Source organism: Phoenix dactylifera, chromosome 12 (genome assembly GCF_009389715.1).
Source record: "Phoenix dactylifera cultivar Barhee BC4 chromosome 12, palm_55x_up_171113_PBpolish2nd_filt_p, whole genome shotgun sequence".
NCBI classification, from domain to species: Eukaryota; Viridiplantae; Streptophyta; class Magnoliopsida; order Arecales; family Arecaceae; genus Phoenix; species Phoenix dactylifera.
In genome coordinates, this window is record NC_052403.1 from 5,994,334 (window position 1) to 6,240,102 (window position 245,769).

The following is a 245,769-nucleotide window of genomic DNA, read 5'->3' on the forward strand; positions in this document are numbered from 1 at the left end:
TTGACAAAGTTCCAGCACCGTAATGTTGGAACTTTCAACGAAACAAAAGACTTCCAAGTTTAAGCACGGCCGTCTCCCCAGGTGAGCCATGGGTGTTTAAAAAACAAAAAAAAAAGGTAAAATAATTTAAGCCGCTGAAGTCAGCTTTCCCACTTGATAAACTTATCAACCCCCTCTCCGTTTTCCCTCCCTCTCCCTATTTATATTATCCTAGACTCAAAGATCCATCACAAATCATTCCTTTTCATCACCCTCCCACCTTGAGCCAGCTCTCCTCCCTACCAACTCTTACCCTCTCTCTCTCTCTCTATTCTCTCATGGAGGCAAGTGACACAACCACTACCACCACCTTCCATTATCCATCCTCTTCCTCTCCTTCCTCCTCTCCTACCTCTTCTCCTCCTTCCCGTCCAACACCTCCCCCTGTTGTTCTCAGCCCTTGCGCTGCCTGCAAGGTCCTCCGCAGGAGATGCGTCGACAAGTGCGTGCTTGCGCCTTATTTCCCTCCCAACGAACCCCTCAAATTCACCACCGCTCATCGAGTCTTCGGTGCCAGCAACATCATCAAATTATTGCAGGTAATCCATCACTTGGAATGCTTGGTTACTCTATATATTATTACACCATTCTTAACTGGAGAAGGCTCTCCAAATTGACGTTAGAAACATGCTCCTCTTAACCTATTTATCAAGTGATAAATAAAGTGATGGCATTCTTTCATGATATTATGAGTAATAGAATTCTATCAAAGAGAAATATTCTGCCAAGCATGACTCGATGGATTACGGTGGTTGCAGGAACTCCCGGAGAGCCAGAGGGCCGATGCAGTGAGCAGCATGGTGTACGAGGCGAATGCTCGAATGAGGGACCCGGTGTACGGGTGCGCCGGGGCCATTTGCCAGCTCCAGAAGCAAGTGAGCGAGCTGCAGGCCCAGTTGGCCAGGGCACAGGCTGAGCTCGTCACCATGCAGTCCCAGTACGCAAGCCTGGTCGCCAACATCTGCATGGAGGTGGCTCAGTCTCAGCAGTTCATGCTGCAATCTCTCGACAGCACCGGCACAAATAATCCTGACTTGTTACAGAGCGATGCTTCCATGCTGGATGATTACTGCCAAGGTTCAGTTTGGGAGGGGCTTCTATGGACATGAGTAAACTACTCTTGTTAGGCCACCGCAAGGATGAATGGTCGACCTACGTTTTAAAAAAGTGAAACAAAAAGAAAAAAATGACATCTTGGATTTGAATTTGTAATCTAGATGGATAGGTAGGAGAAGTGATGCGAGAGGAATGTTCTGTACCAATAACAGTATTTTATCCTTGATTGACTATAAGAAATTAATGTTGATGAACTCTTTAAACATAGTTTCGAAGTTTGATGTGGTTATCTCCTCTGGAATTGTTACAAACTGTTCGCGGTCCAATATGGCCAGGGCACGGGGTCTCATACAATATTATTCCTTAAATTCAACTGTTTGTAGTCAAATGATGGGTTCCTTGTCAAACAATCTCTATGACTTAATTGCACAAAAGTCTTTTCCTCTAAGATGCAGACTAGTGAGTCAATTAGAAGGCTTTGCATGTCAAAATATCACAAGGAGAAGCATGTGGCCTACGAGAAAATAAATGAGTGCGTGTGCTCCTGGCATTGAATAGGAGAAGTAGTTAGCCTCGAGCACTCGGTCACTGTTACTAGTCTTTGAATTAACATGACTGGTAGTGATAAATCATGAAGGAATGATGGAGCCCATGATTATAATCATCATTAGGGTGCTTTGTAAGATGATGTAACCAAACTGGTTCTCAGAGTGGCCCTGTAATTTTAATTTTTTTATTGCACAGCTATTGCAACGAGGGCTCATTAGCTTTATTTCTTTCTAAGTAAAACGTATTTAGGCTAGTTGTTACTTAGATTGATAATATATTAAAGCAGAGATAGGCCTATGGAGTTAAATAGGGTTTTTCATGATTATGTTTTGGTAAGCATAAATTTGACGTAAGTTTATCGCCCTAGTTTTATCTAGTGCTCGTGCCATATGACAATGTTCTCTTGTGTTTTTAATTACTTTGTGTGTGTGAGCAATTTCAGGTGAAAGATAGTTCTCCTTAATACAGTGGAGTGTGTGCATAATGTCCTACAGCATCATGATTCATGAAACGAATTTAGTGGGCTAGAAAAGAACCTGAGACCGAACTCCACTACATTCTCCCAAACACCTTTAACGCATTGAGTCCACATGGATGTCAGATAATTTCTAGTAGATGTCTACAGTAATGGCACCTTATTCTCAAGCAACATGCATGTTAACGTCGTCGAGCCAGCTGAGGGCTCCATCCAAAGTATGGCAACAGTATCTATATAGTGCTAAATGGATGATAGTGTAGGCAAATTGTCATGGTGCTTCACATGAGCCCATCCTTTGCCTTTCCAGATGGAAGCTACTGGCTTTTGTCCTTCATAGGTGCATCTGATATCTTACGTTTCATGTCCCAGTTGGCACAATAATTGAACTGAAGGAGTACACAAGTGTAAAGCAAAGGATTGATTTAGGTGCATGAGTCATGAACTTCTGCAACTCACAGCAGAATTCAGATCTTTTAACTTGCGGCATCATTTTGTTTATGGTGCTTTCATGGTTACATTCAAGCTAGTTTGGCATCTACTAATTAGGTGTCTATCTGCCCATAGTTTATGGACAATGCAGCTAAATCTGAGAAAATGGCCTACCAGTATTAGTGATCAGTGGACCAAATGAAAAAATAGAAAATTCCAACAACTAATAAGAAAAACTGTGGACCAGTTGATTGCTGTTGTCTAAAAATATGGAAGAAAAGGAATTTTCGGATTTTCTTAAAAAAATCAAGTTCTATCTATTGTATCTTGCAGAAAATTTTATGAATCTTCTTCAACTGAAAGCATTTATATTCAGAGAAGCCGCTTGACCCTCTCAAACTTGGAAATAATCTTGGAGCATTGGCATCGCACGTTAAGAGACGATGATCTATCTTTGTAGAAAAAGGCTGACTTACACCGAGATGCAGAGCTTATATAGTTGTATATTGAAGTTACAGATATCCTTCAAAGCACTTATGAGATTATTCAGCTTGTTGAATAGTTTAACAGATCTACTTACAGACTACTACCTTTTGTAAAAAAAATTTATTGCTTTTTTATTTTTTTTCCTTGCAAATACTTTATAAATAGTTTTTGTAAACTTCATTTTTTTTAATAAAGGCCGGGTGGCTTTGCCTCCCTTTTCATATAAAAAAAAGAGATACATTCAAATACGATGTATGCAATTATTTTGGCATTCTTTTTTTCTTTTGGAATCTTATGAGATATCCAAAGCTTTTTTCTGATATTTTAGAATTTTAAATTTGATAACCAAGCCGCGGTCTGCAATTATATTTATGGTGTACATTTGATTCGTTAAGAAGCTGCTTCAACAAATAAAATGTACCAAAACAAAACATTTTTGCATAAATAATACCCAAGATGTCAAATTTGGATGCCATAAACTGATTTTTCTTGGCAGTGACTGCCACTGGCCTGCATTAGATTTTCAACGTAGGTTCACCAAATCTCACTTCTTTATGAATGGCAATAGTCAGCAACTGTGTATAAAAGTTAACATCTAATCGAGTTGGCGCGGGGCCACTGTTCAAAACGTAATCGATCGTTTGCTGCGCATTTGACGCGATCTATATTCCAAGTGGGTGGGTCCCTCCGCCCAACTAACTATTTTAACGTATGAATACAAATGCCACAAAGAAAACCAGTTAATGGCAGAGAAAAAGTCATCTTCGTTTCAGCCTTTCTTCTTCTTTTTTTTTTTGCCAGGCTTCAGTCTTTCTTTCGGTTGCGGCACAACTTGGTGTTTTTCGGTACGCTGAACGAACTCCCATGGCCACGGTGCAAAATCCGTACAGAAAAGCTGTGCGAAAAGGTTATTCTGCACGGATTTCAAAACGGCTACTGCAGACTCTATTGTTGATGTCACTAAACATGGTGACATGCTCAGCTAAAAAATTAAAAATATTTTCTACATAAATAAGATTCTTTTGTTCATGAAAAAAAATATGGAATAAGGTAAAATTTACTCTCTCTTTTTTGTTCGGAGTAAATTTTTGTAAAAATGATCTTAAACTTTTAGATAAAATATGATAAATTTCTTCTCTTTATTAAAGATATAATATATATTTTAGGCAACTTTCCAATATGTACAACCAAATATGAGAACTAGATATAAAAAAACAACTTTATGAGGCATCGTGCATCAGTTTTTTTTAAAAAAAAAAAGTAAATTTTTTTTTTTTGCGAACCAAATGAGCGCTTAAAAAAATTTAAAAAAATTTCAAAGTTGGGCTAGCTATTAAGAACCCAAGAACAAGCAGCTTGGGAAGGAATTTGCTTTGCAAACTTCATCCTTAAGGGTGATTCTATTTATTTGAAGAGCAATTCTATGACAAAATTAGTTGTATAATGAGATAGAAGCATATGTTGATGGACGTCTTTTACTGCAAGATATTTGGAGGAAGGCTGTAGCGCTTTCTATCGTAGTTATGTTTATCATAAATGAATAGAGCAGCAAATTGGGTTACATACTATATAATAGATCATTCTGGTGGAGCCATGTGGAAGATTTTTTAGGTCCGAAACCCAGGAACCTGTTTACCTAGGGGTTCAACTTGAGTAATTTCATCATCTGGAATTATTAGGTTATTCTCTGCTACTTGTAGACGTAGCGTAGAATATGGCTTGGAGCATTCTTTGTTTTTCCTAAGACCAATATTTGACTTGTTGACTTTTCAGTGTTTTTTTGAATAAATAAAAGTTCAGCCTACTTCTCTGATGATCAGCTGTCTTAAAAACTGGAGAAGGAACAATTAATTTACCCCATTGCCTTCATCGTTCCTATAAAAAATGTGGTATCCAAGGAGAGCTGTCAAACTATAAGAAATGTGGTATATTTTCGCAGTAAGACATGGAAAACAGAGAGCTGTCTACCCACAGGAAACAATTTGACTACTTTGATAAATTGTAGACAAGGCAGACCAACTTCCAATCAAATATAAGAAAGGAATCACAATGTCAAAACAAGGGTAAAGAGAAGATAAGGTTAGTGGCATCTATCTATAAATTAAATGCATATGCTATGTTGAATGCTGCATTTTAAATGGGAACAGATAACACTCTGCTTTGAAAGTTGGTCAATGATCTACAGCTACTTCATAAGATGCATTAGCTTTTTGTATCTTTCTTCATGGTATCTAGCAATTCTTCTCTATACTCAAAAGGCTTCAAAGTACCATTCTTTTTCAGAGGAAAGATTGTCAACAACGAAGTTTTGATCAACCAATGTTTAATATAAAGAAGGAATTATTTGTTAGATATCGAATTTTTGCTAGGGTCTTAGTGGTCAAGATGATCCTGCTTTTGATTAATAGGGTAGTTGTTAGCTTCTAGAAGCCCCTGTATTTTCTTTACTTTAGCATGCGTGGAGAAAGATCATGTACTGCTAAGTTACAAGTCAATACTTTCAATTATAATATGGATAGTCCTTGTCTTTCATTTCATTTTTCAATGAAATGGGAGATGGCTTGCCGCTGTTTTGCTCAAAAGAGAGAGGATCATACCCCACAAGATATGATAGCCAGGGCTGTCCATGGACCGGGATGGGCCCTAAGGCCTGATGACCCGGCTCGAGGAAAACCGGGCTCGGACTCAGAATTTTAACCCAAAAGCCCGAAAGTGAAGATGGCCCGATATTATGGACCGGGCCCGGACTAGGTTTTCATGGGCTTCACTTGGCCCCCACCCAATCTCATATATTCCAATGGCAGGCCGGGGCCTAGGATCCTTGGGCTTGAGCTTAAGAGTACGGGTTTACTTCGGGCCTAGGGCCGAGACGACTCATTGAGAAAAGAGAAAAAGGAGATGCATAGTTTTTTTCATCATCTGCTCCTCAACAAATTTAATTATGTTGCTTGAGTCCAATGCAATCAAGACTTGCATCCCTGTCTTGTCAGAAAAATAGGCACGAAGGGTAGGTCATAAATTTTCATAAAATGACCACTCAAAGGTGGAATGAAGGTTTTTGCACTGTAGTGATTGAGAAATTTAAGTTTTCTTTTATATATATATATATATATATATAAAACTTTTCAGTTATTTAACCTCTCTGAATTTTCGGCCTGCAAATTTTTCATCAAAATCCAAAACTTCTCATTTTTACCTGAATTATTCCCCAATGCCAAATTTGTGAGCAATGGCTGCCTTCTGGTCCAACAGTTCTAAAACCGGGGCAGTGTAAGAGCATTCTTATTCTTCCACAAGTCTAGTCAATGCAATTGCTGGTAAGCCAAGCAAATAGCAAATCTAATGGCACGCAAAAAAAACAAAATTCTGACTCAGGTCCGATCCTCATAGTGCAATCAAGATCTGTGAATTTTTTGAACACATCAAGGACCTACAAGTTCAGTTGGCAAAAACTATATATTCCAAGGAAAAATGGGAATCATTTATACATAGTGTCTGGAATACTAGCAAGTAAAAGAGCAAGGTCTGCGTTTGCACAGAGAAAGAGCAACCTGAAGCTGTAGCCATCGCCCTTCTGCAGATGTGTTGCCCCTTTCCTCTTCAAGGATTCCCCAACTGAATAACTCTTGGCTCTGGACATGGGCAATACAAGCAAAAGATCAACGTCTCAGCGATGAGGAAAGAACCTGAATCAACAGCAAATCAACCAGGGAAGAAATAACTAACAAAGATGAGATACAAACCTGGAGATGCTCACTAAGATAACTTCTGGCCCTTCTTCCACAACCCGCTGATTCTCCTTAGCACATTATTGTTCTTCTTCCTTTGAGATTCATCATCCAGATCATCAGAAAATGGTGAGCTCATCAGCTTCTTATCGACGGAATGGTACTCATAATCCAGCGAGCCTGTCCTCTCCACCAGCCTCTCATTGTTGCCGGCTGTAAGCACAGCCATGGCAGCTTCAGCTGCCTTCCGCCACTGGTCGGCTTGCACCCGCAGCCTCCTCAGCTCAGCTTCCATTTCTGATCTCATTGCTTTTGCTGCATCCAACTGCTCGGTCACCCTTGCAGCCCTCCTGCTGCTTTTATCCGCCTCCTCGGTAACAAATCCGAGCCTCGTCATTGCCTCCTTCTCTGCAGCTCTTGCCATCTCAACCTCAGCTACTGCTGCTTGATAAGCTTTATGGCTCTCCATTTCTCTCCTCCTCATCTCAGATTTCAGTTGCTCGTTCTCCTCTGAAATGCTCTGCAGGGTTGTCTCCTTATCCATTAGTTCCGCCTTCAATTCCCTGATGCTGGCAATTGATTGTTTTAGCTCTAGACCCAATTCAGATTCCATTTGGTTTGTTCCTCCCTTTTCTAACTCCTCATGCAGCTTCTTGTTCATAGCTGATAAGCTTCGAAGTTCTGCTTCCTTGTCATATAGACTAGCCTTTAGTACAATAATCTCAGTTTTCGAATTGTTCAATGCTGATTTTAATTCGGTTTCTCTCACTCTAGAGTCAATCTTCATTTGCTCCATCAATTCATAAGCATGTTGTGTTTGCAATATCCTTTGTATCTGTTCTTCTTGGTACTTCATCTCAGCTGCCTCAAGTGCCGATCTCAATTGTTCCATTTCCGACTCCAGGGAGTTGCACCTGATTTTCTGTGAATCATAGCAATCACCATTATGATGCGCCAAAGATTGGTTACCAGCAAGAGACTGACCTTCGTGTAATTTTCTCACAACTTCTTCAAGTGAATTCACTCGAGCCCTGGATTCCTCCAGTTCAGAAGCCACTAAGCTGAAAGAATCCATGAATTTTGATCCATCACTAAGGAGATTCTCTATAGTCGTTCTAGCTATTTCCAATTGCTGTTTTGTCTCAATAACTGTTGCTTTTGCATCAGCTTCTGCCTTTTCACTCTCTCTAAGCTGAACTTTTAGGCTTCCGATGATGGATATGGCCTCTTCCATATCTTTTTTCAAGGCCTGGAGCTCGGAAATTTCCACTTCAGATTGCCTGGCTTGGGCAGCCTCGGATTTGAGAACCATTTCCAGCTGCAGCTTCAACCTCTGTATCTCATTCATGGATGAGGCCAGAGCTGCTGAGTCAACAGAGTGCTGTTTCTGGAGGGATTCAAGCTCGGACTGCCATACACGATCCCTTTCCTGAGAGATTTTGCAGAGTTCTTGGAGCCTAGCCTCTTCTGCTGCAGAGAGCTCTACAAGCTGGTGTTGGGAATCTTCAAGTTTCGCAGATACGACAAAGAGCTGGTTCTTGGCCTCTTCTGATTCCTGCTTTGCTCGCTTCTTTGATGACTCAGATGAGCTCAGCTGTTCCTTTGCCTTCTTTAAATCCTCTTGGAGCTGGACGAGTTGACATTCCAACTCAGACACCCTGCTTGGAAGCTTCTTCTGGGAATTGAGCACAAAAGAGGTCGATGTTGATCGATAATCTCCAATATCCTTTGCAACATAAAGATAACAAGCAAATACCAGACCATGGTATGGTTTATCTAAGCAGGAAGGAACTATAAGTTTCTTTTTTATGACGGCAATTGTTGATAAATGGTAAATATTTGCTTCCCAAAGGTGATTCCAGAATGACCCAGGATTGCTGAAGCAAATCAGTTGTGGAGAACAGTGATATTTAAGCCAGATCCAGTGACCAGGATGACCAAAATCCATGTCTTTAAATATCATATCCTCCATTCCATGATGAAACATATTAACAGCATACAGATATCTGCCACTATTGATGATCTGATGCATTATGACTTATAACAGCGATATATGAAGGCAATAACGGCCCTTACCGATAGCGACTGCTATTTCGTATTATAATTTTGTTCATGTTATCTACTTAACAAACATTTATTTAATACAAAAAAAAAAACATTTACAATCGCAGTATATTTCTATTTCCTTTAAGCTGCTATAAATATCAAATGGCCGGTCTAATGGTCCTTCATGGCTTTTGGTTGCAATCATGGTCCCCGTCCAGCCACTCCATGGCTTCTGGTTGCAACGATGGTCCCCGATCAGCTATCATGTACGTGGTGTGTCTCTGTGTGTGTGTGTGGGTGGGTGCGCGTGCACGTGCGTGTGTCCATTTTACTCCTAATTGTTTTCAGAAGAGTTGAAGCTTAATGTTCATTTGATAACAGGGAAATGAAATTAGATGTTCGCAAAACTCTAAAGATGGTAGATCTATCAGATATCAAGCCCCTAAACTGCTCATACAAGATATAGTATGTACCTCACGTACTGGAGTTCTAGGTGATCGACGTTCGATGACCTTAGGACTTCTATCAGTTAAAGTCTTTGCTAGTCGACATGTTGGAGAAGCAGAGTCGGGCTCGGAACCAGCTGCCTTGGGCAGACGATTCGATCTAGGGGTGGCTGGAGATGTCCTCTGAGGACCTTCTGAAGATGCACTCCTGCTTCAAGATGAGAAAGGAAAATATCAGCAACCAACATTGATCATCTACATGAAGCACAAATGAACTAGAGAGAAGATTCATGCGAAATGCTGAAGAAAATATGCTCAAGTGTAAGAATTCTGACTTCTACAAGACTAACATCTCTTTTCATCAATGTTTAATTGTCAGCAAGAATTAAGCAGAAAGGCATCATAATGATACAATTCAACGTGATCTATGAAAAATTGAGAACCATTAAAGCATACTATAGGTTAGAGGGTCGCCAAAATTAATCAGGTCATAAAGAAATAGCGTGTTTACGGATACCCCATACTCAAAGGCCACTTGTAGACCCATTAGCACAGCAATTGGTGATCACTATGCACATTTTCATGCTCGAAGTAACTAAAAACAATAAAAAGAGGCTAACCTCAATTATAGACCCAAGGTAATAAACTCGATGGATGAGATTTCAAAGATCATTGAATTTACACTGAATTGGGAGGGAACAAAACAAAACATTTTGATGAAAAAGGACCCACAGCTTCAAGGCAAGCAGAAGAACAAAAAGGGATGAGGGAATTCAAAAAAAAAGAAGATTAGAAACGGCAAAATGGCCATGGTTTGAAGCAGACTTTCTCTAGAAAAGGCAAGCATAAAGCAAAGAAGATGTGGTTCCCAATGCATGGGCCATCCCCCCAAGCTCAAAGCCAGACAAACTAAAGAGCCTAACATTGGTCACAATCACATGCTGAGGATTTTAAACTACAGTGTCTAGAGTGTGAAAGAAAATAAATTAGAGAGAACAAAGGGTAACCCTTTGTTCTCATCCATAATAACAAGGCAAAAGGTATTATTTAGATTCCCATTGCCTACCACCTGACATAAATTATTCGAAACAACAAAAATTTAATTTTGAAAAACTGAAAAATTCAAGATAAGATCAGACCTTGTTTTGGTTGTCTGCATTTTTTAACTTTTTTCTATTGTTCCTACGAGCCACCCCTGCAGAGCAAAAGAACAAAGTAGGCCTCAGACCGAGAGGAGAGGAGAGAGAGAAGTATGTCAGAGTGGGTGCGTTGTATCTTAACATAAGCAAATAAATGAACCATAGAAATCCAGCGAAATCCAAATCCATTGTTTTTAGAGTAATATATTTACTCAGTCCTGGCTTTCTTTCACCCTTTCAATTGGTTGAAATACAAGTGAAAAAAATAATAATTACCAATAGAATCAAAAAATCAGTACCTTTTTTCTTTACTTTTAACCCTGGTCATGTACTCATACCCTGATCCTCCAACATATTATATCACTACAGCATAAACTTGGACAAAGGAATCCATGAAGCATTCCTTGTTTTCCCTTTACCTCTTGTCAACTACCTTTAAAAAATTATTATCTATTAGTTCATTAATAAATAAAAAGAAATATATAGTCGAAGAGTAGAAAAGATAACTAACTTAATTTATGAACCGTTTTCTTGGATACCCGGTAAACGGACTAAGATCTTTAATATAAGAAAATCTATATGTATTTGATCAGCAGAAAAAAAAAAACTTATGGAACTAAAAGGACTCAATAAGTGAAAATCACATAAGAATATCTCATATTATTTCTGTTTGGATGGAAGATCCCCAGAGAGCGCCTGCTGAAAACTTTTTATTTTTCTTCAAAAGCAAATCACTTCACACCCAGAAAAAAAAGAAAAACAGGGGAGAAGATAAGCTCTCTACGTTCCGTCCCTCTTTCTTTCTTTTTGCAAAGACTTATCTTCCCTCATTTCCTTCCTTGTTTCTGACACCATTCCACGAGGAAAATGAAGAGAATGGTAAACCCAGGGAACAGAGAAGACATGGTTTTAAAACGGAGCAATGGCGAGGAGAAGTGGAGAAAAAAAGTAACAAAACTCACGCAAATGGATCCTTGGGAGAGTTTCTCCAAAGCTTCTTATCTCTCCCTTTCCCTTTCTTTGGCCCTCTCCTCTCCTTCTTTCTCCTTGGCTCGCAGGTCCCGAGACCTCCTCTCGCCCCTGTCTTCGGAGCAGAGACAGAAAGAGCGGGGTGTGAAAGCCGAGGGATCCTGCATTTCTGCCAGGCATAGGATTTTTCCCAGTATTGAGAAACGAATCTGGGAATCGATGGAGAAACGAATGGAATAGGACAATATCTTTCGGAAACGATACCGGTTTTTTTTTTTTTTTTTTTTTCTGGATGAAAGGAAAAAGGGGGCGACGAAGACCTCACCCGCGTAGCAATCCCCACTGGACCTCCTTCTTGCTGAAGAATGTTCGATATGGATAGATAAGTTTTACTCATATCCTCCCCACTCGCAGAAGAGCAGACCAGATGAGGATTCTACTAGGCAAATCAGGCGAAGGGCACCAGTTCTCCGCATTTAATCGACGCTTGCGTGTTTCAAACTTGAGCCACTCCGATAAAATTTTAGCCTCGTTCCAACCGTGCTACCACCTCGATGGTAAACGATATTGCTTTGCCGTGCGGGGGCGAAATGAGATTTACTTTGGAGAAACAGGCTGTTGGCGGTGGCTACACAAGATTTAGTTGAAAAAATTGCAGCGTTGCTTTCTTCCCTTCCAACGGCTATGCTGCATCAGTATTTGCAGCAAGAGTGCTAGTCCTACATGTAGATGACGTGGCTCCACATCTCCGTTAAACTTCACCAATCACATCCTGCCACGTCGGACAGTAACAGGGAGATGAATGCGGTGGTGCAGCATAGCATTATTTTTTTATTTTTATTTTTTTTCTAAAGCTAGTAATTTATACATTACGTATACAAATGTATCCAATAAAATCAGAAAACTTAATATCACGGAGTTGCCGAGACAACTCTCCATCGCTAGCCCATAGAGGGCATTTGATATGGGATGATCGTTCCAAGATCAAGAATGATGTGGGTGGAGGTGATGAAATCACCGCGTTTGGTTGCACCACGGTGATCTTATGTTGCGGTGATCATAAATCACATTCACTCCTCAAATCACTGCCCAACCCGATGATGGAATACCCGTTCTTGAGGTTGGAAATCCAAGATCACCCGAGAGCAGTGATCCTGCGTTGAAAGTTAAAGATAAAAATACCCCTCAATTTAGCAGAAAAATTGATATATTAATATACCATCAATATATTACATCAATGTTATATATATATAATATTATGTTGATATTATATATTATATTATAATATATTACTAATCATATTATTATTATATTATTATTGAAGGATAATTTTAAATTATAGTAGAAATATATTATTATATTTTATATTTATATAATAAAAATATTTAATATATTACTCCTATTTACCTTATTTTTTCTAATCAAAATAATTATTAGTATTAAAAATTCTATTATAAGTATAAATAAAAATATTAATTCTATAATAAATAAAAAAAATATTTTTATAAGATTAATAATTTCTAGGAGTAATAAATATATTTTTATAGAATATATTAATAATTAATATATTGATAAATATATTAATATTTTTATTATAATATATTTTATATGATTAATAAATATATGATAAGGGCTACTAGAAGTAGAATATGTGACGAAATTATGGAGCTATTATAGGAATTAGCATATTGGCTTATATTTTTTATTCATGAGAATTAAAAATACATAAAAAAATCCATCTAAGATATATTAGGAATATTTGTGGTATTATATAGCCGGTGATCTTGAATCTCCATACCATCCCAAACAAGTTACTTATGGATACTCGGAGATTTTTAATTACTGGACTATGGCCTACCAAATACATTGATTTTAGATCACTGGAATCAAATCACTCCAGTATTCGGATCACCGGAAATCTTATATCACCGTGGTGATCCTGTTGTGGTTACTAAATGCTCCCATAAGGTATTACCAGGATGATTGGCCATATAAGCAGCCACCCAATCTACAGTCTCGTTTGTTTTTTTAAATACATGCATGGTCTAGAAAAAATTTTCTATTTCTCAGCATCATTCAGATATCTTAATGGCTGCAAGAAATATTCTTGTATCGAAATCCCAAAATCGGGGGCATTTTGGGTCAAGAAGGCGCATTTATCCGTGCCCACAGGGCCAGGAGGCGGGCCAGCTGACACGGTCTGAGAGTACGAGCCCAATGTATGCCCGCCCGATGCCCGGGAAAATTGAGACCTGGAGCCCCTTAACACCGTCCCCCAAACAAACAAAAGCCAGCCTATGGGCTTCTCTCTCCAGTCAGGGACAGAATCTGAGAGTCACTGGCTTTTGGCAGGACTCCAGCACTCGATGACCATCATGAGCAGATGAATGCCATCAAATCAGACTGTTTTGTGTATCATACATGATGCATTTTGCTTAAAGATCGTCCATCCCCAGGAGCAAATGGACGGTCATCGAATGCTGCACAGTATTTTAGTACAAACAATGTACCATATATGATCCAGAGTCTTTGACCCTTAGCAATTGTCTCTGCTCATAGTTTTGCAACTCCGAAGCTTGGCAACCACCTTATTTTCTATTATATTCTACGGTGGAAGGTGAAAAAGAAAAGTGCGGCAAGTAATGCTTTCAACCTGAAAAGGCTTGGCAGATATACACTAAAATACATGCCTCCTGTAGATGAAGAGCAATTGAAGGGTGTTCTGCTGTTACTATGACTTTTTGATGTTATTCTGCTCCTCGTTGTCTTGTGTTAGCCAACCTAAAGACTCAAAGAATTAGTTTAGAATTTAAAATATTGTTTTATTGTTTTGATTGTATCCTCTATCTGTTGTGTTCCAGCTGCCTTTCGGTTCTATTGTAATGCTATTTAATGACATCAATACAATAGCGTTTAGTCATTGAAGTCCAGACCTTTAATCCTCATCTTAATTCTTTCATCTTGAAAAAAAAATATTTTTTTTTTATATAACGGTGCTTTATACTGGACGGGCATGAGTATAGCTAACAAAATTAGATGATAGAAGATGGCGAAGAGAGACTTCCCTGTATCATTAGAGAAGGCAGAAAAAAAGAGGAGAGACATGCTTATAGAAAAGCATGCGTCGTCACGGTCCCATAACTTGATTAAATTAATAAATCTAAAGGAGCTACAGCAATGTGTAATGCATCAAGAAGTGGTCAAGAGATGGCATTATTCTTCTTGGGTGGAGGAGGGACCACTATAAGGTGGGGTAACTCACACTATGAAAAGAGGTTCCTTAATTTGCAAGAAGACAGCACTTCATAACTCGGGAAGAATTTGCCTAACAGAAAGGAGCCGCAAGGGAGAAAAAAAAAGGGTCATTGTACTTGACCATAAAAATTTGGTACTAAGAGATGATATGCATGCATGCATGCTTACCAGTCCAAGGACCAAAAGGTATGGAATTTTAGGTGGTGCTTCCAGATGAAGCAAGCAATACTATGCCTTCAAGTATAATCTTCATCATTTTCAATAACTAAACTCAGTGTTGTTAAGTATCTAATTTACAAACATGCAAACAGGTCAAATACACCATGAAATCAAATGAATTTTTTTAAGTTAGATTCTCCATCTATCTAAGATTAGATGATTTGAGCAGTTTCATCCTTCAAATCACATTATAAATGAATCACTGAACAATCATATACGACCTAATCAAAATGAAAAGGCCCAGCAATCTTACAGCTTTCATGCAGGCAATCAACAGGGAGACCATGGCCACCTTTTATGCAGCTTTCCTCCTCCCACCTATTCACCAAAAATTGTACCTCTGGGCTGATCTCAGGAAGTAAACATTGTTCTGTTGTGCTTGTCGAACTGGAAAACTTGGAGAGCATGTCTGCTTTTCAGCCTTTTTTTTTTTTGATGACCAAAGGCAGAATTAGTGCTTTTTTTTTAAGCATATCTACTGATTATTTATTAATTTGCTCCGCAATATTTAGTTGATGGTGAGGAAGAGTACTATATTTCAGGCTATGCATATATATCGTGAGGCTAATGGGACGGCGGATTGGATGGCAGCATATATAGCGAACCACTCAGAAGGCATCTTGTAGGTTGGGAAGGACAAGATACCTGGTGTACTTCGGAACTTTTTATTTGCTGACTTTGGATGTATTGGTATCCGTGATACATGAAATGTCTGTTTTAGCGTTAAAAAAAAAAAAACTACAAAAGCCTTAAATTTTTGAGAACTAGGATGGCAAGTTGCTGCCAATTCCTCCCACCAAAAAACAAACAATAGTGAATACAAAACATATCTAAATCATTAGTTCAGCAAGGTGCCTCCATAAGTTGGGACAGGTCAAGCTAATAGGACTGGTGAACACAAAACGAGCCTGTGTAACGTACAAAACTTGTTGGAAGAGGAAAAAAAATTATATTCAGTTCCTACTATCCCGAGGACCTATAAAATGCCTCCACTAGGCGCATTGCTTGTGATGATGGATGCCGCTTATCCTTGTCTCCGTCAAAATATACATAACTCTTTTATTAAATAAAAAGAAGCAAAAAGAAAGTGTTACAAGAAACCTACCAAAAAATCTTCTCCTCGAAAACTAAAGAAAAAAGCCAAAATAATTTTTTTTAAAAGGAAAGTGTAAAAAATATACTAGATGCCTGAAGGTCAATAGCACTATGAACTCATTTGGTTCACAGAAAAAAAAAATCTCATCAAAATATTTATTTTTTTAAAAAATAATATCTGCGAATATGATGTCTGAAAAAATAATTTTGGCATGTTTGGTTGATTATAGAAAAGTGGCATATTTCATAGTAGCTTATGTTTGGTTGAGCACCTATTTTTCTAAAATTTTTTGTATAAAATACCTATTATACCCATAATAAAGGAAAATACGTTATTCATGGATTTTAATGGCTTAGGAGTACTTTTGGAAAAAAAAAAGACCTTGATTTCTAACTAGTAAGAAGTTTTCTTTTTCATGAAATATGAAAATCTTATTCCCATAAAAATATTACTTTTTATCTCTTTTCTTTAAAAACTCAAACCAAACGAAAAATATTTATTTGTTTTCTTGTTAACGACACGTTTCTCTTTTTTTTTTCTGCGAACCAAACAAGTCCTACGACTTTAGCTATTTAATCAAAGTATAAAAGTTGGAATTGCGCCTAGTGTATATCTAGTTTTGGCCATATGGATTCACAGGATTAAAGATGAACTTGAGATAAGATGGATTTAATTTTCTATTCTCAAATCAGCTCTATTATAAAGTATAGGTTATGCAGCGCAAAAGTGGCCGTAGGTTAAACACTTGTAATTGAGTTCGATTTAAGGCCATCAAAACTAACTCAAAGAGCTGATTCGCCATAGGATGGACCATTAACGCATTATCTTGATTTCTAAAAATCCTTACTCTGACTTTGCATTTGGCACCTAGCTTGAAGTTTCAAATACTCGAGCCAATATCAATTGCAACTTTAGAAAAGTGTAAATTGGTTAGGTTGGGCTTGGAGTTTAGCCAAGATACTGGATGATTGCATGACAACTGTCTTGATAACAAATTGATAGCAATGTATTAGATTGCGGATAAATGAATCATGGGTTAGCATAAAAAATTTAAAAATACTATCTCGTCACTTGTGGTTGTAGTGAAGTTTAAAAACCAGCCTAACTTTGCTACATGCACATCTCGCTAAAGTAGCACCACATAGACTACGATAAAACCAAGGCTTAAAAATGCATGATTTGCAATGCTTGGATCAATAGTTCTTATGTATAGATGATAAATATCGTGCCACATATATCGGTTAATCTTTATAGTTGTGTCATGCCAAGTTTCGACAACACATCCTATGTTTATTGCATGGATTCTTAAATACTCATACCTTGATAAAGAAAGCAAAACTTCACATGCAAGTACATAAAGGGGGTAAGCAATCCAGTTTAAATAAGTTTTGCTTGGATGATTATTTGCTTAATGCAGCCTAGATTGTGTAGAAAAATTCTCTGTTTACCGGGATAGCTTGTATAGAATCCTCCATTTATCATGTGGATGCTAATATTGAATTCAGTATTAATAACAAGAGTTTCTGATTTACATTTTATAACTTAATATGTTATAAAAATTTTGCTAGGTGCCTTCAAGAAAGACCACTAACACATGAAAGATCCAAAAAAAAAAAAAAACCCTCCAATCAAAATAAAACTCTCTCACTATGGGGGAAATCTAGTGACATACTCATGATCTAACTACAAAATCGTTCCTTATTAAAATGGTGGATAAGAGATAAATAAGTTAAAAAAATGTAAACAAAAATAAACAGATATGTGTGCCAAGTGTAGTACGAGCAATTTTACTTCATAGGATCATATAAATCTATCAGATACTCCTTCTTAAATAAAAGCAAGCTAAGTTGCCAGTCGTGGTGATAATTTGAATTCCGGTTAAGTCGAATCCGAGTTGAGTAAAAGAAATTGCTTGCAATCGGATTGAGAAGTATAAATCCATATCCAATTTCTTTATTTTATATAGATCTATACCCAATCCTGTAATATTGTAAATAAAAATATGGTAAGAAATAGGGAATTTTGGGTTATCATCCATATAAAAGGAAACAAACACATGAAAAAAGTTGAAGTAGGAAATAAAACATGATATTCTTTAATTTATTGTTCCCTCTATTTCTTTTAATTCTCTCAAGCATTAATTCTATAACTTGTTTAATAATTTGACCCAATTTATTAGTCTATTATTACTTAACAACAATCCTTTTACAGATTGGAGGTTATCGGGTTATCGGGTTATCGGGTATGAGTTATCGGGTAAGAGAGGCTGTCCTGGTCACCCCGCGCAAGCCCAAGGGCATCCACACGCCCCTCTCGCTGCCTCCTCACACCGGGGCCTCTCGAGGGGTAACTCGGCACTTTCTTGAATTCAATGGCAGTTGCGAATCGAATAACCGGAGGGAGAGTCCGAGTCCCCTCTCCCCAGATCTGAAGCCCCGCCTCGAAAGTTCTCTCCATTTCCGAAAACACGGTCTATCTCCTCTCCTGTTGTCGATCGCTCGATCGCTCGCTCGCCCATCGGTTCTTGGAGAGATGATGAAGTTCTTCGATAACTTGCCGCCCATGGATCACCTGCGATCCGAGAAGATGAGCTTCGTCCAGCTCATAATCCCCGTCGAGTCCGCCCACCGGGCGATCACCTACCTCGGCGAGCTCGGCATGCTTCAATTCAGAGATGTAAGGAACCGTGCCTCGTAGATCTATTCTTGTTTGTTTGGGTTTTCCGCGCTCACCTTCACGTATCCGTATACGTTCCTTCTAAGCTCGTTTGATTCAATTCTTGATCTCTAAAACATAGTATTTGATCCACGCTGTCTTGATTCTTGGTTAGTGATTTTAAGTCTCTTTCAGAAGTGCTATTGTGATATGATGATTGATGGCCTTTGGTTTCCATAAGTAACGAAGAAAGGGACTACTAATTTGTTTTAGGTTTTGTTGATATGGAAGGAAGGGTTGAACTGGTATCTCCAAGCAAAATATAAGGTTGCTGAGAATTTTTCTATGCACCTGGAATCCATTAAAATTCAAACAACAAATATTTTTTTCCCTTTCAGAAATTCAAATATATGGGTTGGGTATAAGTTGTGTAGAGCTACTGTTGAATTGTATTTATGAAGATAAAGGGTTAGGGGCATTGCCTTATATTGTGGATGATCATACTATTGTTTGCTGTAACTGCTTAGGATGCCTATTTGTCTCACTCAGCGTCATTTGACTTTGTGATGACCTACTAATATGCAATATTAATGCAAACCCTCTTATCAATGATTACTTTAGTACAGAATGTATGATGCTCTTCAACATGCATAGCCACAATTTGGTCCATAGGTATTAGCAAGATTCTTCTCATCTTGGCATTTATATCATCCGCACTGTTATTCATGTTAATTTGCCCTTGTATTTTTTGGAAGAGCTAATCATCCCATTGGGTTTCTCTGAGAATGTTTTAGAACTTCCTACTGATTCATATGACCATGGAAAACCCAACTTGAGTTGCAATAATAAGACTGATGATGGAGAGAACTTCATAGAATCTCAATGTGTTTGCAGATCTGGGTAATTGTTTTGCGGTTTAGATGATAACTTATTAGGTGAAATCTTAGTAGCCAGAATCTTCCTGGAATGTTGAACCAACACCCACTTTCCAGTGCTTCCTTACTAGTGTTTCTATAGCATCTGTTTCTAGCACCAACACTTGCTTTTTCACTCGCTCTTGATTCTGGTAACTAAGGCTGAAACTAGGGCTCAGGAAAAAAATTATGAGTTGTTGCCATTTCCTGGCAGCCCCAATTTTGTATTAAAAGTCAAAGTTAAAAGTAGGGTTCTTCCATTTTAGATATGAGGGTAATAAATGTAACTAAAAAATGTAACTAAATTTTTTTAGATATTGTTGGATTGGAGTTTTGAAAGCTTCAAAGAATTTGTTTTTAGATACGAGGAAAGAAAAAATGTAACTAAAATGGAGCCATCACTAGCACTGAAACTTAATTCATCACCCAAGTTTCTCTAGGATGCATCGTCTAGAGGGAAAGCATGAAGATTTCTTCAAGAAAGAGAAGAAACTTTTAAAGTTTTTACTCAAATCTTACTGCCCCTGCACATCCATATAACAGCCTTATTGACCATACTAAATTTGTTTTTTAGCACTAAAACCTACCTAGCCTAACATATTATCAAAGTTTGATCTTGTTAAACACTTTCTACTTGTTAAATGCACAAGATAAAGGACTCACATGACATCTCTTAAGTGCACATGCCTTGTTGAAAGACACTGGAGAACTGTAAAAATCAGATATCTCATAGTTATGCGTCAAGTCACTGAGAAACTTCAATTAGAAAGGCAATAGAAAATTGAAATACAATACTAAAAATAAGAACCTAAAGTATTCATAAGAGATAAGGTTCCTACAAGCAGCTGGGCATCCTTTTCCTCTATAGTCTTGCTATTTTGATATGCATTACAAAGTCTTAGGAAGTGGGATTGGGATACTGTAGTAAAGATATTTGATGAGTTAGTAAGTTTACTAGAAGGGTGAAATCGGAGCTATAATTTTTGGGGTATAGTTGTGCTTCATTTTTTTATTGCAAAATGTCCATTAACTTTTGTGCTTTGCCAACAAAATGGGGAAGTTGCAGTTTATTTTACTCCAGAAAGGGTTTAATGTTGCAGGCAGGGTGGGTAATATTTGGTGAGCCGGGGATAGTGTGTAAAACAAGAAGGTAGGATAATGCAACGTTTGAATTGTCTTACAAATATGAGCTTGACATTGTCAGGCAGGTACATTTGCACTTGAGTTGTAGTGAGGATAAGTCTCTTGAGGAGGATGTTATTTGATCTAGGTTTATGGAAGGGTCTAATTGACTTATTTCATCAATCTTTTACATGGAAAAAAGTGCTTGACAGATGCTACAAAGCGAGACTCTTCTCTCCTGAATGTTTTGGCTCTGATAGATATCTGCTCTGTACTTGAGTGACAAAATGATACAACAACTTGTTGAAACGTGGAAATAAATAAAGTGATTTGATGTCTTCTCTTAGGAGAAAACTTTGGAAGCATTGACTCAAGAATTTCTTCATGGTATTAGCAAGGATGACTGTCCTTCTTGCCAAAAATGGTCTTCTTTTTTTCACTTATTCTGTCTCTTACTTACAACTACTTGACAATATTGGTGGATAGTTACTATTTTTGTAGTGCCTCTTAATCCTGTTCTCATTTATTCAAAATTTTGTACTCAACTGCTTCTGCATTTTATTCAATTCCTATTGATGATTCTACCATCATTCATAAAGTAACAAAAAATCCTGTTTTTGCTCTCCCCTCCTTTTCGGCTTAAATATCAAATCCTCATTTCTTGGCTTAAATTTTGTTGATAATAGTTAAGAGACAATTCTAGAAAGGCTCTGCCACACAATCCTCATCAAAAAGCTAACTGGAACGTGCCATAATAATATGATTTTGCTTTTGTATATTTCGTGTACATATTGAAGCTAAAAAAATATCTCTACCTTTCTCTAGTGTGACTTTGTTTTTTGACAAATTTAAAATGTACTTTTCCTAATGCAAATCAAAGTAATTTATTTGGTCAACTAGAAAAGAAAAGGAGTTCAATAACACAAATGGTAAAGTAGTATAGGAGATATCAGAACAAAATTTATGAATTTCTTGTGTCTGAATTGATATTTGTTGTTCTTGGACAGTTTGAATCTTTGCCATTCTCTTGGAAGTATTGCTTTATATGACTTTGATGTCACTGAAGACTGCCACTTGGATGTATTTTAAATACCCAAACTCACCTATAGGATCAGGGGAAAATGCTGTCTTATGGACAGGTGCAGGTAGAAAACTGCTACTCACTCATCTACCTTTCTCCGTGTCCATAAATGCCGCCTGTTCGTTCAGGGTATTTTTGGTTGCAAGTAAATCTGTGGAAAAGGAAAAGTAGAACCTTTCCATGGAAAGAAAAGTTCTTTGGAAATATAGTAACAAGCTTTCCAAGTTTGTCAGTTTTCTATTAAAACAAACAAATGGAAAACTAGATTTTCCACAAAAAAAGGTTTTCCATGCAATTGTCCTTGCAATCAAACATGTCCTTAGGGTTGTGCAGCAGCAAGACACAAGGAAAAGTGGGTGGGCAGATCGTGACCCCCTGCCTTGTGCACCATATGTAAATAGTTTTTTTTCCCTTTTTTGATCAGCATACCTTGTCTTTGTGATGCATTTATGCAGTTCATCTTTAATCAGATATCTCAGATGCCATTGCCTCTTTTATACCATTTTTTGGCAGTTAAATGATGATAAGAGCCCCTTTCAGCGAACTTTTGTCAATCAGGTACGTACTTTCTTAGATTGCTTTGACTTCTGTTCAATTTAATATGGAGTCTACTTGTGAAAAAGCAATGTGACATGCTTATGGTAACTATTACAACAATGCTATAATCACTGATGTGGTTCCTTTGGTATTAAAGTCACCAGTGCACTTTATTCTGTAAATTTTTGATTTTGCTCCCCCAAGTGTTGAACTCACCTGATTTATAATATTTCTCCCTAGATTTTTTGCTCATGATCTTTTTGACATATATAAAGATGTCTAAGATTATAGAATACCCCTGTAGCTGCAGTTTCCCCACTTCCCCCCCATTTCAATACCAGTGAAAGGATAGGTTATATCAGAGTGAACCAGAGTTATAACAAGTCCTGCTGAAGTGATAGCATGGCAAACAAAAAAATTAAAACCCAGGAGTTGTCCACAATTTAATGAAAGGATGACTTCTTAATCCAACTGCAAGTGTTTTGCTTGAGAACCGAAATAGAGACTCAATTACTAACAATACACCAGTTTCATTTCAAAATGTACTCACGGCTAAATATATTCTTAAATACTTTCCTGACAATTCATCTTCCATACAGGGAGAGTTACCAGTGATTAAGGTTTGTACTTTTCTTATTCTTTTTTTTTAAAATAATCATTTGGTTCAACCAACATGGGATGCTTGAACTAATATGTTCCTTCTCTGGTTCATTTCATTATATGTTGGCAAGGTAAGATTTGTTTCACTTAAATTTTGCATGATATCAATTATATTCTGTTTAAAATGTCTGTTTGGGCATACTCATTCCAAACCTGACCTCAAAATTCACAACTTTGTTTATTAAGTTTAATCATGCTAGTTAGTAGATATTGCTGCAAGATGTATTAGATCAGAGGTAACCAAGGGGTGCTGTAGGAGCTTGGTCCATATTGGGATACATTTTCATAGTTTCTATGTAAAAATAGGTCCTCGCTTCGCTTGCTTAAATGCCAACCCTGCGATTTGGTTGGTTTGGGAAATTTAATTGTTGCTTCATGTGCATGGCAACTGTACCAGCAAATTTATCTGTTCTGTAAGGAATACCCAAAAAGGGCTTTCGGCTTTCCTTTCATTTCCTTCTTCATGTTAAATGTGGATTCAATCTGTTGATCTTTGAGCATCCACTCCTTAGGTTGGATCAAAGCTTGTACTCAACTAGATCAAATTTTAACTTATTCTCTTTAGACATTTTTCCATAATGGAATCGATATTTTAATAGATTTATGAATTTGAGTCTCTTTTTTTTGAAAAAATGGAATAATCTTTAGATTGATACCTTTCTTTTGCTATGGATTTATCATTTTTTCTTTTGACTAATTTTTATATTACCTCCTTTATTCCATGCAATATGCTTGAATGAATTTATATTATTGTGATCTTAACTCATTTTCTTCCTAATGCTTATCTAACAGGTGAAGCGATGTGGGGAGATGTCACGTAAATTGAGATTTTTCAGCGATCAGATTAGCAAGGCCGGCATCACATCTTCTGCTTGTCCTGCTTTGCAACCTATTAGCTTGGAGGAGCTAGAGGTAGATTGTCCATGTTCTCTACCCTAACTCTTTGAATAGGTTCTTTCATTCTTTTCAAGTTAAACTATTAGATGTCAATGTAGATACCATTTTCCTTTTCAGGTGCAATTGGCCGAACATGAGGCTGAACTTCTTGAAATGAATATGAATAATGAGCAATTGCGACAGGCATATAATGAGCTTCTTGAATTTAAGTTAGTTTTGTTAAAGGTACTTTATGGTCATTACTAGTTACTTGCTCTATGCTCCTTAATGTGTTACTCATGCAACTTCATCCATCTCCAGTCATCATTACTTTGTATAGTTAATTTTGCTATTGACATTGGGAAGATAATCGTTATCCTCACACTCTGTTCCCTCTATAACTGGAGCATTATCAAATTCTTAGAAATTTTATGTCTAAACCAATTTCTCCTCATTGCTGCCCTTAAGGTTTCCTTTTGTGATATATGTTGCTTTGCTGTAATTGCTTGCTTACGCAATTCTTTTGATCCTTGGTCAAGTTAGGCTATCCTTCAGCTTTCTGTACAGAGGGGTTTCTGAAATTCTGGAAAAAGACTAAGGCATTTGTTTTATTTTGGGAATTTTCTGCATTGAATATGTAGTAAATGTAGAATAACTGTGCTCTTCCTATTTATTTTCTGGCTTATTGTAGGAGGAGATGTGGAGTGCATCAACCTGAAGGTGACTGTTTCTGTAATCTGTTCTGGAGAGGCTTGTATACTGTATAGGGGGTTTGCGATTTCTACTTTGAGACTGTCACATATGACAGCGTTGGATCTCCTGAAGAGATTAAATTGTAAATAAAGTTTCTGTGAAAATCAAACAGTAAGACAATACAATAATTTCATCCATAGTGCTTGGTATCCTCACTGGACCTTCGCTGTCGTGAATGCATGATCTTGCAGTACTTTTTTTTTTATAGAGCCCTTAGCTCAGAGGAGTAGGGATCAAAAATGTTAAGACAAGTAAGCTCTTATCCAAATTCTGAATACATGGCTGTGACAGCAAACCTGTATCTTGTCTGAAATGTTTGACCTTGGAATGATTTGAAATATCATAACTTGGGGTTTGGATGATAGACAGTGGCTAGTTTAAGAAGGAATAAGCATCTTTCAATAGCTAAGAACAATGTAAGCTGTTTTTATGCTGATGCGCCCTTTTAACTTTGCAGCTCTTTTACAGCTGTTATACTAGTCTCTGCAAATCTACAATATCATCAGGGGTGCTATTTGTATGACCTACCTATCTGTTAACAATACGAGATGTTTTTTTGACCATGACACCAATTTCAATCCAGCTTCAGTTTAGTGGTACTCATAATAAATTGCATGTATTTATATTTTTTCACATATACCTTATATTTCTTTAGATAGAAGTTAATCGGGACTTGTACCTTCTCACATATTTGAATCCAGGCAGGTAGCTTCCTTGGGTCCAGTCAAAATCATGAAATTCCAGCTGAGAGAGAATTAGATGAAAATGTATATTCTAAGGAGAAAGATCAGGAGAGCCTATCCTTATTTGATCAGGTTTTCTACTTTTAGTCTAATATTACTTTGTTGGTAATATTATTCTGGTTCTTTAATCTAAACATATGTCTTTGAAGGAAACACTGTCTGAGATGTCAAACAAGGCTGGTTTGAGATTCATCAGTGGGATTATATGTAAATGGAAAGCGCTAAGATTTGAAAGGTTGCTCTTCCGAACTACAAGGGGAAATATGTTTTTTAATCAAGCACCTGCGGAGGAACATGTCATGGATCCAGTATCAGGAGAAATGGTTTGATAACTCCTGCCTTTTCTTTATCTATGTATTCTGATTTTACTTTCATAAGCTGGAGGCTTTGAACTGTATCCATTGCCACCCCTTTACCACTGCATCCTCATTTTTCTTCACTGCAACGATACTACGCTTTTTATGCACTTGTATAACTTGAATGGTATTTTTGATGCACGAAGGAAATATTTGTTTTAATTTTTCCCTTATTTCTTCATAATTGCTGCTACATTATATGAGTTCCTAGTCCTGACTTCTCCAATTTGGTCTTATGCAGGTAGAAAAAATAGTCTTTGTAGTTTTCTTTTCTGGGGAGCAGGCTAAAACAAAAATAATTAAAATTTGTGAAGCTTTTGGAGCAAATTGCTATCCTGTTCCTGAGGACACTAATAAGCAGAGTCAAATGACTCGTGAGGTATTCTACTTTATGAGGCCGAACCATTTAGACATCATGGACCTTTTGTCAGGGATGTGAAATTTCTACTAATTTCAGCAATTGAAAGATATATGACATGGCTTGCTGTTGGAATCATAAATTGTCATAGACAAAATGTAATGGTTAATTTAGTAAATACTTGTCATCTAATATCATTAAACTGAAACTGCTCTAAGGTAATGGTTTCTACTGACAAGATTCATTGAGATTCTGGGACATAAGGTGTTCTGCTAAATGTTAAGGATAACATAGTTGTCTGCCTCTTTTTTGTTATGTAACTGTGAATTTCTTTATTCGTTTATGAACAATTTTTTAAAAATCAGCCATGTTGACTGCCTAGGCCAGGCTGCCTAGGTGCTGTCTTCAATGTTTGGCTTTGTGTTTGGGTATGGAGAATGTGATTGAGTTATAACTTAGTATGGAAAGTTTTCAAGTTGTTGCTCTTCATATTGACTTAGTACATCTTATTTGGCATGCTATTTTTCATTTTCAGATTACAACTATATTTCTAGATTATTTTCCGTTTGTTAATGAATACCTTATTTTGGGCCGCCTCGAACCCTTTAGAGCCTATCTATGCATCTGCCTATCACCTAAGCTCTTGGCAGTCCTGTGGCCCCAGATGTGCCGCCTTTGATCCTTTAAGACGTTGCTACTAAAAAGAAATCACGAGTAATTGGTTGTTTTCTTGTAATGATTAAGTGAAGATCATTATGTCTCAGACAATATGCTGTCCAAACTCCAAAGTCAGATATTTAGTTGAGTATTGTCCAGGTGCTTATTTGATGATATTGCTCAATTTTTCAGGAGCCTTTTTAGTTGCCTTTTCTTTTCTTGAAAAGCCATATCAAATTTATTTTGTTAAGCTTTTTACGAGGGATGTAATGAGCACTTTTTCTAAGCTTTACATATGTTGTTTGTAGAAGCTCTACCTTTTCCTTTAATCTGACTATTAGAATATGTATCTGAGAAAACAATGTTTAAACAAATTATATCATATTAGTTGTACCCAGTGTGCTTTATTTACCAAGCAGAAGGCTATTATTGCTGCTCAGTGAAGTGTTATAACATTTAGTGCATGATTTTTAATTATTCATGGGGCCTGACTACTGCATAAAATGTAGGGGATAACAATTTTTCATCATTAGTGAAAGTGTGAAACCATGTTGAATACATTTACACTCTGGTGACCCACTGTTCAATTCTATTTAACTTGTATATGATTTGCCCTTATATTGTAGAAGCACGGGGATCCAATCATTACTGGGAACAGTAACAGAATGAACTAGTTAACATTTGTCCCTCATGATGAGTACCTATATATTTTATAGATAATATTTTTTGGTATAGAGAATAATTTGTCTAGCATAACTTTCTATGACTGTCTAGGTGTCATCACGTCTCTCTGAATTAGAAGCCACTCTGGATGCTGGAATCCATCATAGAAATAGTGCTCTAGCTTCGATTGGGTCTCAACTGTGGAGGTGGACTATCATGGTAATGAAATTCCTTTATCCATTTATGTTTACTGCCCTGCATCCTCTTCTTCTGTTAGTTAGCTACATTGTGGTTGCATTTTGTTTGTTTCAGAGTTGTGAGAACTGCCCCACTCCCTCCCCCCACCCCCACAAAACACACACACACACACACACACACACAAATTGTAATTTTCAATTTATCCTTTTCAGGTAAGGAAGGAGAAAGCTGTATATGATACGTTAAATATGCTCAATTTCGATGTGACAAAAAAATGCCTTGTTGGTGAAGGCTGGTGCCCTATATTTGCAAAACCTCAGGTCATACTTCTGTTGCTTTAGTATTTTCACATTTGTTTAGAGATCATATGACAATTATCCCCAATTTGTTTCTGTTGCTACAGATCAAAGATGCCTTGCAGCGTGCAACAATTGACAGCAATTCACAAGCGGGGATAATATTTCATGTGATGCATGCTATTGAATCACCGCCTACATATTTCAGAACTAACCGATTTACTCATGCATTTCAGGAAATTATTGATGCATATGGGTTTGTCTCTGAAACTGTACAAAAAGATGATTTTGTATATGTATTTCTGTTCTGGACATAGTGAATTACAAAAGAATTAATGCTTATTTCAGTGAAGGCTGTGTCAATGCACTGAACATATAAAAATTGCTGGTTCTTGCCTATGTAAACTGCCTCTATAAAGCAGTACTACATTTTGACATAGTGAATTACTTTGTTCTCGTCATTTGATATATAAAGTAAATTTTGCTTCCTGCATTTTATGCTTTCATTCTTTGAAGAAAACTTGTTAGCATACATTTCATGCTATGACAGAATATCTGCTCCAGAATTTTTTTACTCCTGTGAAATTTCTTTCCTTATGCTACCTTGGTTTTGCTGCATTCAACTTCACCTGTCTTGAGACAATAATATACGTTACCTGTCATTGTTATTATTTTTTTGATGTATCCCTTTTACACATGCTTGTATAAATGAAATACAATTTTTTTATCATTTAAGCATCTTCATGTAATTCACTTCCACTCAAATAAATGTAAAGATTCCTGAAGAAGTTCTGGAAAGAGCTTTACAGTGAAAGTTTAAAATCAAAAGGTCCATTGATTTTGATCTACATATCATCAGAATAATAACAATCATTTGCTTTGTGGAGATTTATGTTTTTTCATTTTTTTACTGCGTGGAATTTGCTATTATTTGCAATTGCATGCCGTTAAGGGTTCCAACATCTTTCTTTCCATAAGATAGTGTAATAAATAGAATGTCACATCAACAATTTAATAACTCAAGTAAACTAACAAACAAAAATGCTTCTTGGAATTTCTGCACATATAAACATCAATAAAGGAGAGATGGAAAAACATGGATGGGCAATGTCCAAGCCATGTAACTTGGAGTTGGAAAGCGTACCATCAGACATAACAATAAGTTTTTCAGAATTGTGTGTTCTGAAAGAAGAATATACTACCTGATTCACTAGGTCTATGATCAAGACTGCAGTGTTGATTACGTAAGAAACCAAGTGCAAGTTAAAAGAATCATAACACTGGAAGGGACAAGAGCATATCTTGACATAGATGCAGGAATAATAGTTGCTGATGACTGGCTTTAACGAAGCTTGTTTATCTTGACATACTTCAGTAGTATTGCGTGCTTATTGAAAAGGATTTGGTCTATCAACATCAGTATATGTTCTATCATTGTAATAATACTTGATTAGCTCATGAAAATTTTCAGGAATATGCTAACAAGTAGTAACAGTTTGTGAAACCACAATGAGTAAATATGTGGTTTACATCCTTTAGCTCAGGCTTCCTCAAACATAGCTTGATGACCACCATTGCTATCACCTCTTTTGCTTGATTCTATCATCACAGCCTGGTGAAGTGTCTTGAGTATACTTGTGAGTGAAGTTGTTAATGTCTGGTAGTGGTTCCACAATTTATACCTACTGACTACTGGAAATTAAATAAATTTTGTATATTGCTGGCACATCCTTCCAAGCCAAAACCTGAGCCCAAACTTGACCAAATTCTTTTTTTGCTTTTGCATTTCCAAGTCATTTGTCAAGGTTTGGTTCAATTTGAACTCTCCATAAAGTCTCATAAGGGGCATAAAACACTAGGTGATTCTTATTTTGCGCTAATGTCAATATCTCAAGTAAATAACATTTCCGAGAAATACTATTGTCTGCTTTATACCTATTCTAAAGGACATCAGGAATTCCCTTTGTTACTAGAAACACCAGGCACATGGAATGCCTATACTAAAAAACATTAATTAAATATAAAAGAAAAGGATGAGGGATGGGGATGGAAGGTATTAAAACATAAGCTCCGATCATGATTTATCTTGAAAGGAGCAATATATTAAATCTTGTCCAGTTAATTATTTTGACAGGATAGTAGAAAAGTTCACTCAAAAAGAGGGACTGTAGATAAGAAAAGGGGATAGCAACTTGTTCTTTCTTTACCACGTGGATAGGAAGGATTCATTCATTGGGAAAAAGACACTAGTTGATGCCCACTGAGATACATGAGTGTGAGAAATATTTAATTAAATTTCTTTCTCAATTAAGCTTGTGAAATTATGAATTAATAAGATTTAGTGGGCAGTGTTTTAAAATATGGTGCACGCAGCTTCATATGCATCCACATAAGCGGATGCAGTTCTTTGGCCATACTATATTGCCTATATGTGGTTATTATATACAGTCATACCATATAGGGACCAAAAAAGCAATCTACTGAGCATCATGTGGCTGCATGTGCAGCTTGCTTAGCATTGTCTAGTTGCATATGCAGTTCGCTTAGCAGTGTGGGCCCACACATCCACCCATGCTTATGTGTGCCGGAGTAGATGACATGTGTTCAAGCTGATAACTTGGTTGGATATAGGTTTCGAACGAACCTAATACGAATATCAATAATGTTATTATGTTAATTATGTTATAACTATTCTATTAGGTAAGTGGTAAGCACAAATTGTTTGTTGTATTGTTATTAACATTGCTATATTTATCCAAAAAATATTACTATCTTTATATTTTTTATTTTATTTAATACACTCTACTTAATTTTAAATAGTCAAAAAATACTAACTGTTTATGCATCTGCATATGCTGCCTCCATACCATATATGCGCTATGCGGTCCCTTGACTGCCTACATACCCTAACCAACTTTTAAAAAGCTATTAGTAGGTAATTTATGAGTGAAGTGAATCTTCATCCAAAAAGTTGACAACAGAAAATATAGGATAATATAAAATATTTATTACCAACTCTTTTTAATATAGTATAAAAATTTTGAATCAGCACTGAATGAGCATTATTCCAGGACAATCTCATAATTTTAGGTAAATTCCCACTGCTTCTGCTCTGAAAAGGCTATTTGTCACTTCCCATGCAGGTATCTTTAGGCCACACTTTTTATTAGGTAATGGGTTCCCAAGAACAAGGGGACATGTTGCTATCTTGGATGATTCCCAATATTTTCGAGTCTCAAAATTGTATAATTCCACCTGTTTATATGACTTTATAGTAACATGCACATGTTCCATGAGGACAATATGAATGCAATCCTATAATGAGTAAAACAGCAACTTGTTAGCCTGCTTGCACTTTGACAACACATTACCTTAGTAATCTATGTGATTCGTTTTGTGTCTTATAATGGTACAATTTATAAAATGTAGACACAAGTAAAATATGATAAATATTAAGTTAATACTAAAACTAAACCTACTTATAGATCACTTATTTCTTATGTAGATATATTTTTAGTACTTTTTTGTCCACAAACAGACAAATATGTATACCATATAACTATTTCTTAGAGATATAAGCACGCGATATTTTGTAAATGGACAATTCCCCATGTCCACACTGGCTTTTACTTCCCTCCCCTCCCCCCACACGGTTGCTTCCTTTTTTTTCTTTTTTTTCCATTTCCTGCTTTATGCTTCTCAGGTTGAGGGATCACATAAATTGGGACCGTTACCTGAAAAGAGGGGAATAATGGATTTAATGCTTTGCTTATATAGCTGGCATGGTTATATTTTTGGTAGAGTGCTTCATTGGATGAGGGAAGCTGATAATATGATGTGAACTCAAACTTTGTTATAAAGGGTGATTAACTTTATAGGACAGTGCTTGTTACTTACTCGTGGTTTCTGAACCTAATACTATGATCTTCTAATACCATAAGTTCAACTTATCAACTAGCTAAGATGCATTATTCTAATATTATCTTTTATATATTAAAATGTTATCCTGTTCTATTATAATTCACTTTATTAAACCTAATTTATCCCATGGCTTTCATATTTAGCGTGGCTAAATCGAAGTAATGTTTTATTTGAAATTTCTATTTAATTACTAACATGATCTTTTGCTAGTGCAATCTGGATGCTCTTGAGTGTTGATGTGTTCCGGGATTTTATATATAGCAGCATCTTGAGGAAAGAATACTGCTATTTGGCTATTTATGATGCAGAGTTTGCTTGAAAAAGTTTCTTGGTTTGAATGCCTGATTTAGCTAATGTTAAATTATAGATCGGTCCTGCTTCAAGGCTGAAATCGGTAATCTAGGAAATGATTGAAGTTTTCCTTTATTACTCTGTAAAATTTCAAGTATATTTAACACTTGCCAGCTTCTCTGATAAATTAAAGTGGAAAATTTCTCACACAGTACAGGAAAACTTTTATATGACCAAGTGAAACTATTTTGATCCTGTAAGAATGCTTAGTTATATATAGTATTTCTGAGAACTCTAAACAAAATTTACAATGACATACTCTTGATGAAGCAGTACAATGATGTTAGTAAAATGAATTCTGCTTGCTATGTCTTTTGTCATGGAATCATATTTCTGTTATTAATTCAACTATATTGTTGTGCAGTGTTGCTAGATATCAAGAAGCAAATCCTGCTGTGTACTCTGTCATTACATTTCCTTTTCTTTTTGCTGTGATGTTTGGAGACTGGGGCCATGGTATATGTTTATTGTTGGGATCGTTATTGCTTATTATTCGTGAGAAAAGGCTTGGTTCTCAGGTATGTATACCTTTTACTTCATTGAATTACTCGAAAGAGACATTACATTCTAAATGAGTTCATGCCTGTACTCTTTTTGGAAATATTCTAGAGGTGCAGTGGTTTTACAGAATCTTATATTATGAATTGGAGAAATATATGGCCTTGCATATGATTAAAAAATCTGATTTTCATTTCTATGAAACCTTAATATGGCTTTTAAGGTTTTGCATTTTTATATAAAACTCATTGGCAATTTTAAAACTTTTAATGGTAAAATAAATAAATGGCAACCAACATGAATGCTTTCATTTTGGTTTTCCAATTTTTCATGTCTCAAACTAGTAGATGTTTACAATGTGCATTTGATACTTAAAAGGTGTTTTTCATAATTCATGGTAGAAGTTATTTCTCTGTTCTGTTTCTCTTTTAACTTCATGTTAAAACTATGTGCAATATTTGGCAAGTACTTTTGTCTACTCCTTTAACTGGGTAACTTCTGTATGTGACTTATTTCTCAGAAACTTGGCAGCTTCATGGGGATGGCGTTTGGAGGGCGCTATGTACTCCTTTTGATGGCATTGTTCTCTATCTATTGTGGATTAATATATAATGAATTTTTTTCAGTCCCATTTCACATCTTTGGTGAATCTGCTTATAAATGTCGGGAGATCAGTTGCAGGTACTATAAAATCTGTTGTATGCTTGACCATCTTTATATGGTATTGTTCAGTATTTAAAACTAAACTTTGTTTGAAAGCTGAGTATTTATTGGAGACATCTTCTTTGCCTTATGAGTTTAATACCAAGCCTATAGCTTCTATTTCTTTCAGAAAATTTCTTGGTGTTTTCACATGGTCATTTTGTATAATATGCACTTGAAGTTCCATAAATGCATCCTGTGCCATTATGTTGCTCTGACCTACTGTTTAATTGGCAACATAGAGCAGAGATATTCTAGTATTGGTCATTGCCATAACGCAACAATGGGCTGCATAATCCTGGCTCCCAGTAGAATTAAGTCAATGCTTTTTCACCGCTACATGGCATTTGCATACTTTCAACTAAAAACGTTTGGTAATACAGACAATTTACCTTTTTCTAAAACTAACATAATTAATATTGGAATATGTGTCAATCTGCTGCATTGATGTCACACAAGAATTGGTAGTTTGTTCTTGCCTGCATATTTAAAACATTTTCACCACCAGATACTAGGATTTCTATGTGCACAAATTTGTTCAGCATAATGAAGGCTTAGGATTGAGGTGTTTGCAATCTGCCACAATATACCCCAAAATGGCACTTGAAGGACAGACAATTGGCTACGAGGTTCCAATTATATTATTTGGTATCTAGGACTTGTAGTACCTGCAAGTAGGGAAACAATTGATATATTCACAATAAGATTAAGGCAGCATGGTTTAAGTGGAGAAGCATCTTTGTAATAATAAGATTGTTGCCCGTTAATCTGACTTGAGGTAATTAGACTTGATGAATGTTTTATAGGACAATTTAATTCCAGCTATTGTATTACTAACCAAGGTTCGCCGTACCGGTACCTGACTCCGTATCGGTATCGGACCCTGTATCAGTGCCACACTATCATAGTGTCGGTATGGTACGGTACGTGGCACATCTAGTGTACCGAGTGTCGGTATGCCACCGGTACGGTACGGTACGTTCGGTACCATCTGGTATGGTACGGCATACCATGTCACTAACTAAAAGGAGAGCTTCCTTTTTTGTTGGACATTGTGGTTAGAAAGTTGGGAAATTGATGTGCATAAAATAGCATGACTATGTTGAGAATAATAATGGAGTTAGGCTTCATCAGGGTATGAAAGTTTTGAAAATTACACAACTTGTAGGATTGTACCAACGTTGGTGGAACCAGTACTGGGCACCGTACCGGTTCTTCGGCAGGACGAGTCGGTACGGGCCTGCATCGTGCCGGGCGCGTACCGACACAGTTGAACAAATGGGAGAGAGGGAGAATGAGAGAGAGGGATAGAGGTCGGCGGAGGCCAGCGCGGGGCCCTTTCGCGATTTACGTAGTCATTCCCCTGTTTCGTTCGAAACAGGGGTCGGCCGTGTAAATCACGAAAGGGCCGGGCGCCAGCCTCCGTCGGTCTCCGCCGGGCCTCCGCCACCCAACAATTTCTATTTTCAAAAAAATTGTTACAATAGTGGCTTAGTAGGTTTAAACCACCAATGTTAATAGTGGCTTAGTAAGTTCAACCACCAATATTAATGGGCAACATGACACCTTTGATCATGTCAATTTTGCGCTGTATCAAGTTTTGGTAGAGCTCATGCTTTGTCTTGTACATGTTTGGCAAGAAGATATGGGTCCTCAAAAGCATCTGAATTTTTCAAAAGTTCAAAAATAAGTTCCGAGGCTAATGTGGGCAAAATAGAAGTTTGGCTCCATAAAACAACCACCCCACCCTCGCAAACCAAATCTTAGATTTAGCTTCGAGCTTTTCAAGGCAACGTTGTGGGTGTTGTATAGCATTATTCATATGAGTTATGTCTTTTAGTTGTTCATCATGTAAGCAAGGTTCGTTGTCTTGGTACCAGATCCATACCAATACTATTCTATTACAATATGGGTACGGTCGATATGGTACCAGTTTGGTATACCGAGACTTAGTATACCCTCCATACCATTTACCGGTTCGGTACCAATACAGTATGGTTGGTTCCATCGTACCAAACCGGACAATACCAAGCATACCATACCGGTTCGATACTAGTACCGGTGGCGTATTGAGTATTGGTACGCCAGATGTACCGCATACCGTACCGTACTGACACTATACTAGTGTGGCACTGGTACGGAGTCCGGTACCAGTATAATGAACCTTGGTTGGTTCACATAAATACCGGTACGGTACGGTCGGTACACTGGTACCTACTGGCATGATAAACCTTGATGTAAAGCATCCATATAGGCCAAAAGAGAAAACTTTTTTTATTTTAATTATGACATTAACTCTGTGACATACAAATTATAGTGGTCTAGATTCTAACCTCTTGAAGTTTACATGAAATGGTTTTCCACTCTTCTTTTAGTTCTTTTAATCATTTCCATCTATCGTCAGGACATGTATACATTTTAGATTCAGCCTGGAGTCTTTAATTTGTTAGTGAGCTCAGCACTTGAGCCAAACACCCAGGGCATCCATTGACCTCATTATCTTAAATGGCATGCCAACATTTGATTGGAGGTCAACAGGTCAGTGAGGAATTAAACATTGTAAGTTTTTTTAAAATGCTAAAAGGTCACCCTTCCTATCATTGCTCAGTTCATCAATCCTATATTGCAGTAACTGATTTGCAGAATGGTAACCCAGGCCCCAACTGATGCTATCTCACCCTGTGTAGTCCGCCAATTCATAACTTCCACATTTGATGGTCATCTAAGTTGTGATTGGATATGTGATCTGTAGCAGTAGTGCAAGTTTTTTCACGGCAACATATAAATCCTAACATAAGTAATTTACAATCCTAACTTAAGTATTTCTAACATTAACAATGAGACTCAACTGAAAGAAAATCTTGACCACTGATTTGGTGAGGGAAAAAAATGGAATAGACACGTTGATGATTGAGGTGGAGGTATTTTAGAAATTATGATGGAGCAAATTAGTATAAAATGCACCATCATTGATTAATGGGAGCAATCACCTTAACAAATGCCCCTAGAGCATCCATTAACGTATTCCTTTATTTAAATACAACATATTATAAACATTATTTGCAGCCTTTTTGCAATAATTCCTGAACATTTATTAGCAACTCTTTTTACCAATGGCATAACTTGAACTGAGACAACAGAATAAGAATATTTCCCTGACATTTGCATTAGGCCACTGCGGGGGGACAATGGGATATGAGGTGTCTGAATTTTTGAAATAGAGCAGGTGCTGTTCTAGAAGGTCTCAATAAACTATTGTGGAAGAAAAATTCATCTGCTCTTCATTGATATGTGAATCAAGATCAGTAGATGTCACAGCATTTTTTAAGTGCAGATTAGTATAACATGAATTGTCTAGGATTTTTCTTGCTCTCTGCTACTCTCATCTCTTCTACTTTATTGTTGGGTTGCTACTGTTTTCTTTTAGGCAATTTTTTATCCTTCTATTTTTCTTAACCAAGTTCTAATATCATATGTTTAATTTTTCTCTCATCTACATGTCACCTGACTTCTTTTTTTTCCTGGACACCATTTTACATCTTGTTAATGATTTCGTCTTATATTTTTGCCATGTTGTTACATTTCGTTCTCGATTTCTTTCAAAGATTTAAGTCTACTTGCCTTCAAGAAGAACTGATTTTTGGCAAGTAATTAAATAGTCTAAACTTCGCTCCTGTATGCTCTTAGATGTTTGAAATTTAGGTTTCTTGCTAAGAATCTATATTTGAATATGTAAAACTGATTCAGTTTGCCTCAGTGATGCACGCACTACTGGTCTTGTAAAGTACCATGATCCATACCCATTTGGGGTGGATCCAAGATGGCGTGGGAGTCTTTCTGAGCTACCGTTTCTGAACTCCCTCAAAATGAAGATGTCTATATTGTTTGGTGTGTCTCAGATGAATTTAGGTATCATACTAGGTTACTTTAATGCAAAGTTCCGTGGAAGCTCCCTTGATATTAGGTATGTTGTGATTATGCTCGTATATTCTCTCTATGATGTTGCCTACTTATGAAAGACTGAGGACAACATATTCCATATTCCTTTTTTTAGGTATCAGTTTATGCCGCAGATGATCTTTCTCAACAGTCTTTTTGGTTATCTTTCACTCCTCATTCTCATCAAGTGGTGCACAGGCTCTCAAGCTGATTTATATCATGTGATGATTTATATGTTCCTGGACCCAACCAGTGACCTTGGTGAAAATCAGTTGTTTTGGGGTCAGAAACCACTGCAGGTTCACATGTTACACCTATCTCTTTTACATGAAGATATTGCTCTGCCTTTTTCCATTAAAGTTTGCCAGATTCTTCTTGCAGATTTTGTTATTGCTTCTGGCTATTGTGGCAGTTCCTTGGATGCTCTTTCCAAAGCCTTTCATCCTAAGAAAGCTCAATATGGAGGTACCTTGTTCACATTGAAATCTTGGTTGCTGCTTGATAGTTATTACATTTGAATTCTCTAAAAAAAACTTGCAACTAAGTGTTACATTGAGAAACAAGTTAGAAATCTGGAATTTTCACTGAAGTTTGCACTTCAAATGGAATGATTGATATGTAGATACAAATAGCTGGGATAAGGCTTGATGGTTGTGGCTTTTGAGCAACTACCATGCGAAACTAACTGCAGCTAAATACTCTTTGATTAATGTGTATGGTGGGATGTCCTTGTTTTGTTTACATATCCTTATACAAGGCCTTGATTCTGTCTAACATGTTACAATTGCATTTACTCTTGTGTTCTTGCCTGCAATCAGGCACATCACTTATAGTAGGTTTTGAGTGCGATGTATTTCTTTTTTTCCATGTTTAGTGTTAAATTTTATTAGTCCTTGATCTAGTGGGCATGCTCGTGTGGTAACAGAAGACTTGGGAACAACTATAGTCAATGAAAATTGTGGGAAAAAAGGAAAACCAAGGACATGTATGTTTGGAGACTGTACGAGCACATATTTATTGCTTTTTATAAAATGTTATGCAGAGATTTCAAGGTCGTACCTATGGCATCCTTGGGACATCTGAAATGGATTTTGATCTTGAACCTGATTCTGGAAGACAACACCTTGATGATTTTAATTTCGGTGAGGTATTTGTGCATCAGATGATACATTCCATTGAGTTCGTTCTTGGTGCAGTCTCAAACACTGCATCATATCTTCGTCTTTGGGCTTTGAGGTATGTTATATTAGTCTTTCAGACACTGCATCATATAATGCTTACATATAACATAGTATACCTTAGTTACCAGTTTTGGTGGTGTTTTTATGTATTCAGCTTGGCGCATTCAGAGCTGTCAACCGTTTTCTATGAGAAAATACTACTCCTAGCCTGGGGGTGAGTTTTAACTTCAAAATTTCCTCATCTTAATTATTTGGTACTGTTTCTAGTTTTATAAGATGTACAATTTCTTTATGTTATTATTTTTTCTTCCCTTGTGAAAGACATTTTTTTAGCAGGATCTTTAGTTGTCATTTGAGTTTTCCGCACAACATATAGGTCGTTCTACAAGACTTTCTGTCCTGTCCATCTCTTAAACTTCTGATCAGCATTTATGTCTAATGCACTTTGAAAAGGCCACACTAACATACATTTTAGACAGCCAGATTAAACCCTCTAATGTTCTAATGTTTAACATGTAATTCAATTTAATAAGAGTATCATGTCTACAGGTATGACAACCCTATCATTCGGATAGCTGGGCTTGCAGTTTTTGCCTTTGCAACAGCATTCATATTGCTGATGATGGAGACGTTAAGTGCCTTTCTTCATGCTCTGCGTCTCCATTGGGTTGAATTTATGAACAAGTTCTACCATGGTGATGGTTATAAGTTCAGACCCTTTTCATTTGCCTCCCTAGCAGATGAGGAAGACTGATCGGTGGCATTCCTTCAGAAACTTTGATTCTTATTGATGGGAAGTATGCGAAAGATAAAAGAATAAACAGGTGAAAGATAGAAATCATTACTTTGCTGCACCATGATCAGATGAGAGCTATATATGTAGTCGTGGATCCAAGTGCAGCATTTGCACTTTAATTAACAGTGCAAAAACTCTTCTTCATTCGCCTCCTAGCTGTCAGTGCGGAGAAAACAAGCAACTGAGAGATATTTTGTAAAGTTACAGTAAGATAATTACTTCTTAGAACAGACTGGTGCTTGGCAATACAGTTGAACTTCTGAAAGTCATATGTCATCTAGGGGAAGCAGATTCTAATTTTTTAACTCCAATATAAATGTAGATTTTTTCCATAAAACAGATCCTTCCCCTTCATGCTTTTTGTATGTCAACTTACTTTTTAATTCTCCATTTGAAGGAAAAGCTTTCTTTTGATAAGGCACTGTTGACCGTTTAGAGTTGGCTTTCATCCAGCCTTGTATCACTATGTTGCTTTTGAAATCCGTGTAATCTGTATGGATGCGAACTTTTGAAATTGCTGTAGAGAATGCTTTTCCCCCTCTTCTAGAAGATGTATTCAGGGTATCATGGTGGACTTTGATGAAATGAAACTTGCTTGCTGCTATTTGGGTATGTAGCCTGTATTGGCAGAATGGTGATGAATGAAACCTCAATAGGAAGCCCAAAATGTGGGTGTGTGTTTTTTTCCTCTTCATTTTTCCTTTTTTCACTTTAATATATTCACTATGCAGAATGAGCTAGATCTGCATTTTGTTGTCTGGATCTTTACCAGACCAAACATACAGTGGAACAGGAAAGAACTTGATAAATTGGCTCTAAACAACAGATGATTATCATGATTATCCTTTTTCTTTCTTTATTAACAGACAAAAATTCCTCAAAGTGTTGAAAAGGAAAATGTAATAGTTTTCTTCATTGACAATTACTTGTTCCTGGATGATTGGATTAACGCTAGTTACTCAATATTTGCAATTATTTTTTGTCATCTTATTCAGAACTAATATGGTAATATCAAGTTTATCATACAAAGCATGGAGGCAGTGTAGGAGCAGAACTGATTCATGCAACATACCAAGTTTCATGAAATAAGTGCAGCTACCTAATGCACAATTGGTGTTTTATGTCATCCTGTGCTTGCTTTTGAAATGGAGCATTCTAAGGTATGTTTGTTGCTGGTTGTATATTGGTTAAGGGCAGAGTATCAATTTAACTAGTCAAACAGTTCAAAAAAAAGTTATTGGTTCAATGTCTCCAAAAATCACTTAATCTAGTTAATTTTAATTCATGGGAAGGGTGAATAAAGTTAACCACTAGAGCTTTCTCCTCTTTCTTTTTTTTTAATTGTTTTCAACAACTTTCTTGCTAACTATGGAAATGCTCACCAAACAGAGAACAGCTTTGACTGATTAAATCTATCTGTCCTCTGGATGTGGAAATGGCCCCCCGGAAATCACTCCGAGAGCGGAAGCCACAAATTGTGTATTATATCTGTATTGGTGGTGGTATGTGTTAACAAATTGTGTATTATCTTGTTTGTATATCAGGTGGTAGGTTGCACTACATTGATAAAAAAATTGATTGCTGGTAGTTGGTTGCATATCAGCATGTTTGTATGTTGATTAATGCCGAGAAGTTGACTGATGGTTCTTTGTCAAATTTTTTTCTGCTGATCGCAACTCAGGTTATTTGAATGTTGGTTGATGTTGAGAATTTAATTGATGGTTCTATGGCCCTGTTTGGGGGAGCTGTTGGCAGTAGAGCTGTTGGAAGTGGAGCTGTTGGAAGTAGAGCTGTCTGAAGTAGAGCTGTTATAAAAAGCTGTTTGCTGTTTGGTAACTACATTCATAAAGTGTTGTGGTACTTTGTTTTGTGTTTGGTAAACAAACGGGGAAAGTACTTTTGTATGACAAAATTACCATAAAAGACATTGCATAGTATTATACAACAGAATATAATAAAACATAACATATATTAATACATAAATATACGATATAGTATAATATTTTTGTAATATAAAATAATATTATTATAATATAGCATAATAGTAATATAATTATTAGAGTAAATTAATATTTGGTAATATAACATAATATTAAATTATTTAACATAACATATTAATGTATTATGATATAATATAATATATATTATATTTATAGTATAATACAATAATAAAGACATAAAATATTATAATTATTAGTATAAATTAATTTCTCATAATATAATATAATATTAAATTATTTAAAATAACATATTAATGTATTATAATGTAATGTAATATAATATAATATTTATAGTATAATACAATAATAAAGGTATAAAATATTATAATTATTAGTGTAAATAATTAATAATGTTGAAATATATTTATTTATTATCTTATTTATTCATTCATTCATTTATATAAATATTTATTTATTTATTTATTTTATTTTTTAAATTTTCTTTTCTTTTCTTTTCTTTTTCCTTTTCTTTTTCTTTTCTTTATTTTTCTTCTCTTCTTCTCCTTCCTTCCTCTCCCCCGTTCTCCTTTCTTCTCCTCCCGCGCGGCCGGCGGCGCCGGAAGGGGGCCAGGCCGCCGCGGCCGCGGGAGGGGCCGGCGGCCGGCGGCGGCCGCGGGAGGGGGCCGGGTCGTGGCCGGTGGCGGCCACGGCGGGCCCCCTGGGAAGTGCTCTCCCGCGAGGCCGACAGCGCCGGGCCGGGCCGTGGCGGACGCGAGAGGGGGGCGGGTCGTGACCGCCGGCGGCCGCAGGAAGGGGGAGAGGGAGGGGGTGCGACGGCGGGGCCTCGCAGACGCGGGAGGGGGGCCGTGGGACCTCCTTCTTCTTCGGCACCGTCCCTTTCCGTGACGGGGACATCATCGCCGGCGGCGGCCGCAGGAAGGGGAAGACCACCTGTCTTCCTCTTCTTCGGCACCTCCCCACCATGGGGGCGGGGGAGAGGGAGGGGGTGCGACGGCGGGGCCTCGCAGACGCGGGAGGGGGGCCGTGGGACCTCCTTCTTCTTCGGCACCGTCCCTTTCCGTGATGGGGATATCATCGCCGGCGGCAGCCGCGGGAAGGGGAAGATCACCTGTCTTCCTCTTCTTCGGCACCTCCCCACCATGGGGGCGGGGGAGAGGGAGGGGGTGCGACGGCGGGGCAGAGGGAGAGGGTGCGGCGGCGGGGGAGAGGGAACGGGGTTGGGTGGGAGAGGAAGAGACCGTGAGAATATGAGAGAGAGGTTTTTGGGAGGAAATTTTTTTTTTTAAATGGAGGTATTTTGGTCAAAAATACAGCTTTCCGAAAAAGCTGAAAACAGCATTTTCGGAAAGCTCCAAATTGGAGCTTCCCCCCAAAAGCTGTTTTCAGCTTCCAGCAAAAGCTGAAACAGCTTTTCAGAAAATTTACCAAACACCATTTTTTAGCTAAAAGTACTTTTGGAGAGCCAGAAAGTGCTTTTTGGCCCTCCAAAAGCTCCCCCAAACAGGGCCTATATCATTTGTCATCTGCTAGCAGGTTGCAAGTTGTTGATTATTGCTGGTTGTCGTTGGTTAATTTTTCCTTTTGCTTGCTGCTTGTTCCGTACTTGTTCACAAGTTTATACACAAACTATTACGCAAATAAAATAACTATATTGATAACAAATTAATATTATTTTATTTAGGAATACATGATTATTTTTGTAATTTTATAATAAATATCAATTGATATAATTAGACATTAAGGAAGTAATTAATCCTTTGGTACCATTTTATTCAACTAGAGCATGGTCAATTCCCATTATATATGATAATTAATATTGTATAAATATTGTTAGAATAAAAATAATATAATAATAATTAATTTGTTCAATATATAATGGCATACAATATTATTTAAATATTAAGAATATAGTTGGTAATATAATAATATTTTAATCTATGGATAATATATATATATATATTATTTATATTTTTAATAAAAAAGAGATTATGCACTAATTGGGGGCAACCTCATCACCTATTTTAGTGGTGACTATATCTCTGTACCTCCGGATCAATCAAATATCCAAAATTATTAGAAATGATGTGTTGTGCCGTGCAATTTTTACTTTCTCAATTAAACAAACAGAAGCAACATATTTAGAAGTTACAGAGATAACAATTAATATCTAAGATTCTGGAGGTGCAGATTTACAATTTTTATTTTTTTTAATTAGTCAAATAGAAGCAACATATTTAGAGGTCATTCCCTTACACAATCAAGAAAGCCCTAAATAGTAGTAAAAAGTAAAAATCCATCTTGCTGAATGGTAACGGGTAGAATACCAATAAAATTTATCTTACTTATCTCTAAAGCTGTTTAAAATTCTACTATCCATGTGTTCGGTCGAGTATCTGAATCTGTCTAATTATTTTTTATTCGAATCAAGTTGTCCGACTGGATTGGAGATCTCACTCAAAATTATATATAAAAAAATAATATCAACTAAAAATAGATATAAATAATCTAATCATAAATGATTTTTTAATTTTAGTAGTAAAAGTAGAGATTAAATGTCTTTAAAAGTTAGAATTTAAGTCTCCTCATAATATATATATATATATATATATATATATATATATATATATATATATATATATATTATAATCGAATTTGGATACAGGTACCTAAGGGATAAATTCTAAATCCATCCTAATTTGTTGTGGATTTTAATTGTAAATTTTAAATCTGTTGCAAATCTAAACGGATTTTATTGGGATTTGGGGCGGATCGGATATATATATAAATATATAAATAATATGTCGGACTGCCGTCTCTCTTCGCTGGTTGTAGTTCGCGGAGGACATAAACATACCTCTAGGTGGTCGGATCCCGAAGTCTATGGACTGCAGCTGTGTAAGTAAGGGAGATGCGAGGTGGCACCTGGAAACGTCTCCCTCCCTCCCTCCATCCCTCCCCTTAAAAGAAACCTCTCCCTCTCTCTCCGGTGCCCACTCACCAAAACCCGGCTTCTCTTCTCCCCCGATTTGATTCCAGTTCGAGTCGGCCGGCGAAGCGACGGGCACAATTCAGGTACGCCTGCGAGAGAACCCTCTTCTTCTGTTCTTCTGGTCGCCAAAATTCCCCACTTCTTGAGCTCCATTCTAGTGTAGGGTTTGGTTTCTTCTTTTCTTGTTGTATAGTTGGTTTCGAGGACTTAGGGTTTCTCGTCTTTCGTACCACAGACGCCATACAATTGTAGGAAAAAAAGAAGTCTTTTCAGGGTTTCATTCTCGCTCCATGTCTGCGAGCCCTTCTGTAGATGACATCGCGGCCCTAGACTTGAACACTGGAGGCGGCCAAGAACGAGGCAGTACGGCTGTGGAAGCCGAGCCCGCGTCAGATCCTGGAGGATGTGGGAAAGGGGGAGGAGAATTCATGGTAAAAACCCTAGAGGAAAGCCGAGAAGGATTTCTTGATACCGGTGACGGTGATTCAGCTCGGAAGCCGGATATGGATGTCGGAGAGGAAGGAGATGTGGCGGGGTCTGAGGAAGTTTCGGACGCAGTTGTTCCTGAAGGGGCTGAGGTTGGGGAGAGTAGCAGCGGGACCGGGATTGAGCTTTTGGAGGAAGAAGTTGCAGCTTTTGTCAAAAAAGAGCAGGGTGATATGGCTAACGAAGTGACGGAGCGTGATCTGGTTGACGGGTGCTTTCAAGCTACGGAGGTTGGCAATCTTGGCTCCAGAAGGCAGGAGACGGGAGATGGACGCAGTGGTGATCAAGAGTTGAGAGCAGATGCGCTGGAGACTGGGAACATGACGGGAATTGCTGTTGAAGAGGCCAAAGAAGAACGCTTGGGGAGTATGGCAGATCTGGGAGGAAACCAGGAGGTGGTTGTGGAGATTAGAAATGGAACCGAACCCATGAAGGAAGATGAAGCCTTTCCAGAGAAGAAAGCTAGTGCAATGAGTGATCAGAGGAGCAGTTATTTGGTTGATGGGCAGGCTCAAGTTATTGAATGCAATGTTGGTCCAAGTGAGTTGGTGGCAAGAGATGAATTGGGTGGTGATCAGAAGCTGGAATTAAATGTCAAAGAGGCAGGAAGTATGATGGGGGCCACAGAAGCAGCAACTAGAGGTACAGTTGGAGCAGTCGAAGTTGATGGCTTGGAGGGTGAAGAAGCTAATGATGGAGGGACAGTTGATGTCATGGAGACGGGGAATAAAACTGAACCCCTGGTAGAAGATGAACCGTACCTAGAGAAAGAGCAGAGCACAGCAAACAATGTAATGGGTCATGATATGGTGGATGAGCAACTTCAAGCTAAAGAGGGTGTCCTAGATCCTAAGGGTTTGGAAATGAAAGATGGATTGGGTAGTGGACAGAAATCTGAAATTAATGTGGTGGATGGAGCATGTGTGGAGGAGTGTGGGAAAGGAAATGAACTCGTAAAGGAACAAATCACTAACCAGAACTTGGATTGTGAAGTGAGGGACCAAGATTTGGTTGAAGAACACCTGCAAGCTCCTGAGGAAGATGTGGGTTCCATAGCATTGGAAGCAGATAATGAATTGGGTGGTCATGAGATGCTGGAAGCAAATGTTGGCGGTGCAGGATTTGGAGTGGGGACTGTTAAAACCCAGGTCCCTGTTGCTCTTGTAAGGGTGGAAGCTGATAGCTCGGAGGGTATAGCTGATCTGGGACTAATGCATGTTGGGGTTGCAGAGGTTAGCAATGGAACTGAACTCACTGAGGAAGGTGTATGCTGTCCACAGAAGGATATGAGTGTGGTTGATGAGGTAGTGGAACGTGAGGCTGCACAAGGCGCTCTCGGTCCCACCGTGTTGGAGATGGAAAATTTTTTGGATGGCGATCAGAACCTGGAAGCTGATGTACTGGAGTTAGGATGTCTGTTGGGGGCAGCAAAAACTCAGGCGGCTGTTGATCTTGGAGGGGAGGAAGCTGATAGATTGAAGAGTATATCAGATTTGGGACAAGTGCAGCACAAGGTTCCGGAGACTAGTGGAACTGAGCTCACCAGGCAAGATGTGTCTTGTCTGCAGAAGAACCAGAGCTTGGTGACTGAGAAGGGAGGTCATGGTTTGGCTGATGCGAATCTTCAAGTTTCAGAGGGAGACAGCAGTCAGAACCAGTTTGTAGTTGTGGAGAGTACTGCTGGAACAAAAGACATGGATGAGGGGGTTGATGGGTCTTTGATGAGCAGTGATCAAGACAGAATTCATGAAGCTTCTGTTTCGCAAGCATCTTATGTGGATACAAATCAGAATGACCAGGAAATAGGCAACGCTATCCATGTGGAAGAAACAAAGGAGGTGGATTCCATGCCTGTTGATGATCCTATAATCGAGCAAGCAGATTATGCTATAAAAGATCCAGACATGGCCGATCCAGGTGTAAAGGTAAACAATCCAGATTCTAATCATGCTCGTGATGACACAGTGGACAGCGGACATATTTTGACAGCAGAATCAAAAGCAGGCTTGGTTAACAGTGTTGTCCATGCAGAAGCACTGAATGCAGATAAGCATCCTACTGATGAGGATGCAAAGGACAAAAATATTATTACAGCCGATGGTGGTTCAGTTTTGGATGTCACATTTATGGAATCAGAAAACAGAGGAACCCAGCTTGTTGATGAGAATACCGGTGATAAAGAAGATATTACTACGGCTAATTCATGCTCAGATTTAGAATCACAGTTTGCAGAGACCTCAGAGTCCTGTCCACTTGGTTCACAGACTTCAGAGACCTGTCCACTTGGTGAAATGTTAATGTACAGAAAAGATTCTGCTCTGAAAGATTCAAAATCGGCTGTCACTACTGGTTTACCAATGGCTTCCAAGCTATCTGAAATTCAGACTATTGTATCTCAACAAAAGAAAATTGTTGAATGTATTCCTGGCAGGAATCAAGAGATAGAACCTCAGTCCATTGGTTTGTTGGTTGGCAGGAGTGATGATGCAATTGTTCATGAAGCAGAATCTTCACCAGGTATATGTCAAAATATGGACATGGAATCCAGTATTCTCAAAGATGAAACTTCTCTGCCTGAGGCGTGCCATGAAAAAGGAGACTTGACTCAAGACTCTGAAGCTGATAAGAAGACCTCTGTGCTGGTGGATAGTGTGGCAAATATTGGTACTGGTCCAGATGGTATTGCTGAGCAAAATGTGCAAGTTGATGGACAAGAACATCCGAAAATAGCTCACAAGCAAATTGTGAAATGTGTTGGAATAAGGCCCGGGATTTGCAGTATTGAAAATGATCAGCATGCTAGCTACTTCCTTCCTCTTCAAGACAAGGATACTTTTTCCATGTCTGATTTGGTCTGGGGTAAAGTAAAGAGCCATCCTTGGTGGCCTGGCCAAATTTTTGATCCTTCAGATGCATCAGACTTGGCAATGAAATATCAGAAGAAGGACAACTTCCTCGTAGCATATTTTGGAGACAAAACTTTTGCCTGGTGCGAAGAACCTCAGCTGAAGCCTTTCGAGACGTATTTCTCACAGATGGAAAAACAAAGCAGTTCAGATACATTTGTAAATGCTGTCAATGATGCACTGGGTGAAGTCTCTAGGCGGACAGAATTGGGAATGACCTGTTTTTGTCTGCCTGAAGGAGCTTATGCTGACATTAAGTATCAGATGGTTGAGAATGCTGGTATACGAGACGGGGTTAGTAGCTCTGCTTTTGACAGGTCTCTGGTTGTCGATTATTTTCAGCCTGACAGACTTCTTGAGTATATTGAAGCCTTGGCTCAATTACCAAGCGGAGGTGCGAACAGACTTGAGCTTGTGATAGCTCAGGCTCAGCTGAAAGCCTTTTATCGATCAAAGGGGTATCCTGAACTTCCTGTATTCCAAATTGGTGGAGGATTGATGGAGAATGATGCTGAGGTCTCACCCTCTGATAGTAAATTAGTTGGGGAAGATACCATTGAGCACTCAACTCCTACTCCCATGGAACTAAATCTTGGGAAGCGCAAGAGAGGCAGAGGGAGGCCCTCCAATAGAGAAAAACATATGATGGAGGATGCTAAAAAACAGAAAAATTTATCTGAGCTGATGGAAGAAAGTGTTGTCTCTCCTTTTGCAAATGATGGCAAAATTGAATTTGCGGTAAAAGTTGACGGTGATTCGATTTTACCATCTTCTGGAAAGAAACACAAGGTCATTGATTTTGATTCTGATTACTCAGAGAAAAGTAAGAAAAAACGGCTTGATTCCTTAGGAGATTTGTCTACCAAGTCACCATCTCCAACTCCTAGTAGTTCTTTCAAGATTGGAGAATGTATCCGTCGAGTTGCAAGCCAGCTGACTGGGTCTCGACCTATCCTTAAGTGCCATGGTGAAACATTTCAGAATAATGTTTCCAAGGCTGAGCATAGAAGATTTGATGTTGATACTGAGGCGTCTGCTCACACTGCTGTGGAGAACCCAAGAATAAAGGTAGGCATATCAGAGGACTGTTCCTCCCCAGATGAAATGCTGCCACAGCTGTGCTTAGCTGCAAGGGATCCTATGAAGGGATACAGTTTTCTGTCAATGATAGTCAGTTTCTTCACTGATTTCAGAAATTTTTGTGTTTCAAGTTCTATGGAAAAGAAGCATGTTCAGAAAAGTGGAGGTAAAAGGGGTAGGAAAAGAAAAGTCAGCTCTCACTCACCTTCTTCTGATATGTCGACACCTGATCATATGCAGGACTCTTATTGGTCTGACATGATATACCATAACAGCTCCACAAATGATCTTAAAAGGAAAGGAGATGCTCACATGCGGAGCCAAAGGAAAAGGAGGAAATCTGGAGGGGAAACATCAATCTCTTTGTCATTAGACTGTGTGTTGGGTACTGCACAACATTTGCAGGTTGGAACGATCAGTCCTAAAATGAAACAAGCATCGACAACAGAAAGATCGGTAATCAGTTTGGAAGAAAAAATTGTGGACGAGCGTACACCAACTGCATTGATTTTGAGCTTTAATGGATCAAGTTCTTTACCTTCTGAAATGGATCTCATTAGGATTTTCAGTTGCTATGGGCCCCTGAAGGAAGCAGAAACAGAAGTTCAAAGGAAGACAAATCATGTCAAAGTAGTCTTCAAGAAACGTGCTGATGCTGAAATAGCTTTCCGTAGTGCAGGAAAATATAGCATTTTTGGGCCAGCCCTTGTTAGCTATCGTCTTAGATACTTGCCATCAACACCTAGTGCTTCTCCAAACACCACATCACAAGGCAAAAATGATGCAGGAGCAATTGAATGTGGCAAATTAGTGGTTCCAGGTGATGCTTCTCCAAATACTATATCTGGCAAACATGATGCAGTACCCCTTGAAGGCGGCAACTCAGAGGTTCCAGGTGATGCTTCTCCAAATACCACACCACAAGGCGAAAATGATGCAGTATCCATTGAAGGTGGCAACTCAGAGATTCCAGGTGATGCTTCACCAAATACCACACCACAAATCAAAAACGATGCAGTACTCATTGAAGGTGGCAACTTAGAGGTTCCAGGTGATGTTTCCCCAAATACCACACCACAAGACAAAAATGATGCAGTGCCCACTGAAGGTGGCAATTTAGAGTTTCCAGATAGTTCTCCAAATATCATACTGCATAATGAAAATGATGCAGTACGCATTGAAGGTGGCAACATAGACGTTCCAGGTAGAACTTCTGCAGATCCTACACAACAAGATAAAAATGATGCAGTACCCGCTGAAGGTGGCAACTTAGAGGTCCCAGATGATATTTATCCAAATACCACACAAGAAAAAAATAATTCAGCACCAATCGAAGATGGCAGCTTAGAGGTTCCAGGCATTACTTCTCCAAATAATTCCACACAAGATAAAAATGATGCAGCACCAATTGAATATGGCAGCTTAGAGGTCCCATCTAATACTTCTCCAAGTACTGCCACACGAGGCAAAAATGATGCAGCACCTACTGAAGATGGCAGCTTAGAGATTCCAGGCAACAGTTATCCTAATACTGCCACACAAGACAAAAATGATGCAGTACCCACTGAAGGTGTCAACTTAGAGGTCCCAGGTATTCTTTTATCATCTAATTCCTTGTTTTTAGTTGGTAAAGTTATTCAGCTTTTGAATTATTCTTTCTCATCAAACCATTGTTTTTTCCCTAGATAAAGCAGAAAATGGAGTTGCGCCAGATACTATGCAAGATGAAGTTGGGGACAAAGGATCAGTTGTTAGGGCTGTTCAGGTGGATAATCAATCTGGTTAGATTATCTTCAATGTATTATCTTTGTTTTTCATGCATAGCAATTCCACTTTGCCCATTTTCTGTGCTGAAAACATATTTTAGGGCAATGCAAATGCATGTTGTATATTTGTAAGCTGACCTAATCAAGAAGAGAAATGTCCTTGTTGAAATGGTAATCTATTTTAGAGCTTTTAGACCAACTTCAGTTTTGTGATTCTACTGATGCTGCAGAAGTTTACTTGAGAACATCTGACATTATGATGGTCTAAGATGTCAGAATTATAGCCAGTTGGTCTGTTTTTCCTCATTGGAAATTAGGTGCGAATTGACATTTAATTCTAAATTTTATAGGCTGACATTGGTTTTATGCTTTGTATATTATAGAGAGCTGGTCTGTTCAGAAGCTGAATTTTCTTAACTGAGATTTAGGTTCAAATTGGCGTTTACTTCTAAATTTTACAGGCTGACATTGGTTTTATGCTTTGTATATTATATCATCGCATTAATGACTACTTGTAAAAATACCAAGTAATTTCTTGCTCTTTTACATTTTAGACTAGTACATGCCATATAGTTTGTCCGGGATACAAATTCAACTGGTTGTGAGTTGAGGATGTAGTATGAATTGAGGGGTGAGAGATCCCCAATGGTTGTAATATTCACGGCCATTCTTCTGCACAGATTTTAAGTGCGGTGTTACCAATAATATAAAAAAGTTGTGTATCAAGGGCCTGCTTCTGCCGGTTGGAATGTACCATATGCGAGTATGAGCACCTACCATGAGTCAGCATGACAGCTATTATTTTTGTAACATTTTTGATTAAAAAAGTGACTTCTAAATGTGCCGGCATGGCCTGTGCCACCAGCACCTGGACCCTTGTTATTCTGCACACAGTCCATATTTGGATAACATTGGTCAGTATCTGGTTGTGCTGGATGAACTTATTTAATGGTAATGGGTTGGCATGATCTGCGCAGTCATTTTCTTCTTTATAGAAAAGTGTAGGTATATAACTGCCTGTTCATGTATTATATCTTTATTTCCTTCTTCAGAGACTCCTTTGTGAATTCAATTCTTTTTGATAGGATTAAGAAATTGCTATATGACCATCATCATTGAATTTGAAAGACTTGTGTTTTGTGATTTAGGCTTTGATTCGATAGTGGAATTGCAGGCGGGAGTATGTGATAATTCATCACACTGATATTTTTGTACTATGTTGAATCATATGGTTCAATTCTCATTGATTTGAAGATTTATAGGTTGGAAAGGTAGAGTTGCCGAGTATTGCTCGATCCTTGTGTAACCTTCTTTTTGTTGCTTTGATTCTTTTGGAGCTCCACTTGTTGACTGCGAAGGTCTGGTTGCCGTAATTGCTAATGTGAATGTATATGCTCAGTCTTCTCTTAATTTGTGGCTTGTAAACTTGGTCGTTGTTATAACCATCTTCTTTTCCTGCGTTCCTTGATCTGTTTCCCTCTTTCAAATGTGCAAAAGTCGACTGTTGAGGTCAACTTGCAGTAAACTAGGAAAGAACAGAGTGAGATATATTCATTTGGTAATTGTTGAATATAGCAGTGATAGCGAATTTAAGTGATGTTTTAAGCTATCTGCAAGTAGATTCTGGATTACTGTGAAGGGATGCCAGAATGTTGATGGAAATGTTGAGAAAGATGACAGATAAATCAAGATTTGGGTGAAAACTGTAGGAAATGTGAAATAGAACTTTCGTATTATTTTAGCACTCTAATAGTGCGTACAACATGTGCAAGCATTCTTGATGAAGGATGCCTGGTTAAGGTTGCTTTATTGAGCCCTTGCCTCGCTTTTGCTTAACTAACTCGGTAGAAGAGTTTGATAGACTGGTCACCATTTGCTTGCCCTTTGATATATTGTTAAGGAAAGAGGGAGAACCAGTGAAGGAGCCTCCTTGACCACTCCATACTAACGGCATCCTTGAACTGAGTTTCGTGGTCCTCTTACCATATTGCCTGCATCACGCCTTCAGTCGTGGGAGGGAGGGAAGGAAGGTCGGCCGGCGGCACACTTTCTGATCGCCAAGGGAGTTGAAGAGCGGCCGGTGGTGCCGGTGGTGGCTTCGGTCTCCGGGGTGGGGGGGGGGGGGGGGTGTAAGGGCGAAGCTAGTATGGTGGCGACGGCTGGAGAGAAGATTAGGGATGGTGGCGGCATCTGTGTTCGAGCCTTGTAGAGGGAAGGAGGAGGTGATGGTAACGGCATCGGTAGCGGCGGCTAAAGAGGGAGGGAGAAGCTAGTATGGCCATCGGCGGCGGTGGCCGAGAGAAAGTTGAGGACGAGTGCTCTCGGTTTTTAGGGGAGGGACATGGAGGAGGAGGGAAGTGTTGGAGTTTTAATTTTTTAAAAAATAATAAATCTATTTTTAATTAAAACTTCAACAATCTCATAAAAATTTAAGTTTTTAAAAATTATAAAAAAATCTAAACTTTAGATGTTTTAAATGCTTTAAATATTTTTTATTTTTTTGAGATGAGAAGAGTCATTGCTCTTCAAAAGAGAACGTTGGTTTCGAAAAGATACGGTATTTTTTGAAATATTATGTATCTTCAAAATTATCACGTCTCTTCTGTTTTATGGATAGAGTCTATAATTCAAAAATAATTCGATTTCTCTTATAAGAGTTTTTTGGAGAGATCTTTCACCATTCAACCTTCTGCTTTCTATCTTTTTTTATATTTTGGGCATCTGAATAAGCTGGTTGGATTAAACCTCCATATCGATCGTGCTCATTAGAAAATGATCGAGTTAAGCCGTATTATTGTACTTTGAGACTAGATCACCGCAAACCTGTATGTAGAAGGCGTTTTTAGGACAATATATATTACACACGTCAAACCTAATAAGTTGTTTTCAATCTTCCAATTTTATTCTAATAAATTATTTATTTATAATATTTTTATAAAAATAAAAATATAATAATTTATAAGCAGTATATTTCTAACAGGAAGCACAGAATCCAGCTCATCTACCATGTTTAAAGTGGGTTTGGCTAACCGTGCTGCTCCTATTAGAGGGCACCAAGGTCGGCGAAGGAGGGCCCTTGGCAAACCGGGACGGACCGAACCCGAACGGACGGTTCAGATAACCAAACCTCTCTCTCCTCTTTTCATCCCAGTCGTCTCCTCCTTCCACTCTTCTCCAGCGTCCGATCCCTCTTTCTCCTCTTCCCATCCCTCCCCCAGATCCCATCCCATCTCTCTCTTTCTCTCTCTTTTCCCCCGCTGCGCGCGCACCAAATACAAATCGCCCCCGACCAATCCGAACGCTCGAATCTCAGGTAACGAAAGGACGCTTCCCGCCTATTTCGCTAGGGTTTCTCCTGCCGCTAGGGTTGACGCTGATCTCCGGCGATGTTGACCGTGGATCCAGGGTTTTCCGGTCGATGGCGGAGGCGCCGGCGAGCCCCGGTGGCGGCGGAGGCAGCCACGAGAGCGGCGGCGAGCAGAGCCCCCGATCCAACGTCCGCGAGCAGGATCGCTTCCTCCCCATCGCCAACATCAGCCGCATCATGAAGAAGGCCCTCCCCGCCAACGGCAAGATCGCCAAGGACGCCAAGGAGACCGTCCAGGAGTGCGTCTCCGAGTTCATCAGCTTCATCACCAGCGAGTTCAGATCTTTCGCTTCTCTTTCTCTCCCTATAGATGTATAGGTATATACAATAAATTAATTTTGTTTTGTCGTTGAAATGATTCGGTGGTGCAGGGCGAGCGATAAATGCCAGAGGGAGAAGAGGAAGACGATCAATGGTGATGATTTGCTCTGGGCGATGGCGACGTTGGGTTTCGAGGATTACATCGAGCCGCTGAAATTGTACCTGCAGAAATATAGAGAGGTATTTCTTTGAGTATGATATTTTTCTCATATTTTGGCTGATAAAATTTGGTTTCAGAATTTTATAGTTTAGTTACGAGCTGAGATTTGTGAGATCTCATCGGGTTTCTAGTGATTTCTTTTGTCTTCATTGGGCTGATAAGACTTTTGTTTGTTATTCGTTTCTTTTGCATGGGTTTCGGGGCGGATGTCATGTTCCAGATGGAGGTAATAACTTTTCCTTTTTCTGATTTCTTTGCTATGTGTATGTTTACTTTTATGCATGCTTTTGACGTCTTTAATGCTCTACTCTGTGATGCATCATTACATATCAGGAATGATACCATTAATAGCTATAACCTGCTGAGTGGTTGGTAAACAAATGTTGGTAAACAAAACAATATTTGCATTTTGTTTTAACGTCCATATTTATGTTTAGTTGATTACATGTACAAGTAACATCTCCAAATTGAATTTCAATGAGAAATTGATCATATAAATGTTATTTCATTAGAATGTGGTTAAGGGTGTAAAATGAAATCTAAATTCACATATATACTGGTAATCTACATTTCTATTTATCTGTTCTGATGCCAAGGGCTAAAAATTCCTTATTCCTATTAAATACAGCCTCAAGCAGATATTTTTAATCATCCAGATTGGCATCAACAAACTGATGAGCCACGAGTTTCTTTTTTTCATCTTTTTTTTCCTCTTCTACAAGCTCGTATTTGATTCTTGTGCATATATGTTCACATCAAATGGGAGGCCCTCACCCAGGGGCGGCTCAATACAATTGGGGGCCTAAGGCGAACTCATTAAAAAAGGCCTTTTTTTAAAAAAAAATATTTTTTTAATAAATGCAAAATATTTTAAAAATTCATTTAAAAATAATAGCTATTAGATGTTCCGAAATCAGTGCTTACAAGTAGTGAAAAGCTATGAGAATAGGGTCCATTTATGCTTAGCTATTAGTGTTTAGAAATCTAAATCTTTCAGCACCCTTTAACAACCTAGCTATGTGCATTCATCTACACCACAAATGCTTTCCAATGTATGTGAAGAGGCCCTGCCCCAAAGAATTTACAATATACCAGATCATATTAGAAGATAGCCCAAGCCAAGGCCTTGTTGAAGAGAACACTTCCTTTTATCATGGTCACCACAGACCTCACCTCCTGGCCCCTGGATTAGACTATAACCTGCAGCCATCCCATTAGCCATCACCAGAAACCTGCAACCCAAGATGTCTCCTAGAAATTATAAACCCATTACAGACTAACACCATTTTATTTTAAAAAAAAGTAATAAAGCTCCACTTTGGAGAAGAGAAGAGTATCCCACCGAAAACTCTGGCATTAACCAAATTGAAAACTCTAACAGAAACAAATTGATGGGTAACAATAGAAGGATTCCACGGGCTTACACCAAAGCCTTCATGTCTGTAAACTTAGCTTTTTTTTTCCAAGGAGCAAAACCTTCCTGACTTGGGTGTCAGAGCCCACCAGAGCAGCAGGAAAAGAAAAAAAATGGAAGAACAAACATGAAAAGAAAAAAAAAGAAGAACAAACATAAATCTGGGCATTATAACAAACATATGGCAGACAACTCAATCATGGTACCGGACCCAATTCGTTTAGAAAAGTGTTATTTCTCACATAGATTACATCATCCTGGAAGCCTAAAGAAGGTGAAACATGATCCAAATCCCCTTCCTCCTCCAAAAATTATACAACAAAAAAAAAAAAATCCTTCTCGGCAGCAAAAAAAAAAAAGAAAACCGGAAGGCTCCTGTCTTCCTGACCCAAAAATCCTTCTCGCTGGATCCCGGAGTCCCCAGCCCCTTGCCCCTTGGTTGGCTCCAAAAGTCAATCGGAACTCGGAAGACGGAAGACAGAACACCAAAGTCTCAAAATAAAAAAAAAAATCGGATCCGGAAGTTGGAAGCTCACCTGGAGAGGGCGGAGGGCCGGGAAGGAGAAGAGACGCCATCACGCCGGCGACGCCACCTCCCTGATCCCTCTTCGGCCGAGTGCGGACTGCGGAGTGTCGGCTCGACGGGGAGATCCGAGGACGGCGAACGGAGGAGGACCGAGGACAGTGGACTTTAGAGCAGAGCCGACTAGCCGAGGAGGCCGGAGGCCGGAGCCCGGAGGTAGGAGGCTTGGAGCCTCGGAGAAGTCGAGGACAGTGAGGAGAGATAGAGCGGTGCTGCGGTGGAGCCTGGAGAGGACTACCGAGAACCGGAGAAGGTTCAGCAATAAAAAAGAAAGCCCCAGCAAAGAACTGAGAAGGGAGGAGAGAAGGGGGGAGGAAATGCCATTGCTTGTCATTTGTCAATTGCCGTAGCCGTTGCCCAGGGCCTAGCCAGTCTGTCGTCGGGGAGAAGCCGAAGGGGATGGACTGTAGCGGCGTAGCCCGGTAGCCGTCGCCCACTGCCCAACTATGACTCTATAAGGTAGCTTTCGGATGGGAAAGGCTGAAAACTATGCATTAATTAAACAAAAAAAAAAACTGTGCGATGGGGAGGGGGCCTTTCCTAGGCCGGGGGCCTTAGGCGACCGCCTCAGTCGCCTAAGGCCCGAGCCGGCCCTGCCCTCACCCTATCAATGAGATGTTTTCCATGCGTGCGGGAGGGCAAGAGTTGCTAAGTAGAGAGGGGTTGAAGAAGACCAGTACTTCCCCAACCTGACTTTTTTGGGATTGAGGGTTTCATATGTAAAGGTGCTGATCAAGGTTTGTCATCTTCGTATTGGACCCATACCAGTACCATCTTATTACAATGTCGGTACATTGGTATGGTACAAGACGGCGAGATGTACCGAGTGTTGATACAGTATGAGACTGCGTACCAGTATGATACGGTACCAACCGATATGGCAACCCTTGAGACTGATGATATCATGAAAATTGAAAATGCAGAATCCCTGCATCTACTTGGCCTTCCACTTCATCTCGCCACACATTCTCACTTGTGTGGATGACACCACATGGGTGACCTAGTTGGTCATTCAAACATGTCATTGATATTGCTAAAGATCAACTAACATTCGTACCTCTTTATACCAGAAATGGATATCAATTTCAATGATCAATCAGTATTGGAATTTGCCTTCATGTATGGAATGGGTTCAAGACTATCATATGTATCCTAGGGAGTCTGTGTTTGAATTATGGAATTTTGAGTAATTTGGCAGGGTGATAGTAAGGTATCTGCAAAAGGTGGAGACAACTCTGCTAGGAGAGATGCAGTAGGTCCTCAAGGTGGAGCTCAACCTGGTCCAAGTACCCAAGGGGTATCACTTGTTCTCTGAATTATTTTCTTTCTGGAAGATTTCATTATCCTCATGGATATTCCCAAATTTGATTTGTATATGAAATCAGCAGATTGGTCAGCAAGGATCTTCTCAGGTCATGAACTATATGCAACCTCAGGTATCCTGTTTTAATTCCTTATCTTTATTAAATCTATGAATGAAGCCCGAGATAATTTTGCATTTTACAAATCATAAATACATGTAGGCAACTTTCATTTGCCGATGCTTATGTTTACCAAAAAAATATGTTAATGTTGCGTAGCTATACTAAGGATAAGGTGTTAACCTTGTGCTTCCATTATTAGATAGATAATGTATTGATAATTAAGTCTCCTGGATAATGCCCCGTTTCTTGAGTACTTTCACATGTTCAAAAATCATCTCTTGATAGAGTATCTCACACAAGTAGGAAAGTGGATATAGATATAGTCATGAAGTTAATCAGCACGGGAAATATTGATGTAAATGTGACAGGTGTATCAAATGCTTAAATCCTATGATCAAGGAATTTAGAGTAGTCTAATAAATTTTGTATAGTCTAATAACTTTTGTCGGTTCTGGCATTTCTTTTAAGAAATGGCATGCCAAAAGGTAATTGAAGATAAAGTGTTAGGGGAGCATTGTAGCTATCAAACCCATGCATACAAGTATGAACATTGTAGTCCCTATATAACTAGTGGTAGCATCATGAGGTATTATTTCTATTGTAATTGCAACTTTACTCCTGATGAAGTAAATATAATAGCTCATAAGCTTATGTCTAAAGCTTGATTAGTCATACTCGTATTAATCTGATTTAAGTAGGAGGCATGTCTCTGAATTGGTATACTTGGTGGTAATAGAAGTAGCTAGTTCTGTTTCTGTACCTTGATCATCCCAGTTAGTTTTTCCTCCCCAAACTTTGTCACTGTGTTCAACACATCACACATCACTCCCTCGTGTTTGCTGTTTTTGTAAACTGCATGTTCATTAGAGAAATAGCCATCATACCTGAGCTTCTCCAAGCTAGTGTTCCTCATGGTATTTTGTGTGGTAGCATTGGGGTTCTGTTCTTCTTTAGGTTGATTGATTTAGCATGAGCTGTTTATTTTCCCTTGTCAAACAAATTTTGTCATCTATAAGATTTTTTATATCTTAGTCTTGAATTGCTATTAGGTCGTGCAGATGTATTTCTTGCATAAACTGCAGTATCCGCTAAATCTATCTTGGACTTCATATGCCTTGGGAAATTGTAATATAAAGTTGACCTCTAAAGTTTAAAAAAGCGATCTTTTCTGGTGTCGCATTGAGTTTTAGCATGTTTTCTCTTAATCATTCTCCAATGAGGTTGGTCTTGTATATTATAATGAACCTCTGTATCAATATAAATCAGCATTCCATATTGAAAATTTTAGAACTGCCTAGCTGCTTTTGTTTAACCACCAGATATATGTGAGCTCCTTGTTTATTCTTAGTAAACTATATATGAATGGTCACCAAAATCATATTCTCCCAATAAATAATTATGTTATTTTAGAGATCATTATTCTGCTGGTGATATCAATTTTCTCTTCATCATTCCAATACCCTTGATTCATCTGGTTTCATATAAATTTCTGGCTCTATTTATATTAGCATGAATCTTCTTTGCCAGTTCCATAATGGGGATATCTCGAGTTGAATGATTATGGGCCTATTCCTGCTAGTTTTTCTTCATTTCAGGTAAAAGCTCTTCCTGACTGGTCTTCTGCTATGTAGAATTACTTTGAATATCTTTTCTCATTCAGGTATTAATGTGTTAATTATTCCTGGTCAGACCTTGCGTTATGCAATTATATAAAAGCAATTCTTATCCAATCCTTAGAATGATGCTGCAACAAGTCCATTCTAGATCCTCTAAGAAAGTGTACCACAGAAATAGAACAAATATGTAATCATGTCTACAGCCTCTTCTATATTCAATGACTTATGCAAACAAATTAAAAGAATTGCTTTGCTTTGGGTTTGGATAGCTCAATAAAACCAAATAACTATGGTAGTAAGTTGTAACCAAAGAAGCTTCCTTACTTATTTGTAGAAAAATGGAAGAAAATAAACTTTCCAGTAGTTTACTCAAAACTAACTCCAGACAGGCAAGATGAGATCTTTTATTCTGGATATAATTCTTTTATAGTCTTAATATATCATTTACTTGTGGAAAAATGGCTGGATGGGTCAAATGAACTCTAGTTTTGCAGGGACCATTACTCTGGCAAAAGCTTCCAAACCCTGATAAGAGGAACGCCCAATTTTAAAAGAATAGAAAGAAACCAACAGGTATCAGTATTGCTCAGAATGATCAGGCAGTGGAATTACAGTAAGAAATAAAATTCAATTGCTTAGATTTATGCCTGATAAAGAAACTACAGCAGTGGTGTAAGTTCTGAATATTGGTAAAGTACACAACCTAACTCAGTCTCGAACCAATCTGAACTTGGTTTGGAATAACCAATTTAGTTAGCATCCAGCATTCTAATTGAATTTAGTTACAGCATTGGCTTGTTTTTGGTTGTTTGGTTGTAAATATTCATAATGGACAGAGGCAATTTTTGTAGGGTTTTGTTGGGTTCATGTCTTGCCAAAGTGAAAGATCCTATTTGTCCTCCACACCATGTCACTTCACCCGTTCCCCTGCACAAAAAAGAGCTTCTTATAAAAATAAACTGTGGGTTCACCAACTCATAATTTCATTATTGACCAATTTTACTGTTTATTCTCTCAAAGCCACCTTTACTCGGCCGATTATTACTGACCACCATAATTGCTTTTGCCCTTGGACAAGCAATGCAAACTTTCACCATCCACAAATCTGTTTGCTTAGGAGGGCTTAACATGAAAGCCAACCTGACCTTACCAATTACCTTTGGAAATTTGATGCGAAAATACTAGACAATTTGGATAATTCAGCTAAAAGCTTGCATGGTTGCTGCCTTTGCAAGACGAAGAATCATTCTCAAATGTTTGAATAGAGTTCATACAGCATTCAGACTGGAGAGTTTTTTAACGGGCCCACCCAAAATATACTCAGCACAAAATCTAAGTTATGAAGATGCACAAAAGGGAGGTAAATTTGCCACCAATGCTGAGTTTGGTATGCAAAAGCTTAGAGAACTGATAACAAAGCTCGTCTCCATCACCTTCAAAAGATTTGTTGTTCAAGAATAGAGTAGTATCTTGTTATTTCAAAACCATGTACGTTTGCAGGGCAACTTCTAATGACCTCTTCTGAAATTATGTGATCTCATGAGTATTTTCCTTACGATGCTCTGTTGTTTTGCTAAATTTGCATGTCAGTAAATATATTTGTCATTTTCTGCCTTCGTTGTCATTTTCCTAGATTTATTCATTGTCATATATATATAATTTAGTAAGTTGATATATTCATAGATGGTGCAGATAAGTTTCCTTCGTAGGAAAAGATGAAATATTCTGATAATGGCTCTTGATATGGTGCAGTAACTGGTATGGAACCATGGTCTTTGTGGAAGGAATTGACCTGCTGGGTCTCAGGCTATTTTGCAACTAAAACTGATGACGGATCGTCTTAGCATGCTAGTATCATCATCTTTTGGTTTGTAAATTAATTTGGATGAAATAGTCTGGACTTGGGGTAGTGTTCAGAAACATGATCCATGTTTGTCTTCTTTGTTTGTGCATATATGGATGTCATATTTATTGCTCATTACTTTCCTTTAGCTAAGTTAAATATTTGATGACCATGTAGTTTCAGTTAATATCAATGTGTCTGTTCAGAAGTTGAGAGGTGTTGCTTCTATTATTCTTCCTAAAGTGATTTAGGGGTTATTTGGTTGCTTGCATCTGGCCTTAGATGCTGCATCTTAGTTGCCGAGGTAAAATGCTGGTATTTGATTACTTGTAATTGGACGAGATGCTGGCAAATGGGTTGCACCCTAAGACCTTTTTGCTGCGTATAGAAATGCAGCCAAAAGTGACTATATTCCAACATGCAAGCTATGGTTGCAGCCTTGAATGGCTGCCATCACCTTCTTTTCTCTCTTCCATAATTATACAATAATAATATTTATATAATTTTAATAATACAAATTATCATGATATTATTGAAATTCTTATTGTAACAACCCAGAACCTCATCCAAAATGGCTAGCCGAAAGGTATTATTTGAGTTCCTTGATCCTGTATAAGTACTCAAGATCTATCCAGCGAATAACCGATGTGGGACTAAACACACGCCCGCACGGGCCCTCACATACTCCCTTCGTTCAAGTTTTGATGTCCTCGTCAGGCTAAGGGTTCATATCTATTCAAATCAAATCACAAACACTACGATTGGCCCGTGGTCAGTCCTAATGGATCCGTGCTGCAGTGTTCCCTAGTCCACATAGGTTATGGGCCGGGTCCGCTCTGATACCATTTACAACAACCCAAGATCTCATCCAAAATGGCTAGTCGGAAAGTATTATTTGGGTTCCTTGATCCTGTATAAGTACCCAAGATCTACCCAGCGAATAACCGATATGGGACTAAACACATGCCCGCACGGATCCTCACATACTCCCCCTATTCAAGCCCTGACGTTCTCGTCAGACTAAGGGTTCAAATCTATTCGAATCTAATCATAAACACCACGATCAACCTGTGGTCAGCCCCAATGGATCGGTGCTGTAGTGTCCCCTAGTCCACATAGGTTATGTGCCGGGTCCGCTCTAATACCATTTGCAACAATCCAAGACCTCACCCAAAATGGCTAGTCGGAAAGTATTATTTGGATTTCTTGATCCTGTATAAGTACCCAAGATCTACCTAGCGAATAACAGATTTGGGACTAAACACACGCCCGCACGGGTCCTCATATACTCCCCCCGTTCAAGCCCTGACATCCTCGTCAGGCTAAGGGTTCAAATCTATTCGAATCTAATCACAAACACCACGATCAGCCCGTGGTTAGCCCCAATGGATCTGTGCTGCAGTGTTCCCTAGTCTACATAAGTTATGGGTCAGGTCCGCTCTGATACCATTTGTAACAACCCAGGACCTCACCCAAAATGACTAGTCGGAAGATATTATTTGGGTTCCTTGATCTTGTATAAGTACCCAAGATATATCCAGTGAATAACCGATGTGGGACTAAACACCCGCCCGCACGGATTCTCACACTTATTATAATAAATAATTAATATTATGATATCATATAGTAGTTTAATAATATTATCAATAATCAGTTAAGGGTGGCAATTTATTTTGCTCCATGGGATACTCAACCTAACCTAGCCTTAAGAGGGTGGATTTTACTTAATTCACAGCAGATTTGGGGCGGGTGTAGGTAACGATGAACCCTACTCTAAATCTAATCCGAACATATATAACTCTTCATAGATTTTTTTTTTTCCATTTTTTGCTCTAGTTGCTCTGCTCATAAGATAAATGAAAAATTTGAAAGGTTACATATGATGATGCATAGTTTATTTTTTCATTTAATTGCTTTTCTTAGTTTAAGAACAATAATTTTATTTATTATGTTTCTATTATTGCTAAAAAATTAGTTTGTTATGTTCTTTGTCCTCCACTCTTATTTGGTGTAATGTTATATGAAGTGCTAAAGTTAAATTTTTTATTTTTTATTTGTTTGTAAAAATAATAATTTTTGCAGCTTTATTCGTTTCGAGCCGTCCTACCTGTCCTGTCTCACTCTATCTGCTCCATCTCACTCTAACTTTTGTCATAGCTGTTCCACTTGTGAAAAAAATTAAACATGTGAAAGGTTTCATGTCATAATGCTCAGTTCATTTTTTTAGTTGATTGCTTTTCTTAGTTTTAAAAATATTTGATTTTTTAAAAAATAATTGTTTTGTTAGTTATGTTTCTATTATTGTTGAAAATTTGATTTGTTATGTTCTATGATTTCAATTTTTATTTAGTTTAACGTTGAATGATGAGCTAAGAATTATTTTTATATTCTTTTTTATTTATTTGATATATGTGCAAAAAAATAATTTTTGCAACTCTACTCAATACGATCCGTCCAACCCATCTCGTCTAACTCTATCCATCTTATCCTGTCCTAAGGTGAGTACAGGGAGAATACGAATAATTATCTCCCCAATCCATATTGGACTCGTTACCATCCCTATAATTAGTATAAAGTGATATAATTATAATACAAAGATAAACAAATATAATGAACATTATTGGAATGATATGAGAATGACTATTATAATTTATTATATTATTAATATTAATTAACTAGTCAAACAAAGTGATAGGATAACTAATTAAAAAATCTATCACATTATATATAGATATATTGTATAATGCAATATATTATGTTACATTTTATTATATTTTACTATTAAATTATACTATATATTAAATTATAATGTTGTATTATAGTAGTTTGTATTATGTTACAAGATTATAATATAGCATATTTTATTGCATTATTTTATAAACTTATATTGTATATTCTTATATTATATAATATTATAATATATCATGTTATATTATCTTGTATTGTGTTGTACTGTGTTATGTTATATATTGTGGTATATTGTTAAATTGTAATATAAAATTTTATTATATTATATTTTATTATGTAATATAATGTACTATATTATATTACATTATATCATATATCTTAGAGTAGAATATTGTATATTATATTTTTATTCTAGATAACAAAACATGATATAATGATTATATAATATGTTAATATGATGTAATGATATTGGGGGAGAGAATTTTATCAATTACAGGGTCATCATACCCTCTCCACATTTAATAATAAATTACAGGAACTATATTTGCAGTTTTCAGATGCATGCCAAGTAAATACTTACAACTAAAAATTGAGTCTTTCAAGTTGCAACTGTATCTAGAAATGCAGGCAACAAACAGTCCCTCAAGTAGTCACAAGCCTGCAAAAGAAATTCTGCCCAATCACAACAATGGTAAAATGGCTCGAGATGATACCCTTGAGCGAGACGGGGGCTTCTGGTCTCATACTTCCATATCAGTACGGTTAGGTTAATCATCTTCTTTTTCTTTTTCTTTTTCTTTTTCTTTTTCTTTTTCTTTTTCTTTTTCTTTTTTGATAAAAGAATAGGGGGAGAGGGACGAACCCATCCGCGTAGCAGCCCCCACTGGGCCCTTCCACTAAAAAATGTTCGATGTAGGTCGCAAGTTTCCTCGTGTCCTCCCTGACCCGTAGATTACCCCATGTGTAAGTACGTCACCCCAGCACTATCTTGATACCGATGGACCAGATGGTGACTCCATTGGACAAACCAGACAAGGGGCATCCGGTCCGACGCCCGCGCGTTTCGAACCTAAGTTACTTTCGTGAAATTTTATTTCCGTTCCAACCGTGCTACCATCTTGGTGGCTGGCTAATCATCTTTTAGTAATGGTGTTCTGCTTCATGATGTTACCTTTCTTTTGCATTTAAGAACGTCAAGGGCGAGGCTGGCTGATCGACAGTTGGGTGCCTTGGTGATCTGCCCTGATGAGACGGTGTTTTCGAGCCCAAATAATGTAGCGAAAGAGGTCCTTGCTGGCATAAGTTTAGGGTTTAGGTCACCATGTATGGCGAATAAAACACAAAAATCAAATGGCAGTTGAAGAGTGTGGCTAATAAGATTGACTCCCATGTATTGTGCTTGTTTCCAGATTCACATGGGGAATTGTGCGATAGGGCTACTCTTTTCGAGCAATTTCTCCTTCACGGTTGAGAATAAGTTGGATGGAGTTACAGAGAAGGGCTATCTGTTTTCTTTCTTTTTTTTTTTAAGAAGGAAAAACAAAAGAAAACAAGGAATTGCATAGGATATGGATTCGATTTAAGGCCTGACCGGAGTCCTTTCACCTTCCTCTTCATTCGTCTTCTCCCGCTTTTCTCTTCATCTGCCTCATAAGGTTTTGTCTGGATCATGGCTGAATCACAAAATCTTAGAGCTGCTAATTTTTAAATATATCACTTCAAATATAAACTGGGCAAAACAGTACTGCCATATTCTGGCTTTGTGCCGCTCTCATGTCTCTGCGAATGAGAAACCAATTAGAGGATATATGCAAGGTTAGAGCAACGTTGGCATTCTGTTCTATGTGGTTAGAGCAAGGTTGTAAATTAGGAGAAACCCTGGCAGCAAACAAAATGAGTGACCAAATCGCATGAAGATAAACTGTTCAATGCTCCAAATAAGTGCCATTAGCCAGCTTCTCAGGGGTTTGCGGTACAAGTTATACAAGCCTTTATCCCATAATAAAAGTTCAGTCATCAGCCAAGCCAGCAAGTGAGACTCGACAAATTAGACCCATCCAATATTATGCCATACAACCAGCCATATGAAGCTTAATTTTAAACAGAATATTTGAACAGCAGAGTTTCATTTTCATATGTTTGTAATCAGCAGCAGGACTAATCTACCCACATCAGTGCAAGCTGCTATGATATTTCCTGTTGGTGGGGTGATAGTTTAACTTTAGTCTTCACGCTAAGCAGCTCAAGATTTTAACCACCACACGGCGATGATGGGTGTACACTTTTCCCAGCTGCTGCAGGCTTAAATTAGCAATGCAGTATGAGTGCCTACACAATAATAAGGATTTTTCATAATTTATGAAACACGCTCGCACACAAGCATAGTCAAGAAAGAAGATTAAAGAGCAAATGAAAGCACAACGAAAGTAGATAAGAGTTTCTGCCAACTGCATCGAATATCTTTCTATACATGATAAATCAATCAGCTCCCTACCGACTACCACTCTGTGCACTGGTAAAGATGGGCTTCCTTTTGTTTCTCCACAATCAGCTCCACCATGTACCATTATTGAACTCAATCCCCGCTATTTACACCACCATCCTCTTGAACTTGATAACTAAACATGTTTGTATGAATGATAGCAAGGAGTCAATCCTACAGTCTTTTAAGAGAGATGGAAGGACCCCTGTCCTTCTGTTATTGCATATAACAGCCTCTGCCTCATTCTCTCCTGCAACCCAAATTATAAAATGATCAGTACAAGCAAATACATTTATAGAAATGCTATTACATAAACTAGTATACTCTTCAACTTAAAATGGATAGAATCCAAGTTTTTATAATAATGAAAACGAAGTGTTTAGTTCTATTGGACGATGTGGCTCACATCAAAGGTTGATGGTTTGTAGAAAAGGAAAAGGCAACAGGTAATAGAAAGAGATTGATAACCTTGGAAGAGTATGGAGGGAGCTTTAGATAATTAGCGCAGGTCATCACACTTGGCAAGTCCATATCCGCATCATTGCTACAATGCTGCCCAACAAAAACATAAGGCAGAAGGTTGTGAACCGAAATGTAAATTCAAATGATGGCTGCCTTATAAGTTGTAAACAAAGACAAACCTTACGAACAACTGTCAATTTTGGGTTGAGTGCAGCTAAGCCTCCTGGAGGCAGTCGAGGAGCTCCTGTCACAAATTGCAAGAAAGCTCTGCGCCGATAGCACTCAAATTCTTGTATGATTTCTAATAACTATAAAAAAAACATGAAATGCACGGCAATTGAACATTAGTACAGTGAAAAGAAGAAGAAGAAGAAGAAGAAGAAGAAGAAGAGGCATTCGAATTGAAGGTGCTTCCTAGGAGATCTTCGTAATGAATACTGACATTAACAACAGGAGGACTGCTAGCTGTGTAGCCATGATCAAACTTGATGTGATCCACAAGCTCAATAAACTGTTTGGAAACAAAACTCATTAAATTGATAATCATTCAGAATCCAGCATCATTCGAGTCCAAGTAAAAGAGAAAACATACATCCCAAGTATCCCGTTCTCCACAAATTAATAGCTCAAGCTCATCTTCAGTAAAGATTTGAAGAGTTTTCAGCCGAAACACCTAAAACATAGACAATGACAATGTGGGATAAAATAACATGGACAGCAGAAACATACTTTCAAATTGCCAATACTTGCAACAAGAATCACTACCAATGTGAACTGATTGAAATGCACAATAAATATTGGAATCTTGCAAATGAAATATAGTAATAGAGAAAAATAGGCCCAAAATAGATGGAACATCGTGGTAATTAAAATGAAGATGGGAAAATAATATTCTTCGTAATTCTAAAAATTACTCCAAGGCCCACGGCCCTATTGTATTGCACAATCAGGATCAAGGATCTAATACAGCATAAATATTAAGAAAAGCTTATCATATTAATCATTGGAACTATGATAATGCAAACATACTGGCAGCAAGCAAAGTTGTTGAGCACAAATAACCAATCAGTAGCTAGAATATGAATTCTTGGTTATCTCTGGGTTGCTGCAGTGACTTTTCTTTTTTGGGACAAGCAATTCTGTGATGACAATGAGAAGGCACTAATGAGTATTATGGAGTATTTTCAGAAGAAACTTATAGCATATGCTTTGAAAGTTCTTGATTCGAACTGGATATAGAAGTGAGAAGATTCCAGCACGAATGTTTAAAGCTTTGTGAAAACAAATCATGGATTCTACACCAAGCAAATGACACAGACACGAGAAATCCGCAAATTCTAGGTGCTGCATGATTATACCAAGTACCATAGAATTTACAGACTGGATTCCATTCTCCATGATTGCCACCACAATGAAATTTATAGGTTCATTCATAAAGAAGTAGAAAAGAGAACCAGTAGAACCACCCTTCACTTTAAAGCAACAATAAATCAGCTCCGGGGATCATGGTGCCTATACCAGAGAATTTTGTGTGTGTGTATAACCTTCTTCTTTTTTACTGATATATTATTTTAAAATGGTTGTCAGTCATGATGCAATTATAACTTTGTGTAATATTCAGCACAAGTTGAAGGACATTGCTTGCTCAAAATTCTGCTTTGAAATTTCCTTGTAACTCGTAAGTTCTGGGAGGGTGACAGGCAGCTGACTGGCAGCCTGTTATAGTGGGGTTACAGGTCTAGATCATTTCTGAGTATTGTTCCTCCAAAACTTTCAGCAACGTCGGCAGAAAAACACACCACCCTTTGTACAGAAACAATGTTGACAGTGGTATCCATGGTCCTTTCTTGCCTATCAAAAAATTAATAAAAAGCATGCTTGACAGTCTTTATTTGGTTCTCATGTATCACAAGTTTTTAATTGTGTGTTTGTCAAATATGACAAGTCAGCTGAGCCATTATTGTCTGAATCATACAGCTCCTACTTCATACACATGCACAAAGATGGAATATTTTCTTTAGATATGCACAGAGATGGAAGATGAGCCCAAATTTTGTTAGAATACTTGTTGCCAATATAAAGGTCACTTTCATACCATTTGCGATTTTTGAGTCATTTTAGTCTGAAAAATTCAACCAAAGGACCGACGTATTTGATGCAATAACTCCAGATGTTCATATTTAAAAATCACATCATGTCCTTTTCCAAGATATACACAACTGCCTGATGGTTGTAACACTTGATTACTACCAATAGTGACTTTCACATTTCACAAAGTTTTGAACAAGCATGAACTATGTTTTCTCTATGGGGTCCCTATAGTTTATGTTTATATTCTTCAGTTCAGTAATATACATGTAAAATTAAATCAAAACTGTCTACAGTATATCAGATGATTTCTTCCTGAACAATACAGGGAAAAAAACTAACTTCTCAAAAAGTAGACTACAGTGTCACGATATAACAAACCTCATTAAATCCAGATTTAAAAGCTTCCACTTGTCGAGAAATTCCACATTTAGTAGTTGCATCGACAACTAGTGCAATATACTCTTCCAAGTTAGCAATATTTACCTACAAAAGAAATCAAAAGAATAACTTATTAAGCTACTTCAAGAGTTCAAGGCAGAAGAATTTCACAAAGAAGGATATTGTGTTACCATTTTCGAGTTACTTTCCAGAGTAAGCTCATAATTGGAGTAGCCTGGAAGAGTGAAATCAAGACAAAGATCCTCTATTCTGGTATTGCGGTAATACATATCAGATGCACACCCATAATTTTCCCTGGAAATGGACTCTAAAACCTTTTTCCTATTGACGAGAGCTTGAAACTCCAGGAGAGTCCTCCCAAGTTTGGGATCAAATGATTGAATATCATATATGCCAAGCTCCTAAGAAAATATGGATGCAATATGTTACTATCAGGCTCTATGTTTAAAAAATAAATAAAAAAATTACTCAAACTTGAATAGTAAAATATTTAGATATAGTTTTAGTGGAAAACCTGCTCAAGGATAACTTTATAAAATGCTTGAGAAAATGGTAAATCCAGGATCCTCCCATCTTTAATTGCCCTTGCTACAAGCTGCCCAAGAAGGAAGAACTTTTTAATTACTTCTGGAAATTGGATCCCATTTGAGACACCATTTTCTGCTGACCAAGGTCGAGGAAACAATCCAAAAGGAGCTACCAGTAATTCAAATTCACCAACTACTTTACTTGATCCACCATGAAGACCCAGATCCTCTCTCCACATCCCCATCCCAACTTTTTGAAACTCTTGACTTACCAATGTGTAGAACTCCATTGTTGGGCCTAAGCCAGTACCAACTTCCTCATTGTATTCGACTTCAAGAACACCCTTACTATGAGCATATAACTCCATCATTTTCGCAGCAGAACCCAGAATATTGTTGCGATCAACTTTGAATTTCTTACGGGAAAATGAACCTGATTGTAACCATCTTTCAATAAAAGAGTTGGTGTCACTACTATTCAGACGTTGATTTGGATTAAGCTGAGATCTTGAAGAACCAAATGCAGTCAAACGGAAATACTTCCGCCTTGCATCAAAAGAAAATAAGAAAGGGCAAGCAGCCATTAACTGATTACACCACAGAGGCATGCTGCCAGAGCTTAATGCCAGTGAATCTCGCATCTGCTGCTCCAATTTATCAGTCAGCTTACTGCTTATGAACTCAACCTGTGGAACGGGAGACACCATCACTTTCAGATCATCAAAATTTTCTATTCTACCTTCAGCAAATGCGTGGTTCCTTTCATCAGACAACAGATGAAATGATATCCTGTTCAAGCCTTCCAAAATTTTCAGCATGAACAATATATCATATATCGGATTGGACTTATCAAGTGTACAAGGAAGCTCGGCAAGTAACATACTAGAGAAAAATGATAGTTTCTGCCATGAGAAAACAATTTTATTGCAAAGAGATGCATCATAAGGCATTTGAGCATCACTGGATTTTGGTTCCGCTCTTTTATATGTTACTTTGTAAACTTTATTCCAGAATTTCGGGCCAACAATTGCATCAGGTTCCGCACTTAAAAGCTCCTCTAGAATTGCTTGATAAAGAGTAATAGACTGATCAAGTTGCTTCCCTTCTAAACAAAAGTTCAACTTTCGCTCTGTACACCCATTGCTTGGAGATGCAGAACTTTTTTGGCCTTCAACTCGTCTCTCGCCAAGAGATGAAAGATTGGAGGTAATCACTGTAAGTGAAGAAATTTAACAAGTCAATAGCCTTAATATAAAAAGCAGATAATCCATAAGCCTTCACACTTGCTAGATACAAAACAATGATCTCTATCTTTATTGTCAGAGTGAACCTACCAGCTATTAGATCTCTCTGTCTAGGGCTAAGATCCACTGATAAAGATTGTCCTTCTTGGCATGCAAGGCCCTGAAAAACAGGATAATCAGGAATTACAGCAGAAAAAGAAACTCATCTACCTTCCATATTAACAGATGTCAATACTTTAGTTTCTTAGCAGAGAGAATATACATATGTGAATGGACTTGTTATAAGGAAACAGCAATCTCTAAAATGTCAAAGTAAATTCATTTCATCTTTATCCAAAAAGATATAATTTTTCTCCCTTCATTATCCTTCCCCCTTAAACTCCTTAAACATATTAGTGATTTATAAATGATCCCAGCCTTGAAGATCCTTAATCTTTCAATCCAAAGATAAAATAAAAAATAAAAAAATAAAAAGGGTTCAGTTAACTTCCAAATGCATGCTTAATTTTACAAGAAGCTATTCTAAAGGATAAGAACATAAAGCGCCTAAAACCACAACAAGAAGCAGCAAGCCTTACCACATCGTCTTAAGGCTGGCTTTTCTAGTTCTTACTATAACACACCCCTTTTCTTTTTTTTGTGTGTGTGTGTGTGTTGGGTTTCTTTTTTTCTTTTTTTTTGGGGGGGGGTGTGGGGGGGTGGGGGGGTGGGGAGGGTGGTCCAAATAATAAACCTACTTTGTAAATTTGAAATGGTAAACAGAAATTGCACCTCTGGTGAGCTAGAAAAAGATGGTTCCTGCCAGATCTTTGCAACTAGATCTTGAGGATTCTTCTCTTCAGCATGCATACTTCCTGCTGCAATATCACTTGTGCTGATCATTCCCTTTCTTGCAGATTCTGCCTCATCTTCCTTATTCTTTGTGCTAACTTTGGGCCATAGATATCCTTCAATATCTTCCAATGATGAAGAGAGCTCAACATTTAACACATTGTCATGGTCATGCAAGGTTGTTTCACCTTCTTCCCTCACAAAGCGTACTTTTAAGCAAGGGAGCATAGTGCAGCGCCTGAATGGGATATCAGCATAAGTATTTCTAGGCTTGGGAACATGGCTCAATATAACAGGAAAACTATCAAGCGAAGACAATGCGTTCTGCAATTTCCGTACTAATAAAGTGATAAGCATATTCTCCCATCCCTGATTCATTTTTGACAGAGAAATACAGGCAAATGTCCGGAATCTTCTCAGTACAGCAAGAAAGTGATTTGATAAGTCACAACCACATGAAGTTCCTTGGAGGTACTTGCCATTGGATAAATAATGTGCCAAGGATCTTACAATTCCACTCTCAATGAACTCAAATGTGGAGATAGTTTCTTTTCCATAAAGCTCCCTTATAACTTGATCTAATATATGAGATAAATACTCTTCATTTAGTTCACAATCATCATTCGCTGCAGCCCTGTCCACATTATCATTTAGAACAGCACAAAAAGTTTTAAGCTTGTGCAGAACTTCAGTCAAACCCATCTCAGAATTCACTGCTTCACTAGTAAAGTAGGTAGTCTTTAAATGTTTTGCCAAAGTGAGAACAGTATCTTTTCCAACTCTACATGTTTTCATCTCACAGGATGATGCCCTGGATGAATCAAATTCATAGCATAAGCATCTGGGCATGTCTCTTGTAGCCATCTGATTATCTGAGTGTTGCATGTGACCAAACCGTTGAGTAGATTGTGAACAGTTTTTTTGCATTAAAAGTGAGTCAATTGCATAAATAACACCCTCCTTAACAAAAGAGCTTAAAAAAACACCAGGAAGCTTTTGCATGAGAATCTCGACAGTCTTCAGAGTTGAAATCAATACATGGCGATCTTTCCGGGCCAGCAAACCAGCTAAAAAGCTGTAACAAAAACCATTAAAAAAATAATATAAATAGGTTCCATGATTCAAGCATTCAATTGTCAGTCTTCTTTACCTTGAAATGTTTGTAACCTTGAGCAAGTCCATAAGCATTTCTGGAGTACTGAAATAAACAATTTTGTTTATGATTGAAACACAGCCATAAGAAATATATACATTTGCACCAGGGTTGACGACCTGTACCAAGTATTGGAGAGGGTTTAGACTTTAGATTATCATGTGCAGGTTACAGTGTAAACTTTCTGCATCAACACACCTGAATAGACAAAGGAAGAATATCCATTGAGAACTGATGCAGAAAACTAGGTTCATCCACTAAAATCTTTTCCTTGGCTAGTGCTAGTTGAACATCTTCAACATCTCTTGCCACAGGAGGGATCAACTGGTTCAGTAACTTCAAAACTTCATGCATCTGTGATAAAAATATATGGAATAACTTGAATATGCCTTTTTTCCACTTGTAAGAAAATAATCTGTATTCAAATAGCTTTTAAATATTTTTCTTGAGAGTTAATGAGGGATTAAAGATAGCAGGATGAGAGAAACAATTGCAAAGTTAATTCCAGCTTAAGAAGATGTCACAATAAAGCATCTGATTATTACTTTCTTGATTATATGAAAAGCATGCACAACAGCTGTTCTGGTCCTTAGCTTACCTGCTAAAATGCTCTTGAAATTTCAATATATATTTTTCATATGATACTACCATTGAAATCTTAAAAATTTCAAAGTTGGACTCTCTTTACCCATAGAAGACAAATTTCACATATTAAAGAATCCTCTTATCTTTTGACTAAGTAGTAGGTCCATAGAACAAGTTCATTATTAAATAAAAAAGGTCAAAAATTGTTTGTGTTCCTAAAGTAAATACCAAAAGAGTATGAAAGCAACTTATTGACATGGAAAGACTGACATGCACAAACAAAAGAGGAGGTGAAAATCATGAACATTTTTTTTTTTACATAGTTTGACACCACAGTAATAATAATACAGTGGATTTATGGTGTGCCATACCATATCATAGTCAAGAAGGCTTTATCCCAACTATTTTTGGTATATGATATATAAATGTTTTATCTTTTTTATTATTAGGATTAAATCCTCTATTAGATCAAGCCATCAAATCCCAAGACAAATATTTCATTAAAATTTTCGTACATGTCACCCTTCTCTTTTTAGACCCACTCATATGACCCTCTCAATCTGGGCTTCCTTCAGTCTTTATTGTACATCACTATGGCATATCAATCAATTATCATTCATCACTCTATTCTCTCTCAAAAGAAACTATGATTTTCCTCATTTGTAGGCATCTCTATACCTCAAGACTATCTTAAAATCTATCCTTAGAACACTGCCATTTGCAGTGTTAACCAGAAACCAGGCGGGAATACTAAGTGATCAAAAATTTCTAGGGTGTTCCACATGACAACCTCCAAATGCCAACCATCAGGATGAATCTACACATACATACATATATGCTTAATGCTTTCTTCGTCTACTTTATCAAAAGAAGAGCACTCCCATTAATGTCTTTGGCCACACTTATCACATCCATGTCCATGTAAGTTGTGTGTGCAACATTCTAACCTCCCTTACTGGTCCCTGTCTTCACAATGATGCTTATAAAGTAAACTTGATTGCAGAAATTGAATTCTTCACAGCATGGTCTCCCTTGAACATCATGATTATCACCCCAATTTTTTTATATCATATACCCTCATCACCACCATATCTATCTGTGAATAACACATGTGCATGTGCATGTGCACACACAGTTCACCTGCAACATTTGAGGACCATCCCCCTTAGGAATGTGCATAGAACTACAAGAAAGCTTTCATTACCTTTTGCACAACAACCATCAATACCTCAACATCCAACCAAAAAGGAGAGAGAGCAGTGAGAGAATTTATTACCCTAAATTGCAAATAACTTATATGCAATAGGTTATCAACCAGGTACCCAAGCTTCATGTCTAGCCAACAAAACTTAAACTTGACAGCTTCACTAGGCAGAAAAAAACAATAACTCAAACTCATTCATCAAGGTTCTTAGCCAGATAGCCTGCTTATAGTGACTGCTTAGTCTTTGATTGGATTAAGTGACCCTAGAATGTTCAAGCAAGCTTATTTGGTGACCCACTGCATGAGCAAGTCAAGACTAAGCAGTGGCTTGAGTTAGCAAGATTAAAAAGAAATGGGATGGCCAAGAGTATGAGGCTATAATAAATACCTGAATATTTATCAAGTATAAAGCATCTAATACAGAGTATACTCATTGGTAACTGCATGTGCATACATGTATGCAAGCAAGCATGCACCTGTGAACATAAATCATGTTTATATAAGGAAGTATATGTTGAACAAATTTTACTATAGTTTTTAGTAGGTCATGTATTGCTAGTTGGGATATTTCAGTTTCCATATTTATGTGACAAAAGAAGGTACTACATTCTTGTATCGAGCATACTCTAATTTTACTCTCTATGTGCATATTTTAACTTCCAGGTGTTTTGTGTCGAATTGAATCAGATATATAAAATTGCTGAGACATTAAGCAGGAAATTTGAATTGGTCTTAGGTCTTGTCAATGTGCGGTCATTTGGATTTTAGAAATTGCATTAGGTGATCACAGTTTCTGGATAACAGTTTTGAGCAATTTTGTTTCTAATAATCAAATTATGATTCTTGATGAAGTAGTAAAGCATAAAAACCTGATTGGATTGCACATCTTCAAAAGGTGAGCAAGGAGTGCCATGTGAAAGGTCAGAAGCCATTAGAATATTCCTCAATATGCTGCTTATATTCAGTTCAAAGAGGGTCCTCACTGCTACAAGGGAACTAGTGGCTAGCTTGGTGAGAAGACTGATCAAGCCCTGCAGGTTCAGAACAATAAATCAGCACATCTTCTGGAAGGAAGCACCAAGACAGCAGAACAGTAACAACCATAACAGGTGACGGCACCATAAGAATTTTTGTCAACACATACAGTATAAGTTGCTTGGCTCAGTGATATCCGACCATCGATAGCTATCAAATGTAAAGTCTTATGAACCACCTCATGCTTGCACAGTACATCCAGCAACTCTGGAGAATGGGTGAAACATTCAGTTATCCTTATCAAGCAGGTAGCAACAGTTTCCACGAGCTGCAAATATATTTGATTCAGACAGATGTCAGATAGAGAGTAAATAATTGAGCGGTCAACAAATGCAAATGATCAATGCCAAAGTTTTTAATATATCTGAATAAAAAAGAAAAAGATGTGGACATAAGCAAGAGATACCTTTCTGTCCTCATATTGAAGGAGTTTGCACAAAATAGGAACGGACTCCATGACAAGAGAAGAACAATCTAAAGGAAGTTTCTTGCAGACGTTTGCTACAGTGGAGAGTGCAACTCTCTGTTATGCAAAACAAAGGCAATTATCCATTACAAAGACACGTATCAGTCCCATAAATTGCTCAGACTGCAGAGCAAAGAACCAATTTTTGATTCATTTGACCCACTTTAATCCACGCCTCCTTGATTGGGAGGATTCTTACCTGCATGCTTGTTGAGAAGAAATCAATGAAACCCAGTGCCGCCATAATTGTCCCTGCTTGCAAACAATGAACAGGTTCTGATCGAGATATCTTCTCCAATGCTTCCAAAGACTATATAGATTAGGAGGCAAATAAATAAGAATTGGGATTGCAAAAGCCATATATTATAATCTAAAGAAACAACAATGCGAAAATCTATGATTGACGCAAACCTGCTCGGCCACATCCAAGTACTCGATCGCCAATAACTTTCCGCAGAGGACAGGAAGCGCTCCATGCCTAACGAGGGCATCAGCCATCCTCGGCATCCCATCGCAGATGTACGTGAGCGCCCGGACAGCAAGGAGCATGACATCGGGGCTGGTCTCGGGGCCCGCCAGCCTCACGAGCACCGGGACCGACGTCTCCATTGGGAAATAACCAAGGGAATCCTCCATGCAGAAGGACAGGACCTCGCAGAGCTCGGCGAGCGCGGCAAGCTGCACACCCGGCCCAGCATCGTCCTCGAGGCTCGCAAAGATCTTTTGGAACTTCCCCTTGCTTGCCCCGCACAGTGAAGGGTCGTCGAACACCCAGCGGCCGTAGCCGCGCTCGTCGTCGGAGTCGCAGGAGCCGTACTCCGAGTCCCCAGCCCTGTCGGACCTCCCGGAGGAGGAGGACTCCATGTCGCAGTCCACCGGCTCGGAGGAGGACGAGGCCACGGCCGCCGCCGCCGCCGGCTCCGGCGTCGGCGGGAGAGAGGAGGAACCCGACCAGAACTCCGATAAACTGCACGCCCGCTTGTCGGCCGGCAGCTTGTCGCTGGCCTCCGCCCGCTTCCGTCCCCGATCCATAGACCCTTCCAATGATAGAAGAAAAGGAAAAAATCTCCCAGACAAAGCGATCAAAATCTCTATAAAACAGAAGTTTCGATCGAATACCAAAACTGGAAGAAATAATCGAGGGGAGATTGCTGATTTTAGGACGATCGTATCATCGGAGATCGGGTTTCCTTGGGGATCAAGGAAGAATTGTTCGTCGATTTATAACCCTAACGAGATCAACTATGTTTCCTTCTTTATCGCTTCGACTTCAATTTTATTTTTCGGCAAGAGTTCAATTTTTCTGTTTCGCCGTAATTGGAGTGGAGGGATTTTGCCGTAGGAAGGCGAGGAGAAGAGTTTTGAGTACGGGAGGGTCGGTTGGACGCCGCACCGCCTCAATCTAGAGGACCACTTCATGTCAGACCGGTTGCATATTTATAAAGTGGGTTCACATCAAGAGCCAGGCCACTGCTTCCTACGTCATATATCATATTTCGCCTTTGAGTTTGAAAACATGGATCAAAATCCTCTCACCACAACTTTGAGAGCAAAGCCCACTGATCGAGACAACCGGAGAAAACTGGAGCTCTAGTGTTGCATCGTTTGCATCCTCTTGGATGATGTACTTCGACTTATGGAGCTCCCACCTCCTGATTTCCTCAATTAATTTCATCAATGATAACTTGGATGGTGGAGCATGGTTTGTAAATCGTAATTAGAAATCACGATCGTTGATAGCTGGAGGGTGTCGTATTTATGATGTTGTATTACTCATGGTGGAGCTGAGAGGAGCCTGGGAGGGCCTAGTCTTTATTGTCATTGTGCTTAGAACCCTCGATATAGCGTTGGAATTAAAGACGATGATCAGCTAGTTGCTATTTAGGATGATTGGCATCTGATTTTGACATATTTGAGAAGACTGGTATCCATATTTCGATCCTTCAAGAAAGTTCATGTTCGTAAGGAGCAAGGCTGCAAATGAGTTGGGATGACTCATGATCGAACCCAGCCCGTCTTGTTTAGATTCGATCCGGCACGATTTAAAGGACCCGTGGGGCCAAGGCAAATTCTAAAATTGGACCCATTCCATTTTCTGGGTTGAGTCTGAGTTTACTAAATTCTGACCCGACCCAACCCATTGGATATTTGGGACAATTTTGAGTTTCCTATATTATGACCCGACCTAACCCAACTTGAACCCAATATTCTATTAGGGTCTGCAGGGGTGCTTAAGGGTCTCCAACTCTATATTTCTTTAATCTTTTCTTGCATTTGATGATGAGACAAATGGAAGAGAATATTTTTGTGTACTGTCGAATAGCATGAATTTATATTAAAATTTAGATTGGTTACATTAATCGGGAATAATGTTCACTTAAGAAGAAGATTCAAACTAATGAAGGCAAAGTAGAGTATAACTTTGCTATGCAGAAGAAAATGGATTTATGATGAGTCTTTTGTAGCTATTGAAGTTACCATATATTATTATCAAAACTATATTCCTTATTTTGGCTCATGTATGCTTTTCTAGTAGTATGTTTAGAAAAAATAGTAGTAGATGTATTTTAACAAATTCGGAGGATATTACTGCTAAGCAAAAGGGATTAGCATAGATGCAATCCTTTTCTACTAAAAAAAAGTATTATATATATGGACAGAAAATTTTTCTTATAGCTAACAAGGTTGAATCTGTTATTATTAGGTTAGTTTGTAATGTCATCGATCTTTGATGCTCATGCACTTTCATTTATATAGTTCTGCATAACCTACTTTCCATAGTTTTCATTAATTGCCAAAGAAATCAAGCATAGAGAATGACAAGTATAGAGATCCGGCCTAGATTCGATCCAGAACCGATCTGAATTTTTTGGCTTGGGACCGAGTTATATATGGACCCAACCTGATCCAAATGACCCATTAGGTTAAAAATTACCTAACTCGATCTTTCATTGGGTTAGGTTTGAGTCCAACATTGGAACTCAAATAAGGAACCGTAATGGGTTGGAGTTATTTATGATCATACATTTGCATCTCTTATGATCCGATTCAATCCGACGCATTTGCATCTCTAATAGAGAGGCTGTTAGTGACGTAGGCTAGGTTGCTACATCTACAGCTAATCGCATGGGTCAGTTTTTTGGGACTCTATCATGTTGGTCTCGTCACGGCTGCCGGGATTTACTATATTCTGATGCATCAGGCTGTATTTATAGAAGGGCAATATAATTTAGCTATCTCAGCAAAAACGGAAGTCGGCTCAGATTAGGCATGGAATCATCCGAGATCTTGTGTAGGGATTTAATAGATACGATTTTGATTTATTTGTTAGTTGTTCTTGAAGGAGCCGCACCTGATCCTGCTGAATCCACGGGCTGCGCAATGAATAAATTATTAGTCCATATCCCTTTTGATATATTGATCTTATAGCAGATTTTGTAAAAGACTAGAAAATTCACATGCTAGTATATATTATTTAATTCACTAAACATCTAATATATATATATATATATAGAGAGAGAGAGAGAGAGACTAAAATAGAGGTTTTGCTTATGAGAGCTTTCTATTCATCGTATGAATACCTATATTAACAGCATTATTAATAAACTATTTTATTTTGCATAATGAGCAAGATTTTTATTTAATCAGTTTTTATCAAAATATAAAAAATTAAAATAAATTTATTAAATAATCTAATAAAAAATTTAGTGCTAATAAATTAATACATACATTAATAACATTATTAACAACTAGATTTGCTTAATATATATTTATATTAACAAATAATACTTTTCTTAGTATTGCATCTTGCTCGTATTCTATGCAGGCTATTAGATCAAAGTACAACCATTAATGACCCCACCATATTGCATCTAAATCTTCTAAATGTAATATTGTTCTAGTTACTAACAATAGATTGTATCACGATCTCTTTGTTTTACGATAATATATTATTTCACTATATTAATAGATATACATATATCATTAGAGTTTTATATAATAATAATATATCATAGTATTAATATCAAAAATTTATTTTGTAAAATAATTAGACTCCTATAGTTATTATATTCTATTCTATTTCTGTTATATATTCTATTAAATCTATTCTACATAGCATTTCAAAAACAGTTGAAAAAAATGAGAGAAAAATTGCAATTTGCATATCTTGCAGGTTATATATGTTAGTATTATAATATTTTAAAATTATGAATAATCAAACAATCTAAATCATTCATCAAGGATAGGGATAGATGGTCTGGATAAAAGTCTATCATGAATCTAATCTTGTTCAAATGTCCTTATTTTTACACCGAGATTGAGCTTCCTCTTCCTGTCTTTATTTGACGCGACCACCAAATTACCCCCCTCCTTCAACATATGCCATCAATAGACCTGTAGCAGGGCTGACTTATATATCAATCTCCAACAAAACTATGCCTTATTCACCATACAATTCTCTCCCCAAACATCAGATGAAATAGAGAAAAATGACCTTTCTTGAAGCTTATAATCCGAAAGAGGAATAAATTACAGGGAAGAGGAAAAATCCATCTTTATTTTAGTGAAGTAGATGCTAAAATGTTGGATTACGGGAAGACCTGAGAAGTGAATATGTTTCTAAAGAAGATAGGTGCCCAGAACATTATTCTAATATGAGAGCCACTATGTTATTCTTTGTTTATTACTCTCCTTCATTAGTAATTTTCTTCTCTCTTTTTTTTTCCACTCAGTAAATTTCTTCTTTCTGCTCAACTCATAATTTCCTTATTAGGGTTTAAATTTAATTCTCACGGACCTTGCTTCTGATATAAAATATAAGTTATATTTATTTCTTATAAAATTATAAATTATATTTTCAGTTTGTGATATCCCTGAATGATCTCAAAGGTATGAAGAGAGTCTTAGCTTTCCAAATAATGGTGGATGCTTGAGAATTGAACTTATTCCAATTTATACATGATCCAATCCAGAGTCGGCATGGTCTTTGCCTAATCCTAATTTAATCGTAAATTATTGCCTATACTGCATACGCTATATGGCTCTGTGTGTACCCAATAACAATTGCTGGTTTCTGCAAACTCATTAATCCAATATATATCTCGATGCATCACTATGGGAATCAGCGGCTATGTGGCCATGCATGTAGCCAACTATGATAGCCTGTTATCTCATTCATTAAGTATATATCTTGGTGCACTATCCGGTGATCGGCTGCACGCACTGTAGGTAATTATTTCTCCACTTTAGCACTATCTAACCGTGGGCAGTGCATGGATTCAAATATAGGGGATCTGAACTTAACAATGGGTGGGTCCAGGTTAGACAATAGCCAAACCCGATGACACAGGCTCCGTTGGCCCCTGGGTAGGACACTAGGACGGGCGTGGAAAATGAGTTCAAATGGGCTGAGCGTCGGCCCAGAGTGTTTGAGGGTAGGAGGGCCCTCCTGAGGACCGTTGTTGAAGGACTCTTCATCATCAGGCTGTGGAGGTTATTGAGTCGACTGTGCTGGATTCACCGGTGATGGTTAGAAACATCTGGGATCCCCCTTGCTTCTATAGCACCCAGATTTGTTCTCATCTCTTGGGAGCTCCCACTCTCTGGCTATCTCAAGGTAAATTTTGATGGAAGCTTGCTCGTCAGTGGAGATTGGATAGGTGTGCCATTTGTCATCAGAGACTATAGTGTCAGGCTGATTGTTGTGAGAGGACGTCGTTCTACCGAGACCTCAGCATTTGGGGCGGAGCTTAGGGCTGCCTGGAAGGGGCTATCTCATGCGCGACATGTGATGGAGGTTGACAGGATCATTCTGGAGGACGATTTCTGTTGTTTTGATTGATCGCCTTTAATCGGAGAGACGGAAGGAGGTGGAGCATCTGTTGCTGTATGATATGCGCCGGATGATACGGGAGTGTTGGGCCATCTAGGTCAGGCATGTTCTTCGGGAGGCAAACCAAGCTGCTGATTGGGTTGCCTCCTTCGTTGCTCAGCATTCCGAAAAGTTCCTATGGACCCAGCAGTTCTTAATTCCTTTTGCCTTTTATAGCCACCTAATTAGTGATGTAGCTGGCTGTGCTCATGTGAGAGCTGTTTGAGTAGCTGTTCCACAAAAAAAAAAAAAAAAAAAAAAAAAAAAAAAAAAAGAAAAAGAAAAAGTTCGGTCGGTCGGTCAAACAAACCGGCCAACGGGCAACCCTCTTCCAGTATTTTTTACGGCGCACTGTGGTTCGGGCGTTCCCGGGCGACGGCTCTCTCTTCAAAAGTCCCTCGAATTCTTTCCCCCGTTCCCGCTCTCGAGATCTGGGCGAGCGTCGACGCCGACGGCTCTCGCCGAAGCGTCCGATCGCAATGTATGTCGAGGTTGGTTATAGTGTCGGCGTTCGGGGGCTATCCATGGATCCGGGCGGTATCGCTAGGATCTGGTCCAAATATTTCCCTGAGGTGGAGTTCTCCATGGACGATCGGAAGTTTAAGCTCATAGCCGAGCTCGGGGAGTTCTTCTCAAGCCCGCAAACCGATCGTTTCCTCTCCCAGGCACGGTGATCCCATCTTTATTTCTCCCTTCCTGCATTTCTCCATGCCGGGAATATATATATTTTTTCTTTTTGTTTCTTTGTTTCCGTCCTAGGGTTTCTGTTCTTCTTTCTTCTTCTTTTTGCAAAGAATTCTTAGAGTTAAATTTAATTGATGATCAAATGCGATGAGTAGATGGGCTTAAGTGACTTCAATAAGCATTTCTTGAAAAAAAATTCCCGTATTCCCTCTCAAGAAAAGAAGGAAAAGAAGGATTTCTTGAAAGTTGAAGATCTTGATGACGGTTCTTGAAATTGAAGATCTTGCTTTTTGATGCAAGAACACATTCAAACTTCAGGCGGAAAATTTGTACGCAATCTTTTATTTTAGTTTTTTGCCTCTCCTCTTTATCCATTTTGAACTTCAGTCTCGATCCTATGATTGGTGTATTAATCATGGAAAGAATCGGATGCAAAGAGAAAAATTGAGGAAATAAAGGCGAAATCACAGGACAAAGGGGCCACTCCTAAATCCCAGACCAGCTGCTGTTTTATTGTTCGACATTAAAAAGGATGTCTTTTTTTCTTTATCTATCTTGTCAGGATTAATTAAATAGGAGTAATGCTGCATAAGCTAATTCTATGATTTTGTTGCAAGAAAGGAGAAAATATCTTAAAAGTAGAGATATGGCCTTGGCGGGGGAGGTGGAGTGAATGAATGTGGTCTTGTGAATATTTCCACCAGACTTGGAGGAGACCAAGCTCCAGGTTATGGATGATTAAAGGGACGATCTGCCAAAGGAAGTCAGGCTAGGGCTGGAAGTCGCCATTGGATATGGAAACACAGTAACTATCCTTGATGTGGCTATTTTTCATGTCCTCTTTGAGTGCCACAGCCTTGTACCAGTTCATGCTGTCCCCGATCTCATGGCTAATGTAAGTAAAAACAAAAAAAGTAGTGGTGAGAAAAGTTGAGCCAGTTACTGAATTATCTCCGAGACAAATAGTGGAGCAAGATGGGATTAGAGGTTCAGAAAACATGAGGAAAGCTGAGAAAACTGAAAAGGAAACAAAAAGGATGCTGTCTTAGTAAACTGTTTTTATGCACATTGATGATTTGGCTTGATTTTATCTAGGTGATTCTGCATTAGCCATTATTTTTGCAGAACTTGATTTGTGCATTAAATACGTTTGAATTCAGATGAAGACTTCCACACGACTTTCTTTCTTAATATCTTTTTCCCCTTTACATGTCATTATTGTGTTCCATCATTAACTCAGGGGGATCAAACTAAACCCATTCCTATGCATTGACTACAATATTTCTTTCCTGTCTCTGTTTTTACACTTATTGGCTGCATTCCAGTGGTTTTTGATGCTTCATCTGCACCTCTTGCCTGTAACTTTTTGCTTATCATTGTTGACTCTGAAAGAAAGTGGTCAGATGGACTTCAAAATCTTGGTTTATGAAGATTTAGAATTGTCTGTAACTTTTTGCTTCATCTGCACCTCTTGCCTGTAACTTTTTGCTTATCATTGTTGACTCTGAAAGAAAGTGGTCAGATGGACTTCAAAATCTCGGTTTATGAAGATGGACTTCAAAATAAAGGGGAGCTGATGGATTTTGTATTGCTTTTCTAGATCTACATAGTTCTTATAAATTGAACTGATGTGTATATGTAATATGTTACATCAATCTCCTAGTTTTAGATCTTATTGATTGCATCCTATGATACTGAACCCTTTAGTAGTTCTTAATTGCTATTTTTCTAGTCATTGTTATTGAGTCACCGACTGCTATCTTTTGTAAATTAGGTGCAAAATGACAATGGCATCTTCTTTCTCCCTATTGACTTCCAGCAATTTCGGAAAGTATGTGGAGTCGAAGAGCTTTATGCCACTCTGGAGGAAGCACCTAAGGAAGCTCTCTTATGCATGGGTTCTGCAGTGCACATGGTCCTTCTCATCTTATATTTCGTGAATACTTTCTCCTGTACCTTTTTTTGATAATTGATCCTTAAATTTGTAAGCAGGCTCTTTCTCTAAAGGAAAAGAACTGCCAGTTGATGGACATAGAGAAGATAAACATTCGGCTTCATAACCACTCTGATTCATCAATCACTTTGAAGAATTTGAAAGCTGCATACATCAGTTGCTCTTTGGCTTATTTACTTTTTTAAAAATAAATCAATCTAATAGAGAAAGAAAATCATGACTTCCAAATTATGACATCGCAGAGAAGCTTGTTTCAGTGCATGGCTCGGTTGTCAAAGTCAGCACCGTTAGGCCTCTGGTGATGCAGATGAACTTTGCCTGCCAGAAGTGTGAAACTGTTATCACACGCATATTTCCTAATGGGAAGTTTTCACCCCCGGTAGCTTGCAGTCTTCATGGATGCAGAAGCAGAACTTTTATACCAATCAGATCTACTGCCAAAGCAATAGATTTTCAAAAAATTAGGCATGTGATTCTGAAGTTGATTTTGAGTCCATTGAATTCCTTAGGCAGCTGCCACTTGGGATTGTAATATTGTTTTTTTTTTCCAGGGTCCAGGAGCTACTTAAATCTGGAAATCATGAAGAAGGTCGGGTGCCTCGAACTGTAGAGTGTGAACTAACTGAAGATCTTGTTGATTCTTGCATCCCTGGTGATGTTGTGACAGTTACTGGAATTATAAATGTTATTAACAATTACATGGATGTTGGTGGAGGTATGGCAATAATTTTTTCCTACAATATTATTATAAAACTTGGCTAGCCATCATCCTTCCCTTTTAAATTTCTCCTGGCCATTATATCCCGTTACATGCTACTGGATTGAGATCAGCTAGCACCAAACAGTTTCAAATGAAGATGATCCGTTTGCATTCAATTGCACAGAGAACTAGTTAGCCTTAGCACCTCCTGAAACCATAAGGTTATCTGCCAAAGAGCTTTTACCATGTTACATAAGTGACTTCTATGAATTGATCCATTCAAATGATTCATATTTTAAGTTTGGGGAATTCAGTGGGAGATTTCAAGAACCAAAAATAAAAATTTTCAAATAATCAACTGTGGATGATGCAAATGGTAAAGCATGGCATATGCAATTGCGTGGTTCGGTCTTCATTCCATAAACACTTCTCTTTAATAAGCATCCGTCTCTTAAAACTTATAAAATAAAAATAATTTTAAAAGAAAGAACAAAACTTAGAATAAATATATCAGCTGACATAAACAATTCTCATGTCCGTCGATCTCATTCTTCTGTCTTTTGAAAGTGCATCACAGGTTCCAATTACTTGTACTTTATAATGATTTAATGAGATTCCTGATAAAATGGGAAGAAATCATGTCTTCCACCATTTTCATTTTACTAACTTGTAATATGACTATCGTGCTTTGGTGTGGCCGTTGGGCCTGATCTTTATCTCGTAAATAAATGCAAATTTTGCATATTAGATATTGCCTGTCTTTCCTCATTTTCTAGCTAGACTTATTTCAAGCCTATGAAACCTTAGATAGTTGCTCCTTGGTTGCATGACCGTGCATAACCAAGAAGATATGTCTTTCTTCTTGTGAGTCTTCTTGGTTTAATCGCCTGGCTGCAGGTTCGTCTTCTCCTGTATAAATTTAGTAGGGAATCAAACGTAACTAAGAGAGTTGCTATTAAGTTAAGATCCAGCTTTTAAATGTCCTTTTAAATCAATTTCATATAGATTAGATAAGGCTTGATAGTTAGTTCACTTGCAAATTTCTTCTAAGTACAAAAGAATAGTTCATATTGATGATCTATGTGAGAGAGTATAAAGGAAAAACATTTGAAAATAACAACAGAATAAATTTATATTGCTATGACTTTCCTAAGCTCCAAGCCTCCATAGTGATGGATGACTCTTTGGTGTACAAAGATAATGTTTCAGTATTTAATTTTACACAATGCACAATTGCATACCAAACAAAAGTGTCCTCTCTCTCCATTGAATGGGCATCTGCAAATTATTTATTTTTATATCTGCAATGATTTATAAACTAATGCCGCTTCAGTAAGTTGGAAAAATGAAAGTGTATGAAGTTTTTTTTTTTTTGTGATATTGTAAACTGTGGCTGACCTTTCCACATTATGAGTAATTTATTTGCTTTTGCATGTAGACAGATCTATCACATGCTGTTATTTGTCAAGAATACACTATGATATTCTTTTCACCCTATGCCTTAAGAAGTGTCAGTGTGTCATATATAGTTATCATTATCATCAGCTGTTCAAATGACATAACCATCATAATCTTGTTGTCAGTGACAACTGTGACTTTTGGGATTTTAAACTGAGATCTAATTAAGGAATTTAGGCCCTGTTTGGGAGAGCTGTTGGCAGTAGAGCTGGTGGAAGTAGAGCTGTTGGAAGTAGAGCTGTCTGAAGTAGAGCTGTTATAAAAAGCTGTTTGCTGTTTGGTAACTACATTCGTAAAGTGCTGTGGTACTTTGTTTTGTGTTTGGTAAACAAACTGAGAAAGTACTTTTATATGACAAAATTACCATAAAGGACATTGCATAGTATTATACAACAGAACATAATAAAACATAACATAAATTAATACATAAATATACGATATAGTATAATATTATTGTAATATAAAATAATATTATGTTAATATAGCATAATAGTAATATAATTATTAGAGTAAATTAATATTTGGTAATATAACATAATATTAAATTATTTAACATAACATATTAATGTATTATGATATAATGTAATATATATTATATTTATAGTATAATACAATAATAAAAGTATAAAATATTATAATTATTAGTATAAATTAATTTCTCATAATATAACATAATATTAAATTATTTAAAATAACATATTAATGTATTATAATGTAATGTAATATAATATAATATTTATAGTATAATACAATAATAAAGGTATAAAATATTATAATTATTAGTATAAATTAATTTTTCATAATATAACATAATATTAAATTATTTAACATAACATATTAATGTATTATGATATAATATAATATGATATTATATTTATAGTATAATACAAAAATAAAGGTATAAAATATTATAATTATTAGTATAAATTAATTTTCCATAATATAAAATAATATTAAATTATTTAACATAACATATTAATGTATTATGATATAATATAATATGATATTATATTTATAGTATAATACAAAAATAAAGGTATAAAATATTATAATTATTAGTATAAAATAATTTTCCATAATAATTTTTCATAATTTTTCATAAAATAATTTTCCGCGGTCCAGGGGCTCTTCTTCGTGGTCCACGCTCGAGGAGGACCTCAGCGTGGGCCGCGAGGTTGATGATAAAAAAAAAAACAATAGATTGATTTTGGAAGGTATGAAAAAGGATTAAATTTTTTTTTCTAAAATGTGGTTCAAAAGATGCATACAAAAATTGAAAAGAAAAATATCTTTTCTTACGGAAGGGAGTCTGATGGCTTGGGTTCTTGGCTCCAGCAGATTTTTAGGTTTATACAGGGATAAACTATGTAATTATGTTATTTTAATATGGGCATTTTTGTCAAAAATACAGCTTTCCGAAAAAGCTGAAACAGCTTCCTTCCAAAAGCTCCAAATTGGAGCTTTCTTCCAAAAGCTGTTTTCAGCTTCCCGCAAAAGCTGAAACAGCTTTTTGAAAAATTTACCAAACACAGTTTTTCATCTAAAAGTACTTTTGGAGGGCCAGAAAGTGCTTTCTGGCCCTCCAAAAGCTCCCCCAAACAGGGCCTTAGTTTAGAGTCCTCAGCCTCCATCCTTCAGCTTCATCTTAACTAGCGCTTGACGTGCTTTCTAACCAAGATGTCTAGGTTACATGACATGCCTATCATGTGTCCATGATATTTGATATTAAACAGTTGTGACTGTTATTTGCCTTGTATTTTTAGTATTTCTAGGGCACATCATATTTTGAAGTACCCAATCGCCACGACTATCACACCATCAATATCAGCAGCATAACATCATTTCCTCCTTTTCATCTAAATACTTTTGCAATTGGAATTTATTCTTGATTCCCGAGAAGCAATACTCTATTCCTTTTCTCGATAATGGTAGACCAAGCGAACATCTGAATTTTCCAGGAAAATCCAAAAGCAAGAACCAAGGGTTGTACTATCTATATCTCGAGGCAGTTTCAGTCAGTAACTCCAAGTCCCAATCTGAAGATTTTCAAGTGACTAATTCTGAAACTAGAGCTAATGTGCTGTCAGATTTTCATGCATTTTCACCAAGAGATTTGGAATTTATCGTTAAGTTCTCAGAGGAGCATGGATCTGATGTATTCCGTCAAATACTTCAGTCCTTCTGTCCCTCCATCTATGGGCATGAACTTGTGAAAGGTAATATTTTATGTTACTTTTTTAAAAGAACAATAATGTGCTGTCAAGATGCAATTTTGTAAATGCAAACTTTTTGTTAATGATGGTGCTTAAACAGTCTCCGCTGTCTTGTGTTTCATTTTGAACTTCATGGTCGTTTGAACCTACCAAGAACTAGTGTATTTACTTCTGATTTTCTTATACTTCTGTCCACAGCTGGCATTACACTTGCACTATTTGGAGGTGTGCAGAAGTATTTGATGGATCAAAACAAGGTTCCAGTTCGTGGGGACATCCATGTAGTTATTGTTGGTAATTAAGATTTGTACTCCTTTCCTTTGCTGAAGCCACTGATTTTAAGTTTAAAGGTTCTATGATCTATTTATTATTTGCACCTGCAATTTCTTTGTAATAATTGTCATTTGATAGAGCTATAGTGCAGGATTATGCATAATTTTAGCATGTTTTTTATAGGTGATCCTGGATTAGGAAAGAGCCAGCTTCTGCAAGCAGCAGCAGCAGTTTCTCCACGAGGCATCTATGTGTGTGGCAATGCAACAACAAATGCTGGCCTAACTGTTGCTGTAGTTAAAGATCCTATGACCAGTGATTATGCATTTGAGGCTGGTAATTCTTTGTATTAGACTTTTTAGAGGCATTTCCCCCCTTAAATAGCAGACCCCAAATAGTTGGGATAAGCCTTGATAGTCAGGATTATGGTATGGTCATTTTCACATTACCTACCTTTTCCCATAACACCCAAAATTGAACAATTTAAAAGTAATTGTAAATAAAATGGGCACCATGAAAGTACTATTACTTTTCTCTTCGTGCACAGAGGTGTATTATGTATACACGCATTTTGTCACTTGTAACTATGTTTGCACATGTATGCATTTGTTTGAATATTTTATTTTCCCAGTCACATGTGTGACCCCTCCAAATTCGGTGGGTTGCCCTTTCTTTCCCTAAAAGAGGGGGGGGGGGGGGGGGTTGGGAAGGAAAAAAAAAGAAGGTACGACCCCTCTAGTCTAGAACCTGTTTGAGCTTTTCTCATGTTGGGACTAACTCATTATCTATCGAACCATTATTACACATGAACAACACTACATTCAATGGTCACGAAGATCAATTTAATTGTTGTTGCACTATTTGCAGTTGAGCTCGTTGGCCTCAATAGAAATTCATTAGTTGCTTTTTTTTACAAGTAATCATTCCTCTGTTTACCATAGGTGCAATGGTCCTTGCTGATCGTGGGTTATGCTGCATCGATGAGTTCGATAAAATGTCAGCAGAACATCAGGTATAGTGGTAGTTTATTGGTTATTTGTAAGAGTTCCATCCTAAGTTGTATGAACATGAGCATACGAACTGAATTTCAGTTTCTTAGGCTCTGCTGGAAGCCATGGAACAACAATGTGTTTCTGTTGCAAAGGCTGGATTAGTGGCAAGTTTATCAGCTCGAACTTCTGTGTTAGCAGCAGCAAATCCTGTTGGCGGTCACTATAAGTAAGTTTGTCCCTGTTATGTCTTCCTACTTGGTATTTTTCTTTATAGTCAAAATCTTCTATATGTGGAAGAGTTGCTACCAAATTTAAGCATAAGTGGAAAATCATATTCGAAAATCTATTTCATTTGCAACAGCAATAGGGCTCAGCTTTCTAATATTGTTTATGACAGGGTTATATTCCTCAAATGTGAAACAGGCTCTTTTTCTCGATGTTTCTCTTCATGTTATAGTTAAACAATTTTTAGACATGGCAAAGTAACATATATATATATATATATATATATATATATATATATATATATATATATATATATATTCTGGAGTACTTCACTTCATTTTCTCTGCAGTCTTAGGCTTTGGCAGTATTTATTACTTGGGCATACTGGAAAGTTGGTACACCTCTCTTGGAAATCAATGATGGGCCATCCATATTCATGATCCAAACCATTGAACATAATCTACACCACAAAATAGGATTAGAAACTGAAATCCATGTGTTTTGATGGTCTCTAATATAGTCACAAGTAGGTGTTATTTAATAGTATGATACCATGTTTTACCATGATTTAATTATCAAAACCTGGTAAATTTAAATCTATTGATGTTTTAAGATCTATAGATCATGATTCATAAAATAATTTTAATTTATGTACCCTACATGTATTTTACTACACTAGTACAATTGATACCATCTACTTTGACACCTACTTGATGATTATCAAAGCACATGAATTTTGGTTTCTAGGCCTTATGTTGAGCAGTTTGGATCTTAAATTTGGATGGCCAACCAGTGATTTTCAGTGGGGTTACAGATTTTGGGTACAAGAAGCACACAACAGCACACACACCACATACACACAGAGATCTATATGCACACACACACGTGCATGCACACACACACATTACATATATATGTGTGTATGTGTGTGTGTGTGTGTGTATATATATATTATTGTGACATGCTTAGCTAAGTACATGCTAGATTAAAAGAAAAAGGCTTCCGTTTTTCAGTGACCATGATCTACATTTGCTGATACTTGAACTTTATGATAGATTTCACATAGATGTCTAGATTTAATTTCCTATTTTTTCAGTAATGCCTTTTCATACTAAAGGGTTGAATTCAGGTCCTTAAAAATGGCATATATTCAGTAATCACTTGTTTATTGTATGTACATATTCTCTGTCTTTTTATCTTTTAAGGCTTCTTTTCCTTTCTTTCAAATTAGATTCCTGTTTTGGAGCTGTTTGTCTTGTAGCATAAAGAATTAGAGTAATTTTGTTTTTTGCAATTTTAATTTCCATTTGCGCTTATAAATTTGCTGCAGCCGGGCAAAAACTGTGAATGAAAACCTGAAAATGAGTGCTGCTCTTCTCTCGCGATTTGATTTGGTTTTTATATTACTAGATAAACCAGATGAAGTACTGGATAAGCGAGTATCTGACCATATCATGGCAGTAAGTTACCTTGCCTGCTTACCATTTATGCGGGCCACTATACATGTTATATGCTGTGTTTATTTCTAAATGTTGCATTAAACTAGCATTGGAATATATAGCTGTTTTTATTGTTTGATCTTATATCAGTTATTTATTGTTTGAACTAGCATTAAACCATCACTTAAATATGATGATGGATACAAACTAATTTTAATTTTGCAGCTTCATGCAGGAAATGGAGAACAGTTGTTGCCCTCAAAGAAGTTACGAAGTGGTGTGATTTGATACCCTTTGGTATATATCGATAAATTTTAAAAAAATTTCTTTTGTGATACATGAATCTATTTTCACAAATATGCAGCATCGCAGTACAGTAGAGGCATGGAGCTTGGCGTTAGAAATGGTTCATTGGCTTCCAGGTTGAGACTTGACCCTGAGAAAGACAAGGACTTTGTACCATTACCAGGTTCTCTTCTTCGCAAGTACATTGCATATGCAAGAAATTTCATCTTCCCCAGGTGATTACATTTTTATTTTGCAGAGTTTTTGCTTTTGTTAGTGATGTAAGATGCTATCTAAATTTTTTTTGCTGTATTAGGATGACTAGACCAGCAGCTGAGATTTTGCAGACATTTTATTTGCGGTTAAGGGACCATAATACTTCAGCTGATGGTACTCCTATCACCGCAAGACAGTTGGAAAGTCTCGTGAGGTTGGCAGAAGCGCGTGCTCGTTTGGAGTTAAGAGAAGAAATAACTGCCCAAGATGCTATGGTGAGTAAAGTTTCTTAATTCTCAGTTAACATGTAATATATTGCTGTACGATGGTCATTGAGCTTTTTGAGATCATTGTAGTGTTCATAAATCCTTACAAGCATGTCTTGCTTATATTAACTGATTTGCATTTTACTCTTTAATCCTGACTTTGCATAACACTAAGAAATGCTTCTTGAAGCTGAAAATCAATTTGATTTGACAACGATCTTGAAAACTTGTAACAAATTAACCTGTAGGAAATATTGAAATACTCGGTTTCTTCAGTGTGGAGTCATTTTATATGCATCATTGGATTGGATATGCCCTCGAAAATGCAGCAGCTTCACTGCATTACCTCTTTGTATATGTTGATTGTCTTATCTGAGATTTCCAGGCCATGATATTGGCTCTCTTCCATTGACAGTCTTTTGAGTTGGAAAATCAGGGTAAGACCAAAAAAGCCATTACAGATGAAGATAATTTAGAAAATCACTGGATTTTAGGAAGGGCACATACTGATGTTGTGGAGGATGTCCTTATTCAACCTCTCTAGGTAATCTAAACATTTTTGACGATCAGATTTGAACTGTGGATAACATCATCACAAGATCTCTTGATCATGGCCATTTTCAGTTGACATGCTTCAAACTGGTTACTCCTATGGCTTCAATATTGGTTAGAAGACTGTATTTGAAGTTTTAGAGTCTATCTACTACTTGGAATGTCCTGCTTCATTGAGGCAAAAAAGGAACCAGCAACATCTCTCTGGATCACTCAACTTATGTCAGTCTCTTACTCCTGAGCTTTTTGTTTTTTTCTCCTCTCGACTGTGAGGAAGTCAAGTTCTGGCTTCTTTTTGTATCTCCTTTTCCTTTTGTTTTCTGAATGAAAGTGATTAGGCTGTTGCCTAATCTTTGCTCCAACAAAAAAAGATCTTCAATCTAGGCATAGGAGATGCAGTAGATCTGCCTTGAGATTGACTGTTGAAGTGATATATTTATATCTCTGCACTGTGATGTTTGGTTCTAGAGGTTGAATTTGTAGCTTTCTGCCAACTTTGTGCTGCAATTGAGATTTGAGACTAAATCTCAAGCCACTGAAATTGTAATCTTATGGTTGAAGATAGTTTAAGAGAGAGGTTTCTCAGTAAGGTACAAACTTGATGAGGAATGCTCCCATACAATCCTAGCCAACAGTTGACTAACAAGTTTGAAGAAGTAATGGCTGCTCACTTTACCAAGTCTCTTTACATGTTCCAACCAGGCTCTTTGGTTTGAGGGTGGTAAAGTGGTTTAAAGCCCTAGGGTGCATCAGTTTGGTGCATTGCTAGGATTATGGGATTTTATATTCTGTAAGGTGGACATCTTTTCTATACGAAGTAATAAGTCAAATAGTAACTTTCGTTCTCAGATGCAGTGTGCGTGACGAAGACACTGTAGTTTCAGGTATTTATTTGGCTGCATTTGCCTTTTTGCTGATGCAACTCTGTGCTTCTCAGGATGTGGTCGAGATAATGAAAGAATCCTTGTATGACAAATATGTAGACGAGCATGGGGTTGTAGACTTTGCTCGGAGTGGCGGGATGAGTCAACAGAAGGAGGTGAAGAGATTTTTAAGTGCCCTCCACAAACAGTCTGAGTTGCAGCAAAAGGATTGCTTTTCAATTTCTGTAAGAAGCATCTCTGTTTTCTTATTTCGAAAACAGTTCACTTACTTTGAGGCACCAAGTTGCATGAGTGATCTTGTCATCAAAACATTAGTATTTCTCTACTCTGATTTCACAAGATGGGAGAGATATTTTCTTTTCTCAATTCAGGTCACGAACATTATCATATCATTTCTTTTTTCTCAGGAGATATACAGCTTGGCAGATAGAATCAGCTTGAGAGTTCCAGACATTGATGCTTTTGTGGATAACTTGAACAGTGTTGGTTATCTGCTCAAGAAAGGACCAAAGATGTATCAGGTATAATCATATAAAGTGTATTATTGTTTCTGCACTAATAGTAGACAAACACTGATATCTTGTTGAATGTATATGAAGTCGAACTGTTATTCTCCTAATGGCAATTACAGAAAGAATTATTCTGGAAAATAGCAGGAATCAGGGTTCTTGGAGAGAATGTTTATAATGCATTTCATATGAAACGAAATGATACTCTTTTCTCATACACGAGATGCAGAATCTTTTGAAGTTCAGAAGTTCACTGAAAGAAGGAAACTTATTAGAATGATGAGGCAATCGAATCTCTTCGCCTTAGGCTTCGTCGTAGTTCTATTTCGCTTGGGCTGCGGCTGCTCCTTAGTCGTTGGCCTCCTTTGGTTCTTGGCCGTAGCACTTCTCTTGCGTGCGCAGGTTCCCCTAGCTCTGTTCATGGATCCATTCTAAGACTAACAATTTCACTTTAAAGTGATAGCTCTTACTCCTTAAGATTAAGACAAATTATGGCTCTGACTCCTTCTTTTCGTTATAGCTCTGAAAGTTTTTTATTGTCTCCAGAAAGCGATTGACTTTTATGCCAAGATTTATAAATAGCACGGGGCTAGCCCTTTTGGCTATGCCTTGTCTTTGAAGAAAGATTCCATACATTCTTTTCTTCTTTCCGTTACTCTCCATTACAAAAGGCGAACAGCTATTACTTTAGAGGCTCATCCGTTTAATTACCCCTCTGGGGGCACGGGGAAGGGAATAGGACATTCATATGGGTATAGTGTAATCAAGGGAGGAAAGCAAAAAGAGTGATTGATCAGGTATTAATCATATCCATGCTCTAAAATATTAATTTCTTTCATATCCATGCTTTCCTATTCATTACATGCGACTCGTCAAAGATTTGCCATTCATGCATTAACTGCCTTGGTGACAAGTCTAATATTTTAAACCAATCACATTATCAGCCATGGATCACTGACCACTTTTCTATGCTATCACAAATAGACTTCATATTTATTGCAGTTTACCCTGTCTTTGGCAATTGAAATAAGTTGAGTATGGGTTCTGGGAAAAAAATACTTAAATGCTCAAGTTAACCTATTTAATTTTGTCTATGTATAATTTTAACTCATTGAACTTCTTTATTTACAATTAAAATCCATCTCCTGTAGGTCTTGTCTTCATCTTACTGACATAGTCAAGCAACAAGGTCAAGACGCTAATGATTGCACGAGCTTTTGGTAAGTCTTACAAAACTAAATGTTATCCATCCTCAAAGTTCGGTTCTTAATGTAGTGGTAGTCTACTAATTTGCTCTCCTTTTTTTTTGTGTGCGATCCATCAATAAGACTACTGGCCACAGTCGAGGAATTTCAGTTAAGGATAAAAGGAATATGCCAACTACCTTTTTTCTGCTGGTTTGGTAAGGCAACTGCTTCATTTTTGTCAACCTTAGATACAGACATAGATGTATGTTATCAAAGGAGAAAGATCTGCAAATACTGCTGCATGTTGAGGTATGTATGGCCACATTTCCTAATAGTGTTTCTTGTGATTGGTTCATATTGCCCTATCTTTTGAAACAGAAAATGACATTTTTGAACCCTGAAATGTTGCTTGATTGCAGCGACTTAAACCGTATAATGATTATGACAGATCTTACTGCCATTTGAGCTTCATTATAGTATCCTTTGTTTTCCATACTATGTTCAGGAGAATGAAACCAATTTGTATAGGGTTAATGACAATTAGAGTGTTGTCATTTTAAATTTTGATGGATTATGCTTTGATCTATGTACAACCAGGTTGGGAACTTGTCAAACAAATATTACAGAACTTTGATGGGTTATGTCTTGATGCATATACCCATGTTACATTAGAAAGGATGATGTTTGTCTGTCAAGGTATTGGCATATTGGTGTGCTTTTTGATTGATTGGGTTGCTAGATTGTGGAAAAAAGGTCAATAGTCAAAATGATATAGACATTTTGATGATGGGATTATATATATATATATATATATATATATATATATATATATATATATATATATATATATATATATATATATATAGCATTCACAAAAGAGCATTAACATTCAACTTTTTATCATCTTAGCACTCACCCTTTTATTATACCTGTTCCCATGGGTGACTGGTACACTCCTTGGTTTCTTTTGAGGCCACACATTTTATGAGACTAATTATATGAGAACTACATTATGAGACTTAGCCACACATATTTTTGTTGATTTTTTGCGCATTTTATATTTTGATTCACATGGATGTATCTATTCTCTTATGGTATAATATTTCCGATTCACCAAATAAAAAGGGCCTTGGCATGCTTTTTGGCTCAGATTCCTATGACCAATGGATAGCAACTTGTAAAGAGCTTGATTGGAGCTTATATAAATGTTTTAAACCTTTAATATTATTAGTTTTCTACGAGAGGACAAATGAGATGTTCCTTTTGAATAAAATCCATTATAGAGTTACTAAAACCGTCTTGATGTTTTTTTTAATATATATATATATATATATATATATATATATATATATATATATATATATATATATATATATATATATATATATATTCTGACTCTAGATTAGTTTGTGACTGCTAAATTAACAAATCACATCCGACTATTGAAAGATGATAGAAGTCACACCCTTCTTTTCTTTCTTGAAGGAGGTTCTAGGTTTGTATTTCGGATGATGCATTCTTAAGATGTGTTGTGCATACCACCTAGGGCGTAGGATTTGCAAGTGTTGTGCTTCTTGTTGCATGCGCACAGTGCGTAAAATTATGCCCAATTGAGTGTTCAAAGCTCCAATCAGGAAGTGCCACGAATGTGTTCAATTACGTGGGATGGACTTCTCCAAGTAAAATGGCGATCCAGCTTCTTCAATCCTTTCTAGTTAGACTTCGTAACGTAACTCTGCATGTGATCACCGAAGCACGTCTAGATCGAACAACTGAAGCCCTTAAAAAAGAGAAATTATTTTCATTTGAACCAGCCCTACTCCAAAATCCGAAAATCAACCAAGAAGGCTCTGCCCCAGCCAACACTCGTGGCAAGAAAGGAATTGTGGAGACAGCCCATCCACCCTACAACTCAGCGGTCGACAGCTTTCTACCATTTATTCATCGTTTCTTCTAAAAAAGAAACGCCGGAACCCAAGACTTGGCATAGACGAGCTTGGACCCGCAGAATGAAGAATAAGAAGAATGCTAACCAGGATCAACGCCACTCAGAATTGAACCCCCAACCTCTCATCTAAGAGGTGAAAGGTAAGACCATCCGAGCTAACTCGGTAGTAATAACCTATTTAAAATGGATTCTATGCCAGGACCAACAAGGATAACAAGGAAGATGATGCTTTTTGAACAAAGGAATAGCATAAAAAGAGACTTCAGCAAAATATCATGATAGGGATTCAAAATCTCTGATTTTGATTAAAAAAAACACGAAAGGCTCAAAATTCTCCTTAATGATGCAACCATCAAAAATGAAATGGCATTGTTGTCTTAACTACGAAGAATACAGACTTAACAACCCTCCAAAATCATCCAGCATCCCTCGATGCCTGGCCGGTAATCAAGATCATGTGGCCTAAGATCTCGGTTTCTCCTCCTCCTTGAAGAGAGCCAATAGAGTCACACCTGAGACCTTGACCTTAAACCTGACTCCAGGAATATCACCAACTGCATGCCCTTTACGTCCAAATCCTGCAATCGGCACTTCATCCTGCAGATAAAATCATTACATTTCTCAATAGTCGATGAACAAATAATACAGCACTTTTTCCTGCAGATAAAATCAACACATTTCTCAATGGTCAATGAACACATAAGACAGCTCATTGTTCATACCACTTCTGGGGGAAGATAGAAGCAAACTTCCAATTTCCTCGATGAAATTTAAGCAACCATCATTGGGAACAGATGCAGCAATCTTCTTCCCATTTTTGATCGGCCGAACTCAGGCGCACTTTTGGATGACAGAATTTGGCTGCTTTGCCTCGATGCCACTGCAGATAAAGCCGTTTTGTTATGTTTTAAACCATGATTCCTTTAGGAAGGAGGAATGTGAAGGGCATGTGACTTTTGGTCACATTTGCTCAAAAACAATCCCTTTTGCATGAGAAGAGCCAGCCAAAGGGTTCTTCCATTCATTGCCAAGGTGACCTTTCTTATATGCTTTGTCAGCCCACTTCTGGGTCCTTCTGTGGGTCCTCAGCTTACGCCCAGCTCCCAAACCACGAGTCTTCCTGCCCTAAAGTTCTAAAGATTGTTAAAATACTATGCACAGGGCACTTTACTGGCATAATACAAGGCCTAATTTGTCGCAAGGCTAAGTACACAAGGTAATCTTCACTTTGTTCTTTTTTTCATATTCAAGCGTGGGGGAAAAGGAGTACCCCTTCGTAAAAAAATCAGCAACATCCATGTGCTAATTTTCATCTATACAGAATGGTGCCATATAGAGGCACAGTCCCTACACCAAGCCATCTTGGAAACAAATCTGTCTGCATGAAGGGTACATTTCTGAGCAATGCGTACTCTTTTTGATAATATCCATATCTAAGCTTGAAATTCTTGGCATTTGTGGAACACCACTCTTGCTGCAATAAGCAAAATCCTTCCTCCTCTTCTAATAAGAAGCCTGAGCTTGGATCAGATACATGAATGCGCACATATCAATGGTTCTTAGACTTATGTTCAGGGCAATATATCTATAAGCCCATTTTATTCAGAAGCAGTAACAGTACAAAACTCGTGATAGATCAAGGAGAATGAAACATGATGACAATAGTATGTCGCGAATCCCCTAACAAGACGATGAGGGGAAAAAACTGAAAGGATCATAAACAACATAATCTTCTAACTAGGACCTAAAAGTTGGACAAAGAATAATTCCCAATATGAAAGACATGAATATGTGTCTTTGAATTGAAAACTTCGAGAGGCTTCCAACTGCATGGGCCCAACATGTCTCGCATGATAATGTCAAGTGTCAATGTGTCTCATACAAATCGGCACCAGACCTTCAATAAGCATGTATATGAATTGGGTGAAGTATGGTGCCAGATGGGGGGACTAGATTTTGTTCAAATGATCTTAAACTTCTTCACTTCCTTTAGATATAGCAAAGGCACTCATTGTATATATCTAAATTTCCCTGATTGCAATTTCCAGTAACGGCAATCCTGTTCTACTTGAACTAACAAATTAAAATTCATTTAAAATCCGGGGAAACTAAAATAAAGTGAAAAGAACATCTTCTAAATCCCTCTAGAGCAAGATAGGGCGAAAATGGCAAAAATCAAAGAAATCACGAACGAACAAAACTTCGAAATTGAACCTAAAAAATAGAGTTATAATTTTGAAAATGTGTGCTATCATACATGCCTTTTATATAATTGAATTTTCTGAAAAAAGGACTTCAATACATGATGACATATGGTTACTTTAGCTTAAGATAATGTTGAGTGCTAAAGATAATGTCGATAAGCATGCTTACAAGATGGGGAGATGTGAGAGTTTGTTTTATAATATCTCCATAATTTAACTTCTTTTAGAACAAATGTGCGTTCATTTCTCTTTTTTTTTTTAAAAAAAAAAAAGAAGCATGCTTGAATGTATATTTGTAACAACCTTCAGAATTTTCTTTGACCAGCATGCTGGGTTTGCCCCCCTCCCAAAGGACTGCAATTTCTATTATAATGGGTCTTTCTATCTGAGATGCGGAAAATTTTAATTAAATCAATTTAGCAAGATGGTATAAAGAATAAATTATATGAAATCAAAATGACAAACTATCACACTACTAAAATGGGAGAAAGGTAGAAACAACATACCAACATATATATTTGCCCTAATATTGAAAATTTTGGAGAAAAGGGCTTCAACATACATGATGGCATATGGTTTTCTTTACCTTATGATAATGTTAGGCGCCGATGTCTCAAATTCAAATCAGCACCAGAGCGTCAATAAGCATATTCACTCAGACAGGAGACATAAGAATTTGTCCATGGGATCATTACCTCTACTTTTAGAGGTAAAAAAACAAAGACACATTTACGGTAAACAATTTCCCAGCAACCCTTCTACTTGGATCAATTTAAAACTGGATCCAATTCCACCACCTAAGTCTTGCAATTAATATGAGAGTTTAACCAGCAGCCCCAGGTATTTTAGAACTTAAAAGTTACTTATAAAATCAAGAAGAGTCCTTCTACCAGCACTAGGATGACTCAAAAATCACCAAACCATGGAAGTGTGACTAAGAAAATAAAACTAAAAAAAAAAGTAAAACACACTTAAGTATGTATGTATACCACCACGTACACTCCCAAAAATCAGTTTTTGAAGGACTTCTGTGGTAGCACATGCTTGCTTTAGCTTACGATAATGTTAAGTGCTGCTGGGTTAAATATCGAATCAGCACTAGACCGTCAATAAGCATATTTAAAACACATTTCCATGCATAACTAGTATTAAATCATCAAGCAAACACAAACTGACTGATGGCAGATAATGCGAACTCTTTTACAGCTAAACCCACATACTTCGACCCTAATATTAAGTTTTCAATGCTTTGCACAGAAGTAAAATCAGTAAAACACTTCAAAGTCCTGTCAGGATCTACTAGCAATCCATCGAACTGATTGATAATATGCTATTGGAACCAAAAAAAAAGAAGGTAACTTTGATGCTACACGAGTTCTAAAATCATGGAGAAAAAAGTAGGGATAAAGTAGGACTAGAGAAAGGTGATGGAATACATGGAAGAGAATCGAGAATGCTCACCCCATCTTGAGTGGAGAAGGTGATCTCTGTGGTTGTCCCTGGAATAGAGTTGGATCGCTCGCCGGGCGAGCGAGATCTGGGGTGGAGGCGAGAGGAAAGAGGATATAATGACGCGGCCGCGGACGGAGGCGGACTCGGGTTACGGGTCTAGGGCAACGGACGGGGTATGACGAGATTCATCACGATTAGGTGTACGGAGGATTAGGATGCAAGGATCTGACGGTTACAGTAGCTTGTTCTGGTTTGATCAACTCGGCAAAGTGGTGCGGCTCTGGTCTCCTGCTTGGGCGGGCTTCGGGATCCGTGCGTTTCTGATGATCGCTTCGCTCCCTGCCTCGCTCGGCGCTACAAGAAAGAATTTTAAGCACTGCAGGGGAAACTAGGGAATGGCACCCAAATATGGGAGATTTTTTAGATTGTGTGATTCTTTTCTAATCATTGTGGCCTGTGATGATTAAAAAGTAATATTTGCGATTATATTATGATCGCTTATATTTTTCTCAGTTATTCGAGGTTAATTTTATGGATGACATTTGAAGATACAAAGGGATGAAAAATCTATATGATGCATAGTTTTTTCCTAGAATCTTTTTTCATGATCTTATTTCTTCCTACTCTCTCAATATAATCATATAATGTGATATCTAGAATGCCATGGATCTCTTTTTTTTCTTTTCTTTTGGTGCAGGTGATGGGTGACCATATACAAGTTCTGTTCATTAGTGGCGCAATTGAAAGTTCTATTTATGAAGAAAAAAAATAATTTTCTTAACTCGTTCAATTTCATTTTCTTAAAAAAAATTAAAACTAAAAATATACTGAATATTGGTTCTAGATCCATTTTCTATCGTTAATGAGCTACAAAACTAGCTTCACAGCCTCTACTTTTACTAGTAAAATCTATCATAAATTTTTACATAAGATATATTTCAATTTTTATGTTGACTTATCTTTAACCGCTCTGCCTACTTATTCTTGATTAAGCAATCAACTGGTATTTGAGGCTTCAATGGTTTGAACGAGTGTATGTTGTGCTGGTACCAAGCCCTAGATTGGTTGTCTGGTGGCACGGGTCGGTACAAGACCATGTTGTACCGTGCCAAGCTTCTATCGACACACTAGAAGAGGTGAGGGAGAGGAAGAGCGGGAGAGAAAAAAAGAGAAGGAAGAAAAGAGAGAGAAAGGAGAGGCCGGTGGAAAATCAGTGGAGGGCCGGGGAGCTACCGCATGGAGGAGGCGGATTGCCGACATTCACTTAAAAATTGCAAAAATAAAAAGGCCCCCTCCGGGCTTCTGTTTCGAATGAAACAGAGAACCGAAAGTGGAGCCCTTTTTCCGCAGCTCCCCGGCCTCCGCCAGTTATCCTCCATCTTCCTTTTTTCTCTTTCTCCCCCTCCTGCTCTCTCTCTCTCTTTCTTTTTTTTTTATTCTCCCCTCCGTCATCGGTCTCGTTTTCATTGCCAGAACGTCCCAATTTGCCGCCGGTACGACTTGAGACGCCCCGAACTAAGCGATTCGGAGCGGTTTCGCCGACCATAGTTTGCACCTTTTTTGGGGGTCCATATGACATCACTATTAATAAACTCTAAAATTTAGAAATAACCTACACAATATGCATGGTATAATTTTGTCCCCTTTTCTTAATAGTTTTTGAAGTACAACTTAGCAATATACAAACTCCGACAAATAGAAAACTTCAATAGCCAAATTTTATTAGGTAATGAACTTTAATGACAATTAGGCAAAAATGTCTATCATTAATATTGATCATGCATCTACAGTTTTTTTTTCTTTTTTAAAAAAATATTTTTGAAATACAATATTAATATATAATTAACTATAATAAAATATGAAACTTTTAGTAATTAATTTTTTATTAAATATTAAGTAATGAACTTTAATAATAGCCAAGTATAAACTCCTAACATTAATACATAATATTTGTAAGGTGAGCTAAGAACTCTTTGGATGTACGGAGTGCCCCGGTGTGGAAGAGACGATCAGTCATATACTTTTTGGATGTCGTCGAGCAGGGCAGGTGTGGAGTTGTAATGCAGAACTGCCACAGGGGGTGATGTCCACTGAGGACTTCCTGAGTCAGTTGAAGAAATCTCGGCGACATTCGGGCTACCTGGTATGAGGGGTCCGATGCACCTACATGGCCTATCACATCTGGCTAGACAGGAATGGATGAATTTTTAAGGGTAGTTCAGTGCATCCTAGGAGAGTGGCGGACAATGCCTTGCGCCATGCAGTGGAGATCCTTGATGGTACTGCTATGACCTCATATGAGTTGGCCAGTGACACCTGAGATTTCCATCCAGCCATGCAGCACCCTGGGAACCTCATTCCCTCACTTTTTTAAGGTCAACTTTGATGCGAGTATTTTTGCGAAGGATGATTTAGATAATGTGGGCTTTGTGATCAGGGATCATAGATCCAGGCTGGTGGCCATCGGGGGACGACGCATATTCAAGGGGACTGTTTGTGGTGCAGAGTTGAGAGCAGCTTGAGAGGACATTACGTATGCCATGACTGTGTTGGGAGCAAATTGCATCCACCTCGAAGAAGACGCTACTACAGTGATTGGCTGGATCCAACAGAGCATTGATGGGCACAGATGGGGCGACTAGTACCTACTTCTGCGTGATGTATGTGAGGTGGCGCGGGAGCTTATAGCTTTCCGGGTTACTTATGTATTTCGGGAGGCGAACAGTGCGGCTAACTGGGTTGGCTCTTTTGCAGCACGCTACTCAGGAGAGTTTCTTTGAAAGAGTTTGGAGTCCACCCCTTTTTCCTTCCGCCGCCTTCTTTTTTATAACCTATATGGGTGTACCCATGCACATGTAGTGTGAGGCATCGTTGTATATATTAAAAAAAAGAAAATCGGGGAACTCTATACAAGAATTTTTATGCAAAAACTTTGTTTTAATATTGGCATTATAATAATGCCTGCATGATCTACTGGATATAATTTTTTCCTCTTATTATAATTAATCTTAAAATATAATATAATAATATAATAAATTATAATAAATAAATATTTTATTAGCCATTCTTATTAAATAATGAGCTTTAATAATGACGGAGCATATTAATACTATAATTTTTTCTTCAAGCATATATTTATTGTATATTAAGAAATAAATTTTAATAATGACGGAGCACATTAATACTATAATTATTAATACCAAGTTATATAGGTAACATCATTCATGTGGGTCTCTCCTCCAAACATAATCTCCTATGTCTCAAATACTTCCATGCTAAAAAATTACATAAATTTGGTGACCTTAATCTAATGCATTAAATGATTATATTATTTCATATTATTTAATTATTTAATTTTTAACTATTTGACGTACATGTTAGTGGCCCTCAAATCATGTACCCTTGGTTTGAACTGGGGAAACAATCAACCATGCAAGAGATATTGATGCCTCCACGGCTCCACTGTTCTCTTCTGGGCGGGAAAAAAAAATCAACCAAACCAGAATAAAACGTCGGTGAGAGGAAAAAAAATCAACCAAACAAAACGTCGGTGGGCAAAAAAAAAGTCAAATAAATCGAATAATACAGTAATAACGAGGAAGGAAACGGTGGATGATGACAAATAAAAATTTTAAAAACATTCAAAACGCGAACAAGAACGAAAAAGGAAAAAAAATAGAAACCCCAATAACGCCTCAGATCCTTGCTCCTCAGATCAACGGAGCCTCATCGCGAAGGAGCTTCGTCTTTCCCACCCCGAATTTCCAGACAAGTCTCTCGATTTTTTATCAGATCGAGCGCTCAATGACCACCGATCCGCTCCCAAAACCCTAACCTAACCCCATTCCCACGCTCCGATTCCTCCCCTCAAACCCTTTCCCCACAAATCCACCCAATATATCAAGAATTAGCCAGGAGTGGGGCATCTATAGAGAGATGAAGAGAGGCGCCGGAGGCGGGGGCGGCGAGGGGAGGGAGGAGATGAGTGGAAGGGAGAACTCGCCATTGGCGTCTCTGGTGACGGGGCGACTGTTCACCGTGGGGCTGGTGACGGCCTGGTACTCGTCCAACATTGGGGTGCTCTTGCTCAACAAGTACCTCCTCAGCAACTACGGATTCAAGTACCCGATCTTCCTCACTATGTGCCACATGACGGCGTGCTCGTTCCTCAGCTACGTCGCCATTGCCTGGCTCAAGCTGGTCCCGATGCAGACCGTGCGGTCCCGGCTCCAGTTCTCAAAGATCGCGGCTCTGAGTTTCGTCTTCTGTGGATCGGTCGTCAGCGGCAACGTCTCGCTGCGCTACCTGCCCGTGTCGTTCAACCAGGCCGTCGGCGCGACGACGCCGTTCTTCACGGCGGTGTTCGCCTACGTTATGACTCTCCGCCGCGAGGCCTGGGTCACCTACGTCACCCTCATCCCCGTCGTCACCGGTGTCATCATTGCCAGCGGGGTCGGTTGGTTTGATCTTTACCCACTCATGGCTCTTTCTCTGGGGTTTGATCGGTGTTTTCTGTTTAATTTGTGTTCGAAGCAATCGTATCTGTTACTTTTAGGTTTGATTTGGATTTTGAGGGATGGATGCTTGCTGATCGATTTCGATTTACTGAATTCAGGGCTGATGAACTCTGGAATTTATCTAGAATTGTAATTAGACATGCAGATTTAGTTTATTGCAGATGCAGTTATTCATTATTGAAGAATTTACCATTTTGCATTGATTTTTTCATTTTTGCAAGTGTTTTGGATGTTCTGTTAGCATTTCTGGGATTAGATCCAAGTGGAGATGTTCTTGATAGGAAATCATAACTGATGTTTGTGTATTATGGGTCTTAGCGAGAAGTTACTGGTCTTTAATGATCGTGTGGGAACCAGTCTTGGAAAACTGTCTGATCCAGGTGTATTAGTATATCTGACTTTTTTTTTCTTTTCTTTCCTTTTTTTTTTTTGGTTGGTGGTAGTTCATGGGAGAGCAGACTGTGTTTCATTAATAATTTGTAGCAGCCCAGCTGTTTGAACCTTCTTTATTTATGGTTGCTGGCTTAGTTTTATTTTCTTGTTATTGCTTATGCTTGTTTTTTATGCTTTTACTGTGGATCGATTGACTTTCTTCTTTTACAATAATACAAAATCTACTGTCCTGCTAAATTTAGTCCCAACTTGCATCACTTTCTGACTGTTAACACACAAAAAAAAAATCTCGTCATAAATTTACGCATTTCACTTATCAAACATTCCCTTGGCGTTTAGAGATTTTTTGCTTGCACATGATCAAATGTTTCTTGTAATGTCAATGTTCATGAATTACCTGTTGAATTTGGAATTTTAGTATTTCGTTGGCCTTGACCAATGCAAGATGTATTTGTGTTCCTGTTTTTTTATCAAATCTCAATTTTAATAAACTTAAATGGGAGTATCAGGGTCCAAGCATTAGAAGCAATAGGGGCACACAACCATGTATGTAAAGTCTTCTAAGTGACATCAAAACCAACCCTATGAATTGCAAGGGCGAAGCTGGGCATATCCACCTTTGGTTGTCATCTTCCGACCATCCTCAACCTGGTAAAAGAATTACAACACATTTCTTGCCACCTCTTCAGTGCAGCAGATTTTAGAAAAATACTGTCATTTCTTTCTCAGAATGATTTAGTAAATAGCACGTGCAGTTGCAGTATATATTTTCTTTTGCTGCGTCTTGGATCTACTGGTTATCTTTAACCATGCCTTGGTAGGGGAACAGAACCTGGTCATGGTTTCTTGAAATTTCCCCTTCCAAAATTTCATTTTCCAGTTACTTTTGGGGGATGTATCACTTATCGTATGACGAGGATATCTTAAGAGGAACAATCGATATTGGATGCAGACAAGGATTCCTCTGAAAGTTTGAATAACATATGCGGGTAAATTGTATTTTGCTGGACTATGAGTATTTTGTACCCTTTTGCAACCAGTGTTTTTCAGCCATTCTCTAGAATCTAGACCATGCTAAGAACTTTGTAAATCCTTCATATCTTTGCTGCACTAATTAAGTCTTGATGATTCTTGAGGAGATGAAGACATTTGATTATTAATTATTTTTTCTCTTATCTTTATTATGCAGGGTGAGCCGAGTTTCCATTTATTTGGTTTTATCATGTGCATTGGTGCAACTGCTGCAAGGGCACTAAAGTCAGTGTTACAAGGGATTTTGTTGTCCTCTGAGGGGTAAAGAGCACATTTTTCTTCTAGTATGTGTATGCTGATATTCTTTGCCCAATAGAAGCACTTCTGCAGAAATTTTAGGTCTTGACATATGAACATGTGCGTGTTGAGACATTTTATGATTTCCTAGTCATCATATAGTGGAGACTATCCTTGGACGAGGATTTCTTTTCTTTTCTTTTTTTTTTCTTCTAGAAAACTTGAGAAATTGTGCTAAATTACTCTTGTCAGATTTATCTGTAAGGAATATTCATGCTTTTTTTGGATTGATAAGAATATTCACACATTTCTGACTAATAAGTTCCTATGATCAGGGAAAAACTGAACTCAATGAATCTCCTTCTGTACATGGCTCCAATAGCAGTTATTTTCTTACTTCCAGCAACACTTTTTATGGAGGAAAATGTGGTTGGGATTACAATAGCGCTTGCTAGAGAAGATATAAGAATTATATGGTACCTGTTATTCAATTCTGCTCTGGCATATTTTGTGAACTTGACCAACTTTTTGGTGACCAAACATACCAGCGCCTTGACACTCCAGGTATTCTCCATATATGATATTATTTTCTTCTTGTATCTCATGGTTTATGTCGATTGCCATATAATTTTGTTGCATGAAAGAAGGAAAAGTCAAGCATATCTTGTTCTATATTCTTCTACTTTGCTTGTTGATGGCAATTTGCTTAAATGGGTAAACTATTGTAAGTATTTACCAATATTAAGTGTTATTAATGCAGACTTACTTATATTTATGTCTTATGATGTTATTATCCAAGGCCTACTCTTTCCTTTTGTTTTGCCTCTGTTTTCTGATTAATATTCTGTAACAAAATCTTTGCTTGTTAAATCAACATTGGCAGCATGAATGAGCATTTTAAAAACAACATTTTGAAATATGATAGCTTGAATGAGTCATATCTTACATGGCATATAACTTGGTTGCACCAATGACAATATTTAAGGTAGCTCTCGACATAGTTGTTTCAGCTGTCATCTTCCTGAAGCAAATATCTTCTAGCAGAAAGAGTTCTCAAACGATGACAACAGCATTATTTGAGGATTTTCAAACAAGTATTTAGAAGGGACGAAGTTGAATGAGTTTGCATCAATGCAAATTTAAGGGAAAGGTTATTTAAAGGGAAATATTAATAACAAAATTGCTGCAAAAGTGAATCATTTATTCTGGGTTTTCTTTTTGCAGGTGGGAACTTTCAATGTTGCTGTTAGAGGAGTGAATTAGTTATGCATGTTGCATATTCTCCACTTTAGGAAGTTGTGATGTTGCTAACCTTGCCTCTAAACATGCACAATCAATAAGAGAGGCAGTTACAAGCTTACAATTGATTTTGAAGGTAATATAGCTAGAAATCAACCACCATAAAGCTTATAGGTAGACCATCCAGAATCAGTAGTTTTACCAACTCTGGTGAAAGCCATTATCAGAAGTCCAGTCAGTTGCTTGATTGCCAAGGTTGTTAGAAGAAGACATTTGATATGCATATCATAGAATAGGGCTATCAAACACCATACTAGGCTTGATTGAATATGAACCGGAATTTCGGCAATGTATTGTTCATTGTTGTTCTTTCTAGCAGCTGTAATATCCTCATAGACAGCTGTGGTTTCTGTTGGGGAAAGTCAGAGTTAGATATAGGTAAGCCCATAGCCTTAGAAGTAACATATAAGTCATCGTATCTGCAAATCTACCTGGCACTTCCTAAATTGTCATTTAGTGAGGGATATGTTTGTTGATCATGCACTGCCCAGAAGTCCACTTGCAATGATTTAGCATTCACGAGAATGTTTTCATTTTACACAGGATGTCATTCTAATGACAGGTACATAATTAAGAGCTGAAGCTTTGCCACATAAATGTTTCTTGTGGATTGTGTTGACCTTGGAAAACTTTGATGAAGCACAAAATTTTTCTTAAATCTTCTGAAAACCGGATCTGTAGATTGATGTCAACTACTTGATTGAGGATGCATTTGGCTGATAGGTTGATTTCCATCTTTCCAGCTTGACTGGAAGAGGTCCAAATCTTCTAGCAGCTGAGCAGCCAAACTTCAATGCAATTATTCAGAAAGATCATGGGACCTAGAATTGTTTTGCAAAGTAGTAGTTGTTCCTATTCTTTCTGGTAGTTTTCTTAGGGAAAAATGTTTTACTCATATTCATGAATGATGTAATTGGCATGTAGTGCCCTTCAGTTTACGAAATTCTAGGTTAATTGGGAACTGGAAGATTTTACCACAGAGAAGAGACCCAAGTTTACCATATAGCATGGTCCATGATCTGGTTAGCCATGTTTACAGCAATGCTGAGGTTCTAAAGATTGTACATGCAAAACTTTGGCAAAGAAGGATATGCAATTATACCATATGTTACTGGATTTCCTTTCCACAAATGGTTGATATACCGTCTTTAATCATATTTAGCAACTGATTATCTTAACCATGTGAAACTGTTTTCATGATGGACATGCAGGCAAGGAGGCCGGTATCTTCTAGTGAGAAGATATGCTGCAGTCAATCCTGCTTATATCAATTGTTGCAGTTTGTATATACCAGCACAGATGTTGGTCTGGCAAGATCAATTCGTTTTTTTTAAAAGTAAATTAATATAATCTTTTTTTTTCCGATTGTAGAAAAATTGTTTTCCATCTTCTCAAGTGTTTGCCCAATAAAGTGATTTTGCCATGTTTCTGATAAAATATGTGAAATGGATTGCGAGTATAGGATGTCTTACTGTTGTCCGGATCTTCATATAATATGAAAATGCTTTATTTGGTGCATTCTATTCTCCCATGTTTTGAAACCCATTTAAAGACCTTTATCTTTTCGCATGCGTCAATTATTGAGTGGTTTTTTGTTGATGTCAGGTTCTTGGAAATGCCAAAGGTGCTGTGGCTGTGGTAGTCTCAATTTTAATATTCAGGAATCCTGTATCAGTGACTGGGATGCTTGGTTACTCTCTCACAGTTATTGGGGTCATTCTATACAATGAAGCAAAGAAACGTTATAAGTGAGCATCTCTGGAACAGAGGAGCAGGTGTTCATTGTAAGGCAATAGCTTTACCAGAAACCTGAGGTTGCGTGGCATGCACATGTGACTGAGGCATTTCTTGCACCCTATTCTTTTCTGGGAACCAGGAGAGGGTCTCCCTTTGTATCCACAATGAAGACCAGTTAGCTGGCAGGGCAAAGAAATTTTTCAGTAAAGAACAGATTGGTTCCTCTGTGGGGTGCATGCTGTCCCCAGATCATCCTGATGGAGGATACGATGCTTGTAATTCTTTGCACAAAGACAGGGTTTTACTTTAGTAATATTTTTTTTGAATCCTCTTTCCAATTGTTGGCGAGATGTCTTTTACTTTCAAAAAATTCTTGATGCGGTGAGGATCTGAATTTGCAATTCTTCAAGATGTTATAGGATACCTTGTAATATATGTAAGCATCATTCATTCCATCCTTGTCTCCTCATTTTGGTGTGAATCCTAAAATACAATGTTCAGAATGCTCGGCGGCAAAACTGCTGCGGTTTTCTCTTTTCTCATTGCTTCAGTATTCTCCAGTAACTCAATAGCTGCTGCAACAAGGGTTATCTGAAATCATTCACAACAAAACTGGAGCGCAAGGAGTTTTATTCAAGTGTATTTGCCATGTGTTCGCTTCTGCCCATGCCAGCGTTATGCAATAAGCCTGCTTGTGCTTGGTGCAGGATGGTGTTTAACCAGCAGGCAGAGCATTAAATTATGAAAACATTCAGCTCAACCTGGCAGCAGAGGCCAGTGGCCAGGGAAATTCTTTTTTGAATTTCCGGCAACAAGAGGATCAGGTCAGTCGGTTTAATGGAGGAAAGAAAGAAAAAAAAAGACCAGACAGGAAACTTATTTTAAGGTGGCTCAAAATGTGGCAGATACATAGGAAAGAGAAAGCAGATACGTTACCCTCTCCCTAAATAATGAGGTCCTTAAATTCAGAAACAGGTCTACTACTACTGCAAGCAGGGGCTGAGGAAAGATTATTTGCACGTCTCATCGGCTGGATAGAATGGAGAGAATGAACATTCAGGCCAAATCATTTCAAGTATTAAATCCCACACAGCAATGGTCAAAGAAGATGAAACATATATGTCGACTCATCATTTCCCTGGATCAAACATTACCCTCAAACACTTTAAATTAAGCAAGCACCAAAAATAAGTCAAAACTGAAGCTGTCATTTTTCAGACATGATTCTGTAACAAAAATGAAGGAAAAGAGAACATGCCTGCAAGGAACTTCAGACATTCCTTCACCAGATCAGATCAGCTCCCCTAGTTTGGATGCTGCATTTTATTCTGAGACTTCCCATTCTATTCAACAAGCTTATTCAACTCGGCAAAGTGGGCCTCATCCTTGATATTATTGTTGCTTCAATTTCACATCTGCTGCTAGATTTCTTCCCTTGAAGATCCACTCAAGGTGAAAATCATCTTACCACTGTGTCTAATAAAATGAGCCTCGATTTTAGCATTGCACGAAGAACTAATGAATTGAAAAAAAATAATTCTAATAAGGCAGAAATCTCATTCCGCTACTACCAAACTTCTTGGAGGACTCAGATCAATTGACGCCTTTCATATCTAGCTCAATGTACCTCATTGTTAACACTATTTGTAATGATGATGATCCTATCACTATGAAATCCAGTGTTCAGTGGATTCATTAGAATGACAAGATCAGACTTTAACTCAAAAGTAAAACTCACTCAACTGTAGGAGTCGAGCCATAAATAACAATTGAAACATTGAAAGCTGGCTTAGAAGGTACTATCAGAAGAAATGAAACCTTCAACTTTTCATATGTGCAGTTGCATTTTACCTAGTAGGTGAACGGATAACATTTTCATTGACAATTCACACATTACTGCAAAATCTCTCACCATTGACATTATTGACACAACAGATATAAAGGAGGAACTTTCATTCCTTGTTGGACTATTTTTGAGTTTTGAGTTTTGATCAAGATTTTAACTAATGGAACAAGCAGTACACTAGTCCATTCGTTTCAGGTATCATTGAACTATCAAGATCCAACCATGCACATGATATGCTTATAATCTCAACAAATTTCCTTACAAAAAAAAAAAGAAATTGAGGCTATCATATTTCTCTGTCAAGCAATTAAGCATTTAATGGCAAGAGTCACCTCACATTCTCCAAAAACCATTCAGCAGCTAAAGATGTGCCCAAGGACTGCAATGACTCTCCTGGCCATTGAAAAATTCCTGCTAGGAATTATTTCACGTCACGTTCACATGTCCAAGAACAATAATAGGAAACGAAGGCCAAAGAAAGACGGGTGGGGGGAGTCGAAAGAAGAGCCTTGGCGGGTTTTTGGGTTCTGGGTTCGCAGAAACGAAGGCGAGGACTTGGATCTGGGGAATGATAGATGGCTTGTGATCGCGACGAAGTAGAAAGACAAGGGTAAGGGGAGGAGGAAGAGGAGGAGGAGGAGCCGGAAACCTTGGCATCCGACGATTCGAGAGCAGCATGAGAACTACTTTCCAGAATTCCGATCGCCACCATGTAAATACAAGATGATTAGAGTGCTGCTGCTGCTTAACTATAAAACTATAAATTTTTGCCCATTTATATGCACATTTTGCAAACGACTTCATACAGTATATTTCCATCGGAGTAATCTAACCCATAACCCTTGCAAACAAGAAAGGATTCATACAATAAGGGATATCTACTGATGTGTAGAATTGAGTATGAAAAGAGGCAAGCGTCATGGTGGATCTCTGTAAAGAAACAAACAATACATGTGTAGATAGAAGCTATTCAGACAATGATAATGAGCACTACAATGATGGATTAGCAGTGATGATCATGATGTGAGAGCAAGGATGATATGATTGCAATATGACAAGTCACGGATTCTATGTAACTGGGTTGATGATGGATAAATGTATGGATAAATGGCAAATATTTGATGATTATGGATATTTTAAATTGCACCTTCATTTTTACGAATTTGCATGATTTGTGCATACATGATTGGTTTGCTAAGACAGTTTGTTATTATATTTATAAAATATTTTATTTTACAGTATAATTCTACTTTTCAAATGATGCATTGAATCATATAAAAAATTATGTTTGATCTAGTAAGGTGGTGCATGGTTTCTTAGTAAGCCGTAAAGCTCATTTGTCTCCTATGTTTTTTTCCAGATATTAAGATTGTTAAGAGTGAGGAAGAATAAATAAATGAAGGATGTAAGAATAAAGCTTGAAGCATGATTGCAACTATCAATAAGAGCTGTTATGTCTATGAAGTTTAGGTTATGTGGTTAAGATTACTCGAATACTGGATTTAAATGCTCTATACCCGCTTCTCTTTATTTATCCAACAAAATTGGACTAATTTTTATCATACTATATGAATTGTTATTGAGGGCCTCGTGTTATTGTGGACAATATCCTACGGTGGCACAACCATCTCATGTTCTAGATCTCAGGCAAGGATGATATGATTGCAATATGGCAAGACATGGATGTAATTGGGCTAATGATGCAATCCATTGCAGTGGATGCTATGGATTACAATGGCGAGAAAATACTGATTACTCGGTAGAGATATCTCCATGTGGTAAATATATATTTTATTGAAGAGAAACAGGAGTAACAGAAAGTATTTCAATAGTGTGGCTCTCGTAATGGTCAGACTCTAGAGGATGGTATAGAGACGAATATCAGAGAAACAGAGGAAATGGTGGCGTAAGACAGTGACGATACTTGTGAAGAGATGGAAACATTAGCATGACAATTCGGTGGAGGTGGTGATGGGTTGCCAACCATTGTGTGCAGCAAAAGCTGAGACTTATGATGAAAGCGATGATTGAGATAATGATGAATACCATGGTGACAGTGATGATGGCAGAGTGGTGGTAAAATCACCATAGAGGAAATGACAAGAGATAGTAACAGTAATGATGATGATTGGAGGTGTGACCATGATGGTAGGAATATGGTGGTTAAAAAGTGCGCATGCGATCGACCTTGGATTCCATTTGTAGAAGGATACGAGATTGTTGATGCGAGAATCCCATACGGACGTATATTTACTCCTACATCGATTATTTTTTGGATAAATCTTGAATACTTATATAGAATTAAAGAATCCAAATAATATCTTTAAGATAGCTTTTTTGAGTGAGATCTTAGGTTGTGTCAATGGTAATAGAGCGGACCCGGCTTATAGTTTATGTGGATTAGGAGACACTACAGCACTGATCTATTGAGGATGATAACGGTGGTATAGAGGATTTGTGGTTGTGTTGATAGAGATCAGAGAGAGAATTATGATATCAATGTACTATTGGATGGCCATATATATCTATATATACAAAACTTACTGCTCAGTCTATTTGATAAATGATGCCTCTCGTGCCATCTCCAGAAATTGCTTAGATTTACCATCGTTCATGCAGCGCGCGGGGAGAGAGAGAGAGAGAGAGAGAGAGAGAGAGAGAGAGCAAGTTCTATCAATCAGATTTCAAGTTGGATCTGGTTAGGTGAAATCGGAAGATGGTCATCCAACACCCATGATCTAATCCATTGAGTATAATCTACTAATTCTAAACCTCCTATAGCCCAAAAATCATAGAAACCTAGCATACGAATCAAATGGTCAAAAAATGAGTATGTTATCATGTTATTTGGACCATGATATGTTTTCACTACTTAATGCATAGGTTAAAAGTCTCCAGATCAAATAAATTTTAATTTGGAAGCAGTTTAAAGTATTGTAGATTATATTTAATGGCTTGAATCATCAGTGTCAGACTTCATTCTTTTAGATTCACTCGATCAGATCCAACTTGAAATCCGATCGACCATATTCTAGAACATACCAAAAGACTCTATATAAAACTCAACTCCATATGACACAATATGGAGCTTAAAAAATTGAAGTATTAGATTGTACAACTTTTTCCCTTAAGTTTAATCACACAAAACAAGTACGTTGATTTCCTCGAAGCATGATTCTTGTACATGTATTATATGATGATCATCCATAGTAAAATAGCTTGACATTTTAAAACAACATCCGTCTTCAAACAGTCTGCGCAGAAATTATTGCAGACTTCCATGACCTATTGCCCATTTCCTCTCAAGTCAATCAACAGTAGGTAGCTCATTGTACGTGCAAATTGTCAAAATATGGGCATCGAGAGCATATCTATTCTGACAAAATGCAAGGCAAATCAAGTGTGTGCATATGTATTTCAATACAAAGCATCAGGTGCCACTATTTTGTGCATGGATAAACGTGCACGACATGCAAGTGGGTTGGTGTATCTTCGCGTTCTTGCCTCCATGGCCGCAAAACCAAGCACGAGGGTCATGCTTCACTTTGGGAGCACGAAAATGTCAACAAAATATACCCACCAAATCTCCACTAGGATTTTGTTGTCGGGCGTGCAGGCAACATCCCAAGATTCCAAGTCATACAATCCTAACATAGATTAGGCTTATTATTATATTTGGATCCTCTCGATCTCCCCCTTTTTTTTTTTTTCCGCGGATTAGACCAAACAAGATTCTGGCGAAGGGATTAACCATGAAAGAATTTATTGGGAACACCACAAAACATCTCTTCCAAATCCCTTCAGAATTCCAATAAAATATTCCTTCCTCTCAAACACCACCCATTTCCTTTCCATTTCATAAGCAGAATTGAAATGCCATTATAATAACTTAGATCTAGTAAGAGTTTATGATAGAGTTTCCCCGGCATCCATACTCATCTTGGTTGGAGAACAAACTTCGATGTTTCATTGTACTATATCTATAGAATTTTCAAATCACCACTCCAACAAAAAATAGAGCAAAAAGAAAAAAGAAAAATACAGTGAAGAAATGTTTAATTTAGAAGTTTCGGAAACATGGAAATCCCAGGGACCTCGAAGGATAGAGAACGACCTACCAACCAGTGCACCTCTACATCAAGGAGCTGTTAATGAGTCCATGCCAAGACGAACCCACTCCATTCCAGATATCTCTTCCCGACTCCATAACCATTTTGCCATCCCCTTCTACCGGCCATTGAAGCTCCATCAGCAATTTGTTCTCCCCTCCATCCATAACTTTGCAGGATCCTTGGCTTGTTGTAGTTGTTGCACCACCAAATCCTCCCTCAAATGGCAGCATCACCTCTTCCCCACTGACACCACCTTCTCCATTGCCATTCCCACCAAAACCATAGTAGAGATTGCGGATGCCATTTGGACCGGTGGTGTCAACGAACCCACTCCTCAGTATGTCAAGAAAGCCATTACTGGGGGCAGTGGGAATAGAGCTTGTGTTAGGGTTATGGTTAGGGTTTCCTAGAAGAAAGGTGTCATAGTCATCAAGCCCTAACTGCTTGGTGGTTGGTTGCTTGTGAAGGCTGGCAAAGGCCAAGGAGAGGCCACTTGGGTCAAATGAAAGGGGTGGAGGGATGAGGCTTGGGAGTACTGGGTTGGAGTTGGCTATAGGATCTTGGTCTGCTATCCTCTTTGAGAAGGAGGAGGATCTCTTGTTCTTCCTGCTTCCACCTCCAACTGGGACATTCCTCAGGGAGCCACCTTGGGTCCAGTACCTCCTGCAGCCCTTGCAGAAGTACCTGGGCTGCGAGAGGCTGTAGTTGTTATAGTAGCAGAACTTGGTGTTGGTGGAGTCACACCTGGGGCATTTAAGGGCCTGCTCTTGGTGAGGTCTCAGCTTCCTTTCAGGTGGCTGCTGTGTCTTGGAGCAAACTAGCACCTCCTCCAATGGATTGCTAGCCGTGACCTATGAGAAAAATCATCACCCATAAAACAGAAATGAATACACGATGTTTAAAAATTTTGGGGCTATAACGACATCAAAGGGTGAAACTGGTGTTCGTCATGACTCATGGATGGCAGGCTTGCTAGCTGGAAATTTTGATAAACTTTTAATGCTCCAATGTATAAAAACAAAAAGATCACAGAAATGAAATTATGGACTGCTAAAACATGATTTAAGAATCAATAATCTTTATTCTAGCATTTATACAAGAGGCCTGGCCATTGCCCGTGGAAAGTGTCATCACTGATAAGGAGAGGAACTGGCAGGAAGTCTTCGTGAAATTTGGGGTTGTCAATGTCAGAGAATTAAGATGATGCGCAATTCCATAACTCGGGAGTTATGAACGGGATAGTCCAATGAATGAAAATTTTGACTTAATTCTTATTATTCAGATGTACAAAAACAAAAGGATGTTGAAAACAGCTACAAAAATGAAGTAATTCAAACATCAGTATTGTCAGTTTTAATATATGTTGCAGGATGGGCTCAACGTTTTGTTGTCTAAAAGCCAAAGTCTTAATTTGTTTACTCTCAGCCACAGGAAAGATCATTTCTTGCACTTCTCACAAAATTTTAGAATTCAAAATCATGAATGGCCTTGGTCGTCCACTCCAAACTCATATGATTTTAAGTTTCACCTAGAAGGGAGAGTATCCAATTAGCTGGCACAGCCGAAAAGGATTATATTGGAATGACAGCCTTATACACAAGAGAAACAAGAAAATCTTCTAAAAAGAATTGGAAGAAATTTTTGTTCAAGATGAATTCAAAAGACACCAAAGAGGCTAGATCCAGACCAACAAACTAATAAAAAAATCCAAGACACCAAAAAAATTCCAAAAGATTTTGTCCCTATTAATTATTTCCATGGATATGATTGGTAAAAATCTCAGCAGAAATAAGCATGGCAGAGAATAACCCATGCAACCAAACTCATTTACAGGTCGCTCATCCTATTAGTAGTATGGCTCAAGCATGCTTAAGTCCTGCGGAGTTCTGATGAGATCTTGATTTCAATTCTCGAAATGTCCCTTCAAACTCATTACAAGGTTGAATTCAGCTAATTATGACACACAAATTGAACCCTAAAGGGAGACTATCAGTAGCTAGACATAAAATTGATTGAGCGGGTGTCTATCTTATATTCTTACCTTAGAAGAAAAGAATGCAGTGCCATGATCCAAAAATTGGCACCCCATACTGTCCACCATGAAACCAAGCGGAAAATTCCATGCCTAATATCATTTATCCAACCAAAATCAACATAACAAAAGAACCTCAGGAGAAAGATCTCTGCACTTCTTTAACCCACGTTAATTTATAGATCACATGACGTGAAATCTATCTAACTTATGACAAACATGACTTAGAAAAGAAAGAAACTAGATCTCAAAACTTACTGAGAAATCAATCGAGAAGACAAAAGGAAAGATTATAAATAAATAATCACCCTAACCAAGGGTATGTCCATGTCGCTATAATTTACCTGGTCGTGAACATTAGAGACCTCCATCCATGCAAAATCTCAGAGAAATCAAACAAGATTCACACAGAGAGAGAGAGAGAGAGAGAGAGAGAGAGAGAGAGAGAGAGAGTCAGAGGGGAAGTCCACCGGCAACAAGGCACAATGAGAGTGGATGGAGGGCTCTTCCACCCTTTTTTTTAAGATAAATAAGAGAGAGAGAGAGAGAGCGCAAAAGATTAAGTTCCGTGCAGAAGATCGACGCGCCGATCCGCAACTGACTCACGAGGAGGAGCGCATCGCCACGGGCCCCACCACCCCTTGGCACGGAGCGCAGCAACGCCACGTTTGAGCCCCACCCACCGGCCACCAAATCCCACCCGATTAATCGCTACCCTCTCCTCGGCGATCTCTCCTACCTGGGGATCATGATCTCATGATGCCCATCTTGACAAAAGGAACGCCCATTTCATTTCCCATCTTTCCCCCACTTTTTTTTTTCCTTTTTGATAATTTTTATATTTACGAATATTTAAATGAATTGTGGGAGACCAGTTTGACCGGTCAAAGTTTGACTGGTCGTCCGCGGAGAATCTCCCATGGTTGGCCAAATTGCGAGGGCCCTTTTCCTGTCCCACCATGCAATCGATGGGCTGCATGGATCGACCGCATCGAGTGGACGGCTGATTCCGGTCTGCAGGTTAAATCGACGGGACAGTGTCAGAGAGACAGGAGATGGTCCAAATTTTGAAGAACACGCCCACGCGACTCGAGCTGGTTTCTTTCCTGACAGCTCACCGGTCCAATCACCACCTGGTACGCCCACCGAGGAGGCTGCTCTGTCGGGAACGCAGCGGTTAATTGGCGACGAAGGAAGGAACAGGAGTGGGTGGAGTCGGTGGAGCGGGGGCGGTGGGGCCCGTCGGGAGATGACGGACAACGTGACTGAAGAGCGCAGCCGACGGAATATTTCGCTTTTCGAGCAGACCGCTGGCTGGGCCCCGCGCTTCCCTTCCTACCAAGCAAAGCATGATTCCCATGCCGAAGTCTCCAGTTTTATACGTGGGATTGGAGCCGGAGACGTTACGAGATGGCCGGCTCGGCAGGGCTGGTGCTTTCGAGAATGTAAGAGGGAGAAGCGGTCGCGATGGGATTTGGGTGGGATTGTGGTTCGATGAGCGTAACGTACGAGGTAGCGGAGGAGAAGATCGCCGTAGAAAACGACGGCCATTGGTGTCGCATCCGCGTTGGGATGGTTGTCGGGTGGTGGGGCTGGCACGCCGGCCTCGGGGTCTGGGAGAGAGAGAGAGAGGGGGGGGGGGCGTGACGACGGCATTTGGATTCGGGACCCACCTTGTCGCTGGTTTTGTTTGGTTTGGGAAGAGGACGAAGACTGTGCGCGCGGCTGCATGCATTCTCCCCCCCATTTTGCTTCTGTGGCTGGCCTCGATTCTCCAGCGTTCAAATATCGAAAATGGTGTGCAGAGACACAGGCGCAGCAGGCAGATTTCGCACGTAACCGTGAACCAGGTTTTGCATGCATGGCAACGTGGAATGCAGGGAGGCAACGGGGATGGGATGGGATGGGCTGGTAGAGATAACTAGACAGTGAAGTTGTTCACCACTACTTTCTGTACCTACTCAGAAGGATTTCGAGAATGAGCAGGCTGCAACATGCGCGGCCGGTGGGCCTCATCATCTGTTCCATCACCAGCTACTGCACGGCTGCTTATTGATTGCCACTTTTATCTTTACATACGGATCCCGTGACAGCCACGGATTGGTCAAAATAAGCGACAAGAGAGAGAATTGAGTAATGAAGGAGTGGTAGGCTATAGTATTCACTAAAGAATGCACCAAAATATATAACTTATTGTGGAGTCTAAAAAACCTATAAAATCTGAAAATAATATATTAAGATAAGGAAAGTATCCATCTACAATTGGCCTGCTTTAAGCAAATTTAAATTTGATCTAAACTCATTTATTAAATAAATTAAGTTCAGGTTTAGATCTCTGATTTATTTCATTCGTTATAACTCATTTAATAATTGAATTGGGCGTGAACTGATGTATCTAATATATTTAAGACATATTAATTTTATTTAAAATCTACTTAGCCTATTTCAGATATGTTTAGTCCCATCTACTAAATTAGTTTTAAATCTATATATTTAACTTGTTAAAAACATTTCTAACAAGTTTAATATGCTTTAACTCATTAAGTGAACATGCCATATAGATCGTACCGAGTTGCTTGTTAACATAACAAATGTGTTGGATTTGGATTGATAAATTTTTGGTCCGACTCATATCCGGCTCGACCTAATTGCCACCACTATTAAAATTATTAAATATAGTTAACTAGATGCTAAGTTGATTTGTTAAGGCTGTGTTTTGTGCTGAATCATTTGGCTCCTGGAAAAATTCATCCCAGCCCACCACCGTGGTACGTATGCTGCCTCCATTATTTCATCGTGTAAATTGTTCAGTTTTTAATGCAGTTTCGTCCTTCATATCATTGTATCATTGCTGGCAGAAATATTTAAATTTCATCGTGAGGGCGATGTCGCTGTAAGAGGTCCCCCTTACATTTGGCAGTCCATTTCTTCGACTCCCTCGTTTCTATACCTCCATGCAATTTTATTTTATACGTATCTGCCATGCAGTGGCGGTCTGTGAACAAAATGCTAAATACTTTTGAAGCAAACGCAACACATTCAACCATTAGGAACGTAGGTCAGGGAGGGCATTCAGCACCAAAAAGCAATGAGAAATTGGGAAATATCTTAGAAAGTGTTAACGAGAGACGGTTCAGCAGCATGGATAAGTCCCCAACGGAAAACAATAAAATATTTAGGTGTAAGCTCGTGTGCGTGGATGAGGCTTGGGGATACATGCTATGGGTCATCAGAACACATTCCAACAGAGCTGTGCATCATATAAATAATATATAAAAAAATGATAAAAAACAATTTAAGTTTATCTATTTCTTGATGAAATTATTAGAATTGACACTGTTAAGTCCATCGGAATGTAGCCCACACTAATCCACATTGGCATTTGTTTTAGTTGTTTTAATTTGATCTGGACTTTGATTTGAGATAAGCCTATGATACGGTGATGGGATGTATTATGGTGGTTGCGATAAAGTTAAACTCTATTTAATCGTAGTGGAGATAAAGTCCATCTCAGTCTCTGTAACTAGCTTGGATATTGCTTCTGATGGGTGAGGCATGGTATAAAAAAGACACTCAATGGATTTAGTCCCTAACTCATCGGAGAGTATTTGTGAGATCTTTCCCATCGGAAATACTCGAAGTTGAATTTGAAAAATTAATGTGCTGTTACTTTTAGTGATTGCAGTCATTTGATTTTAATAGAAGAGTTTTTTTTGAGAAATGGGACTGTTCCAATCGCCTAAGTCTGCTCCTAATGAAATCCAACACCGCTAAGCACATTAGGTTGTGATAAGGTACATAATTTCTTGGATGCTGTGGTGCAACAATTTGTAAGCCCTAACAAAACTAAGCTAGCACCCTATTGACGAGATTAGTCTCCATGAGATACACGGACAAAATTGATATACGCAAGCACATCATGGAGATGAGGGATATTGCGACACGATTAAATGATATTACGATGTCCATATCTGATATATTCTTGGTCCACTTTATTCTCACTTTTCTTCCATTTGAGTACGATCTTCTTAAGGTCTCCTATAATATATATAATGAAGATTGGATAATTAATGAATTACTAACCAATTGTGAGCAAGAGGAGAAAAGATTGAGAGGAGAGAAGACAGAGAACTGACCAAATGTGTGCAAAAGGAGATATTGAGAGGAGAGAAAACAAAGAATGTGAGTTTTGCTTCACATTAGGCTAGTGGAGGAGCAGATAAAGAAAAAAGATACATCCATAGCAAAAGGAAAGAAAGCATTAGGTGCGACATCAGGTGAAGCCAGCAATATGGCGGTTAGCAAATGTTTCTTTTGGAAGTTCTAGATTTGATTTAATGATGGTCTTTACAAACTTTCTTGGGATCACTCGTTTGAGCAGTCTTTCTTTGCAAACTCTTCTATTGGCAATAAAAGAGATAGAATTAATTAAAACTTTTCTATATTGTGACATCAGAGATTGGAGCATATCTCCAAAGAAAGAGTCAAAAGGTTAGTGAAGGATAGGGTCTTAGAATCATTAACTTCACTCAGAAGTTACCAGCAAGTCTGAAATAGAAGTTCTCATTGTCTGCGTCCGGTTGAGGATCTTCATCGATTCCAAATAAATGGTGGTAGATGTCTCGTACCTTAGTGGATGTTGCAGCAGTTTTTTGAACCACACCTGAACATCCTAAAAGGACATAGCTAGGAGAGCAATGGTTGCAATGTTCACTGCTAATTCCTCTCCAAACATGTTTTGCAATGAGGGTAAATCCCACTGACCATTACTAATCAGAGAAGAAATCTTTGTGTCATCAAACTCTATAAAGGTGTACACGGGCATAGGAGTTCTGTTAATAGGAATATTTGAGAGCCAGGCATCCTGAAGCAAATCAATGTTTGAACCATGACCCACCATCCATTGGAAATCATGATTAAAATAGGAAGAGTGCTTAACGATAGATCTCCAAATAGCTGAACATCTTTTCCTACAGCGATAATTTGTCCAAGATCCTTTAAGTCCATATTTAGCTGAGATAACAGAGGCCCACAAAGTAAAGGACTTAACACCCAACTTGCAGCCAACCTTACCATGAACGCCAGACGCCTTTGCTTCAAATTCAGTATAACCAGGCTACCGTACCTCTTCGGTTTGCAAAACCACCTTCCAAGACACCAAGTGCAGCCCACGCCGGCCTATCTCATGTGCCCACAGGTAACGTTAAGAGGCACAATGCAATATGTAGGAGATGAAGAGGCATAGAGCATAAGACGGTCTGCAATAAAACAACCCTCTCGGCTTGAGAAAGGAACTTCCGCTTCCAGCCATGCAGTTTGCTGTTGATACCAGAGATTAAGGAGCTGCAGTCCCGAGTTCAATTTTCTACCAGATATTGGAACGCCCAGGTAAGTAATTGAACCAGTCTTCTTCTTCTTCTTCTTCTTCTTGTTTTTTTTTTTTTTTTTTGCTTTGGCGGGTTCTTCATACAATTCGTATACGAATACATCTAATAAAATAAAAAAACACAAGCTCGCAGAGTGTCTATGACAACTCCCCTTCTCCTCACCAGAGGGTGTACTCTTAGTGATGGGCCGCGTAGGCAACAACCTAGTCGGCCGTCCCGTTGGTTTCTCTGAATACATGCTTGGCCTGAAAGGCCACCCCATCCCTCATCATCATCCCTATGTCCCGGATCAGGGGGTGATTCGTGCTCTCATCTCTCGCCCCTCCCTCCAGAATAATCGAACTGGCCTGCAGCACCTGCCGCGCATGTAGAAGACCTGCCCAGGCAGTAACAGAACTAGTCTTCACCGTCATACGCACAATGGAAAGGATCCTCCAAGCAACCCAGACTGCTGACAACAGAGTTGCATAATATTCCCAACTGCAATGGCATTAGTAACTGAAGCCTTCACTGTGATGAGGAGATCATCAGCAAACATCAGATGAGAGATCTCTGGGCCCGTTCTTCCTGGTTTGAAGGCCTTGATATCTCCATTGTATGCTGCTTGCTGTAAGGACAAGGATAGCATATTGGAACGTAGCACAAGGAGGACGGTGGACATCCCCGCCAAAGACCAAGATTGGAAGTGAACCAATATGTTGGTGATCCATTCACAATGACGGAGAACTCCGGTAAGCAAACACAAGAACAAATCCGATCAATAAAATCATTGTGAAACTCATGACGTCTCAAAACTGAGAAGATAGGACTATTTTAATCGGTCGTAAGCCCTCTCCGTGTCCACTTTCAAAATCATCAAAGCTTTATGCTTAGAAGGCACCTCCATGGAATAAAGATCTCCTGAGCAAGCAGTATATTATCAGAAATTTGTCGACCAGCGATGAAGGCCCCTTGTTCTCTTGCAACTAAAGCTAGTAAAAGACCCTTCTAATCACCAACAGCTTGGCCACAACCTTATATGAGGCATTACAAAGACTTATTCGGCAAAAGTCCTTGAGGTCCATAGCACCACCTTTATTGGGAATTAGAACAATGTAAGTTTTCTTCCAGTCAGGAGGCATAAGCTTCAACTTAAACACCTCTTTAATAGCATCAATCACCTCACATCTAATAAAAATTTAAATTTTGAAGAACTGGGGCTGAAAGCCATCAGGCCCTGATGACTTCTCAGAAGCAGGGGTCCCAAGAAGATGTTCAATCTCCTTTGTGGTCTCAGAGACGGTAAGCCCTTGAATTTCTAACTCAGAAATTCTGCATGAGATGGTAGGTAGGACAATAGGGACATCAGAAAGATCCATACACCATTTAGCTTGGAAGTACTGACAGAAAGGATCTGAAATTTCCTCATCAGAAGAGGCTTCTTGTCCATCACCACCGACAACTCCGTCAGTTGTGTTCCCACGCATCCAAAGAATAGTAGAGCGGTGGAAGAAGCTTGTATTCATGTCTCCTTCCTTCAACCAGCGGACTCCCGATTTATGATGCCAAAAGATTTCCTGCTGCCGAGGAATCCTCTCATGTTCTCTCAACTTATTAAGAAGAATAGCATACTTCAATGGATTGAAACCTCCCAGCTGAATGCCCTTATCGTGCAAAGCAGCGATTTCCTTTTCAAGTTTATCGGCTTTTGGTGAACAGGTTGCCAACCGTGTTTCTGCTCTATTTTAGGAGAGCTCGTTTGGTGGATTCCAGCAGCCTAGATACCCTGTTGGACGGCGGCAGAGATTGATAACCCCTCCAAGCACCCCGAACCACCTCAGTAACACCATGACAATTGAGCCAGAACTTTGTCGATGGCACAAATTCTTTAATCACGATTTATCAGAGGTGGTAGATTTTGGCAGGCAGTTGCAACATTTTCACTGTCACAGCCTGCAGAACTTCCTGGGGGAGTACAAACTACCACATTGAACATCAATTTCATTTTGTGCTTTACGCAGCAGGTGCACATCAGCATCAGTGGTCCGCCATCACAAGCCTCAATTGCGAACCAAAGCTCAATTGCTATCTAATGCAAGGTCTCAGCTACTAAAATAGGAGGTTGCACTAGATGGCACATAAAGCAGCAAGACATAGATCATTTTCTCATTAAAAATATCAAAATAGTCTATAATTACTCATTATAAAAGTAAAGATGCACAATATTTACACTTTGATGTTACATGTCTCATTTGTTCGGGTTGAATGTCAATTCAGCCTTCACAAGAAACAAGATGGCATCTATGGTGCAAGCATTTCTTCAGAGCCAGTCCCCGATAAGAATGAAAAATTTGAGCACACAATTAAACCAACACCCCTCCACATTGCCTCTCGCAAACACCATCAGCATAAGAATGGCAAATATCACTCTGAATAGCATCCCTACATATATACAACGGCATAGACATAATATTCCTTTAGTACTAAGATAATCGAGGCATGTCTGCAACAAAATAAGAAGATTCCATAAAGGGCCAAATATATCTCTGATGAAACAAAACAACAAAATTGTTCTGAACTTGAAAGCTCATATTATTAAATAAAAGGTACTGTGCATAAAGAAGCATATTAGCTGGAACAAAATGATGTTCATGTAAGTTTTAAACCTTTTAAAAGGAAAGGCAGACACAAATCCCTAGCAAAGATACAAAATAATGACAATAGAATATAGTAAAAACAAGGAATTTTTCTGAAAAAAAATATTTTACTAGTTTGATTGTCAGAAAAAAAGTCTTAAGCACCCTTTGTGATTCTCACAAGTATCGATACCCTTGGACCTATATCACCATGACAATAGAACTCATCGGCCACTATATTTTTTGAAACATGGGGTCCAACAATTAAAGTCATGTATTAACAAAAAAGCAATTATCAATATCACAATTATGACTTAATCAAGAGCATCCAACAAAAGCCTCTTAACTAACAAAAACAATGTGTCAACAAACTTTTCCAACCACCCATAGAATCAGAGTGCATGGACCTCCTTAAAAAAAATACATAGAATATATAGGGGCAGGAATCATGCAGTAAAAACCTTCGTACTCGAGTCTTTTTAAGTTTTAGTTTCAGTATGTAACTAGTGCATGCAAAGTCTTGAGCATAGCACTATCCTGCATGGTTTGGATATATGGAAGTCAGACAGGTGACCAGCCAATATCGAGCATCCAAGAATTGTCTATAATTTTCAGCAGTGAAACTAAGGGCTCGTTTGGTTCGCGGGAAAAGAAGGGAGGAAAGTGTGGTCAACGGAAAAGTAATGAGATGCCTCTTGTTTGGTTGGAGTTTTCAAAGGAGAGAGAAGGGAAAGTTATATTCCCATGGGAATGTGATTCCCACATTTCATGGGAAAGTCTTTCCCATGAGAAACATGGGAAAGTAACTTTCCCATGAGGCGGGAATCACTCCATTTTTACTTTTTCCCAAAAAGTCCTTTCAGCATTAAAGAATCATTAAAGAGGCATTAAAAACCTAATTTTTATTAAGGGCATAATAGGAATTATATATAACTTTCCTAAGAAAGTGGATGGCCAACCAAACATAAGCACCTTGGAAATTTGTCACTTTCCCATGGTCAACCAAACATGCCAAAAGTACTTTCCTAGGCATCCTCTTCCTAGGAATTTGTTTCCCAGGAATCATATTCCTAGAAAGGAAAATGCTTCCCGCGAACCAAACGAGCCCTAAGATTTTCATTAGCCCAGCTCAATTCTGAAAGATGTACAACAAAAATAATGTGTTTTGAAGTGAAGACTTCCAATAAGCTAGCTACCCTACCCCAAAACACAAACACACACATGCGCACAGCTAACTCAAGCTGAATTCAGAACAGGCTGCCAATTCTTTGCTTGCTTACGGTTTCAAAACTTTACCCATGAGTCTTACAGCTGAACTAGAGTGTCACTCCTGTATTATTCCTATTATAGTGAATGACATTCAAACCATAGAACTGTATATACATCAAGCATAAAAGAATATGCTCTGACCTGAGGTCCAAACCTTTTGTTTTTCCCTTTTTTTTCATGACTCAGTTATTAGACACTAGTAGAAACATAGGAGTGCATAGGAGAATTATTCAAATATGTCCTGAAATGCCCATGATAAAAAGGCTGAGACTCATCTGACCTGACACTGCTTGATGCACAAGACTCACCACTAACCCTAAACCCGATGCCAACTTCACCATAGGATTCAATAGTGACAGTCATGGTTTTTGGGCCTGTGCAGCATTTGTCCAACAGCAATAACTGATCAGATATCCTCTAACAGAGTCATTTTAAAGACTAAAACAGCCATTCAAGCTGCTAGTGGTAAATTTTATCAAAAAGTGATGAAGTATATCTTAATGCAGATACAAAGTTCCACCAATAGTACTGTATTTATCATCTGAAAAGAAGTAGGGTAATACTTTATATTTTGAACTTCACGAAATTACAATCTACTACAGCACCCTGCTGACATGAATTATATGTAAGATATAAAAGGAAACAACAACGGCCTCCCAACACTCAACAGTATGCTAGTGGGATTCTTGAGAACCATTATGGTGGCAATCACATCCCCAAACATTTTATCCACCCATGAATTTCTGGAGCATACCACTTGCCCCTACATCTTATCAATCATGCAGGTGTGGCTGCATTTTTTGCAAGCCGGCGCCGCTTACTGGGACACCTCATATTTGGACATAATGAATGAAATGAAACTCATACCTGTTGATGCAAAGAGGCCTATAATTTCAAGCACTCTTTGATGGAGATCATTCAAGGTTTCAGTGACAGAAATGCCAATCAACAAGCAGACAAAGTAATCTGCTCCGATGAACCAACTATTCCCCATGGCTAGAGATGCACTTGGATACACAAAAGAAGGGTGAAAGTTGTGCAGCATCAGACCAGCATTACAATCCAAATGCTCTGTTATACAGATCAGCTGAACTCGGTATTTGAAACTTATGTTCCTCGTTGCCAGAATAGAAATTATTAAGCCCAAACCTCTCATTCCTCAAGATATCAGGCATGCCCATTTCACTGCCACTTCTTACATCATTCCAACCACCCCATTGGCCATTTGAAATGTGTGCGCTTCTGGGCTGCCGGTGTGATATCTGCGTAAATGGCGACAGACTTCCATGGTTTTGCATTAAAAGTCGAGATGTAATATAAGTATCGCTTAAAGGTAAGAATCTATCCCCAATATGATCTGGTATTCTTAGATTTTGATAAGAAGAGATGGATTGCTGCATCAATAGCTGAAGCCTTGGATCACTACTGGAAGTGCTAAGCTGTGAAGTAAAAGCAGGTTTTGAACTCAACCCTGAATTGTGAACTCCAAGTGGCATTCGCCCTTTGCCCACTGCAAGTATTGCTGGATCAATGAATTCCACATCATCTGAATTTCCAGTTAGATGTGCTTCATACTGATTTCCAAGTGAAGGACCACCCAGAAGATGACTATCTGGAGAGGGAGGAAAAGAACAAAAGCATTAGCTTTACTAGCACTGCAAAACAAAGGCAAAGTATGCTATGAGGCACCCATTTCGTGCACACAAGAAATTCCCTTTGCCATGTGGCATGAGGGGATGAGTGCAACTTGTGGGAATTGGCGTGATACAATGGGGTGCTTGCATGCTGAGTTGCAAGGCCAGCATGTTCGGTGCAGAGAACCCTTCGTGTGCCCCAATGATTGCCCCAAAGCATATCCTGTTAGAAAGTAGACAAACTAGAGTATGTTGCATCATAAGCCTGGCTGAATCTACCTTGAGAAGAAAAGCCTGGAGGGGGAGCTCTACTTGGTGCCGAAAATCCAGGTGGAGCTGATATTTTAGCCCTTGAAACACCTTTGGAGGACAAGATGATAACGTACATTAAGAGTGCATGAATAACTATCAAAAAGTGTTTCACAAATCCAAATACGAGGACAAGATACAACCATCAAGCAGGATAATGTCCGCATACCAAATGGATCAAGTCATCATAAACCCAGATACAAGGATAAGATACAAATATCAGGAAAGATAATGTCCACATACCAAAAGGGTTAGCTACACTACAATATAACATATTCAAATACAAGCACAAGATAGACTCAAAGACCAAGAAATGGACATTCATGAGAATTGAAGAAACAAGCTATAGCTCAAACTAATCACATGTTTCAGTTGTTGCGAACTGACAGTACGAGTCCAGGTTTTGGCTCACAAGCAATATCCAACTTTTAATCAAGATGGTTATTGAGTTAAAACCAAGCCGGAGCAGAGTTTGCATGGCCTTGGCAATGTTTGAAACTGAAACAGCCACACTTATGTTGCAAGCACTTTCACTTGGTATTACCATTTTCAATTATAATTTAATGCAAAAAACAATTACTCATTTTTTTTCTTGAAAATTAGGTTACAACATCATTAGCAAAAATTTTGTGAAATGTTTCCTCTAGTCACATTAGGCTTGTATACGTCCAATTCTGTTCAGAGTCTGCCCAGCCAAGCTAGTTGAAGGACCAGTAAGGATCTACCAGACAACTGAACTGTATAAATTACAGATTGGGCTTGTTTAGATCCATCAGGAAATAAACAAAAGATATACCCATCAATACATGGCCAACCATCCACACCTGTATTACAAAGACACTAAACATGTAACCGGACCAGAGTCAATGCTGTGTATAAAACTTGAGAGCATAGGTGTATAAATGGCTCATTGTCACTTAGCAGACTTCTCTGATCTCTAAATCAGTAGCCCTAAACCATATTAGAACAAGGCATGAATCCATGATTGCAAGGTTAAATGCATCAGAAGTCACTAATTTGGCTGGCAAGCTACTATGCCAGTACGCAAATGTATCTGAAAATAGGCATAAAAAACAACTGAAAGAAAAAGAAAAAGATTGGAAGGGGAAAAGAACCAAACTTATTACATGGTTTCACAAAAAACCTGTTTCTACAACTTAGATATCATAATTTTTCTGCATATGTCATCTAACTTCCAGCAAATCAATTCAGTTTTGCTTCTTGCTCCAATCTAAACAGCCGAGTTCTACTCCTAGAAATCCTAAAATTCTAGTCATGAGGCTAGTCCCCCCTCTGAATGAAGAAGTAGTGGGGCCCCCTTCCCGCCCACGTATGCGCCTTTATTTAGATTCGAAAAATTATACTATACACTAAATTTACTAGGCTTACTTTTTTGTAACAAGATGTGCCAAAAATTGGCAGAGAAGTTTCTATTCCCACCTAAAACCTCCAAAACCCAAATCACTACAAATGAAATCTAAAAAGCAAAAATTTTAAAAACCATGTGGGTAAATCCCAAAACATAATATTTCCACACGCGTACATACACTACATATAATATATACAATTTTCAAGCTTTAAAGCAACCATAACACTAGGGCATAGATGAAATGCATCTGATCAACTCGAAACAAAAACAAAATTGGCAAAAAGAACCAAATTGCAAATCATTAGGAATACTTAAAAGAGAAACATGAAACTAAGCCAGAAACAGCTGAACTCTCTCATTCCACAAAATACATGGAACTTCAAGACTATCCCACCAAACCATGCAAAGCATTCCATTGTGCTAGTTAGCTTCTTGTTGCAAGTTACAAGATGATCACAACAACGAATTAGGTCCAAACCAAAATGAAAGAAGCAGATGACAGAAGATTGAGAAGCCCAGGAATTAAAATAGATATCATTGTCAACCTGAGGTCCCATGCATTAAAAAATGCCAATTATTTTGCTATTTAACTAAGAAGGAAAAGGGGTCATTGCTTGTTGCAATGGTGAAAGGCTTTGGGCTAGCAAGCGCAATGACGGGGGTTGAAGTACTAGTACAGCCACTTTGTGAAAAAAAAAATGCCACAGGTTAGGCCTGTCCCTAGCCCGTCCCTCCCAAGACCCCGGAATACTGGGACCATAACTAAGCAATGGCCTTTTGGCGTTTAACCAAGAAGGAAACCATGTTAAGTATAAAGCAAGACATCATGACAAGCTGACAAAAACTCAAAAGAGGAGGGTAGAATGATGACATACGATGCATGGCCAAGGTCGGGATGAAGTGGGAGGGTGTGTGGGAGGGGAATGAGATTTCATGGAGTAAATGATAGATATTATGCTGCTTATAGTTTAGCAATACATATGATCTGGCTAAGAAAAAAATGGAGCCCAATAAGTGAATGTTACTATATATCCACAATAACTTTTTCTCCTTCAGCTTGATTTTGCAATGCACTTGATGATACAATTGGTCCTATGACCTATGTTGCTGGAAATCTTAAGTCAAAGTGATGAAAAGATTATAACTACAATAAACAGATATATTTCATGCTCCATGTCCAGTCGCGGTTTAAAGCTGCTTAACGATACAACTACCAATTGCCTACATATATTAGTTCCAAAAAGTGAGAACAACAATATAGTATCAAAAGTCACTAAAACCAACAATTATCAATGTGCAGATTAAAAAACCCACACTGGTTTGGAGCTTCGGTGCAATATATCATGTCTTCATCCATTAGTGCACAATCCAGTAACCATAACAAGTTAAAAATATCAAAACAGAAATATAGAGTCCCATGAAAAAATAAAATTAAGCATGCAATATCATAAATATTAAAACAACATGAAACAAGAGAAACAGCAGGTGTTAAAACATAAATATTAGCATGTGGCAAGATATTGAAACTACAAAACAGTTGACAAGAAAACATTAATAATAACTCTCATTTTTTTGAGATCAATAACAAAAACTCACCAACAAGTCTGTCAGAGGCAATAACTAGATTGCTATTGGAGACAGCATTGGGACACTCAAAATTACTGAATTGAAACCCACTCTGGAAACCATCTCCAAAAGAATCCTGCAAAGATGAGCATAATTTCTGTGCATTACCACTGTCTCTAAGAGAAGTCTCTAGACCGCTTGCTTCACTTTCTTGCCTTGCAAATGAGAACCTGGATTGATTGCTATTCTGTGATCTCCATGAACTCGATAATTTAGACGACCCATCTTGCTTTTCAGTTTCACCAAGCAGCTTAGCAAAATTGTTTGCTGAGGATGAGTCATCCCATGGATCAAAATCCAGCGACAATATATCTGAAATGATGCTGCTTTCTCCCATATCTACACTTGCTGTTTTGTCAGAATTAGCTACATCATCAGTTTTTCCTAGGCATTTTACCATTTCTTCAGAGCAGTTCATCTTGGGGCTTTCAAAAACCTTCCCGCTGTTAGAAAAACTGCTTAGGTCATCCTCTTTGTGTCCATTGCATAATGCAGATTCATTTTCTCTTGATAGAAACGAGGCCATGTCTACCTTTGTCTCCACAGTTTTACTATCACCAGCAGAAGATGGGTGCCTGATTCCAACACCATTATTCCAAGAGCTATAACTAGCTTGATTTGCACTTTTGTGAGGATGATTTAGATAAGGTGAACATGATGGCTGATTATTGGCATCATCTTCCCTCTCAATTCCTGTATACACAAAGCCTTGCTTTTGCGGCTCCAGATCCCAATCAAGTAATTCATTTGAAATATGTGCATCATGCTCCAAGGAGGCTCTGCTTAGTGGCTCTGAAGATAAATGTTCAACCCCATGTTCAGGTTGACATTGTTGAGGTCTTGAACACAGATTAGATTTTGAAGTCTGATGTTGGTCCATGCTTGACTGACCAAGCCCAAGATGGTTATCGATACTCACTGAAGACAAACCCAAACATAAACTCTCTACATTTCCATTCACAGTCATACTACCTTTAGCAGCTTTATCAGTAGTAGAAGATAGCCTATCTGCACCTTTGGACAGGTTGTTCATTGATTTTGTGCTGCTCCCAGCAAGAGTTATGCCTCTCCCTTTGTCTTCAGCTGCAGGAGCTAGAAGTCTAGATAAGCAACTAACAGAATTTTGTGAAGTACGAGCTACATCCGATGCATCATCAGGTGACAAGTCTGATCTAGATGTCTGGCTCTCCTTGTCATTAACCGATTTTAATGGCTCTGATATTTTAGATGCAATCACATCATCGTTCCACGCAGAAGGTACAGAAGCACAATCTACATCTTGAAGAGGTTCTGATGACATCACTGTTAGGCAGTCCTTCCCTGAACCAGGTTTTGATGGTTCTAAGGGTCTAGATATGCCATTCGTGGGCATTACATGCCTTCTTTCTGGCATCTTTGATGTTCGAACTACATCATCATGCCATGCTGAAGAGTGTTTTGTGCTTTCAGTCATTGAAGGAAGCAAGGATGTGCTATGTAGAGTTTCTACTTTCTGTTTAACAGGGGTTTGTGAGCATGCTACACTTACGGCCGAAGTACGGCAATTTGAACTACGAAGTCCCCTGCAACATGTCAAAGTTTTAGCAGTAATGTCTTTCGGCAAGCTGAAAATAGAAGAATAAGAATAGAAAGCAACATACCATGAAGCAGCAGCTGGTAAAACAGTAGGCTTTCCACTATTAGGAGGAGAACCTTTGGCATGGCTTGGAGCACTCTGTACAAAAAAATAGTTCAATTAACACAAGAAATAACAGCAGAATTATAGAATGCATAACCAGCACCAATGTGGATAATTTCAAATAAAAAAAACAGCTATTCAATGCAAGCTCAAACACAAAACTTTACATAAGGATTTACATTTGAGACACTCTTGACTGCTTGTTTGCCTGTAACAGTCCCATTGCTAGAGAAATCATCTGCTGGAGAAGGCAACACATTCCCCGAGCGTCGCTGTGAATTATTTGAAGCAATTTGTGGGACCCTACTCCTGTTGAACCATATCAAATGTAAATCAAACCATAAGATGAAGCACAAATAAGCCAAAAACAGCAGCTTGAGCAGATAATTATTTATGCCAAGAAAAATAATATTTACAAAAATATTACAACCTAGTCCAAAACATAAAAATGTCAGAAACTATAAGAGAAACTGAGAGCTTGCCTAACAAACTAACGACAAATAGACAATGAAACCAAATAGATCATGCTCCAAATTAATGACCCTTGTAATGCCTTTGATTAGTAGGACTAGATCTATCCTTGTTTATTTTAGAAGAGTTCATGCGCATGCTATATGAAACTGTCAGAAGCAAAGTTAGCCGCACCAGTCAGTACCATATCGTAATAGGAGTTGCCGTATTATACCAATACCGAACCGATATGTGGTACCATAGTGGTATATGGTATCATACCATACCAGCACTCGATACACCGAACCTTACCACCGTATCGCGTACCGACACCGTAATAAGATAGTACCGATATGGGATCCAGTACAAAGATGGCGAACCTTGCGTAAATTTGTGTGAATTAGGCCAACTTAACTACAAATCATGATAAGCTGACAAGAAAAATTGTAATTCAATGAGTTACATGACACAGAAATTACGCTGACCATTACTTCCTCAATCTTGTGAATAATGATGATGTCTTGGTATTTGCAGTCTCAAATTGAATCAGATAGTTACGCTTAATCATAAGAGTGTATTCAGCATCATTTTGTATCAATTGATAAAATATACAGTGGAATCGTTCAAAGACATTAAGATGCCACAACAGCAACCCACATTTCCACCTGTAGGACAGAAGTCGAAACTGTCGATTCAACCTACTTTATTGCTTTCAGCACCACCACCACCACCATCACCAACCCCCAGACCCACAACCCAAATAAATAAAATAAAATAACCTACAGCATCATTAGTGAAGGACGTATGCACCAATATACCATCAAATTCAGCCTGCCACAAGGCAAATATGTCAAGCTTAGTGTTCCTTACAGGATTTGTTTGGCTCAAATCACACCATCAAACATAGCATGATCAAGTTGTCACAAGCAAACATGCACACGCGCACTAGCAACCATCTGATTTCATCCAACCACCCTAAATCATAGTTGATATTATCCTTGCATGGTTCACTGTACCGGCCCAAACCAGACGATATGGGGCATACCATATCGTACCGGTTCGATACTGATACCAGGTACGGGTGGCTTACCGATACGATGTGCCAAAAAGATCCCATTCCGTACCGTACCAACATGGTGCTAGTGTGGTACCGGTACGGGATTCGATACCGAGACGGCGAACCTTGCTTACATGTGATTTTTTTCCAACTCGACTGCTAGAATCAACTGATTAATTTAATGAAAATATATTACATAATTCAATAGTAGGAATCTTCAGTTTAGGATGGTACACCCACTTCTGAGTCTTATCAGAAACTCGCCTCCGCATCTACTTCCAAAGTGTTTTCTTATTAAATTTCGTTTAAGAAACCAGCTAAGCATACCTGCACCCAACCCACTTCCAATAACTAAATTATGTAAACTAACTCCTATATACAACAACCACTAGATCTGAACCACATCTAGGGGTGGCAAAATATGATCCGACCCGCCAATCCGACCCGCTATAAACAGATTTGGGTTTGGCCTAAACAGGTTCGAGTCGTAAACAGGTTAACCCGTTTAACCTATTTATTAATTGGGTCGGATACGAGTTTTAGATGTCTAACTCGTTTAACCGTTTAACCCGTTTATAATTTGATGTCCACAGTTTTTTTTTGTTTTGTTTTATTTGCTGGGAGTCTGGGACCATAGTTCCTTTTTATTTTTGTTTCCCCATTTTCCCTTCCTCTCTACGACTCCACTCGAAACTCCATCTCTATGGCAGAAGATCTCCACCCCCTCCGAGCCCCACCTCCGCCGCAAGCAGTGGAAGATCTCCTCCTCCTTAGTCGGTGATCACCCCCGCCACCCCCTGCCATCCAATGACCCCTGGAAGCTCCCCTCCAAGACTCGTCCCCTCACCATCCTCAGCCCCGACGACCTCCGCGACGCCCCCGGACGCCGCTAACCTGAATTCGAGCAGCGGGGAGGACGCTGGAGACGAAGGGTACCGGAAGTTTGACGACCTTTGGGGGAAAATCCGAGAGCACGAGGGCGGCGGCGGGGGCTAGGATTAGGGTTTCAAGCCCTCCCCTCTCTCCGTTCTCTTTCTTCGGCCCTCAAGACCCCGAGCCCACCCTAGCGGCTTAAGGTTAGGGTTCCGACGTCGACGGCGGCGGCAATGAGAAGGTACGAATTCTGCAGCTCCTCAAGGTACGCTTTCTCCACCTCCATTAGGTTTCCATTCTCCTCCTTTGGTTTAGGTCGTCGAATCCATCGAACCCCACAGAGCCCAGCCCTTAGGAGGAGGGGAAGGAGGAGAGATGCTGGGAGTCGGGCCCTTTGCCGGAGTCATCGTCGTCGAGCTCGAGGTACTGCTGTCGTCGTCTTCTTCCATGGAGAGTAGAGGTTTGCAGAAGGATGGGATCATGGAAGAGAGTAGGGCTTGCTGCCCAGCTATAGAGAGGGATTTGAAATTTTGAATAGGCGGAGAACGAGATGAGAGCCCCAAAAAAAATTTTTATTAAACAGGTTAAACGGATCGGGTCGGGTTACCCATTTAATAAACAGGTCGGTTCATGTTGTAATTTTCTGACCTATTTAATAAACAGGTTAGGTTCATGTTTATGATTTTCTGACCCGACCTGCATCTGATCCGACCCGTTTATGTCTGACCTGACTCGATTGCCACCCCTAACCACATCCATGTCAAGCTTTCAGTTCTTTTAATTAAGATGGCTCAGATCATTACATCATGAATTACCACTGGATTGCTTAACAAGCAATATTAACAATTCAACACCATATTTGCTATCCCATGCAAAATACTACCTTATTCGTTATCCCATGCCCAATACCACAATCTTTAGTAAGCTATCCCAGCATGTTTTCAAATCATAGACACCCAAAAATGCAGGATTTGGTAAAATGCACAGTGTCTGCAAGCTATTAATGATCCTATCTAGATTAAGAGGAATATGAACTAGATTACTTATGGCATTTATTTCCACAGAACAAATGGAGAAGTATCGCATTTTGAGTATTCAATCTAGCATCCAAGTGATAACAGAGGATTTCATCTGCATGATGGTTTCCTGCACATTGTATGATAAAACAATTCCAATGACAACATAATTCTGTTATTTGTAAGCGCTTCGTGATACTAACCAGCTGACAACAAAGAAAAATGACATTGGAGCAAGAGTCTACATAAGCATATGCTCAGGATACGTGTAATGTAACTTACTGGAAAACAATCGACATAAGATAGTGTATGGAATTATTGTGCTTGCTCTACATCAATCTCCCTGAACATGGAACTTTGAGGCCTCAATAATTGTTAGTGTTGCTTAAATTATCATACTAGCAAATAGTCAGTCAAGCATAAGGAATTACTTGCCGCGCAGATGCTCTCAATCATCTTTTCTAAAAAATCCCTATGTGCTGATAGATGATAACATCAAGCAAAATATGAAAAAGATGTTAGGCATGTATGAAATATGAATCAAGGAACAAAAGTATTTTCAATCATTTTCAAGGTCAATGCATATTCAACATCAGGATCATGCATGACAAAATATATCTACTCAAAAACATTGTTTGAGTTGGGGATAGTGCAGAACAAACCACAATGACCCCCCTTGTTTCACTTTACTCCGCTCTATCACATCACATGGCTACTTCTGCTCCGGAATAAAGTTATAGGGGACAAAGGATCCATAAAACATTTCCACTTAAACCAGAAAAAAGGTATAGCAAACGAGAATGCTACTTTATAAGTCTAGTTTATCCCTTTTTTTTGCCCCAGGTTATTCCATGATTCCTCTGGAATAGGATATAACAAATTCCAAACCAAACAGGAGTAACTTGAGGTTCAATCGCTATGCAGCATATGTGTCCATACAGAGAAGTAGATGCAGCAGCGATGAGCCATGATTAATGGCATACAAAAGGTCATCACAAAAGCATAGGATAGCTATTGAAGTAGTGGCAAAGAATGCACCAATAAATGCTTGCCATAAAGAGGATGCACTTGCTCATTTTTTTAACTAATAAACGTCCTAAATTATGTATTGCTTAACACAAACATCAGACAACTAAATATGGCAAAGATTCAGTTTACATGTCATAGCAATTTACAGGGTTTCTGAGTACAAAGTCAAACCTTCAAGCATCTTCAGTATGACTATGTTATTGATGTTAAGATTATCCGCAACAGAATATCTCGACTTTAAGGTTTAAATTATATGCAATAACATGGGTTTAAACTATATGCAATAACATGCATCCAAATAATAATAAGTGGAAGTAGATGAACATATCTGTGTCTATAACAGAAACTGTGAGGTGTTACACACAGACAATATAATAAAAATACCTTGTATAAGCAGAAATTATCTCATCTTTAGTGAAACTATCCTCTTGGCTACCGATGTCATGCAAATATAGACAATCTGGATTGCTGCAAGCCTGGATAAATAAACAAACTACAGAAAGTGAATTGAAGGAAGATAAATCCAGGATCACTAGATGGTTGATATTAAAATTGTAATGAAATCCAAACAAACTACTCTTCACACCATATTTCTCAACCAAGCATGGCAATACTTTGTAGTACCAAAGCAAGCTCTGCAATTGTAAATTCCAGTGTCACAGAAACGAAATCATGGAAAAACAGGATCATCTAGCAAATAAAAACGTAAGTCACACGCTTACCTCAAAGATTTACCTTCCAAAACAAAATTGTGCACAGCTTGAATACACCGAACTGCTTCCTCTTCCCTAGCATATGTTATGTACCTGATCCAATCGCAACATATATAAACAGTCCAAGCTAGTGAAAGGCAATAAATACTTCATTCTAACAAACCAAACAAAGGAACATTGGGCCTTCTTTTGTTCCAAACTCTACATAACTGAAGTGCAAACATTGCTTCTGAACAACATCAGTTAAATGGTGTTTGGATAAAAAAGAAATTACCCACTAGTATGCTACAATGTATTCAGATCAAGGTCATATTCAAATTTTACAATAGGACATATACTTACTAAATATTCTTCATTGTACTTTCTGTATGTAAAAAAAAAAAAGATTGTCTGGTACATGAGCCTCCCAGCATTGCAGGTTTTGGGGAGGGTTAGATGTACGTAGCCTTACCCCCAACATGCAGAGAAGTTGTTTCCATTTTTCAAACCTATGACCTCTAGGTTGCCATGCAGCAACCTTACCATTGCACCAAAGCTCATCCTCCTAATTCTGTATGTACATCTTCCTGATTCTCTTAACATCTTTGGTCACCCTTTACAGTTTAAAAATATTAGTTTATCTTCTCATACTGCTATTCTTAGACGTTTGCACAATATTAACACTTCTCAATACTTACAAAAATACTTACATCCTCCTTAGCAACTTTCTGCAACATCAGATGCCTACTTCATTAACCTGAATCAACTTCCACTACTAGATCATTAAGGTATGATTCAAATTATCCACAATCATGCAACTTCCCACCAAAAAGATACCCACCCACCACCCCTTCAGCAATCAACTTGGCTGCCACGAAGAAAGGAACCCTGAGAAAGTCTTCTTTCTCAGTTGAAGAAAATCTCAATAGGAAACCACTAGTTTTTTATTTCTCCAGCAGAAAACAGGATTCCCAATATACCTGAATACTTCATTAGAATTTCATTTCCTTTTGACCTGCCCTAAAGGCAACAACTGCCACCATTTCCTCCCCTGCTAGCACCAATTGAATATCGGGTCTGGACTCTACTGGATGTCAAACCATCAGTTTTTATTCTCTCAAAACTGTCAGATTAAAAAAATCCATAATTGCTAGCTAAATTGCCAAAGACTTCAATGCAAATAGAAAGTAAGAGACCTCTCCCAACACTAGAGCATCCACATTTGAATAAGAATCATGAGCACTGATCAAGTGATGGTGTGAGATCAGTTAATATCCAGCTCATTCAAACTTAATCTAACTTAACCTGAATTAATCTTTTGCATAAATATAATTCATTTGTCCCTGTTGATTTTATAAAGTGATCGAGTAAATGGAGGTGCCAGCTGACCAAGCTGGTAGATTCTTTTGGCAGTTGTACCCAGAGAATGGGTTCAAATCTTACCTTCACCAAGGTTTGGGGTTAAGGGGTATTTGGAGGAGCGCTATCCCCTGTATGGTAACTCATTGTTTATAGGCCTCTTGTACACTCGTCCCTACCCCCACCCCCACCCCCACCCCCACCCCCAAAACTCACTCCCTAGGAGGAGGAGGAGGAGAAGAAGAAGAAAGTAAATGGAGGCACTCAACAATACATTATTCATTTACAGTCCAATAAACAGAACACCAACACAGACAAACAAGCTGCATGTCATTAGCCAAATTATGAATAGGACTCCCAATCCAAAGAAATCTTGATACTTTGTCAGTACATAGAGGACATCAAATGTGATCAAGGGGAAGTATCTGAATCATCTTTAAAGATGCAGCTTCTTAAACTCTTTCCTAATTGAGCTCATTCTTGCCATTTGAATGCATTGGTATTTATGGGCTCATTGAAATGCAATGCATGTTTTCTGCAACTGTGAACTTGTAGATTAGACTGTTCCTGCCAATCTAAGTTCTGCAATCTGAAATTTCAGCAACATAGACAGAATATATGGAGGGGATTATAGGTATCATGCCCACGTTATCCTAATTATCATTAGCAAAGCCACTTCACTCTTATCCATAATGAGTAACAACTACTAAATATCAAGCCAAGCATTGTATTTGCCACAGCTTTACAAGCCTCCCTAAACAAATGTTAAAGGGTTAAACATTTGGCAAACATAGCATTACTAAACAAGTTACAATGTTGGTAAGCCTTTCAAGAGTTTCATGATAGTCTGCCAAGAGCAAGCCCTATTTCTCGGCATACGATTTATTATCACACACCTATATGACCTTGTTAATTACAAACATCTTCTGGCTGGTCATGGTTATTATGTTCCGTCTTTATTATTCATGCTTAGAGCCAACATGCTCCTGGGTCTATCCATATAATTATCCCACCTAAATATCAAGTCTATTTAACATGGACAGGTTAGGATGCATTATTGACCTTAGAAGAATTCTGAGCAATTCTACAGAAATACATTCTAAATCTTTAAAATCATTTAGCTATACTATCGATAGTTATTAAAATAAGTAAATAACTAGATTGGAAAAAGTGATACATAATGAAAAGAGATCAGCAATCGATGACAAAGTGGAGTTTATAGCCTCCCTACCAAGAAAAAAAAAATTGTGCATGCACAGTTACTAATGCACCATAAAAACTGAGAGTTGGGTGATGCAGTGACATCAGACATCAGACAATATGGACATGATATCACACTAACAGGAACATGTATCAATCCAGCTTCAGAACTTCCCAAGCTTTCTCGTTTGTTTGGGCTCATCAAAGCAAAGGAACATCATGCATCTAAAAAGCATACATTTATATGCTCTACTTTTTATATGCATCTAAAATGTTGCAAACAATTACCACATATACAATCAAGATGTCTCAGTGTAAGAAAAGAAATATGAGTAACAAACTGCTGCTAAACAAATCCAAGAAACCTTTTAAATTAGATTAGTCCAGGAGTTTAAAATTTGAACAAGCCATACCTGAACATAATTTTTCAAGCAACCTATAATATTTAAGACGAATGGTAAAATGGCATTGTGATATTGCTTTCCAAGAGCCAGAAACTTCCGATTACATAATTGGTTAAATGAGCAATGATTAAAAAAACCAGATAATCAAGAAAACTATGATCACAAAGTATATAAGCTTACGAATCAATCCGACAACCTATTGCATAGAACTTCTTCCTTTTCTTTTGGGTGGGTGCAGCAGTCAATACAGTGAGACAAATGTGTCAAAGCAAATGCTGTGCCTTAAGAAACTAGAAGATGACAACAGAATCGATTGCAACAATAAAACTTACACGCTAAATGTGCTGCAATTGGATGCTTGCAGGGCCACGGCACTGGCTGGGCGAGAAATTGATACTTTCAAAACTTTCCCATACTGGCCAAAGTATTCCCTGCGCTCGAGTATCTGGCAGTACCACAAGTGAGCCTTGCAAAGATAAGAGACCAAAGTTGACATTTATAAAAAAAATAAAAAGCTTGTTATGCACATATCACGTACACTTTCATCACATAAATTATAAGGTAGTCCAATTATATACACAAGGTTCCGTTGTATCACTCTAACACTGCTAAGATGCTTCCTAGCTTCTGTTGATGCTTTAGTCTTTGCCTTTTGAGACTTTTGTTTCTTCTCAGCATTAATCTCAGCCACCACTCTGTCGAGAAGGAAAATATCATAGTAACTCTCATTACAATCATGACAACATTCACATTGATAAAAAGAACAGAATAATAATCTAAGAAGACAGAAACCTTTCACAATTGGCAGCCATTCCAACAATTTTTTCCTTGTCATATGGTGTCCTGCATGCTGGACATCGCCCTTCTGTTTCTTCCTTCTCAGCCATATCCATGATATGATGCCAACACCAAACACAAATCTATAAAACATTACAACAATCAGATTAGAGGTTTCTAACCCCAGAATCTCTGCAAATAGTAAGGAACTATGGACCAAGAATTCATGCGTTTTATCCTAGCACCAAAGTGAGGTTTTGACAAAGAAAGCATAAAACAATACAAAACTAGGGTACACAGTGCCCGGATCCTGTTTCTAATAGCTGAAGGCATTCATACCTCGTATCCGCATTTGCATGGCTTCAGCTGCTGGTCAGTCAGGTCCATCTCCTCGGCACACAGTGGGCAAGTCCTTTCTCCATCGTCACTCATGGTTGCCCTTCAAACATAGTTAAGTATTAAGATTCGATCAAGAAATGGACGGATTAAAAAAAAAAAAACAACTCACAGCTCACCAAGCTGGTCTCTAGATACAGTAAAGAATAAAATCCCCATCAAGATCGTAACCCTCAGAGCCCCAAATTATCAGGATTAGCTCAAGATACTCCCACGTAGCAGTCCCAAATGCAAACCCTAAAAACCCTATTTTTCTCCCCACAATTCCTCCACTCTTCTTCCTCCACCAAATCACATCGCACACAAACCTAAATTCTAAAAGAATGACGACCCCCCTCCCCTTTCCGTTCCACCAAAATCCAGAGATCCCCATGAAATTCCCCATCGCATGAAATCAAAAAACCCAAAAATTTCAATAGGCGCATGCGAAAATCACCATCTCAAATCCAGATCAAATAAACGAAGATAATCCAAGAAAAAACGCATCCATTCACCCTAAAATCGACAATTTTTCATAGATCATTAACATCGAGAAGGAAACAGATAAAATTTACCCTACCAGAATCCGAATTGAATAAAAGATCGCCAGATCGGGGGGGAGATGGAGACTTACATTGGGAAGCAGGGATCGCGAAGGCGAGCTTGAATCAGACGGGAGGAACCGAGGAAGTGGGGAAGGAGTAGGCGAGAGAGCGCTCGGCGAGAAACCGGAAGAAACCAGGGGTCGAGAACGAACCAAACCCTCTTCGCCTCCGGATCGTTTTTGTCGCTGCTGCCTCTTTTATCATTGCGAGACGCTATCGGTTTTAATAAGCGCCCCAACCGACAACCCCCCTTGTGGCGGTAGAGAAACTACGGGACGTGCCATTAGAACAGCCGGTTTCCCGATTCTGCCCCCAGTTGGCCGCCGCGTTCCCCCCGGGCCGTTCCGGTTCTCCGCGTGAAACCGGGTGCCGTGCGACCCCCAAAAAAGGGGGCCCCATGTGCCGTGCTTATGGATGTGGGGAGTTGGGTAGCCATCTCACGGGAATGCCACGTGGTCACAGTTGAAAATGGGTGAATCGTTCAGAACGGGTTCGAACGATTATATATACATATATGTATATATATATATATATATATATATATATATATATATGTAAATGTATATGTATATATATATATACATATACATTTACATATATATATATATATATATATATATATGTATATATATATACATATACATTTACATATATATATATATATGTATATATATATATATACACGTACATATATGTACATATAATATATGTATATACACGTACATATATGTATATATAATATATGTACATATATGTACGTGTGTGTGTGTATATATATATATATATGTATATATGTATATGCATGTGTATATGTATATATATGTATATGTATATGTATATGTATATATATGTATGTGTATGTATATGTATATGTATATGTATGTATGTGTATGTATATGTAGATGTATATGTATGTATACATATACAATATACATACATATGTGTGTGTGTGTGACGCTGTGTTTTTTTTTTTTTTACATCGGCAGAATTAAGAGATAGAATACTCCACAGAGGTGGAAAAAAAAAACTTTTTAGAATAATAAATAGAAAAGAAGGTGACCTAATCAGCATCTCTATTCATTTTCCGAAATATATACCCAATCTAAAAGGCATTACACTTTCTCAGCCGCCTTCGGATGTCATGTAGAAGTGGATGATCAGGCATCCCGGCCTTTTCTATTGAATCTACTCAATCATCTCTACTGAGTCTTTCTCCAAAATGATACTTCTAGCCTCTAATACTCCCATCGTATACGAAACCCTTCAGGATGTCGCGCTTTTACTTCAGCCCTGGAAAGATGGATGGTTAGTTTTGTGTTGATCTGACGATGAGGGCCTTATCCTGAGTGGGCTGGTGCGCGTGATTGACAAATTGGAGCATCCATTTAGCTCACGTGAATAGATTTCATCATTAAAAAAAAAAAAATCTTTTCGTACATAGAGGGGGCGATCCTCGAAAATCGAAATAGCTGAAATAGGCATCAGCTGTCAAAATCCAGATGATGGAACAGAAGGCTAAGAATCCAGCATAAAATCCCCATCCGATACTTGCCACCCAACCCAATCCACCGCAATTGGATAATGTCCCGCACAAGAGGATGTCTAGTGTTGTTGCATATGGAGATGGGATTAATCCAAAAAAATTATAATAGAAGGGACCCTTCCAAGCAAACTTGTTTGTAGGTTTTGGAAAAAAAGAAGAAAGAAATTGATTGTAACACTTGTTTGTTAGATTGAGAGTATGATATGATATTTGTATTGAATGTGTTTGATGATGATTTAATAAAATTTCAATCTTCTAAGTTTCTTGATATCTGCTAAAAGAAAACCGTGCCCATTGCCACCTAACCCAAATTTCTTTTTTATTTCTTCTTTATTTCTTTCTTTTTTTTTCTCTTTTCCCTCTCGTATCATTGGACCCATGCTATATATGCCTTGTTTCATTTTTTTTGCTTCTTTATTCAGTCTTGCAAGGGAAGGGGACATAGACTCTGGGCATGGGCTTCATGCTATGGAGTAGGATGATGACTTGTTCACATGAATCACTTGACTTTTATAACATGCAAAATATTGCTAGTATAGTCAATAGGCATGTTGTATATTCATTTTTTATTCTCAGTTTCATGGTTGAGCAAATATTTAGCAATGTCATCTCAATGAAAATATGGTGAACTAGTGATTGACTTTAACGTAGCCAAACAAATTTTTTCCACGGACTTGTGTTGCATATGTTATCTTGTGAGAGAAAAGGTGTACAAATGAATAGGGAAGGTAATTACTTTTTTTTTTATGAGTTTTGGATTTCATGAGGACTCGATTGGTTGGGTATTAGGGCGTGTTAGGTCTCCTTCTTTCGCCATATTGGTCAACGGTACGCTTATAGACTTTTTGAGTCTTCGGTTGGGTTGCGGCAAGGGTATCCACTTTTTCCACTACTATTCATCTTGTGTTCGGATGCACTGTCTACAGCTCTCCGGCATGCTACAATAACCCAGAATTTGGAGGCATATTGTCCGAAGACGACGATTGCTCAGATATCACACCTTCTATTTGTTGATGACTATTTGCTCTTGGCGCGGGCTACGAGGCAGACTGTATGGGCTATTCGGAGAATTCTGGGGGAGTATTGTGCCGGCTCCGGTCAGTAGGTCAACTTGACCAAGTCGACAATCAGTTTCAACCCGAAAACCTAGCCACAAGTGAAGGCAGTTATGAAGGAGATATTGAGAGTGGAAGAGCAAGGTGGACGTTATGAGGTACTTGAGAGTTCCCATAACATGTTGTCGCCTTCGAGTTGGTGATTGCATCGATGTTGAGCTTAGCATCAGACGTAGGCTTGAGGGGTGGTAGATGGGAGCGCTTTCGATGATGAGTAGAGTGACTTTGGTGCGATCTGTGTTCAGCTCGATCTCTATCTATCTGCTATAGGATACTATTTTGTTAGTGTCGCTTTCGAGGTCTCTGGAGCAATGATTTAGAAACTTCATTTGGGGCAGACAGGAGGACAGAAAGGGATTCATTTGGTGGCATGGGAGGTGGTATGCCAGTCGGTCAGACAGGGGGGCCTGGGGATCTAGTCCGTGGTAGTGAGGCACGTGGCTAGAGGGAGCTCACACGTTAGCGATGGACATCCAGGCCAGACGTCGGTGCTCCTACATCTACAGGGAGATCTATTCTCATGCTCCAATGGTGCTTCATGCGGTTAGGTGGTTGGTTGGTTGGTGATGACAGATTCACTGGTGTCTTGGACGATAGCTCGGTATTTGAGCAACCGCTATGTCGAGCACCGACTCTTGTAGATTCAGCGAGAAAGGTTGTAGAGTCAACAATCTGATCGTTCTGGGCCGGAGTAGATGGAACGAGACACTGATTATGGAGGCTTTTGGAGAGCAGCTGGCAGAGAGAATTCTGGCCATTCCGTTACCCATGGAGGACATGTCGGACATATTGGTTTAGGCTGCCACAAGTAGATCCAGGGTTCGTGCCTCAAACTTACAGGAAGTGATGGGTGGGGACGTTGTCAGGCAAATGGACGGTAGATGGATTTGGAGGATACATGTTCATCCCCGTATAGCCATGTTCCTATGGAAAGTATCATGGGGATGTCTACCTACCGGGAGTGTGTTGGTGGGGAGGGGCGTCAGGATTACTCCATGTTGTGGGTGGTGCTCAGATGTGGAGGAGTTCATTAGTCATATTCTGCTTGAACGCCCATGGGCAGCACAAATGCCTTTACTTGGCCCCAGGCCACCCGATCAGCTAATAACCTCCTACACCAAATGAGGGAGGGTAATGCAAAGCTCGAGAATGATAGAGTGGGGGATCAATTGTGCCTACTTGGCATATCACATTCAGTTGGACGAAAACGCTCGAGTTTTTAAAAACAGGCAGATGCCATTGAGTAGTGTAGTGGAGAGAGCCACTCTTCAGGCTGCTAAGCTCACCTGGGCCACTATGATAACTTCATCTAGGATGGCTAAGACATTTAGCACACTCGATCTACTGATATAGCATGTAGGCTTGTCCTTGTCTCTTTGGTGCCCCACCTTTGGATATCTCAAGGTGAACTTCGATGGTAGTGTTACTAGTGAGGGAGACAGAGCAGGTGTGGATTTTGTGATTAGGAGTCACAACTCATGGTTGATTGCTGTGGGAGGTTGAAGCACTGATGGGCTGATAGCTGTAGAGGCGGAGCTCAGGGCAGCATGGAAGGATATTTTCTATATGAGACGGAGGGTGATCGATTGGATACGAGAGAAGGGGTGAAGGGGGATGCGAGCCCTTTACTTCACGACATTCGTTAGATGATAGGAGACTGCAACGCCTTTCTGACAGTGCATGTGTATCGAAAGGCGAACCGGGCCGCAGATTGGGTCGTTTTCTATACTACCAAGCACTTCGGAGAAGTCCTTTGGACTCACCAAGAGGTTTCTCCTGCACCATTGTGCTAGGTTCTCACTCTTGATATGGTTGGATACACCTACACTATAGTAGGGCGAACAGCCGTTGTACCAAAAAAAATAATTAACTTTGGATTCTGTCGCATAATCTAGGCTAATGAGTACCGAACTCTAGGATAGAGTAACACTTGTTAGAGAAAGTAATGCAATACAAGCATGAATTCATTGTGACTTACAAGACTATGAATTGCAAAGTTATGAATGGAGGATCCTCTTAGCCGGATCATCTTTATGAATCCAAGTGTTTAAAAGTTGATATGATGCACATTCTAGTATGACGGTCTCTTGATCTGATGTGGTACCAAACTATGTGCCACATATATGATATGTAAATGTCTCTTCTAATTACTAGTCCATCAATAGCTCGATTTGACTCATTTTGATTGGACAAAATAACCATACATGAACAAAATTGGCAAGCAAAAGCTCGACCCATCTATCTAGTGAAAAATGGTGGTTTAGCAATCATAAAAGACAAACAGATGGATGATATGGCATAACATGATTTATAAAGAAAAGAGATTGGATTGAGACTTATGTGTTAAGAAATCTAGACAAAAGCTCGTATGTTTATTCCTTGTATCGCCTTCCTTTGAAGTCATGATTAATTGTAAAGTTTAAAATTATGCATCTCTTGTCTTGATTAACCAAAATCACCATTCATAGCCCTTACTTTAGTTTTCATACATTTTAAAAAGAAAAATATGTCAAGTTGATATAATTTAAGTGATCTCTATCGATGGGCATGGGCTTGCTCTTCTACTTAGCAATGATAATCCCACTTGATGTTCGTCATAAACTTGCGTCTCTTGAAGTGGTATTCATTTCAAAAGGACGACATTTTTGGATCATGTCGTGGCAACTATAGTACCTTGTATATAAGCATCTAATGGCTATAACCAGATTACAGTGCACATTAAACTTATTGGAGGATTTAGAAAACTGTTGAAGATATTAAAATTTCAATAGCAAAGTACTTTGTTGAATGCAGAATGGTTTGGAAAACTATAAGCAACCGAGGAAGTCTCTAACCTCGTCAACTTTTTCTAATGTCCTTATACTATCAACATTTAATTCATTAATGATGACTGTAATATTACTAGGTTGATAAGCTCCATCTTTTATAATTTAGAACAAGGAGGTCATGCAGTCATGCACAACGAGTTGCACGACAGGAGGAGCTCTCCCCTAAATACCCTAACCCATTAGACATGATAAAGATGGGATGCTAAGTCAAATCTCCAATAAAATCACTTAGGAGACTTTATCAACATAGTATCAATAAGTCGACCTCCTTTCACTAGCTATAATGCGATACAAGGCTTCGAATTTGTAATAATATTAGTCATAGCAACTATTGTTCTAATTCCTGAACTATCTTTTGCTTAAAAGGGACAAAAACATTAGTATGTTCAAACCTTTCTATCTCTTTGTTTATTAATAAATTATTATTATATTATAATCTTATGGTCGCAACTTTAAAGTTTTCTTATATCTATATAATGTACTCCTGTGATAGAAAATATGCATTGGTATGGAAATTTTGCTCCATAAAACTTGTTCTAAGCAAAGGTGCTTTTGTTTGGGCATATAGTCATTTTATTTAAATTAGATGAAAGGTTTGAATGTCGAGTTTCAAAAATCTTCCACACCTGTCTTTTTTAGGTTTTTCTTATGAAGCTAAATGTAGATTTCTTCAATCTGTTGGGGTACTTGAAATGACTACATCTTATTTGGATCTAATCTGCATAATCTAACCATACCTAATTCAGCCCATTCAGGTCTAATCTAATCCGACCGGCCAAGGCCAATCCAATTAGATCCGACCTAACCTCATATAACTTTTTAAATTTGAATCCAGACAATAGTATCCTGAATCGATTGCTCAGTTGAGCCTTTCATATCCTCATTTTCATTTAAACGAACACCAAAGTTTTTGGAACTGCAATGTAATTGTAAGACCCAGTAAAGTGGGCCCGGTCCACTTGTTCAGCCCAGTCTTTTGGCCCAAATGAAACAAAAAAAAAACATATGAATGCACATGCGAAAAAGGAAGAGAGGAAGAGACTCTTAATAGAAGTCTTCTTCCTCTTTGAGAAGGTTGGACAAAATCTAACTCTAAGTCGAATTTCAATCATGAGAAGGACTATTAAGAGGCCCTACTTGATTCCTCTTCCACCCGCCCGGAGTTTGAAGCCTTAATCGGAACTCATCGCTAGAGATTCTCTTTGGTTTTCTCTCCGAATCTATGTCGCCCATCGCATCGCCGTCACATCTAAATGCCGCTGGAAATCAAGTAAGGACGACCATCTTTGATTTAATCGTCTCCTCTTTCTTTCGGGTTATTTGGAACTTCGATGTCGGCCAACAATCGACAGATTTTGGCCAAGAAGGGGCAAAGCTCTATTTTCCTTATTCCGATTGGTCAAATCTTGATTTCTCTTATTGTTGACTGGTTCCGCCGCCGGGGGCTCTCTCTGGTTCCCCACAGTAGCTTATGGTCAGTGCTGGGGTTTCGGTCGTCGGGATGCCTATGTTTCATGGTTTAAGAGGTCAGAACCCTTATTTTTTTGATGGATTTGGTCGCCGACCATGAGTTAGTTATTGAAATATAGTTTGTATATTATCATTTAATATTGTTCTGCTGCATATTTATGATATCATGATTAGATGTCTTGCATATTTGTGAAGAGAGTTCTCTACGAGTATGAGGCGGTTGCTGCGACCTTCGACTCGCGATCTGGGATCGGGAGCTTGACATTAATTCCAAAGATTTTCTTTTAAGATGGATGCTACTTTTGAATCTGTATTTCACCAAAGGATATACACCTATTGCTTCCTAAATTTATGTTTCTAGATGCATTGCAATATTTTATATCTCACTATGCAGAATGCGGTATATTGAGAAAGGAATAGGTCAAAAGTTCCAAGCAAGTAGAGATCAAGTAAAGCTTTAGATTCCAATTATTTAACTTTAATTATTTTGAGCTTGCAATCAGTTGTTTCTTAAAAGGTTTCATTTATTTGCATGTGTTTATATAGTGTTCTACTTTGTTTGGTTTAGGAACTTGCCTATGCCCAAATTGAAGATGGCAAATTAGAGGGGAGCAGTAACCCAGAATGAACAAGAGGTTGAGGAGGAGGAGATTCCACAAAAGATTAAAAGGATGCTCCTCTCATGTTATGATCCTAAGGATGATGCCATCACATTCATGATGCCATTGGAGATTAGTCCTGCATGGGTCCAGGATTTTATGCAGAGTGGAGAGTGGTGATAGGTATAGAAAATCCTTTATATAATGAAGCATTAACCATCACATTATAAACATGCTCATATGACCTTTTTCTTTTTATTCACTATGTATCATCATTCCTCTCTTGACAATATAACTTATCTCTGCCTTTCATGTATGTTGTAAATATGATTAATCTTCAATAAAAGCTGGGTGGCTTCTTTCTGCCTCCCCTTTTACATCACTATGTATCATCATTATATGATTTGTGATTCAAAGTCAAAGATTTCGAAGACATCAACAAGGTAATATCTATGTGATGGCTTTGGTGCTAATATGATTCGTTTGTCTTGCATTTCTCCTTTTGTTATCATTTCAAAAAAGTTTTGAGAGAATCGAGAGGCATCATCTATTTTCGGCATCAATGGGACCCTTTAATTGTTCTTCAATACGTATATCAAAAATCAAATTTAGCAATCCTTGCCTTATTTAATCTCTTTGGATGGTTAATAACTGCATCTTTTTATCTGGGGGTATACGCTAAAGTCTTAGGTACGTATCAATGCTTGGAGTGATTGTTTCCACATCCGGATTTATTTTGGGCTGAGCATGATGATTGGCAGATCAAGATTGTAATTGTGAGGCCCTGTTGAATTGGGCTGACCTTGGCCCAGATTTTTAACCTGATCCAACGAACGAACATTTAGGTCTTTTAACGTTCGTACGAACCTTTCTATGCGGAGAAATGCACGCCGTCCTGGTACGACTCTACTACGTTGTCGCGACTTCTGAAAAATGTTTCAGCATAATAATTTCTATGAGGAGATCCCGTACGGATAGATTCGTCCCCAGAAGCCAGTGGGAGAGGAGATCGGAAGACCGACACGTAACGGTCAAACCATACGACACAGCCAAGAGTATCGTATTTCCTCTCTATATTAGCGGTCGCTAGAAATAAAAATTATTGTATACTTCGGCTCTTTCACACGTCCCATCCCACTCTTTGGCTGCTCCCTCTTTCTTCTCGGCATCTTCTCCACCGAAGCCTCCCTCTCTTATTCTCCGGCCGATGGACGGCAGCGGAAGGTGGGGATTCCGCCGGCGATTCCCCACCAGTCACCGCCGCTAGCCGGCGTTCGTTGAGAACCGTTTTCGGTTCCTTTCCGACGACTTCTCTCTCCGCTTATTTCCTCTCACCCCTCTTTCTCGTAGATCTAGCTTCGCATAGATTTCAGTTTCTTTTCCTTTTTTCTTGTTCAAGAATTCCCGATCTTTGATCTGTTTTGGGATTTGTCTCCATTCTTCCTCTCTCTCTCCGTCTCTATCCAATAGTGGAACAGGGAAGGAGGGAGCGCAGGGCTGAGAGAACAAAGAGGAGGAGAAGGATTGCGAGCAAAATGCTTTTTAAATGCATTGGATCTACGATCGTCTCCGTTTTAGTATAAATGTTTGATGTTTTTATTATATTTCTGTTTTGCTGTGGTTCTTGTTTCTTGAATGGGTGAGGGGTAAACCCGGATCGGAAATCGAGCGTCTTGGAGAGACGGGGAGTAGAGTTGAGTCGTGGAAGAAGGGTTGGTAGCGATCTGAGAGAGAAAAGATGGTGTTGGATCTCAATGTGGCGTCGCCCGGCGAGTCCTCTTCTTGCGGGGAGGAGAAGGTCCTCATGGAAGACGGCTCTGGCGGCGGGCCGTTGGAGGAGTCGGGGACCTCGAATTCCTCCGTCCTCAATGTTGCTGGTGACAATGACTCCTGCTCCACCCCCGCCGCCGCTCCCGCCGTCGGCGGCGGCTTCAACTTTGGCATCCTCAAGAGCTCCCTGGCAGCAGATGGGGAGGAAGAAGTGGAAGAAGACTTGGAGGAAGAAGATGAGGCATCAGGGGAGGCAGGCTTTGTCACTAGGCAGCTCTTCCCTCCGGCGGCGGAGGTTCAAGAAGGCGTCCAGCCTCCGGTGATGGCTTCTTCATCGACCCCGGCAATGCCTCGAGGGATGGAGCTCAGCTTCCTCCAGGGTAATACGGCTAGCTCGGCAGAGGCCAAGGCTTTGCAGCAAAAGCAGCAGGCGAAGAAGACCAGGAGGGGGCCAAGGTCTCGGAGCTCTCAGTACCGGGGAGTCACCTTCTACCGGAGGACGGGGAGATGGGAGTCTCACATATGGTTAGCAATTTCTTTCATCAATATCTGGTTCTATTTCTTGCATATAATCTGATGGGATTTTGCTTTCATTGAGCAGGGACTGTGGCAAACAGGTCTATTTGGGTAAGGTTATTTTTGCTAGTCTTTCGATTTGATGTCAGGAAAATATGTTGATCCTATGTTCTTTGTTTTTTCTCTCTCTCTCTGGATGGGAAATTTAGGAGGTTTCGACACTGCTCATGCCGCTGCACGGTATGATTGGTTTTTCATCGTAATTTGCTGATTTTGTGGATCAAGTTTTGTTCATTAGTATTTGTGTAGAGAATCATATTGGATCTGGCTTTTGGAGCGCAGGGCGTACGATCGGGCTGCAATAAAGTTTCGTGGGGTTGATGCTGACATCAATTTCAATCTCAGTGACTATGAAGAGGATTTGAAGCAGGTAATTGCTGATACAGAATATCCATGATTAAACTAGTTTGTTGGATATCGGGTATGGTTGGATAACTACAATTCATATATGGTGGATGCTTTCCATTTTAGATGAGGAACATGACCAAAGAAGAATTTGTGCACATACTTCGTCGCCAAAGCACTGGATTTGCTAGGGGGAGCTCAAAGTACCGGGGAGTGACGCTTCACAAGTGTGGTCGCTGGGAAGCTCGCATGGGGCAGTTCCTCGGCAAGAAGTAAGATATCGTCTCACTATGTAATGTTCTTTTCAGGTTTGTCTTAAACTAGGGTACGCTCTGCTCCTTCAGTATATCTCTAAGGTGTCTTGGTCATTCTAAGTTATGCTCACATTGTCAAATTTGGGTTTGTTTTGACAAGGGAAGAAATTCGTGACCTTGAAAAAAAAAGGGAAAAAAAAATCAGGAACTCGTTGGACACTAAAAAGTGGAGGAATTGACAAACAATCAAATGATAATGAAGATATCTTAAATGAAAAGAGGGAATTCGGAGAATTTCAAAATAATCAATGAAATATTTGGAAAAAAAATCATAAATTATTTATAAAAGTTGCTGGAAATTTTAGAATAATTTTGTGGGAAGTGCAGTATCAGGTGTTTGACTGGGTAGCAGAAACCTTATCATCTCTTAATCCTTCTTATATTTTCCCCCCAAAATATCACTTGGAAACCAGTCTTTACCAGTGTGAACTGAGAAAACCATGACTGCATGCAGGTACATATATCTCGGGCTATTTGACAGTGAAGTAGAGGCTGCAAGGTTTTACCAAGCTCAAATTATCGCCTGGTTCACAATGATTTTATAAATTGAAGCTTAACCTCAGCATGGTTCGCAACTAACACATTTTTCTTTTTCTTTTTCTTGTTTAACCTGGGATATCAGGGCCTATGACAAGGCTGCTATTAAATGTAATGGAAGGGAAGCTGTCACAAATTTTGAGCCAAGTACCTATAAAGGGGGGATACTTCCTGAGCCTGATAGTGAAGGTATTATTCACCAAACTGTAATTTTCCCCTATTATCTACATTAGAATAAGTGTAATCTATGACATTTGCATGAACTTTAAGTAATGGTTTGTGTCAAACTTACCTTTTGTCGGTTGAAGTTGCTGGCAACAATGTTGATTTAGATTTGAGGATTTCTCAACCTAATGTCCATAGTCACAAGAAGGATAATAACTCCATGGATATCCAACTCAGTTGCGGCTCCGTTGAAGCTTTGGATGCCAGGAATTCTAGGGTAACAAATCTTTACCATCAGAACTTTATATGCGTGCTTCATGATTTTAACCTTCAGAAATTTTTATGAGTACACATAAGGTGAGTCCATTATGATTAATGTTTTCCTGAGGGTAGTATTTATCTTATTGGTCCTGTTTTTTTCAGTGTTGTAACATCGCATAACTTGCAAATGCTATTTTCTTTACCATTAACATATTAACCAGCTTTTATTTTCTCAGAGATCTCGCAGAAAAAAGTGTTTAGTCCTGATTTCTGTTGAATAAACAAAATTTATATCTGCATTTGGATGCCGAAGACATTGAAATTAAATGGCGATTTAAGGTGAAATGAAGAAAGAATAATGTAAACTTTGGAAACTCCACTGGGTTTAATTTTACAATCACTTACTTTTACCAGATTTCTGCATTCTTATAAGACATCCAAGAACCAAAGTGTCTGAAATCACTTGATTTTTTTCTTAAGGGGAACTCACAAATGTAAAATGATCTCCTGCGCGTTGAAGCACCACCAGAGTCTTAATATTTACGACTAGTCCAATTATTCATGATCAATATTAAATTCCTGTTATCACCATTTTGTGTATCCTGTCCTGCAATGATTTTTTTTTCTTTTTCTTCTCTTTGTGCTGCGACACTGATGATTGATTATCTTATTTACAATTAGTTTTGTGCGTGGAAAGCTTATCATGTAAAATCATTGATTCTCATAGCTTATGTTTTTTTTTGCTGTGTTAGGCTGACAATCTGACATCCCATTTGGCTCATCGTCATTTACCAATGGCACCTGAACATCCTCATGCCTGGACTGCTCTATACCCTGGTTTCTTTCCGCATGTTGAGGTAAATTCCAAGTGCTTTTTTCTCACTGCAAATTCGTCATGCTAGTGGTTGAGATCCACTGTTATCCTACCATTTGGCCTAAATTCATTGAATGCTAACACTCCCTTCTTATATTGCTTTAGCTTCCATAATGTGAAAATCCGTAAGTACCTATTTTTTCTACGTGGTAGGAGACAAGATTTGCCAAACACCATATTTCGTTACTAAGGTGTCTGTGTTTGCATTGTTTGTCTAAATCTTTTTGAATTTGTGTCATCCAAACATCCCTGGTGTTTTATACACTATGCTCCTGCAAAGCAAGAGATACTTTTGGTTCATTATTTTCTCTATCATTACTTGTCTTGATGGAATCATTTTTTGAGTCTCCGAGTTTCTGACTGGAAGATATTATTTAGACTAATTACAGTCTGAGCAAAGCATTAGAATTTGATTTTGGCTCTTCAAGTCTACTTACAGGATTAGCAGAATTGATAAGAAAATGTGGGGACTTGAAACATAGTGCATTGCTGTCCCACCAATGTATCATGAACCCCGTTTGTTCCCAGCAGTCCTGCTGTGGTAGCAATCCTGGATGATGTGCCTTAGCATCTTTGTTTCTTGCAGTTGAAGCTTTGGGTTTCATTTGAATCAGTCTTCTCTCATATATTTACATTATTCAGACCCATTTCAATTCTACAGGATCATTAATATTCGACTGCTACGGTTTAAGTTTTTTTTTTTTTTGGTACATAAGAAAAATAATGGACTACATTCTGTGACCAATTGATACATCCGCCTCTTGCAGAATTTCCATTGCTTGCTGGTTCCTTGATTTGTTATTTTAGTTACCAGGCAGTTGTGTCAAATTTCAATGCGTTCTGATTGCTGGCATTGGAATTTAGGAAAGAGCCATAAAGGGGTCTGAGCTGGGTTTGTCTGCTGTCACCAACCGAGCATGGCAAATGCATGGCCCTACGTTGCCGTTCTCTTCTGCAGCATCATCAGGATTCTCTACTACCGCCGCTGTAGCAGTTGCCCATCATCCATCGTCATCCGCCGCTCATCGTACTTTCCCTCGATCAGCCACCGTCGATTATTATTATAGGAGCTGAGTGCTTATGCCTGCAGCCAACAAGAGGGAGAAACAGAGGCTTAGGGTAGCCATCTGCGATGAAATAAGACTGGTTGGCTCTTGTTACAAGGTTACTTATTGCACCTAAAAGTGCACATACTATCTTATATCTTTATGCATGACACTGCCATCTTGCATGAGCATGGTTTGTTTGTCTTAGACTTTTGTTGCTCCAGGGTTTTATCTGTTGGACCATTAGCCTTTGCCAAGAGCATAAAGCTTTCTGGCTTTAGAAGTAGGGTCAGGGCAGTGAGTGGATGCTCCTGGGCGTTGAATGTAGCCCGTAGTTTCTCTTTTTTGGCCTTTCAATGTAATATGATATGAATCTATCATGGCTTGCGCATGAGAAAAGTCTATTACTATTTACTGCCGTAGATGGCTCTAAGCTTTAAAGGGGAACCTCCTGTCTTTCTCCGCTGCATTTTTTTTTTATTCTTTTCTATTTTTCGCTTGTTTCTTATTGGTTTCCAGCTGGGATTTGTCCTATTAGGAAGTACAGACAATGTGACTTTAGTTGCTTTTTTTTTTTTTTGTTTTCGGTTTTTGGAGCAAATGAATGGCTCGCTTGACAATTGACCCAGTCACCTGTTACTCAGGGGAATAGGTTATTCCACAGGAATCCGGAAAGGACTTCCTTGCCGTGGTCTTTTTTTGGTGTTCGTCGCACTCGCATGCCGAAGTTGGAACAATGATCAGATAGAAAATGCTAGATTGAAGGATGAGTTTTTTTGTCTGGTGTGTTGTGAACAGGGAGATAAGCGCACTGGCTGGGGTTTTGCTGAAGATGGAGGACCCCAGGCTGCATCTCGGTTAACTGTGACCCATTGGTTGGCCCGTTCCTGTATATTTTCTGCCCTGATAGATGTGAAATTATATCCTCCACCATCTGCTTTATGTGAGTGTGCACCCTGCCAAGCACAACCATCTGTTTCCGTAGGTTAATCTTCTAAATAAGTACAAAATAAATGGAGCCCACAGGTCTGTGATTGAAATGGTGTACCTTTTAGCGGATGCAAGGTAGGGGGTTGCTCTGGTTTAGTGAAGGGGCGAAAGGCACTTCCCTCAATTTTATTATTAGTTAAGATTATTTACAAATGGAAAACGAGGAGCACAAGATTGGCGGACATTAGGTTTCTCCGAGAACATGAATTCTCCTGCATCTTTCTCAGGAGAAACCTGTCTTCTTCGAGAGCTCGAGTGGCGATCTTGTATGTCTTGGAATTTCTAGAGCTCTTAATTGATGCGGCGTGCAGGTTCCAGCATGCGCATCAATATCAATCTAGTGCGGAGCAATGCACGTATCCGGGCACCAAAAATCTAGCCTCCAAGGGCTTCATGTTTGAGAAAAGAAAAAGAAGAACAAAGAAGAAGAAGAATTTTATATTTCTAATTGATTCTTTGCAAAAATACATACAACACAATATATAGCTTAAATATATATCTAATAAACTAAAAATTAACCAGATGTGAACTAACACAGCTAGTATACATCACCTTTACAATTGTTGAAAGAGGTCCACGTTTCAAACCTTGAGTATTGTTTAAAAATAAATTATAAACTAGCAGGAATATCTTATAATATTGCTATTACACCGTTAACATGTGGTAGATTTCCCATCTTTATTTCTATGATCACAACGGGACTTGTTTTTGAGCTTTAATTTTGATACCTAAGCCTCTACCGGCAAGGAGTGACGGAAAAATGGGAATTGCAGCCATGAGTGCTTTTTCTTGCGTGGTTGCAACAAATTCATGGTAAATTTTAATTTTAAAATCTGCCCAAGTTTGAACCGGACAAATAAAAAGCCTGTCAGGTGCTTGCGGCCCTCCAAATCGCTAGGTCCTTGACTAGGTTCATCAAGGAACCCTCTGGGGTCCAGCCCATTGAGTCCCTAAGGGCACATGACTGGTGGAATATCCTTGTCTCAGTGCGTCCCACCTTAGGAACCCAGCCTCGTTCAAGCACATTAGAATGCGACGTATCAAGTGACGATTGGGACGTGTCCGTCGTTAGCTTGCTAGGTGCTGTCACTTATAGCCTCTCTTGAGTTCCCACCAGCATGCTGTCAGGTTATTTAATCTCTGTTGGCTTGCACTTTTACAGGGCTAGCTACAACCTGCCTGCGGAGCTATGACAGGAGCTTGCTATTTGTACTACCCTTTGAGGTGTTTAATGGTGCCCAGATTCTCGGCTATTCTCTAGTACAGGCAGCAGATTTGACTTGCCTCCCTGTGCGCAAATTGAAGCTCCTGTGAGGACTGAGTTCACGAGCTTGAAGAAGTACGTGACATTATTCGATATACGCATGCATCTTATATGCATCATGCTGGAACTTCGCTTGGTAAGGATGTCTCGCACAAGAAAAGAAAAAAAAAACAAACAAAGATTAGTTTGACGAGAGCTAAACAACAGCGTGAAGGTTCATTAATCGTGTGCACTGTCTCGTCCCCTGGGACCGCACTTTAGTAGGAAGTGGGGTTCAAGTTTGGTTGGCAAGTGCATGGCTTTTCTTTCCTTTTCTCCGAGGATGATTATTACCCGTGGGTGTTAGATCTTTGATGAGGAGCGACTCAACAAATTTAAAGGCCTAAAGCGATATCACTAATAATAATAATAAATATATTTAAAAATTATTTAGACTTTTCAATGGGTTGAGAGTCTTTAAGTTTAGAAGCCTCAATGCTGCATTTATAGCTAAGTGCCTTTGTGAGCCTCAATGCATTTATAGCTAAAAATTTTTAAGCTCAGAAATCTCAATGCTACATTTATAGCTAAGTGTCTTGAGGCTTGGCAGCCTCAATACATTTATAGCTAAGAGGCCTTAGCGACTGCCTCAGTTGCCTGAGTTGAGCCGGCCTTGTCTTTGACATATATGTTTCGAAAGCAAAGCTGAGAGTGGCGTGGGCTGGCCTGGGGCATGCCCGACATGTGTTGAGGGCCAGAGCAGTCTTGCTGGAAGGTGATTCAGCCACGGTGATTGACTGGATTTAGATATTATTTGGTGGTGCGAATGGGTGTCACCCTCTACTCCAAACTATCCAAGTCATGGCGAGGGGTGATGTTGAGTTCCAAGCTATGCGCGTTTATAGAAAAGCCAATGGAACTATAGAGTGGATGGCCTCATATGTGGTTGTGGGTCAGAAAAAGGGGAGTTACTTAGTGCACTCCGTGATGTAATGTTTTTTTTGCTTTTTTGGATGTATCCACACTAGAGATGGATGAGCCTCTCTTGTGAAGCCCAAAGAAAAAAAAGAAAAGAAAAGAAAAGAAAAGAAAGCCTCTCTTGTTTCAATCCCGCTTCACAATTGATAATGAGAGATATAAATGACGGAGAGATGTTTCCGTAGGTTAAGCAATAAATTATTTTTGTCAGAGGCATGCATTTTAAGCCAAGACTTTACCGCCATCTTACATCAACAGTCGGACAAGAAAATAGTTTTCAATCAGTAAATTAACAAATTAAGGCTCGATCAACTCCAACTGGATTTCTTTACATGCTTGAGGATCCGGTATCGACCTAACGAAAAAGGTCGAGTTTGGCCTAGGCTCAAATCCTGGAGTCCTCTAACTTGGCAATTTCTATGCTCGTTTGAGAAAACAAGTTTGAGGGTTGATCTGTGAACAAGATCCGAAGCCAGCCTTAGGTGAGAAGACATCTCATTTCTTCTCGCCTTCATTCCTCGATATCAAACTGTGGTCAGTTTCCCTTTCCCCCTCCCTATAGCAATCAAAATTACTTGATAGTGGCAATAAAAGAACAACATTATCCATATCTAAATTACCGATCATATTTTTCTCATCATTTATCTCTATTAAGGAACACCACAATCAAAATAAGTACTATTGTTCAAAGCAATAGAAGTTAACAAAAGCTGCCTACCCAAAAATTACCTGCACAAAGATCCACAAGAGAGAACATGATACATCAACAAGTAGTATATATTATGGCATTGGTAGGTACGCTGCTCTATTTAAGGACTGACGTGTATGTGTTCCATAGTTCATACTATAGAAATGATTTGGAGCCAGAAAGGACACATTTATTGAACCAAGTAAAGGTGAAATGTTCCATTCAAGATAGGCCAGCAATCCTTATTCAACAGTTGCATGTATAGAAATGTTAAGGATACATGGAGTCTACCCTCAGACTATTCACAGCCATTCATTTATTGTGAGTGCATGAAATTTCACCTCACAGCCTTAAAAGGTGAGGACACCTGGATCTTTCTCAATGAAGCAAATGCCAAGCATAAATCCTTATCAATAGGGGATTATAGATAATGAGATAAATAAAAACAAATTAATTTGCTCTTGTTCATCAAAGGTGCCCAGAGATAGAGTAACTTGTCAGTACAGAGAAGACCTTAATTCATGTCCACAGGCATATCGCCAAGGTTGTTCAGAGAAAGAAAGAAGTATAACTCGCATATAACCGCATATCAGCGGCCATGCAAGGGATTGGTGGATCAGATCAAATGGCTCCTATCAGTTGCATCCAAATGTTGTTGCTTGGACAACCAAGAACTGTTTAAATTGGTTATACTTGTGTTTTGGCTCCTATTAGAGTAGTTTGAGTTGAAAAATATGGAAGAAGCGAAATGCCCGGATTTTCTTAAAGAAATCACGTTCTATCTATTGTACTTGCAGAAAATCTTATCAACCTTTTTCAACTGGAAACATTTCTCATTTGCTCTTCGCTTGGGGGAACCCCTGAGTCCCGTATGGAATCCTCTCCGTCTCTGCCTGCCCAATCCTTCCCTTAAGCCTATCGGTCAGGGCCTAATGTCTTTCATCGTGGAAGGGGCAATGCTTTTCAATCTGGTATCCTTGTAAGCCTTCTAAGCTGTCCATTCTGCAATTAGGCGCTGACTCCAAGACTGATACGATAGGCTTTGAGTCATCAGTTTTAGCCCCTAGACGAGAGGGCTATGGGTATAGACCCGAAAGCACCTTCACTGGCCATGGACTACTCAATCAAGAAGCTGTTTAACCCTCATCTCAAATTTGGAAATAACTTCGCAGCATTGGCGCCACACGTCAAGAGACACTGATCTATTTTATAGAAAAAAAGTTAACTTATATCAGGATGTAGAACTTATATAGTTGCACATTAAAGATACAGAGATCCTTCAAAGTACTTATGAGATTATTAAATTTGTTGAATAGTTTAACAAGTCTACTTATAGACCACTACCTATTATAAAAGTTTTTTATTGCTTTTTAATTTTTTTTTGCAAATTTTTTATAAATAGTTTCTCTAAACTTCATTTTTCTAATAAATGCCAAATGGCTTTGCCTCCCTCTTCGTCAAAAAAAGATCTCCTATTAGAGTAACTTTGCGTGCTACAACTGCTATTGCAATTATATGAAGCCTACTATTCTACTAATCAACCACAAAGAGAGAGAGACATCTTGCTTCATAGACTTCCATTTAAATTCTACTTAAAACATTGGAACTTCATGAAAGTGGATTCCACATTCAATAAAACACATCTTGCTTCCAGCTGGATCTCTTTTGTTTCATCTTGAGCCACTTGTCTTTTGTGGCTAAGAATCTCTTTTAGGTCCCAACATCCACACACCACAGGGGCTCTATTGCTGCTTCCTTTATAATATTCTAATAAGACTGTAGCCGATCAAATGTGAGTTCATGCTTTCATTTTTTTTCCTTCTTTCATGAACCTGTCCATATTCTTCCTAATCCTTCATCAAAGAATCATGCTGTTAAGTGTTAACACAAAGCATTCTTTCCACCCCCTCTCAAAGTTCACGAGTCATTTCCCAAGGCAAGAGGAAATGGACATTAAAGTTTGTTGAGCAAGATTGCGTCTATATCCTAGTCATTATCCTTTGTGCCTTCTCTTGTTGTCAAAATGCACTAATTTACCTTTTTTAAAAAATAGTAAAATATCACATTGGGACATCTATATAAACTAGCAGTTATTTGACTTAATATAATTTTATTTTATTCTATGAAAAAATTGTTGATGAATTGATTTGGGTTAATAGAGATATGCAAGATAATGACAAAAAATATTCGATCTTTGAGAGGTTATAACATATAAGAATTGATAAGATTAATCCTTCACATGGAAACCTTAATTCGCTAGTATTTTTGTATCCTACATTCTATAATGAGGGTCAATTTAATCTGTAGCAATTTATAATATTGTTTGAATTGAGTGAGAATATATGCCAACTCTTACCATCTCTTAGAAAGCCATTTGCAAAAGAGAAGAATAGAAAACAGAAAAAAGTTGAATAATGGTAGGACAAAATTTCCTTTCTCAAAACAATTCTCTTGCATCAAATTAGTGTGCAAATGCCAATAAATGTAAGAAATAGACAGCAATTGAAGCAGTCGTATTATAATTTATTTGATGCGAAGCACTGGAGTGCATGAATGACAATTGGTTAGAATTTTTCAAGGAGATGTGTCCTTGAATTATATTATTTCGAAATGCCATATTCTATTTTAAGGACATGCTTTGGTATTGCCATGTTAACTTAGACATCATAATAGAATTAAAATGACCTCCATATGAGTTATGGTTCTCTTTTTAATGTGTAATTGATAATTGCAATTAGAGGGATGAAACATAAAATGCTAGCTTGGTCGGATACCGGGCTACTCCTTTAATAGTACATATTTCATCAAAACAATATTTGTTTTTAGCCTTTTAGGAGTGCATGAGTAATTTAACTGGCCAAGTTGCTGATGTCGATTTTGTTGATACAGGATATCAGGTTTGATTCTGCCCTCACTCCAATGTTTAGCTAGACTAGGCCTCTACATATCCTTGTTCTGTATATAAGTAACTAAATAAATAGATATTTTTTTTTTGCTTGAATATTCTTCTAAAAATTTAAATTTGCGTGAATACCCTCTTAAAAATTTATATTTATTTCTGTATCCTTATAAAACACTGTTTTTGCACAAATGCCCCTAATATAACGGTTCTTCTAATACGATTAATAAAAACCATATTTATTTTAATTAAAAATAAATAAAAAAATTGAAATTACTTTTTTGTTCTCCATCACGATCGTCTTATAAATATTTTTTTTTGCACATCTACCCATTAAGAGTATTCTAGTCATTTGAATTTGGAACCTTTAATTTTTTTAACGGTATTAGATGGTGTGGGTACATATACAAAAATAAAGATAAAAAAGGGTAGAATAGCAAAACAAGTGTTTTACGAGTGTATATATACAAAAATCAGTTTGGGAGGGTATTCATGCAAAATTCGATATTTAGGAGGGTATTTATGCAAAAAACCCTAATGAGTTTTTTTTCCGCAGGGATACGCTTCTAAAAATTCAAATTTGCTTGAATACCCTCTTAAATTTATATTTATTTTTCTACCCTCATAAAACACTATTTTTGCACAAATGCTCTTAATATAATAGTTTTTCTAACACTGTTAATAAAATCTATATTTATTTTAATTAAATATTTTTTTATTACTTTCGGAGGATATTCATGCAAAATTTGATATTTAGGAGGGTATTTATGCAAAAAACCCAAATGAGTTTTTTTCTGCAGGGATACGCTTCTAAAAATTCAAATTTGCTTGAATACCCTCTTAAATTTATATTTATTTCTGTACCCTCATAAAACACTATTTTTGCACAAATGCCCTTAATATAACTGTTTTTCTGACACTGTTAATAAAATCCATATTTATTTTAATTAAAGATAAAATAAAATTTTAAAATTACTTTTTTTCTTCATCATAATTGGCTTATAAATGTTTCTTTTTCACATCTATCCATTAAGAGTATTTTAGTCATTTTAATTTAAAACTGTTAATTTTTTAATGGCAATAGACCACGCGAGTACATATGCAAAAAAAAAAAAAAAAAAATAGAATAACAAAATAAGTGTTTTACTTGGATATACGTGTAAATATCAATTTTCGGAGGGTATTCATGCAAAATTTGATATTTAGGAGGATATTCATGCAAAAAAATCCAAAACAAATATCGAATCCAAACTTAACTCAACCTAAGAACGAGCAAGATCACCCATACCAAGCTCATTTACTAATTTTCATCAAAAGTCATCAATTAGTAAGGACAGGATAGGTCAATGTGGATCTGGTTGTCTTATAATAGGATCCTGGTCTTATGCAATAAGAATTACACTGTAATCCGGGATAGACTTGAATAAGGCTGGGTTTGAGCTTAGTTAGTCCACTGTACATGGGATATGTTGGGGTCCAAATTGAAAACCTTGGGATATGAAATTGGGTCGGTCCCAAACCGAAAGCCCGGTCGAAGTTAGCCCCAGGTAACTTGAAGCGAAACGAGTTCTATAAAGTTCTATAAACCGGTAATGGAGTAGGGATTGGGAAAACCCCATTTTTGGACTTCAATTGGAAAGGCAGCTTCTCCCCGCCCCATTTCGTCTGAGTCCCCGGCTCCTTCTTCCTCCGCTCTACATCCATCAGAGCTCTGAAGAAGGAGGAGGGAGCCTACCCTCGGTCTCTCGCGCTCTTTCTCTCACGATCTGCGCCTAGGGTTTTCTTGGTCTCTTTAATGCTGATCGCCGCCGCCGATGCCTCCAAAGCGCCAGACCTCTAAGGCGGAGATCGCCAAGAAGCAGAAGGTCGTCGAGGACAAGACCTTCGGCCTCAAGAACAAGAACAAGAGCAAGAATGTCCAAAAGTACGTCCAGAGCCTTCAGCAGACCGTCCAGCCCAAGCCCGACCCCTCCAAGCTCGCTGCCAAGGTTAGGGTTTCCATCCTTTCCCCCTATTTCCCTTTCAATTCCTCCTTGAAAGCCTTGAAAAAATCCCATATTTAACAAAAATAATGCGTTTTCTATTAAATCCCGAGTAGAAGAAGAAGGAAGAAGATAAGGCGAGAGAGAAGGAGCTGAACGATCTGTTCAAGATCGCGGTCAGCCAGCCAAAAGTCCCCGTTGGTATGATATATTTTGTTTATGAAACATGGATGTTGCAGGCAGTGGCTGAGGTTGTTTTATGATTTTTTTTTATTATAAAAAAATGCAGTATTACTGTCTCATTGCTTGATTTTTCATGTCTTGATTAGGTGTTGATCCCAAGTCTATACTATGTGAGTTCTTCAAGGCCGGGCAGTGTCAGAAAGGGTTTAAGTGCAAGTTCTCTCATGATTTAAATGTCCAGAGGAAGGGTGAGAAGATTGATCTCTATAGTGATAAGCGCGATCAACCTAATGGTAGGAACTGGAACCGTGTTGCTATAATTCCCATTTGTAATTGTTCTGTGTGTTAGTTGGTTGTTCATTCGGTTTTGCCTTTAATGTTATTTAGAGACGATGGATGATTGGGATCAAGAGATGCTAGAGAAGGTGGTGGAATCGAAAAAGAAGGAATATAATCAAAACAAACCCACTGAGATTGTATGTTACCCTATCCTCGTCAATTTGCACTTGCACTATATTTTGCTAGTTAGTGTGAATGCTTGTAGAGGCAGTTATTAAGAAAACAAGGAACATGTTGAGTGTGTTCTAATGGTCATCATAGCTCTCATTTGTTACCAGCTGGTAATTTTTCATGAGCCACTAATCTAATTAGCAATTTTTGATTCTTTGTGCTTTCAATTACAACAACTTCTTGAAGAAGAGTCTTTTGACAATTTTTTATTCCAAGACTTAACCCATTGCTCTTTTTGAAAGTGAGGATACTTCAAATCTTTGACTTGAATAAAGAAATCAAGGAGTTTGAAAGTTGGAAAGGATGAAAGGAGCTTAATGCTAACTCATTCATGTCTTCAAGTCATGCTGATTAAATTGGTTTGGTGTTAGTTTATATGTAGATGCCATTGACAATGTAATCTTTTTTTTTTTGATAAATTGGATGTCTCATACTCGCCTCATATGAATACATCCTACAAAATCAGAAAACAAAACATCTCTAAACAGAACAGAAACACTAGTATACGATGTCCAAAGAATGCCACCAAAATGATCCGGAACAAAAGAGACTAACAAATTCGTTGCACTGTTCGCTTCCCTGTAGACATGATTTGTAGCAAAAGATGTTCAGGACTCTGCTAGCTTCCAAATATCATACAACAGAGGATGTGCAATGGCAGATCTAGCATGCTTCGTAATCCAACCCATTGTTGTAGCTTAATCGCCTTCAAGTAGAACATGAGTGGCCTTTAGGAAGAGGGTAGCATATCGAATCCCCTCCCAAGCAGCCCACAACTTTGCTCCTGGAATGGACGGTTCGAAAAGTTGAGCCCCACCCGCCGTAGTAAATTGACATTTCGAGCCTTTGATTACAAAACATGCACCTCCTTTGTTGGCTCTGTTGTTGTCACTACCATCGACGTTGACCTTAATAAAGCTCGGGGGTGGGGGCTCCCTAGTAATAAATACCATTCTAGTAAGTGAGGTTGTAGATAGAGTCCTAGATGTCCTTGGCTCTTGACGGTTCTTCAATGGTTGTACTCTGAATAATTTCAGTAGCTTGCATAAGTGCCATCTCCAAAATGTAGCTAGATGAAAGGGAAGTATGATAAAAAAAATTGGCTTATTGCTTGCGTGCCAGATATGATAAACTATGTAGGCAGCTTGGATACACTCTTTCTTTTTGTTTGGCCTATGTCCATAAGTTTTTAAATAATGCAGAAGTGCCTCAGCTAGGGATGGAGCCGAAAAATTGTTAAGGGAAAATTTGATGGCCACCAAACCTGCATTGTTTTTGGACATTGAAAGAGAGCGTGGGCTACTGATTCTTCCTTGTTAGCACAAAGATCACAATTAGAGTAATGTTCAATCCCCTTTCAACCAATATTCTGCGGCAAGGAATGCGGTTCCAGACCAACTTGCATATAAATAAAGATATGCGAGGGTGCACTCCAATTTTCCAAACCTAGGCACTAGTCTTTTCTGGTGCCTTTTTGTACAGTTTATATAACTCCTTGGCCCTGACTTTAGAGTGGCAGGACGTCCCCCAAACCAATCTATTTGGCATGCCAGCATTGGCATAGCGATAGTTAAAATTGTATTTGATAGCCCTTCCTCCTTTCTGGTTCCTTTTTGTATAGTTTTATATAACTCCTTGGCCCTGACTTTAAGAGGTGCACGACCTCCCCCAAACCAATCTATCTGGCATTTCAGCATTGGTATAGCAATAATTAAAATTCCTCCATCTAATAGCCCTTTCTCAAACATCTGTCTAACATAAACCTCATTCCAAACCTTCCCATTAGAACTGAGAAGATCTGTCACCTGTAAGTCCATAACGGGCTCTTGATGAAACACGGTGGGCCAAATAGCAAGAGGGGTTGAAGATATCCAAGCATCATGAAGAACATCAATTGAGCCTCCACAACCAAGTACCGAACGAATATTAGACAAAATAACTAGGGCATGAAAGCATACTTCTTTCCAGATGAACGAGCTACTACGGGAGGGAATAGGCTTGGAGGAAGTCATCCATGACCCGTATTTTGCTCTCATTAATCTGCTCCATATATTATATGGTTCAAATGCAAATTTAGCCACGTGTCACGCCATCAATACTGAATGAGAAGCAACTGGATCCCCAATCCACCATCTTGGATCGACGTGCACACCTTTTCCCAGGCCATAAGATGTACTCTTTGAGTTTTGCCTGTAGTGCCCGAAAGAAAATTCTTGAGCATTTGCTCGAGCTGCAGGAGGGAAGACTTGGGCAGAATAGTATTAGACATAAGGTACATCTAGGATAGAACTGATTTGACCAAAGTAATCCAGCCCATCATAGACAGGGACTTCGATTTCCAACCCTCAAGTCTCTTTTTTACATTTTTCTCCAAATCAGAACAATCGACCCTTCTCAGCTTTCTACCAATGATGGGAATGCCGAGATACTTCCAGACTTTGTCTTTCTCTATAACTCCCAAAACATCTTTTATTATATCTTTCTATTGAGGCTTGATCTTAGGACTAAACCGGATAGCGGATTTGGTTAAATTCACCTTCTGGCCCGATGCTGCACAAAAGCTTTCCACAATCCTCTTAAGAACCATGGCATTTGATTTAGATACTCAAGCCAGGAGGAGGCAATTGTCAGCAGAGAATAAATGTGAAATAGAAGGTGCCGCCGGCATGGGTTGATAAGCCAACAATGTTTGGTTCTAGATAGCCGACTTGAGAGCTCTAAAACACACATCCATACAAATAATAAAAAGATAAGGGGAGAGAGGACAACCTTGATGGGGACCAACCGAAGATTGAAAAAATTCCATTAGCGTGCTGTTAATGAGAATAGCAAAGGTCCATCTCTGCACACTGCCCAATGTCCATCTGATCCATATATCATGGAAGCCCAGTTGCACCATGGCATAAATAAGAAAGTCCCAGCTTATGCGATCATAAGCTCGCTTCATATCTAGGGGGTCTTGCACCATGGTTCGGGACAAGCATGTATGTCTTGTTTCCCATGATGATAATTTTAAGGTATGGGTTGGTTTATTTGAAATTGTATATTTGTTGATCTGACACACTTGCACTGTGGTCCTTTTCATCTTCTCTAATCCTGGTTGGTTCTAGTTCAGTTATTGCGGAAACATGATCATATCCTATCATTCAACTTGTACTCTGTGTACTCCATTCTGTTTTTCTGCCTAATACCTGTCAAATTATCTACTTATGAAGAATACCTTTTCTACATAGTCATTCGTCGCTTTTTTTTTGTGACCTTTATATAGTTGATGAGGTCAGTCTTCCAACTTGATCTCCATGTGAGTGAGACTATAAATGTTCCATGGTCATTCGAATAGAGGGCTTTATGGGATGGATTTTTGATCATGAAAAAATTCTCTCTTTTGTGGCTATTTCTCAAGAATTACTACTCTATCTTGAGCTATTACTTTATCGTTGGAATTTGCTCTGATGGAAGAGGAGAGCAAACCAACACTCTGCATAAAATATCTAGGCTGACTATAGAGGTGAGCACTTGTTTGCTTCACTTGTTTGCTTGAAGAAGATGCAGATGTGGGAGCATATTCCTGTGCCACCATGGGAAATTACAACCTAAAGAAGTAAAAAAAGGAGAGAATATTAAGTGCTTAGGAAGTGGATACAGGAGCTTTTTTTTGAAAAAAATCCATAGTTGATGTGGCACCCAAGATGGACTTTTCTGCTACCAGGGATGAGCAAAGCATGTGGGCAATGTTCTGAAGCACATGCAGCCCTCTGCTTAAGATATTTCAGTTACTAATTGCCTGGTGTCCCCTTTAAATACCCTCAACCTGAATGTTGCTTTCTATCGCGATTTTGGATGGTCTAATTTTATGTGATTCAAAGGTACCATGTGGATACTTCTGATACAATCTACAAGATTCTAGTGAAGTGGACATGAAGGTGGATTGGTGGAACTTTTTGTGCTTAAGTCATCTTTTGCTGCCATTGTTGCCCTTGTATTGTTGCATTCTTGATAAATCTTAAAGATTACTGATATGTTTCACAACAAGCTGATTAATGCGGAGATATATTGTTGGCCAGTTAACATGCTAAGCAGGGTGTTGATAGAACATCCCTGCCACAGGTTTTGGAAGCAGCATTATTGGTGTAGAATTGTGCACTTTCTTTATTTGGTTCACTCCCTGCAACCACTATGTTTTCTTTGCTCTAGTTTTTTTCCCTCATAACTGTACAAGAATGTATTGATATGGAGCACCGAATTTACAGATTTGGTATCTGCATGTTGTCCTTTTCTAAACTATATAGATAATATTATATATTATATATTATATATTATATATTATATATTATATATTATATATTATATATTATATATATATATAGAGAGAGAGTGAGGATGTTAATTTTAGCTGTTTGATATTTGCAATATATGTGCAACTTCAGCATTTGGGTAAAGATTCTTGGGTGACAGTTTCATGTTTGTGCAGGTTTGCAAATACTTCCTAGAAGCAGTGGAAAAGAAACAATATGGTTGGTTTTGGGTTTGTCCAAATGGTGGGACAGACTGCCACTATAGACATGCCCTTCCACCTGGGTATGTTTTAAAATCTCAAATGAAGGCTTTATTGGAGGAAGAGACAGAAAAATTATCAATTGAAGAGGAGATTGAAAATCAGGTAGATGCCGCTCTGCAGTTTACTGTTGCTGATGTAATTCTTAAGTTTTTTCACTTCACATCAACTTTTTGTAATTTTTCAGAGCAATGCAATGCTTTGTTATCAAGTCCAGGAATTTTTTGATGTTGAAACCCGAAATATAGCACTAATTGGCCATCGTTTCCTTTGTACAGCGGGCAAAGATTTCTTCCTCCACTTTTCTTACTCCTGAGTTATTCATGCAATGGAAAATAAAAAAGATGGAAGAAAGAGAAGCTGGTCTTGCTGCACAGCGAGCAGAGAGGGCTAAGAATGATCGCATGAGGTAATTTTCTTTATATTGTTCATTCTCGGTTATCAAAGGTTGCTATAATGTTCGTGCAATAATTAAACAATATGGAACCCTTTCAGTGGCCGTGAATTGTTTCTGTTGGATTCAAGTGTGTTTGTTGATGATGCTGAGGCATACGAGAAATACCAAAGCGAAGAATCTGATGCTTCTGAACAGAAGGTAATCTCTCCATCTTGTTTTTTTTATAATTTTAGCATGTCTCAAACTGTATTTGAATATTATATACCGTAACATATTTGAATGCTTGCTGGATTTTTACGTTGCCATAGATGCATGAATAATCAAGTAAACTCAAAGCTACACATATGCTTGTCAATTACTTATGACACAAATGTTGTATATGCATCTGTTAGCATTACCAGAGTCAGGAAAAAATATCTTAATTTATTTGCCGTAGATTTGGCATTTTGCATGATCAATACTGCTTGGTAGTAGATGTGTGTATTCCCTTTGATGTTGTTTTTGTTGTAATAAATGTTGCAAAAACGCTTTTTTGACGCTAATTTTTGCCATCATATAGCAGCTCAAAAAGCTTTATAATATTTTTTGAGGGAAAAAAGCTATAATATTTTGAGCTCGTTTGGTTCACAGGAAGCATTTTTCCTCCTAGGAATATGATTCCTAGGAAGCAGATTCCTAGGAAGAGGATGCCTAGGAAAGTACTTTTGGCATGTTTGATTGACTATGGGAAAGTGACAAATTTTCAGAGTGCTTATGTTTGGTTGACCATCCACTTTTCTGGAAAAGTTATGTGTAATTCCTATTACACCCTTAATAAAAATTAGGTCTTTAATGCTGAAGGGCTTTTTTGAATAAAAACTAAAAATGAAGTGATTTTTGGCTCATGGGAAAGTAACTTTCCCATATTTCTCATGGGAAAGACTTTTCCATGAAATGTAGGAATCATATTTCTATGGAAATACAATTTTTCCATCTCTTTCCTTTGAAAACTCCAACCAAACAAAAGGCATCTCATTACTTTTCCGTTGACCACACTTTTTTCCCTTATTTTTCCGCGAACCAAACGAGCCCTTTAGTGTACATGAAACCTCCTTGTCTAGTGTCTCACCCTCATCCATGTCTCACCTTATGCGTGTTTGCTGCCATCACTCTGCCTCTCAGTCTATGTGATGCCTCCATCTCTTTCCCAATACACCCAGTTGTTGCTTGCATTATCATGACTTGGTCCGAGAAACTGTCCATACAAGCAACATCTGCCCACTGTAATTAATTCTGTCTGAGCACCCTTCCCCCAGTTCACTTACCCCTTTAACTGTCGCTCCTGTATGAAACAGATGACAGGCGGACGTGGAGAACCAGTTGAACAATTTTAGGTAGTGGAGGGGGTTTAGCGAACCAATGGTGGTGAAAAGAGGTGGCGGGAAGGGAAGGGGGTAGGAATGGTTCTATGGGGGAGTGGGTCAATGTGTGTCATAGCTCAGAGGTAGGGGTGAGAGAAGGAAAATACTGAACAAAGAATTACCAAAAGTGCAAAAACTTATAGCATGGTTCAACACATACTTCTCATTGAAGAGCTAATAAATAAACATTCATTGCCAAAACTTTTATTATCAAAATTCTCCTTATATATTACTCTTTCTCTCTCTATCTCCCCCACCCCTCTTTCGTGCTGAAGTGATTTCTACCTAAACCTATAGTACTCAGATAAAAGGATATGATTAAGCTTGTCGCAGTTATAAGGGCTTTGGATGTTAAAAATTTTCTGTCATGTTTTTGTGCCCTAAATATGACTTCTTGGCGATTGACAATCTACAGAGCCAATATTTCTTGGTTGGGATAAGGCTGGATGATTGAGGTTATGGTATCTTGTTTTCATCTTAGATCAGAGAATTAGCTGGTGAATTTTGGCGAGCCATTACCTGTGGTCTATGGTTGAATTGGGGCTATCATGAAGCTGTAAATGGTTAATCGTATAAGAATATTTAATCTAATTGCAATATTTTCAAATAAATAAGCTAAAAGGTTGTTGATTGGGATCTGAATTGAAAATCTGTGATGAATTATATTTTTTTTAGCGAAGTTTAACATGTTACATGCTCAATGAGCATGCGATGAAAGCCATTTGTAAGCATACAATAGAGAGCTCCATCAGCACCTGGGATTTGAGCGACCATCTCACTCAAACAAAGTGGAGAAACACTTTATTAGATTTCAATTTATTGATGATCATGTTACATGTAACCAAAATCAAGAACTGACACTGAACTGAATCCTAAATAAACCAATGCTTTCTGAACCTAGCTTCTTTTTTTTTGTCTTCTGTACTGATGCTACGTACGATACTTCCTCATAATAAGATTGATACTCTCAAAAACTGAATGGTCAGACAACCAACCTAATATGCATATGATTTTTTAAAATCAAACTAAATGATTACCAGATGACTCACGTAAAATTCATTACTGATTAATTAGTCAGATGCACTCATACACTGATCGGCATTGTTTTCACAACAGAAATTAACATAACGGTATCCTACTTAGATTAGTTGCGACCTCCCTTATTAGTTTTAATTGCTTCTAGCTCTCTTACCTTGAAGGACTAAGTAATTGGTCTAATTGAAGGGACTATACCTGCTCATCTTCCGTCACTTTGTAGTTGGTCTTTGCAATTGAAGGGACTATTACTCCGAGTGTTCCACTTACCTATGACAATTGTTTTGATTCTTTATTCAGCTTATATCAGAAGAGTCTAGACAACTATCATTTGTTAACCTTTTAGATCTTTCGGTCTTGTTACTTGCAACTTCTAAGATCAAAGCTCACATGTCCAAGGGAGAAGAGAAACGTGGAATATGATGTTCTGGGCTGTATAGAAGACTGAGAAAGTTAATCCATTTTACTTGTCCCTGTAGTCTTTGCCAAGAATTCTAACTTTGACTCTTTTTTATAGATCATTATTAGATTGATGGTATACCACTTGCTAACTTTGGTTGCTTTAAAGCTTTTCTTGGCCTTCCTAGCAAAAAGACTTTGTGAGCCTTCAAATCCTGTTCTAGTTAGAATAATGTTTCATATGGAGAACTGCTTGAATTGGTGATTGTAATTTGTGTATCAAATTTGTAAGTTTTGCTGCCATGAATGTTTCCTGAATGTATACTCCTTTTGAGACGGTAGATGATTATTTAGCAAATAATTTATTGTACTGATGGCTTGAGAGTGCAGTCTGTCACTGATTTTATTTAGCATATTTTTTGCCATTCATTATCGTTAATATCTTGTTCTTGGATCTTGGGGTGCATGGTATTTCAAGGGTGTTAGATGTTCTTAATGATGGAGATGTGATTCAACACAGGACCGGCCTCAAAGTATTTGCAGAATTCATGTGTGGGCTTTCAGAGTGGCTTTAAGAGTTCTTCATGACTAGATTTCATATTTGATAAGATTGGCTTCAAGATATCTTGCACTAAAAGATAGCTTATTGACATTCTCTTCACACAAGTGCTATCTGCATTGATGCTGTTAGCATGTGCTTATGTATTTTGTTGCCTGCAGGTCGAGAATGAAAATGGGCTTGAGAGGCCAGGTTTATCAACTTCTGTTGATAAGGTTGCTGAAGAAGTGCTGGATGATGATGATGATGATGATGATGATGATGATGATGATGATGAATTGGACATTGATGAGCTGAATGAGCTGGAAGCAAGTCTATCTAAAACATCCATCAAGATCTGTGAGCCAGATATAGAGGCATCATCTTGAGAAGCTTGCATGCATCTGCCAATGCCCAAAGTCTTGCATCCGCCCATGCTCGGATGGAACCATCGGCAGCAGCATCTCTGCATTTTGAAATCAAAGGCATGAGTGTACGATGTATTTGTAGCAAGCTGTGTAAAGTGCGTACAAGTTAACTCGGCTGTGCTCTGAGCAAAGATGCTCTAATGACCAGTCGTATTTTATTGAATTTGGCTCTAATAATAGAATCAGACTCAGCTTTGCTTGCTGAGGTGCTGGAGGAGCAAGTTTTGATGCAGCTTTTCCCAGCTAAGCAAGGCTATAAATTATGGTATCAAAAAGAATATTAAAAGGTCTAGTTGCTGACCGAATGAGTACTTCTGTAAGGCTAATATTAATGCAAGATATCTGTTCTGCTGCCTTTTACTTTCAACATCGTTTACTAGTTGATCAAGTGGCAAATTCATGATTGGATGCTATCACGTCTTTTGACACCCTTTGTGATTGATGCAGGCCAATGGAGTGATAGCCTAATAAAGTTATGCATCATTTTTTTCATTGATTAAGAATTTCAAGTCTCGGCGATCCCAAGCTAGCAAATCTCTACACAGGAGCACCATAATCAGTAGAGTTCGCTCAAATTTAGTGCTAATTAATGTTGTTGTCACCACCATATTCGAAGCTTTTAATTTGATTTTTGAAAGTATAAAGTAACTCTTAGTGACAGGCATTAGCATTATATCAAGGCAAAATTGTTAGTTTGTTACTTTTTGGTGCGAACCTTATCAGCCAAACCAAGTCTGGAATTAGAGAACTGCCGACAGGTATCAAGCAGTTGTGTAGGAGGCCACAGGCTATTTGGTTTTATCTCATGGACTTTAATCCCAGGCACAAATCTATTTGTTTGAGATGGATTAGGAGAATAGAGGCATAGCATATCTTTTTTTCAGGTATGATCCACCCGTATTAGCAAAAAAAAAAAAAAAAAAAAAAAAAAAAAAAAAAAAAAAAAAAAAAAAAAAAAAGGAACAGGTAAAAAAGGATCTAGCGAAGACGCTGAAATTTATGTCAGAGAGAGAAATGAAGAAGCATCAAAGAAATCTGAAGTTTACAAGCACACCTTCATGGTTACACTCCTAAAACCAAAGAGAGACACCAAATGAAGGAAAAAAGGCCAAAAAAAAAAAAGACCTCCGTAGGTTATTGAAAAACACAGCCACGGAGATCTCCACGGCAGACTATAAAATCCGACGACGTCCAATCCCTCAGCTGCAAATTAAAAACAGCAGAGCAACATCTGAGGAAAAACAGATCCATCAGGATTGAGGAATAGGGATTTTTTCCGATTGGTAGCGGTCGGCCGCCGAGCCCTCGGCCCGGCCCTGCCGCTCTCCTCGTCCTTCCCTCCAACGCCTGCCTCCGGCCATGGAGGCGATCGCAGAGACGACGTCTTCGGCGATCTTCACCTTAATCTGGCCCCTCTTCGGATAGGGATTACCGGTGGGCCTCCTCTCGGGATACCCCGGTGGAGTGTTGCTCGCCATTATTCTCTAATGACTAGAGAAAGGAAGAAGCCCGGGAGGGTGGGAAGAGGAGCGGTCCAGGGAGCTCTTTTATAGATACGGAGAAGATCTTGAAGCGCTTCCTTGCCTGCGAAGTAGTGCACTTTTAATCCGGATGCCAGGTGTATCCCAGACCGGTGTATCCCACGTCACCTGTTGGGCGGCGTCGGATGGATGAGACTGCGTCGCTGCCTTCTGGAAGAACAGTTGACAGGTTTAAGTCAATGACAGTTTTCTTATATTGTTGTCTCCATCGTTTTAGCTTTTTTTTATTATTATTATTATTATTAATGAATATCTCATAAATATCAAATTTTGCATGAATACCCTTTCAAAATTGATATTTACATGTATACTCTTATAAAACACTTATTTTTATTATTCTATTCTTTTTTTATTTTTATTTTTGCATATGTATCCATGTCATCTAACGGCTTTAAAAAAAATAACAGTTTCAAGTTAAAATGACTAAAATACTCTTAATGGGTAGACATACAAATAGATTGCGATCCCAATAGCAGCAGGAGAAGAAGACGGGGATAATAGCATAATTTTAAAATTTTATTTTATTTTTAATTAATATAAATATGTTTTTTTTAATACAGTTAGAATAACCGTTATATTAGGGACATTTGTGCAATAATAAAGTTTTACGGGGGTATATATACAAATATTAATTTTAAAAGGATATTCATGCAAAATTCGATATTTAGAAGGGTATCTATACAAAAAAAATCTAAAAACAAAATAGAAAAATTAGGAAATTATGAGCCAATCTTTCTGAGAGATTGTCTTATGTAAAAATTAACCTCTCTAAATTTTTTTCTGGTTCATACTGTTATGGAGAATGAGAAGTGGATGAACTGCAATCGTGTCAAATTTTCAATCGCATCTTACCACTTAGTGACATGACTGCTTACCTTTAATTGAGAGAATAGATAAAAAGGTTGTTGCTTCTCGAATAGGTGGTTGGATAACTCTTCTAAATGTAGCAATAGCAGCTCTGCTATCTTATTATATGGAGATTTTTAAGCTCCCAAAATGGTTAATCTCGAGAACTAATAAGCTCCACAAAGTGTAATAGATGTCTCATGTCGTTTTGATTAGTTAGAAATAGAATTAATGCTCTCATGTCACTAATCATTTTAATTTCCATATAGCTGCGCAGTATACAAGACTCGGGGTTTGAAAAGAGTTAGATGAATCCAGGCTTACTTCTGTTTACCTAGAAGAAGTTTTTATATTTCAAACTTATGACGTTCGGGTGACAATAGAGCAACTTTAGACTCACTTTTAGCACTTGTTATAAGCTATCTAATTTTTTTTTTGTCGATGCTTCTTTTCCTAGGCTAATGACAGAAATGACCTTCAATGCTATCTTTTCGTGATTTAGATTTAAAAAAATTATGGCTACTCTTGGTCCTTTAAGAAGCATATATTCTCCACCATAAGGCAGGAGGCAATATGAGCACGCATTCTAACAAAGCACCATCTTTTGCTGAATTCCCTGAAAGCCTTGTTCTAACTAATCAGTGAAAATTGACTAATATCACTAATTTTAATAATAAGGAGCAAGGCCATCGCATTCCATCAAAAAAAGAGGAGGTAGAAGAATTTGGATGAACTAAACATTGGAGCAGTTGAGAGCTGATAGATCTTAAAATGAAGATCAGGGATAGCAGTTTCAACTCTGATGTAATTATGTGCTGCAAAACTGTCACGGTAAATAATTTGTAAAAATCAATCAATATCCTGCGGCAACAGATTAATGGTATTAATACATTTTTTCAATACTGGGATGACGAAGCTAGAATGAATTTTTTTTTTCTTTATTTATGATTAAACATGCTGAAAAGCATTTTGAATGTGATACATCATCTAATTTGCAAAACCTTCATTTCTTTTCTCCTAACTCCCCAGAACTGCACCCATATCATTAGAACACAGAACCAAAGAAAGACAAGAAAATCTAAGCATAAAGAAAACATAAACCAGACCAGTAGAAATCATCTACTCCCACAAATCGTATCGTTAAGTAATTCATGCTCGGTTCTGAAGATATCAGACATCGAATCTGGACTCCTTAGCACAGCCGTCACCTTATCGTCTCGAGTTTTCACCTTTCTTTGCACCCTTTGAACTGACCGCATGAATCAAAGTTCTTACAATACGAATTTTAACCTGACCTCGTTTTGGTGGCAGAGACTTTTCTTTCTGCAAGTTGCGGGAGATATGATATTCCATTGCCGCAAGCTGTTAAACAAATGGAAAGGCTGCAGGTAGGACTCGGATAGACCGTGATGTTAAGAAGCTGATTAGTTGAACTGATGAGGAGAAGACGAAACAAGTTTATATTTATAGGCAGATGGCCACAGGCTATTATTCTTTGGTGCAAGGTTCCAACCCAAGGAGAGCTCGAGAATAATCTTGAAATGTCAAAAGAAAGCTGGTAATTCTCACATCACAACGTGTTTAGAGATGCTTTTCCTAACAACATGGTGCAAATCACCATCAAAAAGCTTAGGAAGAAAAAAAAAAATATGAAAAGCAAGCGAGCTCATGGATCACATGCTAAAAAAGCATATTGAAATCACAAGGTAGGCCAAGGAGTTCCTTCTGGTCTGGAACCCGTTACTCTCTGTGCTACCGTTTAGTGTTCTCCTAATTCTGTGTTCTCAAGTCCAAAACCATGGTTTAGTTATTAGTCTGGACTCTAGAGAATCACAGCTTTCGGGTATCATCAGGTTGTGTTGCACGCTTGCAGCAGTTTCTTTATGAAGATGGTGCCCATAAAGGCAACTGACGTAACAGCTTTAGCTCTTGCGAATTCTTTAGCTTGAATTCGGCAACTGACGTAACAGCTTTAGCTCTTGCGATTTGCGAATTCTTTAGCTTGAATTCGGCAACTGATGTAACGGCTTTAGCTCCAAGGTGCACGCACGCCCTGGGGACGGTCGCGGTTCCGTCGCGCAGTGACTGCGAACGCTTGCCACGATTCTTCTTTCTGGCTAATTCCGAAGTGGAATTCGGCACCTGATATGATGGCTCTAGATCTACATAACTCAGATGGACCGTAGTAAATCAATTTTGAATCACAGCCGTCAAGACCTCACGGTCCCAGATGTTACGGAGATGGTTTTGATTGATTGAATAGTAAATGGCTCAGCAGGATTTCCTCGCACGAGTCTCGCTCCCTGGAATGATAGCTTCACGTGGACGCCATCGCGCCGGCAACCTTCCGGACGAGAGAAAGGAAAGAGAGAAGCCAACGGACGGACGCCTCTGAAAAAAAAAAAAAAAAAAAACAGCCGACGGACAGAGTGAAGAGAGCTCGAGGTTATTTCTATTAATTCTATCTCCTCGTCTGAGACTTCGTCGGGCATAGGAGGAGGAGGAGGAGGAGGACGAGAGGAGAAATAAAGATAGTAAAAGGAGAGAGGAGGGCGAGATCGAGGGCGAGATGGATGATTACGCGAGGGAGATGATGGACCTGAAGACCCTTGTCACTCGAACTCTCGAGAAGAAAGGCGTCCTCGCCAAGATTAGGGTAATCCCCTCTTCCTCTCATTTCCCCTTCTTTCTATTGCTTGCATCGAACGAACGCTTTCTTGGGGAATTTAGGGTTTCACGTCTTCTTCCTTCATTTTTTTTTTCTGTTAGTTTTACCGGATGAATTCGACGTTAGCAAATGTTTCTGAAGAGATTCGTCCTGATGGATGGGTTTCTTTGTCTGTCTCTCGAACTGATTCTGCTGTAGGGTTTAATGGATGGGCTGTTTCATATTCTCTTTTCTTATAATTCCGAGCAAGTGCTGTGATTTAGCAGCACAATGTTGGTAATTAGAAGAAGTAAGGCCTTTCGGTATTGTTTTATAGGAGTTTTTACTGGTGGCATGATCGATTGCACTTCTTTTGTTGTAGAATTATACATAAGTCCATTGTTTCTGATCTGGTCCTTCAGGGTTTCTAGTTTTATAGAGTTTTTGTTCTTGATCTAGTGTTTCATTTTGCGGCCGCATGGAATCCCTAAAGCTGGGTGTTTCTTTGAAATTGTGTTCTGATCTTAGAGATCAGTCAGCGAAGAAAAGTTTGGCTTTTAAAATATGGGATTTATGATTTAATGCATTTCTGTGCTGCAATTTGCTTTAGATTAGGGTTTTTCTATAGGGTTAAATCATATCCGCTAGAGGCTCGTTTCTGTTTGGTCTACATTGTTCTGATGACATTATTTGAGTTCCAGTCTTTAACCTTGTGCATTGCATGGTAGTACTCTTTGCACTCTACAATGAGGCAATTTAAATATCCAGCGATTACTTGTTGAAACAGCTAATTTGGGATTTTTATTGTTTTGTGTCAAATATTGTGGTAGGCTGAGCTGAGGGCAAGTGTCTTTGAGGCAATAGAAGAAGAGGATCGGGTTGTTGAAAATGAAGACAGCGTACCTCCTGCATTGCTTGGTAGCTGCAATGATCGTGCTAAGCAGCTGCATGCCTCTCCTTCAGGTTTCTGCTAATTGCTTTCACAAATATGGTGGATCCATGGTTAGATTTATAATTTTTGGGCAGTCTGGTGAATTACTGCCGACGTGTCTTTTTAGTTAGACCACCAGAATTGTTTAGACCCAGCATAAGTGCATTCTTGTTGTTACCTAAGGTCTCAACAAGAAAAAAAAAAAGAGACCTGCGATGTGTTTCTCACTGCTTGTTCATGATCATGGTTCTCTTAGTTTGGTTGACTTGGTTGAATCGTATGAAATTGTGGCTACCTAAACTCACAAGTCACAAGCACTTGACCTTTATATGTTAACCTAGCAAACTATCAACACAATAAAATCGTAAACATTTCTAGAGATTAATTAAAGGATTTAAGCTGTAAACCAAGCTGATTCTTCCATCTGCTATTATAAGTGGCGCGATATGTTTATAGATAGTTTTGTAACTTATATCACACAATATTGTATAACATGAGCTGAGCTGTGATTTAATCAAGCCCAGTGTAGCCTTGTTTGAATCAGATGTGTTTCGTTAAATTCTCCTGGTTCAGACTTCAGTTTTTTGATTTTAAATCCATCCTATGTGCTCTAGGTAATCTGAGAACCAGATGAACTAATATCAGCTCAATAGAAGTAATAAATATGATTTGGATAAAGCATTGGAATCTTCCCTCTCTTTGTTGTAAGATCTGTGGTACCTGCTTTTAGTTTTTAATATTATTTCTAGTTATGTTGATAAGCACCTTCTACTTGTTACAGGAAGGCTACTCACAGCATTAATATGTGAATACTTGGAGTGGGCCCAGCTAGGACACACACTCAAAGTTTACTTGCCTGAGTGTAATTTGGTAATCACGCAATTTAGTCTATGTTTTGCAGAGCTGCTACTGTACAAGGCTTGATAATAAATAATTAGGGTAACAATTTTTACCTTATGTTATTTCTGCTTTTCAGCCAAAGGATTTTTGGAAAGCTGAACTGCGAGATTTTAGCAGCAAAAATGGGTATGACATGAACAGGAGTGTGGAAAATGGTCCTCTACTTTTAGATGTTCTTGAAGGATATTTTAAATATGAGGTCCGGTACTTCTTGTCTTACTTTATCAGCTCATTGCTATGTTTTTACAGTTTTACTTTTAGGTTTGAGTACACTAGGACTTTTATCAAGATGAGCAAATATGATATAGGCATAAAAGTTGGTAATTTTTATTTTAATCAATGATGCATGTTTAAAAGGTTATAAGCTGAAAGCCTGAAACTATTTAGCAAACGAAAAATAGGAAGGTCCTTTAAAATTTGTATTTGGTTTACAAGGCAAATCAAGGGCTTTAGTATTTTAGTATCCGTGTGCATTCAACTAAGACTAGTATAATAGGGTCCTTTAATTTGAGTACTTTGGTTTAAATAACTTATCCATGGCAATAAGCATAATCATTCAATACTTTATATAATATATTTGGTATTAAGATCTTTTTCTTCCATACCTGTCCTTGATAGCTTTTATAATCAATTAATAAGCCATCATATAGTTGGATATGGCTTCTGAGGGTCTTAATATCTAACTTATATGATCAAGTTATTAACATGTGCCATAATTTCTGTTGTTCAGTGGTGAATTAATTTGTTATCAACATTAATCTGTACTTCATTTTAGTGGGCCATTTGAATATTTTGAAGTGGAGATCATCATCAAGCCGAACTCTTTTTTCTTTGCATGTCCTTCAAACTATTCAAGTTGCCCTAGTCTCCAATCACCAATCTGCACTTGCTCACTCAACATGGACATTGTACCAAATCTTTGGATTAATAAAAATTTCAATTGGTTTTATAATTACCCACAACTTAGATTATATGTATGCTATATATATCCCCCTAAAAAAAAAACAACCTAAAGGAGTTTGAGATAGTTAAGATAACTTTTTTTGAGCTAAAAAATATCTTACCCTGGGAAGTGGGCCTTCTTCCAACCACACAACATTTTTTATCTATTACAGGTCATAATTACATGCAATAAGGATTTTAATCCGAACAATAGTAAGAAAGAGTTCTGGTTGTACAGTTCTAGATTGTCTAACAAATTCTTTCTTGTAGATTTTCATATACTTCACCAAATGGTGTCCATGGCTCAGCCCTTTTCCACTTAATGATCCTCCTTTCTGCAAAATGAAAAAGCCTTGTCTTCTAATAGGGTGGCAATTTCTGACTTGGAACTGCTCGCCTTCCTAAAATGAATGGGTTTCGATGAGTGTTTTCTACAATTTGGTTGAGTTTGGGTTACTTGAGATCAACTCATTTGTAAATGGATTGGGTTTGGATATGAACCTCGGATCTGATGGGTCATGATGTGTTGGACAAACCCTTAGAATCTGGCCCTAAGCATCTGCGATAATGGTAACAGTCAGAGGGTTATGGTTTGGTTAAGGCTTGGTTCAGGTGATTGGGAAGGTCTTGTAGTTAATAGTGAAGGAGAACAGAAAGCTGGAGTAGATAGCATATTTAGCATTTGTCATGCTTTTGCCACTATACTTTCTTTTATCTATCTCATCTTTTATGTTAAACCTTAGATACCTTCTACTTAGCTCCATTTTGTTTTTATTTTGTAAGGTATACAACTAAAAAGTGAAGTCATAAGTGTGTTGACAATTTGTATATATGTGCATATAAAATAATTGGGTTCAGTACCTGATTATAAATAGGTTAAGTATGGTTTAAGGATTTGTTGCATTCTTTTCATGCATGTGTATATTTTTAGAATTTGTTGCACTTGTAAGATAATTATACAGAAGATTAACCTAATATAGAATGATAAATGACTATTCCCATCGAGCAAATATCTTTGATAGACCAACTGTCAGAGAATTCAATATCCTCACTCCTGTAACTCCTAGACTGCTACCTTTGGTGCAGGTTGGACACTTTCCAATCTTCCATTGGTGTCCTCATATACTCCTGATATTACTGACTTCATTTTCTTAAGGAGTTGTTGCTGCATCTCCCACCTTTGCATTGAAAAAGAGAAAGAAGAAGAAAAATGTAGAAATACATATACTTTAGCAGCTACAGAGGCAACAAAGACAACTGGTTTGCAGGGGTTGCCCTGTCTTGATACATTCTTTTTAAGTCTAAGAAATCCTTAATTTTCTTGTAGGTTTGATGCCTCCTCAATCCAATCCCATTCCTAAATTGAATATAACTTTTATATTGTTGGTCTCATTATTATGATTTCAAAAAATAAGGGATCACATCCACTATATTCAATTAGCTGCTCCGAGCTAATGTATGGCTTTTCAATTATCCTTTGCCCCTTTCCCTCCTTGTAGCTTGCTAGGAGTCTCAACCTCATAGTAAGATTCCAGCTGCCATTCAGGCTATTTTCATACAATGTTGTTGCACCATATTTCCTCCTGATAAATGATTTTAAATATTTTGAGCTCTCTTTGGAGCAGAATAAATACATTTCGCCTTCTCTTGGCCGACAGCTCGATACACAAGGACTGACATGGAAATTTGGATTCTAATATAAGAATCAAGCCCCTTCTCTTCTCTCTACTGTATTTATATGGATTTCTGTTATGATTGCCACCCAGCCAGCGTGCCTTTTAGGTATCATCAATTTGTGATCAATGAAAGATCAACCAGGCCACTTGTTGCTCGTGATGGTGCTGCACTTGTTAATATTTGAAAACTGATGACAAAGTTACTTTTGATTCTGGTAGCTTTCATATCTTAGCTATTTATACACTGGCCATTCTGAATGTAGCATCAGCCCCTTTTCTGGTATTTCAGTATCTATTTCCTTAATTTTTTTCCTTCATGTGGTTGTTATGATTTATGATTGACAAGTGGAATTACAAAGTATATTGCTTACGTCCGTTGATTTTCTCCCCCTGTATTCTGAATCATGTTAAATAGAACCTGTCTCAAGCAAGAGCAGCTGGAAGGAGAATAATTAATACAGAGACTGACTCCATGTTGGGTACAGAGTCCAGAAACACTCGAAGGCCATCATCATCATCATCATCTTCTGTTGGTGGAGGCTTACCTCCAATGGGAAGGTAAGTCTGAAAAGTCTTGCATGTGTTGCAACATTGTTTTAGAACCTTTTCTCACTTTGTTTCAATATTTTGTTGATGGATATGATAGGCCAATCTCGGTTTCCCAGTCATCAGGTAACTAACAATCATATATCTATGGAACTAGTCTTCTGCTTTTATGTTACCTTTTGTCTCTGACATTAGTGCCTTCAGACCGGAGATTAGGTTCCTCAGCCTCTAATATCCGGAAGGATGATTACAATTGGAGATATGACGCTGATGAGCTTTCAGAAGATGTGATTCGAGCTTCAAATGCTTTAGAAAACATTCAGTTGGACAGAAAAGCACGGAATTTGACCACATCATGGAGGTATATTTGGGTTTAACATATTTTTGTTTCTAATAAAAATAAATCAAGTGCATTATTTTCAGTATGTTGTCTTGTAAATATGTTTCAAGGTGCTACTTGTTTGTTAGTCGGCTACTTGTTTATTAGTCGGCTACCCTTTCTTAGATTCGGCTGTTTTAGTTAGTGTTGTATGGACATGGACGTGATGATCAGATTCAGACACATCTAAGTGTCATCTAAGTGTCTGACTTGGCAAGAGCATAAAATGGAGAGATGGGGATATCTAGGATAGAATATAATTCTAACTAAATGACATATGTTTATACCTTTAGATATTATATAATAGAAAATATTAAATGATATTATTTGCAAGGCCTTTTAATACAAATGTTTCTTATCTAAACTCCCTAATTAATTTAAGGCTATGAGAAAAATAACATTTTGCAAGTTATTTTAATACGTACATCCTTGACAATCCTTTTTTTTAAAAAAAAATAAATGCTCATTTTTAACATCAATATAGAGGTTGGAACTCATTGTTGGTAGGGCTGAGCTCTCCACCAATCGACAAAAGTTGCAGATAAAGAATTTCATAAGTATCTTAGTGTCTTAAATGCATCCAGCAAAGGTTTTGGGGGCTGGATGTGAGTCTCTAGTTAACACTACTTTTAGTGCACATGATTCTGCATGTCACATGTTCACTGGATTCATCTGGATAGTATCCATCATCTAGTCATTATCAAATATTTAAAGTGCATGTTGTTTCCATTAAGTTTGTGGTGGTCGGAAGTGTGGCCACTGTCAACTTTTTCTCAATTTTCCACCACCTATAATTTGAGAAGTATTTTGAGTTCTAAATTTTCTCCTCCCTGGCTTTTATTATGGTTTCAGGCATTTTAGATCCTCTCAATCACAAAAGGAAAATTAATTATAATTATATTTTTTTCATCTGGATTCTGACTGCAGGCATGCTGGTGATGGTAAGGATGATGGCAAGGTGGATCATCGTTAGTGTCTTTTGTGGCTTGCGTTTGTAATTTTCTATCTTGTTTTATTTCTGTTTGTGTGAACGATATCAAAATGTGGAAGCCAGTTTATGTAAGATGGTAGTACGTGCTCTTGGTATTCCTTTCATACTTTTTCTCTCTTTGCTGCATTTAAGTTCAGATGGCAGTCTAAGATATCAATCTAAGCACCTTGTAGCTGACTCCTCCTATGCTAGCCTTGGATGCTATGGAGCATGATTCAGTTAAGAGGCTTGTACTTGGTATTATGTACGCTGAATTGTTTGCATTGGGTGGGTTTGTACGGTATTTTGTTTGGAAGTGCTGACAGTAAAATTTCTTCAGTCAGTTAACGGGGATTTTGGTTGTGTAGGAGTCTTGTGTGTGTAGAATAATTCATGCTTCGAGTGTTTCTTTTTGGATGATCTGAAAAACGGTTGACAAGGTATGCTGCCCCAGATTTTACTTGGGTTTCAGATATGTGGTGCGGTGGGTTTTGTAACATCTAAGTTTTGTTTCGTCGAATTATTTTTCAGCGTTTTATATTACTTGTCTTCTGGCAGGTCCAAGGAATCTCTGAAAGGTGATTTTCTGTAATGGTCTTCATCTTGGATGCCTAACTTTGACGGCAGAATGATATGCCTTCTCGTAGTAGTAGCATCGGATGGGTTCTTATTTCCCCAATGTTAGGTAAACTGTGAGAAATAATATTAGGGCCTCGGTGTGCTGGATGAACTGCCAAGAAGGCCAGTAATTATTAATCAGGGTGGAGAAAAGTATTCCCCACATGTTGCATAAGGAAAATATTATATAATTATTTGGTTTTCTTCTTTTTTTTTTTCATCCCTCTGTGTAAATCAGCCGAAGAACACCGTGCATCGATGGGGGTGAAGACTCGTATTGACTATGATGTGATGTTTTTTTGTAGCTGGAAAGGTCGGCTTTTCTCATGCCCAATGAATGAAACTGCTCAAGCAGTTTAATTAGAGCTGTTTCATTCTCTCATGGGTTTGAAAACTTGAGGAAGGAAGAGACCCAATTGATAGGAGGGATGGGGCGCGCAGCAATAAAGGCGAACCACCTAGGCTTGTGTTGGGCTTTACCGTGAAATCAAATAATAACGGTCTAATTTCTCAGTGTTCTATAATCTAAATGTGACGGTTGTGGATAACACACGATTTGTTTGGTGGGTGTCCATTTACTACTCAAGATGTCATGTTATATTATTTTTTTCTTAACAAATTAATATATAAGGGCAGGTTTAATTCATTATTCTACGAGTTTTGATTTTATAAAATTGTCGAATTTATTTATTTATTTATTATTATTACTACTAGTACTATTATTATTATTATTATTTGGGTACATTTGGGGGTCAGTAGACTTCAGTATTAAAAAGTTTAATAACAGCATTTTCCAACGTCAAAGAAACAGGTTTCAGCTTTCCTAACGCTGCGGGGAGGGGAGTATTCCTTTTTCCGGTTAAGCTTTCTAACACCGTGGGGAGGGGAGTTTTCCATATTTTTTTTTTCCCTTTTCCCCCACTCCCCACACCCGTCCTTCCATATTTTTCTAGAGCACGTGCATGGCTGTCTAACAACCAGTCCACCCATGGACCGTCCGTTTCGTGGTGTCCGTACGAAGAAGAATATTGTAGCGTGACCGAAAACCGTGACCCCCGCGTGACCCGTGCGCCCTCAGCCTCATAGAGCCACTCGTCCAGCCCTCTAAGCGTCCATATTCGTAGAGTTCAGTATGCCGGTCACAAAACCGTACTGTTAGGCCAGAGTTTGTTGCGGCTCCTCCACGTGCTCTCTCCTCACTCACTCCAATTTCGGGTAGTGCCACCCCTTCCAACCTTCTCACCTAATTTCAATTTGTACGACTTAAATAAAAATATTTTAATCATTATGTCACAAATGTAGCTCATAATTCTTTTTCCTTCTCAACCACCCAAATTTAACTTTCCCGGGAGGACTTGGGGCTCCAAATGGAAACCATATCGCACACGTAGCGACTATTTTGGCCTTCGTTTCATCCCTCGAATTCTAATCGAGCTCAGGAAGCTCGGGTTGAGTTCGTCTTTCCGTCCAGGATAAACGCATTACAACTCCCTCTCTCATCAGTGGAAGCCAAATGCCTACTACTTCCCATACAAACTATTTACTTAAACCAGCTCCTTCAGCCCGTCCATCGTTTGCTTATCCACATGGTACATCTACTCTCCTTTTTTCTACTTTTTTTGTCCAACTCATATATGTTATATATGGATCCAACTATGCGTACAGGCTTTTACATTATTATTTTTCTTCTCCCCTTCTATTCCTCCTCCTCATTTTTCAAACCTAACGGTCTCCTTACCTCTCCGGATTTTCTTCTGCTCTGCTTGTCTCGTCGTTCCAGGAAGACTATTCTCTCTGCTATCATCTCTTGGTCCCAGTCCAAGCCTCAGCTCCCTCCACCAATCCGCTCTACCTTTCTCCCTGCTTATATCCCCGCCGCCATTTTCCCGCTGTTCTCTCTCTCTCTCTCTCTCTCTCTCTCTCTCTCTCTCTCTCTTCATTTTTAGTTTTTATGTTTGCTCATGCTTTTCTTCTCGAAAAGATTTCGAGGAGTTGCCGCCTGGTCTGCAAGCTTCTGGGTGCGTTTTCTATTTCACCGAGTTCAATTTACTTTTGGCGCAGGAAACCTTTTATGCTTGTTTGTTTGGAGCTCTTTTTTCTTTTGTCAGATCCGGTTCCTTTCTGCATCTAAAAGTTCCTAAATGTGGAAGAATTCGAACTTATAATTGCTACGGTGTTATAAGGTCGTACTTGTGCTCGATTTGCTGTCGGAATTAAACCAGATAGACATCTACACTATGACCGATTTGTGGCATCTGAAGTTTTATAGGACTTCGGAAGAAAAGTTTATCTATATGTCTGCTTAAATCACTTTGGATAGCTCTTCATTCTCGAGAAGGTGGCCATGGAGGGCTTGCTGGTTGGGTTGCATGAGGTTCATACGTTCTCTGCAAGATGCTTAAAATATTCGCTACATGTTGCACTAATACAAAAACCGGATGATTGATGGATGGATTTCTTTCTTCTTTTTTTTTTTGTATTTCTATTTTAAACTGCAAGACATGTTCCTGATTGTTCTTGGTGATCTCATCTCATAATGTTCGAGATAATAAGGGAGGCTAATTAGAAAGCCACCACCTGGCTTTTATTAATGATAAAAAGCTATTTACATTCAGGAGTAGGTTACACGAAAAATTACGTAGTTATCTTTTCCTTTTTCTTTCTTATTTTTTTGAGAATAACAGTGATGGTGTATTCAATTATTTCATAGAAATGACAGAAGAATCACCAATGTCGAAACCCTGGGAAACACCTCCCATGATCCAATCAGAACTCTTGTCTCTTGTTCGCTTGTTTTACTCTCCGCCGATCAATAATAGCAGTATCTTTTGCAGGTCCGAATGACATGTAAATATTCGAATCTTGAATGTGAGGCAGCACAACCATAATTTGCTTCAAGCAACAGTACTTAACTTGTCGGTTTGCTTGGGGAGTTACGTTGCATTTCACTGGAGAAAACTATGCTATATAGCAATTTCAAATCTGTTGATATCTGTGGCTTGAGTTTGATCGCGGTGCTGTCAACCATACATATCGTTTGAGTACTAATAAGTTGTAGTTTGGGGAGATGCAAGACGCAGAGAAGATTGCTGCGGCTAGACCTGTGGCTTCTAGACCTTATAATTCCAATCTCAGGTCCTTCTCAGAGCTCCTTGCTGATGCCATGAATGCTTCTCCTGCGACTTCATTTGCTGAGGCAACGGTCGCCATCAGGCCAAAGACTCTGAGATTTAAACCCCCACCAAACGCTGCCCCAGCTGAAGTTTCATCCCTGGTGAGACATAAGGATGTCAATTAAATAAAATTGGTTGTTAGCTTGCTCCTTTATGTATGGTCCATCTGTTATCATTGTTTTATTTGGCCTCTTTCATCAATTAATAATACAATCGCAGGATAATATATCTGAATCAGATGCGTTCAACTTATCTGATAAGTCATCCACTAAGATTTCAAAAGCAGATTATAAGACAAGGGTCTTATGCAAACCTGCAGCAAGAGTTGTTTCGAGGACCACCGCTTCTCGCTTGGCAAATCTGGTCAGTATGTCCTCTTTTATGTGCTCTCTTTGCAGAAGTATTGCGCCGATCAGTTGGTTCGAATGAATACAATTATAGGTCGTGATTTCAGACTCTTTTACAAACAGTTCACTTTGAAATATCTAGTTCACAGGCATCCTGTATGTCTCTTATAATGAAATTTCCGATAATTTACTTCCTACTAAGAAAGTGGTGCCTTATTATTCTTCCAGATTTGATGATCATTTGAACTTTACTTGAGGAGACATGAAATGGATGATCTTTCATACATAAGAACTACAATGTGTGATGCTGTTATCGGAACATAAAACATTCGGTATCTTTGTTTTTTCCAGGGAAACTTTGATGCCAGTCATAAAAAAACAGCCATGGGTGTGGAAGCCCCAGTTCATGTTCTGGAGCAAGAAAAACACCAATTCCAGTACAAGCCTACTCTCAACTGTCAACAGAATTCATCTCCACCCATGGCTAAGAACCAATTTTACGAGCCTTCAAATTCTGTGCCTCCGAACACACAACAGGATCCAAGAACTCAACAACCAGCAGCCGGTGGAGATCGACCTTCTTTCGATGGTTATAACTGGAGAAAGTATGGGCAAAAGCAAGTGAAAGGAAGCGAATGCCCACGAAGTTACTACAAATGTACGCATCCAAATTGTCCTGTAAAGAAGAAGGTTGAGAGATCGCTCGACGGCCAAATAGTTGAAATTGTCTACAAGGGCGAACACAATCATCCTAAGCCTCAGCCCCCCAAGCGACTCTCATCGGGGTCGCAAGGCCAAACCGTTGTTTCCGAAGGCCATGGGAGAGAGAGCGGCAATCCATTGTGGAAACGCCATCTTGTTGGGGGGAATGTATCTGATGGACAAGTTGAGAACGGCAACGAAATAAGTCTTCCAGACACAACCTCTCGTCTTGGGCTGGCTCATTTTTCTCACGACCTACCTTTAGCTACATCATACAATAGCGTTGCCAAGAATCCTGACACCATTGGTGGACTTAGTGGGGCCTCCGAGGTTGGAAACGCCACAGCAAGCTTAGATAATGACAAGCCAAATTATAAGAGAAGGTATGTCGTGTATTGCTCTACAAGTTTCATATGTATAATTTTTGAGTTACCAACTTCTATACGCTTGTTCTCAACAATTACCACCACAGAAAAAAAAAGAAAAAAGGTAAAAAAAAAGAAAAAAAGAAAAAGAAAAGAAGTTTATTGGCTTGATAAGAATGCCTTGAAGCATGCAACAATATTGATGTCTAAGAGGATATATAGTCATATCTCTCCATGTGTATGGTTCTAGTGACACTGTCCCTTCAGATGAAGAGAGCCAGTGCAATTTCCATCATGTTTTTTAAATAGGAAATAAAATCCACCATGTTTCAATCGATGCTTACAAAATCAATCGGTGCATAATGACTGATCGTCGAAGTAACAAATAAGTTGGCTCTTCGTAACATGCAAAACTATTATCCAGAAAACACATCTCATAAATTTTACAACATAGTACATATGAACAAGCACATTCAGAATTTCATGTGAGTATAGAAATTATCCCATGCCTAACAAGCTCTCTCATCACAGGAAGAATGAGGATCAAGTTGGTGGAGCAGGTACCATAACGGAAGGTGTTGCAGAGCCTCATTCTGCGACGCAGACTTCAGTAGAATCAGATGTCTCAGGAGATGGATTTCATTGGCGAAAATATGGACAGAAAGTAGTGAAGGGAAATTTATATCCGAGGTAAATACTTGATGTTTCTTTCATTAAACCAGCAGTCAAGAGAGCAGAGACTGGAGAATTTACTACCAGCACGGTGAAGGCTATAACACGAGCATATGTATATGTTTAATTATGTCTACATACAAGCATGCATACATGTGTGTACATATAAATATTTATGTATATATGTGTATGTGCATGTAATGTGTGTATATATTGTGCATGGTTTATTGCGTATATATATCTATATATATATGTATACCTATATGTATAGAGTTGCTCTTGATCATCTAATGGTTTATTGTAACACCAACCACAAGATCTGCTGATGAATCGAATTTCTTTCTTGCAGAAGTTACTACAGATGCACCACTCCCAACTGTAACGTGCGCAAGTATGTTGAGAAGGCATCAGATGATTCAGGATCTTTCGTCACAACATATGAGGGAAAACACAATCACACGATGCCAGCTAAAAAGACGAACCTAGCTGCTTCTGACCCTGATGCAGTAGGCCTAAACAACTCCAGGCATAATTTGAACACCTGAAACAAGGGTGGGAAAGCATGGTTTGAAATTTATCTGATGATCTACCTGACAAGCTGTGATGTTTCTTTTCAGAATCAAGCAATCTCCAACCTGGAAACGAATTTGATGGTCAAAGAGTTTTAGTTATGTTCCGAGAGGCTCCGCATGGTCGCAGCATTGGTGCTCATGGTTATCTTGATCTTTATTTTTCTATAGTATTCGGTACAGCTGATGGAGACCACTTGGTAGATTCATGTTACTGAAGCTTATAATACTCTGAAGTTCTTTCATTCAGAAATGCTATGAATCTCATCAAGGGTTTGCCTTTTATTTCTCATGAAAATTGTATTTTAATGGCTATTCAAAAGGCTCTGCCTTTTCAACTAATGGCTTGTAGTACTCCCAAAGTTTGAATGTCCATTAAGAATTGATCCACAAATGTATCCAAAGTTTTGCCTTCTCTTTCTCATGGCAACTGCATTTTGTTGCTTTTTATTGATTTAGGATGTCAAGGAAGTTGTTAACGCTGCAGGTTGAATTTTCTATCCTCTGTTTTCAGTATTATGGGGCAGAGTCATCATCTGAGAGCGCATTCTACTTGAACTAAAACAGTCCTTTTACATGTACCGATTTATAAATGTTATGATAGGTGAGTAAAAGTCATCCTGGTCATTGATTGTTTATTCTTTTTTTTTTTTTTGACATTAAGCATTGATTTCCCATAAATGATGCTTATAAAATGGCAATTTCTGCATGCTTGTAGATGGCCATTTGTTTTCACATGTTGCCCATAGGACTTTCAATACTGATGCAAAGTATGTATTTTTTTTTTCAATTATAGTCAACGCAAGAACTCAAGATTCTTGTACAAGGGAAGAAGCAAGTTTAACAACAAATTTATGAACCCTTCACTCTTTTTGGAGGACCAGAAGGCTGAAGTTAAAAGGCTTAGAAGACATTTACATTGGTAGAATTAACGTTTGCTACTTCAGTTTTGCTTTGTCTCCCCTTGGTTGCAGCCTTTTCTGTAGAAGCCTGGGAGGTTGATCTGATTCAATGCAGCACCAGGTACACCTCCTAGAGAACACTAAATAGGTAGGTATACCTAATGTTTCGGCTCACAAGATTCTGTCCTGCCCAGGGGTTAAAAGACCCCCTAAATCTAAAAGCATCATAAAAGCTTTAGGAATCTTTTTCTAAGCATTTAAGGGCTTCATGAATGACTGTCTTACACGTTGATGTATAAGACCATGAGTGAGGTCTGTATCAAGGAGAACGAAGAAAACAAGCCACAACTCAAATTCAGCTACCGCAATAAATACTGGCAGATTTTTCGTGCCTCCCATGATTCTAGAATCATTCAAGCAAGTGACAACTTAAGTCCAGCTACCGCAATAAATACTGTCAGATTTTTGCGATTTCCATGATTCTAGGATCAGTTTTTTATTTTTGTAAATATTACCATTTATTGTGTTGTAAATTTTCTTTCAGTTACATATTTTGTACGCCTAAAATTATGCTTTTCTGATTGTATAAATATACAGAGTATGAATAGAAATCATTGGTGAGTTCAAAATTCAAAACCAGTGTGCGTTCTCTTTAGTCTGATTTTTTTAAAATCTTTTCGGCCTCAATCTTGTTGAAGCTTTTTGAAAGGTACTGAGGAATATAAATTGGTGGAAAGAAGTATCTGACTAACTTGTAACTAATCAGCGTGACAAAGCTGGAATGGCTTCTCCTTGGACAAACAGTTTCTTTGGATGAGAAATTAAGTAGATATTCAAATCGGGAGGTAAATAACTAAATATAAAAGAATTTGATATTTACTAATTTACAAAAAACTAATATTGAAATATTTTTATCAAAAAATTATTAAGTAGAAGCAGAAGATGATATATTGTTTTATTGAGTCTCTTTTCCATGTTTTCTTTTCAGGTGGGAGAAGCAGCAGCAGCGGCAGCAGAGCCAGCACAGTATGACTTTGAATTGTACAATCTAGTTGCTAAACTAATTATTTAATTTGCGAGGTGGTGGTCGGCAAAATAACAGACACTTTTACATTTACGTGGCATGATGTGCATGGCCTGTGGTGCAACTTATTTTTGAGGACTGCTACGTTGTTTGCTCAGCACTAATGACCGAGAAGCCATTGGTATTCAGGTGGGGGCCATCTCAAACTAGCTTATCAGGGTATAAATACAGAATTAAAAAGAAGAGATATGAGTTTGATGTATTATTAACAAGTATAGATATGTTGTTATTCTGCTAGGGAGAACTGGTCCAGCTAATATTGTTAAAGAGCTTTTCTACCATAGCAAAAACATTGTGAGGATTCGTGCGGTCTTGTATTTAATCTCATATCGGTTATTCGTCGAAAAGATTTTAAGGATTTATACAAAACTAAGAAACCAAAAAAATAACTTCCGACTATCCATTTTGGACGAAGTTCTAAATTGTACAAACGGTATTAGAGCGAATTTGGCTTATATTTTATATAGAATAGGGGACATTGAACCACATATTTATTGAGATTGACCACGTACTAATCATAGTGCTTGTGCGTAGATTTGAATTTTTAGATTGACAAAAACGTCAGAACTTGATAAAAAAAAGTATGCGAAGATATGTACCGTCGTGTATTTAGTCTTACATCGATTATTTATAAAAAAATATTAAATATTTATATAAAATTAAAAAATTAGAAAAAAATAATTTTGACTTGCTATTTGGGTCAATTTGACCGCCGCCCCAGCCTGTGCTGGTTTTGGGTGGAGTTTGGCTACGGGACGCGAGAAAAGTGCATCAATGATCGGGCAATCAATGGCTCACCGAGGTCAATGTACACTGCCTTAAATCACAATAATTGTGTGTCCAGTTGATCCGCCTGTTTATATACATATAGAATATTTTTAAATTATATATATAGTAAAAATTATATAATTAGGAGGCTCTTAACCTATGTATTAAATAATTTAAAAATATAAAATTAAATATTATTTAAACTGTTTATTTTTGAACTTCTTGATATTTTCAAACCAGCACAAATACATGTAGACATGCATATATATATATATATATATATATATATATATATATATATATATATATATATATATATAGACACACATACATACATATTATAATAATTCAGAAAAAAAATTGCATGCTATCCAACTATACGAATTGACCCGGATTGTACCGATCACTATGTGCCTCTGCTGTCGTCTTCCAAGCTGTTTGTTTCGTTTCGTCAGGTCCATATTGCGACCACCGCCGAGCAACTTTCTAGGACCCGAAATCTCAAATGAGAGTTTGAAACCATATGGTGCGAGTCTGCGAGACAGCTCTGTGCCGAGTAATCGCATCAAATCCAAACCGTCCAAAAAGAAACAAACAAAAGGAGAGATGCTTCGCACATATGCCAAGTCCCCATCCTATCTATCTTAATTATTTGTCAAGATGCTCCTGACAGAAGCAGAGGATTATTTAATTATTTTTCTGCCCTTCGAATTCAACGAAGGTGTCAACTTAGTTATACTTATATGGTTTTATTTGGTTGCAAAATAAAGCTATCCCACAACAGTGGAAGCTGAGAAATAAATTCGGATAAAAAATGAACAAATAACTTCATCGCCTTAAAAAAAGAAAGGGGGAGGGTCTGCGAGGCACGAGCAAGATTGTATATAATATCCTTTCAAGAATAAAAAGCCTGTTTTTAGCCTTCAGTCGTATGAAAAAGCAAGTCAGAGGATTCAAGTCCCAAAATATGCTTTCTACTATCCCAATAGCATCACCAAACTCCATCAATGAGGTGATGCAACAAAAGAGCATATAATCTTATCTGGATGCTACCATCCAGTAGCTAGACAACAATTATAACCATAGAAGCTATGATCTTCTCTTTCTTTATATTTCTAGCATCTTTGCCCGGAAAAAGAATCTATAAAAGCTCTTCGGTCTCTGTTGTCAGCTGGCCTGGCTCGCGCTCTTTTTGTTCTTTCAGCTGACGATTACATCATGGCAAAGGTCACGGCAGATAGGCTGAAAACGACACATCTGGCGATGAATTGAAACGACTGGAAGAAAGTTAAAACACTTTCAATCTGATTCAAAGTGTTTATAAAGCTTTATTTGGAATGGAGCAGGGTGCGACCTCCGTTATCACACATCCGAGAAAATAACTATGGGTGGGTGGCAACAGAGATCTGGTTAGGAAAATGAAGACTGCGGGGATTGAAAAAAATTAAAGAAAAAGACTTATTAAATCATGCAAGTGTTCACTTACAAGAGGATTTAAAGAATGCGGTTGTCCATTCATTTTTTTTCCTCCAAATTCCATTTTTTTCCTCATACCTACTCTTCTATCATGCTGATCATTGAAACAACAGATGCCCAATTTACTCAAGAAAGGCCTGCCACTCTCTCTCTCTCTCTCTCTCTCTCTCTCTCTCTCTCTCAATGGGATTGATACAAAAGAGAAGGGTAACATGCATGCAGCCAAGCCATGCTGTATTATAGATACCAGAAAGGCTGATTTTGTTGTTGTCTCCATCGATACTTTCTATTTATCCAGCTTTTGGTGTCCGTTCATATCTCTGTTGGGTTTCTGCAAGTTCTGCTCTGAGGGTTTGCTATCACTAGACTCCTCAGCGTTGCTTGGTTTGCCCTGGAGTATAGTAAATTGCCAAAAAAAGCTTCAGTAAATCTGGAATCAAAAGAAGCATAAGCTGGAGAAAAAATAGAAGCACCAGAGGAGCTACTATGAGATTAGCTTCTAATCTGAAAACACTAAAGGACTTTTAGAAGAAAATCACTTCTTTTTTTTTTTAATCTCTTGAGGGAAAGAAGATAATCACTTCTTAAGAAACAAAAGTTTGCAACTCAAAGCTATTTAGTCAGAACAACCGAGTTAAGGAACCTTGACGCACAAATTCACCTTGAACATCATGTTTCACGCTTTCCTTCAACAAACCTTTGGTTTTATGGAAATTCCTCTTTAGATTATGAAGCCGTTAAGCTGGCCAATGAAGAAACAAAATGAGTTCCAACGAACATCTAGTCCACAAATCAGAGAAGGGGTCCGTCTTGGAATCTAAAAGATTGGAAATTATGAGGTCCATGGTAAGAAATATGTTCAAACAAAATTCCAGTATCCTTATTTCAAGAACTGATAAAAGGACAACGGAGTGCTAGATCAGGTTTAATGGCCACAGGACATAAAAGATGATGGAGCGCTGGACCAGCTTATATGGCAATTAAATGAAACATGGAGACAGTAATTACATTGTATTGACCAATTCAAATTGACCATAAAGGATAATGAAATTAGGGCTGAAAGTGGGCCGAGCCGAGTCGGGCCACACCCTTACCCAAACTCGGCTCGATTTTTTTTTGGACTACAGGCCGGGTTTAGGCTAAAAAATTTTTAGGTAATCCGGGCTCGGGGCTGGCCCAAACCTGATTGGACCGGCCCGAATTATCCATTTAGGTCAAAAATAGATCTAACTCGAATTCGATTAAAGTGTAATATTTTATAATACTACTTTACAAGTAAATAAGCTAGTTAAAAATTGGACTCTCTCCTATAATATAAGTAAATGATGCATGATATATTATTCTCAGCTCTACCCATTTTAATTTGTTTTTTATTTTCTCATTATTCTTTCTCAATAACAACATATAAAAATAAATCGATTCGGGTCTGAATATGGGCTCTGTTTTGGGTCTTGTTCGGGCTTGGGCTCAGGCTTGGGCCTAGCCAATGATATATCCGCCTGCCCGCACCAATCTTCGAGGCCGTAGGCCTTTTGTTGAGATCTTCGAGCGAGCTCGCGCGCGCTCTCTCTCTCTCTCTCTCTCTCCCCCCTCCGAGTCTTCTCACTGTCGCTTTATAGGAGAAGATACGAAGAATCGCTGGTCTTAGCAATGGCTTCGCGGGCACGTGTAGAGAGCGGACGACTGCGTGCGAGATTGTTTTTATGGTGTGTTTGAGGGGAGAAACTCAGAGCACAGAGTTATCAATGTCTTTCTACAACACTAGATTTGATCGATGTATTTCGACACGGACATATTATCTATTGATGTCAAAGACATCGATCAATGTCTTTCTACATCGATAATACGCAATAGATAACAAAGATCATGTCTCTCCACATGGATAACATTCAAACGCTAAATTCAGTATTATCTACATGGACATAGAATACGCGATTCCCCAGGTTCATCAATGTCTCCCTCCAAATCCAATGCCGACGAGAAGAACCCCAGCTATGGCGACGTCGTCCTTCGGAGGTCCGACCCTCGACATCCTCCGCGGCCCCCACTACATCAACGACCGCCTCATCGAGTTCTTCTTCGCCCACCTCTCCCCACCGGACCCCGTCCTCCTTGTTTCGCCCTCCTTCTCCTTTTGGCTCTCCAACTGCCCCGACCCCGTCTCCCTCTCCGAAGCCGTGGGCCCACTCAAACTGCACCTCAGAGATCTCGTCCTCTTCACGGCCGGCGACGGCGGCACTCACTGGAGTCTGCTGGTCTACTACTATAGAGGGACCAACGAGTTCGTACACCACGACAGCAGCTCAGGGATGAACCGGCGGCACGCGGAGTCGCTCTTCGAGGCCGTAAAGGGGTTCATAGGAGATGGCGGCGAAGCCAGTTATGTCGACGGGTTCACGCCGCTGCAGAGCAATGGGTATGACCGCGTTTTGAATCTGATGGCGATTGCGAGGGTGGCATGCGATTGGTTTTCGGCTCTGAAAGAGGAGGTCGATGCTGCCGTGGTGACGGAACTGAGAGGGGAGTTGTTGAGGCTTATTCTGGGATCGAGGGGGACAAAGTGAAACCTTTAAATGGTAAAATATTTGGCCATCTTCTTTCCGGATACCACTTCAGTTTGCTTCTTGTTGTCCTTGTCTTTATTATTAAATTCTATAGTTTAGTAACATTTTAGTAGTTGATGAACATCATTCTTCCTGCAAGATTTTTAAATTAGATGCGTCGATGGATTTCTTTGGTGCTGTAATACTGGATAATTTATCTATTAGAAACAACTTTATCTCTTGCCATTTTCCAGTTCGGACAGGGCTTAGCATTCGATATGATAAAATTGACAAATTGGTTTCTCTGGTTTCTAGTTATTCTACCCTCAATCTTGACTGTGGAGAAGCAAGAATGTCAAACAGATGATTTGCTTTCTGTATACTAGTGGATTGCGTATGCCTTTCGACACTTTAATATTACCAAAATTGTGAAAGAGACAATGCATCTCACTTGCTGGTAGACAACCATCAATTTGATGGGCCAAAGGCTGCACCATGTGGAAGGACTCATGGATGACCAGGATGGATATGCACACATATCATGTTCTGTTGATATCAGGCCTTGGAGAGGATAAAGGGAATTGTGAAAGGCTATTGAAAGACGAACATAGCTACTGACTAGGTTACCTTCTTTGTTGCTCAGCATTTGGAAAAGATCTTTTAAATGTGTTATGTAGCTGCCCCTCTATCACTACGTCATCTCTTTTTTCTTGACATTATCGGCTGTATTTATGCAAGAGCTATATAAGCAGCAATTGTAATTAAAAAAAAAAAAAAAGCTACTAAAGCAAAAGTCCACATAAATTATTCTAAAAATTGTTCTCGAGGTACAAACATCCATGGACATTGGTCTTGTATCTTAAATTGAATCTGCTGGAGTGTGGGCTATCGCTACATTATCGAGCTTCCTTTCATTACTATGCTTCTTGTGATTTAGAAGATGATAATGGAAAGATTGTTGATTTTCACATCTCTTTGTATGTGCCATAAAATTTTTGTTGGCAGAAATTTTAATAAAATACTATTTTGTTGTTTGGTAACTATTTATACTATCAAAAAATATTATTATAAACTATTTTTAATTATTAAATTAGTAAATATTATTATAAATATCATATTGTTATTATTATTATTATTATTATATAATATAAAATTTTTTATTTTAATAATATTATGATAATATTATATCATTCTATTATCATAAATATATTACTAAAATATAATAAATGATAATAATATAATATTATTATAATATACTATATTTTTGTGTTATTCTAGTGACAAGGGTTTGATAGAAAGAAAAGACAAGCTAGTTTGAGAGACAGGTTAGAATTCGAGAGATTGGTTCTTTTGGTTTCAAGCAACAGCCACAAAAGAACAAGAAGAATTGAACCGAGAACGAAGAAGAACAAGAAGAAAAGAACAAATGAATGAGAGCGGAGAAAGCCATGAGACAACAGGTACTTAGCTGTCCCATGCCTTTAGATATCAACTTAACCCGGTCCAACTGCGATCCAAGCAATAAATTTTTATCCATCCAGTAACATGAGACAGCCGTTCCCCAGACCGACGTGGCAATATTCCGCGACATCCCCGACTACATCGCTCTCGTGTCGACCGCTGATTGGTTACTATATCTGTCTTCTGTTTCCCTACAAAACCCTACACCTCTACATCCCCGACACCCCATTTCCCGCTAACGGATTCAATCATTCATACGACGAACCAACATCCTCTTACCTCCCGGTACATGTATTACCCACATCACCGCAACTAAAATCCGGTGCTACTATCACCTCCCAAAATTCCCCCCCCCCCCCCCACCCCCCCAAGCCAATCTCTCCCTCTCTCATGGCCGCGACGGAGAGCCTCCTCAAATCCGGCGAGGTCTCCGCCATGATCCGCCAAGGCTTCATCACTTCCCCCAACTCCTCCTCCGCCACCGCCGCTCGGCTGTCCCCTAGATTTTCCTCCCTCTCCTCTCCTCCCTCTCCTCTCCTCTCCCCCAAACCGTCCACCCTCTTCGAGATGATCTCCCAGGAGGACTTCTCCCGCCGTGGGCCGCCGCCTCCGCCCTCTGACGACCAGAAACGCCGCCGGCTGGAGGAGATGATCTCCAAGATTCTCTCCACGGAGGACCCGAGCTGGGTCCCCGGGGACGTGGAGCTCTCCGTGAGCTCCGACGATGGCTTCCGGTTCTCCATGGATGTGCACCGCCAGGTGCTCGCCCGCCGGAGCCGGTTCTTCGCGGAGAAGTTGGAGGGGATCAGCCGGGTCCCCGGGTCCCCCGTGGTGGTGGAGATCTGCGAATGCGATGACGTCGAGGTTTATGTGCAGGCGGTGGGGATGATGTACTGCCGGGATCTCAGACGAAGGCTCGCCGGAGAGGCGGTCGGGAAGGTTCTTGGATTGCTCAAGGTAAAACCCCATCTCACCCCGTTTCTTCTTCAAAATTCCAATTTGAACCAAAAAGAAGCAATTTTTAGGATTTTTTTTGCCAATTATCATGATGATAAAATGATCTATCAACTATAAGAGAGCAAGTAATCTTCTCTGTAAACTAATACAAAAGTGACAACGATTCTCTTTTCAACTTTAGTGCTTACTTTTGCTGGTGTTCTGGGATAGAGTTAACTATTCCGAATTTCAAAAAGCAAAAAAAAAAAAGGAAAAAGAGAAAAAAAACGAAGACCGAGATGTAACTTCGCGATTCTTCATTCACATTGTGTCCTTGTTTTGGTCGGAAAACCAAAAAAAGAACACAGCGCGATTGAAGAATGGCAAACTGTAATGTGCCAACTTCTTCCATCTTTTCTGTTGTCAAATTACCCTTGTTTACTGAATCCAAAGACTTGAATCAATGCACAAGTTTTAAGGGGAAAAAGAAAAGGTGTAAAGAATGCGAATTCATGCAGGTTTCGATGGATATTATGTTTGATTCTGGAGTCAGAGCATGCATGGATTATTTGGAAGTTATTCCTTGGTCTGAAGATGATGAGGAGAAGGTGATTTCTGTTCTCAGCCAGCTTCAGCTCCATGAGCCACTGAACAGGGTTCTGCAGAGAGTTTCAGTGGAACCATCTACTTCTTCAGGTGCTGATGCTATCTTCTTCCGGGTTCTGGCTGGTGTCCTGCAAGCCAAGGATGAGAAAGCTCGGCGAGAAATAAAAGCATTAGTATCTGGATTGCTTAGGGAGGACAGGGATCAGAGCAAGAACCATGGCAACAAGATTGATATCCCGAAGGAAACCCTTTACCACTTCTGCCGGAAATGTCTCAACTCTCTTCATCTGTGTTTGTCTGAGGCGGCAAATGTTGATGAAGGGCGACGAGACCGGAAGGCTATTATGGGCGAGGTAGCTCGAGAAGCTGATAACATTCAATGGCTTGTTGAGATTCTGATAAACAAGAGGATGTGCGATGAGTTTGTTACTCTGTGGGCTGACCAGTCGGAGCTCGCTAGATGTCACTCCAAGATCCCATGTATGTATAGATATGAGATTAGTAGGATTACTGCTCAGCTGTGCGTTGCAATTGGCAGAGGCCAAATCTTGGTATCCAAGGATGCAAGGATTTCTCTGCTGCGGACTTGGTTGGAAGCTCTCTATGAAGACTTTGGTTGGATGAAGAGCGCATGCAGGATTTTTGATAAAAATGTGGTGGAGGATGGGCTATGTCGAATGATTCTAACGTTGCCAATGGCGCAGCAACAAACAATCTTGTTGAAGTGGTTTGATTATTTTCTGAATAAAGGTGATGATTGTCCCAACATACAGAGAGCGTTTGAGGTCTGGTGGAGGAGAGCATTTGTTAGGCAGTATGCAGGAACTCAGGATCACTCAGGTTTGCAGATTGTTGTGTATGATAAACACACATGAAGTTGCACTCTGCACTATCACATGTATTGATGCAGCGATGTACATAGATGCGATCTAGAGGTGTAGATAATGGCTTCTTTTTTCTTTTTTTTTAAAAAAAAACTGTGCCATGCAATTTCTTTTTGTTCATGTATTCAGTTGCAGGCTAATTCTTTATTGTTCCTTTTGAAGGGAAATCTTTTAACAGGCAAGAAAATTAAGGATCAAGTTTCATAAAGAACAGATGTTACGATGACACCCAGCTGGTTTGGTTATTGCTTTTGTTGTTGAGTTCTTGTGTATTTGATGATCACCCATTGATATCATTATTGTGGTGGAGGAAAGTATAGGGAGTCAACTTACCATATTATTCATGCTGCTCTAATTAAATGAAGACAAAGCATTTTCTGATAAAAGTATCGATTCTTCTGAAACTCATTGCCAAGGAAATCAGTGGGTAATTACATCACTCAAACAAAGATGACTCAAAAGAGCAGCAAGGGTTACAGGATCAAACAAGAAATTATCCGCTTGTGTAATGAAAAACAGCATTATTCTGAATTGTAAGCTGGGACTAGAGCTCAAGTTTATCTGAACTCTAGTTACTTGCATTATGTTTCTTCTTCTGGTGGTAATCACTTGCAGACTGTGGTGTACACCCAGGGTATAAGCTATCTTTCCAGTATCAGTCACAATCCTTATATTTGCTGTTCTGTGACAGCGATGTTAGTGCCTGCTATGAGCCACAAGGGGGGTTTACTTGGCAAAATTGCTTGCGATCTCTTCTTCTTTGGTTCAACTTTAGTTTCACTAATGTCTTCTCAGAATTTCAACCATTGTTGTATACTCCAGGAAGTACTGGATGTGGTCTGAGTCCCTGGTTGGAGGGTTTTTTCCAGGATATTTTCTGTTATGGTTCGTAGGGGATATGGTCTATAGACTTAAAATCATTTGATAGGTTGGCATGTACATGAACTCTCACATTTGCTTCTGGTTGTTTTGGTTGCAAGTTGTAGCTCTTGTTCCAATGCACCACCCCAATACTGCACATCTGATCTGCAAGTTGTAGTTCTTGTTCCAATACCTTCTCAAAGGGCTTGCAGGTTTTCTTATGCCTAAGCCTGTGTTGTACACAGCCGGTGGCAACTTATGGGGTTCTCCGTTTATTTCATATGGATTTCTGTACCTGCTCTGGAGTTAATATATCTTATACAAGTTCTTTGGCTGCTTTTCTGTCACGTTATGATCATACTGTCTTATTTTTAAGCAGGATCATGACTTATTGTAAATTACTTCTGAGCACTTTATCGGTGTATCAAATTTACTCATCTTTCTTTGTTGGGACCTAGTATCTTGTCTTAGGTTGCATTTTGGCATTGATGGATGTTGTAACTGCTGCTATTATCTTGTTAATGAAGCAGTGTGCCTTTTTACCAAAAAAAAAAAAGAAAAGAAAAAGAAAACCAAGACCAAGCAACTCAGTCATTAATCTTAAGCACAATGGTTATAACTATTCAAAAATAATTTGTTTTACTTGAGTTTTTCTTCACAAAAATTGCACTAGAAAATTGATATTTATAATTAGATACTTTTCCCTTGCTGCCCACCTCCTTGAAGTCAGATATTGGCCTTGAATTGAGATGGATGAACACCACCAAAAGTTCCGAAAAGAGAGAAACTATTATACAAAGGTACGGGGGTATAGATTTTATCATCTATTATTCCCCCAATCTTCTTCACCAAAAAACAAAAAAATCACCGATCTAACCAGCATATATGTGTTTCTTGACCGGCCACAAAAAATTTGATTTTGTTGCCGGAACTCAGATCAGGGTCTCTCGGGTGAGAGCCGAGTATCTTAACCAATTCTAGACTACAAGGGATGGCTACCTACTTGTGACTTTGGATTCCATATGGCAACAACAGAAAGCACTGCCAGAGTTTCAGATTTTTGCGAACATGCATGATCTTGCATCATGTTCCTTCTAAAAACAATTAGGTTACAACTCAGGGTTGCAGATAAATGCTCTCCATTAAATATTGCCCATGTTCCTCAGCCTCCTAACTCTTTCCAACTCCAATATGAAAGAGTTGCTCTGGACCACTTGGTCTTAAATCACAAGTTGAATTTCTTGCTGATAAACACCTGGGGTAGCCTTAGCAGAGCAAATGAGGCATGGAGGCTGGTGTCAGCCTCCTTCCATTGTCCATTGGTACTGACCTTCATCACCAATTAGCTAGGAAATTGGCCTAACTTAAGGCATCAAAACATTGAGACATCTTGTAATTTTTCCATTTACCTAAATTAGCACCGTGATGTCTACGATTCCAAAGAAAATCTCCCCTGTAAGCTTGCAACTTTGCTCCTAATGAAATAACCTGTTGAGTGAGCAGCAGACCGGTCCTAGAGCTCTTTGTTTGAAGCTCTAAGGCAGCATGCATTCTTCCTTTCTTAGGTTCTGTCATCACTAAACTGATATTATCACAATGGATTCCAAACCAAATGCAGAATGGCCACAAAAGAGGAATAAAAGGAAATCATATTTCATATGACGTGCGCACCAAAAGGCTGAAAAATGAAAGGAAAAAAAAAAACTATGGTTTCAGGTAACAGGGAAGCGAAGTGGTCATCATTAGGGAAATAAGAGTAGGGGGGAATGCTTGACAATAAATAACTGAAGAAAAGAATAATGATACAGCATACTACAGTTAAGAACCATATTGACACAGGCATCAATGGAACTCTAGTAACATGGAAAGTACGGGCAAATAAGAAAACAAGGTACAACAGAATTTGTGGCATTAAGTTTTTGACAAGGAAATACTTAAACACCATCACAGCCAGTTTCTCCAAATATACAAAAATGTTTAAATGTATTCAGCCTCTCTGAGTAATAGACTGCTAAAGAACATTGCTAACAACCATGATTAAACTTTTAATTCATAAGAACATCCAAATAATATACACTACCTGATCCTAACATTGCCTTGCGTATCCTTGGACTCTTAATTCGTTAACCTTCATAAAGGTTATAATTTCGTTCAAATGTCCATCCATGAAATCTATTTGTTCAGTATTCTATTAATTAATAAAAGAAAACAGTAACAAGAACAGTTTTCGAGCATATCTTGCATAAAAAGCAAGAAATTCTGTTCAACTCGACTGGCATCTATCCTGGAGAGATGAAACAGTTTGTTGGCATTGAAGAGATTGTGCAATGTGAATATCCAGGTAGCAAACATTATTACAAGAATACAAGCCACTTACTAGCAGAACCATGACTGCATGAAGTAAATATAATTAGTAATTCAGAGTACCTGCCAACTTTGCATCAGCTATCATCTCCTTGGTTGTCTCACAAGTTCCAGGATAGGTAGCACCAATATGCATGCGGGTGTTGATTATAGTATCACCCTCAAGGTTAGTCCTGAAAAGACACTTTAGCAGCTTAGCTTGTCAGAAAGCTATTTCCCCATAAGCAATCACTTTTTTGGACAGCAGAAATAACAAGGCAACTGAATTAGCAAGGCTTATCCTTTCTATGCAGGGTCTTCTTGTCGATATTCAAGGTCATTTCATGACTGGCTCGCAATTTATCAATCCTTTAATGTTTGGTCCCAAGTTCATGATCAGAGAACTTTAGGCGAGAGCCAGTAAACAAGCCTCAAAGGTCAGTTAGTACAGCACTCAAGGAAGAAACATTCATAATTCCCCTAGAAGTCAATACAAAGAAGGCAATGTTTTAATTCAGGAAGTTGCTTGTCCCTGAGGCATTATTAAAAAGTTAATGGTTTGATACAGAGGCATTTTCACTAGAATTTGCATGCATATCTTCCTTGTGCAAAGTGTCTGCCAAAACTCCTTCAGCGTGTCCATATCATCTCTCATCACCATTCCCATTAGCACAGCATCAGTATCTCTATCAACCATATCAACTGTGAATTGAATTTCCATGTCGTTTTTACATTTTTTACATGCTATTCTTGTAGAATCCTACCATGCGTGCTTAAAAGACTTATCATGCTCTGAGATGCTGATAGCTTCATTTCCTTTCAGCTCATTTAATTCAACACAAACATGGAAGCTGTCAATGATTCACGAAGCTTTCCTATATAGAAAACTGGGTGAATAGCATGCTTTTCCTTGTCACATAACTGTTGAGCAATAATAGTTGGATGCTGTCGACATGTGAGTCAAAAGAAGTCACCAATCGTAACATTACTTCCGCAGTATCTGGTAACTTTGTCTGGGAAAAATCTTGCATCAACTTATCTTCTTCTACGGCTCTTTCCGATATCAAAATCCAACGTCAGGCTTATGAGAGAAAAGTGATTATATAAAGACTTTTCACCACAAATGGATTATAATGGACTTTTACATAAGATAGTTTAACATTTCACATAGGTAATAACAGATGGCATCTTGAATGGCATAGTTTGATAGAGCAGAAGCAGAATACGCACATTGGTATTTGCCTTCCACAATGCAACGCATGTGAATGAAAACAATTTGCAGCATATTCATGGAGAAATTCCTTTATTAACTAAGATCAAAGTCAACTGTAGGCATATAGCCCAAATATTCCATGTGACATGCCAAAGAATTCAAGATGGTCAGGATATCACTTATTTGATTGTTTGATCTGTCTTCTGCTTTAAACCTGTAAATCTTACTACCAATTTCTATCCAACTGTATCCAGGGCTTGTCTTCAGCCCTCTCTCCTTCATCAACTTCCGAACTTTTGCTACATGATTCCAATAACCTACACTAGCATACAGATTCGCTAGCTGAACATAGGTTGCGGCACAGCCTGGTTCCAACAAAATCCGACTCTCAGCAGCATGAATCCCAATCCAAACATTTCCATGAACCCTGCAAGATGAAAGAAGTGAGCCCCATATAACAGCATTTGGGGATATGGGCATTCTCTTAATGAAATCTAGTGCCTCTTCAAGCATTCCAGCACGGCCAAGAAGATCTGTGATGCAAGAGTAATGGTCTAATTCTGGTTTTATCCCATGCTCAAGCATTAAATCGAAGCAATGGTGGCCTAGTTCTACAAGGCCAGCATGCCGGCATGAGGAAAGAACACCAAGGAAAGAGATGGAATCAGGTACTATGCTCTCTTTATCCATTTTTTTCAGCAAATCCACTGCCTGCTCAGCAAGCCCATACTGAGCATATCCGGAAATCATGGAGTTCCATGATATTAGATCTCTGCATGGAATTTTCTGAAAGACATATTGAGCTTCATCAATACTTCCACACTTAGAATACATAGATATCAGTGCATTGGAAACATGGACATACAAATCAAAACCCATTCTTATTTCTAGACAATGAACACTTCTTCCAAGCCCAAGATATCCACTGCTGGTGCATGCACTCAGGAGGCTTGCAAATGTGACATCATTTGGTTTTGATGTGGAATGTCTCATCAAAACAAATAGATATAGACAGGTCTCAATTTGCCAATGCTGAGCATAACCTGCAATTATTGCAGTCCATGAGACAGTGTTCCTCAAAGGCATCATCTGAAAAACTTGATATGCATTGGCTAGTTGCCTACACTTGGAATATAAACTGATCAATGAACTCCCAATAGGTGTAGACATATCATAACCCCTTTTCACTAAGAGAGCATGAAGCTGCACCCCTGTGTCAAGAGCCCCTGTAGATGCACAGATGCTCATAATAGAAGAAAATATAGACACATCCATGTTAATTCCTCTCTTGTGTAATTCAAGAAACAACAAGAAAGGCCCCTCCTTTGATGAAATAGTCCTCCAACATGCAGAATCATTACTCAGAGGACTCTTGTCAGGGACAATTTGAATCAGATCAGTTGACTTACTATGCTTAGTGATTTTACCAGGTATCAAGCGGCTTCTTTGACCAACTTCCAGAATATCCTGCATGCAACCTTGTATGAGGCGATGATGGCATGCATCTCCTTCATCCTTACTGGTTTTGGGGAATACAAGATCCAAAATTTTCAAGGCCTTAGCAAGACCTTTGTGCTCTATTTTCTGAGATCTTTTAAAAGATGTATATGTGCTGAACTGTGATGTAACTTGACGTGCTGCAGAATAGGGTTTGAAAATAGTAACAGAATGCCTGTTAAAAACATGAAGCAAGAGACTGTAAATCCCTGAGGCTACCCATAAGCAGGTTCATTGCTCCAAAGTTCACTAGTTACCAGTATACATGAAATCCACCTACCTCATAAAATCTGCAACCTAAAACTACAGGCTGCATCTTGTCCATACTAGCATGCTTATGGCACCATGTGTAACAGGAAGACATATATCTGCAAGCATGGAAGATCCATAACAACAAGAAAAGGTAAGCTAACACATATTAATCGATATGGAATCAAAATGCATGTTATTTTAAAGAATCACTCTTAATTAAACATAAAGTAGAATATAAACCCTGGAAATCAAGAAAACAACATTTCCAATGAGTATTTCTTTTCGCAATTTATGGAGGGAACACAAATTTCTTCCTATTATTGTTTATGGACCTAGCAATCACGCATCATATATTCCTTCCTATCATGGTTCCAGTCACAAACCTCACACGCTAAAGTCCAAGAGAATCATTGCCATACACGTAGACGGTATTCTAAAAAAAAAATCGCAAGTATCTAATCGACTGACGGAACATATTCATCCTTCAAAACTCATGCTGAATCTGTCACAACTTCAAAACTAAAGAAAACAAGCAATCTAGCCCCTTCGTACTACCAATAAGTAAACCTATCCAGCTCTCTTGAATTTTTAAAAATATAAACGTATAAAGTATAAAAATGGACGATAACAAACACAACATAGAGATCAAAATATCCATTCAAACTCTCAATTTGAAGAGAAAAGATCAAATTTTTGAGCCATTTCCATCAAAAGAGGTGCCTGTGAGGAGCTTCTCTTCCAACAAGATCATCTCCACAGAGCCCGGTCGCTTACACAAACAACGACAACTCCAAAAAGGGTAGAGAAAAAAAGGAAATCAGTAAGCCCTAAATCAAGAACTCGAAATCTGGTTTATTAGGTGGAAGAAAACAAGGCCGAAAGGAGCGAAATTTCCCTCATTCGGAGATGCCCTAGCTCCCCCCCTCCCCAACAAAAAAAAAAAGGAAAAATCGAACAACAGGCCATTTTATCTAATCTTCGACTTCCGAATCCAAAATCGAGAGAGAACTCAGAGAAGAGAGGAGAGACGGGAACCTGGATAGAAGCACAAAGAACGGAGGAGGACTGGGATTTGCTTCTCATTCCCAACAACTAGAGGAATCAAGGAGAGCTAGGGCTCGGACCCGCGACCAGCTCTCGGCTGGAGGCGAAGCTATAACTCTCACAGATGGCTCCGGATTTGGGCAAAGCGGTGGTCGGTCGCCACGGATCGAGAAGAAGAAGAAAAGGGAGAGGAAGCGGAGGAAGCACCAAAAAAAATAGAAGAGGAAGACGAGATTGGAGAGATGAGCGTCGGCTCCCTCGCAAGGAGAAACTTATTCCGAAGTCCCTAAGGAAAATTTGGTTTACTTAAAAGTGACGAAGTTATTATATAATTTTTTTTGGGTAAACCGGCCGCTCACACTAATCGCGCGCAAACATTGTAAACAGAGTAAAAAGCTAAAATACTCCACAACAGTGAGAAACAAGTACACAATGGGTCCACAAAATTTCTCTAGAATGATAAGCAGCAAAGAAGACGACCCAATCAGCAGCTTTGTTCGCCTTCCGAAATACATGGCCAATCTGGAACACAACACACTTCTGTAATAACTGCCTGACGTCCTTTAGAAGCGGATGGTCGAAGACCCCTGGCCTCTCATATAGAATCCACTCTACCTTCTCCACTGAGTCCCCTCCAGAATGACGCACTAGGCCTCCAGAACTTGCCTCGCATAGGAGACACCTTCCTATGCTGCCCTGAACTCCGCTCTTATGATAGATGACTCGAAGGTGCGTCGCCTACAAGCCACAATCAGCCTAGACTCATGATCCCTAATCACAAAGGCAACACTCGTGCCTCTTCCACCAGCGGACAGGCTGCCATCAAAGTTCACTTTAAAGTAGCTAAGAGGTGGGAGCTCCTAGAATGTGAATACATATCTTGGCGCTAAAGCAGCAGAAAAGGAACCTCAAATATCCCTAGCTACCCCATATGAAGCAATCATAATGGTCTCGGATACCTCACTAGCCTAACTTCGGAACCCCATCAAAGTTACGAAGTTATTGAATCCAATATAAAGACCGCAATGCGAGGGTAGTATTTCCATAGGATATGCTACGAGAAAATTATTCGTAGCTCCACTCAACAATTTCAAAAATTATTTTCCGGTCCCTAATTGACGCGTTTTGGACGACCTCATATATGGATGGGCATTAGATTTTCTGCAAGCGCCGCAAGCGCCAAAATCCACGTATCCATTTCGCATAAAGTCGGCATCCGTAAACGACTTCACATAGATCACCTAAAAAATAATTCTTTAGTCCCCGTAGTACCAAAAAAAAAAAAAAAAAGTTTCAAACCAACGGTACGCACATCCGCCATACAGTGCCGACTTTAATGAAAAGAATTATTTGTTGGTCCCTAAAAAATGACTTAATAGTTTGTAGTACCTACGTTGATTCCGTCTGAATGGTTTTTGGGTGCTTGCGGACTAGGTTCATAGTTAGTTTTGAGTTGGACGTTTTAGGCTAAAATTATATGAAAACCTTAACTGAAGGTTTGAAATAAAATCTATGGCTAGGATTTTGGCATGAGGCAAATTAACAAGTAAATCCATCCTTAAAATATGCTACAATATTATATTGTATTATGGATGCCTCTCAACAGGTATTTTTTTTACAGGAAATCAAGCTAAGAAATGAGTTAGAAGTGCAATTTAGAGGATGCTCTAACCAATAGTAGTAATCAAAAACCAATTTTGCTAGCACTCACTAGTTAAATTTATCCTAAATATTTATAGGAGTTTGTTGGCTAAAATCTTGGGCATGTTGTTTCTTTGATGTAAACTCGAGATAATTCTAATTGGTGATGCTTTTCTCATCATTACTTTTTAATTAATAAAAAAATTAGTACTAGTAATGCTTTCATGAGAAACCTCCAATTATCGATATGAACCAAGGTGTCGCCGTACTCCAATTTAGCCATTGTCTAATTAAAATCATACTTGAAATTGCATCCTGAGTATGAGTTAATAGAATTCCAAAATAGCCATAAGCTATTCCATTGCGGTCTAGCAAATTTCAAGAAAATGAGGCTGCTATGTCGCAACCAACATTTTTTTTTTTTGTTTCCTTGCGAGTTGCAAAGTTCAAATATCATAACCTCTATCCGTACTTTCTAAGGTATTGAATGGTGCACAATTGACATAAAATTTCCAGGACGAAATAAAGCAGACACACCGTTAACATTTGTTCAGTTAAAAGGACTAAAGATCCTATTCATCTTAATCAGTCATTGATCAAATGCTTCTTTCTCTTGAATGAGTCATGGACATTGCTTTAGAACGCGCAATTTGATGTAAAAAAATAGCAAAAAAGATGACAATAAGAAGGAGAAGGGGGGAAAGACAACAAAGGAATATCCCAGACATTTCATCTGTTCTCACAGTTACATCATCCATGAAATACTTTTTCCACTCTAAATCGTTTATGAGCATTACATGATAGTAAAGCGTAGTTTCTAAATAGGATTTTTTTTTTTAAAAAAAAAAACAATCTCTGTGTTGATGGGTGGACTTTTGTTATAATAAAGCACATACACCACTGCTCAGATTAACGTATTCAGAAACTTTATCTTTCAAAAAAATTTCAGATATTTTTCTGAAACAGTTAACCACAGAAGCACCTAAACAGTTTGATTTTCAGAAACTGTTCTATTATAAATTTATTCTATTTCTTCTATATCAGGATTGGCTATTGCGAAAGGGAAGAAACTGTATCCATCTCTCAAACTTATGATCCTAGAGTTGATGTAGCATGCCATCATTATATACTACTAGTGAGAGATAGCAAGGATGTTTAAGAAAATGTCGATGAAATTGGTCTGAAAAACATCTGCAATCATGAAAACAAGCTCATATGTAAATGAAGCCGACTTCTTAAATAGGCTTAGGCTTGGGCTGAGTCACTAGTCTCATCAACTGGGTCAATTGGACACTGAGGAAGAATGGAGCAATTGTTTACCCAAAAGAAAGAACGGTGCGTATATATGTGATCATATAGAGACAATTCAATTTAAATTCCTTATAATAACATACTGGAAAGTGTCTTTCCTTCCTAAGCTCTAAAATAAAAAAGATGAGTGTGGAGAGGAGCTAACTGTTATCATTTATATGGAAGATCAAGGGGCTAGAATCATGTTTGAAGTTTGGATCTTGGGCTTAAGTCTTCTCAACAACCATCTTTTTTAATTTGGAGCTCAATGAAATCCAGCCCACAATTAGAAGAGCTTGACATCAGTTGATGATTGCACTCGGTTGGCAGATTTGGCATGAAAGAAAACTCTCGCATCTTCCTCAAAAGAAACTCAACTATTCATGCAGTCTCATATCCTCTCTCTCACCTCCGATGTTATCTCTTTAAACATCCTATTGTACTTTTGTTTTACCAAACTCTGTATCTTTCATGTATATATACTTTTATCACCAATAAATTTTGGGGGAAGTGTTTTTTTCACTTCCTCTGTTGCACCTCAGAAAAAAAAAAAAAAAAATCCTGGGGGATCAGGAAAATTGGTACTCAAAGCACTTTTTTATGGTTTTATTAGCCTGATTGTAGTTTTGTTCCCTTCATTTATTCTCAGTTTTTTCTTTCCAATGACCACTTTGTACTACCTATACCTTCAATTAGCTGGCATTTATCTTAAAGCTTAGGTGACGTTTGTGGAGGATTGAGGCACCAGAATGGTGTTGCCAGTTTGGATTTTGAGGGGCTAGGAAATTTAGTCTAAAAGCACTATATTTATTTGCAAGCATTTTAATCTTTGTTTAGCTAATTGTCATATACGTTTAGGACCTGTTGACCAGCCCTTAGTTGAGTCCTTAGCCCATCTAAGTAGGGCAGGCCTACGGCCCAGTTTTCAGCCCAACCCTATAGAATTTTCTTAGACTCCGGCCTGGGCCCGGCCCGTTTACATCCCTGCATTGAAGTGTTTATAAAATGAAATGAAGAATGTTATAGATAATAATAGTATAATGGCAGTCAAACTAGGACGATTTGCCCTAAATATCTCACCAATCAATTTCTTAATATGTATGTGTTCGTTAAGTTGGCATTTACCTGAAAAGTTGGTCGACCTACTGTTGGCTTTCATTAGGTTGTATGATGTAGTTTGAGAGCAAGTCCCGTCTACCTGCTTTAAGTCCACCATGCTAAAGTTTAGGATTTCGGGTTGTATCTTTTGCAAGAAAGAAGGATTCTTTTTTTTTTTTTTGGCAATGTGCACCGTTTGATCATGTAATAGCCACTACAAGATCTACGTAGACAGATGGAAGAGAAAAGTTCAGAGTGCTTTGAGATCTATGCGAAGTATGATCTAATAGTTAATGTCATGAAAAAAGATCAATAATTTTTTCATGCAAAAGATACCACCTGAACCTATAGTGCGAAGGAAGAATTTAGCATTCTGAACTGCCCCAACATCCATCTGTGCAATAAAAATAGCGGTGTTAATAAGTTGGCAAATGGATTGGGGTATAGGACAACAAGAGTTGTTTATCCTGTTCATTTTCTCACGGCAATCATGTCGTGAATGGAACGCACGTTTCGGAGAAGAAAGGAGTCCCACCTTTTGTGTTGCTTCTCCCCGTACGATTAGCTTATTCATGTTGCTTCTCCTCGTACGAATAGCTTATTCATGATACAACTACATATAGATGCGTGCTCGGATATCTAACTTGTTATACGACTATGACATGCTGAATAGCCCATACAAGTATGGCCAGGTATTCTCTATGGTTTAGAAGAGGTGATGAAGCAAGCAAATTAAGAATGGCAATGTTAGAGACCATGCAATATGGAGATGTTAGAGATTATGCAATCTTTACAAGACCAGGATACCATGTATGAGTATTCCTTTGGAACTGATCGTGGCATCTCATTTGTGAACAGCTTTGCACCATTTTCTTTCTTTAAAATAATTAGTTCACTATATAAACAAGCAAAGTATTTCTAAACTCCGCACTCAAACTTGTTAATCAGTTGAATTAGGTTTCCCATTAAACTGGCCACTTGATTGTTAAATTCTAGTTATTGATTCTAATGTTAGGTAGGATACAGTCTAATGATTAGGAATTTGAGCAAGGCAGATTCCATAATAAACAAATATCGAAGAAATTTATAGATAGCTTAGATATTATGATGGCGACTCATGCTGTGCAAGGATAGCATCGATTATATTATCGTCAAAGTAAAAACTTGCATTCCACGTAAAGTAGGTAAAACAAAAACGAAGAAAACAACTTTATTTTTAGAAAAAAAAAAGAAAAAAGGTGCTCATAATTCTAACATCCAATTCAACTTTTAACACGACCGCAATATTTTGTGTATGAGTTTACTTCAAAATTTTACTTGAAGTAAGTAGCAACCAACGAGCTTTCAAAACTGTGATCCCATGAACTGCCATGCTACATCACTAAACAGCATATACACACGAAACACTAACTTCTATCATGTGGTGGACATGACTTCAAACTCAGATCGCATGACTTCAAACTCAAATCATGCGGGTGGCTTATGCTAGCATTTACCTAAATCATTTACCGATATATCCTTTCGATCTTTTCAATCATCAAAGAAGAGAATCTTCTCTTTAATTTTTAGTTAGTTTTTCATGATCATGTAGGCTTCTTGTGTTTTACAATTAATTAGAAAAGGTGGCTCCACATCAACAGAGTTTGAAAGGAACTAATTTCTAATATATGATCCATGCTTTGTGAAGTTATTAATGACACAATAACACCCTTCGATGCTTCAATGCAATTGATTTAGTTGATAGCGATCAACACAATGAGATTTAGAAAGAGCAATAAACCTCTCAGTTCGCCTCAATATCACGCATGGATCATGCTATTTGGTCATGAGGACATGCACTCACTGAACATAAGCCTTGTAGAGGATGGTGTTTCAAAAAGATATATCTCAAGCATTTGCCAACCCATTGGATGTAACAAATTATAAGCTTCCCTTGGTGGTGCAAAAGTTTGGTTCTACCCATAGGTGACTCAAAAGGAGCATGCCATAAGGCTTCTATTTAAATTGACGGTCAAGATCGCTTGGATCACTTAATCAGAAAGCATTACATTCTTCACTGGAATCCAATCAGAAGGGTGAAATCACTCTGTGTGGAGATGAAAACGAGATCTCGGACAACGAGATATTGAAGAGAAAAGCACCACCCATCAACCGTGTATCAGATATGGCAAACATTACGGGTGCGTGCATAGAGATTTCTGTGCGGATAATAGATGGCCGTCCGTCTATAAACAGGAGGCTGATTACCTGCGGACGAGATGCTTTAACGTGAGAACATGGACGGCAGATCCATATCCGCATATCATACAATATGCGAGCGTGGAAAGATTCTAGCTGTTCGCACCGCAGCGCTGCGGCCCCACCCCTAACGGCTATAACTTCCTCGCTCTTTTTAACCATCCTCTACCCGCCCAAACCCCCTCCTCTGAAGCCTACAACACCTCCATAGGGAGAGAGTTCTCTTGAGCTCTGCAAGCACCAATTAGGATTAAAAGAATGGGATCATCACATGAATATGTTGATGTGCTGCTCGCCAATTCTTCGGCGCATGAGCTTGAGGGCGTCCAAATTCACAGCATTGGAGACCGATCGGATCCTGAAGCTCCAATTGCATTTGTAGCCAATCTGGCATGCCCAAAACCTCCGAAACCTGAACCACAGCGAAGCTTTGCAAGAACCCTAATGTTGCAGCCCTCGAAGATCGAGGAGGAAGAGATGAACTGGCTCTCATCACAGGTGTCCACCAGGGAGGCGGTGAGAAACCCAGCTGGGAAGGGCTTGCGTAGGATGCAGTCCAGTGCGGAGTTGGGGCTTAAGGGCCTTCGCTTTCTCGATAAGACGACGGGCAGGAAGGAGGACGGCTGGAAGGCTGTGGAGAAGCGGTTCCACCAATTTGCAGTCAATGGTAGGCTACCCAAGGAGAAATTTGGGTGCTGCATTGGTTAGTCTCTCCTTTGCTTCATGCAAGTCTTCCTCTTTCTCAGTAATTTTAATTGAAAGCAAAGGTCATCCACCATGAACATACTTCTGAGATCCTGCACAGCAATAAAAAGAAAATATTTCATACAAACGGTTCTCAATACACTCATAGAACCAACCGCAACATGAAAACTATTTGATGTTAGAGAATTATTTTGTATACACAGTATCCCTTTGCATCAACCTGCATATTGGTCCATAATGTCACTGCAGCTTCTTGTATTGTTATATTATGGCAAAATAGACAGCAACTATAATCATCTAGATCATAACCACTAGAGTAAGAAAATTAGATTTGAGAAGCAGTATGGCAACCATTTTATGACAGTTATGGAAATTTATATTAATGCAATGCACGAATGAAGAGTATTTCTGAGGAGAAAAGGTTCTTAACCGAGTACAGCATAAACATCATTAGCTCAACATCAATGATAACTAAAGCTTGCATGCCTTGGCAAAATCTACCATTGCATATAAATAACCACAGCTAGTCAAAGTCGGGAAACTAGATTGAAAGATCTACTTGAGCTATGTGGTTCTAAAATTCAAGCTGAATTCCTCTTTGAAAGGGATGGGCGATTCCAAGGAGTTTGCTGGGGAGCTTTTTGTCACCTTAGCAAGACGGAGGAACCTGGAACCAGAGAATGGAATTACAAAAGATAAATTAAAGGAGTTCTGGGAAGAGATGACAGATCAAAACTTTGATTCCTCCCTACGGATATTCTTCGACATGTAATCATCTCCTTCCTCTCTCTTTTTCAGCACTTGACAATGCAGTTATTACATGATGCGAGCTGATCTGTTGCATTAGGTGCGACAAGAATGGTGATGGAAAACTTACAGAAGATGAGGTGAAAGAGGTCTGCAGTTGAAATACTTTAAATTACTGTCAATTCCCTGTCCAGAAATGCTTTTATCAGTTAAGATTTGGGGTAAAATATTGATTTAGATCTCTGTCTTCATTCAAAGGTCATCATTTTGAGCGCCTCAGCAAACAAACTTGCAACATTGAAGGGGCACGCTGCAACCTATGCTGCCCTCATAATGGAGGAACTAGATCCTGACCATCTTGGCTATATTGAGGTACTGAGAAACCTGTTATAATTTCCAATAATTTTTGGAAGTTGCCAAATTTGTTCAAACATGAGATCTAGCAGATAAAAGAGAGTGATACTTACCATTATCGATCACTTCACCAGATTTGGCAGCTTGAAACATTGCTGCGAGGGATGGTGAACTCACAGGGAAACGAGAAAATAGTCAAATGTAGTCGTAGCGTTGCAAGAACAATGATACCAAAGTGGTACAGAAACCCAATCAACAGAAGTGTCGGCAAGACAGCAGATTTCATTCATGAGAACTGGAAGAGGATATGGGTTCTTTCGCTATGGCTGGCACTGAACATAGAACTATTTCTATGGAAATTCTTCCAGTACAGGAGGAGATCAGCATATGAAGTGATGGGCTATTGTGTCTGTGTAGCCAAGGGTGCAGCAGAGACCCTGAAACTGAACATGGCACTCATTCTCCTTCCCGTTTGTCGAAACACTCTTACAAGGCTCAGATCAACGGCATTTAGTTCAGTCATCCCGTTTGATGACAACATTAACTTCCACAAGGTAAGGAGGCCCTTCCACCACCAAATCTACTGAAAAGATCTTTAACACAATATTTATTTATCTTTCGATTTGCCATCTTTTGCAGACAATTGCATTGGCCATCACAATTGGGATTGTTATCCATACAATTGCTCATGTAGCATGTGATTTTCCAAGATTAATCACATGCCCAAAGCCAAAATTAATTAATTTATTAGGACCCAGTTTCAGCTATCAGCAACCCCCATATTTAACTCTATTATCCAGCGCTCCAGGGGTCACTGGTGTCCTCATGGTCATCATAATGATATTCTCTTTCACCCTAGCAACACATTCTTTCAGGAGAAGTGTGGTGAAGTTGCCATCACCTCTGCACCATTTGGCTGGATTCAATGCATTTTGGTATGCGCACCATCTTCTGGTGCTTGTGTATGTCCTCCTTCTTGTGCATTCCTACTTCATTTATCTCACTAGGGAATGGTACAAGAAGACGGTAGGGCCATGCCTTCTCTGTGGTACACAAATATCCCCATCATTATCAGCAAACATCAATGATATGAAGCAAAAATCTAATGTTTGTGCAGACATGGATGTACCTATCAATTCCAGTCCTCTTTTATGCCTGTGAAAGACTAATCAGAAAATTTCGTGAGAGAAACTATCGTGTGAGCATTGTTAAGGTAAGGTACACATCATGATATATATAACTTCAAGTAGTAGGAGAATGAACATTCACTGTCAAATCAACAGGCAGCAATATATCCAGGCAATGTGCTTTCAATACATATGAAAAAGCCACCAGGGTTCAAATATAAGAGTGGAATGTACCTGTATGTCAAATGTCCAGATGTCTCACCCTTCGAATGGTATATGTTAACCAGCTCTCAAGATATTATGTCTCAATTATAATTTTCCTGTATTCAGCTTCTAATTTGATTTTAACAGGCACCCCTTCTCCATCACTTCTGCACCAGGAGATGACTACTTGAGTGTTCATATCCAGACCTTGGGAGACTGGACAACAGAGCTTAGGAATTTATTTGGAAAGGTTAGGTCAAGTCAATAAAAGCAACTTGAAATTCTAGGGAATACTAAATTATGAAGGCCAGAATAACTAAAGCAAACTTCTCTGATACAGGTTTGTGAGTCTCAAGTTGTGTCTAAGAAGGCCAACCTAGTTAGACTTGAAACAGCAGTTGCAGCAGATGCTCAAATTCAAGAAACTAGGTGAGCAGAAAATATATTATTGTTTTTACCAACTCACTCTGCGCGAAATTTCAGCAACCCCCCAGCTTCCCATAGTAATAGAACTCTCTTGCAGATTCCCAAAGCTCCTGATAGATGGGCCTTATGGTTCACCAGCTCAAAATTACAAAAAATATGATATTCTTTTGCTCATCGGGCTCGGAATTGGTGCAACTCCATTTATCAGCATACTAAAGGATCTCCTCAACAATCTGAAGTCAAATGAGGTAAGTTATATGCAATACTGTTTTGAGTGTATAAAAGATATCACTAAACAAAAAGAACACCACTAACAAGCTTGACACTGATGTAGGAAATACAGAATATACACAAGGCAGATGTAAACAACATGAAAGGAAATGGTCCGGGAAGAGCTTACTTTTATTGGGTGACAAGGGAACAAGGTTCCTTTGAATGGTTTAAAGGTGTCATGAATGATGTGGCAGAAAATGATGATAATGTACTTCATAGAAAATCTATTGCTTCCTTTACCCTCTACTCTGCAGTTCCATTTTCCTTTGCAGATTAACTGGTTAAAAGTGTTTGGCCATTGCAGAATGTTATAGAAATGCACAACTATTTGACCAGTGTGTATGAAGAAGGTGATGCAAGGTCAGCTCTGATTGCAATGGTTCAGTCAATACAACTTGCCAAGAATGATGTTGATATCATCTCTGGCAATCGGGTAATTATCTTTCAGGTATAATTTTGGTGCAATCAAGCAAAAGAATACATATTCTTATTTCTGACTCATTCATGACAGATTCGGACCCACTTTGCAAGGCCAAACTGGAGGAAAGTGTTCTCAGACTTAGCCAATACCCACAAGTCTTCTCATATAGGTAAGATTTTCTCAAGTAATCTGGGCATTTGAATTATTTATGCACTTCATAATTTATGGACTGTAGGTGTTTTCTACTGTGGATCCCCAACCCTTACAAAACAACTGAGACATCTTTCACAAGAATTCAGCCATACTACCAGAACCCGCTTCCATTTCCACAAGGAGAACTTTTAAAATGGAGCAAAGATATATTGATGAACAACATATACTTGTGCAGAAAAAGGAAAAGAAGAGAGGCAGAAGTATGACATGTTTTGTTAGATATCCTATGTACAGAATTTCTATTTCTAGTTGTTTTTAGTTATCTTTGCATCATACACATACATGGAGAGTAAGTCCAACCAACAAAAACTTCAAATGAGTGAGACATGATTTTCTGTTCAGCTTTTCTTAACACAAGTGTAAAGGATTATTCAGGAAAGTTCTTTTATTCCAAGAGAAGTACTTTGAACCAATGATTCTCTTTTCTTTTGCTTTTCGGCTGTAGCAGTTCTCTCACTTTGTTTCTGAAATTTTCTATGCCTCTTTGAAGTTCTTGTGTAGTTACTTCCTTATTTGGAGTAGCCCGTATTAATTGTCTTCCACCTTCTGATACAGTTGTACTGGTCTTTTGCAACAACCCCAACAAATTCACCATGCTTGCTGCATTCTGATAATTTTCTGACCTAGCTGCATCTTTGCCTGGTTCAGATACAGGCTTGTCAGAGTAGCACACTTACAACGAAGTTTTAGTACTTTCTTTCTGAATCATGCTCTGCCTCCTTTTGCTGCCAAAAAATCTACTTCTAATTGCTTTTCACCCCTTAATTCACTCGTTTGGGATGCTTCATGGAGCTCCAATGTCTTCTCTGTGCTTCCTACACTTTTAGTGTGGATATTTCACACTTGGGCTTTTAGTGTAATGGGAATGTCGAGCAGTAACAACATATCCTCCAGTTCATGCCACTCAAGATCTTCAAGATCACCATCTTGTTTGAGTTCACACAATCTCTCCTTTCGCTTAACTCACACAGTGCTGACGATGAAGAAACTAAACCATGCATACAGGTGACCTAAAAGAATTTTATCAGATGGATTAAATAGGATGCTAGCAAGAACCAAAATGGGGGGAAAAACACAACACTGATAGAAGATGTGAAAATCTATAGGCAATCTAGCAAATCTTTATTTAGCATGGAGTTCAGAAATCCATAATCATGAGAACCATATCCAATGCAAATAGATCAGACATCAGATAACTTATGCTGCATGATATTCTCTTGAAAATGGCACCCAAGGAAAGAGATTGAATAGCCTCGTAGCATATATTACCTTGACTTCAAATGAGCTACTCCTAGAATCCTGGTTGGATAAATTGATATCACACATTCAACTTAGGAATCCCTCAACAAATTATGTGCACTAAACTCCTAGAAAGAACCAGCACCAAGCCCACCCTTGCACAGGTCCATATGCCCTCAGGTATGCTGTCTCGATACCAAGCTCTGTACCGATGCCACTCTATTACTGTGTCAGCATATGCCCGGTACTATATACTGATTCGGCCGTACTATCCAATTCGGTACGGTATGGTATACCTTGAATTGCTCCCTTGGATTGGCATTTGGACATAGTTAAGAGCATCATATAGAGCAACTACCTTACCGTCCTCATCCAATGCTGCCCCCTCTGCTCATTTTCCTACATAAACTTAAAGATGGTGTATATCCCGCTAGTTTCAACGCAAAACCAAACTTATTCAACTTGTTCCAATAAGAGATGACATCGCAAATAACAACAGGATATCAAATAACAAATCAAAGTGGAAAAAAAAGGAACAGATTATTCTTATTTGTCCGAAATTACTAAAAGATAGGGCACGGACCTCACAAATAACAAGAGAATATCAAATCTTTCTGCTCTCCACCCCCACTCCCCCTTTCAGAGATATCATGTTCAAATAATTAACTTCTTAAAACCGTATCCAAAGTTCAAAAAAGCCACAGCATCGTTACCCATTTAAACGATATGCCGACTCCTGCCACCAAAAGCCGTAAAAGTTTAATCTTTTCCTTCCCTTCCACTTCCCTGAAACCTTGCTCCGGGATTTCGAGCTCGAATCGAGCTACGGCCGTGCTCAGCCATGCCTGCTTAACCTGAGTTCGCGGACCACTCGAACAATCAGACTCCCAAGCCCAGCACCTAGGTTTACATCTATCTAGGGTTTGAAAACGGGGTGTTTTGGAATCGGGATCACGGCGCGAGACGAAGATCACCGCCGGGACTCGAAGAGGAGGAGGAAAGAGAGAAAGAAAGATAGGGTTTTGAGTGGAAGACCTAGAGAGAAGAGATCCAAAGAACGAACTCCGTCGATTCTGCGACCTCCATCGCCGTCGTCGCCACCGCCGCCGGCGGGGTGACGGGGTGGGGAGAGGGAGCAACGGTGACCAGGAGGGGTAGGACGAACCTGGAGTCCCGAAAAGAAACAAGGCCGCGGGGAGAAGCGATCGTGGCCGTAGAATTTCGGGTCATCGGATTTGGACCGGATCTTGGTGAATCCAAGCCGTCCGATCAGTCGGGCGCCACGAAACGGCTTCCGATGGTGGGCCGTGGCTTTTAATGGGCCGGGCAAGCTCAAGAGTGCGGGCTCTTAACTGGGTTTTTGACTGCTCGAGATGTGCTCAGCCCAAGACTTTGATCATTTTTCAGCCCCCCTCCTCCAACCGAGTCCCAAAATAATCCATCTTTCTCCAAAAAGACATGAAGCATCTAAATTTTGGTGATTGAGACTGAACAATCCCCATTATTCAACTATTATTCATCTATTTAATGATAATTATAGTCTTTATCTTTTAATTGTTGAGAAACAAACTTTCTAATGGAAAAGAAACAGAAAAAAGAATTGTCCATTGAACTACTTTGTCTTACAGGATTTTCTGCCAGATTAATCAAATTTTCAAAATGGAGCAGCCAACCTTCAGCAATGTAATAATCATATATTAAATATTTTTTATTTTTCAAATTGTAATTTTAACATGAATTCACAAATAATATACAAATTTTTGATGAATTTTTGTAATTAAGATATGGTGATTATAATTTTTGATTATGTTTTTCCTTCTATATGTGCATTTGTGCATAAACTTTGATTGATGGTAGTAAATATTTTAATATGCATACAAATTCTAATTGTAATTTATATATGTCATGTATGTAATGTTACATGCCTAGTGCCGTACAATCTTTGCCTTGTTTAGCTTAAAGATCTGGGAATTCGAAAGGATATTCAAGAAGGGTATTTTGCCTGGTATCCTTAATACCATTCAACAGTCTAAGCAAAAAGAGTGAGCTATTCTCATATGATAGTGGGGCTAAATAGAAATAAAGAGCTAGAAAGGGCTTGCATTTGATTATTCCTTCATCCTTCTCATATGTAGTTACAATAGAATGATTGCATGATCACTGTATAAATAAAATATAGAGACAATATCTTCCATCATTTATGCAGTGATCATAGAATGGTTTCTTGTCCACTATATGGAAATTAAAAAAAAAAATTATAATTACTGGGGGGATTTGTTGTCAAATTATATCTTCCATGTTCACATAGTAACCATACAATAGTTATGTAGTTTTTATATGGAAACACGAAATCTAAACCTTGATATAATCAATAAATGACAAAAGGCATGCTATTAGATTTTATTCACATTGTTTTGTTTAGGGAACAGAAAATGGTTCTATGATTATATATAGAAATAATACTATAAATAAAACACCAAGAGGATTATGCCACCAAAATTTCAAATCAAATGTTTCATTTCGCAACCTCAGAATGATTCTCCGATTGTTTCATAGAGACACAATATTTATGGTTTATTATAATCAATAGAGTATCAAGGGCCTGTATTTATTGAAATTCTTATTATTCCATTGAATTAAATCTACGAGAGGACAACTTAATGGTTATGGCGGAAAAGTTTATGGAGTATCCATGCATTTTAAGGTTATGGTGCACTATGTTTATGGGGGAGGATTTGAATTTATTACCTTTAGCAAATCTGAATTACCATAATGATGAAGCAATTGATTTCATCTTATATTAATATGAAAAGGGTCAAAAATATATTTTAGGTTTAACATTTTTCAATATTTATAGGAGAAACTTGATGACCTGTCTATATGAGTCTATGTGGACCGCGCTCTGACAAAAAATCTCTATTGACCAACTTTTTAACACCTGGACCACCATGCATATTTCTTTTTAATTCCCGGTCCTCCTAAAAGCCTATGCACTGGTAGGCGACGGATAGGGGAGGGACTGGAAATTAAAAAGTCGGTCCGTGGCCCCTTATTGCTGCACGTGGTTCTACAGAGGGACCGCATGTTAAAAAGGTCTATTTATAATCACCTCATGGCCTTCAGTGAAATTCCAACAGTTTCTAAACCAAAACCCTGTTGAAAGCTATAGATGTAATTTACTTATATTTTTAATTGTCGAAAGATAACCTTTTGCAGGGATATATTATATTTTAGTGACCTTGGTCTAACTGCATGACTCTGGGCAAAATTTATTTTTTTGAATACATAGTGGCTAAATGTTATATCTGCAAATTAACAATAGTTTCTATGATATTTGAAATTATAGTCACATTAGAAGTTCTTTAGAGGGTAGTTCATATGGACAGAATGTCTCTAATTAGATTCAAAGATTATAATTGCTTCTACAACATAAATTTTATTCATGCTTTTATATAGAATAAAGAAAGGAAACAAAAAAAAAAGTGCATGATAGATTAATCCCAATTATGCCAACTATAATGGAGTACATGCATTAATGCACACGTCAGATATGACAAAGGAGCCATGCAATTAATAGCCAGAGGTGCAGGATTAAACTAGATTCAAATGTTTGAATTACAAGGCATAGCCTAAGAAACTAATAGATACCATATATATATATATATATATATATATATATATATATATATATAAGATTCTGCATGAATGGATCCAGGGTGTTGTTTCGAACTCAGATCTAATGTTCGAATGATTAACGCTTTGGTCCCATCAACCAATATATATGCTCATGTCTCCAGTAGCAGGAAAAAAAAAGAGGAAAAAAGAAGGATGTGTTTAGCATCAGGTTCATATATATATTTAACATCTCTCTCTCTCTCTGTCATACCAAGATTTTATCAGTCTCTTGTCTCTACTATTGTAACACTTTCCATAACTTTAAGCTTAAACCTGAGCTATCTATACATTCATTATTCTTCTTGTTTTCTTTTTCCCCCTAGTCAACTATACGTACCTTCTTAGCTGAAAGTACATTCTTCAAAGGTGTTAAGTTAGAGGACAGCGCCTTAAAAGCGTATTAAAGGTGCATTTGTTAAATGATGGATTATACCATCTGTCTTAATAATAATGAGATTACATCGACCGAGGCTTTTCCTTAAGAGTACGAAATTATTGATTGGACCAGATCCACCAACTCAGTGATGGACCGGTCCAACCACAAAAACATGTGCAGACATATTTGTACCACACTTTTTTCCTTCTAATAAATTATACTCTATATTGTATGCTCCCGCATGGCTATGCACCATGCTAATCAGCTTGTCTCTTTCTTGTGGGCTAATCACCGAGATAAGCACATAATAAATGGAGTCCATATAAAGAAGACGAGATGATTAGCGTAGTGCATATATAATCCCATAGTGCATGCGATGTAGGGCATAATTTCTCCTTTCCTTGTGTTTCTTTTTTATCCGTGTTATCCCTTTGCGGTCGGATTGATCCATCACTGAGCGGGTGGACCTGGTCCAACTAATAATCTCTTCACAAGAATAGGATATGCAGCATATTAGTACAGAAATAGGCATGGCTCTACCTTTTTGGACCATTAAAACAGTTATCAAAGGTTCATTTTGATGGTGGTTCTACTAGAAATGATCTCTAACAAAATATTATCGGCTGCAAAAAAGTTAAAAAGTCTCAACAACAACCTTTTTTTAAAGTAAAACCTATTTTTTTTCGAGAGAAAAAAAATTTAATGCCCAGCTAATGACAAATATAGGAACAACCTTCATTGATATGAAGATTCTGGAAACAAGATACCTTAAAACAAAAATCACTGTGAATTATAAACAATTCAGTCACACTTGGAGGAGGGCATTGATTATTGAATCTTGAGATGGGTACATGGTCGACTCCGGTTTCCTACACAGCCAACTTTGGATTTCAATCGAGCATAAATCCACATATGCAATAAAGTTGGTGAAGAGTGTAGAACTGCCTGTGCCATTTAATCATCTCAATCAAAAAAAAAAAAAAAAAACGATCTCAACCTACTTAAATTGAAAGAACAATGCCCAGAAAATAAAGTTTTATAATAAAAAATCTGCGAGCATTTCCAGAACGGCTTGAGGTGATTTGAGCTGCTGAGGCACGCAACCACACTTCACTCATTTTTTTTTTTTTTTTTTTTTTGTTGCCTCCCTTCGTTTTTTGGTGAAAACCACGCTCCTCTTTGCTGAACAGTGCTGTAATAACATAGCAAGGCGACAGGAAAGAGCTCAGTAGAAGCAGTCGCGTAGGAAATGCTTTGTTGTTTCTTAAATTCCAGAGCCACGGCCACAGAGAAGGGAAGGCATTTGTGCTTAGCTGTAGGTATAGAGCTTCTTTGTTCGCTTAAGAATGGAAGGTGTAGAGCCACGGCCACAGGAAAGATCTAAAAGCTGTTATAGAATGGGGAGGGTGGAGCAGTATGTTGCCTTCCTTGTGCACTTGTACGTAGATCTTCTCCTGTAACTCATTAGCTTCATGTCCCCCGGCCACTCCCGTCTCCAGCTTCCAGAGAGATGGAACAAGGCTCTTCTTTTCGAGGAAAATAAATACCGAAGTAGAGAGGATCAGGTGATTCTGAGGAGGTAGGTCAGGGTGGAATTCCGTGGGACCCAGCCCCTTAGTTTTGGTCAACATAAAACAGTGAATGCATGATCATCATAACCTTCGGCAGAGTGGGCCATCCATGGGTCAACCTAAACAGTGGGCAGCCTTTGGACGTTCTCCCAACCTTCCCCCTCCTTACATTCACAATCCCAAGTTATATATATATATATATTCTGCTATTAGTCCAGAACTTTGAACTGTGGACGGGTGCTTCGATGCATCTGCACTTTTTCATTGTAACCATAATCTACACATTCCAGCACTCCGATATCATGTGACAGCAGACTCTCTATCTCCATCTTCTGGTTGGAGTTTCTTTTCTTATTTTTTTTCTTCTCCTGACAATCGATTTTTTTTATCACATTATATTGTTCTACACAAGTATCATTTACTAGTTTAAAGGCTGTGCAGAAATGAATGTTTTGCAGGATTTATTTAAAAAAGACTAAGCACCAACAAGCCATTTACTTGTGGCCAAACTAGAATTTTAAACGTATCATATTATCGCATACAGCAAGGCAAAACTAGGATCAGTGTCATAAAGGAGGCAATCTAAAAATAAATAAATAAATTAAGAAAGCTAGGATGAGAGGAATTATTATATTTATGTTTGGATAATGAATGATCCAACAGAAGGCGAAAAATTAATTTATAGATTAAAATTTTTTATTGTTTGGTTGGTGTTATGAGAGTAGGTAGGATAGATTTAGATATATATATATATATATATATATATATATATATATATAGCTTCTTATGCCATTGGTCAATCATCTTTAATCATCACATACCGCAGCAACCAAAAGAGTCTAAAAGAGCTAAAATAAAAAAAAAAGCCAAAAAAATAAATAAAGGTTAGATCCACAAAGGATGATCTTGAGATCATAATCATCTATATTGCTTTTTGCAAACATTAAACATGCCTAACACTAACATATATATCGATGACATGGGAGCTACAATATTCTAAACTTTCGATTGCCTGCTTGTCATTCGATAAAAATCCAGCATATAATCTGTGTTGCATGGATTAATGTCATGGTGTGATTCAAAGTTGGCTGCATGGGATCATCATCCATTGTGAAACAACATGGTGGCTTGAAAAGGCAAACGGTCAACTATCATTCCCCGATATGAAGCATCTTTTCGATCGTATCGTTAGTTATTGCAGTTGCAAACAAAGAACGTTCTCGAGGTTTGTATCAAAAAAAAGGAACGTTCTCGCGGTAGAAGGGGAAGCGGAGAAAGGGGAATGAGATGATTTAAAACATGATGTGGAAAGGTCACATCACCTACTGCGACTCTCGCCGTACCGCCTGCTATAAGCGCTGCTACCAACATTAGCTTTTTGGCCTGACATCTTCTATTTCCATACACATATATTTGCATGAACCTGTACTTTAAATATAAAAAAAAATTGCACCAGCAGAACATGGTTGGTGAAACGCTGCATGCGTGCATGATACGTTGAAGCACCAACTTCAGAAATCCCCATTAGGATGAACAAGCGAAGTTGGTGTAGGATAAAGATGAAACATGTTTCTCCAAACCCTCTATGCTAGTAATTGTTGAAGCAACAATAAGAACGAAGGGAAAAAAATGGGGATCATGTCTTGGCATTTAGAGGAGAGTATTTAACAAGTTAGGGAGAAAACAAAAGAAAAATGATGATAGATAATGTAACAAAATCATAAAGTGGCGGATTGAAGGAGGGGAGAGAGGATTGATCATCTCCTCTCATCGTTTGACTTCTTTTTAAATTAATTTGGAAGCATGTCTTGATGGTAGAAGCATAGGTGGATTTATGATTTTTCTCTAGGAGGGCCAACAATTTTTAACATAACAATAGTAACGTTCATTAGCAAATCGGCATCGTGTCATTAGTAGGTCAAGAAGTATATATGGATGCAAGCATGACAATAATATTCAATACAATGTTAAAGTCCCTTACGAATTGACAATTATAGAAGAAGATAAAGTGAATATGCATCCAAAGAGAAAGGATGAAGTAAACTGTTTCGCATCGCCCTTAAAAATATTTATCTTCTCTTTTTTTATTGTCTCCTCTATGGAGTATTCACGAATTTTTCTTAGTCTCTTCTATGGAGTATTCATGAATCTTTCTTAGTTAATTATGCTTTAAACATATAGGCCTATACATGTCTATGTATATAATCTCTCTCTCTCTCTCTCTGTGTGACAGATAGAAATGAAGATCTTTATTGGTCAAGGAAGAGTATTTCTTGCATTTTTTGACAAAATATTATTAGCAATGAAATTTGCTGAATCTTCTATCCATGTTTGAAAATCTTTGACAAGTATTGTGTGCTATGCCTATTTATGCTCTAGTTCGCTACCTGATTTTCTAAGATGACAAATCCATTTTGCAATTGAATTCTTTAAAGCTTCTGCATCTTCAAGAATGAAGCATACAAGTGAGGAGTCTTGGTGTTGGATACTTGTGAAATCACAACACTAATTGGGACTCCTTGTGAAATCACAAACTCTTTTCTATGAGCTCAAATATTGTTCCATCATATAAATAAAATATATATAGTTCTATATATATTAAAGGTATTAACCTTGTAATCTAGTTATGATTTATATTCTTCTACCTAGCAAATAAAGGTTCTATGTTCGAGTCTTAAATAGGGCATCTTCAAGTATTTGAGCATGAATAATTATAGTCTGGTGGATTTATTTCCCTTTCTCTTAAAAATTAATTTAAATATTATAAATGCATCGTTTTAAACATGTAAATAGATTCGAGATGATGACAAAAATATGCTTATCTTGTTTCGAAGGAAGTTGCAATATATGGTTTTTTGGTCAAGAAGATATTATAATTCTCTGATATAATATACATACATACGGATATATATTTATATACACACAGAGAGAGATGAACTAAAATCTGGTTGGTCGATCAGATTCTATTCCACTTTTATAGATAAAAACATACAAATGTATATGTACAACTTGGTTTCAATCATGATTATGCCCTTTGATTATTTATAGCTTTCTCATCATGGTCACCAAAGAGCAGCGAGTCATCCAAATTTTACTTCTAATTCAATTTATACTGTGGAATGGTCAACAACCAATCACAATATTGGCTCATTGTTGATGCAAGTACATCCTTATCCTCATAGATGTGAAAATAGTGTCGAAGAACCATTGACCAAAAGTCCAACTTGATGCAGCCGAAGTTGCAGAGCCTGTAATAATACATGCTTGGCTTACCTAAAGCACCAACATTTCTGAAGCAAGTACCTCGCCAAACACGACAAGCGACCAAATAGGTTCAGTTCTGGCCATAACTCTCTCAATCTCTTACTCTCTCTCTCTCAAACGCAGACAGTGAACAAAACAAGTAAACAGCTCTCTCTCTCTCTCTCTCTCTCTCTCTCTCTCTCTCTCTCTCTCTCTCACTCTCAAACACAGACAGTGAAGTAGTGAACAAAACAAGTAAACAACTATCTCTCTCTCTCTCAGTCTCTGTGAAACACAAACGGTGAACAAAGCAAGTAAACAACTATATTTCTTTATGAGTAAACAAAACAAATATTTGAAAACCAACTACAGGCATATCTCCTGAGCCAAAAGGCAACGGTAGACTTTGCAAGCATTCTTCTTCTAGCTTCCCTAGATGCCCACGCCATATTTATTGAGCGACGTTGTTATTTTATAAGTTCTGCTTTTAATTCCCTGTACGCACGGTCTGCTATGCTCCACGCTCCATCAAATCACGTGCATGGAGACGGGGAGTACTTTCTCGTGAGTTCAATCCTTTGCCTTCCAAAACTCCAACCCCTGCCCATTTCCGCAAAAAGAAAAAGGAATGCATCCGGCACCAGAATGAAGGGAACCATCGTAAAGGCCTCTCACAAGACCAAGCGACAAGACAACAGTTCGGTCTCGCAGATATATAGAAGCCATTTTTTGGCTTGGGCGGCCAAGTGGCGAAACACTTCTTCTTTTTTTTCTTTTTTCTTTTTTTTTTTTTACCACCAAAGACCAGATGCAAACATGTTACCATGCAACTCTTGGCTAGGAAAATAAGATAGTAACGCTGAAAGATATGATAAGACAAACGAGTCCTTTTCACCAAACCTTGGATTGTCGTGAGATGCGAGCAGACTCGTGTTCTTAACTAGTTTCCTATATCTTGGGAGTTACCAACCCTATAACCATGTCTTGTATGCTATATATACGGTACTTCCAGTACCTTATGGTGCTAGCTTGAGAGAGATTAAGTACAAGATGCTATCATACGGAAGGACCTAGGTATATATAATTTGTGTGTGTGTGTGTGTGGAGAGAGAGAGAGAGAGAGAAAGAGAGAGAGAGGCTACATGAATTGCTGTTATTTTATCCTCATTGTAGGACATTTCAATTTCTCACAATGGTTTTGTTGGTATCATCATCTTTCTTTCTTGCATTTATGGTGGCAAGATCGATTTGCCGCACCAAGGACCTCTTTTGTTAAGAGCTCGTTCTGCAAAGTACGAAATTCCTATCCAGTTGGTTGGTGCATTTGATTTCAAATGGAGTAGGCCATGCGGATATCAAGTGTTGTTATTTTATAATCCATTTGTTTTGTACAGGTTATATCCCAATTGAGATGGGGAACAAGTTGTATCTTCTACGCAAAAGAAGGATTCCAGTTCCTTCACACTGTTGGATCATCCACTAGTCATTTTGATATCTGTGATGACCTGTGCGGACGTATGTTTAGTCCCACATCAATTATTTGCTGGATAAATTTTGGATACTTCTACAAGATCAAAAAATCCAAATAATAACTTTCGGATAGTCTTTTTGGGTGAAGTCTTGGGTTATGAAAAATTGTATCATAGCAGATTCGACCTATAGCCTATATAAATTAGGAGACTCTGCAGCATGTCGTATTAAGACCGACCACAGGCCGATCGTAGTGCTTGTGGTTAGATTTTAATGGATTTGGACCCTTAGCTTGACGAGGACATCAGAGCTTAAGCAGAGAGAGTATGTGAGGACCCGTGTGGATGTGTGTTTAATTCTACATCGGTTATTCGCTAGATAGATTTTGGGTACTTATATAGAATCAAAAAAGAAACTAAAATAATAACTTTCGACTAGTCTTTTTGGGTGAGATCTGGGTTGTGACAATATCCGTGCAGATGGATTAATGATAGACTCTGTAGTTCTTTGAGATTTGTGTGATGGATGATCCAATAGTAGATTCATATGAATGAAGGGGAATCCTTCTTTCGCACGAAAGATACAACCCATATCCATTGATTTGTACTTAATAACCCATAGACCAGTTCATCATTCGAGTCATCTAGCTCCTTTTGTTATAACATCTTATGGTAGCAGTCTTCTTTAAACTCCTAAGAAAGGTGTGGTATTCTCTAGTGGCATAACCATGAACCGTGGCCTTCATTCAATAACGAAAATGCCGTGCCTTTGTTGGTCATAATTTTTATCTTCTCATAAACCAGAAAACTTTTATTTTTTGCTTGACATCTTTCTGTTTTTCAAACAACAAACAAATATAATATGTTCTAAATGGAAATGAATTGCATTGTTTGAAGGAATTCGAGGGGCAGCATGCTTGTAGTCATAAGTTAATAAATTGATCGATAATAAATGAAGTTCCTTAATTTTTTTAGAAAGAACACACTTCCGTAGTAGCTGAGTTAAAGAATCATTTAGATATATAGTACTTAACCATGTTGAAAAGTTGCACCCACAATAAAACGTTCGTGGTGGGTCATTCCACCTAAACACCAAGAAAAATAGGATGGTTCTAATAATTTATTAAGAGAAGGGAAGGTGTTAGCAGTGGTGGCAATGTCCTCCAACCAAATGGGTGCCACTTGTTCCATTAGGCAACCCAAATGGGTGCATCAAGAAGCTTCTTGCAAGATTTAGTGAGGTAAGTGTTCAAATTGGTAATCACGCTCAAACACATTGAACTTTTGGATTGGTAGAAGTTTTCTGCCCATGTACGTAGCTAGGTTCAAGTGATGACTAATGGCACTAGCGACCTAATGCGGGCCTAACAGTCCATTACTTCCTAAGGTGGTGGGAATATCACTCAGGAGAAAGTTTTATACTAGAGTTAAATGATGCCGGTCATCATCACCTTATAATTTATTATCCAATCAGATTGTAGACAAAAAGGCGTGTGACAAGCTTCGTGTCATTCCTTCTCTCTAGTGGCACTTACCCCTCTCTCTCTCTCTCTCTCCCCCTCCATCCCTCCTTTTTTAAACCCACCGCGCCTTAACGCTCGAGGACCAATGAGGAGGAAAATGAGGAGGAGAGACAGAAGAGAAAAAGGAAAGTAAAGAGGTGAACCAACGCATTGAAACCCTCAATGAATGCCTTTCTGAGACCACCATCAGCGTGACAGCACTTTCCCCGCCCCATCTTTTTTCCCTTCTTCCCCACTTTGGACTTACTCCAATCCCTTTTGTCCCTGTCTCTTCTACCTCTCTCTCTCATAGTCCCAGACCTTGCCTGCGCCCCTACCGCTCTATATATAACTCCAAAACTGAAAGAAAGAAAGACAAGAGGAGGACAGGAAGTGAGAGATAACTAGAGAGAGAGACAAAGATGCCGCAGACTCCTTCAACTAGGTGGTGTCCAACCCCAGAGCAGCTGATGATACTGGAGGAGATGTATAGAAGTGGGGTTAGAACTCCAAATGCTGCCCAGATACAGCAGATAACGGCACATCTCTCCTACTATGGGAAGATTGAGGGCAAGAATGTGTTCTACTGGTTCCAGAACCACAAGGCGAGGGAACGACAGAAGCTCCGCCGAAGGCTCAGTCGGCACCAACAGCTGCTCCACTACCAGCTTCACCAGTCAGAGGATGCTCCTCCTCCTCCCTCCCCTATACTCCAACGCCACATGCCTCCTCACTTGCTCCATCAGGTCTTCTTCTTCTTCTTCTTCTCGCCTCTTTTTTTATTGTGCATTGTTATAGTGTTCGGTTAGTGTTTTGGTCTGCCAGATTTCAAATGACTAAGCAAAACAAACATGGTTTCATTTTTTTGGAGGGTTTTGCCTGGTCTACTGATTCCATCTCTTCTTCTTGAATATTATATTTTGCAGCAACTATTTTGCTGTTGCTCTGACACTCCTAAGAGCAATAACCCTGACCCTTGCTTGCTTTCATCTTCTTCTCCTTCTTGGGGATGTGTGTGTGTGTGTGTGAACTTGGTTTCTATGTTGTCTGCCAACTTGTGATTATTGTTGTGCTGTTCATGGTTCATGTCGAGCAATGTCTGATCTCATTCCTAGACCTTTTCTTTTGCCTAGTAAACTATGTTTGGGTGCTTTATAGTTTCTTCATAACTGATAGTGTCCTTTTGGATTTCAATTAATATTCAGAAAGGACCTCAAGAATTTAGCACAAAGAAGGATATTATATGCTTGTTCAAGTGTCATATATGTATGCTTCTATAATTAGTTCAAACATCACCATTCTTCTTCAATAATTGTATAAATAAGCTTGCCTTCAGGAGGCAACAACCCAAGGCATGGATTTGGTTGGCAAGTTGGAGACTGTTGGAACTGAAGAAGAAGAAGAAGAGCCGATGACAAGTGCTATGGGGTTTGAGCAAGAATGGATGACAACGATGGATGCGAGTTCACGTGTTCCTCCATGCTGCAGGCCTCTGAAAACTCTGGATCTTTTCCCTGTCAAAAGCACCGGTCTAAAAGATGAATGCAGCTCCTCCAAGTCCTCCTCATGCTCCACGTCCACCAACTAAATGCAACCAGCTGCATGCCTCTAACTATTTCTCTAGGTCCATCGGTCTACATGTCTGCCTTTAGCACCTCTATCATGTAACATTTCTTAGTCCTTATCACCTTCTACTACTACTGCTGCTGCTAAGACTGTTGTAAACTAACTGTAGAAGAAGACATTCCGGCGGTAATTCGTATATCTATCTTCATGGCCTGCTCTTTTTCGCCAGATTGGAGACTCTTGGACTTCGAAAGGGTTTTCCCTTCTCTTGTTCTCATGTTTTCTTGACAATATTCTCTTTCTCTTGCTTCTGAAAGCGTTTATTTCAGACCAATCAATCTGACGCAATATAATCTCTCTCTCTCTCTCTCTCTCTCTCTCTCTCTCTATAAACCAAAAGGACGAGCATGAACGAGTTTATGCTATGTGGAGACCAGAGAGGCTTTTGAGATCTACGACGTTAGGTGTCCATAATCCTTCTTTTCTTTCTTTTTTTTGGGGGTGGAAACTAGGTGCCCATCATCCTTGCAATATTAATTGGAATCTCTGCAAACTGAAAAGCTATTCAAAAGGAAGGGGGCCAAAAGACTCGATTGCACTGAAAATTGATAATATAGTAGGCTTAGTGGACTTCTAAAGCCACTCATCGCCTTACAAATAAAGTGGAACACCAATTCAACTCTATGTTAGGAACCACATAAATTTTGAAGTACTTTCTGTAGGTATGAAACTGTAGAGCACTTAAAAGCGCATGTGACACTAACACAGCTCAGATTCTACCTCTCATTGTTTATTTTACTGATACAAAAGGAGCAGGTGGTGAAACCAAACTATATTTATTTATTACACATTAAACCCTCCAATTCATTCTGGATTTGAAGCAGTGTGAAATAACTAAGATGATCTGCAGATCCATGGGCCATTGATTTCGATGGCTATTGCGTTTTAATGCTATAATTATAAGCAATAACCTAATTCACTGGTATTTCATCAGTTTGGCATGAGTGATTTTTAATGCGGCTTCGTTCCAAAACCCTTCTCTTTTGTTGAGAAGTTAACACCTCGCTTCCTCTAGTCATCTCTCCTAGCATACCTTCTCTCTCTTGTAAAAATTATTTATGCGGAGATACAATTATATCAAGTGAGCTTGCTTTTTAAGCTTCATCCATTTGATGTGACTGGTGCAATGCTGAAGAGTTGGCTTTATGTAGTCAAAGATACCCCAGGCAAGCAACTCAATGTCCAGTTTTTGAATAATTTTGAGGACAACATCAGTCCATCTCTCATAAAGAGATAGAATAGATCTCATTAATGGCATTTTTTCTGATAAGTACATTAATGGCATTTTAATTGCACAGATTTAGATGGCCACTGTGCCATTCTTACATTAGTTAAATGCTTGATCATGTAACTATTAGTAATATCTGTTTGGGGGATAATGGACAGTGGTCCAAGTCAATCTCTCCTACTTTTGTTCTTTATATATTTTATTCTAGGTTCCAGGGTTTGTGACATTGCCACCATATTTTCGCGCAAAGATCTGCTAAGGATCTGCTATTAAACCTTGAAGCAGTGAGCTTGAATAAGTTAGCTTAGCAAAGGACTTGTGATTAGCAACATTAAGCTTAATATGCACAAAAAAATGCAGTAAATGATGAATAGAGAGATTTTTAGACACCTCTCTGTTGAACGCGTGCATTAATTTGTCTCTCTAAAAGCTTGCTTCTGTGATTCACAGAAGTTTTCTTGCTCATTCGGAGACAGCACCTATAGGAACCACTCTGCTGCTCCGTCCTATAAATAGTTCCCTGTAAAATAATCTTCATTCATTCATAAAATTCGAGTGGCTCTTTCTTAGCCTCCTTTATCATCAAAAAAAAAAAAAAAAACCTTTGATAGCTAAATTTGCCCGACTATCATTTTCTCACTAAATCCATGATCTCATCATAGCCACCAAGTTTTGTCATAATGACGTCTGAATTTTTTGAAAAGAATGCGTCTCCTGCAGTTTTGAATTCACTTTTTTTTTCTTTCTCTTCATGACTCCTTTCAGAAGCGAATTTTTCTGATTGAAATAAAATCCCTGAATAATTTTCAAATCCATGATAACTATAAGTGCCAGCACATGAAAATTCATGCTTTATTTCATTTCGTCACTCTGTTATTGTATGAGGCAAGAGCACCAACAGATTTCTAGGTTTTTAAACTTTTGTGCTTAGTTCATTCATACCAAATAACATAAATTTTTTTATGGAAATCATACCTTGAATCTCTCAGCATCAGATTAGGCAAATATGGATAGTTATACAATCCTATATGATGGAAATCTTTTCTTGATTTTCTCAACTAACTATGCAATTGGATTTGAAAGATATGACCAGCTATACAATTCCATATGATAAAAATCATTTCTTGATTTTGCCAACTATATATATATATATATATATATATATATATATATATATATATATATATATATATATATATATATATATATAGAGAGAGAGAGAGAGAGAGAGAGAGAGAGAGAGAGAGAGTGGCTTTGTGTGTATCATATCATTGACGAATTTTACTTAATTCTTTTGATGTAGAGATATTGATCCCATATGAAGTGTATATAACTATTTTATCATAGCTAATGAATAGACTTTTGGCTACAAATTTCTTCCTTAATATTTATGTAGTTAATGGCATGTCGATTTAAACAGTAAAAGAACTAACCATGCATGCGACAAAGAAGGAAATTCTAGTTTTAAGCTTCCTTCTTTCTCAAATAAAATTTATCTCCCACCCTCACCCCAATATGGCCCCCTCCTCTCATGCAAAAAAAGGAGAGGAAAAGAAACCCTTTTTTGCATGTGTTGATTATCTTGTAGTCCTTTAATATGCATAACACTAGTTGCACAAGGACACTGCCATTGGTTGTCACAACGCTACCATTTAATCTAAAATATTTATGCTGAGGTAAATATGTTGTGTTGGTAGAAATTGCATATTTCAACCAAATCAAAATAAGGGACTTTGTCATTGCAATTTTGGAAAATAATATCATACATATATGTATGTTCTATGATTATTTTGCTTATTATTATCAAAAAAAGAAAAGACAATTTTGTCTCCTAATTCAGCTTTCACCTTTAGATAGGGATGGAAATGGGGTGGTTTGGAGATCAGTCCATGCCCAACCAAAGACTCCAAGGCATCTGTCCTGGCCTTTACCCGACCTTTCCAATTACCCAACCCTAGCTCGACCTCAATTATTCGAGCTCAAGTACAAAATAGGGTCAGCTCAAGGTTGGGTTCAGGTTCACAGAATCAGTTTAACGAAGTTACCTATAAATGTTGCCATGTTATACTAATGAAATACAAAATTAAAACAAAAAAAACTAGAGACACCGGCATGAACATTCATGAGATCTTCGAAAAGGGATATGCATTTTTATAATATGTTGTCCGGTATCTCGTCTCCAAATCAAACTACAAATTTGAATTGGGTCGGGATTTTCAATGCAAACCCAATTTTGGAGTTGCGCTCGGTTTGGGTTCAGGTTCACATATTTTATGTTTTTGAATTTTGGGTAATTGACTTTCAAGCTAAAAATGAGAATATTGCTAGTCCAATTAACTCTTAGATTTTCTATACTGTAGACTGCCCGGTCAAAAAGGACGGGTAGGTCTAGCAATTGGTTTTCCATGTTCACTTCTGAATCGAATACAATTCGGGCCAAGTCTCAGGTCCATCAAACCAAGTGAATGGCGTCTGGGTCCCATTTGAGCTCGTCCGGGGTTCTGATCGGGACCCATCCGCCTTGGGTCGCAAGCCGAGTTCAGGGGAATAAACCTCTCTCCTATGGGGCTATTTGCCGGCGCTCTCTCTCCTCTGTTCTCTTTCTCGCTCCGCTTTGATATCTCGACCCCGCCTCCTCCTTCCTCCCCCGATCCATCCGTTCCATCGGAAGCATAAACGCTCGGTAAGCTCTTCGCTTCTCCTTATAGGTTTCCTCTTACACGCCCCGCTTAGTATTATTATTTTTTTTTTCAGAAGAGAAAGCTTTACATCTGTGTGTCTATCTGTTTAATTGCTCGTGTTTCTTGATTCTTGCGATCAATTTCTAGGTTAATTTATTAGATGCAACTCTTTGTTCAGGGTTTTGTGATGTCTGCTTAGCAATCGGTTAGGGGTATAGAAAACGAGAGAAATGATGACAAGAAAATATTTGGAAAATTAGGGCTCAGTCGGTTTTGGAAATGGACGCGTCACAGAATCTATCTGTGGAAAATTTTTGGCATCACATTGCGGCGCCGGGGGGGGGGGGGTGCAAGGAAATGGAGTTACGGCCAAGATTCCATCTTGATCAGGGAAAAACCCTAAAGCAAGCCCTAGGTACTGCGTTGCATTTTTAGATTTGCAAAAGTTGTTATTGGATTGAAGTATTAAGGCAATTCCATATGAACTATGAAATTCTGGAACAGGTTGAGCTGATTTGTTTTTCATGAGGTATTGAAATCTGCAAGAATGTTGTAGGGATTGAGGAAAAGATGATGTTACCATATTACAAAAAGAAGAACATCCGTTAAATTGCCTGGTTTTCATGGGGGTCAGATTTTGAAGGCATATTTAGGATTTACATGACATGATAGCTGAACAAAGATTAAGACAAGTTATAGTGTTCTTAACAAACCGAATTAGGTTTACATTGAAAAGGTCGACTGTTGAGCAATTTTCCCAGGCAACTGATGGAGAATTTAGAGCAAAAAAGGATAGAAAAGTTGACTTTCTAGAGGCTTGTGAAGATAACTTCTTTCGCTGAGGTTCCTTTGCCTAAGATATAAACTCCTATGAAGATTTTTTAACTTTTAAGAATTTCTTGGTGGCAGTAGGTCTTCAACAAAGATGAATATTAACGTATAAGGAATTTATAGGGCATGTATAAGACTGACTATAGTGTAGAGATTAGTCTGTTGGCTGATGAAAGGCCCATCATAAGAACATAACGCAAATGAGGATGTTGCAAAACTACGAAGGCTATAGTCTGAAGCAAGCAAACTAGTGAAGATTTAGCAGCAGTGCTTATGGAGGCTAATCAATAATTAGAAGGAAGGCCATTTTAAATGGCTTGAGCATATATATTGTAGGCGAGAGACAACTCTAGCAAGGAGAGAGGTGAAAAAAATAAAAGGGTCACAAAGAAAACCTGGACAGAAATATTAAGACATGGTTTACATAATGTTACCATTTACAAGGGGATTTGAGTGTGTAAGAATGGACACAAACCATTGCCTTCTAGAAGCTGTTCGCGAATTGATAAGATAAGAGCTGGTGTAATCACCTTATATACACAAGAGTCAAATTTTTGCAGACTCCTTTATACTTGCACAAGGGAACTAAGTATCTTTTGAGGGAAGAGGTCGGGATTTGGAAGTCAAGCATCATCATGTCATTTGTCTTTGATTCTTGCTTGCTCTCTTGGATGTATACATTATCAACAATCAGATTTATGAATATAATTATCCTCATACCCTTTTTAGACATCTTCCCTAAATATAAACGTAGGCAGGTTTACAACTCTATATTACAACATTTTAATATTTTTCTGCTAAATGAATATATGAACAAATTTGATTAGTAAAATTGGATTAGGGGTGACGGGGAGCAAATTTAAGGTTCAAGAGTCTAATTATTGCTGAATTAACACCAGTTGACTAATGAGTCTGATAGCAGGAAAAAAGAAATTGACAAGCTATAATGGTGGAAAGATAGAGATGGAACGTAAAATATTATGTACTTATTTGTTTCTGTATAAAGAAATAAGCATCAAGAGGGGGAAAAGAAGATAAGGAAGTAGACGATAGATTCATCCATAGAAAAAGTAGAAAAAGGACAATCATGTAAAATAAATTGAGCTTCTACTAAGATACTTAATTGATCCATTTGTGCATGTAGCCAGCCTCCCTTTCCTTAGCAGGGGCCTTTTATTTGTGATTCTAGTGTTCGAACATGAGCGAAACTCACTACACTAGATAAAGCCCGCCCCCCGCCCCCCAACACAAAAAAAAGGAAAAAAGGAAACCAAAATGGACCCAATGACGGCCTTTCCAATTATGCTCCACCTTGTTAGGAATAGAAACATAGGAATCCCTCTTATGATTGACCAATTAATTCTCTTTCCTCCTTGAATTATATGCCACCTTTTAGTAAACACGTGTTGTATTGGCTGCTTATTCCATCCATTCTCATAACTTGCTTGCTCAAGATTTGCTTGTTTAATGGTTGTTAAACAATGACCAGTATGCCCACTTTTCAAGCCTTATTAGAGGCATTTTTAATCTTTAACATGGTGCATGACTAAATACTCTTCTTTAATATCCACACACCTGCTTGTTGCCATTTGCTGTGCAAAACTTGTTTACGAGTCTAAGGGCTATGTAGGACAATTTAGCGGTCATCTTATTTAACTGTGATAAAACATAGCGTATTGTTTCTTTCTTCTTCTTTTTTGCTCATGTTTTGTGCTATTTCTAGACATGTAATACATGTTGTTAAGATACAACCCTTTGCATGTTGAAATATCTCGGCCTGAGTTCATGTAACATGTATATATTCATGTCGATGCCTTTCTGAATATGGGATTCACACTAGCACATGTTTATTGTAGTGGTTCTCTAGGATTTCCTTTCATGCCTGCCCCTAAACTTCAATAGCTTCCTATCAAAGAGTGGGGTTTTGCTCTGCCAATCAAACCATTGAATTGAATCCTTGTGTCAAGCCAAGCATCTTCATATATTTTTTTTCATAATCTCTTTTTAACTAAACAAATTGTTTCATGTTGAACTTAAATAGCTTGGTTTAGGCCCGCAAATAGGTTGAGTTGGGTTTAAGTCCACTCATTTAAACGTCCAATGCAATATTATGAGTCGGTCCAAATGTGCCTTATACCTGACCTTTTTAACTATCAAGTTTTAGACCCAATCCAACTTTATTTTAAGCTTAGGATTCCACCATTTCAGTTCTTTTCTAATGTGATCCAACTTTTGACTTTAGGGTTAAGGTTTTGGTCAGCATGTAGCTTCGTGAAGCAGAGAGGTTGATGGTGAGAGGGTGTGCTAGCGGAGGTTGGATATGGGGTAAATGAGGGAGGTAGTGGGCCTTGGGGATGGGGAAAATGTATCCCGTCCTTCTTCCTTTCCTGGCCTCATTACAATTATCGATAACAGATATTGAAGTGAAATAGCTTAGCTTCCTCCTGTAGTCCCATCATAATCTTATCCTAACCCTAATCCGTTATGGCATCTCCACGAATCCAAACATGGGCCCGGACACTAAAAGAAGGATTACATTATTGTTTGGTCTGATGTGAGAGAGAGGGACAAGGAGACAGGAAGGCAGAGGGGCCCGATTTAGAATTGCCCTTGGAGGCGGAGGTAAGGTGTAAAAGTTTGATGGGGAGCATTGCGACCTAATAACTTAAACCCCCACCTTTAGGTTTCATCTAATATGAATCATATCTGAAGCCTCCCTTTCTACTTGGAAATAATGCCTGTCTGTATTGTTTCACTTATTCCAGCATGGTTCAACTATCACTCACTTGGTCACAGTAGTGGAGCCTTGATGTTGCTATATCTGTTGTTGTTTATACCATGTTAGAACAAGCCACTGGACCTATTGAATCTGACCTGATTTGACTTGATTGGGGTTGAGACTGTGCCCTCTCTACTTAATTCAGATCAAGACCACACCCCTTCCAAAAACCACAAGGAAGGTTGTTTGAGTTCTTTTATCTTTCAATGATTGGTAGCTCTCAATAGGGTTTTAGACTCCTTTTTCGCCCTTGTGTGACTTCTTATAGTTCATAATATGTAATCACCATTCACTTACCCTAAGTACCACTTCTCTTTCTTTTGAAACCTAATTTCCTTAAATTACAGTCCTGTCAATCCTACGTGACAACCATCTTCCTGACAACTTTGCATCTGAACACTATTTTAATCATTTACTAACACTTTGGAGTTCTTCATTGGCCCATGCATGAGTCACATTTTCAACTGTGACATATATCTGGAATCATCATGCTTGCATGTCCCTAAGGTCATTTTGCCTCTACCTTGTTCCTTCCTCTACATTTTGCTATTGTTATATTCCCTTCTTCGTCGATGATCTTTAGCTCACTCACACTGTGCCCCCCTACCTTGCTCCGCTACCCATGGCATACTGCACTCTCACTGCACCCGCCATCTCCATGCTCGCTCTTCTACTTATTGCTGTCATGATGACCGTCTTTGCCTCCAAGCATTACTTTGCCCTCACTCATGTACCATTCTCTACCTTTGATCATTATTGTGCTCCTTCCCTCTGCCATTTTTTCCCCTTCAAAAAAGTTAAACATCACTACTAATTAAATCAGTAAAAACTAGCTCTATTTTTTACCTATGGCTAAATCGATGGAAGAGATACTTTTACTTGAATAAAAATAGTAAAATTGTACTGCAGCAGACTTATTTATTTTTCTTAGAG

The 245,769-nt window shown here is 38.4% G+C and overlaps 19 protein-coding genes, 2 long non-coding RNA genes and 1 pseudogene across 44 annotated transcripts; 15 read left to right on the forward strand and 7 right to left on the reverse strand.

Annotated features, from left to right (window-relative positions):
• Positions 1–254: 254 nt before the first annotated feature.
• LOC103718143 (LOB domain-containing protein 11-like) lies at positions 255–1,358 on the forward strand. Its single transcript, XM_008806819.3, has 2 exons — positions 255–578; positions 798–1,358. The coding sequence occupies exons 1-2, from the start codon at positions 318–320 to the stop codon at positions 1,146–1,148; spliced, it is 612 nt and encodes a 203-aa protein (XP_008805041.1). The 5' UTR covers positions 255–317; the 3' UTR covers positions 1,149–1,358.
• Positions 1,359–6,304: 4,946 nt separating this feature from the next.
• Positions 6,305–11,527, reverse strand: LOC103718131 (interactor of constitutive active ROPs 2, chloroplastic-like). Of its 4 annotated transcripts, none has more exons than XM_039132435.1 (6): positions 11,359–11,527; positions 10,696–10,825; positions 10,397–10,452; positions 9,285–9,465; positions 6,781–8,440; positions 6,305–6,669 (listed from the first exon to the last, which is right to left on the reverse strand). In XM_039132435.1, the coding sequence occupies exons 3-5, from the start codon at positions 10,414–10,416 to the stop codon at positions 6,794–6,796; spliced, it is 1,848 nt and encodes a 615-aa protein (XP_038988363.1). In that variant the 5' UTR covers positions 10,417–10,452; positions 10,696–10,825; positions 11,359–11,527; the 3' UTR covers positions 6,305–6,669; positions 6,781–6,793. The 4 variants fall into 4 exon arrangements, with proteins under 4 accessions (XP_038988363.1, XP_038988361.1, XP_038988362.1 ...); XM_039132433.1 differs by having other exon boundaries at positions 9,285–9,468; XM_039132434.1 differs by lacking the exon at positions 10,696–10,825.
• Positions 11,528–18,254: 6,727 nt separating this feature from the next.
• On the forward strand, positions 18,255–39,796 carry LOC103718132 (V-type proton ATPase subunit a1-like). Its single transcript, XM_008806807.4, has 18 exons — positions 18,255–18,611; positions 22,221–22,265; positions 23,697–23,816; positions 23,919–24,026; positions 25,235–25,348; positions 25,426–25,599; positions 25,874–26,011; positions 27,422–27,529; positions 27,721–27,828; positions 27,912–28,060; positions 32,441–32,594; positions 33,095–33,255; positions 37,034–37,240; positions 37,331–37,514; positions 37,597–37,680; positions 38,258–38,451; positions 38,551–38,610; positions 38,946–39,796. Exons 1-18 carry the CDS (start codon positions 18,468–18,470, stop codon positions 39,148–39,150), a joined length of 2,457 nt encoding a protein of 818 aa, XP_008805029.1. The 5' UTR covers positions 18,255–18,467; the 3' UTR covers positions 39,151–39,796.
• A 4,194-nt stretch (positions 39,797–43,990) lies between these two features.
• Positions 43,991–53,544, forward strand: LOC103718133. 6 transcript variants are annotated; one of them, XM_039132436.1, is made up of 4 exons: positions 43,991–44,225; positions 44,378–50,205; positions 50,300–50,379; positions 53,361–53,544. In XM_039132436.1, the coding sequence occupies exons 2-4, from the start codon at positions 44,433–44,435 to the stop codon at positions 53,499–53,501; spliced, it is 5,994 nt and encodes a 1,997-aa protein (XP_038988364.1). In that variant the 5' UTR covers positions 43,991–44,225; positions 44,378–44,432; the 3' UTR covers positions 53,502–53,544. The 6 variants fall into 6 exon arrangements, with proteins under 6 accessions (XP_038988364.1, XP_038988368.1, XP_038988367.1 ...); XM_039132440.1 differs by having other exon boundaries at positions 44,378–49,896; XM_039132439.1 differs by lacking the exon at positions 53,361–53,544 and adding an exon at positions 51,529–51,843.
• A 28-nt stretch (positions 53,545–53,572) lies between these two features.
• On the forward strand, positions 53,573–61,316 carry LOC103718134 (nuclear transcription factor Y subunit B-like). Of its 4 annotated transcripts, none has more exons than XM_008806812.3 (8): positions 53,573–53,693; positions 53,786–54,022; positions 54,119–54,248; positions 54,449–54,454; positions 57,424–57,522; positions 57,611–57,661; positions 59,177–59,244; positions 61,018–61,316. In XM_008806812.3, the coding sequence occupies exons 2-7, from the start codon at positions 53,799–53,801 to the stop codon at positions 59,201–59,203; spliced, it is 537 nt and encodes a 178-aa protein (XP_008805034.1). In that variant the 5' UTR covers positions 53,573–53,693; positions 53,786–53,798; the 3' UTR covers positions 59,204–59,244; positions 61,018–61,316. The 4 variants fall into 4 exon arrangements, with proteins under 4 accessions (XP_008805034.1, XP_008805035.1, XP_026664663.1 ...); XM_008806813.3 differs by having other exon boundaries at positions 57,614–57,661; XM_026808862.2 differs by lacking the exon at positions 59,177–59,244.
• On the reverse strand, positions 55,097–57,423 carry LOC113463459. Its single transcript, XR_003387708.2, has 2 exons — positions 56,179–57,423; positions 55,097–55,460 (listed from the first exon to the last, which is right to left on the reverse strand). It is a non-coding gene; the product is annotated as an uncharacterized LOC113463459 (long non-coding RNA).
• A 4,801-nt stretch (positions 61,317–66,117) lies between the features above and the next one.
• Positions 66,118–77,688, reverse strand: LOC103718136 (E3 ubiquitin-protein ligase UPL4-like). 2 transcript variants are annotated; one of them, XM_039132442.1, is made up of 18 exons: positions 77,395–77,688; positions 76,687–77,312; positions 76,475–76,585; positions 76,216–76,332; positions 75,919–76,077; positions 75,644–75,805; positions 73,184–73,339; positions 72,983–73,104; positions 71,773–72,907; positions 71,092–71,161; positions 69,745–70,970; positions 69,401–69,631; positions 69,210–69,314; positions 67,333–67,413; positions 67,183–67,251; positions 66,920–67,048; positions 66,747–66,830; positions 66,118–66,528 (listed from the first exon to the last, which is right to left on the reverse strand). In XM_039132442.1, exons 2-18 carry the CDS (start codon positions 77,305–77,307, stop codon positions 66,463–66,465), a joined length of 4,644 nt encoding a protein of 1,547 aa, XP_038988370.1. In that variant the 5' UTR covers positions 77,308–77,312; positions 77,395–77,688; the 3' UTR covers positions 66,118–66,462. The 2 variants fall into 2 exon arrangements, with proteins under 2 accessions (XP_038988370.1, XP_008805036.2); XM_008806814.3 differs by having other exon boundaries at positions 76,687–77,688.
• Positions 77,689–82,520: 4,832 nt separating this feature from the next.
• LOC103718144 (probable DNA helicase MCM8) lies at positions 82,521–96,679 on the forward strand. 2 transcript variants are annotated; one of them, XR_005514378.1, is made up of 19 exons: positions 82,521–82,812; positions 84,606–84,746; positions 84,824–84,941; positions 85,028–85,250; positions 85,337–85,500; positions 88,902–89,159; positions 89,355–89,450; positions 89,613–89,765; positions 90,371–90,441; positions 90,529–90,647; positions 91,977–92,106; positions 92,311–92,362; positions 92,450–92,606; positions 92,687–92,861; positions 94,342–94,512; positions 94,696–94,809; positions 95,949–96,017; positions 96,126–96,293; positions 96,404–96,679. XR_005514378.1 is itself a non-coding variant. In XM_039132443.1 (18 exons), exons 1-17 carry the CDS (start codon positions 82,627–82,629, stop codon positions 95,967–95,969), a joined length of 2,349 nt encoding a protein of 782 aa, XP_038988371.1. In that variant the 5' UTR covers positions 82,521–82,626; the 3' UTR covers positions 95,970–96,017; positions 96,126–96,679. The 2 variants fall into 2 exon arrangements, 1 of the variants encoding a protein (XP_038988371.1); XM_039132443.1 differs by having other exon boundaries at positions 96,126–96,679.
• A 1,498-nt stretch (positions 96,680–98,177) lies between these two features.
• Positions 98,178–101,751, reverse strand: LOC103716195. 5 transcript variants are annotated; one of them, XR_005514379.1, is made up of 3 exons: positions 101,598–101,751; positions 98,655–98,812; positions 98,178–98,529 (listed from the first exon to the last, which is right to left on the reverse strand). It is a non-coding gene; the product is annotated as an uncharacterized LOC103716195 (long non-coding RNA). The 5 variants fall into 5 exon arrangements; XR_003387388.2 differs by having other exon boundaries at positions 98,655–99,432; positions 101,598–101,745; XR_605480.4 differs by having other exon boundaries at positions 98,655–99,447; positions 101,598–101,745.
• A 3,476-nt stretch (positions 101,752–105,227) lies between these two features.
• Positions 105,228–111,306, forward strand: LOC103716196 (probable sugar phosphate/phosphate translocator At3g11320). Its single transcript, XM_008804107.4, has 4 exons — positions 105,228–106,040; positions 107,688–107,791; positions 108,103–108,331; positions 110,672–111,306. Exons 1-4 carry the CDS (start codon positions 105,525–105,527, stop codon positions 110,816–110,818), a joined length of 996 nt encoding a protein of 331 aa, XP_008802329.1. The 5' UTR covers positions 105,228–105,524; the 3' UTR covers positions 110,819–111,306.
• A 5,166-nt stretch (positions 111,307–116,472) lies between these two features.
• Positions 116,473–119,306, reverse strand: LOC120112731 (dof zinc finger protein DOF3.2-like). Of its 2 annotated transcripts, XM_039132445.1 has the most exons (3): positions 119,230–119,306; positions 119,138–119,199; positions 116,473–117,612 (listed from the first exon to the last, which is right to left on the reverse strand). In XM_039132445.1, exons 2-3 carry the CDS (start codon positions 119,162–119,164, stop codon positions 116,782–116,784), a joined length of 858 nt encoding a protein of 285 aa, XP_038988373.1. In that variant the 5' UTR covers positions 119,165–119,199; positions 119,230–119,306; the 3' UTR covers positions 116,473–116,781. The 2 variants fall into 2 exon arrangements, with proteins under 2 accessions (XP_038988373.1, XP_038988372.1); XM_039132444.1 differs by having other exon boundaries at positions 119,138–119,304.
• A 6,992-nt stretch (positions 119,307–126,298) lies between these two features.
• LOC103716197 lies at positions 126,299–144,722 on the reverse strand. Of its 3 annotated transcripts, none has more exons than XR_605481.4 (14): positions 144,547–144,722; positions 143,877–143,976; positions 143,553–143,680; positions 143,299–143,455; positions 143,093–143,205; positions 139,828–139,911; positions 139,692–139,740; positions 139,490–139,581; positions 134,860–134,989; positions 134,643–134,716; positions 132,973–134,564; positions 129,978–130,058; positions 128,932–129,676; positions 126,299–126,601 (listed from the first exon to the last, which is right to left on the reverse strand). XR_605481.4 is itself a non-coding variant. In XM_008804108.4 (13 exons), coding segments are annotated over exons 1-13 (3,159 nt in total). In that variant the 5' UTR covers positions 144,549–144,722; the 3' UTR covers positions 128,233–129,119. The 3 variants fall into 3 exon arrangements, 1 of the variants encoding a protein (XP_008802330.2); XR_605482.4 differs by having other exon boundaries at positions 126,299–126,662; XM_008804108.4 differs by lacking the exon at positions 126,299–126,601 and having other exon boundaries at positions 128,233–129,676.
• An 8,452-nt stretch (positions 144,723–153,174) lies between these two features.
• On the forward strand, positions 153,175–158,407 carry LOC103716198 (APETALA2-like protein 2). Its single transcript, XM_008804109.4, has 10 exons — positions 153,175–154,367; positions 154,444–154,469; positions 154,568–154,598; positions 154,701–154,788; positions 154,890–155,035; positions 155,532–155,576; positions 155,700–155,803; positions 155,923–156,056; positions 156,793–156,897; positions 157,779–158,407. The coding sequence occupies exons 1-10, from the start codon at positions 153,811–153,813 to the stop codon at positions 157,986–157,988; spliced, it is 1,446 nt and encodes a 481-aa protein (XP_008802331.1). The 5' UTR covers positions 153,175–153,810; the 3' UTR covers positions 157,989–158,407.
• A 7,938-nt stretch (positions 158,408–166,345) lies between these two features.
• On the forward strand, positions 166,346–176,552 carry LOC103696279 (zinc finger CCCH domain-containing protein 11-like). The gene is made up of 8 exons (XM_008777848.4): positions 166,346–166,746; positions 166,857–166,941; positions 167,070–167,216; positions 167,311–167,399; positions 171,905–172,093; positions 172,267–172,397; positions 172,484–172,583; positions 175,940–176,552. Exons 1-8 carry the CDS (start codon positions 166,573–166,575, stop codon positions 176,144–176,146), a joined length of 1,122 nt encoding a protein of 373 aa, XP_008776070.2. The 5' UTR covers positions 166,346–166,572; the 3' UTR covers positions 176,147–176,552.
• Positions 176,553–180,876: 4,324 nt separating this feature from the next.
• LOC103696288 (protein TONNEAU 1a-like) lies at positions 180,877–187,930 on the forward strand. Its single transcript, XM_008777859.4, has 8 exons — positions 180,877–181,228; positions 182,050–182,182; positions 182,932–183,020; positions 183,127–183,249; positions 186,084–186,226; positions 186,315–186,340; positions 186,419–186,575; positions 187,521–187,930. Exons 1-8 carry the CDS (start codon positions 181,142–181,144, stop codon positions 187,564–187,566), a joined length of 804 nt encoding a protein of 267 aa, XP_008776081.1. The 5' UTR covers positions 180,877–181,141; the 3' UTR covers positions 187,567–187,930.
• A 1,823-nt stretch (positions 187,931–189,753) lies between these two features.
• On the forward strand, positions 189,754–194,426 carry LOC103696297 (WRKY transcription factor 44). Of its 3 annotated transcripts, none has more exons than XM_039132447.1 (7): positions 189,754–189,770; positions 191,016–191,455; positions 191,574–191,717; positions 192,053–192,786; positions 193,300–193,458; positions 193,790–193,966; positions 194,058–194,426. In XM_039132447.1, the coding sequence occupies exons 2-7, from the start codon at positions 191,249–191,251 to the stop codon at positions 194,089–194,091; spliced, it is 1,455 nt and encodes a 484-aa protein (XP_038988375.1). In that variant the 5' UTR covers positions 189,754–189,770; positions 191,016–191,248; the 3' UTR covers positions 194,092–194,426. The 3 variants fall into 3 exon arrangements, with proteins under 3 accessions (XP_038988375.1, XP_017695865.1, XP_008776094.2); XM_017840376.3 differs by lacking the exon at positions 189,754–189,770 and adding an exon at positions 189,886–190,199; XM_008777872.4 differs by lacking the exon at positions 189,754–189,770 and adding an exon at positions 189,886–190,199 and having other exon boundaries at positions 193,790–193,946.
• A 5,727-nt stretch (positions 194,427–200,153) lies between these two features.
• On the forward strand, positions 200,154–200,954 carry LOC103697739 (annotated as a pseudogene).
• A 1,657-nt stretch (positions 200,955–202,611) lies between these two features.
• LOC103696309 (BTB/POZ domain-containing protein At5g60050-like) lies at positions 202,612–207,222 on the forward strand. Of its 2 annotated transcripts, none has more exons than XR_602378.4 (3): positions 202,612–203,200; positions 203,698–204,720; positions 204,832–207,222. XR_602378.4 is itself a non-coding variant. In XM_026801031.2 (3 exons), the coding sequence occupies exons 1-3, from the start codon at positions 202,634–202,636 to the stop codon at positions 204,858–204,860; spliced, it is 1,524 nt and encodes a 507-aa protein (XP_026656832.1). In that variant the 5' UTR covers positions 202,612–202,633; the 3' UTR covers positions 204,861–207,222. The 2 variants fall into 2 exon arrangements, 1 of the variants encoding a protein (XP_026656832.1); XM_026801031.2 differs by having other exon boundaries at positions 203,698–204,625.
• A 520-nt stretch (positions 207,223–207,742) lies between these two features.
• Positions 207,743–212,160, reverse strand: LOC103696320 (pentatricopeptide repeat-containing protein At2g37320). Its single transcript, XM_008777910.4, has 3 exons — positions 211,871–212,160; positions 210,864–210,951; positions 207,743–210,758 (listed from the first exon to the last, which is right to left on the reverse strand). Exons 2-3 carry the CDS (start codon positions 210,866–210,868, stop codon positions 209,180–209,182), a joined length of 1,584 nt encoding a protein of 527 aa, XP_008776132.2. The 5' UTR covers positions 210,869–210,951; positions 211,871–212,160; the 3' UTR covers positions 207,743–209,179.
• Positions 212,161–217,677: 5,517 nt separating this feature from the next.
• Positions 217,678–218,943, forward strand: LOC113461245 (putative respiratory burst oxidase homolog protein H). Its single transcript, XM_026801032.2, has one exon. The coding sequence runs from the start codon at positions 218,405–218,407 to the stop codon at positions 218,852–218,854; it is 450 nt and encodes a 149-aa protein (XP_026656833.2). The 5' UTR covers positions 217,678–218,404; the 3' UTR covers positions 218,855–218,943.
• A 515-nt stretch (positions 218,944–219,458) lies between these two features.
• Positions 219,459–221,138, forward strand: LOC103696341 (putative respiratory burst oxidase homolog protein H). The gene is made up of 5 exons (XM_039132672.1): positions 219,459–219,619; positions 219,699–219,747; positions 219,857–219,970; positions 220,045–220,506; positions 220,592–221,138. Exons 1-5 carry the CDS (start codon positions 219,459–219,461, stop codon positions 221,111–221,113), a joined length of 1,308 nt encoding a protein of 435 aa, XP_038988600.1. The 3' UTR covers positions 221,114–221,138.
• Positions 221,139–236,113: 14,975 nt separating this feature from the next.
• Positions 236,114–237,279, forward strand: LOC103696349 (WUSCHEL-related homeobox 3B-like). The gene is made up of 2 exons (XM_039132675.1): positions 236,114–236,453; positions 237,017–237,279. The coding sequence occupies exons 1-2, from the start codon at positions 236,114–236,116 to the stop codon at positions 237,277–237,279; spliced, it is 603 nt and encodes a 200-aa protein (XP_038988603.1).
• The last annotated feature ends 8,490 nt before the right edge of the window (positions 237,280–245,769 follow it).

Coding starts and splice junctions, on each gene's coding strand:
- LOC103718133 (XM_039132436.1), top strand. CDS start 44,433: ATGTCTGCGAGCCCTTCTGTAGATGACATCGCGGCCCTAGACTTGAAC. Junction 50,206..50,299: donor TGTCAACTTAGAGGTCCCAG/GTATTCTTTTAT, acceptor TTTTTTCCCTAG/ATAAAGCAGAAAATGGAGTT. Junction 50,380..53,360: donor CAGTTGTTAGGGCTGTTCAG/GTGGATAATCAA, acceptor TATTTCTAACAG/GAAGCACAGAATCCAGCTCA.
- LOC103716198 (XM_008804109.4), top strand. CDS start 153,811: ATGGTGTTGGATCTCAATGTGGCGTCGCCCGGCGAGTCCTCTTCTTGC. Junction 155,036..155,531: donor GGGCAGTTCCTCGGCAAGAA/GTAAGATATCGT, acceptor GACTGCATGCAG/GTACATATATCTCGGGCTAT. Junction 155,804..155,922: donor TCCTGAGCCTGATAGTGAAG/GTATTATTCACC, acceptor TGTCGGTTGAAG/TTGCTGGCAACAATGTTGAT.
- LOC103716197 (XM_008804108.4), bottom strand. Junction 143,681..143,876: donor CATGCAAATGCGGATACGAG/GTATGAATGCCT, acceptor AATGTTTTATAG/ATTTGTGTTTGGTGTTGGCA. Junction 134,565..134,642: donor TTACCAGCTGCTGCTTCATG/GTATGTTGCTTT, acceptor GACATGTTGCAG/GGGACTTCGTAGTTCAAATT.
- LOC103696309 (XM_026801031.2), top strand. CDS start 202,634: ATGGCCGCGACGGAGAGCCTCCTCAAATCCGGCGAGGTCTCCGCCATG. Junction 203,201..203,697: donor AGGTTCTTGGATTGCTCAAG/GTAAAACCCCAT, acceptor GAATTCATGCAG/GTTTCGATGGATATTATGTT. Junction 204,626..204,831: donor AGGAACTCAGGATCACTCAG/GTTTGCAGATTG, acceptor TTCCTTTTGAAG/GGAAATCTTTTAACAGGCAA.
- LOC103718136 (XM_039132442.1), bottom strand. CDS start 77,307: ATGGATCGGGGACGGAAGCGGGCGGAGGCCAGCGACAAGCTGCCGGCC. Junction 72,908..72,982: donor AAGGTTACAAACATTTCAAG/GTAAAGAAGACT, acceptor TTTTTGTTACAG/CTTTTTAGCTGGTTTGCTGG. Junction 66,831..66,919: donor AATTGACAGTTGTTCGTAAG/GTTTGTCTTTGT, acceptor TTTGTTGGGCAG/CATTGTAGCAATGATGCGGA.
- LOC103718131 (XM_017845462.3), bottom strand. CDS start 10,416: ATGCAGACAACCAAAACAAG. Junction 9,469..10,396: donor ATGCAGACAACCAAAACAAG/GTCTGATCTTAT, acceptor CTCATCTTGAAG/CAGGAGTGCATCTTCAGAAG. Junction 8,441..9,284: donor CTAGAACTCCAGTACGTGAG/GTACATACTATA, acceptor CTCAATTCCCAG/AAGAAGCTTCCAAGCAGGGT.
- LOC103696297 (XM_039132447.1), top strand. CDS start 191,249: ATGCAAGACGCAGAGAAGATTGCTGCGGCTAGACCTGTGGCTTCTAGA. Junction 191,718..192,052: donor CTTCTCGCTTGGCAAATCTG/GTCAGTATGTCC, acceptor TGTTTTTTCCAG/GGAAACTTTGATGCCAGTCA. Junction 193,967..194,057: donor GTAGGCCTAAACAACTCCAG/GCATAATTTGAA, acceptor GTTTCTTTTCAG/AATCAAGCAATCTCCAACCT.
- LOC103716196 (XM_008804107.4), top strand. CDS start 105,525: ATGAAGAGAGGCGCCGGAGGCGGGGGCGGCGAGGGGAGGGAGGAGATG. Junction 106,041..107,687: donor GTGTCATCATTGCCAGCGGG/GTCGGTTGGTTT, acceptor TTTATTATGCAG/GGTGAGCCGAGTTTCCATTT. Junction 107,792..108,102: donor ATTTTGTTGTCCTCTGAGGG/GTAAAGAGCACA, acceptor TCCTATGATCAG/GGAAAAACTGAACTCAATGA.
- LOC103696279 (XM_008777848.4), top strand. CDS start 166,573: ATGCCTCCAAAGCGCCAGACCTCTAAGGCGGAGATCGCCAAGAAGCAG. Junction 166,942..167,069: donor CCAGCCAAAAGTCCCCGTTG/GTATGATATATT, acceptor TGTCTTGATTAG/GTGTTGATCCCAAGTCTATA. Junction 167,400..171,904: donor AAAACAAACCCACTGAGATT/GTATGTTACCCT, acceptor ATGTTTGTGCAG/GTTTGCAAATACTTCCTAGA.
- LOC103696341 (XM_039132672.1), top strand. CDS start 219,459: ATGGGCGATTCCAAGGAGTTTGCTGGGGAGCTTTTTGTCACCTTAGCA. Junction 219,620..219,698: donor CTACGGATATTCTTCGACAT/GTAATCATCTCC, acceptor CTGTTGCATTAG/GTGCGACAAGAATGGTGATG. Junction 220,507..220,591: donor ACAACATTAACTTCCACAAG/GTAAGGAGGCCC, acceptor CATCTTTTGCAG/ACAATTGCATTGGCCATCAC.
- LOC103718143 (XM_008806819.3), top strand. CDS start 318: ATGGAGGCAAGTGACACAACCACTACCACCACCTTCCATTATCCATCC. Junction 579..797: donor ACATCATCAAATTATTGCAG/GTAATCCATCAC, acceptor CGGTGGTTGCAG/GAACTCCCGGAGAGCCAGAG.
- LOC103696288 (XM_008777859.4), top strand. CDS start 181,142: ATGGATGATTACGCGAGGGAGATGATGGACCTGAAGACCCTTGTCACT. Junction 183,021..183,126: donor ACTTGCCTGAGTGTAATTTG/GTAATCACGCAA, acceptor TCTGCTTTTCAG/CCAAAGGATTTTTGGAAAGC. Junction 186,341..186,418: donor CTCGGTTTCCCAGTCATCAG/GTAACTAACAAT, acceptor TAGTGCCTTCAG/ACCGGAGATTAGGTTCCTCA.
- LOC113461245 (XM_026801032.2), top strand. CDS start 218,405: ATGGGATCATCACATGAATATGTTGATGTGCTGCTCGCCAATTCTTCG.
- LOC120112731 (XM_039132445.1), bottom strand. CDS start 119,164: ATGGAGGTCTCTAATGTTCACGACCAG. Junction 117,613..119,137: donor TCTCTAATGTTCACGACCAG/GTAAATTATAGC, acceptor TTTTTCTCATAG/GTCACGGCTAGCAATCCATT.
- LOC103718132 (XM_008806807.4), top strand. CDS start 18,468: ATGATGAAGTTCTTCGATAACTTGCCGCCCATGGATCACCTGCGATCC. Junction 28,061..32,440: donor GAAATTATTGATGCATATGG/GTTTGTCTCTGA, acceptor ATTGTTGTGCAG/TGTTGCTAGATATCAAGAAG. Junction 37,515..37,596: donor GGGGTCAGAAACCACTGCAG/GTTCACATGTTA, acceptor TTCTTCTTGCAG/ATTTTGTTATTGCTTCTGGC.
- LOC103696349 (XM_039132675.1), top strand. CDS start 236,114: ATGCCGCAGACTCCTTCAACTAGGTGGTGTCCAACCCCAGAGCAGCTG. Junction 236,454..237,016: donor TCAGGTCTTCTTCTTCTTCT/TCTTCTCGCCTC, acceptor TGTATAAATAAG/CTTGCCTTCAGGAGGCAACA.
- LOC103718144 (XM_039132443.1), top strand. CDS start 82,627: ATGTATGTCGAGGTTGGTTATAGTGTCGGCGTTCGGGGGCTATCCATG. Junction 84,747..84,823: donor TGGGTTCTGCAGTGCACATG/GTCCTTCTCATC, acceptor ATTTGTAAGCAG/GCTCTTTCTCTAAAGGAAAA. Junction 90,442..90,528: donor AAATGTCAGCAGAACATCAG/GTATAGTGGTAG, acceptor TCAGTTTCTTAG/GCTCTGCTGGAAGCCATGGA.
- LOC103718134 (XM_008806812.3), top strand. CDS start 53,799: ATGGCGGAGGCGCCGGCGAGCCCCGGTGGCGGCGGAGGCAGCCACGAG. Junction 57,523..57,610: donor CTGGTCCAAGTACCCAAGGG/GTATCACTTGTT, acceptor ATATGAAATCAG/CAGATTGGTCAGCAAGGATC. Junction 57,662..59,176: donor TGAACTATATGCAACCTCAG/GTATCCTGTTTT, acceptor CTTCTTTGCCAG/TTCCATAATGGGGATATCTC.